The following is a 253,922-nucleotide window of genomic DNA, read 5'->3' on the forward strand; positions in this document are numbered from 1 at the left end:
TCTAATTCTATTGGCTTTCAAAAACTAATCGGAATTGTCCAGGCTGTCTCTGCCCTGCTGAGCCCGCCAAAAGTCCCATTCTGCAAACAGTGCTGCACCAGTTGAGTAATCCTCGACTTACGATTGGTTGAGTAGTCCTCGACTTACAACCGGTTGGGGGTCGCGGCATTAAAAAGGTTGAGAACCACTGCCCTAACCTGTCAGCTTGCAAAAGGTGGGGGGAGAAAGAAATACAACCTCCGGAGCCTGACTTATCTCTCTGCTCTCAAGAGAAGGTGCAAAGAGCCGTTTAAGCATCACTGCTACGACCAGAGCCAGACTGATGTTATCTCTCCTTTCCCATGATGGATTTAACACCTGGGGATTGGCCGGTTTGAAGTGTCTGGATGAACTATGGGGTGAGGTTTGCTTGGGGATACTTTAACCTATCGATCTGTAAAGGAATCCCTCAGATCCTGTCTAGTATGCCTGCCATCAGCTTCTCCTAATAAAAGTTCCTTTTGGAAGAGCCTGCTTCCATGAGTTCTGCTTTCTTGGGATGAAGTGTTAAGGTGGGTCCTGACAGACTGTTGTATTATAACCAAAAGCTTTAATTCAATTATTTTAGTACATTATTTCACTTCTTCTGTTTCAAATTTTAAAAAAAGTTATATATTTAAGCAGTTACGTGTTCATCAGTTCTGTTTCAATATCAGTGTTACAGTTGTTGAAGGAAAAGTCTTCATTAGGGTTCAATCCAAGCTGGGAATAAACAACATGGTGACTGCTTTAGAAAGAAGGTTGTAGTTTATTGAAGAGGAGAGCCAGACAGAAAGATGGCTCTGGAAAAAAAAAAAAAAAGAGAGAGAGAGAGAGAGAGAGAGAGCACATGTAGGGAGTGGTGTTTTTATACTCTTTGGGGCTCTTGAGGTTGTTTCCTGTTCCTGTTTGAGGCTTTGTATTTCCTGGGCCATGTACTTTGACCTGAGTCTGAGTGTGCCCCTCTGGCATCTGTGGGTTAATCCTATTATGTCCTGTTCTAGAGTTTGGGTGGGGTATGTAGATTTTAGGTGTCTCTGTCTTCCTGAGTTTCTAGCTGGAGGGCTTCAACCTTCCTGAATGGATTATAACATCTGCATTTCTACAGAGCTGGTTTCTGCTTGGGGGAGGGAGACTTGGGGCTATTAAGAAAAATTGGGCATGGTTTTCTGCCTCTTTAAGATCCTTTGAGGAAATATAATTTTCTGGCATTTTAATATTTCCTTCTCTGGGGGGGGGGGGCGCTGACTTCCCATACAGTGTTCAATACCACAAACACTTTTGTCTTTTTAAAATCTTTTACACATCTGTAAATAAGAAAATCATTGACAGGTATATTCCTCTGCCACCAGTTCTTCTTTCGATTTTATTTTGCATTTCCCTTGACAAAATCCCAGTATCTCATGATACATTAGCCATTTGTGTTTCCCTATTATTTCTCATCTATAAAATGCTTCTTGTGCTGAGAGCCACAAAGGTGTTTTTGAGCACAACCTGGATTTATATCTATTCCATTTTCTCAATAAATGATTCTTAAAATCCACACTAACTTTAACTTTGTCATACTACAAATATCCATGTCCCCCACATTTCAGGGGGTGTCCTTCTAACTGCAAAATCCTTCGCTTTCTCAGGAGCACCCACTCTTTCAACCAACCCAAACGTAAAGCTGCAAAATACAATTTCAAACCAATAAACCCACCCCACCCCCCTCTTCCCTTTGCAGCACTTTATATTTAACTTGTGGTGTGTGTTTTTTTTCACATATAAATGAGAACATTTGTGTCTCATGGTTGAAATGGGCTGCTCTCTGAGCTTGGTTGTTTTGTTTTTATGCAGCGGTTTCATGACCTGAATTAGATAACCTCATCAGAGCCAGCAAGGCTGAGATGACCAGGGCAGGCCACCAGAATATAAACCGAGAGCAAAACCCACTCCTTACTAGCACTGATGATGTTACCTAGTTGGGGTAATGAATCGTCTTAACATTATTTTGAAATAACATACAATTCATATTCTTCATGGTGATACTCAGGTATTTAACTTTTAATCTTGAAACCTGTTTTATACATCAATTTGCTTGGTGCTCTATTTTTCATGTTTTTTGTTAATATCTTTGTCTTCTTGTTATTAATCTTAGTTATTAATCTTCTAGTTATCAATCTGTACCAAATCCTTTTAGTTTTGCCATTAAAGTTTCCATTTTTTTTAAAATTCATCCAAAATCACCATCAACCACAAAAACTTATTAACATTAAAATATTAATGGAAAAAGTGACATGACCATTTTTCACACTTACGACCATTACAGCATCCTCGTGGTCACGTAATTTGCATTTGGATGCTTGGCAACTGGTTCGTGCTTATGGCGGTGGCCGTGTCCCCCCCAGGGGGTCACGTTGAACCCCTTTTATGACCTTCCAACAAGCAAAGTCAAGGGAGGAGCCGGATTCACTGAACAGCCATGTTGCTAACTAATCAACTGCAGTGAGTCACTTAACAACTGTGGCAAGAAAGGTCATAAAATGGGGCAAAGCTCACTTAACAAATTTCTCAGTAGCAGAAAGTTTGGGTTCAATTGGGGTCATAAGTCGAGGACTCCATGTATTTATGTTTTTTGTGAAGTATAAACTGATCTTAGCCATTTTACAAAATTCTCTCCCAAATTCAAATCTTCCAAAATTTTGAACAAGAAATCCCAGTTCAAATTGTTAAAGGCCTTCTCTGCATCAAAGAAGATCAGTGGAACTGGTTTTTCATTACATTGCTCCAAATATTCCAAAACATGCAACATATTTCTAATATTGTCTTATAACTTATTTTGTCTTATAACTGTCTTTTTAGGTAAAAAACTACATTGATCCTCCATGGATCTTGTAAAATTATTTTCAGCCTGTCAGCTGAAATAATTACAAACAACTTCTAATCATTATTCAGTAATGATTTTTTTTCTCCCATCAGTTGTGTAAATAGCTTCTTGTTGAAGTCAAACCTTGGTCCCTCTTTAGATATTGATGTTATGTTGGCCTCTTTCCAGCTGTCTGGCATATTTCCTGCCTGTAAAATAGAAATCATCGTATTAGAGGTTGTAAACGTTTGTCTCAAAACAGTTATAATAAGAAGCTGGTAATCCATTCTTTCCTGTTTCATTTTAACCATCTTTTATAGTTTCTGAAACCTCTTTTATTGTTATGGGGCCATTCATAATTATTTTTCTGTTCCTCTATAATCGTCAGTAAGTTTTGTTTCTTTAGCTATACATCCATTTTCTCCAGACAAATGTTTTGTGCTTTATACAAATTAGAATAATACTGAAGAAATGCTTTTGGAATAGCCACATTATCCATTAATAAAATATCTCCCACTTGTAGTATTAATATCATTTTTGTTTCCATTTTTTGGAATTTATATGCTAACCATTTCTGTGGTTTATTTGCAAACTCAAAGGGTTTTTATTTGCTTTACACAGTTCATTCTTATTTCTGTTTCTCTTATTGCTATCATAGACAGCTGTAATTGTGAAAGCGTAATTGTTGAGAAATGCTTATTTTCTTCAAATGGTTGGCCCCTGGCGACTGATGACCCAAATGGGTTCCTGAGAGAGCTGGGGGATGCCCTGGGGGCTTTGCTGCAGGATCCTGATAATGTCCTAGAATCAAAGGGAGGCCAAGGCTTGGAACATGGTCGTGCTTGTCCCATCGCTCCCAACCCTCCCTATAGTTCATGGAGGAGCTGCAGGTTCTGAAAAGGGGTTAAGAGATGCCTAGAGCACCCCTGGAGGAAGATGAGGGTTACTCCAACCAGACATGATTTAGAGCTGCCATTAAGGGCTATCTTGTGTCAATAAGAGTGGTAAAAACCCCATTATTTCATTATTTAAGGAGAAACTTCCTGACAGTGAAGACAATTAACCAGTGGAATAGCTTGTTCCCAGAAATTGTGGGCATCACTGGAGATTTTAAAGAAAAGACTAGACAGTCACTTGTCTGAGATGGTATACTGTAGGTTCTCCTGCTTGAGCAGGAGGCTGGACTAGAAAACCTCCAAGGTCCCTTCCAGCTCTATTCTATTCTATTCTATTCTATTCTATTCTATTCTATTCTATTCTATTCTATTCTATTCTATTCTATTCTATTCTAACAATTCCACTCTTATTGTGTCTTCAGAGTGTTGCCTGGACAGCCCTGTTCAGGATCACCAGATCCCTCCTTGGATAGAATGGATCATCTTGTTCAACATTTGATGGACGAAGTCACTCAGCTTAGTTCCCAATAAGAAACCATGTATGGTTCATGTGAGATGCCTGGGGAAAGATCTTGCCCAGTTATCTGGGAGCAGTTCAGACAGTTGGACCTGATGGAGTTAGAACAATTAACCAGTGGAACAGCTTGCCTTCAGAAGTTGTGGGTGCTCCATCACTGGAGTTTTTTTAAAAAAGAGATTGGGACAGCCACCTGTCCAAACTGGTATAGGGTCTCCTGCTTGAGCAGAAGGTTGCACTAGAAGACCTCCAAGGTCCCTTTCAACTCTGTTATTCTGTTAAGTGGACAGAGTCTTTGATCTCTCATCTATCAGTTGTATCCCTGTCCCTTCTGGTTTGTGATAGCCTCTATGGTGGTGACTGTCAGGTGGGTTTGGGGGCAGTGATAAATCTAAACAGTAGACACTCCTTTAACAAGAAGTTAAAATCCAAAAGGTCTGAAACACAATTTATCTTTGATTACATGGAGGCTATAATCAATCTGAAGACACATCAAATAAGTAAGTAGAAGGAGAAAAAATAATATTTAGCAGGAAAGGAAGCAGAATGACAATGGCAAAAGGGTACCTTGGGGATCAAGAGTGAGACAGATGTCATACTGCCAGGATAAAAGGTTGCTACTGACGGGCCCTTTCAAAATGCGAGAGTTGATCATGGCTGCTGGGAAGGGACCTTGGACTTGGATTCCACAATGTCATTTCTTAGCGAACACTTCAGAAATCTCCCCCTTTCTCTGCATGTGTGATGGCAAATAATTGCATTTGGTCATCAAACTCAGGCAAGCTCTTCCAAAAGTGAAAAATAAAATAATGACACATAGTTAGTCTTGCTTGGAGGAAACAGGATGGCATAATTTATGGAAAACAAGGACAATTAAGTCAGGCAGGACCTTGTTTGCATCCTACTCTGGCCTGGGATTTTGTAAGGTCATCACCTTTCTTATTTAAATCAATCCTAGAGGAAAAGTTGGTTGTACTTTAAATGCAGGAAAGCAGGAAAGCAGCAGTTTGAAGACAATATTTTGCAATACATTTATTTATTCAACACATCAGCAGCTTTGAGGACACAGGAGGATGACGAATTATTTCCCCCTTTTTTCACTGAGATTAATATTCATCCTAAAATGTTTTCTCACTGAGGAACAAATAGAAGTAAAGGGCACATCTCTGCAGCTGCCACCCTGGTACCACAATAGCCTCTTTTGCTGTCTACTCTCTTGTGTGCACGGTTCACACAACCAACTGGATTAGGCCACGTTGCACTTGGGAAATCTGTGCTTCAATGGATAATTGGAAACCTTATTTGGGCAAGTGCTGCTTTCATTTTTTTCTAATCACTAAAAAGTCACTGAGGCAAAAAAGTCACTGGGTGTGAACAGGTGGCTCCACACTCAGAGCCACTGTTGACAAGCTCATAGCCAAAATGTCTTTCCAACCATACTTGAAGCTCAGAGGTTTATGCAGACATGATCAGAACCTTTTCAAGTCTGGAAGATAAGTTTGTGCTTCCTGGCATTTCCATTGTAACTAGCTCTCTCAATTGGCTTTCTTGAAAGTATTTGGGTAAATATTAAAACAAAATTTTGCTATAGGTGTATATTACAGGACACCCAACCGACTGAGCAGCGGGGGTATGGGGGAAGTCCTGCCACAGCTCACCTCAGCCAATTAGAGCAAATGCATTAACCTACAAGGCAAAAGGCCAGCGTATGAACCTGCTGCCTTCCCTTCTGGAAAGAGAAAGTGGGACGTAAGACATGTAGTTGCTGCAGACTGGGGGGGAGGGGGGAGGGAAGGATGTCCTCTGCTTATTTCCTCCTGAAATGCCAGATAGCTAAAACAAGCAGGAGTAGAACTTTGCAGCTGCTTGATTTAATTTGCTCCTTCGAAGCAGCCCCACTTTCAATTAATGACCTTCTTTGGACAGAGCGATTCAGTGAAAGTTTTATCAAACCAATTCTTAAGGGCTTTCTAACTAGGCTACAAAATATCCTGGGAGCATCTTCTTTGTTGTGTCCTCCTGGATATTGTCTTCATCTTGTCCCCAGGAGTGAAATAGTCTTAAGTCATCCTCAGGTGAAAGGGTGTTCAAGAAATGCTGCCTCCATGACACCAATAGCACCAATGACAGTTGCAAATGTGTAACTTTTTCTTTGCCATCCATTACCCTGTGTGAAAATCTCAGTGACCAGTAGTGGGTAAGATCAGAGAGGGGTAAATTGTCCATTTTAAGTTGATGTGGACCCAACTTGTCCAGTCTTTTCAGCTTTGTCTACTGCTGTTTGGCTGTGATTCCACTCAAGAACTTGGAATAAGAATAAAAATGCTGCTTCTGCAAAGAACTAAAGAAACCATGGACCACCTAGTTAGCTGTGGCAAGAAGACTGCACAGACTGAATACAAACCACAGCATGGCAAAGTAGCAACAATGGTGCATTGGAAAAAAATGCAAGAAACGCCATTTGCCTGCAAGAAAGAACTGGCGGGAGCCGAAAATAGGCAAAGGCATAGAAAATGAAGAAGAAATGCAGGGACGTGAATTAGAATCAATGTGAACATCAATTGACCATGTAGATCAGTGTTTCTCAACCTTGACCATTTTAAGGCATGTGGACTTCAACTCCCAGAATTCCACAGCCAGCATTGCTGGCTGTGGAATTCTGGGAGTTGAAGTCCACATGCCTTAAAATGGTCAAGGTTGAGAAACACTGATGTAGATGCTGGCAAATCCGCCGCCTCCGGAGGCTCTTCCCAAGGCGGCGCTCAGCCGGGACTTTCCGCAGCCCGGGAGCACCGAGCCACGGCGCCCGCCCTCTGGGCCGCTGCGGAGGGAGGCCCCGGGAAAGGGCTTTCCCTGCAGGTCTTCACTAGCCACGAGGCGGGAGCAGCAGCTGGGCCCCTGCGAGGAAGCCAAAGCAGCCCGAGGAAGGCTGCTCAGGAGCGGCGGCGGCGGCGGCGAACGGATGCCCTTCCTTGCGCTCGTCTGACACCAGTTTCTGTTTCTCGGCAGTGAGGAAGGGTGACGCGCTGAAGCGAGGCCGGGAGCGACAGGCCTCCTTGACAGGCACGATTTTCTTCGAGAGGCGGCGGGGTCCTCCCCCGCCCCCGCGGCCGATCCAGGCGGGCCCGCCCGCCCTTTCTGCCCTCAGACTGGCGTTTTGTCTGCCATAAGATGCTCCTTTAAGCAGCTTTGCCTTTTGCCATTTAAGCTTGTGTTCCATGGGCAGACCGTGTGTGTAGAAAGCCGTGACCCGAGCTGCGCTCGCGTGTGCGTGCATAATAGCGTCCACGAGAAAGGTTTTATCTAAATCACAAAGCTGCTGAAATGTGCGCACAGGGCGGGGGGGGGGCTTAGCAAGTTGGTATCAGAGCGTCCATTGTGGCGGCCTGGAGGAGCATCGAAGTGTCAGCCCAGGCTCTCCGCAGTGGGGCTCGGCCCTCGGCTCCCTCCGTCACCGTGGCAACCTGTGGAAGAAAGTGATTGCCGTCTTTCAACTCCCTGTCAGAAGCTGAGCCGGCAAGGGGGGCTTGCAGTCACACAGATCCAAAAGGCGAGAGAAAATGGCATTTACTGAGGGCCGCCACAGCCATCCCTCCAGAGAGCAAACTCATCCAGACTGTAAGCACAGCAAAAAATGCCTTTGGAGAATCCAGGCACCGGCTCATCTCTCTCAGCTCAGTTCTCCGTTGCTGGAGACCAACTTGCTGGACTGCAGTTCTCATCCTCCCCCACGCTTGCCGACTTTCTCTGGAGAAGCCGGACCTTTTGCAAGGGCTGTGTGCTTGCAAGATTGCTCACCAAGGGCTGGTCAGAACAGGAAGGCCCCATTTTGCAATGGCTGCCCAGGAGCCGTTGTTTTGCTCAGGCCACTCTGCTTTCCTTTCCTACACTGGCTTCAGCTCAGCTGTGCAGCCCAAATGCTGCCCATGCAGTCAGCTGTTGGGTCTCTGAATAGAATAGAATAGAATAGAATAGAATAGAATAGAATAGAACCGGAAGGGATCTTCGAGGTCTTCTAGTCCAACACCCTGCTTGAGCAGGAAACCCTATACCATTCCAGACAAATGGTTGACAAGTCTCTTCTTAAAAACGTCCAGTGTTGGAGCATTCACGACTTCTGAAGGCAAGTTTCTCTTTCTCTTTCTTTCTTTTTCTTTCTTTCTTTCTTTCTTTCTTTCTTTCTTTCTTTCTTTCTTTCTTTCTTTCTTTCTTTCTTTCTTTCTTTCTTTCTTTCTTTCTTTCTTTTAGTCTAACAAAGCACCTGACAATCCCCCCTCCCTCCTTTAAACGTGTCAACCGAAAATGAATAAGGAAGATGGCTGCAGCCATGCTCATTTTTAAAGTGGACAGTTTCCTTGTGCTTCGCTGATATGTAGTGACAGTCTGCCATGAACTCTGGAGAAGGTGGATGAAGGGGGGCATGCTTGCAAAACTGAAAGTAGGTGCTGTGCTTTCCCGAGAAGCTGCTTCAAGGTTGCCCAGCCAGAAGGATGGAGTGGCATTACCAGTGCATGCTTGAACTGACAGTTAGGAAAACAGCTTGCAAGATTTTAATTGATTACCTTGAGTGGGAAATGAAAGACAGTTAAGGAAGAGAAAGTATAAAGTAGGGATTTTGGCTATGCATTACTGCAATAAACTTGATCTAATAAAAATATACCTTTCTCAGCAAATGGAGTCAAGGATTGTTTTCTACTTAGAGGTTTAAGTTCTGACAACTTTATTCGGAATTCCCCTCAGTTTGTCCTCAGAAGTAGGTTGTGAGGTTAGGCTATGTGATCTGCCAGGAGAGTATAGAGTAAGGATTGAATCTTGACTTTCCTGGTCCAAAACACAGCCATTCGGGTCATAAAGTAGTGAACAAATGTCATGCAATGTGAGGAGAATATTAATATTCTCAGGATGAATAGGGCCTTGCTTCCTTTTTATACATGGGCTTGCTTCCTGAGTTTTTGACTTAGACTAGAGGTTGCTTGATCTTCATCCTTCATTTGGGCCTCAAAGCATACAGAAAGGGTGTCATTGATAGTTCCATTTCTAAAAGGTATTAACATATGTATATGTAGCATGTTTCCCTCCATTGTTTTTATATTTGCTTCAAAATTACCAAAGTTTCCTTTTCTACACATCTCACAGGTTTAATTACTAAGCGGAAAAGAGTTAGCCTAATCATATTTGGATCAGGAAATCCCTCATCCATAGACTCTCACTGGGCCAGCACTATTTTACATGTAGGTGAGGAGGAAAGTACCAGAAATACCAGAACAAGCGGGACAGGTACTTCCTTGAACCATGGACAAAAAGCAGAATGCAAGTCTAGTGAATGAACTTCTCCTTCAGTACCAACAACATTCACAGGTTTCCTTGTGGTCCTTTGCATCAACTCTAGTTCTACTCAAGAAAGTTCCCCTGACTAGAAAGCACTTTCCAAGTTGGCACTCTAACCTCTCTGCGTTTCAGCCCTGTCCATGTAGTTTCCTTGGTACGAGTGTTTTGCCATTGTCTTCCTCTACATCTCATGTCCTTGTCTTGGGAGGGCTAGCTTCTGTCATGCCTGCAGTCTTATCTGCACATGGATTTCTTTTCCCTCCAACTGTACAGACAGAGATGACCCTACGAGGATCCCGACACTACTCCCAGAGTCACTGGAGCTACTAAGCTACCACCACCTTCTAGTCTTATAGTCCTATCACAAATCTTATTATAGCTCCCTAAAAAGGCACAACAAAAAATGTTCTTCTTGCATCAACTCCAGGATAGATACAGATTTCAATGGATAGATAGGACTGCAGAAAAAATAATTGCAACCAGCCTGCCTTCCACTGAGGACCGGTATACTGCATGAACCAGAAAGAGGGATGAGAAAATATCCATAGACATCCTGGACATAAATACATGCCAAAACTACTAGATACAAAGATAGTTTTTTCCTCCGTGCCATCACTCTGCTGAATACTTAATTCCCACAGCACTCTCTCATTTCTCATCTTTTCTCATCCTCTCATCTTTTCTATCTTCTATTGGTTTTTTATGATTTATAAATTGTGGTTTATTGTGATCTATGACCTATTACTTGCTGTTTATGTGTACACTGGGAGCTTCTGCACAGGCGACAAATTATTTGTGTGTCCAATCACATTTGACCAATAAAGAATTCCATCCTGTACCAATAGCACTTAGACTTATATACCGCTTCACAGTGCTTGACAGCCCTCTCTAAGAAGTTTACAAAGTCAGCCTATTGCTCCCCCAACAATCTGGGTCCTCATTTTACCCACCTCGGAAGAATGGAAGGCTGAAAATCAAGCTGCCTAACTGCTGGCAACCAGCAGTCAGCAGAAGTAGCCTGCAGTACTGCATTCTAATCACTGCGCCACCAGGACCTATTCTATTCTATTCTATTCTATTCTATTCTATTCTATTCTATTCTATTCTATTCTATTCATATTCTGTTCTTATCATTATTCTATTCTATTCTATTCTATTCTATTCTATTCTATTTATATTCTGTTCTTATCATTATTCTATTCTATTCAATTCTATTCTATTTATATTCTGTTCTTATCATTATTCTATTCTATTCTATTCTATTTCTATTTCTATTCTATTCAAGTTGGCTTTTCGTCCATTCAAAAAGGGAGTGATATGTCTATATTAATTCCAAACAGGAAAGACATACAGGTCAGCTCCTATAAGAGAACTCCAAAGTAAGTGGACTGCAACTGTTTCTAACGTGTGCTGTGTGACACTAACCCCCAACTCTTGCAATGAGCAAGTGTCTAATGTTGGATGCAGTCATGTTATATTTTGCAAGCTGACTTTACTATTCTACAAATAAAGTTCACACAAATTCAAAAACTACAGTCAAGAGTAATCAGGTGGATTTTTTAATCTATGGAAAATTCATAAACATTATTACAACTAATCTATTTCTTTTACCAGACAAAGTACATCAGGTGGAAATTATTTTAAGTGCGTTGAAATTTACAAAACAGAGATAGCTGAATTGCTGGACATTTTTAGCTTATGACAAAAGCAAGTTTGAAGAGAGATGTACCAATTTTGGATGCAATCACCACACAATCATTTGGGAGCTTGGGACCCCACCCTTCCTGCAGAGAGCAATGGCAAACGTTCGCTTCCAGAACTTCCTTTCCTGTCTCAGCTTCTACTCTCGGGAATCGATCACATCTTGAATGTGCCTCCCCTAGTCATTTCCCACAGCAGAAATCAATGGTATCAGCATAATCCCTTAATGGATTACTGGGAAACACAGATCAACCTGTGATGTTAGCCCGATGCCTGGCCTTCCTGGAGGTCACTGCAACCCCACACTACTCAGCGAGCAAAAAGCTTTGATTGGTGGCTCCAAAATTGAACTGACAAGGCTGCCAGGGCCATGCTGGCATTTTCTATCACTCATTCAATCTTCAGTTATTCTATCCAGCTCATACTGGTGATTAAGAATTTCACAGGATGAACAATCTTCTCTATTTGATCAGCAACTTTGGGGAGTTCAGGTGAACGTTGGATGGCACTGGTAACAAAAACATAGGAATAAAGCATATACATATACTTTCTTTACCCCTCAAAGCATGTTAAATATCAGTATGGCATTACCTGCTGACTTCTGTGGAAATAATTATTTGTCTGCTGGTAAAGTGGGGGCGGTGCAAGTATCAACCTTATTTCTAAAGAGAAATGAGTGGGCCCAAAATCTGGCAATCTAGGGCCACTCCCAAAAATTCATTTATTTCTTGTATCTGCAAAGCATATTTAGAATGTGCTAGCTGGAGGCTTTTGACCTTGGTCCTCGGAGACACTTACAAGGCGAGCCGAAACCTCCGATGCAAAAGTATCCATGTAAGTGCTTTATTCAAGTTCCTAGGAAAGAACCAACCATGCGTCTGTGGAATGGGGAATCCTGGGGACGGGGTTGTCCAAAGATTCTGCACAGATCCAAAGTGGAGTTTGGAGAAAGAGATCCCAGCTGAGATGCCGGAAGGTCCTAAGCTGTCTCGCCTGAGGCAGAGAGACCTGCACATAAGCACAGGCAGGCACACAACTACAGCCACAGCATCTCTTTCTTCCTTTGGCTGCAGGTCGAATAAAAACAGATCTAAATGCAGGGTCTCATCACATTCTACTGCAAGTGGGAAGGGCACTTTGGGAAGAAAACAGATGGAAGAATGGAACGTGGTCTAACAAAAGGTAGAACTATCTGGAATGTCTTGAAGCTGCTTTGGACATTAGGGAAATTACCCTCACAGAGGTGTGCAATTGATCTCTGCTTCAATTTCCAGCACCATTCCCCTTGGGATGGAGTATCTGGCTTCAAAAATCTTTCCCTTTTGAAGATGTGAAACAGGAGCCAACATCCTCCTCCCACCATCCACTCTCTGGGACATCTGCCAGTTGTGTAAGCAGAACCAGTAAGAGGTGTGGAGGTCTTACTGGGAATGATTTCAGCCTTTCATGAGTTAACAGCTAACCCCACCCCCACCCTCCACACTTGCACTGAAACAAAATCTCAGTCTTTGAAAAGAAAAAATAACAAAATGTGACACATTTGAAGCCACCCAGTCAGAAAACTTCTGAGGCAGAGAAGCTGCTTGCAGCCCAGTTCCTAGACCCAGGTAGCAATTCTTTGAGAAGGATCCCATAAGAGGCCCGTCGTGATGGATGTATCTCACCACCCAATGTGCCCCCTGGCTGTTCCAGGTCAACCGCTAGCAAAGGAGAAAGCAGCACTTTCTGGAGATGGGTAAGAGGAGCTCGGAGTGATAGAGAAGGAGGAGCAAAAGGCCCAATTGTTGCTCTGTCTTTTTGAACACTTACAGCAGCAGGTGGAACTATTGTCCCCCCAAGAATGTCTTTGCTTCTCTTGTAGAAATGCAAGATGTTCACAATGGCATGCTCAAAGACGAGGTTAGAGATAGCTGATTTATAGAGCACACATCATGGGTTGCAAATCCATTTGGGGTGGTCCAGACTCAGCCATGCAGAAGTCTGGGAAGAAAAGAAACACAGGCAGTGAAACTAAGTGGAGGATGTCAAAACACAATGCTTGGCTTGCTGGAGCTGCCGCCAAGAGAAAAATCTCACAGAAGGTTTCTGCAACCTGCTCAGAACACCTCCAGCACTCGGGTTCTTAAGAAATCAGAAAATAAATGGCAGGATTACCTGGAGCCTTTCATCCCTCCTCATTTGGGAATCTGCCCTGGGGACAGGAAGAACTGCAAAAGAAATGAAGCAGTAAGAAAAACCATGAGGGAGAAAGCAGGACTGCATCTACATCTCTACTACTGGCCAGGCTGAACTGGAGTTCACTAGAGGGCTGGTGCAGTGTTCTGGCTTAGGTGCTGGATTAGGGGTGGGGAGGCCCAGTTCTCATTCCCCCTCAGTCATGGAGACTCTGTCTCTGTCAGCTCAACCCGCCCGCAGGGACTGGCAATACAGCACCCTAATATATTTAATGCTGAAAAACAATGCCTGAGATTTCAGGATTTTTGCAAAAGCCGGAACACTGCGAGAGAATGAAAGTTACAAGCTTGTAAGATTCAGCAACCCCATTTGACTATCAAACAAAATAATTATTTTATAACTCATGATGAAAATAGTGCTGATCCTGAGCCTGTGATGCCAACTTCAGTTGAAAATCAGCTTCCCTACCTGGGAGATTAAGGATTGGGGTGACAGGGAATGGAGGTTATGGCCCCTCAACAGGACAGCTGCCAAGCACAGGAAATCAAAAGCCAGAGCAGTTCAGATGAAAACAGGTCTGTTGCATGCTAACAGGCTTTACAAGAATCTAACAGTCAAGGCAAATTGGCAGTAGATAAAGATCAAGGGAAGTCAAGTTGGGCTGGACTTAGATCTTTTATGGGTGCGGAGGGACTTGAGGCTGATGACACATTTGACCCCCTCCCTCCTCAGCCTGGTCATCTCCTATACCAGTCAGCCCCGAAAAATTCTGATACTGCAAGCCAAACATCCCCTGAGGCCCTCAGGGGCCAGTGGTACATTTTACGGGGCAGAATTTGGCAGGCCTCTTTTTTGTAATAGTAATTTTATTCCCAAGGTACCTAATAGCTGAAAGCAATTAATAAGCAATTTCCAAAAATGATTAGGAAAGGAAGTAAGTGAACCCAGTGTCCTTTCAAAGGTGCTGACTGTGATTTGAGCAAGATGCCCTCAACTCCCAGAGCTCTAAACCCACCGGAGACCCCCATCTTGCAGGCTCCTTGCTAGGAGCAATTGTCTGGAGAATTGTGAAGTCCTCTCCTTGACCAGAGAGGAATTATGAAGAGCCAATCTACTTGCCGGCTTTTCATTCTACTGTAGTCATCGGCTGCACTCTCAGCTGTGCCATTTTCAATTCACCATCTCTTCCCCAAAAATCTCACAAAAAATCTGCCAGTCTTTTCAAATCTCAGGCATCTGAAAAACACCTCTCTATGCAGAGGGAATACATTTGGGATAAATGTCCCAAACATTCATGGGCAAAATCAGAAGATGGCATGATTCACCAGCTTTTCAGGATGCCGAACATATGTGTAACGGCAACCCTTTCCTGCTCTTACCTTCCTCTCCTGAAGGAGGCTGTCTCGAAGAACTTTGCCCTGGACGCCACTCTGAAAAGCAACCAGCACAAACAGCCCCTTAGTTTTGTGGTAGCAATACGGCTGTTCAATCAAACAAGGTCCAAGATCAAGGAAGCAAATCTCCATTAACAGTACCGAATCTGGATAGATAGGCAATATATGAGAGAACACACATGTGGTCCAGGTTTCACTGTGGGCACAATTATTAGGCAAGTTGTATTTTGGAGGATTAATTTTCTTATTGAACAACTCGTGCTCTCAGTCAATCCCAAATGTTAATAAACCTCAAACCTGACTATTTAAGAAAGTAAAAGGGAGGCTTTGGCTTTCTTAGGAGAATAGCTATGTGTGCACAATTATTGGGCAACTATTGTGTTTCCCCAAAAATAAGACCGGGTCTTATATTTATTTTTGCTCTAAAAGACCCATTAGGGCTTATTTTTGGGAAATGTCTTATTTTGGGGGGGATAGAGGTGTCCCACTTTGTGCCTTCCCTGCCCTGCATGGCTTCGGTGGGTGTCTGGCACGCTGCAGGGGAAGCAAGGCAGGGTGGGGGGAGGCGGATCTGCCCCCCGCAGCCCACATCCGCACACCTCAGGCCCCCCCACAGCCAGGCCACTCCCCACCCGGTGACTTCCCCCGCCCATTCGATGACCCGGCTGCCCATCCTCTTCCCTTTCACTCCCCTCCTGAGCCAGACTGCCATGCTATGGAGGATGGGCGGGGGAGGCTCGGTCCCCCTCCGCCATTTTGGAGCCAGGGGAGTGATGGCAAAAGGCCTGAGCCGTGTCTGCGGCTGGAGGGGCTTTCTTCGGTTCCTGCCACCCCACTTCACTCTGCCCCACTCCGCAGATCACCTGCCTACTGGCAGCTGCCTCCTCCTCCTCCACCTGCCACTTGGGTTCTCGGCCGCCGCCTCGCACTGCCTGCTCCCCGTTCGCTGCCTGTATTGTATAGTTTAAATGGCGGCAGCTCTGGAGGCTAGTGGTAGGCTCTCTGCATCGTCCCGGGGCTGGTCCACACAGTGATGGGAGAATTATACCAGGGGCTGGTAGCGGGGGTGCTCCAAAGACAGCACAGCCATGACTCCAGCCGCCAACTCTCCTGTGGCTGTGTGGGCAGAGCCACAAAAGGGGTCAGGTGGCTGAAACTGCCTGCCCAGGTGTGGGGGGAAATTTAAAAATATATATGCTTTTAGTATTATCATGTAATCATATTTTATATTTTATAATTATCATTGTATAATCAGTTGCCTGAGTAGATGTTTTGAGTATATAGGGAACATACAAGCCTCAGGTGGAGGAAGGGGGGAGAACAGGAGTTACCATGGGGCCCAGTGTGAGTCACCATCTAGGAATTGTTTTTAAGTACCTTCTGGTGCCTGGTACCCCTACTGGATCTAACAGGTGTAGAAGATGGGAGACATCTCTCTTCTAGACTTGATATCGGATAGTAGGGGAAGGATCTTATTAGTATAATGTAAGCAAACAGGGGCGGAGATTTATTTATTTTATTTATGAGACTTATATACCGCTTTAAGTGCAAGCACTCTCTAAGCGGTGTACACCAGTAAGCAATGTATATATATATATATTTACATTGCCCCCAACAATCTGGGTCCTCATTTTACCTACCCCGGAAGGATGGAAGGCTGAGTCAACCTTGAGCCGGTGAGATTTGAACCGCTGACCTGCTGAACACAGTCAGCTAAAGTGGCCTGCAGTACCTCCAAAGTCTAAGCCAATGGGGCCATGGGGGAGGGAATGGGGCGTCGCAATAGGATGTATAATACTATGTGATTTTGGAATTTGGGGTGTGGTTCAGTGCTTGGCTACATTGCATTGCCTTCCTGAATCCACCATGCTTTGCAAACCGTTATTTTTTTAGACTTTGTTGTGAAGTCTAATAAACTTCTTTTCTATTTGTAACTCAGAGTGGATTTCAATTTGTGACTATTTGTGTGTCTACCACGGGGACAATGTAGAGAGTGAGTGAAGCCGTGAGGCGAGGCAGGTGGGGAGAGGGCTGGCAGCACTGCTACTGCTCCCGATTTTCCAAAGGGGCCTCTCTGCAGGGGATCTCCCTCCCTCTCTCCCTCCTGTGGCGGCCCCCCTCCCCAAAGTCCTGCTTGCAAGCAGATGCCCCATTTCGGTTCCTGAGTAGCAGCAGCTCCCGGCGCACATGCCATTCCCCCCCCCCAGTGAATTTTCATGCCGGGTTTTGGGCCATGATTACAGCCCCCCCTCTTGCTGCCGTAAGAAGTAGTCCACACGGAGGTGGAGGAGCAGGAGGAGGAGGCGCACCAGAGCTCAGCAACCGTGGCAGCAGCAATGGAGCTGAGCTCCCTTGGCAAAGCGGACTCGCTGGGAACCTTTCTCAGAAGCTATTACATATAACCAGGGATAAAGATATACAAAACTCACGCAAGTCTCCACTATAATAGAAGAACTGTTGCAGTTCAGCTGGCAGAAATATGAGAACTGGAGAGAACCAGAGTCAAGTCTATCCACAGTCACAGAAACCCCTTTGATGACCTTGTTTTTGTAAGGATAAAATTAAGGCTTCCCTGTAAGTACCTTAAGCTCCTGGAGTCCCCCTCCCCCCACCTGCTCCCCAGGCAGGAGAGGAAAGAGAGGAAGGCAGCAGACAGGCAAAGTGGCTTACTGCTGATTTAACTGGTAAAAATGCCATTCTCCTTGGTACGGAACCTCGACTGCCAAGGTTCAAAGCGAGTGTGTGTATATGTATGTACATACATCTCTAAGGTCAGAGGGATGTGCCCAGCTCTCCTGAAACTTTCCCCTGCTTCAGTGAAGTGCCCGCTAGTTCTCGCCTGAAGGACCCACCCAGAGGGCCTGCCCTGCCACCCCTATGGAGGGAGATTTCCCCAGAGCTCAAGAGAGAGTTCACAGTTCACAAATGCTGTTTTCTGGGTGAAAACAGAGGAACTTGGGGGAGAACGGTAGAGAATGTGCAATATAGGCCTGACCCCCTTGAGGAGGGCAAAGCGGGCTCCAGAAGCCTTTGGCCTCCGTGGTGTCTTTGTCAGCAGAGAACCGTACGGTTTGCTGGCGTGGGAAGCAGATGTTCTTCCTTGAAATGTGCTGCCCTGTTTGACTGGGTGTCCTCCAGATGGGGAGTCCCGAGGCGCTCCCAATTCCCCAGCCAAATGGCACTTGTTGGGGAAGGGGACTAGGAGAGACGCCCCCCAACCCAGTTGGACCCTCTGCTAGGCCTGTTCTGCCACTACTCACACTGAGGAGGGGGCTTCTGTTGCTGTTCCCACCACCAGGTCTGCCTTGGCCTCCACCTTCTGTGGCAGGGGAGCCTTGCAGGGAGGATCTGGGGGTCTCATCGGAGGTCGCGTGATGACCGGCTTCTCTCCTGGCAGCCGAGCTTTGGGGAAGCTCTCATGTTCACCTGAGTTGAAAAATATGAATTGAAATGCAGGAAGGAAATGGAAGAAAATATGCAGTCACCCACAAAAGAGGTCCCTAAAAAAGAGGCAAACTCAGCATTCCTGCTACAAGAAGAAAAGTATCCCAGACCTCCCTAAGGAAAAAAAAAGGCAAATCTTGGTGAGAGGAGAGTCAATTCTTTGGGGAAGAGAAAAAATAGTCTGCAGGTCAGGCAGTCAAATCTAGGGAGGTATACTGTTTCTCTGGAGCAAAAATTTAAGATGTAACTGAGTACCTTACTAAAATAATCAGCCCCATGGATTACTACCCCATTCTTCTCCTACACATGGGGACCAATGACACAACAATGAATAATAACAAGAGATTACGAACAGCTAGGGAAGAAAGTTAAACAATTAGTAGCCCAAGTGGTGTTTTCATCCATACTTCCAACAAAAGGCCAACATCCAATGAGGGCTTAAAGGTTGGTGTCATCAACAGAACTTCAGCTTCCTAGACCATGGTCTATGTTACCTACATGAAGGGCTACTGTCAAGGGATGGAATGAATCTCACAAAAACTGGAAATAATATATTCAGAAAATGACTAGCTGAGCTGATCAGAATAATAATAATAATAACAACAACAACAACAACAACAATAGCTTTATTGTCACTTTGAAAGTACACCAATTGTAAGGTGACCAACCGTCCTCCTTTAGGGAGGACAGTCCTCCTTTTGTGAGTTCTGTCCTCCCTCGAAAAGTGTCCTCCTACATGTCCTCCTTTTCGATATTTGAAGACTAATCTGCAGGGCTTTTTTTTCCCTCACAGAACGCTCAGAATGGCATTCCAACACCTTGTTTTTATGGGTTTTTTTTCAACTTTTGCATGAGCTGTGCTACTCCCCCTATTGGCTTTCGAAAGCCAATAGGAATTGCTGCTGAGCATGCCAAAACACCTGGCTGGCAAACTTTGCACATGTAGGTTGTCTACAGCGAAGGTGAATTGGCAGGAACTTTGCACCCCTCCCTGCTACTCAAATACACCACCTCCTAGTTAGTCCCAAAGATACCTGGAGGAGACTGGAGCGGCGATGCCGTAGTAACTTTATCTTGATCTTCAGCCCTGCTAGGGCAATAATGGCTGTGGGCTCAAGAGGCAGGGGCGGCGGGGCTGCTGCGGATGGGGCTGTGAGGGGCGGCGGTGGCCGGCTGCTTCCCATGCTGTGGGAGCCGTGGGGCCTGCTCTACACGGGGCTGTGCAGGGTGGGCGGTGGTGCTGGCGGGGCGGCTGTAGGTGGGGTGTGTCGATGGCGGGCTACACTCCCGGGGCCGAAGCCAGCGCAGCTGGTGCTTTGGGAGCCACGGGGCCTGCTCTACATGGTGGGATAGCAGTGCTGGTGGGGTGGTTGTGGGCGGGGGCGTGGCATCTAAGCATAATTACAATATAAAATGTTATTGTTACAAATGTTTTTTATTATGCATTTATCATATTATAGTGTATTCTGTATTATTGTTGCAATGAATAAAACGTTTCTTTTATTTACGATTTTTATTCTTCAATTTATTTGTGTCCTCCTTTTCTTTGTAAAAAAGTTGGTCACCTTACCAATTGGCATACATCAAAATGAAATTTCGTTGCATACAGCTCTCAAAGGGTCACCACCTCCGATTATACATTCCTTGTTCGTGGCCGGCTCGTTACAGATCTTCCATTTTAGAGTCTCTAGGGAGCGAACGATGGCAAACAGGACAGATGGAAATGGAGCTCCATGTGGATTAGCCCTCAAATTAGCTTGTATTCCTGCACGACAACCTCGCCTCCTTTCCTTTTTCTGATCTTGTCTCTTCCACCTTTTCTTTAAAGAGGCCTCACTCCTTTTCACCCCTGGAGAACGCTGCCGCTGCCACCAACTCCTCCAAAATCCTCTCTCCCATCCTCTGGGCCTGCCGACAGCCTCATGCAGAAGGGCTTTAAACTAAAATTGAGGGAGGAGGGGGGTAATCTTCACAACCTTTAGAACCTAGCAAAAATGACTAGATAACCAATCACATGAGGAGATTGGGAGTAAAGAGAGAGAAGAAATTTTAAAAAAACCATAATGAAGTAGAGAGTGATGGGACGGATGGAAATCCCAGGTACAAAGTAGGAGATATAAGAAACATACCCAAGACCCATAAAGCAGGGGTCCCCAATCCCCGGTCCATGGACCAATACCGGGCTGCGGCATGCCAGCAACCGGGCTGCACAAACAAGCAAAGTCCCATTCACAAGATGCAGGCAGCACACAAAACCAGGCACCTTCTGGTCCGCGGAAAAACCTCTCTCCACGGAACCGGTCCCTGGTGCCCAAAAGGTTGAAGACCTCTGCCATAAAGGACCCAAATGCTTACACTAATGCTCAAAGTTTAGGGAACAAACAGAGTCAACTTGAAGTATTAGTACTTGAAGGTAGATATGATGTAGTTGCCATTACTGAAACTTGGTGGGATGAAACTCATGGAAGGATACAAACTATTCAAAAGAAACAGACCTAACGAAAGAGGAGGTGGAGTTGCACTGTATATAAAAGATCACTACAGCTCTAATACACAAAACCAAGGATGTCTATGGAGATTCTCAGTCATGCCGGACATGATTGTCCCAAAGAAGCTTTTTCAAGAGGCAACTGGACTTTCTTGTTTTTCTTTGAAGACGTTTCACTTCTTATCCAAAAATCTTCTTCAGCTCTGATTGGATGGTGGAGAATGGAAGGATTTATATTCCTTGCAGATAGCTGGTCATTGGCATTGCTTTAGAGAGTCATTGAGGCCACTTGGGGAGTTTTCTGTGTCCTCAGGTTCACCTCACTCGTGCAAATGTGTGGGGAGATGCAAGGGCAGAAAACTTCCTGCAGAAAGCACAATTCCACAATACAGTCTTTTCAACAGTTTCAAGAAGGCTCCACACCCATAAAATCCTTCCATTCCCCACCATCCAGTCAGAGCTGAAGAAGCTTCTTGGATGAGAAGCGAAACATATTCAAAGAAAAACAAGAAAATCCAGTTGTCTCTTGAAAAAGCACCTTTGGGACAACCATGATCTGAATGACTGAGAATCTCCATAGACATTTGGCTATGCACTTTGGGATGAACACCTTTCGAATGGTGAGGGAGTATGAACGGATTTCCAGAAAACATCGCAGACTACAGGAACCATTTGCGCTTCAGTTTGGGATGCAGGCAACACAGACTCATCCCCAACAGCCTGTGCCCGTCTTCAACAGGGAAGGGATACAGGGCAGAAAACATCCTTCAGTCAAGAAGGCTCCACACTCATTTGCACCACTCAGGGGACCCTGAGGACACAGACAAACCTACAAGAGGCCTCAATGACTCTCCAAAAGAATGCAAGTGACCAGCTGTCTGCAAGGAGTATAAATCCTTCCACTCCCCACCATCCAATCAGAGATGAAGAAGCTTCTTGGATGAGAAGCAAAACGTCTTCAAAGAAAAACAAGAAAGTCCAGTTCCTTCTTGAAAAAGCACCTTTGGGAAAATCAAGGATGAAAACTCCTAGAATTCATATGGGTCAATATAAAAGGAAAAAAGAATGACATTGCTATAGGCGTATACTACAGGTCACCCAAACAAGCAGAAGAAAGAGATGAATTCTTTGCTAATCAGTAACAAATGTATGTAGGAAACATACCACAGTAGTAATGGGAGATTTTAACTATCCTGATATCAACTGGGAGATAAACTCTGCAGCCAGTGGGAAATTGAGCAGATTCCTAGCCAACTTAGCTGACAACTTTGGTCATCCAAAAGGTAGAGGAGGGAATAAGAGGAAAAGATAAAGTGGACCTAATTCTTACTAATAGAGAGGAAGTGATAGAGAGAGTTGAAGTTGCCAGAACCTTGGGTGAAAGTGACGTCATACTGGAATTCAATATAATGCAAACACAAGCAATAGAATGTAATCCAACCAGTTTCTTAAACTTTCAAAGAGCTGATTTTAATAAACTCAAAGAGAGCCTATCAAAAATTTCCGCTTATTTGAAGGACCATTCACAAGAAAAATACATTTTGGTCTGGAGAAGATGGATTGATTATATTCAAAAGAAATATGAGACTGAAAAGTATTATCTTGCTTATGAGTAGATTTTAGGTTATTATTAATAGTTTAATATGATTGAATTTATATTATTTTTAGTGTTATGGTTTAATTATATTATTATTTTTGTTTTTAATTTGTTAATATTTGTTTTGAAAAGGAGTTAAAGTATGTTATGGTTTGATTGATAATACAGGCGGGTAATGTTAGTTAGATTATGATTGTTTATTTGTTACCCTGTAATCAGCTCTGGGAAGTGGGGGAGGGGGGGAAGGAGTGGGAGGGGTTTGGGTTATATTGTATTAAATTTGTAAAACTTTTAATAAAAAAAGAGAGCCTAAGAAAAATTCCATGGATAAAAATGCTAAAACGGAAAACAACTCAAAAAGAATATAAATAATAAAATAAAATATTTTAAAAAAATGGATGAATATAAATCACTGGGAGTTGATGGATTACATTCCAGAGTTCTGAAGGAACTAGCAGATACTATCTCTGAACTATTGTACCATATCTTTTTTAAAAAAATCCTGGAGCACCGGAGAACTGCAAAGGATTGGAAAGAGCTGAAGGGTGGTTCCCATCTTTAAAAAAAGTGGGGGAAAGGACCCAGGAAACTGCTCACCAATCAGCCTAACATCAACACCTGGGAAGATACTGGAAAAGATAAAAAAAAAAAACAGATTGTGAACATCTAGAAACAAATAAAGTTATAACTAGAAGCCAGCATGGGTTTGTTTAAAGACAGATCATGCCAAACCAATCTTATTTCATTCTTTGGCAGATTGACTAAATTAGTAGATCAGCAAAATGCTGTGGACATAGTCATTTGACAAAGTAGACCACAACCTATTTCTTGGTAAACTAGAAAAATGTGGGATAGGCAGCATCACCACCAGATGAATTTGTATCTGGCTGACAAACTGTACTCAATGAGTCGTCCTTAATGGTATTATGTCTACATGGAAGGAAATAAGCAGTGTCTTAGGCCCAGTACTCTTTGAATATCTTCATAAATGACTTAGATGAGGGAATAGAAGGGGAAATCATCAAATGTGCAGGTGACCCTAAGGTGGCAGGAATAGCCAACACCCCAGAAGACAAGCACAGGATCCAAAAAGATCTTGACAGACTTGAACAATGGGCCCTATCCAACAACATGAAATTTAATGTGGAGAAAAGCAAGGTTTTACACCTGGGCAGGAAAAACCAAAGGTACAGGTACAGATTAGGCAAAACCTGGTTCAAAAACAGTAAATGTGAGAGGGACCTTGGAGTCTTAGTGGATGATCACTTAAACATGAGTAAGCAAGGTGCAGGAGCAGCCAAAATGTATTAACATAGGCATAGAATGAAAATATCGTGAAGCATTAGTACCGGTTTATAAATCCTTGGTAAGGTCACACCTGGAATACTCCATCTAGTTTTGGTGACCACATTACAAAAAAGATGTTTTGGAAAAAGCGTAAAGAAGAACAACTAAGATGATTAAAGGCCTGGAGACAAAAACATATGAAGTTTGCAGTTGCAGGATTTGAGTATCGCCAGTCTAGAGAAAAGAAGAAACAGGGGCGACATGATAGCAGTTTTCCAATATTTCAGGAGCTGCCACAAAGAAGAGGGGGGTCAACTTATTTTCCAAAGCACCAGAAGGCAAGACAAGAAACAAAGGATGGAAACTAATCAAGGAGAGAAGCAACCTGGAACTAAGGAGAAATTTTCTAACAATGAGGACAATTAAGCAATGGAATAGCTTGCCTTCAGAAGTTGTGGGTGCTTTATCACTGGAGGTTTTAAAGAAAAGATTGGACAGCCACCTATCTGAAATGATATAGGGTCTCCTGCTTGAGCAGGGGGTTGGACTAGAAGACCTCCAAGGTCCCTTCTAGCTCTATTCTGATTCTAATGGGAAAAGCATAAGCAAAAGGGCTTAGGGCCATTTTCCAATCCTATATGTGACCCAAGGTAAGGGAGCTACCATGGAGCAGCTGATCAAAAATTCTATTTTGAAAAGGACCCTTTAAATATTATTTGAAATGTGCCAACTGACTGAAATGATGTCTCACTGCAGCTGCCTCAATTCCTTGCCATCAGAAAGCAGAACGAGCGATAATAACAGTTGTACAGTGGCCGACAACAGAAAGATTGGGAATGCTACCAGGTATGAAATAACTCCTGTTGTGTGGCAGAGCTACAAAAATTGAAAATACAGAAATGTAAACAAACAAAATCAGCATTGGAGCTATATTATATTCTCAATCGAAACTATGCAATTGACCAACAGTTGAAAATAGATTATCTGAATTTTTTTAAAGCTCAGCATTTCAGGATAATTGAACAATTGTACACAGGAAGATTTTTTAACTGTGGTAGAAATTCTATTCTAATGAAGTTGAGAGGGCCACCCATTTGCCAGAGATACTCTCTATAGCTTTTCTTGAAAGTTTATCTTAAGTTGATGCATGATGACCATGGCTTTGGGCAGCTGTGATGAAACATGAAGGGCCGTGCTGCAAATCCCGTAGTTTACCTCACCTGATGGATACGTATTGTGATTCCATTGTGGCTTCTATCAGATAAGTCACATTCTGGCTTAACATAGTTCTTAATGATGTTATACTGAGTTGGATGCTGTTTAATAGTCCCTACTTTGTTCTTCTTCACTGCTCCTGCTGCTTTTATGATATTTTTACATAATGTTTTTTATAGTTTGTGGTGATTTTGTCCTATTTTGTAATAATGATTTTGTATTTGTACAATGGAAGTTTTCTTGTTATGGCTTTACCCTCAATGGCAGTTTGCACAGAATATTTTAAAGAAATAATAAAAATAAAAAGTGACCAAAAAAACCCTCCTGGAGAATGAAAAAATGGGATCTATTTACAGCCTGAGTGTGTAACGTGACCAGTAGTTCCAGCAAGATTGTGAGAAATGGTGGGCAGGTTCAGAGGAAGCCCAAGGGCCTTGCGGCTGCACGCCTCCCTTCTTCCAGGGTCCTCAATCAAAGCTTGGGCTTCAGGAAAGTAAGTGGAGACCAGGAGCACATTCATCCCTATAGCACAGATCAGCCATCATTTCATTGAGATTCCATACTAGATCCCAAGCGCCTGTAACACACCAAATTCTTGTGGAATTCATAAACTTGTAAATTTTATGCCATCTTAAATATGTTTCTTTAATTAATGTGGCTGGAGTTTTTGTAGATATGATGTAAAGGGTAAGGAAGATGATCTTGACAGAGATAGATCAAATGCTTTACCAAAGCGATAAGGAGAAAAACATGGCTCAAGTCCACAATAGACACATCCTTTGGAAGTGCTCAGCCAGACACCTCCCTAATTTATATAGGGGATATAATTCATAATTCATACGGGGAGGAGATCTGCAAAAGATTCTGTAACCAGAGCCATTTCAATAAAAGTGGAATTGATTTCCTGGTTTGGTCTACTGGTGGGGCTGATGGCTGCCAAGCCAATTACAGTATTTGTTGAGCTTAGAAGACAGGCAAGAAAGAGACGGTAGCACAGAATTCTATGAAACACACATAACAAGGAACTAATAGTTATTTCGGTGTTTTCTGTGGACGTTGTGATGCAATGTGACAGGTGGGCAGATCGGCTAGGAAACTACATTTGGACATCTCAAGGAATGAAGAGCATGTGTTAAACAATTCAAGGGGTTGGTTATCACCTTTAAAACTCTTCGTGGCAAGAATCCAAGTTACTCCAGGAACCATCTCATTCCAATGGGATTGGTCCATCCCACCCATGCCGGCAGAGGAGACCTGCTCTGGGCCCCCTCAGCCAGGGAATTCCAGCTGGTGGGGTCCAGGAGAATGGCATTCTCTGCTATCATTCTTGCCCTTTGGAACCTCTTGCCCCCCCCCCCCCCGAATGAGGCCAGTGCCCACACTCCTGACCGTCCGCAAGGGTTTGAAGACCTGGTTCTGTCCAGTTGCCCTGGGCCTTCAGCGGATGAGCATCATGCTGGAGGTGGCTGATAGTTTAACTGCATAACCCACCTCTCCCCTATTCATCCTACTCCATCTTTTAGTTAAAGGTGACAATTTAACATCTGCAGAAAAAGCTCTCTTGAAAAAGTCCTCGCTGTCCATCTGGCATGCAGGAACAGACCATCTCCCACATTGCACCAAGGTGGAGATCACGTGCTCCTGAAAAGAGCAACAGGGTCCCATCCTCTTGGAGGTCTTCTAGTCCAACCCCCCCCCCGCTCAAGCAGGAAACCCGATACCATTTCAGACAAGTGGCTGTCCAATATCTTCTTAAAACTCCAGTGTTGAGGCAACCTGTTCCACTGGTTAATTGTTGTCATTGTCAGGAAATTCCTCCTCAGTTCTAGGTTGCTTCTCTCCTTAATTAGTTTCCATCCCTTGCTTCTTGTCCTGCCCTCAGGTGCTTTGGAGAATAGCTTGATTCCCTCATCTTTGTAGCAGCCCCTCAAATATCGGAGAACTGCTATCATGTCACCCCTGGTTCTTCTTTTCATTGATAAAGATGGTAGCCCTGTTTGGTTTCATGGACAGAAACTACTGGCTTGGTCTTCTTATGGCTTCATGTATTTCAACTGCCTTTGCTGCTCAACCCTAAAAATAAGGGATTCTCTTTTTTGAACAAGGACATGTATACAGTAGCTACAATGCTTATTTGGGGGGGGTTTCAGACTTGAAGTGAGGAATTATGTTATAGTTCATCATTTTCTTTATATTTCTATCTTCAGTAAAAGTATAATACCACAATGTGATTTCCTAACTCTGTGCTATATGCTAGAATTGAAACTAAACAAAATAAATGAATGATTGAAAAAGTGAATGAATAAATATTTAATTAATCTCCCAGCTGTGATTCTGATTCAGAGGATGAAAAACCCACCGAACACACGGTTCACCCCAAATGTAGTTTGAACTATATTGCAAAACAAAGAGCACTGGGGTCTTTTAAAGGCTGGGAGCTGGGATGCAGGGTGTCTTGGAAAAGAACAAACTAGCAGGCTCACCTTCTTTGCAGCCAGCCACAGGCCTTGGAGCAGGCTTCTTCGGGTGTAGGCTGGAGGCCTTCAGAGAATTGGGAGTTGGCACGATGCTGTTGGCAGATTTACTGGAGAGTTTTGCTCCTCCTTCTTGGAGCCTGGACACCAGCCTTCCTACATCCACCTCTGCACAGGGTTCCCCAGTTCCACGGTTCTCTGGGCTGGGCCTTCCTGAATCAAGTTCTCCCGGCCTCTGCAGTCGGCTACGCTGGAGGGGCTTAGGAGCATCAGGGCTGATGGTGGCAATCACGCCATTCGGGGTCAGGCCACAGCTGTCCTCTCCTAGAGGAAAGCCAAAAACAAGAGACGGTCAGTTGTTAGGGCATCCAGGCAAGTCACACATGGAGGCAGGCCTCTGCAAAGACAGCAGTGGAAGCCATGCACTCCTCACTGACATCATGAAATCCAGCTGATAGCAAATTTCTTGATTTTTCATTTAATATCTCTACAACTGTATCTTATTAATCTGTCCCTCACACACACACACACACACACCTTGATTGCATCTGATATTTTCTACTGAACCTGGATAGTGACTCTCAGCTATTTGGCTGGCGATCTGAAAGGGAAAACCCAACTCATAAAATTGTGGGCACCAGGAACCTTCTCTGAGCCTACAGATTGTATACAAATGGTCCATTTCCAGGAGGAGATGGCCAAGTGAGCAAGGGCAATGAAGGTTTTGGGGGGTGGGGGGCTGAAAGAATGTCTGCCTTTCAATTCCCTATACGAAATCCACCCAAAATGTCTACGTAAATATGGCCATGGAAATAGATTTCTCTATTATAGTATTAAAAAGGACTCCTTAATTTTCCTCTCCATATATATATATATCTCATAATTAGTATATATAAAGGAACAGCATGAATGACTATGATATTTTATTTATTTATTTATGAGACTTATATACCGCTTTAAGTGCAAGCACTCTCTAAGCGGTGTACACCAGTAAGGAATGTATGTGTGTATGTATGTATGTGTGTATATATATATATATATATATATATATATATATATATATATATATATATTATATATATTATATATATATATATATATATATGTTTTCTGAGGTTTTCGCGGGTGTTTGTATGTAGGTCTTTGGTTGTTCGGGTTTTCTCCCGCGTAAAATTGGAAGTGTCTTGGCGACGTTTCGACGAAGTCCCATTCGTCATCTTCAGGCTGGTGTTTTCAGCTTCGTGCTTCGAGCAGCAATGTGTGGTCTTAGCTGTTTCTTCCTTTTAACTGCCAGTGGGGGTATGAACTGATTGGGTGGGAGCTTGGCTGTGTTCTGATTGGGTGGAGGTGTGTTCTGATTGGTTAGGGGCGTGGCTGTGCTCTGATTGGCTGGGGGGTTGGCTGTGCTCTGATTGGCTGGGGGGTCGGCTGTGCTCTGCTTGGCTGGGGGAGTGTTCTGTTTGGTTGTGCTTAGGTTAGTCTGAGTTGCAGAGGGGTTTAAGATTTTGGGCTGCCTTGCTATTTTTTGGCTTCGCGTTTGTGGTTGTGCCTCATTTTCATGGAGGGTGTCAGTTTGCTTCATGTATGGATTGGAGGGCTTTAAAGTGGCTAATGATGCAGCTCTGGTCTGGCTTCTGGTTTGTGGTCGTGCCTCATCATCGGTGTGGCTTTGGGTTTGCTTTTTGCGTGGATGTGTGGTGGTGACATCCTGTGTGGTTTTTGTGAGTGTGGGTCTGGTATCATTTTTTGTATTAGGGAGTCGTTTGTCAATAAGGGCGGGTTTCCAAATGGCTGGTAGGCGGGAGGTATCATCTCGCTTGTTCATGCTGTGTGGGCGTTTTTCTATCTCGATAGTCAGCTCCATAGGCTCACCTCTACAAAACCTAGCCAAATTTCTCGCCAAACAACTACAGCCCTATGCAGAATCCATCACCTCACACGTAAAAAACTCATTCCAGTTTATAGAGATCATAAAGAAACAAAACTTACAGCCCAGCGACCTACTCGTGAGCTTTGATGTCATATCCCTCTTCACCCAAGTGCCTATCAAAGAAGCCTTGACAGCTATCCAAAACAAATATAACCCCCCCAAACACATCTTAGATCTGACCAACCACTGCCTATCCAACACATACTTCATCTATAATGGACAAAAATACAAACAAACAGAAGGAGCACCCATGGGATCACCCCTCTCACCTGTCATTGCAAACCTCTACATGGAACACTTTGAAACCCAAGCTCTAGAAAAATCGGATCACAAACCCAAACTCTGGCTCAGATACGTAGACGACACCTTCATAATCTGGCCACATGGGAAAGAAAAACTGGACAACTTCCTCACACACCTCAACAGCCTACACCCCAAAATACAGTTCACCATGGAAACAGAAGCTAACAACCAACTTCCCTTCCTGGATGTCTTAGTCTACAAGAAATCCAATGGCTCCCTAGGACACACCATCTACCAGAAGAAAACACACACAAACCGCTATCTGCACGCTCTCTCACACCACCACCCAGCACAGATCAACTCTGTAGCCAAGACACTCATCTCCAGAACAAAACGCTTAGCTGACGAACAACACCTAAAAACCGAACTACACACTCTCACCAATGTACTAACATCCAATGGATTCCAAGAAATAAGATTACAAACCTAATCCAAAAAGAAACCCCCACTAAAATCCAAGACAAAGAACAAGAAAACGGCAAAGCCCTCCTCCCATACATAAAAGGCACCACAGACAGAATCAGTAAGATCCTCCATAAACACAACATCAAAACAGCATTCTGCACAAACAGAAAAATATCCACCATCCTTAGAAACCCCAAAGATAAAATTGAATTAGAAAATCAAGGAGTATACGAAATCCCATGCACCACTTGTCCCACCACATACATCGGACAAACCAACAGAAGAATAAGTGCACGCATTGAAGAACATAAGAACTCAGTCAAAAAAGAGGAACCAACATCTTCCCTGGTCCAACACCTTAAAGCCACAGGACATGAAATTGACTTTAAAAATACCAGAACCATTGCCAAAAGTGAACATTTTAATAACAGAATAATCAGAGAAGCCATCGAGATAGAAAAACGCCCACACAGCATGAACAAGCGAGATGATACCTCCCGCCTACCAGCCATTTGGAAACCCGCCCTTATTGACAAACGACTCCCTAATACAAAAAATGATACCAGACCCACACTCACAAAAACCACACAGGATGTCACCACCACACATCCACGCAAAAAGCAAACCCAAAGCCACACCGATGATGAGGCACGACCACAAACCAGAAGCCAGACCAGAGCTGCATCATTAGCCACTTTAAACCCCTCCAATCCATACATGAAGCAAACTGACACCCTCCATGAAAATGAGGCACGACCACAAACGCGAAGCCAAAAAATAGCAAGGCAGCCCAAAATCTTAAACCCCTCTGCAACTCAGACTAACCTGAGCACAACCAAACAGAACACTCCCCCAGCCAATCAGAGCACAGCCAACCCCCCAGCCAATCAGAGCACAGCCAACCCCCCAGCCAATCAGAGCACAGCCAAGCCCCTAACCAATCAGAACACACCTCCACCCAATCAGAACACAGCCAAGCTCCCACCCAATCAGTTCATACCCCCACTGGCAGTTAAAAGGAAGAAACAGCTAAGACCACACATTGCTGCTCGAAGCACGAAGCTGAAAACACCAGCCTGAAGATGACGAATGGGACTTCGTCGAAACGTCGCCAAGACACTTCCAATTTTACGCGGGAGAAAACCCGAACAACCAAAGACCTACATACATATATATATATATATATATATATATATATATATATATATATATATATATATATATATATATATTTATATTTATATTTACATTGCCCCCAACAATCTGATTCCTCATTTTACCTACCCCGGAAGGATGGAAGGCTGAGTCAACCTTGAGCCGGTGAGATTTGAACCGCTGACCTGCTGAACACAGTCAGCTAAAGTGGCCTGCAGTACTGCACTCTAACTGCTGCGCCACCTCGGCTCATATAAACAGGAAATATATTTATAGGGCTTGGGGGCTTCAGGACCTTGATTGTGCTTTCATTTAGCTCTTGGGTAATGGCAATATGTCCTTTGCATCATTAGTAAGATTTGCAGGACACAGTTTTCAGAAGCTGCTGCCAGGAAGGAAGAAGATACGAGTAAGTTCAAATTCATTTTTGCCCAATTCAGTAGCCATCACACCTCCAAAAGGCTGCATCTCCTTGACCTCAGGTTCTTCCGGGTCAGGTTGCCACCAGCCAGCAAGATCAGGAAAGGGCATTGACTTCAGTTACCCTCAGAGCCCCTCCCAGAGGGCAGGTATTACAATGCCCAACTTTTGCGCACGTGATGTCTAAGATGCTTGCATGTTCTGGCTCTCTTCGCTCTTCTGTTAGCAAAACTGCAGCACAAACCCCAATGCTGGCTGTAAGCATGATTATTCCAAGCAGCTCCCCAAACACTCTGAGACCAATGTTCTAATGGGCCTTTGAAATACTTGAATGTTGAAGAACAGAGAGTACAAATTTGGTCAGGAAAAGAGGCTCAGATTGGAAATCTCAAGTTCCTTTTACAAAGTGACAATTCAAGTGGTCATTGGCTGCTGCTGTACCCTTGTGCTAGAGAATCCCAGAAGAACAGGACAATCCTCACACTGAGTGCTGGAAATTAACAATGCATTGAATCTTTGATCCTAGATGCCAGAATCTCTTTGCTCCAAGTGCAAACAAAAACAAAACAAGAGTCCAGACATTCAATTTCCTATCTCATCATTGCCACAAACCCAAAGTCTGGGTAAGCCAGCAGGATCAATCTCCTTTGGTCTTATGGTGAAATTATGGCAGCAACATTTTGGACCCGTTGCATGAGCAACAGAGGTCATAACTGCTTCCAAGTTCCAAAAACTTTGTCAGGTAGACTGGAGTAACAATTTCCCTTTAAAAACTGTTGTATGTTAACACTCAATCATCCAGGTTTAATTTCTCTTCTATTAGTCTAAAAATGCATACCTCATTTGGCACATCAACACTCATAATGCACTCAGCCCTTCACCCAACACCACTAGAACTTGATCCTAATGAAGGTCCAGCCTCTGCTGATGAAAGGATTTGTGGTAAGAGGACCTTGGGAACAGTTCTACAAGAACCAACCTTCACTTTCTTCCACAGAACCTCCAAAGAAGAGGGGTCTCTCTCTCAGAGGGCGCTTGGAAATGGTGATGGGTTTATGTCTTCGAGTGGCTACCCGAGGAGGGGGGATAGGGGGTGCAGCATTGTCTTCAGGAGGCCCAGAATAGATCTAAAAGAGAAAAATTATTAAGAAGCAGATGACTTTAACCCTTTTCCTGCTCTCTTGTGCAGCAGAGATTACAAGCTACTACATACAGGTGTGTGTGTGTGTGTGTGTGTGTGTGTGTGTGTGTGTGTGTGTGTAGAGAGAGAGAGGGGGAGAGAGGGGAGGGAGGGAGGGAGGGAGAGAGAGAGAGAGAGAGAGAGAGGCTACATCCAGTGATGTGATAACTGTTCCACTGACTGAACAGGATGATCTTGATGGGAGAATATGTCTAGAACAGCGGTTCTCAACCTGTGGGTCGGGATCCCATTTGGGGTCGAACGACCATTTCACGGGGGTCGCCAAACAAGGCTGTCCGCCATTTTTCCCCCTTTTCTTTGGCCACGCCCCTGGCACCCGGTGATGTATAAGTGGTTGGGGGTCACCACAACATGGGGAACTGTATTATGGGGTCGCGGCATTAGAAAGGTTGAGAACCACTGCTCTAGAAGGACTACAAAGTTCCGAAAGTGTCTGATGGATGGTGCTCCTGGAGGGCCAACCCTCAAGACGGCCATTAACAAGGAAATAGAGCTGCAGCTCATTGTTGATCTCAGCAACTACCCCTCCCAAATATCTATGGAGATTCTCAATCATCCAGATTATGGTTATCCCAAAGATGCTTTTTCAGGAGGCAACTGGGCTTCGTTTTTCTTTGAAGACGTTTCGCTTCTCATCCCAGAAGCTTCTTCAGCTCTGACTGGGTGGTGGGGAATGGAAGGATTTATACTCCTTGCAGACAGCTGGTCACTTGCATTCTTTTAGAGAGTCATTGAGGCCACGGAGGTTTACTTCAGAATCTCCGAAGACATTTGGCTATGCACTTTGGGATGAACATCCTTTGAATGGTGAGGGAGTATGAACGGATTTCCAGAAAACATTGCAGACTCCAGGAACCATTTGCGCTTCAGACTGAGATGCAGGCAACACAGACTCATCCCCAACAGTCTGCGCCCGTCTTCAATAGGGAAGGGATACAGGGCAGAAAACATCCTGCAATCAAGAAGGCTCCACACCCATTTGCACTACTCAGGGGACCCTGAGGACACAGACAAACCTACAAGAGGCCTCAACGACTCTCTAAAAGAATGCAAATGACCAGCTGTCTGCAAGGAGTATAAATCCTTCCACTCCCCACCATCAATCAAGAACGGAAGAAGATGAGAAGTGAAACATCTTCAAAGAAAAACAGTTGCCTCCTGAAAAAGCACCTTTGGGGCACCCCTCACAAATGCCTTTAATCCCCCTTTAAATCATCTTAATCAGCAGCATTTCTTGCAATTGGAGTTCTTTAATTTTTTTATTGTGAGAAGGAATACTAGAGTCCTAATATCACAAGAGGCATGAAACTTCTACCACTTTCCCCACCTGAGGCTTGATTTCATAAATATCCACAGTGATATCGCTGTCCAACTTCTTACTTTGTAGGGGCAAACTCCACTAGTCTTCGCCAACACCTTCCAACTGGAAGCCACAAATTCAAACCATACTAGTTAATGTTGGGCAAATGACTTTGCACAGAAATTCTCTTTTGATTCTTGGGATGAATTCCACAATCCATTATGAGCTTGGGAATCAAGTTATGTTACAACTCCGACTGTGAAAGAACTGAATTCAGAACTGAGAGTTAGCAATTTGGGAAGCTGTCTTAAACCTTCTGAGCTGTCTCTTTGGATGGAACACAAGTCTTCCCCTTTGACTGCCAGCCAGTCCATCTCCTGGAGCTCAGTTTGGAGCCTTCTTCAAGGAAAGTAAACAATTTTCTGTCTCAGGGGCTGCCCACCAGGTTTGTTAAAGCCAAGTCTTCCCAATGTAGTGCTATCAAGAATGTTGATCTTCAGCTCCTGTGCTCCCCACGCATCATAATTAACAAAGCATCTGAGGATTATGGAGCTCCAATACATTTGGAAGGCGCTGTCCCTGAGCTGAGTTTCCTGCAGATTGCAGAAGATTAGAAGATCCTTCCAATTCTATGATTGTGATTCGGTGGTTGCAGGAAAAAAAGGCAGGAAAAAAGGTTGCAGTCAGGTGTGTCCGAGAGCTCCTGCCTCCCTCTGTCCCCAGCCGCCAGAAGGGAGAGCAAAATTGCTGCAAGAGCTGCAGAGCCATCTAAGGATGAGAACAATTTCACCTGCTGAACTTCTGCCACATTACACTGCAACCCAGTCGGGAAAAAGAGATGCAGCCAGCACTTTGCAACTCCAAGCCAGGTAGAATCAAATTCCTTTTTGCTCTTCTTTTTAGGAGAGGCGTTGGGGTCTTTGTCAGCTGGCCTCTCACATGTTTCCTTGAAATCACAGCCTTTGTAATAACAAAAAAGACTGCAAATTGTTGTTAAATTATCCAAAAAAGTACATTTATTATTCTTGAAGTGATAAGCTAAAACGGCTGTCAACAAAATCTTTTAATTATACATTACTAGCACTCTGCAGATCTATCACGTCTGATGAAGTTATGCTGAACATTAAAAAACACTCGAGAAACACTTTTATTTGCAGAAAGCAGCATTTGTAATTGGTATATTTTTGTTTACTTTTTTCCAGTATTTAAATTGTTTTATACATTTGATGTTCAGGCAGAACATCAAATCTCAGTTTGCTCCTTCCTCCCTCCCTCTCCTCATCTTCTGCTTCTGAGTCAGTATTGATTTCTGACAACTGTCTGGACAAGTCCATGCAATTTTCCCAGCAGTTTTTGTACAGACCTCCCCCACTCCCTCCGTGGGCTGAAAGAGAGGGACTGGTCCAGAGTCATTCATTAGATTTTGGGCTTAAGCAAGACTTGATTACCTGGTCGCCTGCTTCCAGTCTGGTGTCTTTAATCACAACGTTGAGGGGAGTCTTTAGTGTGGCATTTTTCTTTTTAGTTTGGTTCCTCTAAGTAAGTGCAACAAGTCCCTGCAGTTTTCTTGACAAGATTCCAGAAGTGGTTTGCCATTGCCTTCTCCTCGCTAGGGCTGAGAGAGTAGTTGGTCCAAGGTCTCCCAGCTGGCTTTGGGCCTAAGGCAGGATTAGAGCTCACCAGCTCCTGGTTTCTGATGCTCTGATGGTCCCCCCCCCCCATGGCTCCCCTAGTTTGGCATTATACGCATTAAAAGTTTTGGTTGATTTCCATACTTTCTTTTGGTTCTGCAGAAGAGGAAGAAGATTCTGGGATGTGGCAGTCCATGTTTGCCATTTCCCTCAAAATGTGACCTCACAAACTAGGATAGAAAGGTATTGTTGGATGGTTTGTTGATACATTTAAAAATAGCCATACTCTGGAAAATGCATTAAAATGACATTAAAATTTTGTTCCAAGTTAGTAAGACTTTTGCAATACCAGATTACTTAGTTTTGTCAGCCAACTTTCAATTTGTCTTAAAACAAATAAAATGGTACCTAGGAATTTTTTTTCCCCCAATTTGGGTATCTGACCTTTCAGTAAAAGAGACAAAACTTCCACCACATTCTGCTCTAATTTAAATTGGAGAAGTGAAAAATATATTGTGTAAACGTGATGTGATGATTTTTAAAATCTTCTTTCACAGAAAGAAATATGACGACTTCTGCTTTCATTTCTCCAAACTAAGATTTTTTTCCAAAACAGTTAGCAAGAATTTGTGATCCAGCCACATTAGTTAAATACATATGTTTGTGACTTTCAGCAGAACTACCCCTGATTGGTACAGAACACTTATTCTATACAATAACAATGTGGAATAAACAGCATCACCATCAGAAGGATTTGTAACTGATTGACCAACCACACCCAGTGTGTAGTCTTCAAGGGAACAACATCTACGGGTAGGAAGCGCGCAAGTTTCTGTCTTAGGCCCAAGTATTCCTTAACATCTTCATAAGTGATTTAGATGAGAGGGTAGAAGGGGAACTCATTAAATTTGCAGGTGACATCAAGCTGGGGGAAATAGCCAACATTTAGAAGATAGGCTCAAGATCCAGAAGGATCTTGACAGATTGAGTATTGGACCCTATCCAGCAAGATACAGTTCAGTAATGAGAAAGGTAAGGTTACAAACTTAGTCAAAAACCACCAAATCCACAGGTACAGAATAGGCCTCACCTGGCTCAACAGTATTAACTGTGAGAGGGATCTTGGAATCCTAGTGGACAACCACTTAAGTATGAGCCAGCAGTGTGCAGCAGTTGCCAAAAAAGCTAGTGCTGTCCTCTGCTGCATCACTATACAAATAACATCAAGATCACAAGAAGTTATAGTACCACTTTATACCCCACTAGTGAGGCCACACTTGGAATACTGCGCTCATTCTGGTCACTACAATACAAAAAAAAATACACTAAGGAAAAGTTAAAGGAATTTAGTATGTCTAGCCTAACAAAAATAAGAATTAGGGAGTGAAATGATAGCTGTCCTCCAGTACATGAGGGTTGCCATAAAGAGATGGTGGTTGACTCAATTCTCCAAAGCACCTGAGGTTAGGACAAGAAGCAGTGTGTGGAAGCTATCAGAGGAAAAGCCAACCTAGAAGACCTCCATCTCTGTTATTCTGATAGTGAGAACAATTAACCAATGCCTCCTAGAGTTGTAGGTGCTCCATTGCTGGTGGTTTTCAAGAAAAGACTGGACAACCATTTGCTGAAGATGTATGTAAGGTTTCCTGCCATGGGCAGGGAGTTGGACTAGAAGACCTCAAGGTCCCTTCCAATGCTAAGATTCTATGATTTTATTACTTTTATCCAGTGCTTTTTTTCTAAAAAAAAAAAAAAAAGGTGCCAGAACTCATACACATCATACAACCCACCTTGCCTACCCTACAAGCTTCCATACAAAAAAGGTGCCGGAATTCCGTTCTGGGTGTTCCATGAGAAAAAAAGTCCTGTTTTTACCATCCCCAATGGAAACAATAAACCCAGATTTCTGGAGGAATGAATCTGCTACGTGTTTCAGTGACTTAACAAATGTGGAGTTCTGTCAAGGACTTCCTGCATCTTTCATTCCTTCTTTTCTTCACATGTCAAGATGCCCTTGGATCTCTGGGAAGCTCTTGGACACAAAAAAGAGGGGTCTCTAGTAACAGAAAAATGGCCTGTGCTGGTTACTTCTAGACAGTTACTTCATTCAGCTATCTTTAATCATAAAGGCATGATGACAGGTAGTTTTTCTGAAATGATCTGGCTGGATAGAGCGAGGGTTCTTCCTCAAATTTCCTAGTTGCCAAGTAGAAGCAGCTGACAAGAACTTTTCTTCAGGTACTGAGGGTGGTCATCAGGCAACTTTTAACAGAGAATCAATTAGTTCATCCTCCATTTTTTGAAAAAAGAGACCATCGAGTGACAGTCCATGGAACCAGACCAGACCAAACGAATGCCACTCCTTTTTTCCATGGATCAGGATGGCCTGCCAGAATATCCAGAAGTGATGACAGATGGCAAATATGTTCTCACTTTTGAGGGCCGTTTTAAGGATGAGGCATCTGGATCATAAAGACACGCGGGCCCCCACGCCATCCATTAAGCGAAGTCTCACTGTAGCCATCCTGCCCTCTCTTGACTGCCACTTTGCTGTCCAAGACTGCAATGGATATGTACAAGCTGTCAACACAGATTTGGGGGTGAGCTCTTTCACCCGTTTCTCCAGCCAAAATAAAATACCTTCCATATCTGGCAACAACACAAAGTTTGCTTTCAGAATTACTGGGCAGCCAGAGCATTTTATTACTTACCACCCAAATTTCATTTGCTTTCAGGCCATCAAATCCAAGTATATCAAAGTAGCTGCTAAATCTCGAATGGCTTCTGACACCAGGAGTGCTGCATCCAGGACAAATAAGTGATATGGTTTTCCAAGGCTGGGACTCAGGAGAAGCTGGGCACTTCCCCCATCCAGAAATCACAAACTTTTTGACTCACAATATATATATATATATATATATATATATATATATATATATATATATATATAGTATATATATATATATATATCTATATAATATATGTTTTCTGAGGTTTTCGCGGGTATTGTATGTAGGTCTTGGTTGTTCGGGTTTTCTCCCACGTAAAATTGGAAGTGTCTTGGCGACGTTTCGACGAAGTCCCATTCGTCATCTTCAGGCTGGTGCTTTCAGCTTCGTGCCTCGAGCAGCAATGTGTGGTCTTAGCTGTTTCTTCCTTTTAACTGCCAGTGGGGGTATGAACTGATTGGGTGGGAGCTTGGCTGTGTTCTGATTGGGTGGAGGTGTGTTCTGATTGGTTAGGGGCTTGGCTGTGCTCTGATTGGCTGGGGGGTTGGCTGTGCTCTGATTGGCTGGGGGGTTGGCTGTGCTCTGATTGGCTGGGGGAGTGTTCTGTTTGGTTGTGCTCAGGTTAGTCTGAGTTGCAGAGGGATTCAAGATTTTGGGCTGCCCTGCCATTCCTTGGCTTCGCGTTCGTGGTCGTGCTTCCTCTTCATGGAGGGTGTCAGTTTGCTTCATGTATGGATTGGGGGGGTTTAAAGTGGCTAATGATGCAGCTGTGGTCTGGCTTCTGGTTTGTGGTCGTGCCTCATAGTCAGTGTGGCTTTGGGTTTGTTTTTTGCGTGGATGTTTGGTGGTGACATCCTGTGTGGTTTTTGTGAGTGTGGGTCTGGTATCATTTTTTGTGTTAGGGAGTCGTTTGTCAATGAGGGCGGGTTTCCAAATGGCTGGTAGGCGGGAGGTATCATCTCGCTTGTTCATGCTGTGTGGGCGTTTTTCTATCTCGATGGCTTCTCTGATTATTCTGTTATTAAAATGTTCACTTTTGGCAATGGTTCTGGTATTTTTAAAGTCAATTTCATGTCCTGTAGCTTTAAGGTGTTGGACCAGGGAAGATGTTGGTTCCTCTTTTTTGATTGAGTTCTTATGTTCTTCAATGCGTGCACTTATTCTTCTGTTGGTTTGTCCGATGTATGTGGTGGGACAAGTGGTGCATGGGATTTCGTATACTCCTTGATTTTCTAATTCAATTTTATCTTTGGGGTTTCTAAGGATGGTGGATATTTTTCTGTTTGTGCAGAATGCTGTTTTGATGTTGTGTTTATGGAGGATCTTACTGATTCTGTCTGTGATGCCTTTTATGTATGGGAGGATGGCTTTGCCGTTTTCTTGTTCTTTGTCTTGGATTTTAGTGGGGGTTTCTTTTTGGATTAGGTTTGTAATCTTATTTCTATGGAATCCATTGGATGTTAGTACATTGGTGAGAGTGTGTAGTTCGGGTTTTAGGTGTTGTTCGTCAGCTAAGCGTTTTGTTCTGGAGATGAGTGTCTTGGCTACAGAGTTGATCTGTGCTGGGTGGTGGTGTGAGAGAGCGTGCAGATAGCGGTTTGTGTGTGTTTTCTTCTGGTAGATGGTGTGTCCTAGGGAGCCATTGGATTTCTTGTAGACTAAGACATCCAGGAAGGGAAGTTGGTTGTTAGCTTCTGTTTCCATGGTGAACTGTATTTTGGGGTGTAGGCTGTTGAGGTGTGTGAGGAAGTTGTCCAGTTTTTCTTTCCCATGTGGCCAGATTATGAAGGTGTCGTCTACGTATCTGAGCCAGAGTTTGGGTTTGTGATCAGATTTTTCTAGAGCTTGGGTTTCAAAGTGTTCCATGTAGAGGTTGCAATGACAGGTGAGAGGGGTGATCCCATGGGTGCTCCTTCTGTTTGTTTGTATTTTTGTCCATTATAGATGAAGTATGTGTTGGATAGGCAGTGGTTGGTCAGATCTAAGATGTGTTTGGGGGGGTTATATTTGTTTTGGATAGCTGTCAAGGCTTCTTTGATAGGCACTTGTGTGAAGAGGGATATGACATCGAAGCTCACTAGTAGGTCGCTGGGCTGTAAGTTTTGTTTCTTTATGATCTCTATAAATGATCTCTCTCTCTCTATATATATATATATCTACAAAGCCACTGCAATTGAATGATTAGATGGCTGAAGAAAGCCCCTCTTTTACACAATTTACTTCCTGCCTCTCCTTCCTCTTTATATAACACCCAATAGGAACATTATTCATTGTGTATTCACGCTATTTGATTCACTGCCACTTGATTCCAAACAACCTGGAGTACCCCTCAATACACCAGACTATAATAATAGCATAATACAGCAACCAACAAAATCAAACTAGAAGAGAAGAGAAGAAGGAAGAACAATTAATGAGAACTTCCAACCAAGATTGAGCGTTCAGTGAGCAAGCCCCATCCAGCCTAGCCCCAGGCCTGGCAGAACGGGCAGGCCTTTAGGGTCTCTGGAATGCCCTCAGGACGAGAACTGTCTGGGTTTCAGGGGGGACCCCATGCCAGAGGGTAGGCACTGCGGCAGAAGGGGAGCTTCCTGGGTCCCAACAGATGACATGCCTTCCTGGAAGGGAGCCAGGTCTGGTCCCAGCAGGTCAGAAACCAGGCAGGGCTTTGGACGGTTATTAGCACCTTGACTCACATTACGAAACAAACTGGAAGCCAGTGCAGCTTGCAAATCAGAGGTGTCAGAGGGATAATAATATTTTATCACAGTTATCTGATTCAGAAATAATAGCGAGCTGTGATTTAAATGACCGAACCCTAACACACATTGGGAAGAGGGAAATGCACCAACCCCTTAATTTCTTAAAGAATGAGGTAGCAACACAGATTGAGATGGACTTGCATAACCTCTGAATCAACATTTGAAACAATGCCACATATTTCTGTTACTGTTATTTCAGATCCCCTTCAGCCCAAATCTTTAAATACTGCAGTACTGATAAATGTAACAGTCTCTAAATCTGTGCATGTATACGTGGATAGATTTCATGCTAATTGGGCTCAAAAAATACAATATTATGTAGAAAAATGGAGATCAACAGGATGTGCAAGAAATAGTGCCATTTATCAAACCAAAATATTCCCCGTTTCTTGGAGCAAAATTCATGCAATCCATAGACAGAATTCTAATGTATTTCTTACAAAGAATGTGCTTCCCTGGATACCAATGTGAATCCAAACGACCAAGATCACAAAGACTTTTCCAGCTTGAAATCCAGACTGACAAGGGGGCAATCGTTCAAGTGACCCCACCCCCAGACAAAAGACACTTTGAATTTGCACCACAAAGTCATATTTATATTAAAAATTATATTTATATGATTCATAAGAGAGGTGATATTGATCTAATCTCCACTTTCCAGGGCAAGGACTGTGTAACACCACATACTGTTTCCTGTGGGATTAGCTTTTTAATTTTAATTTTAGCGTACATGTTTAAATCTGCCAGAGCAATAATTATCCATACCAGTGAACATTTTCCTCTGTCCTCTGAGTCTTCATAATTCACACACAAATTATATACCTGCTTAAAAATTCATTTGGAATGTTTGCTTATGTGCAGACTGAAACATCAACTTCAGAACTACATTTAACAATCACCCAGCCTAATAAAATGTTACTAGCTTAACCTTATCATAGCAGAAATTGAAGGCCAAAAAGACACAGTTTCTTTTTTAATTAAAAGACTTCACTCTGGAGATCAGTGAGCAGCAGACAATTTTCTTCTCCCTCTGCTGGCTCGAATCTCCTGTGAAACTTTAGACACAGAGAAATCATGGAAAACCTTTCTGAAGCCAAAGCTTGGACCTCTTATCTGAAAACAAAGCGTTCAGCTATTGTAGCTGTTTCGGAGTTACTTTATTTCAGTGGAAAATTGGGTCACCCTTGCTTAACTGAAAGGCAGCTAGGCCTTGAACTCTGTTGATGGTCCTTGCATCCCATCAACAACTTCCAGGTGCAGCTATAAAGCCAAGATTGCAACTGGCCGTCTCAGCAGACCAGCTGCTGGTCTCCTCCTTGTTTCATATTTTCAGAAGTACAAACATCTCAAATAAATGACTAGTTTTGAATTAGAAATAATCCTGTTTTTGATAGCAACAGACACTTTTAAATGAAGAACCAGAAGTGAAACAGAATAGATGTGCTGATCTGTAAGAAAATATCCATATGCTTGGGGAGGTCCTTTGTTAGAGCCAATCAAATGGGAACAAAACTGTGGCTAACCTTCTTAAATCTCTGGACATATTGTTGAAAGTTCCCAAGAGAAGGGAGAAGAGAATGATTTGAAGCTGAAATCATGGAAGGAAATAGTTTCATTAGCCAGTCTCATTAGGATCATATTAAAGCAACTATGACCTTGGCCTGGCATGGGGATTTAGGGAGCAGAAGCCACTGTTTCAAGAAATGTGAATTAAAGTAGCTCACATGTCCCGCATGTCCATCTGGGTAAACGTTGGTTTTGCTTTCACAGTCATTGCATGGGCATTCAGTCAATTAATCTTTGGAAAACTCAGACTCGTAATATTATATTATATTCTCTTATAAGCAAATCAGGAAATCTCTTCATTTGAAAAAAAAAGATGTTTTATACCAGCGGTTCTCAACCTATGGGTCGCGACCCCATTTGGGGTCAAACGACCATTTTACAGGGGTCGCCAAACAACGCGATCCGCCATTTTTCCCCCTCAGGGGGTGGTGCCACACATGCGCGCCGCGCATGGGGGCGGTGCCACGCATGCGCGCCGCACCATCCGTGTGACGGAGGTTGCCGTCACACAAAGGTTGAGAGCTGCTGTTTTATACCATAATTGCCAGACTTTTTTATGGTTAAAAAATTAAAACAACGTAACGATTATGTAGATAATTGTCATAATTATCTATTAAACCCTACAGTCTTATCATATTATGCTTTCTAGTAGTAATAAAATATCACCTAAAACTATGCAATTTAACTAAGACAAAATAAAGGTTTCATCAAATTGTAAGTCAGCCTGGTTCTGAATAGGAGAATATTGTTCCATGGTTTTAATTGTAAAAGCAAGGAAACACCCAGAGAAGTTATGGGCAAGAAAAAGGCTTCTGCTCCCTGATCCAAGCCTGAAGCCTCCAAACAAGGTGGGGGATCCTGGGGGGGCTTGCCCACCTACCCCAGAAAGTCTCCTGAGAGCACCCTGTTGAGGTGCTAAAAATAAACTGCATTCCAGCAGTTTTCAGTTGGAAATTGATTAAAACCAGTTTAAAAGGGGGATTGATGGGCTGAAAACACACACACTACAAATCAGGTATGGTCATATTTGAATGCCATTTTGAAAATCCCCCCCCCCCATCACTGCTTGCAGAGGAGTCCCCAAGTGGATCGAATTCCGCTGGCTCAGCCAGAGCAAAGGCCTGGCTCCATGGCTGCATTCCCAGCACTCCCAGTGGCAGCTGCATTCGCCAAGTGCACCGGAAACACCTGCAAGGCAACCTGCAACTACTCTTGCATAAAATAGAAATATAAGAAAGGCCAAAATCACCCTGGTCTTTCCTTTTGAAAGAAATCTATTTTTTAGACAGCTTCTCGATGCATCCTACAGGTGTTCTGGCAAGGCTGACCCTGCTTGCCCAAAAGGAGTGGCCCAGCTTCTCCATGAACCAAGCCCTGCCTCCAGCCTCCTGGTCTTCACCCAACTATCTTTCCAGTTGGGTCTGCTGGCCACCTCTCCCTTCCCCAAATGCAGCTGGCTCCCCTCTGACTCTGGAACCGTCTCTGCTAGCTCAGTCACATTTCCCGTGGTTTATTTGCCTTTTCCTAATTCTGTTTATGTTTTGGGGAGGCCCTGCAAGCATCACCGAAAAGCCGTCTGGGAAAGGCCAGCCAGGAGCTCCTGTGTACCTTGTTAAAGTGCTCGATGAGAATCTCCACCACGATGTTCTGGAACTTAATATTCATCATTGCTGCAACCGTGTCCTCTTGTGCACGCATGAGGGTAGGGCCAAAGATCACCCCCATGTTGGAGGGGGACATGAGATTCTCCCGGCTGTGCTCACACACGCTGTCAGAAGAAAAAACAAAGGGCGGTTCAGCAAAGGGAAGGGCACAAGAGACAGAGAGCAGGCAGATGGGGAACTCCATGGGCCTTGAAGGAGGGCCTGGAACTGCCCCCTACAAATAAAAGACGAAGGAAAGTCAGGACCAAGGAAATGCCAGAGGCCGGGTCACCCAGCTGCCCTGGCCAGCTGACAGAGGACGGAGCCAGAGCTGGTACAGCTGGCTTGGTGGGCCCAGGAGAGAACAAACACCTCCCGAGTCAGCAGGGCCTGGCTGGATCTTAGACCACCACTCAATTTTGTCCAGGGGAAATGAATTCAGCCATTTTAATTTCTTCCATATAAGTGTATGCAAACAGGAAACATTTTCTACTGCAGCTGAAGCCAACGGTAAGCACAAATGTTTACTCAGAGCAAAAGCACCCTTGTCGTGCCTGGGAGGGGGTCCACTGAGGGTCCCAACTCACTCTTTCAGCAGAGTCACAATCTGGTCATGTATAAACACACAAATATTTTGAACGATTTATGTCATTAAGGCTCCACTGATCTGGGACAGAAAACGTTCCCTCTTATTGGAGAAAAGTAGCCACATTTCTGTCTGCGTATGTGCATGAGTGTGTGCATGCAAAAAAAGGAAGTAAAATGGCAGTGAGCAAATTGAGCATCAAGAAGACCTTGAGAGGGGAGCACCCATCCTTTCCCCTTCTGTGGTCTTTCTGGTCCCCTTAAATTCAAAACATGACTTCTTTCTGAAACAAGGCTATTTACAAAATGCTTTGCAAATAAAGCTAGAAAGAGAATCAGGGCAGACAGACAAAGAACTTTATTTCAATTGTTGGCCAATAAAAATACAATCCATACAATGAACAACACAAAACTATCCCTGAGCAACAAGAACTATTGACAATGATTTGTGGGCGAAGTTTACACATAATATAGCAAACTTTTTGCTGCTTTTAAACAAATATTTTTTCTTGGTTATTTAACAGCGTAGAATGCCCCGGAGATTTAAATAAAAGAGGGAGAATCAACTGGGGGAGAATGTCCCTGTAGTACTGGCAGTAGAGAAGAACACGGGCTGTGGTTTCTATGGCACCCATATCACAAGGGCAGCATCGGGTTTCATGTGGGGTTTTTCTGTATTTCCCTTCCAGGACAGCTGTGGGGAACACATTAAATCAAGCTAAAGATGAAATTCTCCTGAATTTGAGAAACGGGGCATATTTTAACAAAGTTTGTTATCTCATGTGATAGATCCAAGCTGGCTACAAAGACACATCTGGGTCATTTCTGCCTGGCGCCAAGCCAAGCACATACGAATAAACAAACAACTATTTTGTTCTCTTTAGTAAATGAGGCTTGCAGGCACTCACACTTGAAGTCTAGAGACATGTTTACCCCCCAAATGTTAGCAAGTTTGGTTTACAACAGTTTCCAATCAAAGCAGCCTGAGGTCAGATCCCCCCCCCCCATTTGGCTCGGCACTTTGCCAGCATTCTCTCATCAATGGGGAGAGGGGGACAAATGGGCAATTTGCTGTATACCTTTATGGGGGGCTATTGGGAGGTGGAACTGACAGTTGAGGAAGAACAGAGGCAATTGGAATCCGGTTTGCGCTGGCACCCTGGCATCCTTCAAGGCCGCTTGCCCCGAGAGTGGAATTTCACCAGCATTTCCCATAACATTTTGGCGGTGCTGGATTGGCTGTGCACAGACGGATCACAGTGGGAGGGCTAGGGGAAACCAGGTGTTTAGTCCTGTATTGGCATGCAGGAACTTTAGATTCAGCTTGGCTTTACTGCAGTCAGCATCTCTTAGTAAAAGTGCCTTTTCACTTCAATCAAATGGAGCTGAGAGTTAAGACTTCCCTAAGGGATCAGACTGGGGCCAGCCTGACGCATGCAGGCGAGAACTCAGGTGGAATCTGAGGGTTGAAGCTCAGAGCAGATTCATCAGCCAGTCCAGGTTCAAAGTCAGAGTTGCGAAGTTCACAAGTCAAGGCAAGTGCAGTGGGGGTTAATGAGTTCCTGCTGCCAACATAGAGCCGGTGCTGGCAGCTCCCTTTTAATAAGACAGCCCCAGTGTGGTTCATATGGAGGTGCAAGTCTTACACAGCGCCTCAGCTCTACTCTCTACTCTCTAGCATTGGAAGAGGGTGGTAATTCCATCGCCTCCTCTCCAGAGAGTGATAGCAGCTGTGTTGCCGTTTACCATTTTGCCCTACCTTCTTGCTTGCTCAGACGGCAGTCCATCCGGTGGTGCTGGAGTGGGTTGCTTCTAAGACCCCTTCTCTGCTTACGCATCAGTTCCCATAGCAAGAATACGGAAGCGCTTTGTCCCTGCTTCTTCTGGAGTGCTTCTTCTGATTTCTCATCCAACTCACACAGTTTCCTGGTAGTCTCCCACCCAAATATTAGCTGGTTCTATTTTGAATAAGCCATTTAGTTGGATCTAGGGTTTTCTAGAATTACAACAACCTCATCTGTTGCAGATGTTTATCCCAGGTAGGCTGGGATCAGGCGTGGCATAAAGTCACAGCTTCTGAATAATTCCTTTTGCCCATGTGAGCCTTCAATCTCACATTACTCCCCACCTTGATGAAAGCAAGAAAGCCACACGATGCAAAGCACAGCCACAGGGCACAACAGAAGATCAGCACCATTTCCCAAGAGGGGAGAAACAGGCGGCGTTAGGAAGGAGTGCCAAATGGAAATCCTGCACAGGCTCCAAGACTAGCTTGCACTGAAGAAACCAGCGCCACTAATTGCTGAGCAATCACAGAACCCCAGAGGGTTAGAGACAAGGGCTGGACTTCCCTTCCTGAATTCAGCAGAAAAGACACATACAGGGAGAGCCAAAAGAAACTAGGTTGGAAAAGAAACCCCTGAAAGAAATCTTGGCTAAATGGATTGGCAATTTTGTTTTCCAGAAGACGTCTTCTAAAGCTGTCCTATGGGCAGTTGGAAAATAGCTAGGTTTGCATGTAATTTGCTGGGTTTTGGCTGAGCCAAATGCAAGGAGTCAGACCATGTAAATCCTAACCATGATTTACTACTTAATGTTATGAGAGAACCAAGCCAACTGTGATTCCTTCTTCAAAAGATTGGTTCCATCTTCAAAGAAGAGAGAGGGGAAAAAAAAAAAACAGATCCAGGAAATTACTAACCAATCAGCCTAACATCAATACTTGGAAAGATCCTGGAACAGATAATCAAACAATAGACCTGCGAGCAAACTAATAACCAGAAGCCAACATGTGTTTCTCAAAAACAGATCATGACAAATAAATTTTGTTTCATTCTTTGACAAAGTGGACCAGCAAAAAAATAATGGACCAGAAAATGCCGTGGACATAGTATATTTGAATTTCAGTAAGGCACGTGACTCATTGAAGCAACATTGAGAACTGAACACGGAACCACTGATTGGTTCTAAATTGGGAAAGGAGTCTGGCAAGGCTGTATTCTGTCGCCCTGCCTATTTAACTTATATGCAGAGCACATCATGAGAAAGGCAGGGCTAGATGAAACAAAAGCTGGAATTAAGATTGCCGGGAGAAATATCAACAACCTAAGATATGCAGATGATACCACTCTAATGGCAGAAAGTGAAGAGGAACTAAAGAGCCTCTTGATGCGGGTGAAGAAGGAGAGTGCAAAAGTTGGCTTGAAACTCAACATTAAGAAAACCAAAATCATGGCATCCGGCCCTCTCAATTCCTGGCAAATAGATGGGGAAGAAATGGAGGTAGTGACAGATTTTATTTTTCTGGGCTCCAAGATCACCTCAGATGGGGACTGCAGCCAAGAAATTAAAAGACGCTTGCTCCTGGGGAGGAAAGCTATGGCAAATCTAGACAGCATACTAAAAAGCAGAGACATCACCCTGCCAACAAAAGTGCGTATAGTCCAGGCCATGGTTTTCCCAGTTGCAATGTATGGCTGTGAAAGTTGGACCATAAGAAAGGCTGAGCGCCAAAGAATTGAGGCCTTTGAACTATGGTGCTGGAGAAGACTCCTGCGAGTCCCTTGGACTGCAAGGCGTTCAAACCGGTCAGTCCTAGAAGAGATCAACCCCGACTGCTCTTTAGAAGGCCAGATCCTGAAGTTGAAACTCAAGTACTTTGGCCACCTAATGAGAAGGAAGGACTCACTGGAGAAGGGCCTAATGCTGGGAAAGATTGAGGGCAATAGAAGAAAGGGACGACAGAGAGTGAGGTGGCTGGATGGAATTACTGAAGCAATAGGCGTGAGCCTGCATGAGCTCCAGAAGATGGTGGAGGGCCTGGAGGAGCATTGTCCATGAGGTTGCGATGGGTCAGACTGACTTTGCAACTAACAACAACAAAGGCGTTTGACAAAGCAGATCACAACCTACTTCTTGGTAAGTTAGAAAAATGTGGGATAGACAACATCATCACCAGATGGATTTGTAACTAGCTAACAAAATGCACTCAACATGTAGTCATTAATGGAACTACATCTAGAAGGAAGGAAGGAAGGAAGGAAGGAAGGAAGGAAGGAAGGAAGGAAGGAAGGAAGGAAGGAAGGAAGGAAGGAAGGAAGGAAGGAAGGAAGGAGTAAGACACCCCAAAGGTTCTGTTTTAGACCCTGGACTCTTCAATATTTTCATAAACAATTTAGATGAAGGGATAGATAGGGAATTCATCAAATTTTCAGACAACACTAACCTGATAGGAATAGTCAACACCAAATGTACAGGCACAGTTTAGATGAAACTTGGCTCAATAGCAGTAACTGTGAGGGGGATCTTAGGAGTCCTAGTGGACAATCACTTAAATATGAGCCTACCATGTGCTGCAACTACCAAAAAAGTCAATGCAGTCCTAGGCTGCATTAACAGAGGGATAGAATCAAGATCAGGTGAAGTGTTAGTACCGCTTTAAAAAGCCTTAGTAAGACTACACCTGGAATACTGCATCCAATTTTGGTCACCACAATATAAAAAAAGATGTTGAAACTCTGGAAAGAGTCCAGAGAAGAGCAAAAAGAATAATTAGGGGGCTGGAGGCTAAAACATATGCAGAACAGTTGCACGAATTGGATATGTCTAGTCTAGTGAAAAGAGGGATGAAGGATGACATGATAACCACCTTCCAATATTTGAGGAGCTGCCACAAAATTGAGGGGATCACCCTATTCTCCAAAGTACCAAAAGGCAAAACAAGAAACAATGGATGGAAACTAATCAAGGACAGAAGCAACCTAGAACTAAAGAGAAATTTCCTGATAGTGAGAACAGTTAAGCAGTAGAACAGTTCGCCTTCAAAAGTTGTGGGTGCTCCATCACTGGAGACTCAAGAAGAGACTGGACAGCCACTTGTCTGGAATGATACAGAGTGTCCTGTTTGGGTAGGGGGTTGGACTAGAAGTCCTCCAAGGTTCCTTCTATTTCTGTTATTCTGTTTTAAAGAATCATGGTTAAACCATACTGCATATCTTGGATATGCAAGGACCATGAGAGACAGAGGATGGATATGGTTGACCGAAGATGGCAATGTTCCTCAGTCCAAGGGCTGGATCTTTTAGTGGGTAAGATGGAATAGAGATACATTTTTGGACTAATCTTTTCCAAGCCATATCACTCTTGGGCTGAGATGTCCTTGTGATCTTTTCTCGACAAAGAATTCAGGACTTCTCCCCCTTCCTTTGACCTTCCTTAGGCAAGATTTAGGGAGAAATCAATGGCCAGAGCCAATTAAGGATGCAGATTAATTTCAGCTCAAGCATGGCCTGAAGAGAGTGACTCAGGTCCGTATCTGGTCAGCATCTTGCTGGGAGCTGGCTGGAAGAGCTGCCTGCCTGAACTTCAGTGGGATGCTCAGATCCTGATCATTTGAGCATCGTTTCTGGACCCTGCTGAAAGCGCTCCTTCCCCACAGAAAGGGGAGCTGACATCCTTTGGCAGGCAGTTTTTTCAAGCAGCCCAGAGATGAGCAGGAGCTGAAATCCCAGCAGAGTGGAGAGGGAACACAATAAGGGGAGGAGTGTGGGTGCCTCAGGCAGGTGGGGGAATGGCACTGGAAGGCCCGGCACAGGCCAGACCTCTCTATTTCTCAGGGGCTGAAAATTCTGCCTGGATTTCAACAAAGGCTATTTTCAGCTTCTGAGCAAAGCCTCCCAGATTCTCCACCAACCCCCAAAGCGCCCCACACTCCTTTCCTGGGATTTTGTCTGCTTAATGACCGCAACTGGGAGTGCCAGGATTGCAGTAGTTGAGGAAAGCAACTGCGTGGACAGCTATATGATGTCTTGCTTAACCGCTTCACTCAATGACTTGAGGTTAAGATTGAATTGTAGCTGTAAGTTGAGAACTGCTTGTAGTAAGGGCTTCTAGCTGCTTGGAAATGGCTGGCATCTCAGCACTGACAACTTGTTAGCTTTTTTAAATAGGTAAAATATGCATCCACCTGAACTATATCTCTGAAGAGAAACAACTGTTTCTTCTAATAAGCCATAGTGCCCTGCTGTCTTTCATATAAAACTTTTCTGCCCTTTCTATAATTGTATTTCAGATATATCTAAAATGTTTGCCCATTTGATGTTCTTCTTGGACTGTACAACCTAATCTGACCTGCTGTGGAAATCCTATGCCATGTTGGATTATAATGCCCAGCATCCCCAGCCCTGGTGACCCGGCTGGTGGAAATGACTCCTCTCAGGAAGAAAGTGAATCAGGAAGGAGAGCGCGGGCCAAACAGAGGCCACCACACCAGGCATCAAACAAAGCATAAAAAAACCCCGACCCCACGAAAGGGGGGGCCTCCACAAGTAATTCCGGGAGACAGGGGAGCATGGCTTGCTAGGGTCCATGGGGTCGCAAAGAGCCTGACACAACTTAGCGACTGAACAACAACAACAACCTCTACAAATATCACTAGTGCCAAAAAAGGCACTCTTTTGAGCCCCCAAATGGAAATGTGTTTACTTCATCCCTAATTCCAACGTACTTTATCTTTCTCTGCTGGAAAACAAGGAAGCTGCTCATTTCTGGAACAGCTACTGAGTACACTCACCACTCACGTGGCTTGGACATCCTTGGCCCCTACTCCACTTCCTCCCCACCCCAACCCCCCAGAATGCCAAAGCTCAATAGGGACCCTTTGCTTGGGTTTCAGATCAGCCTCCACTTACTGGACCAGATGCCTGATGAGCAGCTCAGACATTTCTCGGTTCCTGTCAGGGAGTTTATAAATCAGGGCATGAATGGCTCCCAGCCGGTAATCCAGGTTCTCAGACTCTGCAGGTGAAAAAGAAAAAAACAATCAGGTCCATGGGGGCTTCCTTCCTTGCCTGGAGGGCAATTTTACCAGGCTCAGGTTCGAATCCTTCCTAACTTTGTGTCACTTACCTTTTTATAACAAATCTGGGAAATTATGTAACTGCAATGAGGCGCTGTATGCTGAAAGAGAGGGGCACTAGAGGAAACGTAGGAATGGGGGAGGGGGTCCAGTATAGTTGGACTAGATGCCGTTTTAGAAGCCTGGAATTAATTGTTTGTTTCATACATTTATATGCCGCTCATCTCGCTGTACCAGATAATTCTGGGTGGCTTACAACAGAATAAAAATATAGGAATAAAAACATTAAAATTAAATAACAAATTAAAACCTAGAGTGGAAACAGATCTCGTCTCTGGAAAAGGATGTTCCACAGGGTGGGGGCCATGGCAGAGAAGGCACTTCTTCTTGACTCCCCCAGCCGAAACTCTTTAGCTGGAGGGGTCCCAAGAAAGCCCCTTCTGCCGGTGCAGATGGGAGGGGCGGTCCCAGTGAGGCGAGACAGTGCCTAGATAACCTGGTCCCATGAAAGCCATGAAAGGCTTTAAGGGTGATGATCAACACCTTCAATTGGACCCAGAAGCAAAAGGGACTTGAATTTTTTTTAAATTAAATTTATTTGCTACCTATCTCATTTCAAAGCAACTCTGGGCGGTTTACAATATAAAAAACATTAAAACCATGAAGTATAAATATTCCAGCACAATAAAACGGCAATACAAACAAAGGAAGCTCATTGTCACAAGATTGAGAAGGAGGGGGAGTGGTGTTAGCTCTTAATCGATCAACCATCTCCAGCAGGAAGCTGCCCCACTGGGGCCCCAAGCCATCTGGCAGAACCGGGCCCTCAGGCTCTTACGGAAGGTCAGGCGGCTGGGAGTCCATCTCAGGGGGTGAGATGTTTCGAGGGGCAGGAGCCACGGTGGAGAAGGCTCTTCTCCCAGAGCATGCCAGCTGACGGGATCCGCAGTGTGCTGCCTCGGCCAGCATGGCTTGGGTGGGCCAGTCCCACCAGGCACCTGGATCCGTGCCATGCAGGGCTTTGAAGATAATAACTAACACCCTGAAATGCAGCCAGAAGCAAACTGGCAACCAGTGCAGCTCAGGGAGCAGTGGGGTAACATGCGCCACTCTAGGGGCCCTAAGAACTGCCCGGCCACCACAATGCTCTTCAAGGGTAGCCCCATGTAGAGCGCATTGCAGCAGTCCAAATGTGAGATGACCGTGGCTTGAGTGACTGAGCGCAGGGACTCCTGATCCAGAAAGGGCCACAGCTGGTGCACGAGACAAGGTTGTACAAAGGCTCTCCTAGCCACAGTTACCACCTGCTCTTTGGACAGGAGGTCTGAGTCCAGGAGAGGCCCCAAGCTGTGGACTGGAAGCGTCTGGGGCAAAGCCACCCCACCCAGAACTAAAGATGTTCAAGACCCAGATCTTGAAGCTGCGTGCACCCAAAGTCAATGATCTCGCCAGGGTTCGGCCAAAGCCTGCTGTCCCCCATCCAGCCTCCACACTCTGCGAGAGGCCGGCAACAACATCACTTGGATCACCAGGGTGCAGATAACAAGTTGAGAACCACCAGCATAGGGGTGGCAAATGGTCTCACCCAGCAGCTTCAGGCAGATGTTCAAAAGGAGTGAAGAGAGTCCCAAGCCCTGTGGCACTTGGCAAAGGAATGGCTGTGGGCAGGAACTCTCACTCCCTGTTAACACGGATTAGGACCGTCCTTGAGGAAAGGAGCCAAACCAACACAGAAGTGAGTCACCCAGCCCCAAATCCTGCAGCTGGCCCAAAAGGATACCATGGTTGATGGCATCAAAGGCCGCTGAGAGATCAAGGGAATGAAGATGGTTGCACTACCCCCATCCCCCTCTCGCCAGAGATCACCAGCAAGTGAGAGCAATGCCCTGAATCCTGACTGAAAAGGGTCCAGATACTCTGCTCCATCCAGGACCCTCTGAAGCTGCCAGGCGAGCAGCTTTTCTACCACCTTCCCTAAGAGGGGAAGAAGGGAAACTGGACATAACTTGTCCAAGCAGGTGGGATCAAGCGATGGGGTTTTTTTTGAGGAGGAGGCTCTGCGAGAGGGCAGCAACAGTATCACTTAAAAGACCCCAGAAACTTCCCCTCCTGCAGTGAAGAGTTCATCACTGCTTGCACCCATTTGAATTCCTGGAGATGGGTTTCCAAATGAGTTTTAAAAGAAACTCTGGATAGCCCAGCAATATTTTCACTCCCCAGATGCCTCCAGCTCCTAAATCTTCAAGTGGTTCCTGGAAGAACAGACAGCAGAGCAAGACCCTTTCTCCAGAAGGCCCCCAAGTGTCCCTTGCTTGAGGACAGGAGCAGCATCTGAAAGGAGCACTGATGGGGAGGGGGAAGAAGGGCCCTTATTCTGAAGGGCTTGGAGTGAGGGCTGCTTCCTGTCCATCACCCCAACATTCATTGCATTATTTTATTTATATAAACATATTTATATGCTGCTGCAGTTGGAAACAACGTATACAAATATTCTATACGAATATAACTTTATATGAATATAAAGCAAACCCCCATGTAAACATTAACAATGTTTGGTGCCCAGCAGGTGGGGGCTTGGGCTGGCATCCAGGCCCTTGTGACCCAAGAGAGCCCCTCTCTTCTCAAGGAGCACGGAGTATCAAACTCCCCAGCTGTGGAGAACGATCCATTTGTCAATTTGGAAAATAGCTTTGTCAGTTTCCAAGTGTCAGCACATTCATTCCAGAAAAGGCTCCGCTTTCAAAAGTAAGAGTGAAAATGCCCAGGACTGCAATTTCTCCATCTAAGATCCCTCCCACTGCAGAGTTAAAGCAGACATTGCAAGAAGGCCAGCAGAGTAATGGGAAGGCGAGATGAAGAACTCTTATAAATGGGGGCAAGAAACCTGAGGAAGAAACAATTCAAGAGTGTCCACTTTAATTAACTGATTAACAAATGAGTGTTAAAAAGACCGTTTGCAATTTCCAAAGAGTCTTATATTTATCGCTAACATTAATCTTTAAGCCACCTTCCTGAAGTCTGTGCCAACCGTGGGAAATAATATTTGCAGTTGAGAAATCCTCCCTCCTCGTCCCCTCCCCAGAAATCTGCCCAGAAGGCGCAGCCAACGCCCGGCCGGCCAGCTCTGCCACTTCCCCCTCTGGAGACGTTCCAGTTTTGGCCGGTTAATTTTCTCATCAATATTCTGAAACAGACCACTGCCCCTCACTTCTCCTGATTTAACTACTAATTAACTTACGTGTCTATTTTATGTTGGCATTTTAAGGTTTTATTATATGTGTTTCCATTGCACTTTTGTCACTGCCTTGAGCCCCATTTTGAAGAGAGGCAAGACACAAAGAAACAGCTCAAGGCAGAGGAAAGCCAATTTATTTTAATGGTAAATTGTGGTCATGCACTTTGTTTACTTACACTTTCAACCAAATCAGTTGTTCCCTTATAGAAACTCACTTGAAATCACGAATTCTTCACACTTAACCATGATGTAGCATCAATAGCAACAAAACTGCATAGCAATATTGGGGTGGGGCATACGTGTTCCATGTAAAAATGAAAGGACTCAGTTAATTGTTGTTTGTCGGAAAGATTCTACTTATACTTACACTAGAAAAAAGCAACTAGAAAGTTTATGCATCACATTAAGCCATCAAGTAGATGTTTATTTTGGTCCATGTGATGTATAAACCCAACCATTATGACTTAGCTCTGCACCCACTTTTAGCTTTTTTAATGGACTGTGGCTTGAAAATCCTGGTTTGGCATTTGGTACAATTAATAGGAAAGGCTGTTCCTGCTTTTTCTGAGCCAAAGTCTCTCGGTATTATTGAAGAGAGCAGCAGCACGACATTTGTTCACAGCATCTGACAAAGACTGAACATTCCAGAAATGTGTTTTTCACACCATCAGGAAAACAAACAACACATTCAGGAAACCCTTCAAAACAGCCTCCTCTGCCCCCGTCTTGGAGACTTACTGGCAGCCGAGACCAATTCTCTGTGAAGCTTGTATGTCATGACAGGTTCAGAGAGGTTCCTGGAAAGAGAAGCAGCCACATTGCCAAAGTCAACAACAACCAAGTTCCATTCAACATTGGGAAGTTCTGTGTTGGTGGGGGGAGCACTTTATGTCTCCATTTGTTGCATCGAGATTGCTCATCTGGTCTCCTTTATGCTCTCATTCTTTATGATGCCTTACGTAATTTTTAAAAAGCAGCATCCTGTTTAAATAGTTGATAGAAGCATCAACTGGCTTGATAAATGACAGGGGAGAGAATTTGCCCATCTTACACCAATTTATGCAGCCTCATACCTATTAACAGCACGGCACTTCCTGTATTTCTTCAATTTTGTCAAAACTACTTATTTTCACTATTCCACTCACATCGCATGTCCAAAGGAAGCGAGTTTCTCTTTGCTAATCACTGCCTCGGGGAGCGGCCACTGATCTGCCCAAGCGTTGATGCATGGGTTCCTCTTGCTGTCCCGATTGCTTAGCAATGGTCAGAAGGTGGGTTTAACTGCCTCTTACGTGTCTGAGACCAAAGGGAAAGCTTTGTTCCTTTAGCTTTTGATTTTCAGCCCACCCTTCGATGGCCTCCTAGGATGAGCAATGGAAAATGACCATAAAGGGACAGAGCTAAGTAAAGACACATAAATCCCAGAAGTTCTGTGAAGGCACAGTCTCAATCACACCACTGTACATTATTAAAATTTTATTTTATTTTGCTCCATTGTGGAAGAAAAAGGAAGCGAGGCAGAAAACAAAGCTTCCAGGCTAATTCTGCCCACTGCCAGGAGTTCAATCCTGACCAGCTCAAGGTTGACTCAGCTTTCCATCCTTCTGAGGTTGGTAAAATGAGGACCTAGATTATTGTGGACAATAGGCTGACTCTGCAAACTTCTCAGAGAGGGCTGTAAAGCACTATGGAGAGGTATATAAGTCTAAACACTACTGCAATGGCTATAAGTCTAAGTGCTATTGCTATTTTCCCACCCTCTACAAAGAGGGTTGGGAGAATTGTAAAATGCAGTTGCAACTCTATTCTACTCTTGTGCGGCTGGTTCTCAGTGGTGCCTTTTCTTACAGCAAGAAGACTGGATAACTTCCATTGTGAACGGAAGGCCAGCATTTGTTGGTTTTAGGCAACTCTGGCACAAAGCAGTGAATCCAGACATCACTACCTAACTAGGCAGTACTACAAGAGCATCATCCATCTGGGTCACAAGAGGATTCTGAACTCAGGCAGTCATTTGCCAAAAGCAAACAAGTTGAACCCTACCTGAGGTAGAACTTCAAGGAGCTGGTAATAGTCTTGATGTCCCAGTCATTGCTCTGGAAATCCACATCCCCAGGGCACTTAGGATCTAGAAAAGGAGGGGAAATGGAAAAAGGTAAGTCAGATTAATTATTCATGCATGTACAGTATAGTTAACATTTAGCTATAGGGAAATAGAAAAACATTTTTATAAAATCAACAAGATAAAAGGCAAATCTCAAAGCATTACAGAGTCTAAGTGTGACCTGCGACGAAAGTTCCTACATGAAGGGTACTTACGCCCCAGATTCGAAGTTCCGACCATGGTCCACCACCCTGACATCAAATGACCGCACTCTGGCTCCTTGGCAAAGCTGCTGCAAAACGTGCCACGTGACTGCGGGATACAGCAAGTGGCTGCAAATGCTGAAGGCTGAAGGCCTCTCGGGTGCACTTCGGAACCTCAAGTCCAGGCCACCAGCACCCCAACCCAAGGCAGCCTGTGGGAACTCCAGCCACTGGCAAAGCAGCCTGTTCTTAAGGATCCCCAGCCAGCCTAGAATCAGCACTACCGGTGGGACAGATTCCAGAGCGTGACCACACAATGACTGAAAACAATGGTGCGCTTTCCAGAAATCAGTATGGATTTATCCATTCTCATCCCATCTTCTTCCCACTGTTTTGATTTATTTCTCAATAAATTGCAAGGATGCTACAGATATATTTTGATTCAGAGAAACATCTAACAAAATACCCTATTTCTGATTAGCAAATCATTTAAACCTGATAATTAAGTGCATAGATTATGAAAATCAATATTCAGACACTGCTCATCAATGCTTTCTCGTCAATATGGGATGCAGTTATGCATGAGGGCCACAAAGTTTAAGTACTGATCCCATAGGCTTCAACATTTTGATTAATCAGGTGGATGAAATTGAAGGGAGGTTTAACAGATTTGTCCTTTTCGATCATTAGTGAATGATATAAAACTGGGTAGAAAACTAATCCCCTAGATCAGCAATTGTCAAAGGGTCCCCATGAAGTCAAATAAATACATATTTAAAAACTTCTGTTTTATTTTCTAAAACAGGAAATATTGACAGATATAACCCACATAGATCAGAGCTCATTAGGGTCTGCAGTCATTTTTTAAAACATAAAAGGTTCCTGAGATCAAAATGTTTTATCTGCCTTAGATGACTGAAATAAAATTCAAAATAACATTGATAAGTTTTAGGGAAAAGGAATAAATAAAACTGAGGATGCCATGAGATGAGCAGAGGACTGGAAATCTGGTCTCCATCTTATTAAGCCACAAGAGAGACTGAAGAAACTGCTGTCCATGAGCCAAAATCTGATGAGACCGCATGGGAAGACCCTCACCCTGTGGGATCCTGCAAAGCCTCTCCTGCTGCTTTAGGGGGGCTTCCCAGACAGATAAAAGAACAGGTGCCGATATGGGGGGGAGAGCAGGGGGAGAGCAGGATGACTTTGTGGGAACAGCTTTTGGCAATCGGCCTCTCACAGGGGCTGTGTTGCATCCGAGGGAGGCAGGGATGCTTGGCTCCAGCCTGTCCGCCCAAAGACCCAAACAGATTGAAGCCACTGCACATCTCAGAGGAACATGAGAGGGTTTGCCCCCTTCATATCTTGGCCATGCAAGGACCTATTCTGCAGAAAAGATTTGAACCTGAAACAAAACATCCCCATTGGTTGCTGGCTCTTTCCAGTAGATCTCTGTCTTTCCTAAGGGGAAAGAGACATTCAAATGGCACATAAGATGCTTAGTGAACTTTCTGTGGTTCTTTACTGGTAGTGATCCTTTCATTTACTGAACTTCCAATGTCTTTGAAGCCCTCCCGTCTCTGGAACGTACACCGGATAACCCTAGTGAGACCACACCTGGAATACTGCAGCCAATTTTGGTCACCCTATCACAAAAAAGATGATGAGACTTTGGAAAAACTTCAGAGAAGAACAACAAAGATGATCCAAGACCTGGAGACTAAAACATACGAAGAATGGCTGCAGGACTTGGGTTTGGCTAGTCTAAAGAGAAGAAGAAAGAGGGGAGACATGATAGCAGTGTTCCAGTATCTGAGGGGCTGCCACAAGGGAGAAGGGGTCAGGTTGTTCCCCAAAGCACCTGAAGGCAGGACAAGAAACAATGGTTGGAAACTGATCAAAGAGAGAAGCAAACTGGAATTAAGGAGAAACTTCCTGACAGTGAGGACAATTAACCAGTGGAACAGCTTGCCCCCAAAAATCGTGGGCGCTCCATCACTGGAGATTTTTAAGAAGAGACTGGACAGTCACTTGTCTGAGGTGGTATAGGTTCTCCTGCTCGAGCAGAGGGCTGGACTAGAAGGCCTCTAAGTCCCTTCCAATTCTATTCTATTCTATTCTGTTCTGTTCTGTTCTATTTCCTCTCTTGGAAGTGTTATAACTGAACCTGCCTTCAAATCGTCATTCTTCTTTATGAAAGAGCTATAATTTACTAATGACTTTAATGACTGCTAATCCCTGAGAGCAGAGACTTGACCCTGACCTTCTTACTCTCTCCTTTATCTTCATCCCTTCCTTTTTAACTGGGGAGGAAAATCTGTCTTTTTTCTTTTTTACTCCTCTGGCAGTTTTTCTGCTTTTGTTGCCTGCCCAACTGTTTGCAGCCTTTCATCATTTTTACTGCTTTCCTCTCGGCCCCAGAAATCTAACTCCAGCCCTTTTCCTCCAAGCCTGAGTAGCTGTGATTGCTAGCTGCTATTTTTCACATTTATATACTTGTCTAATCAAACTCAGTTTTCCAGCTATTTAATCTTTACCAAACTCTCCTCTCCAAAACTGTTTTCTTTCCTTTTCTGTGCTCGTATTTCTACTTCTCTTGTCCCAGATTGTAAATCTTGATATTCAGTCCAAAAAAACAAGCCCTGAGCCTTTGGGATTTATTTTCATTTGGCAAATTGTTCTGATTGTATTAGCAAGTAACAGCGATAGTTCACAATTGCAGCTGAATAATCGAAATGAGTGGAAAGTTGGAAGGTTTGGATTTACATATTTTACAGATTTACAGATTTTCCATCAGCTTCTGCAAAATTCAAAGCTAATCAATACATTTTTATGAATACAAATCTTCACTCTTTTATGCAGATCCTAATTCTCCAGTGCAAGCACTGAGATGTTCAACACTGGCAGAGATGTGGGATGGCAGAGTAGCATCTCTCTCTCTCTCTCTCTCTCTCTCTCTCTCTCTCTCTCTCTCTCTCTCTCTCTCTCCCTCCCTCCCTCCCTCCCTCCCTCCCTCTGGAACTTAAATCATGATGTTAGTTGGGTAATGAAACATCTGAGAAGAGGACTCCACAGTTGAACCCTGAGCTATGCATATTCTCTTCTGTAGAAACTGGTTCTTATCCACACGTTTGTGAGCCTGTTCAAGAGGGCAGAATGTGTCCTGCAGATGTTATATCCAACTGATAATTTTGCCATACAAACATCACTAAATTACACTGCAGCCCTTCCAGCGATGTCCACCATCAAACTGTTGGTGGAAAGGAAGCCCTTAAAGGGCCAGATTCTGTCGATGCACCAAAGAGCCTCCCCAACATTGCTGGACGGTGTGGATGGAAACATCCAGAGCGCCTTGACCCGTTTGGCCTCGAGGGGCCCCCAAGTAATCCTCAAATTACAACCAAACTCGGATCTGAGTTTTCACTGGTAACCAAGGGTATGGCTAAGTGAGTCGTGCCCAATTTTATGGCCGCTTGCCCTGGTTGTTAAGCAAATCACTATGAATCATGCAGTCATTAAGTGAATTTGGCTTTTCCCATTGATTTTGCTTATTACAAGTCGGCTGGGAAGAACGCAGATGGCGATCACATGACCCGGGGACACGACGGTCATCATAAATACATGCCAGTTGCCAAGCACCTGAATTTTGATCATGTGACCATGCGACTGCTGCAATGGTCATAAGTGTGAGGACCAGTGATATATCACTTTTTTCAGTGCCACTGTAACTTCAAACAGTTTCTAAACGAATGGTTCTAAGTGGAGGGTACCTATTTGCAGCACAGCCCCACTAGGTCTGTCCTTCCCCTCTGCTGCTCCTCCTGAGTCCAGTTTTCTATCATTCGAAAAAGAGTGTGCTAATGAAAGCCATTCTGCTATAACTATTATATTAATTTAATTCCCATGAAAAAAATGTATTATCCATATTCACAGATTATTCAGCAAATTAAAAAGAGAAAGCAGTGAAATGCTAAGTCAGATTTCAGAATGGCCAAAGTACACCCTGTGGTGGTCTGAATAGCGGGAGTTGGTTCCTTAACTCTCCGACAGTTTATCTTGGACAGCTTCTGATTAAGACCTGCTTCTTACCAAAAAAGGCATTCAAGAGCTTCTGGACTTGGATGTTGCTCCCAACGGTGCGATAGAGCCCTTCAGTGGTGACACCTGAACGGGAGGAAGAAACAAGAAGCCATTCAAATAATTCATCCTAGCAAAACAAAGACCTTTATTAGGATTTGAGGAAGCTCACTAGTGCCACCTTATGCCATCATTAAGGGGGAAAATCATTTTTCAAACATACTTTGTAACAAACTCTGGAATAATAATTTAAAATGGGAAAGAATCTAGAGATCGCAGTCCTCTTTAATATGATTTATTAGAACACAGTAATTCTCAGAAAAGGCTTCAGGGTAAATTGCCTGCAAACGTGCAGTGCGAGCTAATGAAGGCAAGAAAGTTGTGTGGAGACTGACCCTGTCCGAGAAGTTTTGCACATCCTCCTCTGAGGAAAAGCAGCTCCCAGCACTTCCAAAGCAGTCTGCAACATCTCCTCCCTTGCAGACGGTTAGTACCTGAAGTAATTAGCTACAGCCTCAAATTTTAAGACCCACAAACCCTTAGAGAATTCTTCATAGAACTTTTTTGTGGCAGGAAAGCCTGTCCTTCATGGCAGACGACACTCATCCATGTGGGAGTCTAGGCACGCAATGCCATGTTCAACCCTGAGATGCGCATGACCGCACCAAATCTATGCTGCCTTCTAGTTGAATGTCCCCAGAATATTCCAGCCAAAGAATTTACAAGGATACTCAAAGAAAACAATGACAACATCTAAAGCAAACTGATACTGCTGAAGTTCTTGCCTTCATTTTGTTCCATTGTTGGCCACTTGTTCAGGTTTTCTGCCAGAAACACTCCACTGTCTGGGATTTTGAGTGTTGTCTGAAGAACAGAGCTGAACAGAACCCATTTATTTCTGTGGCACTTTTATGATACAACTTCTTAAAGCTAGAAACAGAAGATTTGCTTGTTCTTCTCTACTCTTTTTTATTGTTTCATTCTGGAATATTAGCCATCTTGAATTTTCCTCTGAGCATTTCAGAAGTATATTTAATTCCCTTCGCAGTTCTTTTAAAATTGTACAAAATGTTTTTCTTATAACAGTTTTCCACTCTTCTTTATAGCAGGTATCAAATATTTAGTTTACTTTGATGCTCCTAAAATTGCATGTCATCTTTCCAACTGCTGTTTACAAGGACTAACAAAAATGTGTGTCTCCACCAATTGCACTTTGCTGTTGACATTTTGGCTTAATTTAGTGATTTAAGAATAATGTTAAGACTACTTTAGAGTTTAACTTTCAAACTCTGCAACACTGTTCTAGAACCAAAGAATTCCTCAGATCCCATCCATTCAAATTAGAGAAATTGTCATCGGGAGCGTAAAATTATCCCTTGGCCATCTTAGGAAAGTGAGCTGATTGGCCTAACACAGCATTTCTCAACTTTGGCAATTTTAAAAGACTGTTTAGACTATTTTTTCTCCCAACCTTGACAAGCTTTGTGTGGACATCTGGGAGACTTCTGGGAATTGAAACCCACTGATCTTAAAAGTTGTCAATGTTGGGGAAAAAATAATCTAAACAGTCTTTTAAAACCGGGGCAGATATGAAATAAAGAGGAATTCTCTTTTGTTTCCTCTGTGGAAAGATGCAATAGACGAGACAAATTGGGGATGCTCCAGATCCTTTAAGGACTGCAATTCAAGGCCAGCACTGCTCGGCCAGACATTCCCGCCCCCCCCCCCACTCCAATGTTTTGCTCTAGTTAAATAAAATGGGCCCCGTGCTATACTTACCATTTGTCTCTATTGCATTAATGCATTTCCGGACAAATCTGAAGCCGATCTCGTTCAGTTCCACTGTTGGGGAAAAAAAGCAAAAGGCAGAGAATATTATCCCTCGCCAACTTCCAGAAAAGCAAGTAAGAACATGTTTATTTTGCTCTCCTTGAATAAAAGATGCTGCTGCTTTTACGGTAGCCAGCCAGCATCGGCCTCGTCCTGCACGTGCAGGCAAGCAAGGCTCCCGTTCCCACCAACTGAGGGTGAGCTACGGCCGCTGCAAGAAGGAGCAGCCCTGATATCAAATGAGGCTCGGACCATGAATGAGATCAGTTCAAAGGACGAGAGGCCCGCGGGCTTCAGCCTGCCCTTCTTTAGGTATGGCTGGGCCCAAATCTGTGGGACAGTAAAAAAAACTGCTGCCAGAGCAAGCAACGTAAAGCCTGCTGCGCTGAGAACCCAGCTTATTCAAAGTCTTAGTGGATTCCTCTATGCAAGGAGAAAGCAAGATCCCACTAGATAAAATGACTTTCAGAAACTTCAAAACCAGCCCTGCTCTTCAAATGTGGTGCGATAAGAAATGAACCAAATTCAGGTATAGCGGTCAAGGAAGTCTGCCCTAATTTAAATCTTAGATTTAAGGAGAACTGTTTTATATCAGTCTTTTATGGGTTGGCATTGTCCACATATGTGGAACTCCAATCCCTGTAAGTCTTTAACTATGTGGTCTGGGAAGGATGAGGGTGGAAGGCTGGCAAATTGGAAAAGCATACTGCAGGTAGCGTGGCGGGTAGAACCATGTAAGTTCAGTAAAACTTTTTTTTTTTTTTTTACATAAAGCCCTGTCCTTACTGAAGTCAGTTTGGACTCAGTGTATCACATGCAGGAATATGTATGTTAATTAAAATATTCCTAAGAGGATATTATTGATGTCAGATGACACAGTTAACAAATCAGGGCTGAAACACTCTAAAGCAGGGGTCTTCAAATTTGGCCCTTTTATGACTCATGGACTTCAACTCCCAGAATTCCTCAGCCAGGCAAACTGGCTGAGGAATTCTGGGAGTTGAAGTCCATGAGTCATAAAAGGGCCAAGTTTCAAGACATCTGCTCTAAAGCATGGAGGTCCACCTTCCTGGCCTGTGCTGAATAAAGAGGAATTGCCTTGGGCTGCATATAAAATATATAATGGAGTCCATGTATATAAATCAAAGGTTGGACACACCTGCTCTACAGGGAAACAGAAGTCTCCCCGTGGCTTTCTGCCCTCCTGACTATCTAGATTTTTCCAGCCCTCGTTTGGTGGCTGTAATGAACTTTCCAATTAACTATTCCTTAATTTTTTTGTTTTTATTTTCTTTGCAGCTTAATTCATTCAGGCAAAGATCCTGCTGAAAGAAAGGGGTTGCCCTAACCCACCCCACTTTGCATCTTAAGAAGACAGAACTCTTGGAATAGTTCTTCCAACAGGAATCCTTTATTAAGAGAAAATGGTTGCAGGCATGCTAGACAGGACTTGGGGTTCAAGCTCTCCCATTCAAGGTTTTAAGGGGTTCCCCAGTAGTCCCACCCAATCAACCCCCCTTCCAGTGATAGTTTCAAGTATCACAATTCCATCCACTTTCTTCTTCCGTCTGGATGGAGACTTCAGATAACTACATGAAAGGCAATTACTCTTCTTTGATATGTTAAAGCTTAGAGGCCACAATAACCACACATTCAGTCCTTTGAAGTGTGCTGAAGGAAGTGAGGGCCATAAAGCCCCTTTGCTCTCCCCCTTGTCTCCCTCTTATGGCAGAATCCAGAGAAGGCAGAATTGGGAGTGTCTATGTTTGATAATTAAAGATGAAATATAATTGGATTCTGACATCCGGCCCCTCTTAACAATAAGAGAGATCCACCTGAAAGAAAACACAAGTAAAAAATTTAGTTAGGCTTGTTAGGATACTCTGTGTGAAACTTCGTCAATAGCTTCGGGGCTCTGACGTGACGTTTATGGACCCACTCATTTTGTGAGGCAGGGAGGTGTTTCCAGGCAACTAGGTACTGAGTTGTTCCACGATATCTCCTAGAGTCAAGGATCTCTTTTATTTCGAAGTGTTGTTCCCCCTCCACCATGATTGGAGGTGGTTGGGGGGGGATTTTTGGCCGTAGAGGTGACTGATGCTCTCTTTTCAGCAAGCTGCAATGAAAAATTGGGTGTATTTGCCTGAGGTTTTTGGGTAATTCTAATTCTACTGTTACTGGATTTATGATCCTTTTAATTGGAAAAGGTACTATATATTTTGGTCCAAGTTTTTTACAGGGCTGTAGGGACTTTAGGTATTTTGTAGATAAGTACACCATTTCTCCTATAATGAATGGTGTAGGCTCAACCATTTTTTTATCGGCTTGTGCTTTGTATGCCCGCCTAGCTTCATCTAGTGATTTTCTGACTATTGGCCAGGTGTTTTGTAGGCTTTCCATCCATTCTTTCAGTGGAGGGATCGTTGGTTCTTTTGGGGTTAACTCTGGCATAGGGTTGAAACTTTGGCCGTTGGCTATTTGAAAAGGAGGGTAGCCTGTGCTGGAGTGGACTGCATTATTGTAGGCAACTTCTGCAAAAGGAAGTAAGTCCGTCCAATCACTCTGTTGGAAATTTAAAAAACATCTCAAATATTGCTCAAGGACCGACGGGCAGCGTTCCGCTTGTCCATCTGTCTGAGGGTGATGGCTAGATGTCAGTCCCTGAGTGGTCCCTAAGAGGGATAAAAATTCCTTCCAAAATGTAGACGTAAATTGCACTCCCCTATCAGAGATGATGCGTTGGGGTGCCCAGTGCAATCTGTAAATGTGCTGGATGAAAAGTTTTGCTAAGGCCTTTGCAGTGGGAATTTTTTGGCAAGGGATAAAGTGCACCTGTTTGGAAAATAGGTCCGTGACTGTCCAGATAACAGTATTTCCATTGCTTTCTGGCAATTCCACTATAAAATCCATGGCTATTTCCCTCCAGGGGGCTGAGGGACTTGCCACTGGTTGTAATAGCCCTGGCGATTTCCCTTGCAACCTCTTTGCTGATGCACAGGTTGGGCAGCTGGCAACATAACTTTCTATGTCCTTTATTATTGATGGCCACCAAAATTGCCGTTTAATTAAGTGTAAAGTTTTTACAAATCCAAAATGCCCTGCTGATTTTGTGTCATGGCAAAGTTGCATGAAAGTTAGTCTTTTAGTTGTTGGTATATATAACTTTTCCCCTACCCAAGGCAATCCGTCTCTCATTGTGCACACATGTTTGTTTTTCTGGAACCAATCATCTGTTTCCAAACTTTTTCTGAATTCAATCCCAGTTTGGCTGTCCAGTTGTGGTTTTATTTTGGCTTGGGTTCTTGTGGTTACTGGCGCTGCCAGTTGTGATTCTGCCATTATTGGTCTAGAGTCTGTGGTTCTTGCGCTGTTATATTGGGGCATGCGAGATAGTGCATCTGCCAGGAAGTTCTTTCTTCCTGGTAAATGTTTGAGCTTAAATTGGAATTGGTGAAAATGCTGGGACCAGCGGGCTTGTTTGGGATTGAGTTTCCTGGAAGTTTTCAGGGCTTCTAAATTTTTGTGATCAGTCCATACCTGGAAGGGGATTTTGTTGCATTCCAGGAACTGTCGCCACGTGAGTAATGCCCAACGTATCCCATAAGCCTCCTTCTCCCATACGGGCCAGCGCTGTTCTGTTTCCGTGAGTTTCTTAGATGTATATGCACAGGGTTGCAATACTGCATCATCATTTTCTTGTAATAGCACAGCCCCCCCTGCCACATCACTTGCATCTGCCTGTATTATGAAGGGCTTGTCCATATCTGGGTGCCTTAGTACTGGTTCGGCAGAAAAAAGTCTCTTTAGTCTCTCAAACGCTGCTTGGCACTCCATTGTCCATGTTAGTGGCTGGCTAGGTTTTACTGAGGATGTTCCCTGCGGTTTTAGTAAGTTGGTGAGGGGCAAGGCTATCTGTGCAAATGAGGGGATGAATTGGCGGTAAAAATTTGCAAAGCCCAGGGAACTTTGTAGTTGCTTTCTTGTGCGGGGTGGTGCCCATTCTAATACTGCTCTGACCTTCTCTGGGTCCATTTCAATGCCCTGTGGGGATATGCGATAGCCTATGTAGTCTATCCTTTCCTGGTGGAATTCGCATTTTGAGAGTTTGGCATATAGGTGAGCGGCTCGCAGCTTCTTTAAAACCGCTCTGACAAGTTTTACGTGTTCTTCTTTTGTTTCGGTAAAGATAAGAATGTCGTCCAAGTAAACAAGGACCCCCTTAAACAGGTGCTCCCTTAGAACGTCATTGATTAATTGCATAAAGACTGCAGGGCCCCCTTGTAATCCAAATGGCAAGACTTTGAATTGATAGCACCCCATGGGGCAGTTAAATGCAGTCTTCCATTCGTCCCCTTCCTTGATTCTCACGCGATAGTAAGCTTCCCTTAAGTCTAGTTTAGAAAAAATTTTCACTTTCGATAGGTGTGACAGCATGTCTTTCATGAGGGGCAGCGGGTATAGGTTGCTTTCACTGATTGTGTTCAGGGCCCTATAATCCACGCATAAACGTAAAGAGCCATCCTTCTTCTCTCTAAAAAGGACCGGGGCAGCCACTTTAGGCTTAGCTGGTTCAATGAAACCTCTCTCCAGTTTTTTTTTTATAAATCTTTCCATTTCCTCCTTCTCCTTTGGGCTCATGGAGTATAATCTGGGTTTCGGGAGTTTTGCCCCAGGCTTGAATTCAATGGTACAGTCTGTGGGTCGGTTGGGGGGAAGCTCATTCGCCCTCTCCTCACTGAAGACTTCAGCAAGGTCCCTATATTCCTCTGGTATTTCTGTTACTCTTTTTTCCTCTCCTATGGATGCTTGTTCTATTCTTGATTCTGGTAGCCTCTCTTGGGGTTTTAAGTCCATAGGGTCCCCCTTCGGGAATTTGATTTCTGTCGTCCTCCAATTTACCCAGGGGTTCCATTTTTCCAACCATTCCATCCCTAGAATCATTGGGCATTCCATACCTGGGGTCACCACAAACGTTAAGTCCTCTTCATGGTTGCCCAGGGAGAGGTGTAGTGGCAGAGTGGCTAGGGTAGCTGGCACCCCCCCTGCTATGGATCCATCTAGCTGGCCAAATGAGATTGGTTGTTCCAGTCTCCTGGATGGGATGCCCAGATTCCCCACTAGTGTTGGGCTAATGAGGCAGCGGGTGCAGCCAGAGTCTATTAAGGCTTTCACCTTCACAGCTTCGGGCATGGGGGGGATTAATATAGTCAATGTTTTGAAGATGGGTGTGATGCGTCCACTTACCAGGGGTTCGCCTTCCGAGCTGTCATCTGAGGCATCCCCCGTCCCTGTGGTGTAGGCTGGAGTTCTTTCCCCTTGGTGAGCAGAGGTGGGGTTTTCTGCAATTTCCATCATTTTCATGGCTGTTTCTTTTGGCTTAGCTGAATACCCTCTGGGTTTGTTGATTGGTGATCTGTCTGGGTTGTGCTGGGGGGCCTTTGAGCGGCATTCTACAGCTCGATGCCCTTCTCTTCCGCACTTGAAACACCCCATCTGCTTCTTGGCTGTATCCGATGATTTCACCGGTTGGTGTGTCATCTCAGGCGGGGGGCGGCTCCATTGTTTTCCTCGGCGATGCCTCTTCAATATGTCGATCTCTGCTTCCTCTGCCAAGACGTACCATTCCTCAAGTCGATGTGGGTCTCCTCGGGGCAGGCAAGCATCATATAGATCATAGTTTAGTCCGTCTTTGAAACGGCCAAGGATGATGTCTTCTGGCCAATTCAGTTTGCTGGCAATGGCTCGGAATTCTTGTGTATACTCAGCCACTGGGCGTTTGCCCTGCCTCATCGTTGTTATTCTTTCACGGGCTTTGCGATCAGCCAGTGGGTCTTCAAACCGTCTTCTCAACGAGGACATGAAACGGTTGAAGTTACTGAGTTCTGGGGCATTGGAGTCATGCAGGTTCACCACCCAATCTGCAGCTGGTCCATCCAGGGCAGATTGCACGATCCGGATGCGGGCTTTGTCGCGGGGGATGTCCTGCCCATATTCCTCCATGTAGCTGAGGACTTGGGTTAGGAAAAACCCCAAGCGTGTTGGCTCACCTTTGAATTTCACCTCCAACGGTGGACGTCTTGGAATGGATCGGTGCCTCCATTGTGGGTGGTAGTGTCTTCCGTCCAGATTTCCATCTGTGGTCCGGTAGGGGGTGGGAGCTCCTGTATCAGTAAATGTCCCTGGGGTTGCAGGTTCCACGTCCCCCTCGGTGTCTCTCCCTTTGTGGCTCCAGGAACTGGGGCGGGCGTAGGGCTCAGGAATCTCCTCTCCTAGGGAGCTGAGAGTTCTCTTCCTCAGGTCAATAGCTCTCTCTAGGATCCAGTCTGAGTACGGCATACAGCTTCCTCCCTCTTCACTTGCGTGCAGGGATTTCTCCATCTCCTGCTTCCATTCTGGTTGCTTGGTCCCTCGTCTCAGGGTCACTTTTCTTGATTCCTTTCCCCACTCGCTTTTCTTTCCAACGCCCATCGACCAGCGAGGCTTGTGGTCCTGTGTCTCCACCACTTCTTCTTCTGAGAAATCTGGCCTCTCGGATCCCAACATCTGGCAAGGTTCCAACGGGGTCAGCGGCTCTCTTTCCAGGGAGTTTTCTCCCTCTCTTGCTTCGTTGTCTGACATGGTAATTTTTTGCAAAATCCCCCGGCAAGGGTCTACCTTCCAGGTGGATTAATTTTGCAAGTCCTGTCTAATGTAAGGACCCACCCCACTTTGCATCTTAAGAAGACAGAACTCTTGGAATAGTTCTTCCAAAAGGAATCCTTTATTAAGCGAAAATGGTTGCAGGCATGCTAGACAGGACTTGGGGTCCAAGCTCTCCCATTCAAGGTTTTAAGGGGTTCCCCAGTAGTCCCACCCAATCAACCCCCCTTCCCGTGATAGTTTCAAGTATCACAATTCCATCCCCTTTCTTCTTCCGTCTGGATGGAGACTTCAGATAACTACATGAAAGGCAATTACTCTTCTTTGATATGTTCAAGCTTAGAGGCCACAATAAACACACATTCAGTCCTTTGAAGTGTGCTGAAGGAAGTGAGGGCCATAAAGCCCCTTTGCTCTCCCCCTTTTCTCCCTCTTATGGCAGAATCCAGAGAAGGCAGAATTGGGAGTTTCTATGTTTGATAATTAAAGATGAAATATAATTGGATTCTGACACTCTTTCTACTTCTTTACATTTTACTCCTCCTCCAAATCACATTTGTGGGGAAAGGGGAATGGGCTGGTGCAAAATGGCTTCCTGGGATTGAGAACGGCTGGATTTGAAATTTCAGGTTAAGAAGAAAAGTAAAGTAACTGCTGCTGATCCTCTTTTCTACGGCTACCCTGCAGCCATTTTCAAAAATATCAGCATGTCTAACTCTAGAGGGGAGCTGTATCTCATTAAAAAGCTATCAAGCTGCTAAGAAAACCCCAAGATATTTGTAGCTAAAGCTTGGAAATGGTGCAAGACAATGTTACTCTTTCAGAAAACCAAGACTATGAATTGCCTGCAGTTGGTTGGACTCTAGAAGCCTATTTAAAATGTGGACACTGAAGTCAGAGCAATCCTAAAGAACATGAAAGAAAGATCCTTCCCAAAACAAAATGCAAAACATTTTTTTAAAAAAGAGGTTCATTTTCGATGCATGAAGTATACTCTTCTTGACCCTTTGTACCTTTCCAGACGCTAGCAAGGTTTCTGATCATTCCTATTTTAAAATGTGATTACGAAACCTGGACATGCCACCAGCAGGGGGCAGCAGGGGGCTCTCTCTGAAACGGAATGACTCACTTTGGCATCTCCAATGTTGGGAAAATTGACATACTCACTTTCCTCTTGCTTGGTGATGGGACTGTGGTAGATCTAAACAGCAAAATGGAGGGGAAGGGAGGGGAGGGAGAGATAAAGAAAAACAAGTGGTCAATACAAAGCACAACAGGCCAAAGGAATGGGGTGAGGGAGGAGAGAGAGACAAAGGAAACAGAGATAACATCATTTGAAAACAAGCACTTGGGTTAGTTTTCATCTTTGCAAAGTCTTTGCCAAGCTGCACATTACAGTGAAAGGCTTTAAATGCTTAAGATGGAAAAAAAGGCACTCTGAACTTGTGTGTGTGCGTGTGTGCGTGTACGCGTGTGTGTTTCTAATTTTCTAAAAAGAGTATTGGGAAGGGTCTGTTTCCAATATGAATTCACACACACACACACACACCCCAGATCTGTCTTCCAAATTTTCTCTGTGGCTTGTCTAGTCTAGTGGGAGGGGACATCCTACTGCTACCAATCAATGCTACCACTCCCTGTTGAGGACAGGGGCGTCCACCATTTCATATCTTTCATTCCAGATTCCCCCCAAAAGGCCTTCTCCTTCTACAGCAGTGGTTCTCAACCTTTCTAATGCCGCGACCCCATAATACAGTTCCCCATGTTGTGGTGACCCCCAACCACTTATACATCACTGGGTGCCAGGGGCGTGGCCAAAGAAAAGGGGAAAAAAATGGCGGACAGCCTTGTTTGGCGACCCCCGTGAAATGGTCGTTCGACCCCAAATGGGGTCCCGACCCACAGGTTGAGAACCACTGTTCTACAGCCTTCTCCGTGCGGCTGCCCCAGCACCCCCGATGAAGCGCCATCGCATCCCAAAACAAGGCTTGCTTCTGGCAACAGAAACCTAGGTTGGCAGTTCCACACAGAAGCAAAGGCTTCTTTTCCTGTCCGGCGAGTGGGCGAGTGCTCCTCCTCAGCATCCCTGGAGGCATCCTCCATCCTCTCTTCAACAGCAGGGTGAGATACACCGAGGGACTCCCCAGGCCCACCCCCAGTCCTTCTCCTCGTCCAAAACATCCGGAGGACACAAAATGGCATCAGGGACAAATAATTGTTGGGGTGGATGACGAATAAGGTATAAATAAGGTATAAACCCACCCAATAAAACCTACCCTAAGCAACCCTCATGAAGAACCTAGCAACCAGTGGAGAGAATAATCTCTCAGGGCCCCCCTGTAAACAATGGGGGCAACGTTCAGAGGTCAGACTGTGGCCCCCACTGCCAGGTTGCTCTCCAGGGGCACCACACGTTGCCCCGGTTGCTTCAGTGGCCTGCTCCTTCTTTCCCCTTTCAATTTTCCACCTATTCGGCCCCCCTGACACCCAGGATGCTGCTTTCCCAGCATCAGAAAAAGAAGGTCTGACTGAAGGAGGGGACATTTCCCAGAATGCCCTGCTGCAGCTGCCATGCCTGGAGTACACCCCACCTGAGAAGGGACTGTACACCAGCCAGGGTTTTTCTTCTCTTAAAAGGGGGAGGGGGGAGTGTCCACTTGGGTGCTGGCATAGGATCCTTCATTCCCCCCCCCAACATATTTATTTATTTATTTATTTATTTATTTTTAAAATTTATAAGCCGCCCCACTCCCGAAAGACTCTGGACGGCTAACAATAAAAAACACATAAAACATAACAAAACAACAATACAAAAACAATCATCTAGGGGTAAGGTTTTATAAACCCCAGGCCTGCCGGAAAAGCCAGATCTTAAGTAGCTTACGGAAGACCAACAGGGTGGGAGCGGTCCTAATCTCCGGGGGGAGCTGATTCCAAAGCATGGGTGCCATCACAGAGAAGGCCCTCCTCCGCAGCCCCGCCAAATGGCACTGCTTGGCCGACGGGGCCTGAAGGAGGCCCAGCTTGTGGGATCTAACCGGACGTAGGGAACTATGAGGTAGTAGGCGGTCTCGCAAATATCATGTATGGACAGCACAACCTTTCTTCTTCACAACCCAGAAAGTCCCTGGATCCTGTTGTGAGCCTGGCTTCTCATCTCCAACATTAGGCAAGCTTTATGTGCCAGGGTTCAAGGTTAGAGTATCTGATGATATACTCAGACTGCAAGGAATCTAAGCAAATCCAGAAATAATTTTTGCAGAGATTCAAGAAAATCTGAATGCTGGGATGTTTAACAAATGTTTTCCATGCTTGGGTGCTTCCTGCTGGCCGTCCATCCTAGGAAAGGAACGGCGATCCGTGTTCTGGCTGAGGTTCCTGCTCCTTCAGTCAGAGCATGAATCCCCAGGCAGGTCAGGTAAATGGGGAAACCTCTGGGGAGGAGCAGGAGGCCTGTGGACAGCCTGTGGTGGTGGTGGTGGAGATTCAAATGGCAGCTCAGAGCCAACAGGCTGGATATTTCAGCCCGAGAAGCAACAGGGAAGAGAAACGTGACTCGGTTTCTTTTTCTAACTCTCCCAACAGGCTCAGCTGGAAGTCACACTACCCTTTTCCCTAGAGGTCTGAAGTGATGCCAGGCATTTGATATAATAATACAAAAACTAAAAAAAACTAAATGTTAAAAGTTGCCAGGATATTAACTTCTTAAAAGATCTCAATAATTCAATTATTTTTTAAACTTTGGGGGGGAGGCCTGTGAATGCCCTTTGAGGGTGCCTTGGGCCCTAAGGAGCCGGCTGATCCATTGACCCCACCGTACTTCACTAAGGTCCAGCTTCATTCAGAAGGGCTTCCTTCTGAATAGATGCGCCCCGGAATACACCAACCCCTCCAGACTGAAAATTAATTCCAAGGCACCCTTTTAAGGCGTATTTTGTATTTAAGAAACAGTGAAAACACTTTCTGAGGAGAGTTTGCCAATCCAAAATCACTCCCATTCTCGCAAAGAGGAAAAGGACCACCTGCCTGCCTACCTACCGGCTCCTTCCCATCCATGGCCTCCATCCAGAGCCGTCGGTTGGCTTCTGAGGGAGCTTGTAAGGTGATGGGACCAGATCTGCATAAAATTCAGCAAGGGAGACAAGAAAGAAAAATTAACAGCCAACTCAAGTGTAGCTTTTATTTTTTTTTATTACAACTCCCAAAATAAAACTGAACAATGTGAGGGAGGCTCTAGGAGGGCTCTGAGGAAAGTAGGCAGGCTTCTTTCAGGAAGCACTCCTCAGCATATTAACGCTTCGGTTTTTAGCAATTGGAGGTAAATATTTGTTCATTCTGAGGAATGATTTTTCTCTTGTTTTAGTAGATCAAGTACTACTCAAATTGAACAACTTCTGGATATGTGGATTTTATCTCTCAAAATTTCAGCAATGGTTGTGCTGACTGGGGAACTCGGAGGCTGAAATCCACAGATCTCAAAAGTTGCCCAGCTGCAAATGAAACAGAGGCCAGAGGACAACAGATCAGTCACTGGTCTGATCAAGAAAACATCTTGGACTAAGGGCCAGAAATATATTTTAGCTTAATCCAAAACTGAAAACAAATGCGTATGAAATTTATTTTATTCAAAGAAATTCACCAAATTTATCAAACCATTTCTACATTTCTCTCTCTGAATTTAACCCATTTTTCCATCAATCTCCCCTTGGATCTGATTAAGTCAAATGTCTCATCATCAAGACTGCCATGACTTCATCAAGCAGCTCTGGATTCTTAACCAACATCCAGTCTGGATGCCAACAACAGCTCAAAGGGAATAGAAATCTGCACTAATATTAGACCTGAGCAGAATTGTTTTCTCTTGAAATTCTCCATCATCGCTGCAGGCAGAAAGCATCAAAACCCTTCAAAAAAGTAAGAGCAGACCCAGAGAGATTGCAGCATTCAGCAGACATGTTCAAGCAGAGAAAGGAGAGAGATTGATCAAGAAAGTTTTAATCTGCATTTACACACTGAGCATGGGGGGAGGGAGGGAGATCCCTACAGCCCCTTCAACTCTCTCAAATAGAATGACATGCCCAATCATATGAGGGAGAAAAAGTTTCCACCCCTTCATTATTGTTTATTTTTATCTGCACAATCTTTAAAGAAGAGCTGAACAATAATTCAGTGGGACCGAAGCTGCCAAAATTTTAGCTCACCTTTCAACTGTCTCAATATCAAAACAAAATCTTTTGTCTATAGAATCAGTCTTCCTTCGCACGCAGGATTTCAGAATCAAATGGACAGGGGTGCCCTGAGAGAAACAGAACATTGCATTTAAAAGAAACAACAACAGCACTTTAAGGTGGCAATTTAAGAAGTGTTCATCAAGAGTAACAGCCAACCCTCCAATCAATGCAAGTTGAAAGTGGTCTTAGTCTCCATCTGATTTTGGCAAATCAAAGAACAAGAGCAGGAGCCGACATTACAGGAAAGCTTGCAGGACAGAAGGCCGAAGCAGGAGCAGCCCGGCAGACGCAGCCACTGTTGCCCTTTTCAGCAGGGCTCCCGACCAGGGGAGCCCCCGACAGTCACTGCGGGATCTTGTGCAGGCCTTGGTCCTGCCACTGCCTTGAAGAAGCAGCCTCAGTTCTGCTTGCACTTCGGCACTGGGGAGCCTCCATGACTGGGTTGGGGTGGGTTGCCGGGAAGCTTGGTAGATTCCCACCCAGGCCCAATTGCAGGGAGTGGGATGTGAAAGGGGACAAAATGCAGCAGCACGGAAGGAAGGATGGCACCTGACAAATGGAGAATGGAGGAGGAAGCTCAGGGCAGCAGCCAGCCTTCCCTTGGTTAGCTGCTGGGCTAGGAGGCTTATTCTGCAGTTCAAGTGAGTTTCTTCCATTTCTTTTTTAGGTGTGAGTAATATCAAGTGGATCTGCAAAACTGTATGTAAGAGGGGAAAGGAAGACCTGCATGGGACCAAGTGGGCGGAGGATGTCTGGTGGCCCTGGATTCTGGCAATGAGGGTGATAAACCTTGCTGCTCTCCTTCCAAAAGCCCTAATCCTAGTAGCAGAAATTCACAAGGCAAAATGCACCAAGATCCCAATGTGAGGAAGAGGTATGGGATGGAAAGTGCCAGGAGAAGGAGGTCCTTTGCAGTCCTTTTCCTTCTCCCTTCCAAGAGGACAGTGGCTTGAACTGGGAGGCCTACAGCTTCTTCTGGGTGAGCCATGGGCTCACTCACAGCTGCCAACTCTGTAGAACACGGCATCTGTCCACACTGGAGGGCTGGACCCAGGAACTGCATGCACAAGCAAAAGCCCTCTGAGGATTGACGCCTTGTGTTTTCACCGCCACATGGATAAGCCAGAACTGGTCTACCTGGATAAGTCAGCAAAACGAAGCTGGGCTTTGCCTGGTCAAAGATAATATGGAATGGAACTTAAAAGGAAAAACTTTTAAACTCAAATAAACCTCAAACAAATATAATTACATTCAATAAATACATTCAGCTCTGGGAAGAAGGGGGGAGGGTTTGGGGGAGGATTGGGAGGGATTGGGGAAGGGTTTTTTTATTGTAAAATTGTAAAAATTTATAATAAAAAAAAAGATAATATGGAATGGATTCAACGGATTCTCCACCGAGAGCTGGCAGACTCGCTCCAAGTGGGGGGAGCTCACCAGGTTTATTCAGCAGGGGGAATTCCCACACATTCATTCCATGGGGCCACCAGGGGGTCAGATCCTGTTGATGGGATTTTTCTTATTCTGAATTGGCTTAGAATGTCTTCAGGCACCATAATGTCACTATTGTGCTTTTGCTATTTGTTTTTACATTTGTAGTTTTGGGATTTTTAATACTATATGCACCATCCAGAGTTGCATTTGCAAGAGGAGCAGCTATATAAATGAAAGGGAATAAAAGCTTAGCCACTACCTAAGTTGCAATTTATTGGCAACTCAGTGTGGAGAGGATTAAACATTTCCTCCCCATACAAAAATACTTATTCTTTTGCATTTCTTTCAAGTAGGCCTCATTCAATTTGATGAGACTTTGCTTTTAAAATTTCTTTCAAGAGAGAAGAAAAAGTTGACAAGGCACCATCCCTTTATTTAGTTAAGTGGTAGCCAACAACCTGTTTCTCTTGTGGCAATGTATGTCCTGGTCTGTAGCATTCTTGGTCTGCCACTCTTCCCACTTCACCTGAGGGGAAGAGCTCAGAAGGGAACTTCCTGCATGGGACCCCTTCAGACAGGGATGCAGGCGCAGCCGAGGGGGCCCAGCACACTGGAGAGACAATCCGTAGCCGCTCCGTCTCTGCCATCCAAAGAATGAAGATCAGTTGAAATGGGCAATGCAGAGAAATCCAAAGGAAACGCTCAAACTTCCCCAGGAAGAACATCAGAATCTCTCTTTGAGAGATTTCTATTCCTTCCCTTGCTGACAATGTAACCAGGTGAAAAGAAGCTTCCTATCATTCCAGTAGAAAGATTTTTTTCAAATTTGATTGATAAAAATGAAAATAGAGAATTTCAAGTAAAGAGAAGTCTTGGGTTAGACATGCAAAATTTTGCCTATATTAAAGGATAGTTAATAATAGAAAAGAGAATAGAAAAGAGAATAGAAAAAGACATTTACTGCAGAGGAAGAGATCTATATTCTCTCAAAGATTATTACAAGCAATAAGAATTGACCTATTGGCTGATGGAGAAAAAAGATGCTTACTACAGAGAAAGAGACATACATTTGCTCAAAGACGCTTCACTGAGCTAAAGTTTAGCAAGATAAAAGTCATCAGCTTAAGAATCCTTGGGATAGACGTCTTGGGGAAATGTCGAAGGTTTTCTCTTCTCCAGGCAGTTGATGCTGATCCTGAGCATTAGAAGATCAGTTGTCCTGTTTATGATTCTTCTGAGAGACTGGCAGATGACAGAGTGCAAATCTGACATGTCAAAGAATTTCCATTCTGTTAAGAAGAGGTGTCCCCAATCTAATGTCTCGTAGCTCTTATAATCGCCAGCCTGCATGGTTTTGCCTCTAAACACTCTAAAATTACATCCCTTTATGAAGATTACAAACAAACAAACAAACAACATCAAACACATCTCAACTGGAGACCAGAAAGTTACAGAGGAGGGAGAACCCACAAGTTGCAGTTTGAGCTCAGCGTTCGTTCAGAGCTACCAAAGTGGTGCAGAGGTTCTGCCTGGTTTCCCACCATTGACGCAAGAAGCTACTCACTTGTTTTGCTCCTGGTTTCTGCTCCATGGGTGTCATTCTTAACATCTTTGTTTCCTTCTCATACTGGCAGTAGTATTTGACCCAGGAGATTCCCAGTGCCCCTACATCAAGTCAAGAGATGAATTAATATCTGAGATACCCCACTCTCCACATTCAGAAACGTGCAATATCCAATACAACCATCTCAAACGCTGCCTGTGCCCGGGTCTCCGGCACTAAGGAAAAGACAAATGGCAGGTGGACATCTCTCATTTTTCTGGGCTGTAGAAAAAGAACAATGCCACAGGCTAGCTGTGATGTACTGGCTCTTGTCAATTTTTCTCAATTCAGTATTTGTAAGAACTTGATTCGGCTCTTTGATTTCCATTCTGGTTACAAGGTTGAATTTAACTAACTGTAAAGCATCTGCTTTCACGGATTAAAATTCATTAACAGAATTGAAAAAACAGGTTTAGATGATGTCACTCTTAGACAATCCCATAGTAGGATGAGCATGTCTAAAGAATGCTTGTGAATGGCTCCATTCAGCTTGGGGTAAAGGGCCCAGTGCTGCTCAACATTTTTATTAATGACCAGGACAGGAGTTGACATTTAACATGGACAATGTCAAAGTCCTGCATCTTAGGAAGGAAAAAAAGGATAAGGCACAGGTGTAGAATGGGGGAGTCCTGGCTGGACAATGATGCACCTGCAAATGATCCAGGTCTTCCAAGACATCACAGTGTGAACATTAACCAACAAAGTGGTGAAGCCACCCAGCAGTAAATACTACTCTGAATTAGCAAGGTGGTAGAGCCCAGATCGTGGAAAATGGTCATGGCCCATGTGGAGCTGGGCACCCAATTCCACACATCACAATCTAAAAAGGAAAAGACCAATTGGAATATCTCAGAAGAGGGCTAAATGACCTAGGAACGGAATTGCCCAGGGAGGAAGTTTAATGGAAGTTCAGCTTACAAAAGAGACGATCGAGGGGAGAAAAAAATAGCAGCCTGCAGAAACCTAAAGTTGTAGGAAGGAAAGACACTTCTTTTTTTTTGCCCCAGAGGGCAAGGCTGGAAGCTGAAAGGTAAGGAAATAGATCCAGATAAGAAATCAGGAACAGCTTCCAGAAAATGAGATCTGTCAAACGGTGGGACAGGCTGAAGTACTTCCCAGCTTTATGGTTCTATAGGAAACTATGAGTGGGATGGGGGAGAGAGAAGGGAGAAAAGTAAATACAGGAAGCGTGTATTTCTTCAAAAAGGAACAGAATTGCTATGAACCTGGGAACGCTTTTTGCAAGGATGATTGCAGCCATATACAGCACACAGGTAAGCGTTTTGAGCTTAGTTTGTCCTGAGTTTTTCCAATACACAGCAGAGACTTCTATTAATGGCCTTGCTTAAAGTGGCATCTCTCGGATGAGCAGAGCTGCTTTCAAGGGTCTCTCATGGGGATTCCAGGGTGATCAGCACTTGGCTTAAGAAGCCCAAGAATGCCTCAGATCCCGTGATGCAATTATTTACCTTGCATTCCCGCAAGGGTGTCCTGTGGGCCTTCAGGTGTGCAAATGTTCTTTCCCACCACTCCGGTTTCTGCAGGGACTAGCATGAGGCTGCGATACCTCCAGTGCTGGTTAAAAGCGGTCTTTAGGGCAGAATCCCATAATTCTCTTTGGTAATAATGATTTCTCCCCGAAAGAAGGCCAGACCCAGATGTTAGAAAGACCCTGCAGCTTCTCAGTTCCTCTTTGGGCTTCACTCAAGAGAACTAAGCTCCGCCCTTCATTCTGGAGAATCAAGAAAAACTGGAGTGCCTTCCCTTAGTAGTATACTGGTAGCATTTACAGAGGAACCCGCTACCTAGTTTACTAATGCCTTATTCGTCATATTCGGGAACAAAACAGGGGAATTACAAAAAGAGAAGCCAGAGCCAAGAAAGACAATGCTCCCAGGAGGTTCTTAAGAAAGAAATTCAGAGACAAAAAGAGTACCAACATTGACGATAGAGATGGAGAAACCAGAAAGCCTTCCAAAAGACCTTCGAACATAACCTTGAACCGATAGGCCAAAAGATCTCAGTAGACAGATGATAACCCTCCATTTCAATGTGTCCTATATTGAAATTCTGCACAGGAGAGAGGGCAGGGCTGTGTAAGTGGGCCGGTCACTCTCTCTTGACCCAACCCACCTCCCGGGGTTGTGGGGGATGGTGGGATAGGTGGCAGGAGTATTAGGTATGATGTCAGAATCCAATTATATTTCATCTTTAGTTATCAAACATAGAAAACCCCAATTCTGCCTTCTCTGGATTCTGCCATAAGAGGGAGAGAAGGGGGAGAACAAAGGGGCTTTATGGCCCTCACTTCCTTCAGTATACTTCTAAGGAACTGAATGTGTGTATTGCAAAAGAACTAACCATAAGAATGGGGCCGTTTTCCTTTCATGTAGTTTCTTTGAAGTCTCCATCCAGCCGGGCAGTAATGAAAAGGGGGTGGAAGTGTAATGCCTGAGACTGTCGCTGAAAGAGGGGGTTGATTGGGTGGGGCTACTGGGGAACCCCTTAAAACCTTGAATTGGAGAGCTTGGACCCCAAGTCCTGTCTAGAACGCCTGCAACCATTTTCTCTTAATAAAGGATGCCTGTTGGAAGAATCATTCCAAGAGTTCTGTCTTCTTAAGATGCAAAGTGGGGTGGGTCCTTACAGGTATGTTTGTCATCTTGAGTTCACACTTTACACATACACAAACAAATACAGGTGGGATAAAAATATGATAATAATAACAAGAAGAATTCAGAAGATGTGAGGAACTGCTGGAATATCTGAGAAATATGGCAAGCAGCAGAGTAAATATCAGTTAGATTCTAGCCAAGTTATGCCAGTGAGGAGATATTGTGCAGGAGGAATATTGTGAGAAACTGGAGAACTGAGGATGGGCAACACAACCCAAAAACTTTCACAAGAGTGAAGTCCCTCTTCTTGAAGGTGCCACTTTTCTCTGTGGTCTCGCACGGCCCCTTCCTTTGGCCAGGGATGGGCCGCACTCGTGGGCAGACTGCCTGGGAAAGGCGGCTCCCCAGGGCTTCAGGGGAGAAGGGCTTGAGCTCCCCCCATGAGCCCCCCACTTGGCAGCGAAGATCCCAAGTGGAGGGAGTTTAGCCTAGGGAAATACAGACAGTCCTCAACTTACAATTATTTACGATTTACAATTACAATTATTTATTTAGTGACCGCATATGACAGTTGCACCCTCCTGGGCTCACATGACTGCCACTTGCCATCCTCCCTTCTGCCGAGCACAATCAGCGGGGGAAGTGGGAAAAAGGTCATAAAATTGGACAAGGTCACATGATGTCTCACTTAATGACCAAACTGCTTCGCAACAAAAGCTCTGGTCATCATTGTGGTCCTAAGCTGAGGACTATCTGTAACACAGGGAAGCAGAAAACGATTCCATTTTAGTTTTTCCTCATTTTCCTGTATCCTTGGTAAAAATGTTTTGAAAGCAATAGTGAGGATTCTAGCTAAGTCCCCATCAGTGGTGCAAGAGATCTGCCTCTGTTTGGACAGAAGAGGGAGGGAGCCGGGCTTAAACCCTGGCATGGGCGGAAGGCGGGGAGAGTCCTGGCCAAGAGCTGGGCACAGCTGGGTGGGAACATCACCATCAGGGTTTGAACGGGGCCAGTCAAGGCCCCAACCTCCCAGGTTCATTTTGAATGGTTTTGCCCTCCCAGCCCCCAGTCCCCCCAATCTTCCATCCTCGTTTCATTTCAATTCGTTTTAGGCTTGATAAAAAGGTGAATTTTGATGAGATCACCGGGCCCGGGGACCTTTAGTTGACTGCAAGGAGGCAAGTGGGAGAGCAGAGTTCACTTATTTCCAAGTTCTTCGACCTTTAGCCACAGTCACAAGGAGTGACTCTTCTCTTATTTTCATTCCAGAACTTTCAGCATTCCATTCTGTAGGAACCCCGTTTAAAATAAGAAAGGAACTCTGCCTCTTACATTTTTCTTGTGAATAGAGGTATCCCTCAATAGTTGATTTGCCAGGTAATTTGCAGGTCAGTGGGGCTTCTTTCATTCTTTTCTTGAGGTCTTCCAACTCTTCCCGAGTGCTGCTGAAATGATTCCTTGTCTATGGAGCAATGGGAGAAAAGACTTAATTCATATTTGGGGAGCAAAGGGCCAATGGCATACTTCAGTGGTCTTCCATGAAAGAGCCAGAGAAGAAGGCTAATCTTCATCGGCCAACCTAGCAATCATTTTAAGCAAAGAATGCTTTGTAGAGCCACCTCTACAAAGTGAAGGTGCGTCACACATCCTAAGATCAGTGGGGCTGCTCTGAGAAGGTGCCTCCGCAAAGAACAGTGGAAGAGTCGACTTTCCATCCTGGAGCTTTAACATAAATGGATGATAATCATAGTGTCTTACCAAAAGTTTAGCCAAAGGGATAGTTTTTAAATATTTTAAACAACCAAGCATACTTTTGCATCCTGCCTGTACAGGGAGGGTGGGGTTTTTTTTCCCCAAGTACAAAACAAAACAAAACCTTTGAACATCCGGGAAGAATATTTATCCAAAGAGGCTCAATGTATTTGATTTGCCCTTCCCTGGAACCTGGGGAAAGAGGGCAGAGCCTGGATCCTAGGTTCAAAGCTGTTCTGAAACCAGGGTCTCTCCCACTGGGCTGGGCAAGAACTGGAGGTATGGCAGGTCTGCCCCTCTCCAGAAGTCCCTTGTATGGAAACCCACCAGCTTCCTATGAAGGAAGAGGCACAGAATCAGCACAACCAGATTCTTTTCTGGACAGCCATTTCTCCCTTCCCCAGGTTGGAGAAGTGGAGGAACAGGTCCACTTGGGAAGGGCACCAGGATCACTATTTTCCCTCTTCCAGGGAAGGTAAGTGCTGCAGCTAGGATCCCTGCTAGTGTACGCCTGGTGTCCTTGGCTGACCAAGAGACTGTCCGAGGCACTCCTTGGCTGCCCCACCCTCTTTAGGGAAGGCCCAGAATATCTGAGGGAGGCCTCAGAGCAGTTTCAGCAGATAAATTCATCAGGCCCCATGGATCAATTGAGGCCACAGGTAGGGGTTCTCAGATGTTCCCGTCTCGGGTTAAAAAAAGGTTGAAAACAGGACCAGGTGCTCTCTAAACATAGCCGATTCCTTGTATTTTAAAATAAGTGAGTTAAAACTTGCAGGTCCAGCCTAAAAGTCAGTGGCGAGAATAAGAGTGTCACTAAGAAATGCTGCTTCTCCAATTAAAAAGAAGTGGGAAGACACTGGGAATATTGGAAATTCACTTACATTTTGCAAACTGAGCTGAAGCTGTTGCTTGTACGGAAGGAAATCTTGTGTGAGCTCCACAGTCAGGTTGTTGTAAGTGAAGAGGCTATGAAGAAAAGCCAATACCTGTGCACGGAAGAATGATAAGAATATTTTAAAAATTGTACAGGCAAAAGCCATGGACCACGCCAAAAATGGCACTGGGCCTCTGGAGGAGGAACATGCTGCCAAACGACTTTGCAACAAATTAGAACTGATTTCAACATTGGCCAAGCAGGGCTGATTGTCGTCACAGATCACATCCCGGGTGCCTGACAATGGAGAGATTCTGATCACATTCACACTTGATCAGGAAACACAAGTTCACCTACTCTCCCTTAACAAGGCCTCAACCTTTGTGCATCTACAATTGTGTGAAATAGGTTTTTGCCCTTAATTCTGCATAATGTATTATATATTTTCTCTAAGTCAACGTTTGACTATAACAGTGTTGGTAGGTATGTCTTTTGAGCCCTCTTTTGCCACTTTGGGAAATAGCTGGCACAGATAACCAATTTTTATGCAGACTTAAGCTTATAAAGTTTATAAAGAATGGAACTGAGCCAATTTTCTACCATTACTAAATGGGATGTAACTATTTATTTCTGTGTAAAACATGTGCACATTTCAGTTTCCTGCTTTTGATCACTTTACAACCAAGAGTTCCACTTACAGCAAAATAAAAGAAAAAGAAAATGCAAAAGACTACTGAGGACCGATTTCACCTTCCTGAAAATTTTTATTTACTTTTTTCACCTTTTCTTTCCTTTCTCTTTAAGAATAAAAGCATTTCTGAAACAGATAATTGTAAAGGCTTACAACGAAGAGTACAGGCAGTCTTCAACTTATGAACAGCCACTTAATGACCGCCCAAAAGGTACTTATCTACCCAGTTCTGAAGTTCTGACACAACTTTAAAAAGGTTGTGAAATCTAGTCGGTCACGTGTTGACCTGCTTTACAACTGCCACAACTTATGGCCATAACTGGCAGACTCCATTACAGTCCTAAGTCAAGGACTGCCCTTAGCAGCCAGTCTGTGAATTAAAGAATCTCTTTAAACTGGGACCAGACTTACAGGCTCCACAATATTGAATTTCTTGCTCTCCTGCACTTCTTGGATTTGATACACGTATTCCAGGGAAGATTCAAAAAAAATGTGTCGCTCTTTATCAACCAGCAAATCAGCCTAAACAGAAAAAAAGAAAGAAAAGAAATCCTACACAATCCTTCTGCTGCATTTAAGGGAGCTATAAATCCATGAGCAGCTGAACACTATTTGTAAAAGTAGAAAGAGAGAGGAATGTATCCCAGAACAGAAAACACCGTGTGTTTTTGAATTGTTTCCCAAGAACAAACTGTATTAGCTATACTAGCCAGAATTCCTATTTGAAAAGCATACAAATTGAAGCAACAGAAATCAACAATTTTTACATAACAAATAGGGGGAAAGTAAATAAAAAGCTCAACTAATTTTCTCTATTACTGAACACACAATTTTGCCAGTTTGTGAATTTTTATTTATATTCCACTTTTATTACATTTACAAAAAACTCAAGGCAGCGAACATATCCGACACATCTTCCTCCTATTTTCCCCACAACAACCCTGGGAGGTGGGTTGGGTTGAGAGAGTGACAGGTCTAAGGTCATCCAGCTGGCTTTCATGGCTAAGGTGGGATTTGAATTCACCACTTCCCGCTTTCTAGCCTGGAGCCTTAACCGCCAGACCAAACTGGCTCTCCAAACTCATTTACAAATTGGGTCCAGCTCTTGGCATTGCTCATGGATGTGGAAGCCAGGCCAGGTGGGAGGTGCTGGGCTAAGACTAGCAAAATCCAAGCTTAGTCCACTCTTAGCCAACAAAACTCACTGGCTGACTTAGGTCCAGCCACTGCTTTCTCAGACCAATTTAACTGACAAAGTTGTTGCAGAGATGGCTCCTGTTCGTTTTTGGCCTGCCATTAATGATAAAAAGCCCAGAATGTTTTTGTTTGCCAGAGAAGTGTTGAAATAAGCAGATGTAATTGGTGCAATAGCTGTAGGATTATGGCCTGGTATATCAGTTCAAACAGATAACTGTCAAGCCTTGATTGATAACCTGAATGCTAATCCGTTTGCCTGGCGGGGTGGGTAGTGTGAGGCAGCAAAGTCAGTGGACCTGATCCACTGATGGGAGAACTCTGGGGTGGGGAAAAACTTGCTGGCAGGCAGAAAAGGAACAAGAACCACAGGAATAATGCAGAGCGATGCCAGTGTCTATATTTCCTGAAGAAATGGTAGGACATAAATAAATCACAGCAGCTACATGAAGATGCCTTTCTCTCAAACAAAGTTCTCTAACCACCCACCCAACCATCAGTCTGCCCTTTACCTCTTGCAGTTGAGATTCCTTTTTCTTGGAAGATAAATGCAAGTGGCGGTCCAACATGGAGTAAAACTTCTCCCCATCCTTCTCAAACTTTTTCTTCCTTTCCTACGGAGAGAGAATTTGGACAAGTTTCTGCTGGGATCCACTGAGCACAAATGAAGAGCCAAAAGCAGAATTCATTTGACCCGTTAAAACTTAGATGTCCAGAGAGGAAGGAAGATTGTTCTGATTTTGCTCAAGGACTTTGCTAATATTATTTTCATATAATCCCATTTCTGGTTGGGGGATGCTTCCTCAGACACAAAGTATAACAGGGTTTTGGTTTACACACACACACTTACAACTATGCTTGAACTTAACTAATGAGCGCTGTGAATGGAGGATTCTCAGATTAATTTTTCCTAGGATTTGCCCAGAATGTTCATGATCACCTCTGAGCTGAATGCCCATCTTCTGTATCTCACCTTTGTTTATTCTGCTGTGCCAAAAAACAATTTATCTTTAACAGAGACCCAGTGCAAAACGTTAAATTGCATTCAGTCCAGGAATAAGAATTAAAATGATAGAATAGCAGATTAATAACAAAATTATACAGATTATTAACCACAAACGAACTCTTAAACCCTTAGAATTTACTATATGAATTGTAATTTCTATTATTATTAAAACTATAGTTTATAGACTTTACAGATTACGATATAAGACCCAGTTTGGTATAGTGGTTACAGTTGTGGCCTAGGAAGCAGAAGACTGGTAAACAACACTTACTAATGAATTCGCTACTGTGAATGAACAGAATATTATTCTAAGATTTCATTACCTTTCTGCCATAGTAACAAATAATATAACTGTACAAAATACTGCCTTTTCCAAAACAGATGTCATGGTTCTGACTGATTAAACTCTTCAAAAGAACTTTGAGGCATTGTTTATCTTAAAGAATCTTTTATTCGAGAAACAAAGCATCAGCACTACATAGTTCAGTGGTTCTCAACCTGTGGGTCGGGACCCCATTTGGGGTTGCCAAACATCGCAGTCCGCCATTTTTTCCCCCTCTTCCTTAGCTGTGCTACTCCCTTTTATTCTATTGGCTTTTGAAAGCCAATAGAATAGACTCTCTTGAATAGAGTCTAATTCTATTGGCTTTCAAAAGCCAATAGGAATTGTCCAGGCTGTCTCTGCCCTGCTGAGCCCGCCAAAAGTCCCATTCTGCAAACGGTGCTGCACCAGTTGAGTAGTCCTCGACTTACGACCGGTTGAGTAGTCCTCGACTTACGACCGGTTGGGGGTCACGGCATTAAAAAGGTTGAGAACCACTGACATAGTTAAAGCCAAAAACTGAATTCTCCCCTCTGCACAAAGTAGCAAAGCACAATTCCTTCCTCCAATTAATAGTCATAAATCACATATCCCAATTAGCTTGAAACATGGGCTTTCTCCCCAGCAATCCAGCTCGTCAAATCTTTATCAGCTCTGGGCACAATAACCTTGATTCCCACAGCTGAGTTATTATTGTTATGATTAATCGGACTCTCATCCACATCCCCCCTCCCAGCATCATCTAACTCTAAAAGCAAAAGAGAAAAGATGGCTACATTTCCATCTGTTGTCAAAGCAAGAACATCTGATGTTAGCAGCGTTGACAACAGATCCATTACACATTTCCAATAACCATTCCGTGACATCTGGAATATCAAATTACCAATTTCTCAGTATGATCCTTCTTGCCATCCCTATGATCAATACAACCGTAAATCCTGATAAACAATCAAATTCCAAAGCTTTGGTATATAACATTATGTTAACATAAAGATTTTCCTACAAATCTGCTTCTATACATGAATATGCTATCCCAAAAAGATGCCAACTGATCATATAACCATATTCAAGTGGGTCAAGGAACCTGCCATTTTTTATATCTCCAGCATAGAAAATCTGATATCTATACTTTCAAATACATTCTTCATGGACTCCAATCCACCCTAAATATATTTTTTTGATGAATCAACCTGAATCTTAAATCTGTAGACACCATTTTACCATTTTTAAGGTCATAAATCCACTGATGGGACTTTTCAGAATTTATTTCTTAAGTCCATGCTTGAAATATTCCAGAAATATCCTCTTGAAAAGTATTTTTGAGATTTTAATAAAAATACATTACAGTGAGGAAAAAAATTATTTGATCCCCTGCTGATTTTATATGTTTGCCCACTGACAAAGAAATGATCAATCGATAATTTTAATGATTTATTGTAACAGTGAGAGACAGAATAACAAAAAAATCCAGAAAAATGCATTTCAAAAAAGGTATCAATTGATTTGCATTTTAATGAGTGAAATAAATATTTGATCCCCTATCAATCAGCAAGATTTCTAGCTCCCAGGTGTCTTTTATACAGGTAATGAGCTGAGATTAGGGGCACCCTTTTAAAGGGAGTGCTCCTAATCTCAGTTTGTTACCTGTATAAAAGACACCTGTCCACAGAAGCAATCAATCAATTAGATTCCAAATTCTCCACCATGGTCGAGATCAAGGATGTCAGGCACAAGACCTACACAAGACTGGAATGGGCTACAAGACTATTGCCAAGAAGCTTGGTGAGAAGGTGACAACGATTATTCGCAAATGGAAGAAACACAAAATAACTGTCAACCTCCCTCAGTCTGGGGCTCCATGCAAGATCTCACCTCGTGGAGTTTCAATGATCATGAGAATGATGAGGAATCAGCCAGAACTACACAGGAGGATCTTGTCAATGGTCTCAAGGCAGCTGGGACCATAGTCACCAAGAAAACAACTGTAACACACTACGCCATGAAGGACTGAAATCCTGCAGCGCCTGCAAGGTCCCTCTGCTCAAGAAAGCACATATACAGGCCCATCTGAAGTTTGTCAGTGAATGTCTGAATGATTCAGAGGAGACCTGGGTGAAAGTGTTGTGGTCAGATGAGATCAAAATCTTTGGCATCAACTCAACTCACTGTGTTTGGAGGAGGAGGAATGCTGCCTGTGACTCCAAGAATATCATCCTCACCGTCAAACATGGAAGTGGAAACATTATGCTTTGAGGATGTTTTTCTGCTACGGGGATAGGACAACCTCACCATATCAACAGGATGATGGATGGGGCCATGTACCGTCAAATCTTGGGTGAGAACCTCCTTCCCTCAGCCAGGGCATTGAAAATACATCACGGATGGGTATTCCAGCATGACAATGACCCACAACACACGGCCAAGTCAACAAAGGAGTGGCTCAAGAAGAGCACATTAAGGTCCTGGAGTGGCCTAGCCAGTCTCCAAACCTTAATCCCATAGAAAATCTGTGGAGAGAGCTGCAGGTTCGAGTTGCCACATGTCAGCCTCAAAACCTTCATGACTTGGAGAGGATCTGCAAAGAGGAGTGGGACAAAATCCTCTGGGGATGTGTGCAAACCTGGTGGCCAACTACAAGCAACATCTGACCTCTGTGATTGCCAACAAGGGTTTTGCCACCAAGTACTAAGTCATGTTTTGCAAAGGGGTCAAATACTTCTTTCACTCATTAAAATGCAAATCAACTGATAACTTTTTTGAAATGCATTTTTCTGGATATTTTTGTTGTTATTCTGTCTCTCTCTGTTACAATAAACCTACCATTAAAATGATAGACTGATCATTTTTTGTCAGTGGGCAAATGTACAAAATCAACAGGGATCAAATAATTTTTCCCTCACTGTACATGTTTTAATTCTGACATGGATTCCATCAAATAAAAAGGCATAGACACAGCTGATGTAAAGTCATGATCTCAGCTTTGGTACAAACTTTGCAATTTACCACCAATTTTCAGAGTAAAAGTTTCTCCAAAGAAAAATGAGTGTCATTATCACACATATAACTCTCGTGATCAAAACTCTGTTGGTGTCCCAAAATGGCCCAGAGGTTTCTCATCACTCCTTGAAATAAAATACTTTTTCTGCTACAGGTTATGCTTGCCATAATCACATAGCAAATATGCGTAATATATCATTATATTTTCATTTCACAAGCAGCTATCTGATAAAGCTATTTATTAAAAATAAATCCCAGGGATGAATTTTGCTATCTAAAGAATATCTAGGTTTTAATCTGATAAAAGGAAGCAGATAACTGCTCTACCTCAGTATTTGCTTAAAAGAAATATTATGAATCAGGAGAGAGCCGTACTAGTCCGTGGTAGCCAAGAATCAGGAGTCTGTTCATCTGTTCACGCCAAAATGTTTTATTAAAAGCTTTTGTGAGTGCATTTCCTCAGACTGACCCTGAATTTAAAACAATATTGCCAACGATACCTCTGATGACATGAGCTATTGCTCACAAAAGCTTATGACTTTTGTTAGTCAGAAAAGATGCTACCAGACTTCTTCACATTTTTTGAATAACTATCAGGAGTCCCTATAGGAAGAACACTATAACGATACCCATGACGCTGATTCACAAGTTTAGAAGGGAACAAACACAGATGTTCTTCACTTTTTCTCGACCTTTCGGCCACGAGCCAAACCTCTGGGGCTGGTGGTGGAGGGGCGTAGAGGCCGGCCTATGCTTCAGCATGAGTTCCATTCCTAACTCTGCCTTTAGCCCGAATTTGGACTTTAGGTGGAACTTGTATTTGTAAGTGGGCTACCTATTGCTCTGGTTGCCTTTCCTTGAACGAAACTGATGAAAACCAGCTGAATATTAAAAATGCACGGCTGAAAGCATTTTTCAGCAGTTTGTTGGCTCAAGGAAGGAAAATGCCAATTGCATCTAGAGGTTGTTCTTAAGCCTGACATTCTTAACCTGGGCATTTTAACCTCTATGCCATATGACTAAATAGATAAATTCTGCAAATCAGATCCTCTTTTTAAAAATGCAGCATTCGTGAATCACCCACGCCAGCTGACCACAGGAAGCTGCTGAGCTAACCACCCCCTCCCCAAGCGTTGGACCACAAGAGGAGTAGGCTGCCTTCAACGCCAAGGACTGTCCTACTAAAAAGGGAGCCTTATATAGAAAATCTCCCCCCCCCAAAAAAAACCCCAAAGGAATGGAGCCAGAGCCATAAAGTAGGGAGAAATCGGTTCAGAAAAGGGGGCATCCAGCATGTGCCGGGGTCAGCCAGAGGAATTATTAACCAGGAAGGTTATTTTACTTACCTCCATCACAATTTTTTCACACACTGGGGAGATTCAATCACAATTATTTTTAGTAAAAAGTATGTCTGGGTTTGATTTAACCCAAATAGATGTTCTTCAGGGAGAGAGATGTAGAATTCATTTTAAATGGAACACCCCCTTAAAGCCATTCTTTAGCCAGACCGTTCCCACATTTATTTTCTTCCAAAATCGAGCAGTGTTCTGAGTAGCAATGAAAGAGGGAGAAACTTTGAGAAACCACTAGGAGTTCCACCACATCCAGGTCAATTAATTATTATGGACCTTTGGAAAGCATTTTGCTGCACCAAGAATGGAACTATCAATAATTTTTAAAATGTCATTTGTAAAATGTTCACAAGAAGGTCTTATTTATGGCCATGTTTAATTCTGGTAAAAAAAAAAAAAAGGAATTTTCTGGACTGCAAATTCTTGGAACTAAGTTTTGCTTCATTCCCCCCTTTCCGTCATCTCCCCCGTCCGCCTATTTACAGACTGCTGCTGCCCCTTTCCATCACCATCTCCTGTTTTTCTAGACATTGCAGGAGTCATGCCATGCCACTCTGCCTTGCCCCCAAACTAAAAAGGAATAAACAATAAGGTACCCCAAGAGAGAGAAGGAGGCCTTTGTACTTCTTTCTCACCCCGAAATCCAGCAAAGCTGAGCTGCTTGTCTGGGTTCTAGGAAGGGGATCCGCCTCTGCAAGTGTCCGTGGGTCAAGCTGGCCCAAACGGAGAGGCTGAAAGTGGAAAAGATCCCTCACCTCCAAGGAGCTCCTTAAAATGAGAAACTCACTCTCAACAAAGTAAGAAGTGGCATTTAACAAATAACCAAATGTGAGGGTTAGTTCTGTGACTTCCCAGAAGGCAAATGCAAAGATATTAGCACTTATTCAGCTATTTTTACAATATTCACAGTCTTCGCACAGGATCTGCATATTCTCACAATATAGAAAGAGCAAAGTTATAACATCATCATAATTTTTAAAATTATAAAAATACATAACTATTAATAAATGTAGCTATCCAAGACACTGCTCTGCAATTTATTTCTTTTTAGGAACTGGCTAGAGATATTTTGAATGAGTATTGAGAATCACACAAAAGAATCACATCAGCCCCATCTTAATACAGTTATGCTATAAGTAAAATGGGGGCAAAAGACCCAAAACTTACTTTGGTGAATCCAATTTGCTCCTTACGGAATTTTTCCAGAGGCTTGATCAACAAATTACTGGCATTTTGCACCTGTGGGGAAAATGTAGCGAAATAATAAATAGGCAACACTGAACCCTTTAAATTTGCATGATTTGGTCTTCAGCTGTGCTCCAGAACTAATTTTGTAGTAACTCATTTGAGAGTCTGCAGAGCTAAGAAGGACCTTAGGGCTCTGACATGAGTTCACATGAGCACAGTTTGGCCAGGTTCTCACATAAAACTAAGTCTTCTTCTGGATTAGTGTGTAATGTGAGACCAATCACATTGGCCTTTTCAAGAAACCATAATTAAAAGCTAATCATTGAAAGGCATAACAGAAATCATGATATGGTGGACTTCCGGTGGCATTTGCCGCGTCAATGGCGGCTTTTTTTTTAGCCGCCCATCTCGGGATTGTGTAAGAGCCAGCAAGACAGCGACTATCAGCTGTTTTGTGGCTTGGAACTTTCTTCCCGGGCAAAGGAAAGAAGGTGAGTTTTTTCCCGGATAGAAGTCGAGCTCCTCTAGTCTCCCAGAGATTATTTTTGGGGAGACGAAAGGTGAGAGCTCCTTTGGAGTCTGGAATAACTCCGCATATCAAGATGCCTTTGTTCTCCAGCGGAGAACGAAGCTAGACGCTGCTTCCACATCTGCTACATAAGAAGAACTGTAAGTAAAATTTAAAGCAGACAGAGTTGTTCAGGAGGATCAGAACTGTGCTGAATTTTAACTTTAACTCAAGAAAGAAATATTGTCTTCTCCAACTATTATTTTAACGATTGGAGTGAAAGGAAAAATGGCGGAGGAATCCTGTTTCTTTGTTTGAGGACTTTTACTTGGCAACAAAGTTTCAATAATGTAACAGACTTTGCTTAGTTAAAGAGTTTTTCTCTTTTTTGAGTAAGGGGAGTTGTTTTTATTACCCCTTTATTTTATTTTGTTATAAGAAGTGGTTTTTTTCTTTTTTTTCTTCTTTTTTTTCTCATCTCTTGTTTTTTAAAATGGCTTCAAAACGCCATGGAATTTCTTCTCTTTCTAAAGTTTCAATTCCCTCTCCAGTAACACAGACTATACAGCAACCTAAGCTTAAGTCTCCTCCACCCTCTCCCCCATCTCAAGTACTCACACTTAAAGATATACAGAATGTTGTAGAGAATGTTGTACAGGATGCTTTGGAGAAAACTGTGCAAAAGATTAAGTTGGAGACAGCAGAACTTTTGGAGCAGAAAAATCATCAGATGAGGGAAGATATTGTGCTGGCTCTTCAGGGGCTTGCGGCCCACATAGAACGCCTGGATGATAGGGTGGATGAGGTGGTTGGAAATGTTGAAAGATTAGAAGGAAGAGTTGAAAGAGTTGAAAATAATGTGGATGCAGCACAGAATGAAATTATAATGTCACAATACAGAGATATGGAGTTTGCTTTGAGAATAAGAGGGTTGAAGGAGAATGTGCAAGAGAATTTGAAAGAAGAGACTGCAGCAGAATTAGCATCCATTTTGGGATGTGGATTTGAAGAAATGCTGAGAGATATAGAAAAAACCTTTAGAGTTAATTCATGGATTGCGAAGCAGAGAAATTTACCAAGAGATGTGGTCATTTATTTTTCCAGGAGATCACTTCGTAATGAAATTATACAGGCTTTTTATAAGCAAAGATTTCAAATTGCAGCTCAAGATGTTATAATTTTAAAAGAAATACCTCCAAAAATTCTTAGAAGAAGAAAGGACTTTGCTTTTTTGGCTGAGGAGCTTAAGAAACGACAGATTCAATTTAGATGGGATGTACCTGTTGGCATAGTGGTGAATTATGTTGGAACACATTATAGACTTAATACAATTTTAAAAGCAAGAGATTTTTATGTTTCTGTTCTGAAGGCAGGTGCACCACCATCTCCAAGATCTAGAAGAAATGAAAGTAAGTCTGAAGGACAGTTGGATGCAGGATCAATGCCATTAGTAGGAGAAGAGTTGTTGGTTGAATCTATGCAGCAGTGTTTGGAGATAAGAGAAGATCCAAGGGAACAGAGAAGACTCGTGCAGCCCATAAACGTAGAGAAAAAGAACAACAAAAGGTAGATGCTGGAATTACAATTGTAATTACAATTACAGGTGGCTACCTCTGAGCCAGTGGGAGGAACAAGACCGAAGAGGTCATCAACTGCAGATTTAGATGCAGTGTTCCAAAGGCTTCAAGCCACTAGAGATGGCAAAGTTCCTGACATGGAATGTTAATGGCTTGAATTCACCACAGAAAAGAAAGTATTTTACTACTTGAAACAACATAAGAATGATGTTATATGTTTGGAAGAGACTCATATTGCTTTAAAGGATGAAAAATATTTGATTAATTCCCGGCTGGGAATACACTTTACAGCCTCTGCTCCGAAGAAAAAAGCAGGAGTAGTCATTTATGTGAGGAAAGACTTATCACCGAAGTTAATTGATTCTGATCCACAAGGAAGATATGTTATTATTAAATTATTATTAAATGCCAAGAGAAGTCTTGTCATTGGACTATATGCTCCTAATCAGCAACAAAAATATTTTTATAAATTGATACATCAGAAAATAATTCAATTGGATTACAAATCAGTAATTATGATGGGAGATTGGAATGGTATTTTAGATTCAAGCAAAGACAAGAAGGGTTCTTTTAAATCTCCTAATCATGCAAATTTACCTAAAGTTTTTTTTATTTATTTAAAGGATGATTTGGAACTTAGAGACATTTGGCATGAACGAAATATGGAAGAAAGAGATTTTACCTTTTTTTCGGACAGGCATCAGTCGTACTCCAGAATTGACTTTTTTTAAATTACTAATGATCTTTTTTCTAGGGTGAAGAATGCTAAGATAGTCCCCAGAATATTGTTAGACCATAGTCCTGTATGGATGGAGTTATCTACTGGAGATGGGAATAGAAGGACTTGGAGATTGAATGAAAATTTATTTAGATATGAGGGGAATGTACAGAGATGTAGAGATTATTTAAAGCAGTGGTTCTCAAACTGTGGGTCGGGACCCCATTTGGGGTTGAACGACCATTTCATGGGGGTCGCCAAACAACGCAGTCCGCCATTTTTTTCTCTTTTTCCTTAGCTGTGCTACTCCCTTTTATTCTTTTGGCTTTTGAAAGCCAATAGAATAGAGTCTAATTCTATTGGCTTTCAAAAGCCAGTAGGAATTGTCCAGGCTGTCTCTGCCCTGCTGAGCCTGCCAAAAGTCCCATTCTGCAAACAGTGCTGCACCAGTTGAGTAGTCCTCGACTTACAACCGGTTGGGAGTCGCGGCATTAAAAAGGTTGAGAACCACTGATTTAAAGGGATTTTTTCTTTTGAATATGCATAAGGGTACTTCGATGCCAATGGTATGGGATGCCAGTAAAGCATATATGAGAGGGGTCTTGATTCATATGAATAATGCACATAGACGCAAACGGATGCAGAAACATAAAGAGTTGGAAGTAGAGATTAAATCTAAGGAAAAGGCTCTTACATGAAATCCATTGGACAATAATTTAAAGGCTTCTATTATCTTGCTTAAGGAGCAATTTAATATGTTAATAGCTGATCAGATTGCAATTAATTTGAGGTATATGAAACATAATATATTTTGCAATGCAAACAAACCTGGTAGGTGGTTGGCTTACCAACTACGAAAGAAACAGAAATCAAGGATTATAGAGAAAATAAACTATAAAGGTAAAGAAGTTTATCAACAAAATTTGATTAAAAGGAGTTTTTTAGATTTTTATTCAAAGTTATATGCTAGTGAAAGCATACAAGTTTCAGATATAGAAAAATACTTACAGGAATCACATTTTCCTAAACTTATTATTGATCAAAGAGATGAGATTAATGGTTTAATTACTTCTGAAGAGATTGTTTGGGCAATTAAACAATTAAAAGTTGGTAAGGCTCCAGGTACAGATGGATTAACAGCAATTTACTATAAAATGTTATCTGAAGAAATGATAGAACCATTGAAGGAACTTTTTAACAGTATTTTGTTGGGAGCAGAGGTACCTCCATCATGGAGAAGGGCTTTTATATCATTGGTTCCAAAGGAGGACCAAGATTTGACCCAGCCCAAAAATTATAGGCCTATATCTCTTTTGAATACAGATTATAAGATTTTTTTCAAAAATATTGGCAAATAGATTAATGCGAGTTTTGAAGCAATTGATTCATAGTGATCAATCTGGATTTATAACTGGAAGATATATGAAATATAATGTTAGACAAATTGTTAATCTAATTGAGTATTTAGACAAGAACAATCAAATTCCCGCGGCTTTGATTTTTTTAGATGCTGAAAAAGCTTTTGATCAATTAGATTGGCAATTCTTATTCAGAGTAGTAGAGGAAATGAATTTTGGAGATAAATTTTTATCTGCCCTTAAGGCTATATATCAACAACAATCTGCACAAATCATAGTTAATGGGGGATTAACAGAAGCATTTAAAATTGAAAAGGGTACAAGACAGGGATGTCCTTTATCACCATTGTTATTTGTTTTAACAATGGAGATTTTACTTATCAAAATTCGGGAGTCACCTTGTATAAAGGGAATAAAAATAAATAAGAATGATTATAGGTTGAGAGCTTTTGCCAATGATTTGGTTGTGACATTATCTCAACCGACAGATTCGGTTAGGGATTTGGTTGAAATTTTAATTCAGTACGGAGAGGTTTCTGGTTTTAAGGTAAATAATAATACTAAAATATTATCGAAAAATATGTCTATGAAGGAAAAGGATATTATGGTTAAATTAACAGGTTTTGAAATAGTGAGAAAGGTTAAATATTTAGGAGTATGTATAACAGCTTCTAATGTTAAATTGTATAAAAATAACTATGAGACATCATGGGTAAAAGTGCAAAAGGACTTAAATGATTGGAAAAAATTACAATTATCTTTGTTGAGGAGAATCTCGGCAGTTAAAATGAATATACTTCCAAACTTTCTTTTTTTATTTCAGATGATACCTATTTTGAAAAAAGATGCTAATCTGGAGGAATGGCAAAAGGGGATTAACAAATTCATTTGGGCAGGGAAAAAGCCGAGAGTTAAATTCAAAATTATGCAGGATACACGGGAAAGAGGAGGACTAAAGGCGCCCAATTTAAAATTGTACTATGATGCAGTAGCTCAACTTAACAAATAAAAATATTCTTTCTCTTGAGCAGCGGTTCTCAACCTGTGGGTCACAACCCCATTTGGGATCGAACGACCATTTCACGGGGGTCGCCAAACAGCGCAGTCCGCCATTTTTTCCCCTTTTCCTTAGCTGTGCTACTCCCTTTTATTCTATTGGCTTTTGAAAGCCAATAGAATAGACTCTCTTGAATAGAGTCTAATTCTATTGGCTTTCAAAAACTAATCGGAATTGTCCAGGCTGTCTCTGCCCTGCTGAGCCCGCCAAAAGTCCCATTCTGCAAACGGTGCTGCAAGCTGTCTGGAAGTTTCCACCCCTCCCTGCTGAGCAACTACTAAAAATGTAAGTAAAAGAGGGCCAGGGGTGGGAGGTGGGAGACCGACGGGCACAGGGAGGGTTGCTGGCGCGCATGGGGCCCAGCGGGTGCCTTACCTCCCTTGGGCTGGGCCAGCTGGTGGCCAGCTGGTGGCCCAGCCGGTGGTCGGCCTGCTCTGTCTCTGCCGCTTGCCAGCTACGCCTCATCCGGTGCAGGGGGCGGCACCACGCATGTGCGGTGCTCCTGGGCAGGGAAAATCCTCGACTTACAACCAGTTGGGTAGTCCTCGACTTACGACTAGTTGGGTAGTCCTCGACTTACAACCAGTTGGGTAGTCCTCGACTTACGACCGGTTGGGGAGTCCTCGACTTACGACCGGTTGGGGGTCACAGCATTAAAAAGGTTGAGAACCACTGCTCTTGAGGGATGGGATTTATTATATGGATGGCACGCGTATTTAATTTATGATAAAAAAGTTGATCAGGTTTTTAAAACCCATATTTTGAGAAGTGCCTTGTTGCGTGTCTGGAAGAAATATTATTATAGGTTAAATTATGAAATCCCAATTTGGGGGATTCCTGGACACGTGATAGAGGGAGTATCTACGGGAGTAAATTTGGATAAGATTTCTTACAAGGAATTACTTAGTTTGGTTGTGCAGCATTGGCAATTAAAGCCCTTAACCGAGTTGAAGCAAGAAAATATTGTATATTCTTGGTTTTATTATAATCAATTGTTAGTGAGGTAGAGTATAGATCAAAAGGTTGGTATCACTTTAGAGGATGTGAATTTGGTAAAACAGATTAAAGATCAAAGTCGAGCTCATATAAAAAGAATTTATAGTGCCTTAATAGAATTGGATGCTGAAACGGAGTTAGTTAAAGATTGTATAGTCAAATGGGCTCAAAATATTCAAGATCCAATTTTATTGGATACATGGGAGACAATTTGGTTAGAAATGTAAAATTTACTCAAGCACAAAATTTAAGAGAAAATTTTTATAAAATGTTTTATAGACGGCATTTGGATCCCCAAAAGTTGTCTCGCATGTATCCGAATTTACAGCCCAAATGTTGGAGATGTGGAAATTTAGATGCAACTTATTTTCATATCTGCTGGACCTGTAGAGATGTTAAAGCTTTTTGGATTAAGATTTGGTGAAATATTCAAAAGATTTTTAAGAGAAAGATAAAGTTTACTCTGCAATTATTTTTGTTGGGTATTATTGTAGATTTTGATGTTAAAGAAATCAATTTGATGTTGAATCTTATAACAGCTGCAATATTATTGGTGGGGCAATATTGGAAGAAAAACTCACTGCCTACTTTGGAAGAATGGATACTTAAGGTGTCTAATTTAGCAGAAATGGCAAAAATCTCCGCCTATTTGAAGGACCATTCACAAGAAAGATACATTGTGGTTTGGAGAAGATGGATTGATTATATTCAAAAGAAATATGAAACTGAAAAGTATTACCTTGCTTTTGAGTAGATTTTAGATAATTATTAATTGTTTTAATTATATTATTATTATTGTTTTAATTGGTTAATATTTGTTTTGAGAAGGAGCTAACGTGTGTTATGGTTTTGATTGATAGTATAGTTGGTTTATGTTAGTTAGATTATGTTTGTTTATTTGTTACCCTGTAATCAGTTCTGGAAAGTGGGGGAGGGGGGAAGGGGTGGGGGTTTATATTGTAATAAATTTGTAAAACTTATAATAAAAAAAAAGAAATCATGATATGGTGCAATAGGGTTTGTATAATGTAATGTTGTGCTTTCAGGAAACCTCCCTGCTCCAACAGTTTGGAGACATCAGTTGCCGAGAGCTCTACAACGTATCAAACATCTCCTTAGAACCTGCAAGATCCTGGACTGATCAGGTTCCCTGGAAGGGAGGTTTTTTTTTTTAATTGAAGTGAAAGAAGAGTGGAAAAACCTGAAAGAAAGGGGACATACAGCTTTGTAAGGGAAATGAGCATATTTAGCATGCACCAGAAATGCAACTGTTTGATTTAAAAACTCCACAAGAAATACCCACAGTAATTAAGACGTTTTAATTAAGGAATCCAATAATACACAGAATCCCAGAAAACTCATGGAAAGAAGGTAGCTTGTTAAAATGGGGTAGATCTGTACTGACTCTTTTCTGCAGGGAATTCTGCAAGGGCAGTAGGTTAGCATTATTCTAGCTATTGCTAATCTTAATTTGGCTGGGTTTAGACAGCAAACATGGATCATGAAAATAGAATAGAATAGAATAGAATAGAATAGAATAGAATAGAATAGAATAGAATAGAATAGAATAGGGAAGGGACCTTGGAGGCTTTCTAGTCCAGCCCCCTGCTCAAGCAGGAGAACCTATACCATCTCAGACAAGTGACCGTCTAGCCTCTTTTTAAAAATCTCCATGATGGAGCGCTCACGACTTATGGGGGCAAGCTATTCCACTGGTTAATTGTCCTCACTGTCAGGAAGTTTTTCCTTAATTCCAGGTTGCTTCTCTCTTTGTTCAGTTTCCAACTATTGTTTCTCATCCTTCCGTCTGGTGCTCTGGTGAACAACCTGACCCATTCTGCCTTGTGGCAGCCCCTCAGATACTGGAGCACTGCTATCATGTCTCCCCTATTTCTTCTTTTCTTTAGACTAGCCAAACCCAAGTCCTGCAGCCATTCTTCGTATGTTTTAGTCTCCAAGCCTTTGATCATCTTAGTTGCTCTTCTCTGAATTTTTTCCAAATTCTCAACATCTTTTTTTGTGATATGGAGACTAAATTGGCTACAGTATTCCAGGTGTGGTCTCACTAGGACTTTATAAAGCGGTACTAATGCTTGTGTGATCTTGATTCTATGCCTCTGTTTATACATCCCAGGACTGTATTAGTTTTTTTGGCTGCTGCTGCACACTGCTGGCTCATAGTCAAGTGGTAATAATAATAATAATAATAATAATAATAATAATAATAATAATAATAATAATAGTAGTAGTAGTAGTAGTAGTAGTAGTAGTAGTAGTAGTAGTAAAGTTGGAAGGGACCTTGGAGGTCTTCTAGTCCAACTCCCTGCTCAGGCAGGAAACCCTATACCATATCGGACAAATGGCTGTCCAGTCTCTTCTTAAAAACCTCCAGGGTTGGAGCATTCACTGCTTCTGGAGGCAGGTTGTTCCACTGGTTAATTCTTCTGTCAGGAAGTTTCTCCTTAGTTCTAGATTGCTTTTCTCCTTGCTTAGTTTCCACCCATTGCTTCTTGTCCTGCCTTTAGGCACCTTGGAAAATAATTTGACACCCTCTTCTTTGGGGCAGCCCCTGAGATATTGGAACACTGCTATCATGTTCCCCTCGTCCTTCTCTTCATTAAACTAAACATACCCAATTCCAGCAGCCGTTCCTTATATGCTTTAGCCTCCAGTCCCCTAATCATCTTTGTTGCTCTTCTCTGTACTCTTTCTAGAGTCTCAACATCTTTTTTTATATTGTGGTGACCAAAATTGGATGCAGTATTCCAGGTGTAGTCTTACTAAGGCTTTATAAAGCTGTACTAACACTTCACGTGATCTTGATTCTATCCCACTGTTAATGCAGCCTAGCATTGTGTTGGCTTTTTTGGTAGCTGCAGCACACTGCTGGCTCATATTTAAGTGATTGTCCACTAGGACTCCAAGGTCCCTCTCACAGTTACTACTATTGAGCAAGGTACCTCCTACACTATATCTGTGCATATGGTTTTTCTTGCCTAAATGTAGAACCTTGCTTTTTTCACCATTGAATTTCATTTTGTTAGTTAGTGCCCAGTGTTCAAGTCTGTCCAGATCCTTCTGTCTTCTGGAGTGTTGGCTATTCCTGCCAGCTTGGTGTTGTCTGACCTAGTGGTCATCCACTAGGACTCCAAAGTCCCTCTCACAGTTGCTGTTTTTGAGCCAGGTCTCGCCTAATCTGTAGTTTTACAGATTGTTCCTGCCTAAATATAAAACTTTGCTTTTCTCCACATTAAAACTCATTTTGTTGGATAGGGCCCAGTTTAGTGTCATCTGCAAATTTGAGTTCCCCTTCTATTCCCCCACCTAGGTCATTTATGAAGATAGTGAAGAGTACTGGGCCTAAGACGCAGCCTTGTGATACCCCACTGCTTACTTCTCTCCATGTGGATGTAGTGCCATTGAGGACTACTCATTGAGTATGGTTTGCCAGCCAGCTACAGATCCATCTGGTGGTGAAGTTGTCTATCCCACCTTTTTCTAGCTTACTAAGCAGCAGGTTGCAATCTACTTTGTTGAATGCCTTACTGAAGTCTAAATATACTATGTCCACAGCATTTTGCTGCTCTACTAATTTAGTCACTTTATCAAAAAAATGAAATAAGATTGGTTTGGCATGATCTGATTTTAACAAACCCATGCTGGCTACTAGTTATAACTCTGTTATAACTTTCTAGTTGTTCGCAGATCTGTTTTTTGATTATCTTTTCTATGATCTTCCCAGGTATTGATGTTAAACTGATTGGTCTGTAATTTCCTGGGTCTTTTTTTCCCCCTTTCATGAAGATGGGAACCACATCAGCCCTTTTCCAATCCTCAGGTACTTCCCCGGTGCTCCAGGATTTATGAAAGACGTGGTTCTGAGATAACATCTGCCAGCTCCTTCAGAACTCTGAGATGTAATCTGTTGGGTCCCAGTGATTTATATTCGTCAAGGTTGGATAGTTGTTCTCTTACCATTTTCTTGCTTATTTTAATTTTTGATTCTAGTTTTAACTATTAGGTTAACTATTAAGTTATAACTACTAAGTTATGGTTATAGTTGGTCAAATAAACCAAAACTGCATAGCTTCAGAGTAGATTAAATCATAAGCTAAGATTGACAGCTCCCAACATGCTGGGCCCAAGCCAACCATGCTTTGGGTCATGCTGCATCCCGACCTACTGAATCCTCAGCCCACCTCAGACTACGGAAGAAAGGGAAACATCCTTATTACCATCATGGACCGCTCAAGTTCCACCTCTTGGAGCAACTCAGCAAATTCCTTAAAGGACTCAGCTGAAAAGGAGAGAAAATAATGAGAAAACATTAACTGAGGAATTAATGAATTGAGAGATTAACAGAGTGCCCATTTGGTATAATGGTTAAGCGCCAGACTAGAAAGCAGGAGGCTGTGCGTTCAAGTCCCGCCTTAGCTATGAAAGCCAGCTGGGTGCCTTTGGGCCAGTCACTCTCTCAGCCCAACCCACCTCACAGGATTGTTGCTGTGGGAAAAATAAGAAGAGGAGGACGGTTATGGGATATGTCTGTTGCCTTGAGTTATTTGTAAAACTAATAAAGGTGGGATGCAAACAAAGACTGACTTTCAGAGATGGGAATATAAAGTATTTCCTATTTCCCCCATCTTGCCTTTAGCATCCTCATAGTGGATTATACCCTGAATGTGTAGCTTTCTTGGTGGGTCATCATATCAATGGGTCAGGAGAGATTATCAGGCTGTGACCAGGAGAATCTCTCCAAGAAATCTTCTGAGCAAGTGAGAGGGGTGCCCCAAGTCTCCCATGTCCAAAACAGCTGAAGCATTTCCACATGCTAATTTTATAACTGCCTCAAATCAAACCACATACAACTTTTGCCTCGGCTTTTTGCTTTAATTCAAAAGTGCACAAGAGGATTGATCTTTCCTGTCCCAGCATAACGCTCATGAGTTCTTCCCTTTTCTCATCACCATTATACCTATAGGATCATATGGAATCATCTGTTTGATATTTATGCTGAAAATTTATCCAAATTTTCCCCTCCTTCGGTTTTCCTGTCTTATCCTCAGGGTGTCCAACGCTCACCCGAGACGGCTGGAGGGCAGCCCGGAGGGCCCTGCTGCTTTCTGACACTCATCTTCACTTTGCGGCTGCCGTGGCTGCTCACACCGTCCCCTTAACTACCTATTCTTCCCCAAAATATAAATTCTATACAGTTTTATAAATATTTTCTATATACTGCAATAAAAGAACTGATCTAGCGTTTACTTCCATCTTTCAACACATCCATCTCAAATATCACGAGGTACAATCACTGATTCAGGTCATACAGCTGGGCTGTTTATCGGCTAAGAAATGCAAATAGTGAGCACACTCTTTAGAAAAGCATTCTTAAAAGAGGTACTCCAGATTATTTTCTTGCCATGGAAATAAGTAGAAGCCCAATTTCTGATCAGGACAGAAAATCATACAGCTGCTTTGTCTAAAAAAGAGGAATGGGAGCATGAACACATTTTTTTCAAGAGAAGAAAGTTGCAATGGGTGAAGGGCCTCCCAAGTCATGCTGGAAAGAAGAAGTCGAACGCAGGAGGGTCCCATTCCTGGAAATACACATTCCAGATATTGCTGGGTTCCCCGTGCTGCTGTGCAATGATACATGGATCCCTTGGCCAGGGGAAAACAAGACGTTTTGTACAAGATAGTATGTCTTGTTTTCCTCTGGCCAAGGGATCCATGTAACATTGCACAGCAGCACGGGGAACCCAGCAATATCCGGAATGTGTATTTCCAAGAATGGGACCTCCCGCGTATATCAACGCCAGACATAATTTGAATTTTTAAACTTCACAACTTGCACTTTTCAATGAGACTTCAGCTGACCTAAAACACGGTTCCTGCTCTGGATCTGAGGTGTTTTTTTACTGTTTCAAGTACTGAGCGGCCCATCATAAGAGGGCTGACATGGCAGTTATGGAGAGGCAGTTAAGTATGCCGGATAGGTTTTATGCAAGATATTCTAAACTGAATTACAACCAAGAATTTTATTACTCAAGCGGACATTAAATGGACTTCTAGCACTCAACCCTGACAAGGCAAGAGAGACAGCTGGCCAAAAAAGCACTTACCAATGTTGATTTCATCATCAGTCAGAGTGTCCCCTATGAAGTCAAACTGAAAGGACTGGAGTGTCAGGGAGAATTTCTGGACAGCCAAGGAATAATCTGAGAAAGTTTAAACAGGAGAGTTTCAAACATGAGTATATAAGAAGAGAGATCTCATAGCTGAAGCAGAACACTGATTTTGAACTTTGGCCCCCGAGGAGTTTTGAATGCACCGGTGAGCACCCTCCGTTCCCCCAAACACCCCATTTACAAAGAGGCAACTGCCCCCTGCAGCTGGCTTGCCTGCATCATCTTGGCTCCTCCCCCTTTGCTCCCAATCCCACCCATGACCCCGGCTGGGCTCTGCAACTTCCACAAAAAGCCCTGGATGCAACTCCTGATTGCTGTCTGCCAAAAATGCCTTTGGGGCCAACAGACATTCTTGGAAATAAATCTTACGTTGAAGGCTGGCACTCTATTTTACAGCATGGCAGTTTCTCAATATTTTTTTAATGAAAAAAATCTGTAACATAATCCGGAATCAGAGGGAGGCACCACAGTAAATGTTTACCAACACACTGCTCTCCGTGGCTATTAAACTGCCTTCACCAGTTTTAAAATAAACATGCAGAGGACTTTGTTTGCATTGAAAATGATTTCCAGGAAGGAAGGAAGGAAGGAAGGAAGGAAGGAAGGAAGGAAAAGGAAGGAAGGAAGGAAGGAAGGAAGGAAAGAAAACATCGGCAGGACTGTTCTGAATTTTTTTTCTTCATCTGATGACTGCGTGGATTTGCAAAACTGTTCTCCAGCAAAGCCAGCTGCTGAGCCCTCAGAGAGCCGGTCTTTTTCCACCTTGGATATCGTAACTGGAGATATTGCACCTTATGTGGTTTTCATTGTATATAAATTATACTTCTATTCGAAACCACATTTTTTCAGTATGGTTTTATCACTAACCTTTAACCTTCCCTCTTCATGTTCATATTTGGTGATCAGATTTTCAAGCCATTTTCTTATTATTTATTAGTATTTATTTTATTTATATCAGACCTTTATTATTTTATATAAACAACTCAAAACGGTACACATAAGAATATCGAGTCATAGAGCTGGAAGGGACCTTTATCGTCTTGGCTGCTCTTCTCTGAATACTTTCCAGGGTCTCAACACCTTTTTTGTATCTTAGTGACCAGAACTGGACTCGGTATTCCAAGTGTGGCCTCAGTATAAAATGGTATCATCACTTCTTGTGATCTTGATGCTATCCCTTCCTACCTGATTGATCATGATCTTGATGCTACCTTTTCCTATATTATTCTTCCCTCTCAGTGCAACTGAATCTGTAGGCAGCATATATGAATTAATTTACTTTTGAGTCACAATCTCTAAAATGCCTTAAAAACTCATCTGATTTCTTTTTCTATGCATACTGGAATTTGGAAGTTTGGAAAATACTTGCTTACCAAAGCAACTAAGTCTTAAACACCAAGGGAGAATAACTGCTTTGACCAGCTCCACATAATTACGTATGAAATCAGCACTCAACATATGAAAACAGGATTTCAGTCTATTTTGCATACTGCGACTACCCAGAGATACCAAGCAAAAAGCATCCAACTATGAGACCACTATATTCAGATTGGACACCTGTCACAATCCCAGCTGGGTGTTTGTATGAAGGAGAGCATGAGGGACAAGTATCAGCTGAGGGTGGACAGCACAGTAAGACCACCTTACCTCATTCCCCACTGTAATCACCTGAACCTCGACAGTGAGACAGGAAATGCCTCTCCTAAGAGGCAGAATCAGGAAAATGTTTGCTCCAAACACACTGGGGAGACTACATACCTCCCATCCAGTCTGATTAAACTTTATTTTCCTGAATTTGCTCGATCAGTCCCTGTCTTACATTGAGCTAATCCCGTTACTCACTAGTAAGCGCTCCTACACTTGATCTGCTATTCAAGCTCTGTTCCAAGTATTGATCTGCCCATCACAAGAGAGATTAAAGTGCCACGTTGTGGAAATCTCACAAAATTCCATACGACATTGTTTGTTTGTGTTTATTGATTTATTTCGATAGCTGCCCAACTCAGTCAATGCCTCTGGGCAGCTTACAGTTCAAACAGTTGCACGTTAAGCCCTGCTGGTACAACATTTGCCATGGCTGCACTATGAACGGCATGAAGAGGCAGCCAGAGTTGCCTGGGGTAGTATATGAACTGTCTTCAAGAGCAGGCAGCAAAACCCTCAGGAAAAAAACTCTAATTTTGATTGCCATGCTGGGCGTATGGGGCAGAATCCAAAGAAGAGTAGTTTATGCTCTTCAGCCTCTTTTGAAGGCAACCAAACTACAAAGAATCAGAGGGCCAGAGGGATGAGCTGCAGATAAACCAGGCCCTACACTGGAACCAGTGAGGAATCGAATGTTCTCTAGTCCAATAAACCTCTGACTATTTGCGGTCAGGTGAGTGAAGGATCCATGAGAAAGGAGAAATAAAAGGACCTTGAGCAAGATCCTTCATAGCCAGGAGCAGTATTAAGGGCAAGGATCAAGAACATATTAGGGAAAAGGAGGAATTAAGGGAGGAATTAAAGTGCAGTGTGAATGACAGTATGTGTGTATCATTTACTCTTTCCACCCTCCTCACCCCTTCCTTATTTTAACCATACATCTACATTTTGAGGTAGGTGGAGCTGTGATTCAGGGACTGGCAATGCAAAGACACAATTTCCAAGAAAACAAGGGCTCGAGATCTGGATGTTCATTCATCTCCACCCCCACCCAGTCCCAGCTTCATGTCAGTTCTTTCGCCACACCAAGTCTCTTCCCATGGCCAATTGCCATATTCTCTGCCGTACAAAGATGGCTTTTCTGAGTTTAAATAGAATCTAATTTGCAGTGTCTTCAGCAGAAAGCATCTAGGAACTGGACAAGGGTGTGTCCAGGAGGAGCTGGAGAGGCCCAGATGGGCTGCTCTGAAGAGGAACAACAACAACTCTAAAATTAGCCAGGTCAGAGAGATGACATGCGGAAGCCAAAAGCCACATTAGTGCTCTTAATCAGATGACAGCCACCCAACTCATCCTCAGACTGTCGCCAACAAGCTTCTGCCTCCTCCTTTCGCTTGCTCTGCTTGACACAAGAGAGAGCAGCAGTTCTCCAGGGAGCCCAACTAGAAGGTGGAGGTTTTTTCATCTTATTTTCTGAACCTTCAGATAACCAACCGATGGTTTTTCCAAGGTTCAGGAGAAGACTGGGCCATCCTCCAAGTTTAATAATTCTGATCATAGCACAAGGAGAGGCCGGGCAATGCCAATGACAACGCAGCGAGAACTGGGTTGGGCCAGCTTTACTCTTGTTTACTTCCTCGGACTCTCTCTGCTGCTGGAACCCTTGTAGACCCTTCTTTTCATAAGAGGGCTTGATATGGATCAAACCACTGAGAAGGAGGTACTTTGCTTTTCACTCTCATGCTTCACTAGAATGCATGAAGAATGTTTGCAGCTTCTGTGCCCAAAATTTCCTGCAGAGTTGTAGGAATCAAAAGCATGATAGCACCATTTTGGGGCAAGATTGGGCCACAAACATGCCAGCGGATAACCTTTTGGCTTCTTGAAGTAATATTAGAAATAGCAGCTCATAATCCTTCCATGATTCTGATGGGAGGATTCCCATCCTCTCCAACAACCTGAGCCTAAAGAAAGGGCGCTTCCTAGGAGGGGAGTTGGGATGGAGCGAGGAGCCATGGCTGTCAGGCAGTTCTCCCAGATTAATTTCAGCTTTGAGATCAAACTGGTGAGAAAGGATCAGTCTAACCCAGGGGTCGGCAGCCTTAAACACTCAAAGAGCCACTTGGACTTGTTTCTCGCAGAAAAAAAAAAACATTGGGAGCCACAAAACCCTTTTGACATCTAAAATGAAGATAACACTGCATATATCCTTTTTTTACCCTTATGCTATGTATAAAAAAATTATAGTGTGTTGCACTTATGAAATCAATGAACTGCTACAAACAAATTTTATGCCGGAGAAAGAGGGGAAGAAAAACCTTTCTTCTTCATCCCAACAGGTGAAAACAATTTTAGTAGCTTATCTTTTATCTTTAAATACAGCATAATTATCCCCATACCTCATCTCTTAATTAAAATATCAAAATATTTCATTAAATGTTTTTTACTAAAAGTCTAGTAAGGACAACATATATTCATATTTTTTCTCTCACACACTCTTTCCTCTCTCTCCTCTCTCTTTCTCTCTCCTTCTTTCCCTCCCTCTTTCCTCTCCCTCTCTTTCTCTCCGTCCCTCTCTTTCTCTTTCCTCTCCCTCTCTCTCCTCTCCCCCCCTCTCTCCCTCTCTCTGATCTTCTGCTCACCTGGCCAGCTGGCCTCATGCTGTTCTCAGACAAACTGACTTATTGGGTTGGCTCTCTCTTGCCCTTGGTCTGCCAGTCCTCTTCCCCACTAAATAAAAGTGTGTGTGTGTGTGTGTGTGTGTGTGTGTGTGTGTGTGAGAGAGAGAGAGAGAGAGAGAGAGAGAGAGAGAGAGAGAGAGAGAGAGAGAGAGAGTGAGTGAGAGCGCTGCTGCTTTCTGCTGAGATGCAGCAAGGGCAGGGAGCCCACCCAATAAGCTTGTCAGCTTGTCGGAGAATAGCGTGAGGCCAGCTGGCCAAGTGAGCAGAAGATCGGAGAGAGAGAGAGAGAGAGAGAGAGAGAGAGAGAGAGAGAGAGAGAAAGAGAAAAGGGAAGCACAAGTGCCTCTCTCTGTCTCTCTGCAAATGGCGGAGGACTGGGAGCCACAGTAGAAGGCTGAAAGAGCCACATGTGGCTCCAGAACCACAGGTTGCCAACCTGTGGTCTAACCCAATGGTGATTCCTTGGTGGCAGATTTTCTAACTGCCCACTGCTGACAGATGGTCTTTCTCACTTGATCAGAACCAGCAGGGTCAGCCTGCTTCAAGCCCCTTAACAATTGGCATCTTGTGAAACTTAGGAAAAAGAAAGCCTTCTCTCTCACAGAGCCAAACCAGCCAGACGATCTGCCCAGAGATCTGGATGGCCCCAACTCTCCTGGCTTTGAGCAAGACCTGGATGTTCTCTCAGCCATTTGGACCTGGAGCTGATGCACCCATTTTTCTTGTTATAGATTGAAAATGGGATTACTTTTTAGACCCAAGGTGTTATGTTATTCTTTCCATTGTTTTGTTTCTTTTGTATATAGTGTTGCTTTGGGGGAGTTAATCTTCTGTGGCCATCAGAGTCATTGCTGCAAAATTCAGCAATTCAGTTATATAAATTGTTTAAATAAATACCTCTTTTTTAAAAAAACAAGTTTTATTAATTTTCCATTTTACAAATCTTCAGGTATTTAAGGAAGCAACATGATGGTTGAATAATACATAGTCCAATAACACGCTTATCCATACATATATCAGTTTACATCATCAAAACTTTCCTCTCTGTTTCCCTTAGTCATTATACCAAATTCAAATTAGTAGATTGCTAGTTATAACTCAATCATTTAAAACATTTATAAATAAATTTTAGATTGTTGTTGTTGTTGTTAATTGCGAAGTTGTGTCCGACCCATCGCGACCCCATGGACAATGTTCCTCCAGGTCCTCTACCATCTTCTGGAGTCCATTTAAGTTCACACCTACTGCTTCAGTGACTCCATCCAGCCATCTCATTCTCTGTCGTCCTCTTCTTCTATTGCCCTCAATCTTTGCCAGCATTAGGCCCTTCTCCAGTGAGTCCTTCCTTCTCATCAGGTGGCCAAAGTATTTGAGTTTCAACTTCAGGATCTGGCCTTCTAAAGAGCAGTCGGGGTTGATCTCTTCTAGGACTGACCGGTTTGAACGCCTTGCAGTCCAAGGGACTCGCAGGAGTCTTCTCGCTGATTCCTAAGATGTCGATGTTCAGTCTTGTTGTCTCTTTTTTGACTATGTCTAGCTTGCCTTGATTCATGGATCTTACATTCCAGGTTCCTATGGAGAAAAAATCTTTACAGCATCGGACTTTCCTTTCACCACCAGATATATCCACAGCTGAGCATCCTTTTGGCTTTGGCCCAGTCACTTCATTCTTTCTGGCGCTACTAGTACTAGCCCTCTGCCAGTATCCTGTTTTTAACTTTTGTCTGGTTTCAATGAGAATATTCCAGTTGGCTTACTGTCCAATAACAGTTTAAATTTTGGATAGCCCACGGTTCCCTTAATTCATACAAAATGATATCGTATCTAAAATACTTATTATTTATTCCAGTAAATTCTTAATTTATTTCACTATCATATTCTAATTCTCATTTTAATATCATCGCTTACTCATAAAATAACCTTTATCCTCTAAATTCATTTTCTATTTATAATTCAAAACAATTATTTAAGTAATTTATTTATTTCCCTTATAGATACTATAGAACCTAACTATTAAATCCAATAATATCGTTTAAAATCTCCTTGGCTCGTTACATAAAGTTTAAAGCTCTTCCTTTAGGTATTACACAAGAAAACCATTTTTTTTAGTCTAACTCTGGCCTTCCTTTTATGCCAAGCCAGCTTCCATAAAAAAGCTTTTAGATCCTCAAGTGGCTCTCCCTTCCTTCCTGGATATATCATTTGAAACAGGGGAGATCATCCAATCATTAGCCAGTCCCTTCACAGTCATTGAATTGTTGGCCAAATGGTTCTTCCTCTGGTTTCAGCTGGAGTAAATGAAAATTCATGTTCGATGTTGTAGTTGTTTTTGGATCATCTAGATTATCTAGAATCTCAGTGTATTGTCGTAAATCCTCTGCAAGTTCCATCTTAGCATTGTTTTGTTCAGTTTCTGTTGCTATTGTAGTTGTAAAGTCTTTAAGTGAGGTCAAAATTTGGGTGTTAAGGTTCTGAGAAGATTGTTCCTGGCATTCTTTAAAATCCACTTTGTTATTAGTTCCTTCTTCTGTTGTTTTTTGAAAAGTGTGGATTCCTCTAATGGGCTTAAAGCTGCATTTTGTGGCTTTAAAATGGCACGTAAGTCTTTCATTCTAGAATACATTAGCTCAGTAGCCTCTAGAATTTTTTCAAGTATAAGTTTGACATAAGATTGTGGGTGGTATTCCTCCATTTCTGTAACATTTACAGTCCTTTAGTGGAGGCTATTTTTAATAAGAGTCAATAACTGTCCACCTCCACTATAAAGAAATATTTTCACCACCCAGCTGTTCTTATCTTTTGGTTGCTGTCAAGGACAATGTCAAGGTTCCGACTAATGAAAAACTTCAAAGAACTTCCAGGCATTTTATCCTAAAAAGTCTTTTTATTCATGTGACAAAATATCGGCACGGGATGATGAAAGGAAGCTAATATCTGAAATCTCCACCCCCGCAAGCAGTTATTTTTGCTAGCATTTCCCCTCTCTTATTTTGCTGTCATGATTTACGTTCTCCAATTAGTTTGAAGGGCAAAGGTTCTCTTCCGTTCCCTTTCGCGGGCTTTTCTCTCCTCCCTCATTCTCATCTGAATTAACTCTAAAAGTACCAGACAGTTCTGCATATTTTGTAAAAGCAAGAATATTCAATATTAGCAGTGTTGACAGACAAATTTTAGTCTCAGAGATCTCCCAGTCAGAAAAGATTTATTCCACCTGCTGTACCAAATTTCACCACTAGATATCCCCAGTGACATACAAAATAGGGCTTTTTTCCAGTTCAAGAGAGGAAACAAAGAACATTCCCTTTTTTTCCAAGTTAACAAAAAAGTAAAGCAGTAAGTTTTTGTCGAGATTTTAGGGAGCCCAGGTATCCAGATATTACAAATCCAGGTAAGTGGTCATTTAATCTTGTTGTTCGTGTGTGTGTGTGTGTGTGTGTGTGTGTGTGTGTGTGTGTGCATTTCTTGGCTTTAAATTCTTTAAATTGAACAAAAGCCGCGGAATTCAGCTGGGGGAAAGGGGTATTTTAAAAATTTTTTACAGGAAAGTAGTTGGGAAAGAGAAAAGGAAAAATAGGGTCTCACCCAACTCCTCCAGTTGCTTCTTCATGCTTAGATGATGCTTTGGGCTTTCGGCTGGTTCAACTAAGTGAGCAGCCATATTAATGGCTGCTCTTTTTCTCTTCGGTCCTGAGGAGTTACTGCAGATCAAACAAAAAGGATGCTGCCCCTCCGCAATCCAGCAACAGTCCCCCCCAACAATGGTTGCCCCTTCAGGATGATTTTCGACCCCTTCCAGGATCTTCCGAAGGAGAAAAACCGGACGATGGGGAGAAGGATCTCTCCACTTGCCCACCAGCGTCGAAAACCGGAACCAGAAGCCTAAATAAATAACTCTCATCTTGTCATCATTGGGTAGCCTGCACTCTGATGCTACACTGATTCTGACACAGATTATTTGTAGTGTATTTATGAGCCCTGTTTGGAATGTGAGGATTGTAGGCTGATTCTGCCCACAGCCAGCAGTTCAATCTTGACTGGCTCATGGTTGATTCAACTTTCTCTCCTCCCGAGGTTTGTAAAATGAGGGCCTATTGTTGGGGGCAAGACATTTGTAAACCACTTAGAGAGGGCTTTAAAGCACTCTGAGCTGGTGTATAAGTCTAAGTGCTATTGCTATTGTATACAGTCAAATAAGTTGGATCAAAGCGTACTTTTAAATGGATGTAAGATTTATTCCAAAAACTGAGCTGAGCAGCACTAATTTCTCAATTGGAAATGTCTTACTCAAACGACAACAGCCAAGGTATGATTCAAAAAATATAAAGATTACAACAGATACATGGATGGCTGACAGCCTCTCTCTTTCTTTAATCAAAGGACCCTTAGCCACTGTTTATTAGCCTAATGTTGCACTTTTTGTCCAGGAGCTCAAAGTGTCTTACTTTGTGTTCCCTCTATTTTTTCCCCACAATAGCACAGGGAGGTCAGCTGGACTAAAAATGTGACTGGCCCTAAGTTCTCCGGGAAACCTGCATGAAGGATGCGAGATTAAAACATGGTTCTCCCTAATGCTAGTCCATTTTCACCATTTCTAGTTCAACTAGAAGGTACAAGAAACAAGTGTCCACCACTGAACCCATCAGCTAGGAGGTCATTCTCCATCCCATAATATGTAGCCATCCCTTTCCATACTATGATATCGCAATTCTTTCATTGGCTACTTGAAAGGGAAGTGTTTAAATGTCCCTGTTTAGGTCCGCCCAGCTGGCTCTGTATGCCTGGTATGAACACGTTAAAAGGGAGAATAAGATCTTCTCTTCCAAGGAAGGTCAAGGCCAGCCTGCCATTTCAGCTTCAACTACAAGCTCTGTGGTAGTGGAAAATGGTAATACAGCGTGAAAGTCATATCAATCTCTACATCTTTTGCTCAACATAAACTCTACATCTTTGCTCAATGGCAGCTTCCCCAGCCTAGACCTCTCCGGATGCATTAGGAATACAGCTACCAGAGATCTCAACAGGCCCTTCTGGGGTCAGGGAGTGCTCCCCAGCATCTCTGCCCAACCCTCAGGGAAGATTTGATAGGCATTCAAGTCCTTCCTGGTGTGTATCATTCATTCTGCCTTACGATGAACACTTTTTATTTATTTTTCTTTCTTCCCTATCTCCACAGTACACCTAGTTTTTACTCGGAATATTAATTTCTGCAATGAGCTCCAAAATCTCCAGTCACATTATTAATCAATGCACACTTGCAAAATGCTTTGCTGTGACAAATAAACACAGTAGCCAACATCACATCTTGTGGTTCCACATGCTAATCAAGCTTTGTATAAAGAACAGTTTGAACTAAGCCATCATTTGAGGATACAAGCAGCAACACTCCTGAATTGTTGGTTTCTACACCCTCTTCCACCCTTATGTGCCTAGAGGAGTTGGTGCTTTTATTTCGGTTTTAGATCAAGTACAGACTGCATGTCATTGACAAGTATTGCTTAAGTTGAAGTAGAAGGCAACTGCAACAAGACCTACTGTAATTAAAGCATAGTCAGTGGGGCTGTCCTGAGTCAATTAAAGAGAATTGAGATTAACTTACTTAAGGAAGCAAAGATCTATGCTAGTATTAAGCTACCATTAATCTAAAAGAAAACCTTACTTCCAATCTCATCAATTATGAGCTGGATAAGGAAGGAGAATGTCTAAACTCAGCAAGGGGAAGTTTAGTCTTATCCCAATAGATACCATGTCTTATCAGGAGATTAGGACAACGTTCTCAAGAGAGAAAGACTCCTTCATTTGTGCTACCATTCAAAATGCAAACATTCTCTTGTCACAAGGGATGCAACTTAGTTGGATACCTAGAAATCAAACATGCATAGGAAACTAAGCAAATTATACAGAGGCACTTATAGGGCATGTGCCAGATGGAGGCAGAGAGGTAAAAGAGATTTTCTTCTCTTACAAAGTTAGAGCTCCATCCAATGAAATTAATTCAAGAGAGGCAAGAAGGAAAAGATGTTCTTTCAACCTATTCCATAGAAAAAATCCGCATTTGCTGCTAGCATTTGTGATCAAGGTAATCAAATTAAAAAATAAAAGGGAACTAGATGGGTTTCCTCTTAATGCTGGTCCCTCTTGACTACTCCTGCAGCACAGAAAACGAAATATTGGTTGCTGGAAGGAACAGCAGAGGGGTCTTCTCCCAAGTGAGGACATGCTGAAGGGGATGGCCCAGAATCCCCCAAAGAAATGAACCTGCTGTACCCTCCCTGATGTTGTAACCATTACACCCTATTCCAGGGGTGTCAAACTCAATTTCATTGAGGGCCGCATCAGCATTGTGGTTGCCCTTTGGGGGCGGGGTGGCCGGGGGAGTGCAGCCTGAGTGGGCATGGCTGGGTGAGTGTGGTCTACTGGGTGGGTGTGGCCAGCTTGACATCACTCATATCAGGGGTGCCTGTGGGCGCCTGGACAGGACTGGGGCAGATCCGAGGATCTCCGGCAGAGGGGGGTGGGACCAGGGCGAGCACCAGGGCATGGTCCACTGGAAGAGCCTCACCATCCCTCTCAGGCCATGGGGGGGCCTGGATGGTGGCATGGGCTGCCCGGAGCCCTGGGTAGCAGAGGTCAAATGCCCAGCCCAGCTCTCAAACTCCCACGGCACCTAGCCCAGCCCCATTTCCCCAAGGGGGCGCTAGCTGCACTTACTTCCTTCTCAAGGCTGCTGCTCCTGTGCTCAGTCTCCTTAGCCAGTTTGCTCATGGTGGGTGCAGGAGGGCAAAGTGCGTAGGTCAGAGGAAGGCCCACTCCCTCTCTATGCGAGGAGACCCGGTTTTGTAATCAAAGCATCCTTAGTAATAGGATGGGAGAACCCCAGGATAGACCAGGAGGAGGGGGCAAGGGGATGGCGAAAGGGCAGGACTAAGGCAGGACTTCCGTCAGATCCTCTCTCCCTCTCATTCCAATCTCCTTCCTTCCTTTTTCCCTCCCTGCATCCTTCACTGCCTCCCTCTTTCTCATTCCCATCTCCTTCCTTCCTTCCTTCCTTCCTTCCTTCCTTCCTTCCTTCCTTCCTTCCTTCCTTCCTTCCTTCTTCAGAGCAGAGTGACAGGAAAATATTTGAGAGGGAGGGAGAAAAACAGGCAAGAAACGCAGCTGGGGAGGTGACACCCTTTGTGAGGAATGAAGAAATGCACCATCGCCTGGAAGTGGCCAGCACATGGCCCTCACCTACTTCACATATCCGGCTTGGTGGGCAAGGGAAGAAACAGGGTTGGATTGAACAGGCCTCCCGAACAGGAGGGTTCAGGGGGAAGTTCCTCCTCCTCTGATAGATTAAAGTCTGACTGCTCCTCACCCTGTGGGGATGAGTATCCACTCATGGAGGAGTGCTCAGGAGATGTGGGTTCCTGCAGTATAGGGAACCCCATAGGAGGAACATAAGGTGGCATGGCTGATGTGGAAGTCTCCTGTCCAGGTGGATGGAAAGACCGTTCTGCTAGAGCGCAGTCCACAGCCTTGGATAGCAAGGCCTCAAGACGACCGTCGGAGAAAATGTCTCCGATGTTGGACCCCTGAGCCCTGCGGCCGTAGGAGTGATGGTGGCCTCTGGGGCTGAACCTGAGATGGTTGTTGTATGTTGAACCAATTCAGAAGGGGAGCTGAGCGTGGTGGGCGTCCCTGTGAGAGACCACATGCCCTGAGCCGAGGATGAAGGGCCTAACGGAAGGTCAAATTCAGGAGCCGCCGATCCGTCTCTAATCCGGCCTGCCTCTGCGCTCTGGAGAACTCCTTCTCCAGAGACTGGTGCCTACGGCTGGCTTGCTTTTCCACCAACTTGGAAGGCTTCTTGAGAGTGGCCTTAGCCTTGGATTTGGGCTTGCCTGCCGCCTCCTGTTCAGAGGATTTGTGCCGGCCATAACTGGAAGATGGGGAGGCAGTGCTCATGGGTTGAGGCATTGTGGAGTATCCTGGTTGAGCTGTCTCAGGGAAACAGAGGCGAAGCTCTGGCAGGCAAGCAGTTGGCGGAAGTGAAATTGGAGCAAGTAACAAGACTGCTCCCCTGACCACCTGACCAGAAAACTATCTGGGCTTTGGTCACGGCAATTGAGTCTGATGCCGAAGGCACGGTTGGGGACCCGCTCTGGGCTCCGCCCGGAGGCCTTAGGTGGCCAGTCAAAGTGCACCAGTAAAAGCCCCAACACAGAAGGCCTGAGAGAAAAAATGGCAAGGAAAGGATCAGGCTCAAAATGGTGGCTAGTCAAATTGTGGTTGTATTGTAACAAGTGATTTGCGATGAAAGAAACACACACCTCAAATGCGGCCTGGGTCAGGCCAACTACTGTGAGTAGGCCTCGTGGGGCCTAAAGAAGCTCCCATGTGGCGTTCAAGATGGTGGCCACCGGGAATTGCCCTAGCTTATTTTATGCCCAGAGGTGTGCAGCCTGAGTGGAGAATGAAATTCCAGACAGGTTGTGCAAACTGAGCCACCTATGAAGGACAAAACAACTAGGACACTGAAGAAGACTGTTTGTGACTACGTTGCCTTTGGCGGTGGCCCCAAAATGGCGGCCGCAACTTGCTCTCCGTTGAAAACGGCCTCTGCAGGCCTCAAAGGCAAGATTTCAGGTGCTGGGGCCAATTGCGATGGCAGCGCTAAGAGTGCGCCAAAAATGTGCTCAGCGAGACTGCCTCCGAATGACAGGCAAAAAAACGGGCTGAATTTGATTTTGTTGCCTTCGATGGCAACCAAAATGGTGTCCGCGGGTATCACTGGCTGCCGGAGATGATCCAGAGGCCCCGAATTCAACAAAGAATTCCAGGCCTGCAGTACGAGATTCTGCTCGGTAGCTCAAAAAAGGGGGGGGGAGAATGAGGGATATATCCAAAGCAGCCCCTGCCCAGAAAAGGTTTCCCCAGAGCCCTGGGGAAATGGAAGGGAAAGCTGCAGAAACCTCCCCCCACCCCTCACTGCTCAAATTGTGCGATTTGATTCAGCACTGATCCCAGCGCTGTAAGGAAAATTAGGGAAGGATTCCAAATTTCTTATGTAATTAAATTGTTAAGGGTGATTATAGGGAAAGGAGAATTCACCCAATGGATCTCTAACTTGCTAGCTGTTGAGAGAGCCAAACCTGATACGTCTTCAAGAGCTTGAGACCAAGTCAAGACTGGATCTCCTAGCAAGAGGGGCGTGTCAAGTTTGGCTACTTGGTCTCAAGAGCAGGCAGACAGAGAAAACCCATTGGTGGATTCTCCATCTCCTGTACTGGAGAAATTTTCAAGGGCCTTGTGGACTCGCTGGCCATTGCTCTGTGGACTAGCATTGGTCTGCTTTTGCTGGACTTTATTGGGACAGTTCTGGGTTTTTAGTGAAGGGAATAGCTGGGGAATATTAATAAACCCACTAACCCATGGGTGTCAAACTCGCCACATCACGTGAGGTGTTGTGACATATCGTGACTCTTTTTGCATTGCTGGCAATGGGGTGGGCGTAGTTTTGGTATGATGAAACCAGCCCGTGAGCCAGCAGTTTGACACCCCTGCACTAACCCATTGTTATGTGTGCATGTGAGTTAGTGAGACAGTCAGATACACTTTCATCACTGTGAATATTACAAAATTCCCTCCTTAGATGGGATGGTCTTTATATTACTTTGGTCAAATGTACAACTTTCCCCCAATCTGTCCTTGTGGGGTCAAATCGTCAGACCTGCCCTGGCTTAGACAATTAGGAAATAAAGACCCTCCATTTGTTTGAAGTGATAGGTTCTTTTAATAAAGTTAAGCGGTTGCAGCGAAAGTAAATCTAGCTCTAAGTATTCACTCGCAAAGGTTACACTTTTCCCTTTCTCTGGCCTTCCCTCCTTGACCAGTTCATCAGTGTCCAATAGTATTCCTTTTTGATGTTTTGGGAACTGCTTTGAAGTTTGGTGCAGTTTCGCAGTCTGATCCCAGGCCAGTTGTCCTTGGGGGCTGCCTTATTCCAGTTTGATACCTCTGGTTCTTTCAGCTTCTCTCCCCCCTCCATTTGTCTTCCCATGTCCATGCCCAAACTTTACTTACCCAATTTCTTTCTCCCCTCCCCCTTGCATTTTATGGCAGGATGCCAGTGAAGAGAAGAAGCTGAAGATGGCAGCCCTGACACAAATTAACTAATAGTAGTTTTGAAAAGTTCAGAATAAAATGCTCTAGAAAATAATCCTTCTTCTAAAACAGTAGAAAAAAGAATGCAAAAAATAAATGCTCATCCTTGAAAGACCTGCTGCTGACATTCGGACCTCTTTGTCCATGTGTGTGTGTGAGAGAGTGAGCCTTCGTCGGGTGGATTCCTTGTGCCAAATTCTTTTCCTGCTGGAGAAGAGCCAGCTGAACACTCCCAAGACAGCTCTGCGCAGGCCTGGCCTGCAGGCAAACCCAATGCTGAAGTGGGACATAACGGCTGAATCCTGTAGATAGAGATTTTTAAAACGCCATTCCGCTCCCTCCCCTTACCCCCACCCCAAAAAAAAGGGAAGGAAGAGAGCTTGAACTGAGCCATAGGAATCAGAGAAGCTCCAGCACTTACTTCTACCCTTCCTGTCTGTAAAAAAGACTCTTTCAGCATTTTCTACCCACAAAGATCTATTTTCCAGCTCTGGCAGGAGGAAGTGCTCAGCTGCTACCAGCTTCTTGAGAGCCGCCCAAAGAAACTCAAGCTTTTGCTCAGAATCACCCTCTCCATTTTGCGCAAAGCCTGAGCCAACAGACCTCTGTGGCTCTTTTGTGGCCATTCCTCAGAAGTGCTGCCATAGGGGGAAAACTCACCAGGCAGACAAAGCATTCCACCCTTCGCCAGAACTTCCAGTGAAATGTATGACCAAAGAAATTAAAACTTCAACTGTGGTAGGTTAAGACACTGAGAAGACTTGGAAAAACGGCTCTTCTGAATGCTCAAAGAATACAATGCTGGTGCTGGGCAAGCCCCCAAGGAGGGAGACCCCTGAAAGATCCCGTCAGGGAAAAGATTCTCTTTCAGATCACAACATGCTTCCCCGGGTTTACTTTTTCATGCAACAAAACCCAACATGAAGCTCTGCCGGGCTCCTTCCTTCTGGGGTGCACCTACCCACCACATATTTGTCCTCTGGGGTTTTAATCTGGAAGCCCTCTGTAGCAAAGCTCAACCCAGAGAGCTGGATAATTCCTCCTCGGAACGAATCAATGCCTTGTCACAAGCTCAGTAGCTGACTTTGTCAGGTGCCTTTTGCAATAAGCAACCTTTCAGGAGGAGAATGGGGCCCAATTCTCCATCAAAAGCTTTCTGCCATACAGGATTGTCCAGGGTTCTTAAGAAATCGCCATCCAACAAGATCAAGAAGATCCTAGTACTTAGAGATAAAAATTAAATTCAAGCAGTCCAAATTATGAAGTTACCAGGACTGTAGCCATAAACAAAGAAGAAGACATCGCTTCAAAATGTGTGGGATACTGCTAAAGCACACTTTAGAGCAGTGTTTCCCAAACTTAATAATTTTAAGGCATGTGGACTTCAACTCCCAGAATTCCACAGCCAGCAATGCTGGCTGTGGAATTCTGGGAGTTGAAGTCTACATGCCTTAAAATGGTCAAGTTTGGGAAACACTGCTTTAGAGGGTTGGCTATAACTTACATGGCAAAAAAGAATAAAGAAAAAAAGCAACAACAAATGAAGTTAAAGGCGGAATTTATAAAATTGGAATCAGAACTACAAAGAGATCCACAAAAGAAAACTCTTAAAAAGCAAATGGAAATAATAAAACATAGATTAAACTTAGCAGAGGCTGAAAAAAATGGTCCAACAAATTAAAAGGGTAAAACAATTTTTTTTTGAAAATGCTAATAAACCAGGTACTGTAGGTGGTTAGCATACAAATTGAAAAAAGAAAGAGAGAAAAAATTGATAAATAAGTTGCAAGATTCAAAAGGCGATTTACAATTCTAAAATGACATAATTTTAAAAAATAATCAAAGATTTTTATGAGACACTTTATGACAGAGAAGAAACCTCTCAAGAAAAAATAAAGCAATATATAAAAAAGCTGACTTACCAAAAATTTCAGAAAAGGGGTGTTGGTCTTACCGGAACACCTTTTCTCAGTACGGAGATGGAGAATCCACCAATGGGTTTTCTCTGTCTGCCTGCTCTTGAGACCAAGTAGCCAAATTTCACATGCCCCCTCTTGCCTGGGGCTCCATTCTTAACGAGGGCGAAGTGGCTGAAGGTTGACGAGATATTGGCTCTCAGTTCCCTAATAACGGCCTAACTGACCTTAGGGTGGGTGTGGATTCTCCGTCTCCATACTGAGAAAAGGCGTTCAGGTAAGACCAACGCTCCTTCTCCAGTACAGGAGATGGATAATCCACCAATGGGACATACCAAAGCCTCACTGTCCCGATGGGTGGGAGACAGATAAGGCCAGAAGGGTGTCCTTGGAGATCACTTGCTGGAGGACCCTCCTACCAAAGGAGGCGTCCACTGAAGCGAAACGGTTGATCTTGTAATGGCGTACGAACGGGGAAGGTGAGGACTATGTCGCGGCCCTACAAATTTCCTCGATGGACGCCTGAGTGGCCCATGCCACCAAGGTTGCAGCACTTTGAGTGCAATGGGCAGTGAGATGACTTGGAGGCGGCAGAGACGAGGCTTGGTACGCCTCGGCGATACAGGTCCGGATCCACCTTCCAATGGTACCAGCGGAAACTTTCCGCCCCAAAGTACCCGGTCTGAAGGACACAAAGAGGGCCTCTGACTTGCAGAAAGGCTCCATACATTTTATGTAACGTCGCAATGCCCTGTGTATGTCCAATGTATGCCATTGCTGCTCCTGGTCACGTTTAGGCAAAAGTTTGGGAGAACAATTTCTTGTGCCCTGTGAAACAGAGAGTTCACCTTTGGGATGAAGGAGAGATCTAGCCTAAGGACCACCCGATCACTGTGGAAGGTGCAGAGGTCATTCCTGACTGACAGTGCGGCCAGCTCAGAAATTCGCCTAGCCGATGTGATGGCAATCAGGAACGCCACCTTTAGAGACAGGTGTCATAATAAAATGGTCCCCAGTGGTTTGAAGGGCGATCCTATTAGAGTGCAGCAATTCCCAAGATGGGTATCTGTGTACCACTGGGGGTCTGGTGTTACACGCACCCTTGATAAAGGCGCGAACCCTGGGATGGTGAGCTGAGGGAACCGAATCCTCACACGTGAGAAGAGTGGATAGAGCCGCCACCTGCCTGCGAATAGTCGCCGGAGTGAGGCCTCTGTCCAGTCCATCTAAAAGATAGTCTACTATTTGAGGGATGGTTAATTTGGAGATTTCAAACTACCGCCTTCTACACCAAAGGCAAAAATTTTTCCAAGTGGAATCATATATGCGGTTGGTCGCTGGACGGCGTGCAGCCTGAATCATGGTAATGGCACGGGGAGAGAATAACTCCTGCGTCATTACACGGCGCTCAAGTGCCAGACGGTCAATTGCAACCATTGAGGGTCCGGGTGACAGATGGCTGCCTGGTATAGGGACACTCGGTGGGAGGAGATCTTCCACGGGGTTGATTGAGACAGGTTCATCAGGTCTGCGAACCACGGTCTCTGTGGTCAGTGTGGTGCCACGAAAATCACCTCCGCTCACTTGTGTAGCAATTTGCGAATGGCTGCCGGTATGAGCGGAAGTGGGGGAAAGGCATAAAGTTGGCCTTGTGGCCATTGAACTCTTAATGCGTCCGTCCCCTCCGCCCCTGGATTGAGATAGCGGGAGTAGAATCTGGGAAGTTGAGCATTGTCTGACGATGTGAACAGGTCGAGGATCGGTTGACCAAACCTGCGGGAGATGTGTGAGAGCAGGTCCAGGTGTAGCCCCCACTCCAAGGGGTCCACTGTGGCACGACTCAGAAAGTTGTCTGCAGGTTGTTGACCCCCGATATGTGTTCCGCCCTTAGTAACTCCAGTCTGGGCTCTACTCAGGTGAACAGGAGCCGTGCCTCTGTCATGAGGGCTTTGGACCTGGTGCCCCCGACGGTTGATATGTGCCTTGGCTGCCATGTTGTCTGTAAGGACTAGGACATGGCGGCCCCTGATTCTGTGTCTGAAGTGTCATAGGGCTAGATGGATTGCCCTGAGCTCTAGCCAGTTGATGTTGTTCCTCAGATCTGCGGTGGGCCAACATCCCTGCGCGAAGTGAGAGAGTAGATGGGCTTCCCAACTGTACAGGCTGGCGTCTGTAGGTTCGTTTGATCCGCTGGTGTTCTGTCGTTGGAATGGCAGGAGGAACCACTGTAGGTCCTGCAAATGAAGCCTGGTCCAGGGGACTATGGCTATGCCTAACAACTGGGATAGTGTTACCAGGGGAACTGTGTGTTGTTTGTATACCTGGCGAGCCAGTTCCCTAATGCTGACCACTCGCTCCTGGGAGAGGTAGACCATGCAGTGTCTATGATGGCTCCCAGATGCAGTAGCCTGGGTGAAGGAGCTGTCTGGCTCTTCTGGAAGTTTACTGAGAAACCATGCTGCTGAAGGACGCGGATAACGGTCCTTACATCCACCTGAGCCGCCTGGAGGGAAGTTGCTTGAATCAAGTTGTCGTTCAGATAACATTGGACGCGTATTGGGATTTCTCTGAGTTTTGCGGCTACTACCGTCAGTATTTTTGTAAACACCCTGAGGAGAGACCGAAGGGGAGGGCCCTGTACTGGAAGTGTTTGCCTCTGTAACAGAAACATAGAAACCGGCGGTGAGATGGATGAATGAGGATGTGAAGATAGGCTTCCGTGAGATCTATCGATGCCAGGAAGTTGCCCTGTCTGATGCCTCCCAGGATGGACTGGAGGGATTGCATCTTGAATTTTTTGTATGTTATGTATCAGTTGAGATTTTTGAGGTCCAGGATTGCCCTCCATCCTCCTGAGGTCTTGGGGACCACAGATGGAGTAAAATCCCCTGCCTCTGTATTCTGGTTGAACAGGTTCTATGGCTTGAATATCCAACAGGTGTTGGATGGCCTCCTGCATAAGTCTGCGTTTTATGGGGTCCCTGGAAACTGAGCAGATGTTGAATCGGTCTGGAGGTGTGACAAGAAACTCCAGGGACAACCCGGACTGGATGGTATACAGTACCCAGTTGTCCGTGGAGCTTTGTTCCCACTGATGGAAGAAATGGGCTAGTCTTCCACCAATGGGGGGTCGGGGTAAGGGTCATTTGTTCTTCCGGTAGGGGCGGCCCGTTCCATGAAAGGGCCGCTTAGTCTGATTTTGTTGTCTGGATCTGAACCCTGGTCTGTCATAGGGACGGTCGTACGGTCTGTCCTGCCTGGTTGTGTATGTTTTTGCATTCTGATTGAGAGGTACGGTTGTCGTTTGGCGAAAGGGCTGCCTCCGAAAATAAGGCGCGGGACGTCTGTCAGATTTTTTGTTTAAGTGAGCCATGACCTTACATTTGTCCTTATTCTCGATGAGATAAGGAGCCAGGGCCTCTCCAAACAAATTGCCGCCTAAATAGGGGGCGGTCACTAGGCGCCACTTAGCCTTGGTGTCAGCCTGCCAGTGTTTTAGCCATAGCATCCTTCTGGCGATTATATTGGACACTATGGATCTAGAGGAGAAGATGGCCGATTGGAGTGTTGCATCTGCAGCATATTCCATGGCTGCCACTATCTTGGCCACGTCCTGGTGAGTCCACAAGTCCTCAGCCAGGACCCTGGCCTGTAGTTGTTGTAACCACAGGAGGGTAGTCCGAACAAAGAAGGAAGCCGAGGTGGCCACTTTGATGGCCCATGCTGCTGACTGATGAGTTCTGCGGAAGGTTTGCTCCCACCTTTTGTCATCAGCTTTGAGGACCTCCATTAGGTCCCCCACAACAGCTGTCTGGGAAACCAAGGGGCTCCAGGCTTCATCACCTTGGGAATCTCTAGTGCCTCCTTGAGATCTGAGGATGTGTTGTACATCCTCTTGTCCGTGCCACTCGCCGAGGGGAGGGAAGAAGGAGAAGTCCATTGTTTCTTGATCTCCTGCAGGAAAATGTCAGGACAAGGCACGTGGTGTTCCGTTGTCACCTTGGCAAAAAATATCGACCTGGACGTGGTGCCTGTTGTCACCTGCAGTTGAGGGAACTGTTCAGCCCCTATGTTCGCAGTGGACGTGGCCTTGCGAAAGATCGTGAGAAATAGATTGGGATTAAATAGACCTCCCAATGGGGATGGTTCAGGGGGAAGTTCCTCATCCTCAGACAAGGTGATTTCCAGTGGCTCCTCCTCTTGAGGAGGAGGAATGGGCTGGAGATGCAGGCTCCTGGATAGCCTGGATCTCTGTGGGGAGTTCAAGTGATGGTGTGGTCGAGGTGTGGGCTCCCTGATCGTGTTGGACCGAGTGCTGCGATAGAGCGCGGTCCACCACTTTGGTTAACAGCGCCTCCAGACGTCTGTCTGAAAAAATATCCCCTATGTCATGGCCCCTGACTACAGTGGTCGGGGGTGACAAAGTAGGAGTACCTGTGACAGTGGCTGTTTGTTGGACCGATATGCGGGGCGAGCCTAGTGGTGGCAGAGATCCCGGAATGGACCATACGCCCTGTGTCGATGTCGAAGGGCCCAATGGTAGTTCCATCTTGGTGGTCGCCATTTGATCCAAATCCAATTGGGCCTGCCTCTGCGCCCTGGAGAACTCCTTCTCCAAGGCCTGGTGCCTATGGCTGGCTTGCTTTTCCGCCAACTTGGAGGGCTTCTTAAGCGTATGCTTGGTCTTGGTTTTGTGCTTGCCTGCCGCCTTCTGGCCAGAAGGAGCGTTGCAGCCGTAATTGGGAGGTGGAGAGGTCGTGCCCAAGGACTGAGGCAACGAGGATCCCTCCATCCCTTTAGAGCAATCTCAGGAACAAGCGCTGAGAAAAAGCTCTGGCAGGCAAGTAGTTGGCGGAAGCGAGATTGGAGCAAATACTGAGACTGCCTGATCAATCGACCAATAAAAAATTCTCTCTGGGCTACGGTCACGGTAGGCAAGGCGGGTACCGAAGGCATGTTTGGAACCACTCTCTGGGCTCCGCCCGGAGGCCTTAGGTGACCAGGCAGTGTGCACCAGTAAAAGAAAAAGGCAAAAAGATCAGGGCAACCTCGAGGCGGTTTGAAGGCCTGAGGTGGTCAGTAAAGGGTATCAAATGGCGGCTACCAAGACTGAAGGAGGTTACAGGCTCCCCCCCCCCCCGATTTATATTTGATTTGATAGCCTTGTGTTTTGTGTGTGTGTGTGTGTGTGTGTGTGTGTGTGTGTGTGTGTGTGTGTGTGTATGCTATGCTCTGCTATATGACCTGCTGTGCCTGGCCTACCATGTGGCTCCCCCTAGGCCGCGCCTACAGCGAGGTAGGCCTCATGGGCCTAGAAGGCCTCCCGTGGCCTAGAGGGCCTCCCGTGGCATCCACGGATCCGCAGCTTCTGGGGTGGCGTGCTGCGATGCTGGGTCGGCTTTCTTCCAGAGCCTACAACCCCCCAGCTGCCTAGTTGCCAGGAGCCTTGCCAAAAGGAAAAAAAGGCTCCGTTTAGTTTGGGGCTTGAAAAATGGCAGCTGCGGCCCGTTTCCTTCCGAAAACGGGCTCCGTGGCCTTTCTGTGTTTTTTGGTGTAGGGGGTTGGTGGTGGATGCAGTGCTGGGTGTGCGCTGCGATTTCACTGCTCTGGGGCTTGATTTGGCTGAAAAAATCAGCTTCCCTTCAGCTTCCTTTGTCTGCAAGGGCAGCCAAAATGGCCCCTGCTTTTGCCCTGGGCTGCTGGAGCGAGCTCCGGTGATGCAGATTCAACTTGAATTCGAGTCTGGAGCTTGCTATTTTCCCCCCAGAACTGGGGAAAAAACCCTTGGGAGCTGGGAAGAAAGGCACAGCAGGTAATCTCTGCTGGTTCCTTCTTCCTCCCCCCCCCCCACCAGAGCCCTGGGAAAGGGATGGGAAGCTGGAGGAATTTCCCCCCCATACCCCACCTTTTAAATAACTTGAGATCACAAATGATCTCAGTGCCTGTGGGGAAATTGTTAAAAGAAGGTAGCCAATTTAAAAGCCAATAATTTAGGGAGAATCCACCAATGAATCCAGCCAACACGAGTCTGGAAGAGCTGAGACCAAGTTAAGAATGGAGCCCCAGGCAAGAGGGGGCGTGTCAAATTTGGCTACTTGGTCTCAAGAGCAGGCAGACAGAGAAAACTCATTGGTGGATTATCTGTCTCGTGTACTGGAGAACATCCAAAACATGCTAAATGAAAAAATATCAATGATGGAGGTAACGGAGGCAAAAAAAGGCAAAAAAAATGATAAGATCCCAGGTCCAGATGGGCTACCTGCAGAGTTTTACAAATGTCTACAAGATATATTAAGCCCATTAATGAAAGAACTGTGTAATGAGGTACTTTTAGAGGCTAAAATACCAAATACTTGGATAGAAGCCAACATTACTTTAATACCCAAAGAAGATTCAGACTGACAGATAAAGAATTATAGACCAATATCCCTATTAAACATGGACTGTAAAATCTTTGCGTCAATAATAGCAGAAAAATTAAAGAGATTTTTGACTAAATTTATACATACAGACCAAAATGGATTTTTACATAAGAGACAAATACAAAATAATTTAAGAATGATTTTAGATACTTTGGAATACTATGAAATGCACCCAGGGAAGCAGATGGTGCTAACATTTCTAGATGCACAGAAGGCTTTTGATAATGTAAGTTGGCAATTTATGATTCAACAACTAAACGAAATGGACTTTGGAGAAAACTTTATAAATATAATTAAAACAATTATCATAGACAAATAACTAAAGTAATCATAAATGGAAATTTTACAGAAAAATTTAATATTAAAAAAGGCACAAGCCAAAGATGTCCATTATCCCCATTATTATTTATATTAACATTGGAAGTATTGAATAGAAATATTAGGCAAGACTCAGAAATTAAAGGAATGGAGATAAAAGATGAAAAATATAAACTACAAGCATTCGCGGATGACTTGGTTTTTATATTAAAAGAACTGCTTGAGAAAAGCCTCAAGCTTCTGAAAAAGATAGAATTTGGAGAAGTGGCAGGACTGAAAATAAATAGAGAAAAGAACAAAGTGATAACCAAAAACTTTACAGATAAACAAAAAAATCAACTGTCAGAAAAACAGATCTTTAAATAGTTAAGAAAGTTAAATACTTGGGGATGTACTTAACAGCAAAATGTGCAACAATAAAAGACAATTACGTAAAATTATTAAAACAAATAAAACTAGACTTGGAAAAACGGAAAAATCTACAATGTTAGAGAATAGCAACAGTGAAGATGAATATTTTACCAAAATTACTCTTTTTATTTCAAACAATACCTATAAAACTAGAAAAAAATTCTTTGATGAATTTAATACATTGATCTTGAAATTTATTTGGAAAGGAAAAAAAGCCAGAATTAGATTGAAAATGCTACAAGAAGCGAAAGAAAATGGAGGATTTGGGCTGCCAGATTGAGCTTTATATATCAAGTATCTGTATTAACATGGTTAAAAGAATGGATAACTCTTAGACATAAAAGATTACTATACCTAGAGGGGTATGACCTACAACGTGGATGGCATCCTTCCTATGGTATGGGAAGAATAAAATACATAGATACTTTCAAAACCAATATATAAGAAATGCACTTCTTCTAGAATGGGAAAAGGTAAACGTGAACATTTACATGAAAATACCTGGATGGCTTTCAACAATGGAAGCGTTTGTTCATTCAAACCTAATTAAATATGAGAAAATTGTGACTTATAAAGACATTTTGAATATTGAAGGGAAACTAAAATCTAGACAAGAACTGGAAGAACTGGTGGTGGCCACACCTGCAAATTCAAATGAGATATGAAAAAGATGCTAAAACATCTGGATTTTATAAAGAACTGGTAGAATTTGACCAGATACTATTGACATCAGATGAAAAATGGATTAAGAAACTGTATAAGTATATGTTAAGCTTAAAGATGGAAGAGGAACAAGTTAAAGAAACAATGATAATATGGACAAAAAACTTTGGGCATAACATAGAGTTGGAAAACTGGCAAAGCTTTTGGAAAAGAAACTCTAAAACAGTGGTTCTCAACCTGTGGGTCGGGACCCCATTTGGGGTCCAACGACCATTTCACGGGGGTCGCCAAACAACGCAGTCCGCCATTTTTTCCCCTTTTCCTTAGCTGTGCTACTCCCTTTTATTCTATTGGCTTTTGAAAGCCAATAGAATGGACTCTCTTGAATAGAGTCTAATTTTATTGGCTTTCAAAAGCCAATAGGAATTGTCCAGGCTGTCTCTGCCCTGCTGAGCCCGCCAAAAGTCCCATTCTGAAAACGGTGCTGCACCAGTTGAGTAGTCCTTGACTTACAACCGGTTGAGTAGTCCTTGACTTATGACCAGTTGGGGGTCGCGGCATTAAAAAGGTTGAGAACCACTGCTCTAAAATAATAAAGGCGGTAGTTTACAAAGAAAACCTATATAAAATGTTTTACAGATGCCACTTAAACACCTATGAGGTTAGCAAAAATGTTCAAAAATATGTCTAGCAAATGTTGGAAATGTAGACAAAAACCAGGCAGATACTATCATCTTTGGTGAACATGCTCTAAAGCCAAAAGATTTTGGTCAAGAATACATATATGGTTAGAGAAAATGATAAAAAAACATGTAGAGTTTAAGTCAGAATTATTTTTGTTAGGTATAATTATAGGAAATTATGAGAAAGAATGTGTATATTTAACCATATACTAACTGCAGAGAGAATTGTATTTGCTCAACATTGGAAAGATGAAGAATTACAGCGGAGGAAGAGATAATTAAGAAAGTTTTCGACTTTGCAGAAATGGACAGATTTACACTGAAAATAAAAGAGAAAGAAGATTCAGAATACTTTAAAACAGCGGTTCTCAACCTGTGGGTCGTGACCCCATTTGGGGTCGAACAACCATTTCACAGGGGTCGCCAAACAATGCAGTCCACCATTTTTTCCCCCTTTTCCTTAGCTGTGCTACTCCCTTTTATTCTATTGGCTTTTGAAAGCCAATAGAATAGACTCTCTTGAATAGAGTCTAATTCTATTGGCTTTCAAAAGCCAATAGGAATTGTCCAGGCTGTCTCTGCCCTGCTGAGCCCACCAAAAGTCCCATTCTGCAAACGGTGCTGCAAGTTGTCTGCAGCTAAGGTGAGCTGTCTGGAAGTTTCCACCCCTTCCTGCTGAGCAACTACTAAAAATGTAAGTAAAAGAGAGCCAGGGGTGGGAGGTGGGAGGCCGGCGGGCACAGGGAGGGTTGCTGGCACGCGTGGGGCCTGGTGGGTGCCTTACCTCCTTTGGGCTGGGCCAGCTGGTGGCCCAGCCAGTGGTCGGCCTGCTCCATCGCTGCCCCTTGCTAGCTACGCCTTGGCTGGCGCAGGGGGTGGCACTATGCATGCGCGGCGCTCCCGGGCAGGGAAAGTCCTCGACTTACAACTGGTTGGGTAGTCCTCAACTTACGACCGGTTGGGTAGTCCTCGACTTACAACCAGTTGAGTAGTTCTCGACTTACAACCGGTTGGGGGTTGCGGCATTAAAAGGTTGAGAACCACTGCTTTAAAACATAGGATACATTTTATCAATGGCTAGAAAAACAAGGTAGAGAGAAAGGAGTTTAACATGTATTAGGAAGCTAAATATTGGAATGCAGACAATATGTTGCTGATAAAATATTAAGGATTTGTGATTATAAAAAAATAATAAAATATTGTTTAAAAAAAAGAATGGCCATCCAACAAAATCAGGAAGATCCTAGTACTTAGAGATAAAAATTAAATTCAAGCAATCCAAATTATGAAGTTATCAGGACTGTAGCCATAACTGTTCCTAAACTGACGATCTGCAACCACTGCCTTTGTTTGCTCTGGACTGGAGCCCTCATGTTCCCCTGCAGCAAGAAGCGGGGGAGGGGGGGGAGAGCCAACTTTTTGCTAGATTACCAGTCTCTCTCCAATCAGCCTCCATCAAACCACCACAGTCCCTTGACAGCAACTACAAGAGGTCAGTGGAAAAAATCACTCTTGCCCTTCTAAAGGACAAGCAAACAGAAAATCCTCAGCAGATAGGGGGACAAATCAGACAGGAATTGTGACAGGACATGTAATGATGGGATAATAATATACCCATTAACTTCAATCTCACCAGTCCAGTGCAACTTGCATGAAGCAGAAAGGAGCAGAACTGGGATGCTGCGATTAAGGTGCTGAACTAGGGCGACGGAAAGCCATGTTCTCATCCATGCATAGGATGTTGGACCAATCTCAGCCACTCAATCCATCCTCTGCTGTGGAAGGGCAGGAAGGGGAGGACAGAAGGAGAGAGGACTCTTTATGCAATCTAGCAAATCAATTCTGAGTCAATCATGCCTCATCCAGTCTGTGAAAAGCCAAAATGTCTACCACTGCCTCCCTGCCTTTCATTCTAAAGGTTGAGAAGGAAAAGCAATTACTCCTTGTTGTAGCACTCTGGAGAAGACAACAATGTTGGGCATAACTCAGAGCTAAACTGCCTGGATAGCATCCTTATTGGTATCCAAATTGGCTTAGGACAGGGATAGGGAACCTTGGCTCTTTTATGACTTGTGGACTTCAATTCCCAGAATTCCTGAGTCAGCAAGGCTAGTTCAGGAATTCTGGGTATTGACATCCACAAGTCATAAAAGAGCCAAGGTTCCCTACCCCTGGCTTAGAAAGACTTAAGCTCATAATAATAAATACACTGTATTCTTTTGACCTATATAAACCAGATTGGAGGGTGCACAATTCCAATTACCACAAAGCAAACAAAACATAAATCCAGCATAAACATTGCCATTTTGTCCTGTGTTAAATATTTTCATGGATCAAGGAACTCAGTTAAGCCCAACAATAAAGTATCTCCAAGACAAGGGTCCATTTGTTACTTGGAAAAAAAAGAGCTAGGGTAGAAATTCATCCAAGCAATGGAATGGGGTGGTGATTCAGATCCTTGAAATGCCTCTTGAGGCCAGAATTTATTTAATGGAAAACAGATTCAAGGCACTACAATATTTGGGAGGCAAAGCAGGACTTGGTTTAGGTCAGTTGTCAAACAAATCAAGTATGCCAAAATAAAAAAGGGGCCACAGAAATTGTTCAAACTGGTAACCCCCCTCCCCAGCTCTGAGCAGCTGATTTAACAGGAGGAAACTGCAGCTTCGGACTAACCGGAAAAAAAAATGCACAGAGTGAATTAAAGTTAAAATGGGGAGGGCGTGGAGGTAAGTAATTGATTTGATTTCACTTTTGTATGGAAGAGGGTTATGTGAAGCTCTCCAGGAGATCGTGCCTCCCTGCTCCTTGTTCTCAGCTCTGTAAAACTGGCAGAAGAGGAGCACAGAGAACCTTCAAGATACTTTTCCAGAAATGACAAGGGAGAGGCAGAAGTGCTGTTCCAGCTGAAACAGGCAGGGTTACTTCACACAGGGCTGCCAGGGTGCAGTGATGGTCCAAATGCTCACCATGCAAAAAGGCACCCTAGCTCTGAAAGGCAAACCGAGCACACAAGAACGTAAAGTTATAAATGGAAACAAACTTTGTTGCTTGTTAATCACTACACTGTGTCTGATTCTTCGCAATCCCACGGACCACAGCACACCAGGCCCCTCTGCCCTCCCGTCTCCGGGAGTTTGCCCAAAATCATGTTCATTGCCTTGGTGACACTATCTATGTCATCCTTTGCCGTCCCCTTCTCCTCTTGCTTTCCCTGTTTTCCAACATCAGGGTCTTTTCCAAGGAGTCTCTCTTCTCATTTGAGTATTTGAGCTTCAGCCTCAGTAAGGCCACTTCAAAAGCAAGCAGGGAAGTTGCTGCTTCCTCTCCAGCACAGAGGGGAGCCATGCTACTTGCACAGGAGAAAGCCAGGCTCAGAGAAACAAGTAAAAAGGTCTCCTTCCTTCTGAGAGTTTTGGAAAAAGAGATCTTCCCCTCTTTGTAATGTAGGCAGACATACATTTGCAGCCTAACACTGCCCAGGGCATAATGGTGGAGTCTCAGAAAGAAAACTGCTTGGAAATGTAAAATGTTCCTTAATACCAAGAAGCAAATGGTCAGTGGGATCTGTATGCGAAGAGCAGAGCCAGAGTTACAGAGACTTGAATCTTGCTCGTAATAAGAGGGAGGTGTTTGAATTCTGGCTTTCTGCTATACAGAAAGAGAACCAATTTGAAAACACGTCCTGCCTACACCTTAACTCCCATCCTACTTGGACACATTTCCCAACCTGAGACAGGTGAGTATCTTGCTTAGCCTTGCTCCATTTTGCCAGGATCCCCTCTGCCTGAGAATCTGTCTTTTTCTTGCAGAAAAGGATTGGGCTTGCACCACTGAACACTTGAGAGTCGCAGAGCAGGGCAGCACCAACACGAGCACAACCAAACAACATTGGAACAAAAGCAAACTTTAATTTGAGTCTGTTAGAGCTGCTGCTCATTTTCTTTCAGTTTCCCACAGTCAATGTAAGTATCAGCTTAAGAATTCAAAAGCAGGACAAAAGGAATAGTTTATGAAACAAGTACAGATAAAAAAATAAAACCTGTGGCATTATCTGCTCAGTGGGACTAATTCCAAGTTAAATATACAGAAGCATACAATCCTATGTGCACTTAACATACAAGCACACCTGCTGCCAAGTTGCCCAAACTTTTCCCTGTACTAAAGGCAACATATTACGAGGGATATTGCCAGCCAACTATGCTTGGTAGATTCCCCACCCATTTTAAGGCTGCATTTTTAAAAGTTGTGTTAGTACACATTGTTGAAATACTTCACCCCTTTAGATTTCTGTCCTCTCTCAACAAGAGGTGTCCAGCAACTCTATCTATATAGGGCTGAATATGATGGTGTCCCTGTTCATTCATCTATCTAAGGCCAAGATCCGGGCTGGTCCACAACTGGCTTTTCACAGGCCAGAAAACCAAGACACAAATTGGCACTAGAAAGAGGCCAAGATGAAGAACACTTCTAGGAGATGAGCAGACTCCACGATATTGTTTTTTGTCCCATTCAATAGTGTCCGATTCTCAGAGGTTGCCGTTTCCTTGGCAGGGTTTTTCAGAAGTGGTTTGCAGGATCTCCATCCTGTGGGACTAAAAGAAAGTGACCAGCCAAGGTTACCAGACCACTTTGTCCCTAAGGGGGGTCTTACAGCCTCCCAGTTTCTAACCTGGGGCTTTAACCACTACATCAAACAAGCTTTTTAATTAATCCAAAATAAATACTTACCCCTGAAAAGGCAGCAACCGATAAGCTTTTTCTTGCTAACTTCTCACTTGGTGAAGCAACATGTTTTACATCTTATAAGCAGATGCAGCCTGAGTCCAAATTGATTTTTCCTCTAGCTGCCAGTTCAGCTTATACTGCAACTAACAGGTTGTGAGATTAAGCCACTGATTAAAATGTAATTTATTTTTTTCTTAATTGACAAAGATTACAGTTTATTTACTCACCACACACAGGTGTGGCAGAGAGTAGGCCTTTATTATAGATTATTATAGATATGTCTTTTGATGGAAGTGCCAGGCTTGTGGAGTGCCAGGCTTTGATGAACTCATGAGCGTGGCGGGGGGTAGCGTGGCCAATGATTTTAGTGTTGCTCCAATCAAATTGGTGTTGTTTGATGTCAGTGTGGGTAGAAGTTTAGGATTTGGGATCGTGGTATTTGACTGCCAGCTAGTGTTCGTGGATCCTGTTTTTAATTGAGATGATGTCTGTCCCATGTAGAATTGGTTGCAACCATTACAATTGATTTTGTAGATTACATTACTTCTTTTATCCTTTTGTGTCTTGTCTTTGGTTCTGGATAATTCCTGGCAGAGTGTGGCTATGGGTTTGTAAGCTATTGCGATTCCTAGCGGCTGGAGAATTCTGGCTATCATTTCCGACACCCCTTTTCTCTATGGTAGGGTTTGTTTTTGCGTAGTGGTTGGCTGTCTGGTGTGTTGTGGTTTGGATGCCGTTGTCGGAATACAAAGTTTTTGGATAGCCATTACAGAGAAAGATGTCAAGCAGCCATTTTTCTTCTGCTTTCCTTAGTTTTGTGGTGCTGCAGTGTGTCCTGGCCCTTTGGAAGATGGTCTGGACACAGCTTTTTTTGTCTGCAGTGGGGTGGTTGCTTGCAAAGCTGAGGATCTGGTCTGTGTGTGTAGGACTGCGGTAGATGCGGGTTTCCAGTCCTCCATGTCTAGTCTCCTTATGTAGATGTGGAAGAATCGGAGTCCATTGTCTTTTCCCTCTTCATGTGTAAATTTGATCCCAGGGAATGTTATTAAGTAGGTGACGTGTTTCTTCAATTTGGGAACACTTGATGATGACGAAGGTGTCATCAATGTAGCATGTCAATTTTGTTTGGATGGTAGGTAGAGCTATGGGTTCAAGTCCATAGTGCATACAATCAAGGTTTCTACAGACAAAAACGCGCCTGGACCATGGGTTCACCTGTGTCCCCAATTGTGGCCAATCTCTACATGGAAGAGATAGAAACCAAAGCCCTAAATTCCTTCACATGAATTCCCCACTCACTGGTATCAGTATGTGGACGATACTTGGGTCAAGATCAAAACACAGGAATTGGAAGCATTCACCAAACGCATCAACTCTGTGGACAGATACATCAAGGTCATATGGAAAGATGTTAAGGCAAATAGTCTAGCCTTCCTGGACTGTTCAATACACATTAAGGAAGACAAAAGCCTTAACCCTGAAGTTTACAGAAAACCCACACACAGAGATCAATATTTACATTTTGATTCTCATCATCCACTGGAGCACAAAATGGGAGTTATCAGAACTCTACACCACTGAGCTGAACGCCTACCTACCAGCAAAGATGGGAAAGAAAAAGAACTAAAACACATCAAGGAAGCCCTCAAAAAGTGTGGCTATCCCAAGTGGGCCTTCACAAAATCCCCAAAAAGATCCAGCAGGAACTCCTCCATAATAGAAGAGAACAATAAACCAAGTAATGTTGTCATTCCATACGTTGTAGGAATATCTGAAAAGTTCAGGAGGATCTTCAGCCAACACAACACACGCACACACTTTAAACGCAAGAATACACTAAGGGAAAAGCTTGTCCACCCCAAGGATTAAAAAACCCAGACACAAACTAAGCAACATGATATATGCAGTGCAATGCAGTGAGACATGTGAAGATCTGTCCACTGAGGAAACAAAGAAACCACTTCATAAACACCTGGCACAACATAGGAGACTGACTATCCAGGGGAGTTTAAAAATGTTGCAAGAATAACTTGATCCTAACTGGAATTTTATTTCTTAAAGTTTGTGGACTAAAAGACTTTCTACTTTTATTGAGGATCTGGGTTATTACTTATAAAAAAGAAGTAAAACTGAAAGGATTATAAAAACTTTGGACCTAAAAGAAAATTTTAAATGTAGGTGCGACATCTGTGGCTAAACCTGATATTACAACCTGTTATTGCTTAAAAGAGACCTGGCCAGCAGCCTAGACTACGGGACAGCAATCCGCGGCTCCGGAACCGCATGCGGCTCTTTGAGCTATCTCTTGTGGCACCTCCTCCTCCTCGTCCCCTTCGTCCTCCTGCTGCCCCCCCGCAGGCCGCAGTCCCGGCGGGGGCAGCGATGGCGGGTGTATCGCTCCCTGGGCTGTCCCTGGGCCGCCGAGCTGGTCACGTGTCTCCCTGGGCCAGGCAGCAGTCCCGGCTGGGGCGGTGGCAGGGGGCATCGCTTCCTGGGCTGTCCCAGGGCCACTCCCCGGGCAGCCGAGCCGGCCACGCATCTCCGCAGGTCGGGCTGGGCAGCAGTCCCTGCTGGGGCGGCAGCGGGGGCATCGCTCCCTGGGCTGTCCCTGGGCCTCCGAGCCGGCCATGTGTCTCCCCGGGCTTGGCAGCAGTCCCGGCTGGAGCGGCGGCAGGGGCATTGCTTCCTGGGCCATCCCCAGGTCACCAAACCGGCCACGTGTCTCCCGGGGCCAGGCCGGGGACATCGCTCCCCGGGCCGTTCCCTGGGCAGCCGAGCCGTCCACATGGCTCCACAGGCTGGGCTGGGTAGCAGTCCCGGCTGGGGCAGTGGCAGCGGGGGCATCGCTTTCTGGGCCGTCTCCAGGCCATTCCCCAGGCAGCCAAGCCGGCCACATGTCTCCCTGAGCCAGGCCAGACGGCAGTCCCAGCTGGGGCAGCAGCATCGCTCCCTGGGCCGTCCCTGGGCTGGCCGGCCATATGTCTCCCTGGGCTGGGCCAGGCAGCAGTCCCAGCTGGGGGGGGGGGCGGCAGCAGGGGCATCCCTTCCTGGGCCGTCCCCGGGCCGTTCCCCGGGCAGCTGAGCTGGCCACGCATCTCTGCGGGCTGGGCTGGGCAGCAGTCCTGGCTGGGGCGGTGGGGGCATTGCTTCCTGGGCTGTCCCCAGGCCGCCGAGCTGGCCACGTGTCTCCCCAGGCCAGGCTGGGGACATCACTTCCTGGGCCATCCCCGGGCAGCCAAGCATCTCCTCAGGCCAAGCGGCAGTCCCGGCTGGGGCGACAGCGGCAGTGGCATAACTTTCTGGGCCGTTTCCGGGCCACTGAGCCAGCCATATGTCTCCCCGGGCTGGGCCGGGCCGGAGTCGCAGCTGGGGCAGCAGCAGCGGGAGCATCGCTTCCTGAGCCATTCCCAGGCCGTTCCCTGGGCAGCTGAGCCAGCCACATGTCTCCCCGGGCCGGTCCTTGGTGTCCCAGGCGCCTTTCAGCTCCTTCTACTGCCTCCTGCCCCCCTCCCCTCCCTGCCCCTTCAGCACCATCTGCCTTTCATTCTCTCTCTCATCTGGAGAGAGAGAGAGGCAGAGGAAAGAGAGAAAGAGAGGGGGGGGGGCGACATCCTGGCGAAGAATCAGTGGGGGCAAGGCGACGTAAGTCAAAAGACACAGAACTTTCGTGCTAACATCTCCCAAACCCTTGTTATCCCTGCCACAGACTCAGCTCATCCGCCCTCACTCTCTCCTCTCTTCTCTCTCCGGATGAGGCTGCTCGCTTCAAATGATTGGCTACTGAGGCCCGGGAGCCAGGCAGGTGGGCAAGTCTCAACCGTAGCATTTTGTTGCTGTTGTTGTTTTGCGCACGTGGCGCTGACTGGGAACAGAGTCAAGCAAGCTCTGTGGTTGGAAGTCCCTGCGGCTTGGGACTTCCCCCTCTCAGTCCCAAATCCCAAGCAGGTTTCACAACATTGGGATTGGAAGTGAGCGACAAGCAGATGATCTATCTCTCTTCCTCCCTTCCTCACTGGCTACTGAGGCTCCCTGCTGGGTGCAGTCGGCCTGAAGCGGAGGAGGGTCAGGGGCCTTTCAAAGTGTGACATTGCAATGGATGGGAGAGCCTTTCAGGAGGGTGCGGATGAACTGTAGCTCTCCAGATATTGCTAACATACAGCGTTTGCCGTCCCAGCAGCAGGATTGATGCTAAGTGAGAGGTGCTGGCATTTCTCTTTGTCAGAATGTGGTGAATCCCTGATTGCCCATCTCTAAGGGAGGAAGTTAAATGATTTGGTAGGTGAACTGGTTTTGTTAGTAAAGGGGAGGAAGGTGAAGAGAAAAAGAGAAAGAGAGAGAGAGGGAGAGAGAGAGGAAAGAGAGAAAAGAGAAAGAGAGGAAAGGGAGAAAGAGAGGAAAGAGAAAGAGGGAGAGGAAAAAGAAAGAGAGGGAGAGGGAGAGAGGGGGGAAAGAGAAAGAGAGGAAAGAGGAAAAAGAGGGAGAAAGAGAAAGAAGAAAGACAAAGGGAGATGAAAGAGAAAGGGGGAAGAGAGGAAAGAGAAAGAGAGAGGAAAGAGAGAGGAAAGAGAGAAAGAGGTAGAGGAAAGAGAGAGGGAGGAAAGAGAAATAGAAAGAGGGAGGGAGAGGAAAGAGGGAAAGAGAAAGGGAGAGAGGAAAGAGAGAGAGGAAAGAGAGAAAGAGGGAGATGAAAGAGAGAAAGAGAGGGAGAGGAAAGAGAGAGAGGAAAGAGAGACGGAGAAGAAAGAGAAAGGAAAGAAAGAGCGGGGGGGAAGCGCAAGTGCCCCTCCCCTCTCTCTCTCACACACACACACTGAGTGGGGGAAGAGGACTGGTAGACCAAGGGCAGAAAGATGGAGAGGGAGGGAGGTAAAAAAGGATATATGCAGTGTTATCTTCATTTTAGATATCCAAAGGGTTTTGCGGCTCCCAGTGTTTTGTTTTTGGTGGGAAACGGGTCCAAGTGGCTCTTTCAGTGTTTTGGGTTGCCTATCCCTGGCCTAGACAATAGATAAAGACTTATAACCTTGAAACATCAGCTGTGAAGCTCAGCTGTGTTCCATACTCAGAGATAAAAAAAAATTCTTACATTCTCTGATTGTAAAGTTTTTAACCTAATACACTACTAAGAAAATATGGATGAAGATCAGGAACAGATTCTCTTTATGCTGAAAGCAATTCACCAAACTATTCTTACAGCTACTGATGAAATAAGAGATTGTAGAAAAGAACAGAATGTCAGCCCAGATACACGAACTCAGACTTTGATTACAACTAAAAAATGAACTACACATAATATAACAGAAAAAGTGGAACAATTAATTATGACAGAGGATTTAACTGATCAACAAATACAATCAATGGAAAACCCAGAAAAGGGACTGACAATATGGAAAAGGGAAAAGATTTCTTACATAAATCAGAAGAAACCTGAGGATCAAGAACAACAACAGACTGAAGAGATGATAAACAGCTTAAGAAAACTACATCAAGATGGAAAAATAGAGAGACGATTTGTTAGTCCTCTCAAAAAAATGGTGATCGGATGGTTTTTTCCACATCAAACAATATACATAGCAACACAGGGAGATTTATTTGATGATTCAAAAGCACGGACATGGAAGATGATTTGGCAAAGAAAGAAAGCTAGAATAAGACTGAAGAAAATTGAGGTTTTGACTCACTAGTCAGAATTAAAACAAAATATTCTCAAATAGATAAGATGTGTACTTTGAATATTAGAAATTGTTATGAGTTGAGTTAAAGGATAATCTGATCATTTAAGACTGGAAATATAAACATTAATAGTTAAATTTGAATAATGACTTACTTATAAAAGTTAAATATAAAGGCAATTAAAATATATATAAACTAAAAATTTATTGATGAATGTAACAAATATGTTTTTACTTAGTGGTAACAATAAAAATTATTAGCTTAAATATGAGATAGTAGATATTGAGAGAGAAAAAGAGGAAGTATTAAATGTTAAAATAAGAGAAATTTTGGTTATTAAATTTAAGATATTTGGAAATTACTAGAAAATATTATATTGTATTATTAATCAGTTGATGTAAGATCTTGGGATGAATTGTGATAAAGGGAATTGGGGTTATTTAAAACTTGGGAACTATAAATATTAAACATTAAATTTAAATATTAATGGGAAACTAAAAATTGGGAAAAACTTATCAAGACATTGATTGTCTGAAAAGATTGAATGTTAAAATGATTAAGATAAGTATAAACTAAAAATTATTGATAAATGTAAGAAAGTTATTTTTATTAAATCGATATAATAAGAATTATATTAATGTAAATGTGAGACAGTAAATACTAAGGGGAAAAGAGAGGAAATATTTAATGCAATAGTTTGTGATCTGCACTAAAGAAATTTGTATGTTACTGAATTGTGAACCAACTCAACTGCCACGTTGTTTTTCAAATATTTGAATGTAAAACTGGAAAATCAATTAAAAAAATTTTTTTAAAAAAATATCATGACATGTGAGATATCAAGCCTTGTTCCCTCCACACCCACCATGAAGAGTCATGGAATGGAAATGGAGAAGAAGCTGCACACTCCTGGGCAGTTTTAGGAGCTCCACTGAAACCCTGAAGGGACCTGGAAGCTGTGCCCAACTTTTTGTGGCAGGAACATTGTCCATGCCTTTGACTGGCATGGCAGACCGTGTAGTCCCCAGAGGAACTATCAACCAAGATACAGAACCAAGACAAAGCCAGAATTTAGCTTGCATTTAAATGCAGATTATGACTCTTGAAATATTTTAATGATTTCTCCTTTCTATTGCATTACCGATTATAACTCTAGCACAATTTTCAGAAAGGGGGGGGGTGGGAGAGGTCATTAAAGTGTCCCTCCAGCCTAAAGGCATTTAAGCAGAGTGGAAAAAAGAACTGAGTCGGCTGCAGAAGAACAGGGGAGACTCCAGAAAGAGGGGCTGCCCTAAAAGGTGGAGCTCAACTGTCCTTTTTCAGCCTCAGCAATGTGCCCAAGTTGAAGCTTTGACCAGAATCAAGGACAGGTGTGCAGAGCCTTCGCCTTTGTTGTAGCATCTTGCCAACATGAAAGGATTGTGTGCACATAATCCTCCACTGCTGGCAGAGGCATTCCTGGGGGAGACGCACCCAGAGCTGTTAACACTGTGGATTACAAAGACCTGTTAAACTAGCCCTGCAACCTAAGAGGAGACCAACTGTGTCATGAGACAGTCATGCCAATGAATTCTTGGGAAAAGCAGCAGGTAGACAAGCTACTTTTCTGAAATTCACCCCTCCAAGTGCAGCAGTACCAGGCACTCACTAATCCAGAGCAGACACGCTCATTTTCTGATATAAAATCTGCAGCAGTTGCTGCCACCTTCAGTAATAAAACTGCAGCTGGGTTTGGGTTGGGCTTGCACTCTTCTGAGCCAGAGGTCCCTCTGACTGGGGGGGAGGGGGTGAGCTCTTGGGGAGATGGTGAGCCTCTCCAAGGGGAGTTCCAGCATTGGCTTTAAAGAAGAGGAGGCTGAGGCGGGCATTTTGTGAGGATGAGGTCAGGATAACCTGTTTTGTTGGGGAAGCTCGCAGCAGCCTTGTCCAGAGGGAGCTTTCAGAGAGGCAAATTCGGGGGTCTCGCTTTCTGTCAAGATGTTCCAGCTGATGGTTTGGCACTGGCCAGTGTATTCTGGCAGTATGCAATGTATCCACAGCCTTTGGAGTTTCTGTAAACTCGTGTGGGTTATGTTTGCTGCCTTGAGCAATTGTAAAAACAATAAAGGCAGTATATAAGTAAACAAATTTTAAAAAATTAATGAAATGCAGTATTTTTATCTGCTCTTTTAAATGTGTAGACTTTCAACAGTTTTTGCTGGGATTCATGAACTGTAGCACTGAGGCCGAAATGCTTGCTCTTTCTCCTCCAGGCAGCCAAAAGGCTAAGCCAGAACAACATCTGCAAAAATGCCTGAGTTCCCCTCCCTATCATCTCTTTCCAAGCCCCACCCAGAAAGCTGGGAACTGCAGGCCTGCCCTGCCATTGACAGCAACTTTCCACCCACCCAACCTGCTTGCAGAAAGGGCCACTCTCTTGCATAAAGCTTTCTGAGTCAACAGCCCACGATGCAAACATAACTACAGTAGAAGCTCTATTTCCATAATTTCTAGTAAAAACAACCTAACAGACCCTAAGATAGCAGTATTCCAGTATCTGAGAGGCTGCCACAAGGCAGAAGGGGTCAGGTTGTTCACCAGAGCACCAGGGGGAAGGACAAGAAACAGTGGTTGGAAACTGTTCAAGGAAAGAAGCAACTTGGAATTAAGGAGAAACTTTCTGAAAGTGAGGACAATCAACCAGTGGAACGGCTTACCCCTAGCAATCATGGGCGCTCCATCACTGGAGATTTTTTTAAAAGTCTAGACAATCATCTGTCCGAGATGTTGTAGGTTCTCCTGCTTGAGCAGGGGGCTGGACTAGAAGACCCCCAGGGACCCTTCTAGCTCTATTCTATTCTAAGAAGCATTGTTAAGGGCAGAAGAGGTTAGCATGGTGTCTTACACACAAACAGGCGTCCTTTTCCAGTGAGCACAATCTATGCCAGTCCAGTGGGGTGAAGTCTGGCCATAAGATGTAATGAGACAATCAAGTGTGATTTTTTTTTAAGAGAGAGTATGTTACTGTCCATTCTGACACACTGTGAGACATCAGTGTCTAAAAATCAGAATTACCAAGAACCATGTGGGAACATTTCTTGAAAATGACATAGAGAAAAGGCCAGAGCAGATGGGGAAGAGTTACCTTTGAAGGTTAACACTGCAGAAATCATAAAGTATCTGAAAAACATCTGGGACCCAACACCCTGGGACCTAGGTTAACACTGAAAGAACTTAAAGTTAGCTTCAAGATGATTGCTTTATTCTTCTTAAAAATCCATCTTCCTGATTCATCTCTAATAGCTTTAAAAATGTATGTTTTTGTTCTGAGTGTCTAAAATATAAACACCATGATAAATTCAAAATCACTGAATGACTGGTCATTAAGTGAAGACTGCCTGTACTGTGACATGCTTTCCAATTTTATAAACTTTTCATTATCCTGCTTATTAACACTTTATCCTGATATATGTACTGTATGCAATTCTATTTCCAACAGATAACCTCCTAACCATAGAAAAAGCTCACTCACTTCTTTAACAAGGCCCTGAAGTGTCCTTGATGACTACAATGCCACATTGTGGGCCCTGCACTTTGTCAGACGGGGTCAGTTGCAGAATAAGCACCTGTGCAACAGACATGGCCCTTCCACATGGAAGCCAACAGGATTGGGAAAGTAGGAGAGCCACCCATAGACAACAACATCTGCCTTTCAACCTCATTCATAAAGAAGCTCCTTGTGGCCCACCAACAAAAGGCCCATTCTTCTCCTCTTCAAGGCTCCTGTGGAAAGAAACTGTGGCCATGGATTCCGAGCAGAAGTTTGCAGAACAAATTACAGACAGCAATAAGAAAAGAGGTCAAGCACCCATGTAGAGAGTGAGACCCTCCTCTTACAGGCACTGATTGCAGAGCTCAGATTGCCAGCCGTATCCCATGGACCTGCTCCTCTGCCCATCTGCACTGAAGCCTGGAGGAAATGACAACAAGCTCTTTCAGTACCAGCCTCCATGGCAGAAAGCATGCAGAAAGGATATTTTTGGAAAGGGCCCCAGTCAGCATTCATCTTTAGGTCCCCCCAACACTTCAGCCTGGGAAAGAGCCACCATTACAGCTAGCCAGCTTTCTCAGCAACCTGCAGGATTTGTTAACATGAAGGCCCCTGAATGGGGCAGAGCAGCTCTTAGAGTCATCAAATTATTCCTTGTGCCAACCCTGCCAAAAAACCAGACAAAAAGTCAGACATTTTAAACGCGTTGGTTACCAAGAACAAGAAAAAATATTTTCATTTAAATCTATATGTTATCCTTTGGAAAACAGAATAAAAACTAGATGTAACCAAGGCCACTGAGTATAGTGATTAAGGAGGCAGGCTAGAAAACAGAAGACTGTGGGTACATGTCCTCTCTTAGGCATGAAGCCACTGGGTAGCTTCACTGGGCCAGTCAGTGTCTCTCAGTCCTAGGAAGGAGGCAATGGTAAACCACTTCCAAAAACCTTTGCCAGGAAAACTGCAGGTGCCAATCCAGGCAGTCATCAAAAACTGATCAAAGCCACAAAACAGAATAGCTATTTTTAGAACTAGAAGAGCAAGAAATCCCAGTGTGAAGGAAATGTACTGAGACACACATACAGTAGCCAACAGGAAGACACACAGTTCAATAGCTTCGCCTTTTCCAGGTATATTCAAAGCTAATGTAGAAGATGACAAAACTGACTTTTTAATTTAAATAGCAGTCATTGAGGGGAGAGAGAGGGTGGGAAGAGTTTTCTCTACACAAAGATCTTAGCTTTTCAAATCAAGAATTATTCTTAAAAAAAAAAAAAAGCAAAGCCATAATTTGGTCTCAGCTTTTTGACTAAATTGATCAACATCTTTGATGCAGGCCTTCAAGGACTCTGAAGCTTTTGGAGATGCCCACTGGAAAATTTGAGACAGGCTTTCCTGAAAGTGGTCAATGCTCCATCTTTACCCTCTTATTTCCTTCAAAGGATCATGCTCAGTTCATGTGCAGGGATCCCAGCGCCCTCGCTATTCTGTTCCTCCCGAGTGATCTTCAAGCATTTCATAAAATGCTGCCTGCCAAGCAAGTCCAGAAGAAAAAGGCATCTTAAGGCAACTGGGGAAAACCCACCATGTCGCAAGTAGTATTAAACAAATATTCCATTCCCCAAGGCTTCCTTGGGACACATCCCCTTGGGGCCCAAAGGGCACTCCCGGCCTTCCATAGCTGTGCTTTATTATTCTCAAACCTAAAGAAGGCCTCAGGATAAGGCAAGCTTTGCCTGGCAGTAAGGGAGAGGAACGCTCACGGGGGATCACCCTGTTTATCAGTCACTTACCACTTATGGGAGAGAAGCAGAAGCTTCTCTAAGAAATATTAGATTTGACAGGAAAATTAAAATGCCAGTGCTAAAATACAGAACCACCTGAATATCTCAGAAGCTCTTCTAGAAATGCAGGGAAAGGGGATGAGAATATTCAACAACCTTTTCGAAGTCCAGGCACAATCCAAGGGGATTTACTCAGAGGATTGTAGGCCTACAAACTCTGTTGTTGCTTTCTGGTCACCCCTAAGTATTTAAATTCATTGGGCAGAATTTCAAAAGACAAGGAAAAGAGGAAGCAGGATAGAAGTTCAGAGCACGTTCTACAACTAAAATGTCTGGGGATTCCTCACCTGTGGACCTTATGCAAAGGCAGACGAACTCTGACTTTGCAAAAAAGGGTTCATTTGCTGCAGATGTAGCACAGCAGGCTTGCTACCTATTGGGGGGAGAGGGGGGGGGAGCTTTCTTAAAGAAAGGACGGTAAGGACTGTCTTCTTTCCTCTCTACAGCAGGGATCTGTCTTCTTTCCTCTCTACAGCAGGGATCCCCAAGCCCCGGTCCATGGACTGGCACTGGGCCATGGCATACCAGCAACCAGGCCACACAAACAAGTGAAGCCCCATCCACTGGATGCAGGTGGCACACGAAACCACGTCCCCTCCGGTCTGTGGAAAAATCTTCCTCCACAGAACCGGTCCCTTGTGCCCCAAAAGTTGGGGGCTTCTGCTCTACAGAACCAACCACTGGAGAACTGTGAGTGGTCCTCACTTGCTCTGCTTCCTTCAGGCAACGACAGGCAGGGGCTGCAGGGAGCTGTGGCTGGCTAGTGGCTCTGAGACCCAGCAAGGGATGCCAGGAAAGGCCACCTAGCCGGGAGGGAGGCATGTGGGACCCACGTGCCCAGGGAGCTCTCCTCCTTCCTGCTTCTGCACAGACCAAAAAGGGGGCACTCAGTTAAGTGCCTGCATCTTCACCTCCAGCGGCCAGGAGTTGGTTGTGCACTATCAGGAGCAGCTGCACCCTCTTGAAGGGCTCCCCTTTGCAAACATTCAGCAGCAACTGCTTCTCTCCTGCTCCTACAACCTCTATACATCTGGATTCCCACAAAAAGGTTTGCAATGTAGCCAAAATGAGACAGATTATGGTGTAATGTGATGGCTTGATTCCTACAAGGGAAAACCACCACCAGATTCCCATAATGCATTGCCCTACGAGCCAACCTCATTTGAGTCTAGACAGTATTTTGTATCAATTCAACCTGTATCTCTCTGTTGTCATGGCTGAAAATCAGAGCTTGATGGTCCCAACCATCATCAACAAGAGGGAGATTCATAATAGGCAGATTCTGTTCACCTCCAGAATTTGCCTGATCAGCCAGATTGGCCAGATGCCTTCGGATATATGTCCACGGACAGGAGAACCATTCACACAAGTGATGCAGCCTTCCTGCTTGTTTACAGGGAGAAAAAGTGCAAGCAGTTTATCTGGGACAATTCTTATAGCATTGTAAAAAATAGATGAACATAAATCAAACTAGACCCACAGCAACTAAACAAAAAGCAAAATAAAGAAAATATCTAGCTAAGGAGGACTGGGAAGGGAAGTCCCGGAAAGTAACCATTGAACACGGCAACCGAAAGCCGGGTGGAGACGGGAGATGGAGCATTTGCTTAACTTCAGAAGAGGACGAAAGGTTGACTGCTTTCTAAAGCAAGCCATAAACCTGATGGTGAAGGCCTTCAAAAACCTTAAGGTAACCTTTATTGTCATTTTTATACTGTGGGCACAATGGCACACATCAAAAATGAAATTTAGTTGCCCACTCTCAAAATGAAACACATACATGACACACACCTAAATATACTAGGAACATCCCTACATATATGTAGCAAATAAATATTAAATATTGAATATATAACGGAAGGAGGAAGCTTGAGAGTTCGCAAGGTTAATGTTGTATGGAATGAAACTCTGGCTGAATCTGGATGTTCTGCTTCAGATACCATGTTCTGCTTCAGATGTTCTGCTCCTTAGCTAGATATTTTCTTTATTTTGCTTTTTGTTTAGTTGCTGTGGGTGCTAGTTTGATTTATGTTCATCTATTTTTTACAATGCTATAAGAATTGTCCCAGATAAACTGCTTGCACTTTTTCTCCCTGTAAACAAGCAGGAAGGCTGCATCACTTGTCTGAATGGTTCCCCTCCCAGAAGGTAACAAGGAAAACAGGTCGTGAAGAGGATGTGTCGTGTCCCAGATAATCTTATGGACCCTGCTCAAGCAGTGCTTCTGTGCCATGTCCTGGATGGGAGGGAGGGAACAGCCAATGATATTTTCTGCCGTCCTTACCACTCTCTGCACCGCCTTCCTGTCTGAAGCAGTGATGCCTCCAAACCAGACTGTGATGCTGTATGACAGGATGCTCTTGATTGTCCCTCTGTAGAAAGTGGTCAGGACAGGGGAAGGAAGGTGTGCTTTTCTCATGTGGCGCAGAAAATGCAGGCGCTGCTGTGCCCGCTTCACCAGTGTCTCACTACTGAGCGACCAAGTCAGACAAGATTGAGGAGAGACTGGAGGGTGAGGCTGGAAGGGGGGAGAACGAACTCATAATAGGAACCTCTACCAGCACTGCAGACGCCGCATAGGCTGCGACATCAGCAATGACCCCAGCTCAAGCTACGCCAGCGTGCTGATTGGCCCAGAGCCCAAATGAGGGGAGCTCAACATCCCAAGTGTAAGACTCCCGCCCCTTGGCATGAAGTACAATGGGGACCCACAACCGCTGGGGTTCTTTCTGGCCCATGTCCTGACCTTCATGCAGAAGTATGGCCAAGAGCTCCCTAGTGAGGGCACCAGGGTCAGGGAGGTAGCTCTTGGGGAAAAAGGCACAACACAATAGCCTTAAAGGAAAGGGGGCCCAATGGCCTCCTAAACCAAACTTGCCTGCCCAAGCCCAGCTGCTGAAGGGACAGTGAGGATGGGGCAGGGGGTCTTCTTCCAATGGGCTCTGCAGCTGGGAGGAACAGGAGAGCCTGGGTAAGAACTCTCAGGTAAGAAGAAGGTTTAGTCAAATGCTGCCTTTCCCAACCAGGTACCCTCCATCTATGCTGGCAACAACTCCCGTTAACCTTAGCTCACAGGGGATATTGGGATTTGTAGCCTGAGATCCCTGATCACAAAAAATTGTGCAGGTACCCTCAAATCTATAGAAAGTCTTCACTGTGATTTCAACCCCCTTTGTCATTGAGATCTTCCCTAAAAGAACTCTACAGGGTCTGAAAATGTTACTAAAAATTCCTTGTTAATAAGTTCCATGATTTCTTGATTAAAGGTCACTGAAGTCAGGCATGAAACTTTGAAATATGAATTCAGTAATAGGAGGCCTCTGTGAGAACAAAGCCTTTGTAAACAGTGCTTCATAAAAGGAGGAAGGTAAATATACATTATGTGTAGTAGGCCTGTTAAATACGCAAACACACACAGATACAGGAGAATATTTCTGGATCAGGCTTGAAATGGTGTGCTCCGATAATGTTAGCTAGTTTGGGTAATGAGATCTCTCAAGAAAACCACCCAAGCTCAGGAGTACCAAGGAGCCCATACACGTACACAACATGCACATACACATGCGCGTGTGCACGTGTGCACGCGTGCACACACACACACACACACACACACACAATTTTCAGGCCATCTACCAGCTAGCAATGATTGCTAAGAAAACAGCCTCGGTGCTAGAAAGACCCCGAGAAAGGCAGGATCCCTACTCCCAAACATGGTCCCCACCACATGGTCTCCCCACAGCATCCCCAAGGTCCAGAACAGCTTCAAAAACACCCTGGACACAGGACCTAAAGAGCAGGAGGCATACTTGGACGAAAATATGCTCAGCAATTACACCAATGCCACAACTTTTATTTTAGATTTCAGATGTTTACTGGAAAGAATAATTTGTTTTTTTTATATATAAATGTTTTATTGAGTTTTATAAGGGTAGGGAAGGGATAAGATTGGTATGGATATTGGATGGGTTTAGGGGATAGAGTTGGGATAAGGGTAGGAGTAGGTAGGAGTAGGGTTACCCCCAACAAAAAATTCAATGCTTTAGCAAGCAGACTATCGTCCGGGTACAAACATTAAATGGCAGTAATTAATATAATACTAAACAGTTATAATCACTAATAATAACAATAATCATAAAAATAAAGCTTAATTAATAAATATCATTCATCGTGTTAAACTTCACTGCCCTTTCTCGTTCTATCGTATTGCTAACTATTGATAAAATTTTTCCCATGTTTTGAAATAAACTGAATCTTCTTTCTCTTTTATCTCTAAAGTTAGTCTATCCATTTCTGCACATTCTAAGATTTTCTAACAGTTCTGGCTTAAATTCTATCTGTAGTTTAGTCATTTTTTCCAGCCATAGTGGATCTTAAACCAAAATTTCTTTGCATTAGGACATATCCACCAAGCGTGGTAATAGGTACCTGGTTTTTGTTTACATTTCCAGCAAATATTTGATACATTTTTAAACATTTTAGCTAGTCTAACTGGTGTTATATGCCATCTATAAAACTTTTTATATAAATTCTCTTTGTATGAAGCTGCTTTAGTAAGTTTAATATTTCTATCCCAAAGCTTTTGCCAATCTTCTAAGTCTATAGACTATCCAAAAAATTTTGCCCACACTATCATTATTTCTTTTACTTGTTCTTCTTCCATCTTCCAGTTTAAAAGAAATTTATAAAATTTCTTAATCAGGTTTTCATCTGTTTTCAAAAATATTTTGTCTTGTATCTGTTCTTTGTAAAATCCCATTGATTTTACATCTTTTTCATATCTTGTTTGAATTTGCAAATAAGACCACCATGTTAAATCGATCTCTTGTTGTTGAAGATCTTGCCTGTCTTTAAGTTTTCCGTCCTTATCCAAAATGTCGTTGTAAGTAACAAGTTTGTCATAGTTAATTAAATTTGAGTAAGCAAACGCTTCTATTGTTGAAAGCCATTCAGGTATTTTAGTATAGATTTTGTATTTAATTCTCTCCCACTCCGAGAGCAATACATTCCTTATGGCATGGTTTTGAAAATATTTGTGTACTTTATTTTTCTCATACCACAGAAACGCATGCCAATCTAATTGCAGATCGTGTCCCTCTAAGTCAAGGAGTCGTTTATTTCTCAGTGTAATCCATTCTTTAAGCTAAAGCAAGATGGCTGCTTGGTAATAAAGTCTCCAATCCAGAAGTCCAAAACCCCCTCTGTTTTTGGTTTCTTGTAACAATTTAGTTTTGATTCGTGCTTTCTTCCCTTGTCATATAAATCTCAATATTGTTGCATTTAAATCATCAAATAATCTCTTGCCCAGTTTAACAGGAGCTGTTTGAAATAGGAAAAGTAGTTTTGGCAAGATGTTCATCTTCACAGTCGCTATTCTTCCTAACAGTAATAATTGAAGATTTTTTCCACTTTTCCAAATCTACTTTTATTTGTTTCAGTAATCTTTCATAATTATCTTCTTTTAATGTTGTATATTTTGATGTTAAGTAAATACCTAAGTATTTAACTTTTTTGACTATTTGAAGATTTGTCTTTTTTGTAAATTGGGTTTTCTGTTTGTCTCTTATTTTTTTTTTGTTAATACCTTAGTTTTTTCCCTATTTATTTTCAAGCCAGCCACTTCTCCAAATTTTTCTATTTGGTACAAAAGTTTGGCAGCTGTTTCCAATGGCTCCTCCAAAATAAAAACCAGATTGTCTGCAAATGCCTGTAATTTATATTTCTGTTCTTTTATTTCCAGTCCTTTGATTTCCATATCTTGCCTAATGTTTCTAGCCAGCACTTCCAATGTAAGAATAAATAACAAGGGAGATAGTGGACATCCCTGTCTTGTGCCTTTTTTAATATCAAAGCCGTCTGTATAGTCTCCATTTAACAGTATCCTTGCTGTTTGTTTATTGTAAATTGTTTGAACTGCATTTGTAAAATTTTTGCCAAAGTCCATTTCCATCAACTGTTGAAACATAAATTGCCAGTTTAAGTTGTCAAAGGCTTTTTGTGCATCAAGAAATATGAGAGCCATCTGTTTCCCTGGGTGGTTTTCATAATATTCCAAAACATTCAAAATGATCCTTAAGTTATTCTTTATCTGTCTTCTAGGCAGAAAGCCATTTTGGTCTGTATGGATAAATTCAGTCAAAAATGTCTTCATTCTTTCTCCCATTATTGAAGTAAAGATTTTATAATCCGCATTCAATGATATTGGTCTGTCGTTTTTGATTTGTGTAAGATCAATATCTTCTTTAGGTATCAAGGTAATATTGGCTTCTGTCTACAAATTTGGTATTTTCCTCTCTGAAAAGATTTCATTGCACAATTCCTTCAATATTGGACTTATTATATCTTGTAGCACTAGATAAAATTCTGCAGGAAGTCCATCAGACCCCGGCGTCTTATCTTTCTTCTGCCTTTTTATTGCCTCTGTGATCTCCATCATTGTTATTTTCTTGTTTAGTATATGTCGCATATTCTCTGGGACTTTTGGAAGGTCAGCTCTTTTTAAATAGTCCTGTATTGCCTTTTTGGAAGCCAGCTCTGCCTTGTAAAGTGTCTCATAATAGCCTTTAATAATTTTTTTCATTACATCATTGTGGAAATGTACCTCACCTTTTGAATCTTGTAGCTTACTTATCATTCTTTTTTCTCTTTCTTTCTTCAATCTATATGCCAGCCATCTTCCCAGTTTGTTAGCGTTTTCAAAAAAGTTCTGATTAGATCGTTTGATCAGTTGTGCCATTATATCCATCTCAGTTAAGTTTATGTTTTATTAATTCCATTTGTGTCTTCGACATCTTCTTTTGTGGATCAGATCGCAAGTCAGATTCCAATTTGCTAAGTTCTTCTTTCAACTAGTGCTGTAATTGTTTCTTTTCTTTGTTTTTTTCAGCAGCATACATTATGGCCAAACCTCTGAAGTATGCTTTAGCCATATCCCATACATTTTGGAGGAAGGTTTCTTGTTTATTTTAAAGAAAAAATCCATTTCTTTTGTTGCCAATTGTAGGAATTCTTTTTCTTTCAATATAGCTTTATTCAACAACCAACTTAGTTTTTTTCCTGATTCCTTTCCAAGTCATTTTAATTGGATTGTGATCTGCCTAAATATTAGGTTTTATTTCAATCTCTTGTATTAGTCGTCAAATCATAAGATGTCCATATCATATCTATTCTTGACCAGGATTTATGTCTGTTTGAGTAAAATGTATATTGTGGTTTTTCTGGATTCATCTCTCTCCATATGTCTTGTATAAGCAGTTAATCTTTCATTTTTAAAAAGGCTTTAGGTAGGGTATTTCCCCCTTTTTCCCCTTTTTTGTGGCTTTTATAGTCCCAGCTATTGCATTAAAATCTCCCAATAGGTTTTGGTGATTTAAGTCCACAAGTTTATTATGTAGTTGCTGATAGAACTGGTCTTGCTTCTCACTGGGTGCATATACTGCGACCATCAGTATTTGTTTTTGATTCGACGTAATTTCCACCATTAATATTCTCCCCTCTTCATCAGCATAAACTTGTTTTGGATTCAATTTTTCCTTTATATAAAAAGCTATACCTTTTTTCTTTTGAAGTGCCAAGGAGAAGTATAATAATTATTATATTATTAATTTATTATTGTCAAACTCGGCTTCCAAGATTACCTCAGCTTCTGATTGCAATGGGCACCTTTTGGTCACGGAAAAGATAGTTGTTTTTTCTAAGTGGTTGGTGTTAGAGGGCCATGAAAATTCTTTAAATAATAAAAAAAATGAAGGGAGTTCCATTCTTGTGTATCTCTAAGTTAATTATTCCTTGCAGAGGGATAACCTAAAAGAGGTTGAATTCTCATGCAAAGCTCAGCTACACAATCCGCTGATCTCCTACACCTGCTCAGATCCCATTTCCATCTGCACTGAAGCCCTTCAAGCAGCATCAAGTCCTCTTGTGCTCTTTCACGATAGGCTATACCCAGATGAACAAAACCCATTTGTTCTGCCCCAACAAATAAATCATATGGAAGCTCTAGTCTCCTCACATTCCACACTAAGACAAAGGCTGAACTTCCACTACACATAAGCTGTCAACCTATCTTAGTTTAATCCAGTGCAGTACATGAAACAGGGAATCCCTGAAAAGATGCATTGTTCACACTTTTTTCGCTGAATTGGCTGGGTTTACACAATAATTAAACCAGGAAGTATCATTTGCTGCTGCAATTTGATAATCCAGTTCCAATCAAATTCCATTACAGTTTAGCATAAAATGTCACCCACTTTTGCCCTTAAAAATGCTACTTTGGCCAGAGCTGTTGAATTTCAGGCAGCTGTTGGACAGATGTTGCTGAAAAACTATGGATTAATTTTGCTGGAATGTCTCCCCCTGGCCCCCCATCACCCTATCAAGAGCATCAGTTGAATTCAAATGCAAGAGAAAAGTAGTCAAAAAAGGGGGCTCAATTTGACAATTCCCATTTTGTTCAGTTTCAGTATTGAATCTGATCACAATCCCACACTGTGTGAGCCCAGAGAAATACAAAAAAAAAAAAAAAGATCTGATGATTTGATTTCAGTTTAGCAGATTGTGTGAATCCAGCTTTGTAGGTTTTAAACTAGGCAGGACAAGAAGTAATCGCTGAAAGCTTATTAAAGAGAGGTCTAACCTAGAAGTAAGGAGATTAATTGTTCTCTGACAGTGAGAACAATCAATGGAACAGCTTGCCTCCCAGAGTTTGCGCTGCGCCGTCACTGTAAGTTTTCAAAATTTGATTGGATGATATAAAATCTCCTGCCTTGAGCAGGGGATTAGACTAGAAGATCTCCAAGGTACCTTCCAGCCCTATGATTCTAGGTCCTAAACCATGGTTTAAGGCATAAATGTCACGCAAATCCAGCCAAGTGTGTTTTTAGAGCACAGTTCCACACAGCCTCATTTTCATCCACCCAAATCTGCTTAATTGTATCTTACTCATGTCAGGGACTGAAAAGAGACAAACGTATTATACTCATATCTTGTGCTATATTTCTACTGAAGAGGCCAAGCCACCTTTGCACAATCTAAAAGGACCATGAGCTAGAAGATGGCAAGGCATCCTTTATCGGGGGCAGAATAAGGGTCTGGGGTGCACCCTGCAAACTATCCTGGCATCAGAGGAGCCAGAAGTTGAGTAGATCCGCTGCAGAAGAACCATCGGAGGTCACTGGAAGCACTTTGACAGGGTGTTAATCCTGGATCAATTAATGCACGTGGAGTGGCTTTTAGTCAAACAACCATTATTCAAGAAATCACAGCTTATAGAATATGTGCAACAAACAACCCCCCCCCCCTTTGAGGCCAATCAATGATCTTCTATTCCAGGGATGTCAAACTGCAGGCCCATGGGCTGGTTTCATCATGCGGAGGCCATGCCCACCCCTGCTCCGGCAATGCGAAAAAAGTCACGACACAACACGTGACCCACTGAGTTTGACACCCATGTTCTATGCAAAAATCTAGCATATTCACTTGCATTGGTTAAAGTCTTTGCCAGCTGTTAAAATGGTCAGATGTTCTTGAAATGCACCCACTTGACAGATGTTCTGAGAGCCAGAGTGATGTCAGAGAAGCTGAGCCAACACCTGCAGTTCAACCACAGGGGTCTTCAAACTTGGCGTGCCTGGCTGAGGAATTCTGGGAATTGGTCCACAAGTCATAAAAGGGCCAAGTTTGAAGACCCCTGCCTTAGCTCATACAGTAGGGAAGCTAAGCAATGTCACAAACAAGGGCCAAACATCTACCAGTGGCCTTCTTTCCTTCTTTACAAAGAGAAGCAAGCCTTGAACCTCTTCTCAGTCCAGATGCATCATGAGGAGCTGCTTCCTTCCAGCCCTCCACCTCGGCCTTGAGCTTGCTGCAGCAAGGCAAAGCCAATGGCCCAAAGATTGCAGTCATGTGAAAACACGCTAAAGAGGGCAGCCTAAGGAACCCAGCCTCAACACAAAGAGGGCTTTCAGCCAAGTTTTCCTTTAGGAGCTAAGAGGCTCCTTCTGCCACAGAGGACAATCAAGAAATCTGGCCCTCCTCACAGATCACCATCCCAGTCAGTCATCAGCCTCCACTGGAAATCAGCTGCACTTGCAGGATGCAAAAGAGCAGAAAAGATCATCTGGGGAAGATTCCTGTTGGAAACAAAGCTCATCTCAATAGGCAGAGGGGGCCATTCATGAATGCTGACCTTGGGACCCCAAAGGACCTTTGCCAAGCCTCAGCATCCTTTACGGCTTTCTTCTGCTCCAAGCAACAGATAAGCAGCTTTGCAGCCTCATTCAGCAATACAAGCTTGAATGAGGCTCTCTTGTTTAGAGCATCCCAGGTTTCTACTGAAAGGAAGCATCGGCATCCTCTTCACAGAGTGAAGGCACTTGAGGCACATGAAATGCCCCCCTTGCATGGATGTTCTTTCAAAATCATTTGTGACTTGAGAGCAAGTTGGAAAAACCTAGCAGAGAGAAAGCAGAAGAGAACAGACAATGGAAGATGAGTGACCTAGGAGATGATGAAGAGCAAAGAGAAGAGGAGCACATTGATTGTCTACACACAAAGTACGACTTCATATTACGAAACACTCCTGGTGCTGGAGTTTTACTGCTGGAAGAAAAGGCAGCAAACCCAACAGCCCTGATGGAGCTCTAGCCTGACACCCTTTTAATGCCCATCTTAACAGCCGATGATGCTGCATAAACTCCAGTGGACTGAATGACTGGAAAGGCTGATTCAAACATGTGACGCTGAACAAGCTATGGCTTGGTTCACATCTTGTTGAACTATAAAGTTTACAAATCCCAACAGGTCATACTCAATCACATTAGGATTTAATGTGTTTAGTGATCCAATCCAGAGATATACCAGCTATGGCAAATCTTGCTAATCCCAGCAGCTCCAAGATTTGCAAATCTGTTCTATGCACCCAGTTAAATTGGATTCATACATTGCTTGTTGCTTGCAAGCCATAATTCATAACATCAGAGAAGCAAGAAATATTTTTGGACCTGAGGATTTTCCTTGGTCCTTCAATGCATTTGAGAGGCCACATTTTAAAAAATAACAAATATGTAAAGTTATTACTGTAATAAGAGTTATGTTTAATTTAAGCTGTAGTAGAGTTAATTCAAAATAGTTAATTTGCTTTGCTCCACATTTTTTTCTGTCACTTGAAGAAGCACCATAATAAGGTGGGGGAGGGGGACAGCTGCATCTCTGAAACTCCCCGTGCTTCGTGCCATTCGCCCTGTGGTAGTTGACTGGACAACTCTAGTTTTAACTCTAGTTAAAAAGCTATTGCTTAACATGATAGCTGAACCCGAGTGCTGAGCAATTAAGGAGACCTTCATTGAATTATTTTGGTTTTCATTGTAACTGAAGCAGCCCAATCTTCATTTCCAAAATTCAACACAAATATTTCCAAACTCTATTCAGAATTCTTCCTTTAGGGGCAGAAAATGCCCATTTATTTCTCTGCTACGCAATGGAATGTCCCAAGAGGAGAGAGCTCTTTGGTGAGGTATCCAGACCCAACTTACCATGCACTGCAGCTTTTGCCCTCTATAACAGGGGTCTTCAAACTTGGTCCTTTTATGACTTGTGGACTTCAACTCCCAGAATTCCTCACCACCATGCCTGGCTGAGGAATTCTGGAAGTTGAAGTCCACAAGTGATAAAAGGGCCAAGTTTGAAGACCCCTTGTAAGGACCCACCCTACTTTGCATCTTTGCATCCATTGTCTGACATGGTAATTTTTTACAAAATCCCCCGGCAAGGGTCTCCCTTCCAGGTGGATTAATTTTGCAAGTCCTGTCTAATGTAAGGACCCACCCCCCTTTGCATTTTAAGAAGACAGAACTCTTGGAATAATTCTTCCAACAGGCATCCTTTATTAAGAGAAAATGGTTGCAGGCGTTCTAGACAGGACTTGGGGTCCAAGCATTTTAAGGTTTCAATTCAAGGTTTTAAGAGGTTCCCTGGTAGCCCCACCCAATCACTCCCTTCTTCCAGCGACAGTCTCAGGCATTACACTCCCACCCCCTTTTCCTTACTGCCGGCTGGATGGAGACTTCAGAGAGAACTACATGAAAGTAATAGCCCCATTGTTATGGTTAGTCCTTTTGGTGATATCCACATTCAGTCGCTTTGAAGTGTACTGAAGGAAGTGAGGGCCATAAAGCCCCTTTGTTCACCCCTTTCCCTTCATCGTATGATAGAATCCAGAGAAGGCAGAAATGGTATTTTCTATAGTTGATAACTAGAGATGAAATATAATTGGATTATGACACCCCTGCTCTATAAAAACATGTGATTGCGCACCCCACTTGTTATTTCTCACAGATACTGTTATGATTATATAGATTCAGGCTGTGTATATGCAGCTTTCAAAACACAGACATCAAAGACACAATACTGGTGAAACAGCATAAAATAATTTCTGACTATTTCTACCACCCTACCCATCTTCTGGGACTCTTGTTGGAATGGACAACAGTTCTTGGGAGGCTGAAATCAAAGGCAGGTATTTATGAACTGGGGGAGGGGAGTTCTTAAGCCTTTTCTTCTTGTAGTATCTTTGCATTCTTGTGCCTATTAATAATGCAATGCTTACAGCTGATGCAATTTAAATGACACATTGCTGATTTCATTGCAGCTGGATTATTCCAAAATCCATCAATGTTTTCAAATATTTCAGCAAACAGAAATGTATCTCCTAGATAAAGTACTGTGTAACTCCAGCCTTTTTCAACCCAAACATTCTGTGGGGCTATTCCTGAGAAAAGAAATCTCACCTCTCAAAGTCTAATTTATCTTTCAGGAAAGTGGGTTGACTGAGCTGATTTAACATCTCTATTCATAGTACGGTGCCCAGAATCCAGACTTCTCAACTTCCTAACATCCCACCAAACCACCAATTAGACTACACTAGAGCCAGCTATGTTAGGTCACTGAGAGGTAAATGGCCATCAACAATTGTAATCAAAGAATACATCTGCTGTTGTACAACCTGATCTCGTTGGAATACATCACCCAGCAACTCCCAAATGCATGAAGGCCACTGCATTTTATCTCAGCTGAGAATGACAAAAAAGCAGTTCTTCCCAGGACTTTTCATCTCGTCCAGATGGGTGTACAGATGAGCATGGCTAATTTTCAAAAGCGCCTTGAGATTACAACTGTCAACAGATGACATGGCTCTTGTCACAATTCTGTTTTCCATCACTGCCTTCTCAGCTTTGGCATCCTCCAGGTGAATGGACTTCAACTCTCAGAATGCCTCAGCCAGAATAGCCCATCACAGTACATGCTCACTGCTTTCCAGAAAGCTGCATTTCCAAGAACCTCTGCAGTGATAGCAGCCAAATTTCACAACCATCCCAGAGTTCGCTGTGAACTCCCAAGTTGATATTCTTATCTGGCTGACAGCTTACAAAATGCCAGCAAATCTACACAGCTTTCCTCACATTTTCTTGAGATTTATCTGGCTCAAAGCTCTCATGAGTCTTTCTTGGAGATGGTAGGACTGGCCATGAAGCCCCAACTCTAAGGCACATCCTTCTACCCAGAAGCTACCACAGTTATGATCTCAAAAAGAAACAACTACCTGCTCAGTACATAAGGAAAAAGTCTGCCCACAACACTGCCAGTCCCACAACTGAGGGAGCCAGAGCTGCTCAGGCAGCAAAGCCAGGTCAGCTGAGATCCACCGGGAAAGGGAATTTTCAGGGATTATTTAGATCAACCTCCTGTGTCTCTCACAAAGCAAAACAGCCAAGGCACCTCCAAGTTGGGCAATTTCTTCACCAAGACCACCCAAGGGCTTCAGTGGCTCTGAGTCACTTCCACCTTCTCAGGACTGGCCACACACAACCAGAAGAACCAAGGGGAAGAAAAAGAAACTTTGAGAGTGGAAAGGAAAGTAAGCCGGCTTCCAATTTACCCACCTTCTGTAGGGTTGGTTTTACATACACTAACCTGTGGTTTATTTAGCCATGGCTTACTGAATAAGCTACAAATAGCTGAGTCTATACATTGTGTTAAATCATAAGCCGTGTTTTATAGACTGCGGTGCTGGGACTATAGGATACTTCAGCCCATAAGCAAGTGATCCACATTAGAGCTTAGCCCAAGGTTTGAATCTAGTGCCCATGCCTGAAGGTTGCCTCCGCAAGACCGCCGTTCCTTTCACCTGCATCTGGGTAAAGGGAAACAGATTAAAAATGGTCTTGACATCCCAACAAGGATACTCTTTTTTCCCCTACCCAGAAATCTGCAGGCAACTCATTCTGAATAAGTGTAAGACAAGCAGACATTCTTCCTTGTAGATCAGTGGTTCTCAACCTGTGGGTCGGGACCCCATTTGGGGTCGAACGACCATTTCACGGGGGTCGCCAAACAAAGCAGTCCGCCATTTTTTCTCCTTTTCCTTAGCTGTGCTACTCTTTTATTCTATTGGCTTTTGAAAGCCAATAGGAATAGTCCAGGCTGTCTCTGCCCTGCTGAGCCCTCCAAAAGTCCCATTCTGCAAACGGTGCTGCACCAGTTGAGTAGTCCTCGACTTACGACCGGTTGAGTAGTCCTCGACTTACGACCGGTTGGAGGTCATGGCATTAAAAAGGTTGAGAACCACTGTTGTAGAGGATTCCTATCACCCTCACTGCAGAAAAGCAGCTGAAAGGATTCACTCCCCAACAGACAGATTTTTTCCCCCTTCTGTGGGGTACCTCATGATGTTGCTTCCCAGGAAGGGCTCATTATGCCTAGAAATGACTTTTTTCAGAAGCTTCCATTATTCAGAAACTTGCCATTAGCCCATTATTGGCCAGAAATACATAACACACAATCTGGTTCTTGCACAAACGTTTGAATAAAATACCCTACCTATTGTATGTTAAGATTAGATATAAATTGCATTTTCCTCTAAAATCTTCACTCACTCAGAGGAAAAGGTAAAGCCATGCTCAGAGAATAGGCATTCCAGAAAAGTAGCATGTTCTGAAATTCAACGCATACAAGAAAGTCTGCCTCTGTTCCCCCAAATAGTGCACAGAACATTTACAAGTAGAAGTCGGGAGCATTAAGGTTGGCTCCACCCAGTAAGAACGCATACCTGCAGAGGAGAGAGCATCTTCCTGGGCACCTGCTGGGCACCTACATCTCAGTTCCCCACCTCAGGAAAGGGGAAACGCCTGGAGAAGCTCCTAGACCAGACATGTCAAACACAAGGCCGGGGGGGAGGGGTGGATGCGGCCCGCGAAGTGGTTTCATGTGGCCCACAAAGCCATCCTGGAAACAGTGGGGGAATGGTCCCCTCTGCCTTGGCCCTGGCCCAGGCCAGCCAGAAGCCAATGTACAATTTTGTGGTGGCCATCTATGCTGAAACGTATTCAGTCTTACTCCATAAGCTCCCCCCCCCCCGCATGGCCTGAGAGGAACAGTGAGGCTCCTCCAGTGGACCATGTCTTGGCCCTTGCCCTGGTCCCCCCCCCTTCTGCCAGAGACCCCCAGATCTGTCCCACTCCTGCCCAGGCCCCCACAGGCACCCTTGACGCGAACGATGTAGAGATGGCCATGCCCACCCAGTAGGCCACACCCACTCCATCCACGCCCACCCAGCCCCCTGAGGGCAACCGCAATGCTGATGCGGCCCTCAATGAAATTGTGTTTGAAACCGTCCTAGACTCTGGGGCAGCGGTTCTCAATCTCCGTGTGACGGCGACCCCCGTCACACGGACGTGCCGCGCATGCGGGCGTGCTGCGTATGCGCGGTGTCGCCCATGTGTGGTGCGCATGCACGGTGTTGCCCCATGCGCGGCACGCATGCACAGCGCCGCCCCCTGGGGGGGAAATGGCAGATCGCGTTGTTTCGCGACCCCCGTAAAATGGTCGATCGACCCCAAATGGGGTCGCGACCCATAGGTTGAGAACCGCTGCTCTGGGGCTTCTGCAGCTGTCTTAAGTGGAAGACAAGCCAAACTTCCCCAACAAGACCAAGAAGGAACCCCATGGATATCCCACACAGCAAGCCTCCAGGCCAGAGAAGGCCCCTTCTTATGAGGTTATCACCCAAATTACATAATCCAAACATAATCAAGGCACGATGCCACGGCATGCATGACGTCACTTGCCCCCACCGCCGCAGTTGCCCCCACTAGCATAATCCATAGATGGTGTTCACAACACTTTCAATGCTAGTTTCCTTAATTCAGGTTTGCAGAACATATATCTTAAAATACGCAGAAGCCACATTTTAGCAGGTGCCCCAAAGCGCTAAAACATGATTTAACAACCACAAGAGCTGCTAGGTCTAGGGGACAGCGACAAGCAGGCCCAAAGTAACGGAGGCCGACCGAGCTCTCCCCCCGGGGTCCAACTCCGCTCTGTAGGGCCAGGCAGGACTCTCGCCCTTTCTTGGCAATGATGGAGAAGCCCTGCTGATGGCTTCGGGGGGGGGGGGGAATTGCAGTCCGGCATTTCCTCGTGGTCTCCCATCAAAGTGTCAACCTGGCAGCCGGGCGAGGCGGACCCCAAAGGACCGCCAGCAAGTCAATAGAGGAGCCGAAGGCAGTTCAAGCGCCATCTTCCAAGGGGAGGCGGCGTCCCCCGCGGCCGCAAGCCCGGCTCGCCTTTCCGCGCTCGCCTCCCGGCCGGCCTCTCCTCCCGCGGCCCCGCGCGCGAGGGCCCGAGGGGGGTGGCGGGAGGGGACCGCGGCCCGAGTGGACGGGGAGGGGGGGCTCCGCGCAGCGGGACCGCCGCTTACTTTTGATGGCCCCGATGAGCGCGTTGCCGTCCTTGACCACGTCCTTCAAGAACTTGTTGGTGCGCTCCAGCTCCTGCTCGGAGCACCGGAGCCGCTCGCGGAAGCCCGGGCTGTCCAGGTAGCAGTCGCTGAATTCCAGCGCCGGCTGTCCCATGGCCGTCCCGCCCGGCCCCTCGCGGCCTCAGCCCTGGCGGCGCGCTCGCCTCCCGCGGCGGAGGGGCCGAGGCGGCGGCCGGGGGCGGCTCCGGGCAAGGCGGGCGGCGCTTCGCCGGCTCCGCATTGGCGGCTGCAGCCGGGCCGGCTCAGAAAGAAGCGAACGGGACGCCCGGTTGGGAGGAAAAGCGGGCGAGCAGGCGCGGCTCCGGTCCCTCCCCGGCGGACCGCCCTTTGTTCGCCCGGAATCCTGCGGCGGGCGCCTCCCTCGCGGCCGCTCCCCTTAAAGTGGCAGGCGGTGTTGCCGGGTCCGCCGCATGGCCGCGAAGAGGCAGCCGGAGGGCCGAGAGGCTCTGGCCACGCCCGCGCTCCAGCCGCGACTCCGGCCTAGCGAGCTGGGGGGGGAGAGGGGGCGCTGGGCCGCAGAGCCCGGACGGCCAGGAGCGACGAGGGGAAGCCGGACCGTCTCCTCGCCGCCACCCGGTGGCCGTCCGGTGGTTCTCTCCTGGGCGCTCCTCCGCAGCCTTGGCCACGAAGCCTCCGATGGGGCTTCGCGCAGAGCGAGGCCTGGGCGGCGATGGCCGGACCCCCGGCGTGGCGTCTCCGCCTCCAGCCCCGACCAGGCGCTAAAAGAGAGGCCCAGCTCCTTTTCGAAGGGAAGCCATTTAATTGCTAGAGTTGCGCAAGGAGACCCCCCCCCCCAGCTGACCAGTGTTCACCTCGCCTCTCGAGCCCACGGCCTGGCCGGAAGGCCCAGGGCACAGGGCCCACCACAGGAGGGAAGGGCTGCCCTGCAGTAGTCCTCAGAACTGGCAGCTTCCTGCCTCTGAGCGGGATAGCATCCGCATTATTGAGGAAATGTGCAAAAATAATCAGAAGAGGAAGAAAAGGAACAGCTAAAGCTCCACTCTGGGCTAGGATAAAAGCAATACCATGGGGGGGGGGTGCTGTAATTCTAATAATTTACCACGTGGGTGGGAAGTCTTCCCATCAACTGCATTCATATTCAGTGTCAACTTACCATGAAATGGAATAGTTCCAGTGCTGGCCCAGTCCAGATTTTGCCCTTGGATACTGGCCTACCTACCAAGGGCATATTCTACCACACCCCATGGTATAATCAGCCCCTGCCCCGCAGCACAGGCACAGACAGCTTTTGGTCCTGGGCCAGCACCCAGCAAAGCCAGTGATACTAGAGCAGCAATGTTCATACAGTGGATGCGGGTGTTCCTAGGCAACTGAGCCAGGCAACAAGGTTGCTAGGCAACATAGCTACAAATTAATACTGCTTTAGACTAGCAAGTTGTAAACGTGTCATACAAACACAGTCAATTTGGATTAACAAACCCTTTTTATCCTATGTACAAATCCTGGCCCAGTCAGCAGCAGTTATGGGACACAACCCTGGGAGAGCTGCCTATTGGGGGAGGTGGCCAGACCATTCAAAACCAATGGCCTACTGAGCCCAATTCTGGTCACTATGATACAGAAAAGATGCTGAGGCCCTGGAAAGTGTGCAGAAAAGAACAACAAAGATGATAAGGGATCTGGAGGCTAAAGGCCATGATGAACAGTTAAGAGAGCTAGATATGTGTAGCCTATTGAAGAGGAGGATTAGGGGGGGACACAAAACCTCTTCCAGTACTTGAGGGTCTGTCATAGAGAAGAGGTCAACTTATTCTCCAAAACACCTGAGGGCAGGACAAGAAGCAATGGATGGAAGCTCATTAAAGAGAGATCCCAAATGTGCTTTCACGAGGCAACTGGACTTTCTTGTTTTCCCTTTGAAAACACTTCTCATTCAAGAAGCTTCTTCAGCTCTTGAACTAAGAAGATACTTCCCGACAGTGAGAACAATTAATCAATGGAAAAACTTGCCTCTCAAAGTTGTGGATGCTCCATCATTAGAGACTTTCAAAAAAAAATAGACAACCATTGTCCAGGATGGATGTAGGCCTCCTGCCTTAGGCGAAGGGTTGGACTTGAAGACCTCCAAGATCCCTTCCAGCCATATGATTCTAAGTTCAACCCGTATTCTCCTTGCCTGCTGAACAAGAAGAGGGAAATCTGATTCTTCTTACCTTTGCAGCCCTGAGGCAGGAGAGAGTGGAGATGCCATTTCCCTGCATCTCCCCGACTGAGGCCACTCGGAAGCTTCCAGGAAAAGTTCCAGAGGTTGCAACCTGTTGTCAGGGTTGAAGGCAAAGCCTTGACACAGCTTGATCCTGGAAGTCCCATAATTCCTTGTAGGGACCAGCCATTGAGGGAAACCTCAACTTGAAGATGTGAATACCAGACTTGGCAGAGCAACAGAAAATCCCAGCCCTTGTTACCATCTCATCTCTGACTATCTCTCCATGCTTTGCAACCAGCATATCTTTGATCTATCTTTCTTCAAAAGACAGACTCTGTAGCATCTCTGTACTCAGGCAATGTGGCTGAACTGCAGCAACTTCAAAACGTGGATTTTCTGTGATTGAGAAGTGCTACTGTGAATAATCTCATGTGAGGCTTTATCAAAACCCTGGAATGGGAGGAGCTATGTTTATTGAATAGGATTCAACTATAAATATTTCATCAAATGAGAGTAGTTCATCATTTTAAAGACTGAGATTGGATTGGATTGACAGATTTAACTGTAGATTGTTTTGTGATCTATATGAATGTGACCACTATGGTTTGCTCCTCTGATCACAATAAAAACAACAATGGTATAGAATAGAATAGAATAGAATAGAATAGAATAGAATAGAATAGAATAGAATAGAATAGAATAGAATAGAATAGAATAGAATAGAATAGAATGCTGGAAGGGAACTTGGAGGCCTTCTAGTCCAGTCTTCACTCAAGCAGGAGAACCTATACCATCTCAGACAAGTGACTGTCTAGTCTCTTCTTTAAAATCTCCAGTGATGGAGTGCCCACAATTTCTGGAGGCAAGCTATTCCACTGGTTGATTGTCCTCACTGTCAGAAGTGTAAGGACCCACCCCACTTTGCATCTTAAAAAGGCAGAACTCTTGGAATATTTCCAACAGGAGTTCTAGACAGGACCTGAGGGCCACCCCTACCATTCAAGGTTTTAAGTGTTCCCAAGCAGCCCCCCACCCCACTGTCCTTCCAGTGACAATCCCAGGCATTACATTTCCACCCCCTTTTCCTCACAGTCGGTGGGAGACTTCAGAGAGGAGTACATGAAAGATGATGGCCATATTGTTATGGTCAGTCCTCTTGGTGAGATCCACATTCAGTCCCTTCGAAATTTTAATGAAGGAAGTGAGAGCCATAAAAGCTCTTTGCTCATTCCCCCTTCCCCTTTGTAGTATGACAGAATCCAGAGAGGGCAGAAATGGGGTTTTCCATAGTCAATAACTAGAGATGAAATATAATTGGATTCTGACATCCTGCCTCCTTAAAAATAAGATAGATCCACCTGAAAATAAAACAAAACAGGTATAAAAGTTAGTCAGGCTTGTTAGGATATTCTGTGTGAAACTTCTTTAATAGCTTCAGGGCTCTGACATGACATTTATGGACCCACTCGTTTTGTGAGGCAGGGAGCTGTTTCCATGCTACTAGGTACTGAGTTGCTCCATGATATCTCCTAGAATCAAGGATTTCCTTTATCTCGAAGTGTTGTTTGCCCTCCACCATGATTGGAGGTGTTGGTGGGGATTTTTGGCCATAACGATGACTGATGCTCTCTGTTCAGCAAGCTGCAATGAAAAATAGGGTATATTTGCCTGAGATTTTGGGGTAATTCTACTGTTACTGGGTTTTTGATTCTTTTAATTGGAAAAGGCCCTATATATTTTGGTCCAGGTTTTTTACAGGGTTGTAGGGACTTTAGGTATTTTGTAGATAAGTATACCATTTCTCCTATAATGAATGGTGTAGGCTCAACCCTTTTTTTATTGGCTTGTGCTTTGTATGCCTACCTAGCTTCATCTAGTGCTTTTCTAACTATTGGCCAGGTGTTTTGTAATTGTTCCATCCATTCTTTCAGTGATGGGATCGCCAGGTCATTTGGGGTTAGTTCTGGCATGGGGTTGAAACTTTGACTGGTAGATATTTGAAAAGGAACGTAACCTGTGCTGGAGTGGACTGCATTATTGTAGGCAACTTCTGCAAAAGGGAGCAGGTCCATCCAATTTGTTTGCTGAAAATTAATAAAACATCTTAAATATTGCTCAAGTACTGAGTGACAATGTTCTGTTTGTCCATCCCCTTGTGGATGATGGCTAGATGTCAGTCCCTGACTGGTCGCTAAGAGGGATAAAAATTCCTTTCAAAATGCAGGCATAAATTGCGCTCCCCTATCAGATATGATGCGTTGGGTTGCCCCATGCAATCTGTAAATATGCTGGACGAAAAGTTTCGCTAAGGCTTTTGCGGTGGGAATCTTTTGGCAAGGGATAAAGTGCACTTGTTTGGAAAACAAGTCCGTGACCATCCAGACAACAGTATTCCCATTGCTTTCTGGTAATTCCACTATAAAATCCATGGCTATTTCCCTCCAGGGGGCTGAGAGATTTGCCACTGTTTGTAACAGTCCAGGCGATTTCCCTTGCAACCTCTTTGCAGTTGCACACTTTGGGCAGATGGCCACATAACTTTCTATGTTCTTTTTTATGAATGGCCACCAAAATTGCCGTTTAATTAAGTGTAATGTTTTTACAAATCCAAAATGCCCTGCTGACTTTGTGTCGTGGCAAAGCTGCATGAATGTGACACTTTGGGTTGTTGGTATATATAACTTTTCCCCAACCCAAGGCAGCCGTCTCTCATTGTGCACACATTTTTGTTTTTCTGGAACCATTCATCTGTTTCCAAACTTTTCCAGAATTCAATTCCGGTTTGGCTGCCTAGCTGTGGTTTTAATTTAGCTTGGGCTCTGGTGGTTACTGGCGCTGCCAGTTGTGATTCTACCATCATCGGTTTAGAGTCAGTGGCTCGCGTGCTGTTATATTGGGGCATGCGAGATAGTGCATCTGCCAGGAAGTTCTTTCCCCCCGGCAAATGCTTGAGCATAAATTGGAACTGGTGAAAATGCTGGGACCAGCAGGCTTGCATGGGGTTGAGCTTCCTGGATGTTTTCAGGGCTTCCAAATTTTTGTGGTCTGTCCACACCTGGAAAGTGATTTTGTTGCCTTCAAGGAACTGGCGCCACGTGAGTAATGACCAATGTATCCCGTATGCCTCTTTCTCCCACACGGGCCAGCGCTGTTCCGTTTCCGTGAGTTTCTTGGATGTATACACACAGGATTGCAATACCCCTTCATTGTTTTCTTGTAATAGTACAGCCCCCACTGCCACATCACTTGCATCCTCCTGTATTACGAAGGGCTTATCCATATCTGGGTGCCTCAGTACTGGTTCGGCAGAGAAAAGTCTCTTTAATCTCTCAAATGCTGCTTGGCACTCCATTGTCCATGTTAGTGGCTGGCTAGGTTTTACTGAGGATGCTCCCTTCATTTTTAGTAAGTCCATGAGGGGCAGGACTATCTGGGCAAATGAGGGGATGAATTGGCGGTAAAAGTTTGCGAAGCTCAGGAAACTTTTCAGTTGCTTTCTTGTGCAGGGTGGTGCCCATTCTAATACTGCTCTGACCTTCTCTGGGTCCATTTCAATGTTCTGTGGGGATATGCGATAACCTAGGTACTCTATCCTTTCCTGGTGGAATTCGCATTTGGAGAGTTTGGCATATAGGTGGGCGGCTTGCAGTTTCTTTAAAACCGCTCTGACTAGGTTGACATGTTCTTCTTTTGATTCAGTGAAGATAAGAATGTCGTCTAAGTAAACCAGGACCCCCTTAAATAGGTGCTCCCTTAGAACGTCATTGATTAATTGCATAAATACTGGGGGAGGGCTTGTAATCCAAATGGCAAGACTTTGAATTGGTAGCACCCCAATGGGCAGTTAAATGCGGTCTTCCATTCATCCCCTTACTTAATTCTCACGTGATAGTAAGCTTTCCTTATGTCTAGTAAAAAATTTCCCTTTCGAGAAGTGTGACATGTCCTTCATGAGGGGCAGGGATTATAGGTTGCTTTCACTGATTGTATTCAGGGACTTATAATTCACGCATAAGTGTAAAGAGCTGTCCTTCTTTTCTCTAAAGAGGACCGAGGCGGCCACTTTAGACTTGGCTGGCTCAATGAACCCCCTTTCTAGGTTTTTCTTTATGAATCTTTCCATTTCCTCCTTCTCCTTTGGGCTCATGGAGTATAATCTGGGCTTCGGGAGTTTTGCCCCAGGCTTGAATTCAATGGCACAGTCCGTGGGTCAGTGGGGGGAAAGCTCATCAGCTCTCTCCTCACTGAAAACTTCAGCAAGATCTCTGAAAAGGTAGTCCCTTTTCCTCTCCTATGGATGCTTTTTCCGTTCTTAATTTTGGTAGCTCCCCTTGGGATTTTAAGTCCATAGGGTCCCCTTTTAGGAAATTGATTTCTGACGTCCTCCAATTCAACTAGGGGTTCCATTTTTTTAACCATTCCATCCCTAGGATCATCGGGCATTCCATGCCTGGGGTCACTACAAACGTTATGTCTTCCTCATGTTTGCCCAGGGAGAGGTGTATTGGTAGAGTGGCTAGGGTAGCTGGCACCCCTGCTATGGACCCAGTCTCTGTGACAGAATGCCCAGATTCCCCACTAGCGTCGGGCAAATGAGGCAGCGGGTGCAGCCAGAGTCTATTAAGGCTTTCACCTTCACGGCTTCGGGCATGGGAGGAATTAATATAGTCACTGTCTTTTTTTTTTTAATTTTTTAAATTTTTATTCATAATACAATTAAAACAACAATGGACAAACATGACATTCCAGAATGAATTTTCCTATCAGTTCCTATCATAGTACAAAAATTTTATACATTGTTCTTAACCTCTATATAAACCTCATCTTTTATACAATACAATTATATATACAATTATATGTACAGTTATGTATATCTTTTAATTCTACCATTAGTTTGAAGTCTGAGCAGTTCTTAATTCATACCAGTGGTAAAATTTGCCCCAGATTTCGAAGTATTTGTGTTCCGTTTTGTCTTTCATAATCATTGTAAGCCTGTCCATCTCAGCACATATTAGAATTTTATGCAGGATCTCTTCTTCCGTTGGGGTTCCCTTGTTCCTCCAATTTTGAGCAAAAACCAGCCTGGAGGCCGTTAAAATGTGTAGCATTAAATAAAATATGCCTTTGTCATGTTTTTGTGTAGTTAAACCTAATAGAAAGAGTTCTGGTTTTGGTTCTACCGCTTGCTCTAATATTTCTTCCAACCATATTTTAATCCTGTTCCAAAAATCACAAGCTCGCGTGCATTCCCACCACATATGATAGTAAGTTCCACTTTTCAAATTACATTTCCAACATTTAGGGGAGACATTGGTATACATTTTAGACAATCTTGTGGGTGGGAGATGCCATCTATAAAACATTTTGTAAAGGTTCTCTTTGTAAGAGGTGGCCAAAGTAAGCTTCTTGTTTCTTGCCCATAGTTCTTGCCATATATGCAGATCAAAATTAAGACCAAAATCCTTACTCCAATTCAACATAGTCACTTTTACTTGTTCCTCGTACGTTGCCTGATCTAGCAAATAGTAGTATAATTTTTTAATCATTTTATCCTCCGACCCCAAAATTATTTTATCCAATTCTATTGGTTCTAGTTTAATGCCTAACTCTTTTTTGTCTTTCCGATATCTTGCCTGCAGTTGCAGGTATGCCCACCATTCTAATTCTATCCCTTCATCGTGGATGGTTTTCCTGGATTTCAATTCCCCTCTTTCATCTAAGATATTTTTATATGTTATGGTCTTGTCTAATTGAGTAAATTTTGGGTGTACATATATTTCTAACGGTGAGATCCAACTAGGTACTTGGGTATAATTTGGTTGCCAAATTTTTGTCCATACATCAATAAGAGCTTGCCTAATATAGTGACTTCGAAAATATTTATGTACTTTATATTTATGATCCCATAATATGGCATGCCATCCTATTTGTAGGTCATGGCCCTCCAGACACAATAGTCTCCTATTTTTTAGTAATATCCAATCTCTTACCCATACTAATGCTGCGGCCTGGTAATATTTCTCCAAGTCTGGAAGACCAAATCCCCCCCTTTCCTTTAAGTCCTGTAGTAATTTTAATTTAATCCTTGCTCTTTTTCCTTGCCAGATGAATTTACACATCATTTTATTCAAATTTTGAAAAAATTTCTTGTCTAATTTTATAGGTATACATTGGAACAAAAATAAGATTTTTGGCAACACATTCATTTTTATCACTGCAATTCTGCCCATAAAAGAGAGCTGTAGGTTAGTCCAAATATCAAAGTCTTTTTGAATCTGTTCTATTAACTTATCGTAGTTATCCCTTTTAAGCGTAGCGCATTTGGCAGTCAGTTGTATCCCTAAATATCTAATTTTATTTGTGATTTGAACACCAATTCTGTCAACCAATTCATTTTTCTGTATTTTAGTCATATTTTTGACAAGCATTTTAGTTTTTTCTTTATTTATTTTTAAACCTGCTATTTCCCCGTATCTATTCAATGTTTCCATCAGTCTAATCCCTGATTGTAGTGGTTCTTCAATTATAAAAACTAAATCATCTGCAAAGGCTTGTATTTTAAATGTCTCTTTCTTGATTTCTAGACCTTGGATCTGTTCATCTTGCCGGATTGCTCTAGTTAATACCTCAAGAGATAATATAAATAACAATGGTGATAGTGGGCAGCCTTGCCTTGTGCCTTTTTGCATTTGGAAACTCTCAGTCAGTTCTCCATTGATTATTACTTTGGCCACCTGCTTAGAGTAAACTGATTTAAACATATTTAAGAAATTTTCCCCAAAGTCCATATACAATAATTGATTAAACATAAAATCCCATTTTACATTGTCGAATGCTTTTTGGGCATCAAGAAAAATTAAACACATTTGCTTTTCATTATGTACTTCATAATATTCCAATATGTCCAAAACAGTCCTAATATTGTTTCTTATATATCTTTTAGATAGAAAGCCGTTTTGATCAATATGTATAAAATCCACTAAGAACCTTTCCAATCTTTGTGCCATTATTGCCATGAAAATCTTGTAATCTGAATTCAAAAGAGAAATGGGTCTATAGTTCTTAATTTGTGTCAGGTTGGTGTTTTCTTTAGGAATCAACGTGAGGAAGGCTTCTTCCCATGAAGCTGGTATTTTAGCTTGGGTTAAAACCTCGTTAAATAAGTCCAACAGCATTGGGCTTAAAGATTCTTGTGCAATTTTATACATTTCTGCAGGTATACCATCTGGCCCAGGTGTTTTATTATTCTTCTGTTTCTTAATTGCGACCGAGAGCTCTAAATATGTTATCTCTTTATTTAGGAGAGTTTTAAATTCTTCTGGCACCTTGGGTAAATCGACTAGTTGTAAATACTGTACTATGTCATAGTTATTTCTCTTTTCGTCGTCCTTATATAAATTCTTATAAAACTCATATGCCACTAGCTTTTTTCCTTCGTTCTGGCACACCATATCACCTTTGGCGTTATAAAGGTTGGTAACTCTCTGCTTATTATTGTGTTTTTTGATTTTATAAGCCAACCATCTCCCTGGTTTATTGGCATTTTCAAAGAAATTTTGTTTAGTACGTTTTATCTGCTGTCCTAGATCTTCCTTCGTAATAATATCCATCTTATGTTTAATTAAATCAATCTGTTGTTTCAAATCACATCTTTGTGGTTCATTTTGCAGGTTATCCTCAACTTTACGTAGTTCTTCTTCCAGTTGTCTTTGGCGTTGTGTTTTGATTTTGTGTTGCCTAGCCATATAAGAAATTACAACGCCTCTCATGTAGGCTTTGGTTGTGTCCCATAAATTTTGGCAGTTTGTATCCTCCTTCTTGTTTGACTTAAAAAACAGATCCAATTGTTCTTCTAATTTTGATTTGAATTCTTTATGATTTAAGATTGCCCTTTTTAGAGTCCATCTCCTCGTGTTTTTTTGCCCCTTCCATCTAATTCTAATCGGATTGTGATCAGCCCAGGTGTTTGTATCAATCATAATCTCCTCTACTTCTAAATTTAAGTCAGCTGACATCCACACCATATCAATTCTGGACCAAGATTGATGACGTCCAGAATAAAAGGTAAACTGTTTTTTCCCAGGATTCCTTTCTCTCCAAATATCCTGTATATTAAACTCATCTACCATTTTTAAGAAAATATCAGATATTGTTCCTCTAATTTTTTTTCTATTCTTTCCACATTTATAATCTAAATCATTATCCACGATTGCACTATAGTCACCCATTATGCAAATGCTATCATGTTTCAATTGGCTAATAATGTTGTAGAGTTTCTTATAGAAACGTTTTTGCCCCTCATTCGGGGCATAAATTCCAACCAAAAGAATTTTGGTTTTATTCAAAGTTACTTCCACAATTAGAATTCTGCCATCTTCGTCCTTATAAATTTGCTTAGCCACAATTTCTTGTTTAATATATACTACCACACCTCCTTTCTTATATTGTGAAAGTGCTGCGAACATATTCCCCAGTTTAGGACAATTTAATAAATATTGATGTTGTTTTTTAATGTGGACTTCTTGTAACATTATTATATCTAAATTCATCTTATTGAGCCTATTAAAAAACTTCTTCCTTTTTGTTGGAGAGTTGAGGCCATTAACATTGATAGATATAGATTCAACACATTTTTTCCCCTCCTTATCTATGTTTAGATCTAGTTACTATTGCTGGTCTAGACTCTTGAGTTTGTAAATCCTTCCCTCTTTCCACTGTTGATCTTATCGGTCTAGCCTCTTTAATTTCCTTAAACCTACTCTCCTCCTGCTTTCCTTCATTTTTCCCTTCATCAGTGTCCTCTCGAAGCTCAACTCTTTTACCTCTAGCTTCAATGGCTTGCACCAGTGTCTCTCCTTCCTCTCTTGCTTCTCTTTCAACTAAATCTTCCTTACTACCAAAGTTTCCCCTGTAGAATTCCTCTGCTTTTTCTGTTGAGTCTAGGCGAAACTTTTTCTCCTGCCATGTTAACCAGAATTCCTTCCGGAGTTAGCCATCTAAAATTGATATTTTTCCTTATCAGTTTGGAAGTTATGCATTGGTAAGGCCTTCGCAGGTCTCTCACTCTTTTGGGCACTTGTTTAAGTACAATCAGCTGTTTACCTCGATATTCCAGTGTATCATCTCTGAATCTGAAAAGAATTTCATCCCTAACTGATTTCTTAATAAACCTAATGTGCACTTCTCTGGGAAGATTGTGTCGTCTTGCGTAATTTGTATGTATTCTATAGGTTTCATCTATCTCATTGGCCATCTCCTCTCTGGTAGACCCCAACGCTCCTGCTAGAATATCTGACATTATTACTGGGAGGTCTTCACCTTTCATCTCTCCTACATTTTGAAACCGTAGATAATGAGCAGCCTTCTCAAGTTCCAAAGAAATAACTGTGGTTTCTAATTCTTTATTGGCTTGAATTAGCCTTTCATTCATTTCATCCACTCTCTGCTCTTCTTTATCCATCCTTTCCTCCATTTCTACTAGTTTTTGTTCATTTTTCATAAGTTGGTGGTGGAAGGATTCAAATTTCCCATCCATAGATTTAATTTTATCTTTAAGTTCACCTGTATCATTCCTTATTTCACCTATTTCTTTTTTCAGATCTTCATGGTTTTTACACATTAACTCTTGCATTGATTGCAGCATTTGTTGCAAGTCTTTAAGTGGGTTTGCCCTATCTTTTTGAGCCATTTCTTCTAGTGATCTTTGCCTAACAGAACCTGGTTCCAGCAATGTAGTTTGAAGTGTCTGCTTTCTCCCTATTCCAGCCCTTGTAAGGTTTGGAGTACTAGACATTTTTTTCAATTTTCCAAACCAACCTCCCCACTTATTTACAATTGTTAAGATGTTTTCCAGAGTATCAAAGTTGTTACTAAGAATCAAGAAGTTCTTAACATTACAAGGCAAGGGCAAATTTGCTACACAGTCTCTTTCCCTAGTAGTTTTTCCCTTCCCACTCTTACAGCAATTCTCGATTTAACCAGCAGGTGTCACTCTAGTATAGTCTCTGGTATTAAATTTTTCTATTCATTCCAAAATGTCTACCTCCGTCTTTTTCTTCCAAGCGATCTCCCTTGTGCCTTAGAGTAGCTAGCCTTCCAGGGCTAAATTTCAGTCTCTGGAGTAAGGGAAGAAGGAGGACACCCCCTTTCTCTTCTCCACAAATCCAGCCAACGTAGCAAGTATAGTCACTGTCTTGAGGATAGGCGCGATGCATCCACTTACCAGGGGTTCTCTCTCCGAGCTGTCGTCTGAGGCATCCACCGGCCCTGCGGTGTAGGCTGGAGTTCTTTCCCTCTGATGAGCAGAGGTGGGGGATTCCACATCCTCCATCATTCTCATGGCAGGTTCTTTTGGCTTAGCTGAAGGCTTTCCGGATTTGCTGGCCGGTGATCTGTCTGGGTTGTGCTGGGGGGCTTTTGAGTGGCTGTCATGTGTCTGATTAACAAAATACTTCAAAGAACTTTCAGGCATTTTTTTAACGTAAAAGTCCTTTATTAGTGTTACAGAGTGTCAGCACGGCATGGTGGAATGCTAAGATCTGAATTTCCCTTCCTTTGCACATAACATTCCAGGCATTTCCCCTCCCCTATTTTGGGGTCATGATTCACATCTTCCAATTAACTTGAAGGGCAAAGATTCACTTCCGTTTCTTTTTCCTGGGCTTTCCTTATATTCTCCTCTCCTTTTGCTGTCACCTGATTTAACTCTAAAAATACCAGACAGTTCTGCATATATTGTCAAAGCAAGAATATTCAATATTAGCAGCGTTGACATCCAGCCCCCCTTACAAAAAGAACAGATCCTGTAATATAGGCAAAGCATATGTTAATGACTAGTTCTCATTTTGTTGGGGTATTTTGCATAAAACCTTTTGACGAGCCTGTCAGCTTTCACCTCAATGGATTTTACCCAAGTGGCTTCAGACAACGGGTATCCTTTCCATTGTACTAGGTACTGCAATTTCCCTTTAAAAACTTTAGAGTCAAGAGTAAATTTCACTTCTGGGTTTTGAAATCTTTCCAGCGACTTGTCCAAAACTTTGTTATCTCTGCATTCTGCTTTTGAAGTCTTTGCTCTCGGCTGGGCGATCTACCAAATTCTTTCTCTCTCGGCTGGCTGGCTGCCGTTCCACTGATTTGTATTTGTCTGCCAAAATTCATCTTCCCACAGCATGCTGTCTTCAAGTGATAGATTTTTTTTCTCGTGATAGATTTTTTCCCCTGAATCTTTACCAACTCCTCTCAAGCTTAGAGGCAGTGGATGGAGTTCAGGACCCCAGGTCATTTGAAAAGGATTAAGATCTTAGCATGATGTCATGTGTCTGATTAACGAAACACTTCAAAGAACTTTCAGGCATTTTTTTAACCTAAAAAGCCTTTATTAGTGTTACAGAGTGTCAGCACGGCATGGCGGAATGCTAAGATCTGAATTTCCCTTCCTTTGCACATAACATTCCAGGCATTTCCCCTCCCCTATTTTGGGGTCATGATTCACATCTTCCAATTAACTTGGAGGGCAAAGATTCACTTCCGTTTCTTTTTCCCAGGCTTTCCTTATATTCTCCTCTCCTTTCTCTGTCACCTGATTTAGCTCTAAAAATACCAGACAGTTCTGCATATATTGTCAAAGCAAGAATATTCAATATTAGCAGCATTGACAGTGGCATTCTACAGCCCGATGCCCTTCTCTCCCACACTTGAAACACCCCATTTGCTTCATGGCCATAGCTGATGGTTTCACTGGTTCACGTGTCAACTCAGGTGATGAGCAGCTCCATTGTTTTCCTTGGTGGTGCCTCTTCAGTATGTCAATTTCTGCTTCCTCTGCCAAGACGTACCATTCCTCAAGTTGGTGTGGGTCCCCTCGGGGCAGGCAAGAGTCATATAGGTCATAATTTAGTCTGTCTTTGAAATGGCTAAGGAGGATGTCTTCTGGCCAGTTCAGTTTGCTGGCAATGGCCCGGAATTCTTGTGTATATTCAGCCACCGGGCGTTTGCCTTGCCTCATCGTTTTTATCCTTTCACGGGCTTTGCGATCAGCCAGGGGGTCTTCAAATCGCCTTCTCAGAGAGGACATGAAACGGTTGAAGTCGTTGAGTTCTGGGGCATTGGAGTCGTGCAAGTTCACCACCCAATCTGCAGCCGGTCCATCCAGGGCAGATTGCACGATCCAGATGCGGGCTTTGTCACTTGGGTTGTCCCGCCCGTATTCCTCCATGTAATGAGGACTTGAGTTAGGAAAAACCCCAAGCGTGTTGGCTCCCCTTTGAATTTCGCCTCCAATGGCGGACGTCTTGGAATGGATCAGTGCCTCTGTTGTTGGTGGTAGTGTCTTCCATCCAGATCGCCATCTGTGGTTCGGTAGGAGGTGGGGACTACTGGATCAGCAGATGTCCCCGGGGCTGCAGGTTCCATTTCCCCCTCGGTGTCTCTCCCTTTGCGGCTCCAGGAGCTGGGGCGGCCATAGGGCTCAGGATTCTCCTCTCCTGGGGAACTGAGAGTTCTCTTCATCAGGTCGATAGCTTTCTCTAGGATCCAGCCCGAATACGGTGCCCAGCTCCCTTCCTCTTCACTTGCGTGCAGGGATTTCTCCATCTCCTGCTTCCATTCTGGTTGGTTGGCCCTCCATCTCAGGGTCACCTTTCTTGATTTCTTTTCCCACTTGCCTTTCTTTCCAATGCCCATTGACCACCAAGGTTTGTTGTCCCGTGTCTCCACCTCCTCTTCTCCTGAGGAATCTGAACTCTCAGGTCCTGACATCTGGCAGGTTTTCAGTCGGTGTAGCGGCTCCCTTTCTGGGGAGTTTTCTCCCTTCCCTGCTCCATTGTCTGACATGGTAATTTTTGCAAAGTCCCCCGGCAAGGTTCTCCTTTCCAGGTGGACTAATTCTGCAGGTCCTGTCTAATGTAAGGACCCATCCCACTTTGCATCTTAAGAAGACAGAACTCTTGGAATATTTCCAACAGGCATCTTTATTAAGAAAAGATGGTTGAAGGTGTTCTAGACAGGACCTGAGGACCACCCCTACCATTCAAGGTTTTAAGTGTTCCCAAGCAGCCCCCACATCCCACCATCCTTCCAGCAACAATCCCAGGTGTTACATTTCCACCCTCTTTTCCTCATGGTCAGCGGAAGGGAGACTTCAGAGAGGAGTACATGAAAGGTGATGGCCATATTGTTATGGTCAGTCCTCTTGGTGAGATCCACATTCATTCCCTTTGAAGTTTTAATGAAGGAAGTGAGAGCCATAAAATCCCTTTGCTCATCCCCCTTCCCCTTCGTAGTATGACAGAATCCAGAGAGGGCAGAAATGGGGTTTTCCATAATCAATAACTAGAGATGAAATATAAGTAGATTCTGACAGGAAGTTTCTCCTTAATTCCAGAATGCTTCTCTCCTTAACCAGTTTCCAACCATTGTTTCTCGTCCTTCCCTCTGGTGCTCTGGTAAACAAACTGTCCCCCTCTACCTTGTAGCAGCTCCTCAGTTACTGGAACACTGTTACCATGTCTCCCCTATTCCTTCTTTTCTTTAGTCAAACCCAAGCCTTGCAACCGTTCTTTGTATCTTTTAGCCTCCGGGCCTTTGATCATCTTAGCTGCTCTTCTCTGAATTTTTTCCAAACTCTCAATGTCTTACATCAATCTGTAACAAGTAATTGGACATAGTATACATCACATAGATATGGGGCTGCTGTAGACTGCAAGTGTCATGTGGAACGTGAAATTGTTGCACAAATGCCATAAATTATGTGTTCTGTGTCCAACATGATGTCCTCCAAGGTCTACCAGTCCCCCATACAACAGCAGTTTGAGGCAACCAAGAAGCAAGTTACAGGGCCTTTAACAAGCAACATAATGCTCTGGAAATGGGTCCCTCTGTGTGCAGAAAAACTTTGTGATATGAGAGATAAAACATTTGCAAGATAGGAAGAGCAAAGAGCTTCTGAGCAGTGCAAAAGTGTTTCTCCTCTCCAGCAAGTGGCAGATTTTTGAAATGAATGTTGAAACAAAAACAAGGAAATCATAAAAAGGCCAAGGTCTTTCCCTTCTCCATCCATTTCATCTCATCTCTCTGTCTTGTCAGGAGAATGTTATTCTGGCCAGGGCAGGAGAGCGTCTCCGTTTTCCCACAGTACTCCACCCAAACTACTCCTAGGAGAAATGGCTCGGCGTCCAACTGGCTCGGAGAAGTGAGAGGGAGGATCATGTGATTCCTGATTGTCCAGTGCCTTGAACTCAGTTATTCTGCCAGCTGCCTTGCAATAAAATCCTAAAGACAGACCTGTGTGGGGCAACCGAATCTGGGTTCTCGCTTGCCCCACAGCTAGCCTCCAATGCTCTTTGCCTCACAACGCGCAGACCCAGGAAGGCGGCTTTTAGATGTGCATTGAATGCTTCTTGGACTCATCTTGGCTTGATAACTTTGGCTAAAGTTAGGTTAGATGTTTTCTTTCTGGTCTTCATCTGGATTGCTGAAGACTCTTGAAGTGGGACTCTCCTGAACAATCAATTTAAAAGCTTTTTTTAAAAAAACCCTAAACATGCACAGAATTGCACGCATAAGGGAAAAAAAGTGAATGGAGGAAAAGACTGGGCTTGGAGAGAAGAGAAAACATGTAATTAGAACATTTGTTTGGATGCAATGTTTACTCTGGTAAGTTCTGGTTCTGTTTGCAGCTTCCTTTTGCTTTTGCTGAGAACGGCCAGCACAGCATCTTAGCATGGAGACAATTTTCTCCATATTGTGGGAAGTCAGCCCCAGAGAAGGAAATATTAAAAAGGGCAGAAAAATATATTTCCTTCAAGGATCTTAAAGAGACAGAAAAGCATGCCCCATTTTCCTTGATAGCCCCAGGTCTCCCTCCTCAAGCAGAAGCCAGCCCTGTACAAATGCAAATGTAAACCATCAGGAAAGTTGGAACCAGAAGCTCAAGAAGACAAAGACCTAAAATCTGCATACCCCACCTGTGACAGGACATGGTAGGATTAACTCACAAAGGCCAAAGGGCACACCCAGACTCAGGTCAGAACACGGGACACTGGAAATAGTCTCAAAGTTCATGCCACAGGAACAAGAAACTTCCAAACAAAAGGCTAGAGGGTATAAAAACCTACTACCCATGTGCTCAGCCCTTCTTTTCTCTGGTCTTTCCTGCAAAAGCCATCTTTCTGCCTCTTCAATAAACTGCAACCTTCTTTCTAAAGCAAACATGTCAAACACAAGGCCCGGGGGCCGGATGTGGCCCGTGAAGTGGTTTCATGTGGCCCGCGAAGCCATTCTGGAAACAGTGAGGGAACACGCCCCCCCTCTGCCTTGGCCCTGGCCCAGGCCAGCCAGGAGCCAATGTACAATTTAGTGTTGGCCATCTATGCTGGAACACATTCAGTCTTAGCTCCACAAGGCCGTCTGGAAACAGCGAGGAACCAGCCCCTGCTACGTTGGCCCCACTCCCTGGGTGCATGCTGGGGAGGTATCATCCTTTGTGAGGAATGAAGAAATGCACCATCGCCTGGAAGTGGCCAGCAAATGGCCCTCGCCTACTTCACCTATACGGCTTGATAGGCTTCGGGGGAGGGGGTTTGCTAGGCAGCGGGGCGCTTTCCTCACAGCGCCAAGAGGCTGAACTGGGCAGCGCAAATCCAAAAAGAAGCATGAAGCTGCCCAGCTCCCAGCCTGCCCGGTTTCGGCAGGCAGCGGGGTGCTCTCCTCACAGCGCCAAGAGCTGAGCCTGGTAGCGCAAATCTGATAAGAAGTGCAATGCTGCCTAGCCCCCAGCCTGCCCAGTTTCAACAGGGAGCAAGGTGCAAAGCTGACGAGCTTCACACCACCCAGCTCAATCTCTCAGGGCTGTGAGGAGAGCACCCCGCTGCCTGCCAAGACCGGGCAGGCTGGGGGCTGGGCGGCATTGCACAGGTAATGTTGACTCTCACGCTTCTCATGGCATCCCCTCTCCCAGAACCCACCAAGCCGGATATGTGAAGTAGGTGAGGGCCATGTGCTGGCCACTTCCAGGCGATGGTGCATTTCTTCATTCCTCACAAAGGGTGACACCTCCCCAGCTGCATTTCTTGCCTGTTTTTCTCCCTCCCTCATCTCAAATATTTTCCCACTACTCTGTACATAGGAAGGAAAGAATGAAAGAAGAATAGGGAGGGTCTGAGGGAAGTCCTGCCTTAGTCTTGCCCTGCTGCCCTTTCTCCATCCCCTTGCCCCTCCTCCTGGCCTATCCTGGGGTCTCCCATCCTATTGCTAAGGAAACTTTGGATACAAAGCCGGGTCTCCTCCCATGGAGAGGGAATGGGCCTCCCTCTGACTTTGCCCTTGTACTCATCATGAGCAACTTGGCTAAGGAAGAGTAAGCACAGCAGCAGCAGCCTTGGGGAAGTGGGGCTGGGCTTGGTGCCGTGGGTGCTCGAGGGCCAGGCTGGGCGTTTGACCTCTGCTGTCCAGGGCTCCCAGCCCACATCACCATCCAGTCCCCCCCCGCATGGCCTGAGAGGAACAGTGAGGCTCCTCCAGTGGACCATGCCTTGGCAGTTGCCCCTTCTGCCAGAGACCCTCAGATCTGTCCCACTCCTGCCCAGACCCCCAGAGGCACCCTTGATGCAAACGATATAGAGCTGGCCATGGCCACCCAGTAGACCACACCCACTCTGTCCACGCCCACCCAGCCCCCCAAGGGCAACCGCAATGCTGATGCGGCCCTCAATGAAATTGAGTTTGATACCCTGTTGTATAAGACTAGTATCTTAAGAATAGAAATTTCAGATGATTATTTTTTTGAAAAAATATGCTAAATTTTGGGAATTATGAAAATAAACCTTGATTTTTAAAAAATTTGGGGAAAAAATCCTTTAATGAGGTGGCCCAGTGTTCCAACTGAGAAACGGCACAGCTGAGAAGTGACCCAGCTGTGAAGTGGCCCAGTATCCCAGCTGAGAGCCCGGCAGTCCAGCTGAGAGAAGGATAGGTGGCCCAGCGTTTCAGCTGAGTGGAGACAGTGGGGTGCAAATGGAGGCCACTGAACAGAGGTGAAACAGAGTTAGGTGGCAGCAGACCAGCAGATAAGGACAGCACAGCAGGCCCCCAGCAGCTGTGCAGAGCTAAGTGGCAGAGGAGTGAAGTGCCCAGAACAGCAACTGAGCAGCCCGGCAGACCAGCAGCAACTGAGAGCAGTGTGGTAGACCAACTGAGCAGCGGTGGTGCAGAGAAAGGAGAAAGGGTGAACGAATGAGCGCCATGTTTTCAGAAGGGTGAGCAAGTGCTGTATTTTCGGAAGGGTGAGTGAGTGAGCGAGCAGCGTGTTTTTGGGGAAGGGCAAGTGAGCAAGCTAGGCAGGAGCCTCAGGATCGGCGTGCACTTCTGCAGGGCTATGGGGGATCAGCAGAAGCCCCAGGATCAGTGCTTCTGCTGAGCCCCTCCAGAAGTGCCAATCAGCTGGAGCCCAGCACTGATCCTGGCACTTCTGCTGAGCTGCCAAAAGTGCCGATCAGCTTGAGCCCGGCGCTGATCCTGAGCCTTGACAGCCCTGCAGAAGCGCGGATCAGCTGTCACAACTCAGCAGAAGCACCAGGATCAGGGAAGGAAGGAAGGAAGGAAGGAAGGAAGGAAGGAAGGAAGGAAGGAAGGAAGGAAGGAAATGGGAATGAGAAGGAGGGAGGCAGGGAAAAAGTAAGAAAGACCCCTCCCCACGGTAACCACAATGCTAATGTAGCCACCCCTGATATAAATGTTGTTAAGTGAATCTGGTTTCCCCATTGACTTTGCTTGTCAAAAGGTTGCAAAAGGGGATCACATGACCTTGAGACACTGCAGCCATCATAAATATGAATCAATTGCCAAGCATCCAAATATAAATCATGTGATCCTGGGAATGCTGAAACAGTCATAAGTGTGAAAAATGGTCATAAATCACTTTTTTCAGTGCTGGTGTAACTTCGAACAGTCACTAAGCGAACTGTTGTAAGTCAAGGACTACCTGTACTTTATCACTTTTTTCCTTTTTTTTTTGTCATCAAGTTTTTGACATCTTGCTAGGCGACTGGTGGTAGTCGGATATTGCCATATCCTAAAAGTGGTACAATGGGTGAAAAAGTTGAAAAGCCCTGGTATAGGGCAGAGTTCCCCAACCTTTCTGGCTTTGTGAACAATGGAGGGGGATGATTCTGCACAAGCAGCGGAACAGCACACATGTGCAGCTCCATTTGTACAAGCGGCGGGCATGCGCATATGCCACTTGTGCAAATGGAGCATACACACCCACGCTTGCCCACTGTCCACGCAAGTGGGGATGTGTTTATTCACCCGCCCCTTCCGTGGCCTGTTTCCAAAGGGCTCAAGGCCTTGAGGTGGAGGTTGGACCAGAAGACCTTCGAGGTCCCTTCCAACTCTGTTATTCTGTTATTAGGTAATGTAAATCATGATTCAGAAATCCAAAGTTCTCCCAAGGCACCATCTTTTGAGCCTAAGGTTTACTTCTAAAATCTTCCATTCCTTCGTAGAGTGTTGACATGTTGGAAGCACAGAGGAAAATACCACCTGTGCTTCTAACTATATTGCTGTCTTGCCTAGCTGCTCATAGTCTATTGATATATTTTTCAGGTCTTTTTTTGTTGTATCTTTTTTCCGCAAACGAAGAGAAAAGGGATAACAATCAGTGGAGTAAGCCTTTCTGTTACATATTTGCACCTAGGAGACCACCTATCTCCCTCGATAGATTGTCTGGTTTACAAATTGCTGGTTCTATTCCTCTGAGAAGTGAATCATCAATCACCACCACATTCTTTTTTCTCTTTGAGGAACTCAATGGACTCTCCCTCTTTGTGAGACTCTGAGCTACTTTTCTTCCTATTACTGAACCCTTGATGAAGACCCTACTGCAGATGTCCGTGTGTTTTCTTCCAGGGGAGAATGTGAAATTGATTGTTCAACTCCAGTGGCAGGACACTCTTCTTGGGTTTTGTTTTTTGTTTTTTTGTTTTTTTTGTCCTCTGACTGACATGCCACTATTTTTCCTTGTAATTGTTTCTTCCTGACTGCATTTAATTTGAATAGACTTGCCTTTCCAAGGTATTCCTCATTTTCCTGGATGAGATGCAGAATGGATGGATGTGCCTCTAAAGTTTCCACACTCTCCTCTAGCAATCGGATCAGTTTACACTTGGTACAGGTATACTTTGAGTCTTCCGCAGGCAGGAGTACGAACACAGCATGCACCCTGCAGGTCACCAGGGTGCTAGCCTCGTTCCCCATGACTTTCTTACTCTTTAGGATTTGTGCAGATGCAAATAGATATTCTCTTGTAGACCTCCTGCTTTAGATTTTTAGTTGTAAGGATCCTCTGGTCTTACGAAGATGCTCTCACTGACTAAATCCCAAGGCTGCTATCTTGATCTGCTGTACAAAGTTGTAGTTCTTTGCAGCTTTCAGTGAGCTCCTTTTTGCTCTCCCAGAATCCTCTGGTGTTATGCAGATGCTCCCAGTGATTCCATCTCTGCTCAACTTCATGTGAACCAGTTGTGCATATAGGCCTACGTGCCTATGATCAGCTGTGCCTGTATGCTTATTCAACACCCCACCTTAAGCTTTCATTAATCCACTTAGTCTTCTAAATATGAAGCTCTAGATTGGTTGGGGAGATGTGAAGGGGAATGGGAAAACTTGCTGTGGCCAACTCGCTACGGCCAACTTGCTGCGGGATAGCTCGCCATAGCCAACTTGCCATAGAACAGCTCATTGCAGAACAATTTAACAATTCTATTTAATTATTTAAAATAAGTAAAAAATTATGTCCCTCCTTTTGCATCCTTTCTTTGATGATTCTGTTCCACCATTTCTTTGTTATTAGTGTAACTTTTATCTAGCAACGAGTTGTCCTGTGGTGAGTTGGCCACGGCAAATTGTCATAGAGCCCATGTGGTAGGGATATAAGCATCCAGGAGAAGTCACAGCAACTTCATGGATGTTCTTTAGATATCACACACATTAGGTGACTGATGCAAATGACATAGTTCATATGTTTACTCCATGACATTATGATATTTGTGACATTATTTGCCCAGACCAAGATAATCGTGGGAAAGGGGGAGGTAAGGAGAAGCGCTATGTGTGTACATGCCCACTGGCTTGCAATATAGCCAATGTGTCAGAAAATGCATGTACAGCAGTGGTTCTCAACCTGTGGGTCGGGACCCCATTTGGGGTCGAACGACCATTTCACGGGGGTCGCCAAACAAGGCTGTCCGCCATTTTTTCCCCCTTTTCTTTGGCCACACCCCTGGCACCCGGTGATGTATAAGTGGTTGGGGGTCACCACAACATGGGGAACTGTATTATGGGGTCACGGCATTAGAAAGGTTGAGAACCACTGATGTACAAGGCTCCAAAATTCTTACAGGAGACAAATATCTTGCTTCTAGTATAAAGCTTCGCCTAAAATCTTTCAAATAGTTTTAATTAATACAAGATTTCTTTGGAAATAAAGATGTGGGACCTCTGGCTGTGTTGATCTTTTTGTTCTAGAAAAAAATAGTGTTTGCAAGTATATTTAACAAAGTCTATCCAAAATGTTCCCATATTGGGTGGTTGTTGATTCCTTTTCCCTGTGAAATTAGCATCTTTGAATACTCAGAACTTCAAATGGAGATTTTGGTTCATATGCCAGAGAACGTTTCTGTTTCCAACATGGAAAAAAGGGATCGATGAGTTGTTAGGGATATTCCTTCAAAACCCCTCAGGGAGGGTGGACCTCACCCAAGAGGGTAGACTTCCAGCACATGATAGTAGTGCTGAATCAGAGCAGAGTTCTGAGCACGAGTAACCCCCAGAACTTGGTTTGTTGCCCTCTGGAGCAGCCCACCAATCCAGTTCACGAGATGCGAAAACTAAGAGGGGTCTGCTCCTGGGAGCTAGAGCATTTCACACTGGTATCCTGCCCAGGCCATTTCCCAGGCCCATCACCCTCTACAGCTGCAAGGGCTGGTGTGGAGAGCTTCCTCTTCCCTTTCAGGTTTTCTCAGACTTCTCTCTTCTACATTGTGGGATGATAAGAAAGCAAAGATAGGAATAATTCTGTGGTGCTCAAAGTGAATTGGGGAATGTAGTAATTTACAAGAGTTGAAGGAACTTCTGAATAATCAGGAGGGGCCTACTTAGGTTGTTTTCTGAAAAATGAAATTTTGCAATTCCCAGCAGCTGCTGAAAGTATACTTTTGTGAAGAGGCCTTCCTATGAAACAGCAATTTAGGGTGCACTTTAAAAAGCTCTCACAAACCCAGTTCTGCTTTTTCCTGAGCACTGAACAAAGTATTGCAATGTTGCAACTACATCTTTTTGGGTAACACCTTCATTTCCCCCGTTGTCTTTGCTCACGAGTCTTTCTGGGGCAGACTGATGCTCAAATCTTCCATTGCCAGATGTGACTGGGAGGTCTTCAATTTGCCACTGAGATGGTTGGTAGTCTTAGTGCGCCCCCTGCTGGTCAGAGGGAACCAAGGACCTGGCAAAATAGCCAATTTGGGCAACAGCTGGAGGTAAGGAAAAACCAAGTCCAAACAAGTATGTCCTCAAATGCCAGGCAACTTCAGCTTTGGGAGGAGCTGCGAGGCAGGGGGCGAGTTAAATCACACTTCTCATTCTCAGTTCTCATCTCTTTACCTATCCTAGCATTAACGTATCACATGAAAACAACATACCACCTATTACAGCAGTAGAGGTGAACAGAACGAGTTTGCTGTATAGGTTCAGAAGCTGGGTAGAAAGCGGGAGAAGGTCTCTTTCTAGGCCTCTCTTAGTTATAAAAGCCAGGTGCAGCCCAACACACCTCACAGGGTTGTGTGAAAAATAGGAGGCAGGTTAGGTTTGCCACCTTGAGAAGAATAGAGCAGAGCAGAGGAATGGAAATAGAATAGAACAGAATAGAATAGAATAGTTGGAAGAAAACTTGGTGTCATGGTTCCGAAAAGAAACAGCTTTTCAAAGAACTTTGAGGCTTATTTACCTTAAAGAATCCTTTTATTGCTACATAGCTTCCCACCCTCAATCACCCATAACAAAACAACTCACTCCTTCATTTTACAGTCATCAATCACGTTCACCAATTAGTTTGAAGTGTGAACTGTCCCTCCCGTAACACCTCCTGTTGCAGCTGACCTTGGCAACGCTGTACTGAAATATTGTTATGGTTAACTAGCATACTTTCCCAGCCACTGCTAGCATTTTCTGCTTTAACTCTAGAAGTGATATGCAGGCTAGATAAAACATGTTTGCTTCTTCATATATGGCAAGCAAGAACATCCGATGTTAGCAGTCTTGACATCCACCCCCCATTACAAAAAGGACAGATCCTGGAATGTAAACAAAAGCATAGGTTAAGGGTTATTTTTCGATTTGTTGGGGTGTTTCACATGAAACCTTTTGACCAATCTGTCAGTTTTCACTTCACTGGATTTCACCCAGGTGGCTTCCCAGATTCAAAGAGACCTGGACTCTGACTGAGCAGTGCCAGCTGGTCTTAGTCATGTTATCTAGAGCGAATTTGAGCCTGTGACCCCTGATGAAGTGGACAAGGCCGTGAGGGCGATGAATGCCGCCACCTTTTTATTGGACCCGTGCCCCTCCTGGCTAGTTTCTGCCAGTAGGGAGGTGACACGAGGCTGGCTCCAGGCGATAATCAACACCTCCTTGATGGAGGGGTCTTTCCCGCAACCTTTGAAGGAAGTGGTGGTGAGGCCCCTCCTCAAGAAGCCTTCCCTGGACCCAGCTGTTTTGAAGAACTTTCATCCTGTCTCCAACCTCCCCTTTGTGGGGAAGGTTGTAGAGAAGGTGGTGGCGTCCCAACTCTTGCGATCCTTGGATGAAATGAATTATCTGGACCCTTTTCAATCTGGTTTCAGGCCTGGCTACAGCACTGAGACTGCTTTGGTCGCACTGACCGATGACATCTGGCGAGCCCGGGATAGGGGTCATTCCTCTACCTTGGTGCTTCTTGACCTTTCAGCGGCTTTCGATACCATCGACCATGGTATCCTTCTGCGTCGTCTCGGAGAGGTGGGGGTGGGCGGCACCATATTGCGGTGGTTCTCCTACCTCTCTGACAGGTCACAGTCGGTGTTGGCGGGCGGACAGAGATCAACCCCTAGGTGCCTTGATTATGGGGTGCCTCAGGGCTCGGTCCTGTCCCCCCTCCTTTTTAACATCTACATGAAACCGCTGGGTGAGATCATTCGGCGACATGGGGTGAGGTATCATCAGTATGCGGATGATACTCAATTGTATATCTCCACCCTGTGTTCAGTGAAGCAGTCGACATGATGTCCCGGTGCCTGGAAGATGTGAGGGTCTGGATGGGGGTGAACAGGCTTAGACTCAACCCTGACAAGACCAAGTGGCTATGGGTCTTGCCCCCAAAGGGTCATCCTGATGGTCCATCATTAGTCCTGGGGGGAGGTAAATTTACCTCCCTCAGTGCAGGCACGCAACTTGGGTGTCCTCCTGGACTCACAGCTAAGTTTGGAACAACATCTATCGGCTGTGGCCAGGGGGACCTTTGCCCAGGTTCGCCTGGTGCACCAGTTGCGGCCTTATTTGGACCGGGAGGCTCTACTCACAGTTACTCATGCCCTTGTCACCTCAAAACTGGATTATTGTAATGCGCTCTATATGGGGCTACCCTTGAAGAGCATTCGGAGGCTGCAGTTGGTTCAGAATGCAGCTGCGAGAGCGATTGTGGGTGCACCAAGGTACACCCACGTGTCACCTATCCTCCGCGAGCTGCACTGGCTTTCTGTGGGTCTCCGGACGCAATTCAAGGTGTTGGTTATCACCTTTAAAGCCCTTCATGGCTTAGGACCAGGTTATTTACAGGACCGCATACTGCCACATAGTTCCCAGAGACCGGTGAAGTCCCACAGATTGGGCCTCCTTCAGGTCCCATCGGCCAGACAATGTCGGCTGGCGGGCCCTCAGGGAAGGGCCTTTTCTGTGGTGGCTCCGACGTGGTGGAATCAACTTCCTCTTGAGATTCAAACTACTCCTACCTTGCCGGCCTTCAAGAAAGCCATTAAAACTCTCCTGTTCCGGCAGGCCTGGGGTTGATGTCCCTGGGGGGGGGGCGGGATATGATTGGGACATGCTGTATGAATGCACTTATTTTTATTGTTATATTTATTGTTTTAATTTTGTACGCCACCCTGAGTCCCTAGGGATTGGGCGGCATATAAATTTTATTAATAAATAAATAAATATCCCTTCCATTGTACTAGGTATTGCAATTTCCCTTTAAAAATTCTAGAGTCAAGTATACGTTTTACTTCATAGTTGGTCTGTCCCGCAACTACAAGGGGCCCAGGTGCCTTCTTCAGAGGCGGTCTTAAAGTGGAACCCCAATAAGGTTTCAACAAGCTACAATGGAAAACTGGGTGAATTTTCCCCAAAAGTCTAGGGAGTTTTAATTCTACTGTGACCGGGTTGATGATCCTTACTATGGGGAAAGGCCCCAAGAATTTTGGTCCCAATTTCTTGCTGGGCAATTTGAGGCGTAAATACTTAGTTTCCCCAACTTGGAAGGTTCTTTGGGGAGCCCTCTTCCTATTAGCCTGCTTTTTATAGGTCTCAAAAGTCTTTTTGAAAGCAGTTTTTGTGTTTCTCCAAACTTCTTCCCCTTATCTTTGTCAAACTATCCCCGTTAGTTTAGGGATAGTGACTGTGGTAAGGGACCCCTAAATGGTTTTAAAAGTTTGTGGGTTTTGGCTTGATATCATGGTTCCGAAAAGAAAAACTTTGAGGCTTATTTATCTTAAATAATTCTTATTGCTACATAGCTTCGGCACGTACAATAATGAAGCCAAAAACTGAATATTCCCACCCCCGATCACCCCCAATAACAAAGCATAACTCACTCATAACACTTGGAGTTCTTCTAGTCCAACTCCCTGCTCAGGCAGGAAACCCTATACCATTTCAGACAAATGGTTGTCCAATCTCTTCTTTAAAACTTCCAGTGTTGGAGCATTCACAGCTTCTGGAGGCAAGTCTTTCCACTGATTAATTGTTCTAATTATCAGGAAATTTCTCCTTAGTTCTAGATTGCTTCTCTCGTTAGTTAGTTTCCATTCATTACTTCCTTGTCCTGCTTTCAGGTGCTTTGAAGAATAGATTGATCCCCTCTTCTTTGTGGCAGCCCCTTAGATACTGGAAGACTGCTACCATGTCACCCTTCTCTTCACTAGACTAGACATACCCAAATCCTGAAATCCTTCATATGTTTTAGCCTCCAGCTCCCTAATCATCTTTGTTTCTCTTTTCTGCATTTTTTTCAAAGTCTCAACACCTTTTTTGTAACGTGGTGACCAAAACTGGATACGGCATTCCAGGTGTGGTCTTAGCAAGGCATTATTAAGTGGTATTAACACTTCACGTGATCTTGATTCTATCCCTCTGTTAATGCAGCCTAGAACTATATCAGCTTTTTTGGCAGCTGCCATACATTCCTGGCTTATATTTAAGTGGTTGTCTACTAAGTCTCCTAGACCCCTTTCACATCACTCATGCATCATCTGATCTTTGTCAGGGACAAAAAAATGGGTGGTGGTGATCAAATCATATTTTGGGGTCAAAAGAATGCTCCCAATGCTCCTCCTAGGGACAGTGCTTCTCAAAGTATAGAGGACAAGTAGTGGGCTCAACACTCTCATCACAAACTCAACTTAATGAGCAGCGAATCTGCCCATAAATTTGGCGAACTCTGAGCAAGCTTCATCTCCCTTTTTGAAGCAGAGTTTTTGGAGGGTTGTTTGTTTTTTGTTTCCTTGTCCAGGACAACCACAGCTTGTTCCTTTTGTGCCCCAATACAGGTTTCATCTTTCATCTTATGGTATTTTGTGACCTCATCAACAATGAGGCAAAATTCATAATCAGATATCTGCCTGTCAATTAGTGTGGTGGACACATGTCTGTGATTGTGTTCAGCTTGCTGTTGGCTAGGACTCTGATCTGAGCTTTTTGGCTTTGACTGCAAGGTGGTGACTGACAAATTTACTGGCCACCCCAAGGACACCAAAGGCCAAGCCCGTGATTTCAAGGCCCAAAGCAACTGGGACCACGATAATGGTGTACAGGAGGCCCACACTACCAATGCCCATCCGTATTGTGAGCAATACAGCATCAATATAATCTGGGGTATACAGCAATACTTTTTGTACAGTGCTGCCCATTTCTCTCTTTTATCCTCAAGGTGCTTTTTCAGTTGCAAGATTTCCTGGAGTTGGTAGGACTGACCATCCCTGATGCAGGTTTGTGTTCTGAATGTTGTGCAGCCACAGGTAGTTCTGGGTAAAGTGAAGCTTTGGGTAGCTTCACGTTTGAAGGCTTGTATTTTGTTACCTCCGGAAATGCCAACGCAATGATATGCCATTAATTACAGACCCTATTCAGTTAGGAGGAACATGGGTATTGGTGGCTGCCCAATTTCTAGTGCCAGAGAGACGGGTTGATCATCGTTGTCAATATTTTTTTTAACTCATCTCTTACAATAACTGTCAACCTGTAAACTCTCCCATCCTGAAGGCACTTGAATTCAGGATGCTCGAATTGGACAGGGTAGGTGTTACCAAGCAAGCGGCACCTCAACAAAGATGAGAAGTATTCAGACCCAGGAAGTGATGCCCCAGAAATGTGGATGGGGCATCAGCTACAAAATTTGTTATGCTTATTTGCTCCAAGTGTAGGTAAAGCATTTTTGGGGACATGAAGTTAATGGAGGGGGTCTCCCTGATATGTGCACTTACTAAGCCACTGCCCCCTGTTGTCTAAACAGAGTAGGGAAAGCAACCAGTCGGTTAATTGGACTTCATACTCGTTCCCTACAATCAGTGTGATCAACCATTCACTTCATTAAATTCCAGTTTCTTTTTGCTGGCATCATCATCATTGATAATTGACTGTAACCACAACAGGCTATACAGTCCTGGGGGGTGGCAGTTTTTATAGTGTTGTTCTTCAATAATATTGACTCTCCCTCACTGATATGATACCACCTAACTGTATAAGTGATAGAATGGAAGCCAACCCACAGATCTCCACAGCAGTTGTCAGCGTATTGCTGAAGGCCTTCCCACTTTGAATGTTGGTGAGTGTGTGAAACATAGTAACACCAAAGTGTTAGTCCTCTGGCTGTCACTTTTGTACAAATATGGGCACAAAGACTTTCAGCTTCAACAGTAACATGAAATACCTACCAAGCACAAAACTCATTGCAGCGCAAGATTATGATGCCCCCACACTCAACCAGCCCCATATTCAGGTCCAGACAACAATTGCAATGCAACAGGCATCTGACAGATTCCAAACTCACTTTCCTAATGTGCTCCAGAAGTATCAGCTACCCAACATCTCATTGGACTAGCTGACAAAGGTAGAATTCAAGCTCCATGCAGTTTTGGCAAAAACAGGTCAACTTTACTAGTTGGTGTGCAACCACGTGCTGTGCTGTGTCAGCACAAGACCATCTCTCTGTACGAGACCTTCTAATGCAGTTCCTAAGGCACATGTTCCATGTGTACTACCAGAGAAGGCAAATCCTGACCAAGATGCAGGCTCCACTGCCCCAGGACCAGGTATGGGATGACACCATCAATAACCCATACAACCATTGGGCAAATGAGAGAATTTGCAACAAGTTTAAAGTTTCAATAAACTCCATAAAATGTGCAACATCTTGGCCCTAAAGCTTAGGGGAAAACCAGGGCCAAGACAGCTGGAGCCATCCAAATTCCAGGAGGTAGTGATTCCATAGGGCAGGTGCCGTCACAGACAATGACCATGGAAAGTCCAAAGCAGGTCTCATTGTGGCATTGAATCTTTGCTACCATTTTGATCTCCTGGACTTGCTTCTTGCTTCCCATTTTGTCCTTAAAGTCAACTAGCCCCCCCCCCTCCAGATCACCTTAACTGAAGCACCTGGTGGTATTTCCTTAATTGTGACTCTTGGTATGTGCTTCCAGCTGGGACTCCTCACTCCCTCATCTTGTCTGCAGCTGGATGGTAAAAGAAGAGTTGCTGGCCAGCTAAGGGATTATGAAGAGATTAAAGGGTGTTATTTAATGAAAGTGCCCAAATATGTGATAATTCTTGTTAAAATAAGCTTCTTCTGAAGACCAGCATTCAGTGCTTCTTCTACATTCAGTGTTGCCATTTTATAGAAGGGTGGTTTCCATGACTTTAAGAAGTTTCTTTATGGAAGAATAACCACTTCATCAAATCCTCTCTGGGGTCTTCCCAAATTAGAAAATGTATGGTGCCCACCATACATTCTGGGCTATATGCTGTCTTGGGGCAAGGCAGATGGACTGCGGTGAGTTTGAAGAGTTGAAAGACAAGGTTAGGGGAAATTCTATGTGATCATTAAGAGTTGGCACTGACTTAATGATATAGAATCAATGAATGTTGCCTGGGAGCTTTGGAGATATAGTCACAACATGTCAATTTGGTGCTGTCTTGGTGATGATGATGATGATGATGACTATAGACTGACATAGCCATTTTTCTGGAAGCTGCTATCATGGACAACATATCTTGAGTTTCCCCAAACTCTCCCTGCCCAGCAGCAGACATGCACAGAGAAGGATTGTATGCCCACATGGAGAGTTGTGGCCCTGGAAGAGTTAGAAATTATTATTAAGAAATAGCATAATGGTGAACTTCCGGTTCCAGAACACGGTGACGCTGGTCATGCTTGGAGACTCGTCTCCGCACCGTCCGGAGTTTCCTTCGTCGTTAGACCTCCTAGGAGGTTGAAAGTTGCCCTGGAGGGGCGACCACCGAGGAGGAGGCTTGCTGGTAGATAGGGGAGGGCGGCAGCTTCCCCCATGTCTCCAGCTCTCTCCTTAGGGCCGACAGAGTAAAGATCGGCCTGCAAGATGGCCGACCACCCTGCTGCACCAGCCGAAAGTCACACTGACATCTAAGCGTAACAGACCCACTGCGGATGATCCGGGTGAGACCCCTTTTGTTCCTCTCTTCACCCTATGTTGTTTTTGCCTGCAAAAGCTTCGTTGGAATTACTTCCCCATCTTTTGTATGTGTGGGAACAAAGGCGTTTTATAAAAGGACAGATTAAAACCTTTTTAAAGACTATATTTTATCTCTATTTACGTTGAGCTATAGAAAAAATTGTGGGTTTTTTTTTGGAATGGTATTATATTGGTAGAGTATTTCTTTTTCCATTCTTCCTTTAAAAAATAGAAAAAAGGGAAAAAGTGGCGTTTGAAGAAGTCTTTTTAGCTTACTGAGGACATCTACTGGTCAAAAGTTAATACTGAAATTGTTGACTATTTGGAGAGGAGATGGTTTTGGCCTTCAAACTGTTTTTCAAGAGAAAAGATAACTTGAGCCAGCTGTGTGAACTGCGGGGGTGAATAATGTCCAATTGTAGCCTTCACTAAAAAAAGAAAAAGAAAAAGGATTTTTTTAAACTATTGCTAAAATGTAAATAAACTTATACTGGAAAAGATCTATGAGACTAAAGAAGAAATATGTACTACAATAAAAGAGTTTACTACAGAATTAAGAGCCAGAACTCCTACTTTAAACCTTAACTAACCTGACTACTCTACAAAACAGATTATACAAGAACTGTATAATTAACTGAGAATAAAGATAATCTTACCTTGTCCTATAAGCAAGATCAGGAAAAGCAAAGACTGAGTTTTGAACTTCTGAAGCAACGTGGAGCACTCTCCAAACTCTGCTTAAGTTTGCTAACATAGGCTCTTTTTTGTTTTTTTAAAATTTTTTGAATTTTTAAAATTTTACAAAAACAAATCCCCTCCCCATACCCCCCCACCCTTCCTTACCCTCCCCCCCCTCCCCAAACCTCCCAAACCCTCCCCCGGACTTCCCAGAGCTGAGTACAGGCTTAATTAAAAAAAACTTAAAACACTTATAAATCCTAAACAAATCTAAATACATTAAATTAGATAAATTATCTTCTCTAAAAAATAATAATTACAATCATTGAAGACATTATAATATACTCTAAACATTTTCTAATATCATACTTATATTATTATCCATCATTCTATATAAACTCCTTCCAAAACACAAATTTAAACATTACTTTCTTTGAATATCTATACATATAATATAAAATCTAATCTCTCCGTTTCTTTATCCTAGAACAGAAAAATAAGCATATAAACCTTCGTTATGCCATTAAAACTAAATACTCTTTGAATACTTAAAGTAAATACTTATTTCCTTCAATCTCCATAATCTTCTCTCCTATCAAAAAAAAAACTTAAAAAACATATAAATCCTAAACAAATCTATCTAAACCTTCTCATATCATACTTACGTTATTATCCATCATTCTTTATAAACTCCCTCCAAGGCACAAATTTGAAAGTTACTTAAAACATTAGAATTCCCTTATACACATTTAAATCTTTCACATCATAATATACTCTAAACATTTTCATATCATAGTCCAAAACACAAATTTAAACATTACTTAAAACATTAAAATTCCCTTGTACACATTTAAATCTTGACCAATAACAAATTCCATCCACAATGAACATGTTCCTTATCAATCTCTCTTGTCCATACTTAAACTAAGTACTTAAACTTAATTTTCATTCGATCTCCATCCTTATCAGTCTCTCTTTTCCATAAATCTCGAAAGAAGTGCTTTAAAATCTGCCCTTAAAGGTAGCTCCAAAAAGTTTATAAATCCTGCTTCTCTCACAAACTCGGGGGCCAACACTTGTGAGACTTTCTTAAACTCCTTCTTCTGTTGGTCTTTTTCTTTACGTTTATATGTGGCACAAGTTATCCTCTGCTTCTCCATCTTGACTTGTTGAGGCCCCTCAGACTGGGATTTTCCATTTTTCATTAATATAAGCTCTTCAGACTGCAATTCTACCCTTAAAGGTTGCTCCAAAAAATTTATAGATCCTACTTCTCCCGCAGATTCAGAAACCAATAGTTGTGAGGCTTCCTTAACTTTCTTCTGTTGCTCCTTTTCTTTACAATTATATGTTGCACGAGTTATCCTCTGCTGATCCATCTCAACTTGTTGAGGCCCCTCAAACTGAGGTTTCCCAATTTTCATAAGTATAGGCTCTTCAGACTGCAATTCTAGCTTCTTTTCTTCCAAAACTTTAAGCTTAATAAATGGCGATGAACATACCCCCAGGACCGAAGTATAAAAGTCTTTTGCTTGAGAAACAGTATTAAGTCTATAACATATCCCCAGGTAATTCATCACCATTCCAATCAGAACATCCCATCTGAACAAAACACGTCTCTTTTTAAGTTCATCTGCTAAAAAAGCAAACTCCTTTCTTTTCTTAAAATTTTAGATGGGATCACCTTTAGAATTATAACATCTTGTGAAGCAATTTGAAATCTCTTCTTATAAAAAGCTTGTATAATTTCGTTGCGCAGGGATTTTCCCCCAAAGTAGATTACCACATCTCTTGGCAAGTTCTTTTGCACTGCCACCGCAGAGTTAACTCTAAATAATTTTTCAATTTCACTAAGTATTTCGTCTTTTTCTTTATTCAAAATCACAGCAAAGTCTTTCGCAACCATCTCTCTCAAATCTCCTTGCACAGACTCTCCCAAGCCTCTGATTCTTAAAGCATATTCCATTTGTCTATACTGAAGCACTCTTCTCATACAAACACTTGCTATTGCTTCTCCATTTACTTTTGCAACAATAAAATCTGCAGTTTACTGTTTCTTTCACAGCCTGGGGTGGGGGAGAAACTCACACACACAGGGTCAGTATACCCACACATTTACTTCCATTCAAACTGCTTGCATCAAAATTCCATATACAGATATTTCTTTTCGTGCTTTCTAAAGGCAAACCAATCACTATTATTATAATTTCAGGGAGTTGTTCACAAGCCAATGAGCTCCTTTTTCCAAATCTTTTTTGTTTGTTTGTTTTTAAATAAGGCCCTTTTATTCATTATTATTATTAGACACAACACAGACAGACACACATACACTACCTCCACACTCCTCTAACAAAAATAGACTATATACTGCCTGGAATCCAATAGGCATATACATTTCTATTATTTTTTATTGAAAAAGTTTTATTAACAATTAACAAAAAAAAATTTAACCCCCAAACCCACCCACTCCCACCCCCCTACCCCCCCCCACTTCCCAGAGCTGAGTACAGGGTTATTACAAACATATTAAACAAAATCTAATTAAATTTAACAAATTATACAGTAACCAAATTCATACTTAACCCTTAACTCCCTTTAAACCTTAATATCATAATATTATAAACAAATCCATTTTAAAACAATTATTATAAAGTACCATAGTAACAATAAATAAACTAAATAATTTCCATTATAAAATGCTATTAATAATAATTATTATTTAAAATTTAATCATAAAATAAATGGAACTTTTTAGTTCCATATTTAATCTGAATATAATCTATCCAACTTCTCCATACCATAATATATGTATGATCCTTTAAATAAGCAGAAATTTTAGCCATTTCTGCTAAATTAGAAAACTTAAGTGTCCATTCTTCTATAGTAGGCAACGAATCTTTCTTCCAATATTGACCTACCAATAACCTTGCTGCTGTTACTAAATTCAACATTAAAATAGTTTCTTTAACATCAAAATCCACAAAAATCCCTAGTAAAAATAGTTGAGGAGTAAACTTTATCTTCCTTTTAAAAATCTTTTGAATGTTCCACCAAATCATAATCCAAAAAGCCTTAATATTTTTACAAGTCCACCAAACATGAAAATAAGTTGCGTCAGAACTACCGCATCTCCAACATTTAGGCTTTAAATTAGGATACATACAAGACAACTTTTTAGGATCCAAATGCCACCTATAAAACATTTTGTAAAAATTTTCTCTTAAATTTTGAGCCTGTGTAAATTTAACATTTCTAATCCAAATTATCTCCCATAAATCCAATGGGATTGGTTCCTGAGCCCATTTAACCATACAATCTTTAACCAATTCCATTTCCGAATCCAATTCTATTAACGCATTATAAATTCTTTTTATGTGAGCCTGACTCTGATCTTTAATCTGAATTACCAAATTTTCATCTCCTAATGTTATTCCTACTTTTTTATCTAAAGTCCACCTATCCACTATTTGTAAATACTGAAACCATGACTGTAAAATATTTTCTTGCCTTAATACAGCTAAAGATTTTAATTGCCAGTCAGTACCTGACCAAATAAGTAATTCTTTATACGGAATTTTTTTCAAAATTCATCCCCTTAGAAATCCCCTCAATTGCATGTCCAGGAATCCCCCAAATAGGTATTTTGTAATTTAACCTGTAATAATACTTCTTCCAGACTTGAAGTAAGGCATTTCTTAAAATATGCGATTTAAAAGCCCGATCTACTTTCTTGTTGAAAATTAAATATGCATGCCAACCATATAATAAATCCCACCCTTCAAGAGAAAGAATATTTTTGTTTGTTAAATTAAGCCAATCACTTATCAAAGTTAATGTGGCTGCATTATAATATAATTTCAAATTAGGTGCTTTAAGCCCTCCTCTTTCTCGAGCATCTTGTAAAATCTTAAACTTCACCCTTGGTTTCTTCCCAGCCCAAATAAATTTATTGATACCCTTCATATTTCTGTTATTAACATATATTTTTAGTGCTTGACATAGCCAATTCTTAAAGCTTCCATATTTTGGGCAAAATGCACTAATGCTTTTAATAGGATTTCTTGGCCACTCAAAATAACAATATTGAGTTGTGGTACCTTTACTCTTATTTCAGGTATATTTTCCAGATGAGTCCATCCCATCCTGCTAGCATTTAAAACAGCAATACTTTATCATAATACTTTTACTTTTACCTCGAGTATATTGTTTATCCAGCCAACCTTTGCCTAAGGGAATTTCCAGGGGACACCTTATCCCCTTACTGGTCTTATTGCCCATGACTGATGTTTCCCTGCCTATGAGACCCACCCAACACATAATATCTTCGTATGTGCAGGATCCCAGATTGATCCCTAATACTTTTACATTCTATGCTCCCGCTTGTCCAGGTCTAACAAACATATCAGTCCTACATGGCCAGGTGGGTCCGCCCACACAGTATGAATTACCCACACTAAAGGCCCTTGACCGCCCAGGTAAGCCCGCCCACATAGTACGAATTACTTACCTGGGTCCGTGCACAGAGTTCTCCCAGTCGAAATATTTCCTCAATCCCGTTGGCAGTTCCTTTGAAGTTGTTTTGTTCCAACGGGTTAGTTTGAGCAGACCTCAGCTATCAGGAGTTCAAAGAGGTCTGGGTCACTGCAGTCAGTGAGGCATGCCTCCCTTTTCCTCAGAGGAAACTCGAGAACTAAGAGTTGCTGATTCCCTGTACAGGCCACCTAGTCACATGCTTTCTGACCGCCTAATAACCATTACAGTTACTAAACTCTCCAATTATTAGATCAAAAGCCCCTTTTATTCCTGTCTTATCTTCACTCCCTTTTCTATGGTATGATTTGTAGCGTCCTGCTAACTAAGGGTGTAGCTCACGGGTCAGCAACCCGCGGATCTGGAGCTGCATGCGGCTCTTTCAGCCTTCTACTGTGGCTCCCATTTGCAGAGAGAGAGAGAGAGAGAGAGAAACAGAGAGAGGCACTTGCACTTCCCTTCTCTTCCCCCCCTCTCTTCATGCAGGCTTGCCCCCTCATGGGGCTCCTGATTGGCCCTCGGCAGGGTGCCCCGCCCCCTGGGAGAAGCACAGCCAGGAAGTCTCTTACCCGGGCTGGCCCCATTCAAGGCACATGTGGCCAGGGAACTGCGTGAGGCAGCCCTGGGATCCCCCTGGGAGCAGGCCACCAGAGCCTCTGCTGGGAACAGTGAGAGAAAAAAAGCTGTAAGAGCTGGGGGGACTGAATGGCCATCCCCAAACTCCATCCCCACAAAGTCTTCATCATGGTTCAGTCCAAGCCGGGTATAAACAACATGGCAACTGCTTTAGAAAGAAGATTGCCGTTTATTGAAGAGGAGAGCCAGACAGAAAGATGGCTCTGGCAGAAAAGAGAGAAAAAAAGGGCTGAGCACATGTGGGGAGTGGGTTTTTATACCCTCTGGAGCCTTTTGTTTGGAATTGCTTCCTGTGGCATGAACTTTGTCCTGAATCTGAATGTGCCCTTTGGTATTTCTGTGTTAATTCTATTATGTCTTGTCTTAGAATTTGGGTGGGGTATGGTAGATTTTAGGTTTCTTTGTCTTCTTGATCTCCTAGCTGGGGCCTCCATCTGCATTTCTACAGAGCTGGTTTCTGCTTGGGGGAGGGAGACCTGGGGCCATTAAGAAAAACTGGGCATGCTTTTCTGCCTCTTTAAGATCCTTTGAGGAAATATATTTTTCTGCCCTTTTAATATTTCCTTCTCTGAGGGGCTGACTTCCCACACTTCCTCCCTGAGTGACTCCAGTGTTTCCTTCCCAAAGTGAACCTCATTCCCAGGAGTGGAGTTGCAATCAAGGGAGGGAGAGGATTCTTGGTTTCATTAATAAAATAGCTGTAGTGAAAAAAAGCACAAATTTAATGGTGCAATCTGTGGGGCTGGGGAGGCGCACTTGGGAGCTGCAGAAAAGAGATTTCCAGCCCCTGCAGGGAAGGGGTGAGGTTAGACAGGCATCCCACCCAGTGGTGGCTGGCAAGGACTCTTATGCTGGGGATATGCAAAACTGGATCCCATCACAAGATAACACATGTGCAAGCATTGTGCTTATGTGCCCATGATCAGGAGGAGCTCCAGATCGTTTGGATGACACTCTGCTGGGAAGTCAGAGTGTTGCTTTAGCTGCTTCAATTTGGGCAGAAAAAGAAGCCTTGGGAAGAGGGTCAGCATTTTTGTTTGTTTTGTTTCTGTTTCTTTCTTGCACAATATTTAAAGATCACTTCTTCCAGGAATCCTGCTGGCTCCCAAGACAAAAGGAAGGGACAGAATATGCTGTTCAGAAGATGTTATGCAATCTCTCTCGTGTGTGTGTGTGTGTGTGTGTGTGTGTGTGTGTGTGTGTGTGTGTGTCTGTCTGTCTCTCTCTCTTTCTCTCCCTCCCCCCCCCTCTCTCTCTCTCACACACACACACACTGTAACCATGGTCTGGATGGGACAAATAAGGGAGGGATGGGATCAAAAGAGGATCCCTCTAATTTGGTAGGTTAACTGTTGAGTTGTTGACTCAGTTCAAATAGGGTTTTTATGCAACAAAGACACTCACTCACACACACACACAAAATACCTCACAGCCCAACAGAGAAAAAGAAATGGTGTCTTGCCAAACTTTAGGCTTCCCATCTGATTTTTTCCCCCTCAGCTGTCAGATGAACAAAGGAAGCTTTTTCACAACCCTGAGCCTGTTCCAGGGGTTCGTCCTCTGCCCCCTCCAGAATGTTCTCTTACATTGCAGATGTCCCCCACCCACTTTGTTTAGCAGACCAGCTGGAGGGAGGGGCTGTCCATTATCCACAAATGTCTGCTAAATGTCATTCCAGTAACTTGTTGCAAATCATGCAAGTTGTACCAATTGACACAATGAAGGCAAAAGGATATTATGATGCAAACAACAAAATAATGCACTTGACATGTTTTGCAGCAGTTGTATAATGGCATCCTGATCCAAATGATGCAACTCTCAGAGAAATTTGGTATTTAGTAAAGAGAGATTGTGCTGTCCCCAATTCGGGTCTGAGCCTGGTGCCGAGGCCGGTGAAGAACCCCAGACATGAGGTGCAGGTTTTGTTCTCTTTTATTGAAGCACTCCCAGAAAAGGGGTCCTGGCCAAAATGCCACAGAATTAAGAAAGCTTTATACATTTTCTCGAAAGCAGAAGGGAGGATAAGGTGGGATATATAAGAAATATCATCTAATAAACATTTCAATAATAATCTAACAATTATTCTATTGGTCTCTAGCCATCCCTATTCCTAAGCCTTGGCTAATGAATGCTTCAGGAGTTATCTAATACACATCCTATTTGCTCCAGCCCATCTCTCTTCTTCACTTTTAGCTGAGTCTGCAAAATGCCTAACTCTTCATTACTTTTTTCAGCTCTCTAACTACCCAGAAGGGTTACAAGCTTCACACGTGCATATTTCCTGTGAATAAGCATTCTTTGTTCTTGCCAAACAAACTCCCCAGACTTCTTGACTCTTTTGAAGTGTATGCCTAATCTTGCTTTGTTTTGGCATCCAGCCCATCACTGAATCCAAAAATGATTCACCCAACATCAATATCCATGTACAGATAGACCCCATAGTTTGCTACAGGCAGAAAGGCAAAGCAGAAGGCATTGTAATCCACAAGAGGTGATTAAGAGAACAATGACATCAGGGTCATTATTAGGGTTCTCAACCAGCTGAAATCTATAGATAATCATCTTATCAGTCAAAGCCACCAGCCTTCCCATTTTTTCATGTGGGGGGTTGCAGCTATCTTCACTATGTGTGCAGCTCAGTTTTGGATTTCTTATGATTTGTCTGGAATATACACACAGCATTGTTGTCCAGCTAATGCACACACACCTCTAGAGCCAGTCTATTCTGAATTGATATTTGTTCTTTTGCTGCAGCAATAAAAAGCTCCCCATTCTCATTAGCTAGGATTTCCACCACTGCCTGTGTACGATACATGGCATTAGTGAGGGACTGGAGCCCACCAAACCAGGACATCTGTCACAGCTTAGATAGTCCAAACAGAATCCCGTGAATCTTCTGCCTTCAGTCTGCAAAGTTGAAGTCAGGTTCTGGAGTGAAACACTGGTGTAGATGGACAGTAGCACTTGAAAAAGTCTTGTCTACACTTTCACATAGATCCAGGTGCAGCTCATGCTGCAAATATCCCATCCAACAGATTCCTTCAAATATTTAGCAAGAAAAAAATCACAGCAGACAACTGTTCCACACAATGGCTGCACCACCTTAGCTATGAAATGTGGGCCAGACTCAGACAATATATTATTTGGCAGCCCAAACCTAGGTATATATATATATATATATATATATATATATATATATATATATATATATATATATATATATATATATATATATATATATTCCCCTATGGCAATGCCACTTTTCCCCCCCTTTTATATTGACTCATATAGATTCTGGAGGGATTTTATCTTTGATCATTTGCATTTTTCTAGATATGTAGTGTTCTCTTATATATACTCCCCCTCCTCTTTTTGTAGTTCTGTTTCTTTTGAACAATTTGTACCCATCCATCAGTCCATTCCAGTCATAGGTTTCGTCCCACCAGGTTTCTGTAATGCCATTTATTGTACTATTGCTTCTAGTTCACCATATCTGTTCCCCAAACTTTGAGCATTAGTATATAAACCAGCAGTTCTCAACCTGTGGGTCTCGACCCCTTTGGGGGTTGAATGACCCTTTCACAGGGGTCGCCTAAGACCATTGGAAAACACATATTTCTGATGGTCTTAGGAACTGAGACACCATTCCTCTATCCCAGGGCTTTTCAACAGGGATACCGATCAAACATTCCAATGCCCACAGGCTGGGGAATCCCTGCCGCGGCCGGCAGAGCTGGCTACAATGGAGCGCTAGCCAGCTGCTTCAACCAGGCACCAGCGGCCTCCTTGGGATGCCCCGCCCATTGGTGACATCGCCAGGCCATGTTCCGTGACACCAGGGAATCCCCACCCTGCCGGAGCTGGCCACAATGGAGTGCTGGCCAGCTACTCTAACCAGGCACCGCCAGGCCGTCCTAGGTTGCACCGGAGTCCCGCACACCGCCCGGTAGGCTGCCATCAGCTGTTCTTCCTGCATGGTGTTTCTGGCGGCCGGCTGCATTTCGGTGGCCAGCTGCGTGGGCCCCTTCCCTCATAAGAATGTCGAACCCATGGAGCTTGACAGCCACAATGGTGCCGCACACTCAGTAGCCACTTCTCAAGCACCACCCCCCGCCTGGCACTCATTGGCCATTAGGCGCTGCCTGTCGGGCACACATAGTTTCATCGGGCCGCGGCGATGGCTCGAGGCAATTGCCGGCTCCTCAGCTCAGGCCGGCCACCCGTCAGAATCTACATCCCGCAATTGGTTGGCTCCCTCATTGTGTCCCTCCCCCACAGAAAGGGCATGGCTCTTATGCAGACTTGCCCCCTTGGGGGCTCCTGATTGACCTTGCACCTGGGCGCCCCATCCCCTGAGAAGTGAGGCCAGGAAGTCCCTTTCCTGGGGAACCGCATGATTCCAGTGCTACTGTAGGCCCCACTGGCCAGGAAGGCGCACCGGAGTCCCGGCTCCCAGGAAGGCGATCGGCTCGCTCCTCTCCCATCACCCGCTCTGCCCGGCTTGAGCATCATTGGTACTTCCAAAGGTGGCCACTTCAAGGTCACACGGGCAGCCCTCGGCCATTCCCCTCTCCTCCGCACCTCCAAATTGATCCCTGATTGGAGAGAGAGAGGCAGGGAGGAAGAGAAAGAGAGAGGGAGAGAGAGAGGGAGAGAAAGAGGAAGAGAGAGAGAGAGGGAGAGAAAAAAGGGAGGGAGAAGTAGAGAGGGAGAGAGAGAAAGAGGGAGAGAGAACTAAAGAGAAAAGGAGAGAGAGAGGGAGAAAGAAAGAGGGAGAGAAAGAGAAGGAGAAAGATAGGGAGAAAGAAAGAGGGAGAAAGAGAGAGGGAGAAAGAGAAAGAGGAAGGGAGAGAGAGAGGGAAAGAAAGGGAGAGAGAAAGAGAGGGAGAGAGAACTAAAGAGGGAAAAGGAGAGAGAGGGAGAGAAAGAGGGAGAAATAGAGAGGGAGAGAGGGAGAGATTAAATTATAACACGGTTCTTAAGCAAAATTACAGTTATGAAGTAGCAACGAAAATAATTTTATGGTTGAGGGTCTCCACAACATGAGGAACTGTATTAAAGGATTGCGGCATTAGGAAGGTTGAGAACCACTGATATAAACATTTAAGACTTTTATGTCTGTCCGTGGGTGTTTCCTGGATCTCCTGATTGTTGTTTGATTTTTTTCTTTTTTCTCAACACTCCCTACCTTTGTTTGATTTGTTTTCTTGGGATTTATGATTGGTTTTGGGTTCTAGAGATTCTACTGATTGGTCACCCTTCCCCAGTGGTGGGATTCAGCCAATTCATACCACTTCAGCAGAACGGGTAGCTAATTTTTTGTTACCCAGGCCCAATGGACTTCCTGAAGCGGCATCCACACAGAGAACTGGTTGTTCACATATTTGAACCCCGTCACTGCCCTTCCCCCTCAATTTTAATTAAAAACCCTTCTAATGAGTTGGGCCAGTCTTTTTCCGAGCACCTTTTTCCCTGTTTTTGTGAGGTGTAGCCCATCCCTTGCCAAGAGTCCTTTGCGTAGGAAATGGTCCATGGTCCAGGTATGGGCCTGTATGATCTGTATGACTGAGAATCTCCATAGACATTTCCTGTAGTTCCCTCCTCCATCTTTTGGGTGACAAAGTTGTCAGCTAAGTTGGTTAGGAATCTGTTTGATCTCCTGCTCACTGCAGAGTTTGTCTCTCAGTTGATATCAGGGTAGTTAAAATCTCCCATTACTGTAGTATGTTTCCTACATACATTTCTTAATTGATTAGCAAAGAATTTAGGGGAGGCAAAATAATTGGCACCCAAAGAGATGCAGATAGGAGGGCATGTTCTGAATTAGAGATGGTGGGGAGAAATGGATCACACATGTGGGGGGAGGAAGGCTCCCATCTCTCTGGTTAGAGAAACTGGGTTAGGGTGGCTGTGACACTGGAAGCAGAGCAGTTATGGACTGAAATATACCAGTAAAACACGGTAGGTTTCTCTTCACATGCTTTTTTTAATTAGAGAGTTATATTACAGTATCTAAAAACTAAAATTGATTACATAGGAAATGTAGAATGAAACCATAAGAATTGACCAGTTTATTTTACATCTTTTAATACACCTTAGGGACAGTAAACAATCAGCAGACTAGCCAAAGTTGCAGAACAATTATTCATTACAAATATTTTATTTATTTATTTATTTATGAGACTTATATACCGCTTTAAGTGCAAGCACTCTCTAAGCGGTGTACACCAGTAAGCAATGTATGTATATATTTACATTGCCCCCAACAATCTGGGTCCTCATTTTACCTTGAGCCGGTGAGATTTGAACCGCTGACCTGCTGAACACAGTCAGCTAAAGTGGCCTGCAGTACTGCATTCTAACTGCTGCGCCACCTCGGCTCTTAAAAGACTGTTTCATTGGACATTGTCAGAAATATGTTTTACACAATTTGCAAGCTATCTAGAATGTTTCCATTGTTAAAGTATAATTCTAGTATTTGTATCATAATATACTGCATGTTTGTCTACATTAGCGGAGGTGTAAAAAAGTCAAGATAGCAGCCACAACCATGTTATTAAAGCTCCCCCACTCTTTTTAGGTCTCATGATGATCTCCAGATTATGGACCCCGTCTTGACCTTTTTCACCTTCCTTCTGACACCCTGATGTACTGCCAGCTATCACTGCAGGGGCACTTACTGGTGACCTGCTGACATTCTTCTGCCAAAGTCTTCCAAAGAGATTCACAGAGATTTCTAGAGTTTTAAAAAGATTTTCAAAAATGTTATTAGTATAAGTGTAGTGTGTGTGTGTGTGTGTTTTCTGAGGTTTTCACGGGTATTTGTATGTAGGTCTTTGGTTATTCGGGTTTTCTCCCACGTAAAATCCAATATATATAAAATTTTCTTGCTTTGAAAGAAGATACAACTGCTTCAAAGGTTACTGTTAAAAAAGGTCAAGGTTTTCCCTGTACAGGTGTGCCTGATCCTAAAGGGTGGTGCTCATCTCCGTTTCTTAGCTGAAGGAGCCAGTGTGGTCTGAAGACACTTTTGTGGTCATGTGGTCGGCATGACTTTATGCCAAGGCGCATAGATGCCATAGAACACTGTTAGCTTCCGGTCAAAGTGCTACTCGCGTTTGCATGTTTTCAAACTACTAGGTGGGCACGAGGAAGGTTATTGATAGTCTTCTAATTTGCAAACAAGCAAAAAAAAAATCAAGCTGCGAGCTGCCCACCTATATGCCAAACTCTCCAAATGTGAATTCCACCAGGAAAGGATAGACTACCTAGGTTATCGCATATCCCCCCAGGGCATTGAAATGGACCCAGAGAAGGTCAGAACAGTATTAGATTGGGCACCACCCCGCACAAGAAAGCAACTACAAAGTTTCCTGGGCTTTGCAAACTTTTACCACCAATTCATCCCTTCATTTGCCCAGATAGCCTTGCCCCTCATAACTTACTAAAAACGAAGGGAGCATCCTCAGTAAAACCTAGCCAGCCACTAAATGGACAATGGAGTGCTAAGCAGCGTTTGAGAGACTAAAGAGACTTTTTTCTGTCGAATCAGTACTAAGACACCCAGACATGGACAAGCCCTTCGTAATACAGGCAGATGCAAGTGATGTGGCAGTGGGGGCTGTTCTATTACAAGAAAATGATGATAAAGTATTGCAACCCTGTGCGTATACATCCAAGAAACTCACGGAAACAGAACAGCGCTGGCCCATATGGGAGAAGGAGGCATATGGGATACGTTGGGCATTACATGGCGACAGTTCCTGGAAGGCAACAAAATCCCCTTCCAGGTGTGGACTGATCACAAAAATTTGGAAGCCCTGAAAACGCCCAGGAAACTCAATCCCAAACAAGCCCGCTGGTCCCAGCATTTTCACCAGCTCCAATTTAAGCTCAAACATTTACCAGGGAGAAAGAACTTCCTGGCAGATGCACTATCTCACATGCCTCAATATAACAGCGCACGAACCACAGACTTTAAACCAATAATGGCAGAGTCACAACTGGCAGCACCAGTAACCACAAGAACCCAAGCCAAATTAAAACCACAACTGGACAGCCAAACTGGAATTGAATTCAGAAAAAGTTTGGAAACAGATGGATGGTTCCAGTAAAATAAAAATGTGTGCACAATGAGAGACGGGTTGCCTTGGGTAGGGGAAAAGTTATATATACCAACAATCCAAAGAGTCACTTTCATGCAGCTTTGCCATGACACAAAATCAGCAGGGCATTTTGGATTTGTAAAAACTTTACACTTAATTAAACGGCAATTTTGGTGGCCATCCATGAAAAAGGACATTGAAAGTTATATAGCCAGTTGTCCAAAATGTGCCACTGCAAAGAGGTTGCAAGGGAAATTGCCAGGACTATTACAAACAGTGGCAAGTCCCTCAGCCCCCTGGAAAGAAATAGCCATGGATTTTATAGTGGAATTGCCAGAAAGCAATGGGAATACTGTTGTCTGGACGGTCACGGACTTGTTTTCCAAACAGGTGCACTTTATCCCTTGCCAAAAGATTCCAACTGCAAAAGCCTTAGCAACACTGTTCATCCAGCACATTTACAGATTGCATAGGGCACCCCAACGCATCATCTCTGACAGGGGGGTGCAATTTACGTCTGCATTTTGGAAGGAATTTTTATCCCTTTTAGGAACCACTCAGGGACTGACATCTAGCCACCACCCACAAGGAAATGGGGCCGTTGAAAAAATGAACTCCGTACTTAAGCAATATTTAAGATGTTTTCTTAGTTTCCAGCAGACTGAGTGGGCAGACTTACTCCATTTTGCAGAAGTTGCCTACACTAATGCAGTCCACTCCAGCACAGGTTACACTCCTTTTCAAATAGCCACCGGTCAAAGTTTCAGAACTTTGCCAGAATTAACCCCAAATGAACCAACGATCCCATCACTGAAAGAATGGATGGAACAATTACAAGACACCTGGCCAATAGTTAGAAAAGCACTAGATGAAGCTAGGCAGGCATACAAAGCACAAGCCGATAAAAAAAGGGTTGAGCCTACACCATTCATTATAGGTGAAATGGTGTACCTATCTACAAAATACCTAAAGTCCCTACAACCCTGTAAAAAACTTGGACCAAAATATATAGGGCCTTTTCCAATTAAACGGATCATAAACCCAGTAACAGTAGAATTAGAATTACCAAAAAATCTCAGGCAAATACACCCACTTTTTCATTGCAGCTTGCTGAAAAGAGAGCATCAGTCAGCTTTACGATCAAAAATCCCCCCCCTCATGGTAGAGGGCGAACAACACTTTGAAATAAAGGAAATCCTTGACTCTAGGAGATATCATGGAGCGACTCAGTACCTAGTTGCCTGGAAACACCTCCCTGCCTCACAAAATGAGTGGGTCCATAAACGTCATGTCAGAGCCCCAAAGCTATTAAAAAAGTTTCACACAGAGTATCCTAACAAGCCTGACTAACTTTTACACCTGTTTTGTTTTCTTTCAGGTGGATCTCTCTTATTTTTGAGGGGGCCGGATGTCAGAATCCAATTATATTTCATCTCTAGTTATCAACTAAAGAAAACCCCAATTCTGCCTTCTCTGGATTCTGCCATAAGAGGAAGAGAAGGGGGTGAACAAAGGGGCTTTATGGACCTCACTTCCTTCAGTATACTTCAAAGGAACTGAATGTGTGTATTGCAAAAGAACTAACCATAAGAATGGGGCCATTTCCTTTCATGTAGTTTATTTGAAGTCTCCATCCAGCCGGGCAGTAATGAAAAGGGGGTGGAAGTGTAATGCCTGAGACTGTCGCTGAAAGAGGGGGTTGATTGGGTGGGGCTACTGGGGAAACCCTTAAAACCTTGAATTGGAGAGCTTGGACCCCAAGTCCTGTCTAGAACGCCTGCAACCATTTTCTCTTAATAAAGGATTCCTGTTGGAAGAATTATTCCAAGAGTTCTGTCTTCTTAAAATGCAAAGTGGGGTCGGTCCTTACATTAGACAGGACTTGCAAAATTAATCCACCTGGAAGGGAGACCCTTGCCAGGGGATTTTGTAAAAAATTACCATGTCAGACAATGGAGCAAGAAAGGGGGAAAACTCCCCGGAAAGATTTTTTATGGGCCGGGAAGAAACCAAGGGTTAAGTTTAAGATCTTACAGGATGCTCGAGAAAGAGGGGGACTTAAGGCACCTAATTTGAAATTATATTATGATGCAGCCGCCTTAACTTGGTTAAGTGATTGGCTTAACTTAACAGATATGGATATTCTTTTTCTGGATGGTTGGGATTTAATATATGGTTGGCATGCATATTTAATTTTTAATAAGAAAGTCGATCAGACTTTTAAATCACATATTTTGAGGAATGCCTTACTTCGTGTTTGGAAAAAGTATTATTACAGATTGAATTATAAAATACCTATCTGGGGGATTCCCAGACATGCAATTGAGGGAACTTCTAAGGGGATGAATTTTGATAAAATTTCGTATAAAGAATTGTTAATTTGTTCTGGTTCGAATTGGCATTTGGAATCCCTAGATGTATCAAGGCAAGAAAACATTCTACAGTCATGGTTTCAATATTTACAAATAGTGGACAGATGGACTGTAGATAAAAAAGAGGGAATAACATTAGAAAATAGACAATTGGTTATTCAGATTAAAAACCAAAGTCCGGCTCATATAAAAAGAATATATAATGTCTTATTAGAGTTAGACTCGGAAACAGAATTGGTTAAAGACTGTATGATTAAATGGGCTCAGAATATACAGGAACCGATCTCATTGGATTTATGGGAGATGTTAAATTTACACAAGCTCAAAATTTGAGAGAAAACTTTTATAAAATGTTTTATAGATGGCATTTAGATCCTAAAAAAATATCTTGTACGTACTCCAACATACAGCCCAAATGTTGGAGATGTGGTAATAATGATGCGACATACTTTCATATTTGGTGGAATTGCAAAAAAGTAAAGGCTTTCTGGATTATGATTTGGTGGAACATTCAAAAGATTTTTAGAAGAAAGATAAAGTTTACTCCTCAACTATTTTTACTTGGTATTTTTGTTGACTTAAATGAGAAAGAAACTATTTTGATGTTGAATTTATTAACTGCAGCAAGGTTATTAGTAGGTTTATACTGGAAGAAAGATTCTTTGCCTACTCTAGAAGAATGGATATTTAAAGTATCTAGTCTTGCAGAAATGGCAAAAATTTCTGCTTATTTAAAGGATCAAACACAAGATATATTATTGTATGGAGAAGATGGATAGATTATATTCAGAAAAAGTATGGAATTAAAAAGTTTCATTTATTTTATGAATGAATATTAAATATGATAGAGAATTGCTTTATAGGTTATGGAGTTAAAGGTTAATTATGATATTTTTTTTCTTTTTTCTTTTCTTTTTCCTTTTTATATTATTATAAATTTTGTTATTATTAACCCTATATTCTGCTCTGGGAAGTGAAGGGAGGGGGGTTGGGGGTAGAAGGGAGGGCAAGGGGAGGGTAAAGGTAGTATAGACAATGGTGGCTTATGAATTTATTATATTTTAAAATTTTATTGTATTTTTGTATGTTAAAAAATAAAAAATTTTCAATAAAAATTGTGGGTCCTTACACAATGTCTGCCATACGACTCCACTTTTCACTTATCCTCAGCCAATAAGGATGCTTGCTGGAAAGGAAGGCACCATGATCGCACATTTATGATATATTCAAAATGAATAAGCTTGTGCCCATAGTGGGAAAGAGGCTACTTGCCAGCTAAATTGAAAGCAAGAATTTTTACAAAATTACTTGTGGAGAAGTTCCGGGAGCAGAATGAGAGTGGCTTTATGAAACCATTAATCATTCAGGCAGGAGAAGACACACGATGCAGGACAGCAGGAGCTGTTTGGAAGCACATGTTTTTTTCCGATGAAACATTGGAAGCATCCTGCCCATCCATTATGTTACTAAGGTGAGTGGGGTTTTTTTTTTCCTCTTTCTCTTCTCTTTGATCATGACAGCATCATAATAGCCTTGGAATTTCATACAGAAGAAGGGAATCGGGATGATAATGGTTAGGACACCACATAGTGCTGTGCAGGCTCCAATCATTTTACCAACTAAAGAGGTGGGTACAACATCTCCATAACCTACAGTAGTCAAGGTGACCACTGCCCACCAGAAAGCTGAGCCGATGTCAGCAAATGGTGTATATATATTATCTTCAACTATGTCTACAAAATAACAGAGAGAACCAAAGAAAAGGATTTCAAAGACTAAAATCATGAGGAGGACGAGGATCTCTCTGATGGCGGCCCTGGAGGTATAAGATAGCACTCTCAGCATCACAGGGGTCTCCACCAGCTTGAGAACCTTCAAGAGTTTGAAGAAATATGGGGCACGGAAAAAATCCAACCAAAATAAAAATTGCTCATGGCTTGTGGGATGCCCATAGAAGGAAACTTCAATGCAAATGGGGAAGAGGGAGAGAAAATCGGCCACATTCAGTGGGCTTTGGAGGAATTTCTTCTTATTTGGGCAGGAAATGAGTCGCAAAAAAAATTCAAGCATGAACCAAAGGACACAAAAAAGTTCCAAGTAAAGGATGTAAGGCTTTGTGTAAAAGGAATAGTCAGCCACAGTGTGTAGGGCTGAAATAAGATTGATCTGGTTTTCCGTGATGTAAACAGGCAAATAAATGGTGTCTTCAAAAGCTTTGGCAATAAAAAGGCAGCATATCCCTATATTGAAGAGGAGACACACAGCAGCCAAGACCTGTTGGGGGGGAAAGAGAGGAGGTCAGCTGGACTGATTGCTTGCTTCATCAATTACATTTATATGCCACTCATTTCATGGTTCAAGGTGACTCTGAGCCTGATCATTCCTGAATATCGTGACGACTGTGCAAATATCTTATGCAAAATGCCAGCTGTGCAAGTGATTGAAGTTAATGTGGCTCAGCTTTCAGCACACAAATCACGTCTGAATTCAGGACATAGAAGTGAACTATCTGAAACTAGAACCTTGGGGAAAATGAACCCTCATTTTCTTAAAATGCATTCTTATTCAACCATAGTCTGTTTGAGAAAAAATCCTTCCAGAGAGAAAAGGATTTCAGAGATATCCTCCAGGTTGACAGGCGGGGGCCCTGTACATACCTGGGGACTGGCTGGCCTAAGGTGGTTTGAATAGCCGGCCTTTCAGAGGACAATTCTCTCTCTAACCTCTGATTCCCTACCCTCCTCCATTCATTCCCATCCATAATCTCAGGAAGGGCCTCCACCCAGGCACTCCCTGGAGAATTTCTCCTTCCCCTATAAAAATTCAGGAAAAAAAATTCTACCTAATTTCTCTGCTCATGAACTTGGGGAAGAATTGGCAAAAAAAATCCCATCTCTTGCCAGCTATGTCTGAAATACATGAGGACCTGGAGGAGGCTGGTGGAAGGCTGTGTCAGTACTGCATCCTACATAGGTTGATTTTCACCCCAGAAGGAGCGAATCAAATTGCCGTTCTTACTTTTACTACTACTAGAGCGAGCAGCAAGATTTATACTTGATGTGCCATGCCCTTCGTCCCAACAGTCCTGAAGGTCTCTTCTTATAACGTCTGAGAGAAATGGGTGTCAAAATGAATAAATTGCCCTTCAGCTGAACCTGAGCCTGCACCTATCCAGCTCCCTTGGGCTCACCCTGCAGGGAGACCAGGGCTCAGCGCCGCTCTGGACGAGCAACCAGCCGCCTCAGGCTAAGAAAAGGGCGGCTGCCGTTGGCTCAGCCTCAGCCACAGCCCCGAAGCCCTGGCAGGCCAAGAAAACCACTGAGGCAAGACTGCAAGAAGCAAGTGCTGCCCCCTCAAGCCCTAGCTGACCTTTGCGCTTAAACTGGAGAAGGGTTTCTCAAATGTGGTCCAGATTCTGCTCTGCCATCGGCCCCTCCAGGCACTCTGGTTCCTTCCCGCCTGCTCCAGGAGCCCAGCGGCCTCTTGGTTTTCCTCCGGGATGCCATACTCTTCCTTTTGCCCCTCAGCGATGATCAATTTCTGCCAGCAGCAGGGTGCCAGGAGGGTATTGTCGAGTCCCCAGTAGGCCAGCTCCTCATCCAGGACTGACTTGCAGATCAAGTCAGAGCAGTGAAGCTCTTTGGTCCTGTAGTAGTTGAGCACCTCCTCAAAGAGGTAGGAACTTCTGTCAAAGAAGTACTCCTTGGTGTCCGGGTCATAGTCAAAGGTGGCGGCTGCCTGGGGCTCCGTCAGGCGGCACAGCTTGGTGCCAGGGAACACCTGGAGGGTGCTGGCATAGGTCTCATACCGGAGACCCCCAACGTTCAAGAAGATCTTTTCTTCCAATGGATTCATCGCTTGTAACTGGCTGCCAAGAACAGGAAAAAGGTCTGTCATCGTCATCAACATCATCATCTACAATATTCATCTGGGAAATAGCAGAGGCTTCATTATCCAGTGATTTGGTTCTAACTAGGAATCATGGAGGTATTATCATCGTTATTGTTACTATTGTTAAGAATCTAACCCTTTCAACATGGCCAATAACGCTTCAGAGGAAAGGTGATGGGAGACTTCTGAAGACTGAATATGCTGGACTTGTCAGGCTCTTTGATCACCTCCCTTTCCATAGGATGGGAAGAGAGGGACCAGGATCCTTCCCACCCCTTCCCTAGTTGGGGAGGGAGGGGAACAGGCAGTGGGTGGGGCTCCTTCCGCACCTCCTTTCTCCCCACTGCTCTGCTTCTTTTCTGGTGGAGGGAGATCAGTCCAAATTTGGAAGCAGGTCTCAGCCTGACAAATCTAGCAATTGTATTAATTCAAGAGGTAGTTACTGAAGCCGTTGTGTGTTTTATGGCTTAGATTTGTGGTTCAGCATATTATAGCATATTACAGCATATTATTTCCACCCATTATTTCCTAGTTAAGGAGGGACTTATGCGAATCACAATCACACTGTGTCTCCAAACATTTAGAAGAAAGAGGTTGTCCACCAGAGACCAAGAGACTGAAACAGCCCTCAAACCCTTCTTTTGCACTTCATCCTACATCAGTATACTTCTTGACCACTAAAATCAATGGCCCAGAAGTACGTAGTAAAATATCAGAAGGAATATTAAACTTTTATTCATTCATTTTAGCACCATAGATGAAAAAAATGTTAACTCACCTGATTCTTTCAAACACCTGACCCCCCTCCCCCTTTGGATGGTTCTTTCCAGCTAGGGAACCCAAAGTAATTAAACCAGTAATTTCCTCAGAAAGAACCAGCCTGAACAGGAAACTCAGTTGCCCCTTTTAATCATCTGCCCAGGGAAGATGTATGATTTGAAAAATGAGGATTTTTTAAAAAGAATTATTTAACCAAATGCATAACATTTCCTGAAATTTTAAGCAAATTTCCACACCTAGCTGATTTATTGAAAATTATAATATATATATAATATATGACCATAAGTAAAACAAGAATTACAATTCAATTCTGAAGCTCACAAATCGCATACCTGAGAGTAAAAGGTTCCTGGAGATAATCAACCGTTAAACATATTCAGCCAGTTTCTGCCCGAACAGAAATGGTAGTAACAACTTAAGTCTTTTATAATCCCACCCAAACAAAAGCACCAAATTCGGGGTCCTTCTTTGACAAAGACCGGAGAGCCCCTGGAATCGGTTTGAGGTCACCCCTCGCTGACATCAAGGAATTCCACTTTTCAACTTCTGGTTCTTGCCCCAGCTTCTCATTAATTTTGGAGAGCAGTTTTGCAGAGTGCTTGGAAAAAATAGCCTGCAGAAGGAAAACAGGATATGCTCTGGCTCAGGTCCAACTCACGGAGGCCAAAAAACAAAAACAGGCTATAAATTGAGGCACCAGAGGGGTGGGAGGGCGGAGAGAGATTGCATAAGAGCTTCTCCTGAATAGCATACTCTGCCTCTTCCTGTTGCTTTGGCAATAGCAGAGTGATGTTCTTCTGTGTTTAATTTTTTTTTAAAGCACATGAAAAAGACCCAACTCTATTTTATTTCAAAATTTGAGCAATTTTCTTTCCAAAGCAAATGTAATGATTAATAATATAACTCAACTCCATAATTATAAGCATCTTTAGAAAATGACAATATAAAAATCTACAACTATTCTAAGGATTCTAACCAGCCACGCTTATCACCACCGTTCAGTGTCAATGGCATACCTTTTCTGTCACTTGACCTAGAAAGGTGTGTAGGGAGGTTAGCCCAGAGAAGGAAATATTAAAAGGGCAGAAAAATATATTTTTCCTCAAAAGGACTTTTTAAACCAAAAACCAACCCTGGCCTCATCTCTTTGCCCCAAGCAGGAGCCAAGCCCTATACCAGGGGTAGGCAACCTTGGCTCTTTTATGACTCATGGACTTCAACTCCCAGAATTCCTGAGCCAGCTATGCTGGCTCAGGAATTCTGGGAGTTGAAGTCCATGAGTCATAAAAAAGCCAAGGTTGCCTACCCCTGCCCTATACAAATGCAAATGGAAAACCATCAGAAAGTTGGAGCCAGGGAACTCAAAAAGACAAAGGGACTTAAAATCTGTACACCCCACCCAAACTCTAGGAGTCATTAGCCCCATCACCAGGGAAGCAGGATATGACTTTTGGGACATAATAGGACTAACCCATTACCATCAAGTATACTAGAGAGGCACACCTAGGGTCAGGCCAGAATACGTGACACAGGATATAGCCTCAAAGTTCATGCCACAGGAACAGGAAACTTCCAAACAAAAGGCTAGAGAGGGTATAAAAAACCCCTTGCCTATGTGCTCAGCCCTTCTCTCCTCTGTCCTTTCCTGCAAGAACCATCTTTCTGCTTCTTCAATAAACTGTAACCATCTTCCCAAAGCAGTCACCATGTTGTTTATTTATTCCCGGCTTGGATGAACCAGGATGAAGACTTACTTCTGACAGTTGAACAATTAAACTTTCAACCCAACTCAAGCTGACAAAGAAGGGGAGAATGTGAAATCTCTGGTGGGACCCCACATTTCTCGTGCCACAAGGACCCAACTTCTCTGCCAGGGAGATGGGAGACCAAAGGCCCACATGTGTGGCTCACTTCTCCCCACAGTCTCTAATTCAAGACCTGGCCTGGCTGCATCTTGCAGTTTGATGTCTTGGTTAAAGGACCGGTACAGGCATCTACCCACCCTGCCCAAGACAGAGGCATCCCACTTCTACCCCCTCTCCCGGGGGCTTCCTGGTTTTGATGGCAGAGAAATTAGCAAGGAGGCTGATAAAATGCATTTCACCCATTTGTCTCAAGTGGGGTAAAGCAACGACAGCCCTGGGGAAGAGAAGGGGGTCAGGCAAAGCCTTTGAGTCCACCACCCCCATCCAGCTTGGCGCAGGAATCCCAAAGAAAGGCAGCCAAGGACCCTCTTTGCCTGCCCCCCCCCAGAAGCAAATGTTTATCCTTGATTGGCTTCTTCGAATTATTTCTATAAGGCTGTCAGAATCCAATTATATTTCATCTCTAGTTATTGACTATGGAAAACCCCATTTCTGCCCTCTCTGGATTCTGCCATACGATGAAGGGAAGGGGGTGAACAAAGGGGCTTTATGGCCCTCACTTCCTTCAGTATACTTCAAAGAGACTGGATGTGGATACCACCAAAAGGACTAAACATAACAATGAGGCCATTAGCTCTCATCTAATCCTCTCTGAAGTCTCCCTTCCACCTGCAGTGAGGGAAAAGGGGTGGAAATGTAACGCCTGGGATTGTCGCTGGAAAGATGGTGGGGTGGGGCTGCTGGGGACCTTGAACCGTAGGACTTGGGCCCCAGGTCCTGTCTAGAACGTCTGCAACCATTTTCTCTTAATAAAGCAGTGGTTCTCAACCTGTGGGTTGGGACCCCACTTGGGGTCGAACGACCATTTCACGGGGGTCGCCAAACAACACAGTCCGCCATTTTTTTCCCCTTTTCCTTAGCTGTGCTACTCCCTTTTATTCTATTGGCTTTTGAAAGCCAATAGAATAGACTGTCTTGAATAGAGTCTAATTCTATTGGCTTTCAAAAGCCAATAGGAATTGTCCAGGCTGTCCCTGCCCTGCTGAGCCCGCCAAAAGTCCCATTCTGCAAACGATGCTGCACCAGTTGAGTAGTCCTCGACTTACGACTGGTTGAGTAGTCCTCGACTTACGACCAGGTGGGGGTCGCAGCATTAAAAAGGTTGAGAACCACTGTAATAAAGGATGCCTGGTGGAAGGAATATTCCAAGAGTTCTGTCTCCTTAAGATGCAAAGTGGGGTGGGTCCTTACATTAAGGCTTTTCATTATGGAAAGTGACAAAGTAGTTTGCAACTATACAATTATTTAAGGTAACAATCCCGTTCTCAGCACAGCTCATGCCTGGGGGGAAGGCGCTGGATGTGTGTGTGTGTGTGTGTGTGTGTGTGTGTGTGTGTGTGTGTGTGTGTGTGAGAGAGAGAGAGAGAGAGAGAGAGAGAGAGAGAGAGAGAGAGAGATTTCCCACCCCCATTTTTCCAAGGCGAAAACCCCCGTGGGGGGCTCCGGGCCAGGAAGGGGGTCGCCTCTGCCCTCCTTGCGCAACGCCAGCCCAGATGCGGCTGCGGGCGGGGTGGCCGGGCGGTTTCCAGCCGGGCTGGAGCGGGAAGGGGCGCGGAGGGGGGAGCGACTGGCTGCGGATTGGCCGCCTCGCTCCGCCGCCCGCCTGGGAGGCTCCGCGTCCGACAGACCGAGCCGCCGCCGCTACGGTTCGGTCCTCGCCGCTCGGCCAGCCGCGGGCGGAAGGGAAGCGGGGACGTCCCCGGCCGACAGCGAGCCGGAGCGCGGACAGCGGCGGGGCGGAAGCCCGCAAAGCGCCCGGCCAGGTAGAGGGGCGAGGGGCTCCCTCCGCGCCCAGCCGCCGTCCCGGCCAAGGCGCCCTGCGAGGTGGGCCGGCCAGGGGCAGCGGGAGGAGGACGAGCAGAGCCCGGACGGCCCCGCCGCGCCTGCCCGGGCCGGCAGCGAAGAGCCCGGCGCCGCTTTCGGCGGAGGGCAGCCCGGCGGGCGGCTCTGTTCGCGAGGGGCCGGGTGGAGCGGGGCTCTCGGGCCTCCCCGCTCTCCCCTCCGCTCACCCCTCTCCTCCTCCTCCGCAGGTCTCCGGAGCCGCCGGGCCAGGCATGGAGGGCCCCTCCAGCCGGGTTACCCTGAACGTGGGCGGGCTGCGCTACCGCACCTGCCGCCGCATCCTGGCCGCCTTCCCGGGCACCAAGCTGGGCGGGCTGGCCGAGCCCGGGGCCGCGGCCCGCTTCGATTACGACGCCCGCGCCGGCGAGTTCTTCTTCGACCGGAGCGGCCGCCTTTTCGAGCACGTGCTGCACCTCTGCCGCAGCGGCCACCTCCACGGCGCCGCCGCCGCCGCCGCCAATTGCCGCGCGGCCCTGCGGACGGAGCTGGCTTTCTGGGGGCTCTCGGAGGCGCGGCTGCCCGCCTGCTGCTGGAGCGAGCTCTGCCCGGAGGGCGAGGAAGCCGAGGAAGCCGAGCAGGGCGGCCCCGGCCAGCCAGAGGACCGGCGCGGCCTGTTGGAGCGGGTCCCGCGCGGGACGGGCGGCCCGTGGGCGCGGTGGGCGCGCCCGGCCTGGGCGTTCCTGGAGGAGCCGCACTCCTCGCCCTGGGCCACGGTGAGCCGGCGGGGGGCGCGGGGCCCCTCGGTGGGGTAGCCCCGGTCTGGAGCCTTTCCCCGCCCAGCAGAGAGCCGCAGTCCGTGGGGCAAGCAGGACCCGCTCACAGCGACGCCTCCCTCGGAGCTCCGTGGGATCTTCCAGCCCGGTTTGAGGGCCTGGCGGGGTTGCCGAAGAGGACGGGGGTGGGGGCGGGTCCCCCCTTCCTAGGTGTGGGACAGGAGGGGCGCAAGGAGGGGGACGACCCTTCCCCTTTGCCTGGGATTGGCTGCCAGGGCAGGGGGAGAGGGGGAGCCGAGTGTTGCCTGCCCACCCTGCCAGAGGCTCTGCCCGTGCAGCTGACAGGCCTGGTGGGGGGGAGCAGCCCAGGGAGATCTGGCTTCAGCACAGGCCCCCAACCCTGTCGGCTCTCCCGGGGGGGGGGCTCCTTTGGAACTCGGGCTTCCTGCTTAGGAAGCAGGAACTCTAAACGTAGGTTTGCCATTTCTTCGGAAGAGCGCTAAACCCGTGTTCAACAGTTGTTCCTGGGAGAATGACTGGTCCTGTGGGAGAGCAGCCTCCCCCCTCAGCACACCTCCCCCCCTTCCTCCGCCAAACACAAGAAGGTGCAAGACTGAGTGGAATCTCCAGATTCTCTGCCGTATCGTGTAGCATTGTCCGCTTGTGTGGTTGGAGAAACTCATGGTCAAAGGGGATGTCACGTTAGTGGGTTTCTGGCTGCTTTTTCTTTTCGGAATTTCCCTGTGGTGTCCTTTTCTCCAGGCTGAACAGTCCCCAATGCCTCTGCTCGTTCTTGAACATGCTCCAATATGTCAATGTTTTTCCTAAAATGCCGCGCACGGTGCAATATTCTGGGTTGGCCTGATCTTTGCAAAAATAGAGAGACCAGTGAGCACGCTTGATCCTGAGCTGCTGCAGATGTGGCCTCCACCAACTTTTGTCTTGTACCTGCATCGCACTCTTGCCTCATGTTGTGCTTCTGTCCACCAGGTGCTTTCCTCCTCCACTGTTGCTCATGGTCCTGCCCATTTCATCCCCTCTTTGATTGTCTCTCTCCAATTTTCTTTTCTGCTCCTTGTTTCAGTGAGTCAGGATTCTCCAATGGACCAGATGGTCCCTTAGCCTGGGGTGGGGACAGTGCTCTTCTGAAGATTGGAGGACCGATTGTTGAGCTAATTTAGAAACCTCCTATAGAAGGAAGAGAAGCTCAAACTTGACCTGGAGCCGTTTGTTGGGATCTGCTTTCAGGGTCTGCTTACAAAAAAAAACTGTTTGGCACCAAGGAGGTCATGAATATTCTTTAAGTGGTGAGTTTATCAATCTTGGAAAAGGGACACATTTCATTTTCAATGTTTTCTTGCCCAGCCGTTTAAAATCCAGACTCCTAACTCCTTTAACTGGCTGCAGAACATCTAGCGACTCAGAGATCTGTGTTTTGTTTTTTGTCTTCCGTTTGTAGACTTTTCAAGGAGGGAAATAGAAGTGGAAAGTCTCCAGAACAGCAGCAAATCTTCCAGATGGACCCAAACCGTGCCACTAAAGCTGGAAATGGGAGCAGTTAGCCTCCTATAGACATCCTCCACTTAATTTTATCGCTATTTAATGGGAGGGGGAAGTTCCGGAAGAATTTAATCACAATACAAGAGAAGGGAGAAATACATATACGGGGGAAACTGAATATATAGTTGTATGTAAAGTTTAAGGTGAAGTGGCACCCTTGGTTTGTGACTATGGCTGTTACTGTAGTTTCTGAGTGATTTACAATCAAATTGGGGCGATGGTGGTGAGACCTGATGCTCCTAGCAACTGAGGTCTGACCTCTCTCTCTCCTTCCTTATAGGGCTTTGCAGTCGGGTCACTGCTGTTCAATGTTGCTGTCATCATTATCCTCTGTGTCAAAGGAGGCCAACCTGAAGACTCCATAGGAGGCAGCAACTTCACCCACCCCCACATCCACTACCATTCAGTGGAATCGTTGTGTCCCCAGATACCTTCTCTCCTCCACCTGGAGCTTTTCTTCATTCTCTGCTTTATGGGTGAATTTGTCGTTCGACTCGTTTTCTGCCCAGACAAAAAGAAATTCTTTCAAAAGCCCCTGAATGTGTTCGATTTCTTGGCACTTTTCCCAGTTTGCCTGGATCTCTCTTTCAGCGGACATGCACACAAGCCTGAAGCTCTCCCGTGTTGGCTGAACTTGTTCCGTGTGGTGTATATCATCAAACTCTTGAAGGTCTTCAAGTTGGTGGAAACCCCACTGATGCTGAAAGTCTTCCCCTACATGTTCAAGTCCATCTTGAAGGAGATTGCCATCCTGATGTGGGTTTTTCTTTTTGAAATCCTTTTCTTTGGCACCCTCATGTTGTTTGCCGAATTGATCGAGAATCACCCAGATTTACTGCTTCGTGACATTTTCTCATCCTTCTGGTGGGCTGTCATCACCTTGACCACCGTAGGCTATGGTGATAGGCATCCCACCCGCCCAGCTAGCAAAGTGATTGGAGCCTGTGCGGTGCTTTGTGGCTTGCTTACCATCATTATCCCCATCCCCATCTTTTTTATAAAATTCAAGAATTATTATATTTCTGCTGTAATTAAGGAAAAGAAGAAGCGAGAAGAGAAGGCCACCGTGACAACCTCAGAAGTCTAATGCAGTGATTGAGGCTTTTATTTGGAGGAGGAAACCCCTTTCCATTCCACGCTGAACTGCAGAATGTCCTGCTGAATTAAATTGGATCTTCTGTGCTGCGTCTTTTGCTGACCTTCATCTGTCTGCCATGTCCCCCTGCTCTGGCCTGGTTCGGCTTTGAGATGACTGTTGCGGACTCTGCCGCATTGTAATAGCAGCTCTTCTTCCTTCAGAGACGTACTCCATAAAGCAGCCTGTAAAGTCAAGCAATTGGGGGGGGGGGTTTGAACTGAAATGGCCCCTGTAGTATTGCAAACCAGATTTTTTATGATTTATACTCCCGTTCTAATTCCTGGCAAACCTTTTACTGTCTCCCACTCGGGGGTTACTTCTGGCATTCTTTATTCCCTTGCACCATTTCGCAGTGCCAGAAGTTCCCTCAAATAACTTGGAGCCTGGACGGCCTAGGTTGCTCCACTATTCCATGCCCACTGCAGAGAACCAAAACAATAACCTCCCTACCAGCCCTGTGGGAGAGTCAAAACACTGTGAAGCTCTCCTCCCATGCAGGCGTCATGAATTACCTAACTGGTAATGCAACCCTTTGTGCTCCCCAGAATTTATTTCCCCCTCCTAAACTGAGTCCCGGCTCAAGGACATGCCTGCTCCCTCTTTCAGTTCTCCTGAACAGCTTGGGGGGGGGGGAGAACCCCCCCAACTGCCCTTTCCTCCTCCCAAAGAAGCTATGAAGGCGCTGGCCCCTCTGGAATTCTGCTGTTTGCTTCTGGGACAACTTCCCTGGTCCCAGGGAGGCAGAGGGCTCGTGCCAAGTCTCCTTGGCACCAGACATGCCAGCTGTCTTGTTTCACACTTGGCCACTTCAGATCTAGTGACTTCTGAAGCAGTTCTAGCTCTCGCCTTTCCTCTTGTCCTCCCTTCCTGCTTATTTTCTCTCCCCACTCCCAGCTTATTACTTTCAAATGATCACAAGCTCAAGAAATAAAAGGGTGGTTGGTTTCAAAAGTTCATTTCCTTGCCTTGAAATAACCTCTCCGGTCAAGAAGGGGAGAGAGGTGGTGTTAGTTTTGTTAATAAGCGTAGTGTAAAATAGCACTTTTTTCTTCCATCTAAGATGCTTTTCTTATGAGGCCATTTACAATCTTGACACCTACAGGCTGACAGGCTCCTCTGCCACACACAGTCTGACTTGCTCCCTAGTAGTCCTGCACTCTATTCACAGGCCAGCTCTCCCCCCTCCCCCCCCCAGGGGCTTGCTCAGAAGGCTAATCTGCACAGGCACCCAAACTAATGCCAACCAAGTTTAGTGGGCAGACACATTTGTATTTAAACTAGCCGGATTTCACATTGTGTGTAAACATTGTGCCTGTCCCAAGTAGCTGTGCTAAGCGTGGAGTAGGCAGAAGGAAGCAAATGAGAGCCAAGAGAAGTTTGTGGCATCTTGAGTTGGAGGTTGTTAATCACATCGTAACCGTCTGTGAACTTCTTGAACTGCTAGCGATGTCAGCCCTCCCTCTGAAGCAGGGCTTCGGTGGGGCTTCCTATTTGTAAAGAAGAGGTGTCCATACAAAGCTCGGCCCAATCTGGTTACAAAGGGATCCCAGAAGTACCATTTTAGGACTTCAGAGAAGATGTGTGTGTCTCTCGGATCCGGTACTAGGCAAGTAATTTTTTCACATCAGCCTGAAGAATAATTCTGTGAACTTTATCTCTCTTGTGTTTTTCCCACTCTGCTTCTATTTAGCTTGTGTTATTTACTTATAATTGATGGGGAAATGTCAACCTTTTCATCCATTTTTAGTCCTGTGGAATTTTTTCCCAGTAGCTCTCAAATTGCTTTTTTTTGCTGAAAATTTAAGCTATGTAACTTTGTAAAATTTCACTAATTTTAACCAATGTTTTAATCAACTTTTCCAATTATTCTTTTGAAGATAGTAGCAAATGTATGCATCAATGAAAATATTTCAGCACTAATTATATGTCAATATTTGTTTAAAAATGATCATTTTGTAAAGCATTTCCTAAAATTCTGATTAATTTTAGAAATACTGAAATTCAGTTTTGTTTTAAAATACTTTTGCACTATACATCTATGATGCTAACTTTTAAACAGCTCAATTTTAGCCATTATTTTTTAATTAAAGTATCTGATTGTTACATAAGATATAAATTTCATATACATTTAATTAAAAAATAAAATTTAAGTGAATAATGTTTTTGTTTTAAAATCATAAACTAGTAAAGGAATGGTAATTTAGGAATTAAAAAACTGAGGAATCGTGATAATTGAAAATCACAAATATAAGAAACTGACATTCATTCACCATCCTGGGAAGCATCTTATAAGTTTCCTCCTTTCCTTGCTAGCATTTTAGAAAAACACTTCTTCCCAGCAGAGGGAGCTCTCGGACTGCCTAAAGGCGGTCCAAGATTTAACTTTAATCACCTTAAATATGATTAAAAGCCTGGAGGCTAAAACATATGAAGAATGGTTGCAGGAATTGGGTTTGTCTACTCTAGAGAAAAGGAGTAGGGGGTGACATGAAAGCAGTCTTACAATGTTTGAGGGGCTGCCATAAAAAAGGGAGGGTCAGCCTATTCTCCAAGGCACCTGAAGGCAGAACAAGAAGCAACGGATGGAAACTAAGCAGAGAACCAACCTAGAACTAAGGAGAAACTTCCTGACAGAACAATTAACCATGGAATGGCTTGCCTTCAGAAGTTGTGAATGCTCCAACACTGGAGGCTTGTAAGAAGAGACTGGACAGCCACTTGTCTGTAATGATATAGGGTTTTCTGCCTAAACAGGATTGGACAAAAGACCTCCAGGGTCCCTTCCAGCTCCTGTTATTCTGTTAGTATTCTGTTAAAGGTGTAGCTGGGGGGGGGGGGAGAATAGATCGCAAGGATTAGCTGAGTATTGGGAGGCCACAAGGGTTAGGGTCTGTTGATCAGAGACCCATTTTTCCTCCTGGGATATAATGATACTGGAATGCTTAGTTGTCTCCATTTTCTTTGCTCAATACATTAATCGCACATTTAAAAAAATGTGTTGGTAATTCCAATCATAGCCTAGTGGCCCCACGGTAACTAAAAACTAACAGAATGTAGCTCAGGATTGACCTGTAGGGTCCTTGATGGTCTTTGAGCTTGGTGGTTTTCTTGCAGACTGAAGGCTGCCAAATCTGTTTTTTACTAGCTATTATTACCTGTTTCCACAAAGTTGTTCCTCAGCGGAACAGAGCTGCCTAACTGCCATTTTCTGCTCTGGGGTGAAAATCAGGTCTGCGCTTTCTGCCAAAGAAAAGCCTGCACTGGACATGGTGACCATGGGGTTGTGCAGTGGGGAGTGAGGCCTGCTGTTGGCTGCTGGACTGGCTGGCAGGTGGAAGGAAGACGTCCAAACTGACTGATCGCTTTTGCTGGGGACATTCATGTAGTACCTCCTGCCAGCCTCCATCACTGCCTTGAGGATGTGGAGATGCAGGTGACCCACAGGGCTCTTCCTGCGGTGCAGTGGAGAAAGGCCCTGCTCTCTCCCGAGGCTCCACTGCTGTTCTAGCCATCTGCCGAAGTCGCATCCATCCCAGACTGGTCCCAGGCCCGCCCTCCACCCGAGGGAGAACAACTGGGCTGTTTGTCCTTCCTGAATGGGAGATCCACCGTGTGCAGCTCCTCCTCTTCCTCCACAGTAAACCCATAGGGCAGCTGAATAGCCAGAGGATGGTTGTCAGGATGTAACCTTAAGAATGGTATGGGGAAGATGGCTTCAGTGCACAGGAACAGCTTCTCATCTAGGCCTTCATTTTGCTCCCAAGCTCTGTCAGGATGTGGACCCTTCCTTATTCCTGTGGATGGAGGGGGCGCTTAGCATTTGTCCCTCGTGGTTGCAGATCCCTTATGTTTGGACGTTCTTGCTCAGTTCACCAAAGAAGGCTATCGATGCATCTTGCAGAACCTGAGACAGATAACCTGGCCTGAGGTCACCCTTAGGTCTTTCTCCTCCTAGGCCAGCATCCACACCATACAATTTGCCTCCTTCTTTATTGCTGCCTCCAACAATTGGGGGAACCCTCAAAAGTGATTTTTCAAAGAGGCAATTGGACTGGTTTTTTTTTCCCCTTGAGGAAGAAGATGTTTCGCTTCTCATCCCAGAAGCTTCATCAGTTCTGATAGCAGGTGGGATGGAAGGAGAGGTACTGAGAATTGAGACTGGATGGTGAGGAAATAGAAGGATAGGTTCTAACAGGATAGGGTGGGTGGGTGGGGGAAACGGAAGGACTGTTTTTCTTTGCAATCGTCTGTTCATTAGCATTCTCATTTAGGCCACTGGGGCATTTATCTTTGCCTTCAGGATCACCTGAATCAAGTGCAAATGGCTGTGGGATCTTCCTGGCATGGCTAAAATGGCTGTCTTGTAGACAGGAAATAGGTGGTGTCTTATTCCTCGCTCTCTGGTGAAAGAGGGCTGTTCAATTCTGACATAAACGGCCTCTTTTACCCCTCTTTCAAACCAATGGTCATCTCTATCCAGAATGTGAACTTTGCTGTCTTCAAAAGAGTGGCCCTTGTCTTTCAAAGGCAGATGGGCTGTTGAATCTTCTCCTGATGGGTTGATGAGACAACTGTGAGAGAATTATGACCTGATGAGACAACTGTGACCTGGATGACTGAGAATCTCCATAGATATTTGGGGGAACCCATTTAAAGATGAGCTCAGGCAGCGAAGCCACACCTCAAGAGGGCCCCCATTCGTTCAGGCATCCCTCTTCCAGCTGAGGGAGACCCTGCCGTACTTTCGCTAGCTGTGACCCAGGCCTTCCTGCAAAGCAGCTGTCTGGGGTGGTGGACAAGGTGTCTGCAGAGATCCGGGGTGGGCAATGGCACCTCCACCTTCAGGCCAAGGACCGGCAATTTTTTGGTGTCAAGACATGCCATTTCTCTGGGCAACACTGATAACATCTTAAGCCTCTTAAGAACTCTTCCAAGCACAGAGCTGTCAACCAGGAAAAGCCATGTCCCTGGGAACGGGGCTACCTCCTCTGGGTCATCCATTTGGGTGCTTCACTTTGATGACCTGCTTGGGCAGGAGGAGAGTTGATGGCCTCGAGAGTCCCTTCTGAGTCTAGAGGTTCATGGCTTACTTGTCATGCATGTGGAGTTTCTTCCGTATGAAAGAATACACTTCTTCAATTGTCAGGCATGGACGATCTCGTTTTCCTGATAAATGGGAGAAATGCTGGCTATCAGGGACTAAATGAGGAGGCTATAAATTTGGCAAAGGCCAGGAGGAGCCACCCAACTCGGTCACTGGGGGATTAGGAAGTCCTCCTCCACCACCACCATCGCCTTGGAGGACACTGATCAGGTCCAACAGTAAGTAATGTCCCAACAGAGTGGGATATGGTAAGGCCACACTTGGAATCCTGCATCCAGTTTTGGTCACCACGATGTAAAAAAGATGTTGAGACTCTAGAAAGAGTACAGAGAAGAGCAACAAAGATGATTAGGGGACTGGAGGCTAAAGCATATAAGGAACGGTTGCTAGAATTGGGTATGTCTAGTTTAATGAAGAGGACAAGGGGGGACATGGTAGCAGTATTCCAATATCTCAGGGGCTGCCATAAAGAAGAGGGAATTAAGCTATTTTCCAAAGCACCTGAAGGCAGGACAAGAAGCAACGGGTGGAAACTAATCACGGAGAGAAGCAACCTAGAACTAAGGAGAAACTTCCTGACAGTGAGAACACTTAATCAGTGGAACAGCTTGCCTCCAGAAGCAGTAAATGCTCCAACACTGGAAGTTTTTAAGAAGAGACTGGACAGCCATTTGTCCGAAATGGTGTAGGGTTTCCTGCCCGAGCAGGGGGTTGGACTAGATGATCTCCAAGGTCCCTTCCAACTTTACTACTATTACTATTACTATTACTAGATGGCAAACTGGAAGCCAAGGCAAGAGACAAGGTCAAAACGAGTCCACAGGGTGCAGTCAAAAAATCAAGATGGTCGCCATGAGCTCAGCTTCAGTGCAGCTTCCCAGTTACCCTGTGGTTCCTGCAGGTGTCTCTGATACCCAGGCAAGAGATTCACTGCCCACAGTCGTCTGGTGCTCCTGCTCTGCTGGAGCTGGCTATGCCTTCCCACCCAGTGAAGCCCTTTGCAGGCAGGGGCCAGGGGCCAATAATATCCAGAACTGCTGCCATCTCCATAGAACGACTGCCACTTGATGCACCTGCTCCCCCTCCCCCTCATGAAACACCCTTCCCTTACACGACCGTTCCCCCTCTCACCCACAGTCTTGGGAATTCCTGGTGGTCTCCCATCCAAGTGCTAAGTGGGGGCAACTCTCAGCCAAGATCAGCTGAAATCGCAGCAAGACATCTTCACATTTGGATACGGGAAACCCTTCAACTATACAGCACCATTGGTTCCTGTCCCTCAAAATGCTCAAGGCAGCAACTGCCTCTGCAGCTCCGTCTCTGCCCCTGACCTGTATTTTGCTCAGGCCTCCATAGAATGGCAGCTGATCCCAAAACCATGGAACTCCCAGATGCTCTTTGCATCCCAATAGCCAGCGTGGAAACCTGAAGTCTTCTTCTAAAGCCAGAGGATAAGTTCCAGCAAAGGTTCATTTTGATTTAAATATGGGTTGATGGATAAGCACAAAATGGCAAACTGAGTTAATTTTACAAATTTATGGGAATTGAGATAATTTTATGAATCCATACCAGGCAAATTAAGTGTATGTGCTTCATCTGCAAAACAAATGAATTCTTTATTTATCATGGACTAAAGTAATCCAATCTATACAAACCGCTGCTAAATCTAGAACCTTCTTTTTGCACCAGGAGACTTTTTCCCTTGAGGTGGGCTTCAAGTCTCCACCCATTAAGTCCAAACACCTCTCATTTTAAGTTCTTCTTTCAGGGGTTGACTCAGCACCATTCAGAGGTGTACTCTGACTGGTGAAATACAAGTTGGAATGTTCCAGTGTGTGTGCATGTCTCTGTGTGTCATAAAAGTAGGATGGCAGCTGCAAGCACATTACTGAAGCTGGCAGTCATCCTCTTGACTTTTGCGGACTAGTCCTGCCCCCTGGACACCCCAGACACAAGTTGGGATGTAAGATCCTTCAGTGCCCCCAGACTGGTTGAATTTGGGGAAAAGGAGATCCTGGAGCAGGGGAAAAGGGTACCTTGGCGGTCTGTACATGGCACAACACTTCACCATTTTTGCCACAAACTTCCAGTCTTTGTGATTAGTTTGGGGTTCATTGTGTGCAGTGAATAGGGGTCCAGTTAAACGTGAGTCAGCATGTCCTGTGATCACAGTTTGCCTAAGGCAGTCTAAATGCGTATTGCCCAAAGAACCATCTTTTTCTTGGAACTTCATCCATGCATGAGACCTTGTGCTGGAGAGGTTTTTCCACAAGGCCAACACAGACCACCATGCAAAGTTTGCTAGTTTCAAAACTGCACACTACTTCCTCTTTCTGGTGCTTTGGGGAAGCAGCTGAGTCTTTGTGGACATCTAGAGCTTTGCAGAGGTCAACCCCCTGCAAAAGCACACTTGCCCCATTGCTGAAGCATCGAGAGAGTGAGGAGAAGCAGACAAATACTCTTCCTCTGCAACCTCACCAAGGAAGGATGTTCACAAGAAGAGGAGCACAGGAGTCAAGATGGCAGCAAGAGTAACCTTTTTATGTTGTGCCAAATTTATTTATTTTGTGATGATGATGATGATGATGATGGTATTATCCATTCAATCAAGTCTGACTCTTGGTGATTCCACATCTTCCCCTCTTGCACTGCTTCTTTTGAGTTGTTCTATGTTCTGACTGGGGTTTTCCAAACAGTTGCTTTCTCTAGTGAATTCCCCTGTAAGACGGGGGCAAAATAAGTGATTTTGTCTTCTAGTGATACATCTGGGGTTATGCGTCCAGGACTTGCTTGTTGGTCCCCTTTGGTGTGCAAAGAAGACGCAGGCGCCTTTCTGCAGCACCCCAGCCTCAAACGGGTCGATTTTCTTCCTGTTTTGCTTTTTCAAGGTCCAATTTTCACAAACAGAGGTAGCTATGGGGACACAATAGAGTGGACTAATCTACACTTGATTGCCAGGCTGATGTCCTGGCTTTTCCATATTCGGCTCATGTTCATTATTGCTGTGTGACCCGATGTTTTATTTCTGTGTTGCATTCATTGCTTTGAATTATCTGCAAACCTAGGAAAGTGAATTTTTCCAGACATTCTACCTCCTCACTGTCAATTTCTATTTTGATGTTTCCCTTCCTTCAGCGGTCATTATCTTGGTCTTTTCGATGTTCAGAAAGAAATCAAAATTCTTACTTTATTCTTTGATATTCTTGATCAGATGTTTCAGTCTGAGAGAACTCTATCATCAGCATATCCAAGACTGTTGAGGTTTCTTCCATTAATATTTATCCCAATTTTTGATTCTTCAAGATCTAACTTCTTCATGATCATTTCAGCATACAGGTTGAACAAGAAAGGGGAGAGAATGCAACCTTGCTGCACTCCTTTCTCCATCTTAAACCTGTGGGTGTCTCCATATGGTGTTTGCACAGCGGATTCCTGATTTGTGTAAAGTGATTGCACCAACCTGACCAGATGTGCTGGTACCCCCAGGTCTTGTGGGACTCTCCATAGCTTCTCATCAACACAGTCAAAGGATTTCTTGTAATCCATGAAGCACATGTAAATGCTCTTCTGATATTCACAAGATTTTTTCCATGATCCAGTGCAGATTTGCAATATGGTTGTGGCTGCCAGGACCCCTTTGGAAGCCAGCTTGGACATCTGGTAATTCCCTTTTGACGGTTGTACGCTGCCCAGCCAAGAAATTAAAAGACGCTTGCTCCTGGGGAGGAAAGCTATGGCAAATCTAGGCAGCATTCTAAAAAGCAGAGACATCACCCTGCCAACAAAAGTGCGTATAGTCCAGGCCATGGTTTTCCCAGTTGCAATGTATGGCTGTGAAAGTTGGACCATAAGAAAGGCTGAGCGCCAAAGAATGGAGGCCTTTGAACTCTGGTGCTGGAGAAGACGCCTGCGAGTCCCTTGGACTGCAAGGCGTTCAAACCGGTCAGTCCTAGAAGAGATCAACCCCGACTGCTCTTTAGAAGGCCAGATCCTGAAGTTGAAACTCAAGTACTTTGGCCACCTAATGAGAAGGAAGGATTCACTGGAGAAGAGCCTAATGCTGGGAAAGATTGAGGGCAATAGAAGAAGGGGACGACAGAGAATGAGATGGCGGGATGGAGTCACTGAAGCAGTAGGTGTGAATTTAAATGGACTCCAGAAGATGGTAGAGGACAGGAAGACCTGGAGGAACGTTGTCCATGGGGTCGCGATGGGTCGGACACGACTTCGCAATTAACAACAACAACAACATGCTGCCCAGAGCCACTTATTGAGATGGGGGAGGGGGCTATAGAAATCAAATCAATAAATAAAATAACCATGCAATCAAACTCCCACTCTTCTTACACTGATGCAGGTAAAAAGAGGCAGGATTTGTTGGCATGGGTAGAGCTGCCATCTCGACTTCGTTGGCCGCACCCTCTCTCTGTGGGCACCCGGGCCAGGGAAGATCTTTCTCCAAGCCAGCTCACAAACTGATCTAAGCAGAAGTCCCACCGCGACACCTCCTCCTCCCCAGGAGAACTCCAGCGAGTGCGGAGGGGGCTCCAGCGAGCTTCACGTCGCCGCGAGGGGAGGAAGAACTCCGGAGCCGCCCTGGGCGAGCAGCCCTCCCGACGCGGATCCAGAAGAGGCGCGCCTTTTCCGGAGCTGCCCGCTCGAATGACCGCGGATCCCCCAGCAGAACCGCTGGTCTGAGGCCGCTGCCTTCCCCTAAAGGGCGAGTGTAGCCGCCGCTGCAGCTTCAAGGCCGCCGCCCCCTCGACCTTCCACGCGGGGCCTGCTCGGCTTGGTTCTTCCGGCGAGAAGCGGCTGTCGGGCGCAGAGCAGGCGCGGCTCCTCCCGGCCGCGGTCCCGGAGCGCCCCCCCCCCGTCCTCTGCCTTGGGTCCCGGCCATATAAGGCTGGCCATTCCGCGGCTCAGCTGCAGCATCAGCAGCAGCAGGAGGAGGAAGAGGAGGCGGCCCCGCGATGGCGATGAGGTCACCGCGCCTTTTGGGCTACAATAACAGGAAAGCCTGGCGGGTTTAGCCCGACAGGGCGGGCTGCGCTGTGGCTGAGTCGCCCGCCGCCTCCCTGGCAGGTCTGCTTCCTCCGATGAAAGGCTCCGCCGCGGCCCCGCTGGAGGAGGAAAGGGGGGAGGGGGAGAAAGCAGGGGAATCCCACCCTTTGCACCCCCCCCCGCCCCGGAGGGCCCCGGGACTTGCTTGGCTTTTTTCCTTGAAAAGTTTCGCTTCTCAGCCAAGAAAGCGCACTTTGGGGACAACCCGGACCGGGAGAATCCCCGTAGACGCCCTCCTCCCCTGAATTGCAGGCATTGCAGAAATGGGAGGGGGTAGGTGGGTAGTTGGATCGGATGATGGGCTTCCTCCGCAGAGCAAAAGCCTTCTGGGCATCTCCATCCGGCCTTTGCATGCTGGATCGCAATGAGAGGTTGTGCAGGAGAAGATCCAGCTGAAGATGGGGGGGAGGGGGGGAGGAGAGAAGGCCAGGAACCGACTTAGCAGAATTAAGGAAGAAACTCAGTTTACTAGCCTTAGCTGCCTTTAGACCAGAGAGGCCCATTTCCCTGCTGGGGGTTTTGCCTCCCTGCAGGAAGCCAATGGCCTCTTAGCCAAAGGGCAGTGTGAATTGAATCCAGCCCGGCCTTTGAGTCTAACTTCATGGTGATGATGGTGATGGTGGTGGCGGGAGAATGGATCACAACCCTGCCCCCAAATACAGGTAGTCCTAAAGTTTGCAGGCTTCCAATAACTAGGAGGCTGTCATTAAGAAAAAGGGGTCAACCTCTCCAAAGCACCGGAAGGCAGGAGAAGAAGCAACGGGTGGAAAATGATCAAGGAGAGGAGCAGCCTAGAACTAAGGAGAAAATTCCTGACAGTAAGAAGAATTAATCAGTGGAATGAGTGGCTTGCTTTCAAATATTGTAGGTGCTCCAACATTGGAGGTTTTTCAGAAGAGACCGGACAGCCTTCTTGTTATAGCAGCGTTTCTCAACGTTTGTGTGACGGCGACCCCCGTCACACAAATGTGGCGTGCATGCGTGGCGGCGCATGCGCGGCGGCGCCCCCATGCGTGGCGCGCATGTGCGGCGGCGCCCCCTGAGGGGGGAAAATGGCGGATCGCCTTGTTTGGCAAGCCCCGTAAAATGGTCGATCGACCCCAAATGGGATCGCGACCCATAGGTTGAGAACCGCTGTGTTATAGGATCTCCTGCTGGAGCAGGGGCCTGGACTGGAGGCCTCCCTGGTCCCTTCCAACTGTCTTTTTACTCCCATTCCATTCCATTCTGTGCAACCATTTGCTTATGACCTCGAAGTTACAATACCACTGGGGAAAAATTAACATGACCATTTTTCACACTTAAAACTGTTGCAACAGCCCCATGGTCATATGATCAGAATTTAGATGCTTGGCAACTGGCATGTATTTATGATGGTTGCAGGATCATATGATCACCTTTTGTGACCTGACACGCAAAGCCAATGGGGAAGCCAGATTCATTTTACAACCCTGTGACTGACTGAACAACTGCAGTGATTCACTTAGCAACTGTGGCAATAAAGATTCAACATCTATCTTGCTCAGCAACAGAAATTTTGGGCTCAGTTGTGATCGTAAGTTGAGGTCTATCTTTACTCAGGTGTTTTTTGTATTGCAATACAGTACTGATCCACCACAAAAGAGCTAAATCAGCCACCCAAATACATCAGGGGTACACAGGACAAAGTGTAGCCTCAGGGCTGAGTCTGTAAGGTGAGAGACTGCTGGTCTCAATCTGCCTCTCCCAGAAGCCTCTAGAGCTGTACTGGCTGGGGAATTCTGGGAGCTGAAGTTTGCACAACTTAAAGCAACCAAGGTTGAGAAATACTGCTCTAGATTGTTCACCCTAGTCCCACCTCCTGCCTTCTTGTGGCTGCTTGCTAGTGCTACCACTGGGGGGGGGGTGTCTTCCCCTAAGTGGAAAGGGGGGGTTTCTACAACTTGAACTGCCTTTCCAAACAACAGAAGGATAGGGTAGGGTAGGGTAGGGTAGGGTAGGGTAGGGTAGGGTAGGGTAGGGTAGGGTAGGATAGAGCTGGAAGGGACCTTGGAGGTCTTCTAAGTCCAGCCCCCTGCTCAAGCAGGAGAATCTATACCACCTCAGACAGATGGTTGTCTAGTCTTGTCTTAAAAAGCTCCAGTGATGGAGCACCCACGATTTCTGAAGGCAACTTCTGTTCCACTGGTTAATTGTCCTCACTGTCAGGAAGTTTCTCCTTAATTCCAGGTTGCTTCTCTCTTTGGTCAGTTTCCAACCATTGTTTCTTGTCCTTCTCTCTGGTGCTTTGGAAAATAGGTTGACCCCCTCTTCTTTGTGGCAGCCCCTCAAATATTGGAACATTCCTATCATATCACCCCTAGTCCTTTTCACTTGAGTAGACAAATGCGATTTCTGTAACCGTTCATCATATGTTTTAGCCTCCGGGCCTTAATCATCTTTGTTGCTCTTTTCTGCATTCTTTCCAGAGTCTCTACATCTTTTTTATAATAAGGGGACCAAAACTGGATGCAGTATTCCAAGTGTGGTCTTACTAAGGCCTTGTAAAACAGTACTAACACTTCACCTGATCTTGATTCCATCCCTCTGTTAAATCGGCTTTTTTTGCAGTTGCAGCACACGGCTGGCTCATATTAAGTGATTGTCCACTAGGATTCCAAGATCCCTCTCACAGTTACTACTGTTCAGCCAGGTACCACCTATTCTGTACCTGTGTGTTGGGTTTTTCTTGCCTTAAATGTATGAACTTATTTTTCTCACCATTGAACTGCATTTTACTGGATAGGGTCCAGTGTTCAAGTCTGTCAAGATCCTTTTGAATCCTGAACCTGTCTTCCAAAGTGTTAGCTATTCCCACCAGCTTGGTGTCATCTGCAAATATTCCCTCATCTAAGGTGTTTATGAAGATTTTAAAGAGTTTTGTGCCTAAGACGGAACCTTGTGGTATATCCCATTGTTTACTTCCCTCCATGTGGATGTAGTACCATTAAGGACGACTTGCTGAGTAAAGTTTGTCAGTCAGTTACAAATCCATCTGGTGGTGATGCTGCCTATCCCACATTTTTCTCGCTTACCTAGAAATAGTTTGTGATCTACTTTGTAAAACGTCTTATTGAAGCCTCGGTATGTACAGTATTTTCCTGATCCAATAATTTAATCACTTTGTCAAAGAGGGCAATTTAGTTTTCAATGGTTCACATGTGCATCATGCAAAGAAATATTTAATCTAGATAAGAAGATAATGGGAATTGAACATCATAAAACAGAATTTGAAAGTGGATTAAGTACAAATGATGAATATGTGATTTCAATGTATAAATCTTTTTTGAGATTTGAAACAGAAGAAGGATAGTTAATGACTGCATGATAAAATGAGCTAAGGACTTTGGGTAGAATTGCAGTTGGATCAATGGAAGAGAATGGATAAAAGGACTGAAATTTACATTGTGTTAATTTAAAAGATAATTTTTATAAAACAATGTACTGTTGGTATATGATCATAGATAAATTATCCAAGATGAATAAAGGTACTTCTAGCCAATGTGAGAAATATGAAAAACATGAACTGAGATTTTACCATACAGGGTGAATTTGGGAAAATATTTTTAAAAATGGGAAAAAAGGAAAGGAAACAAACACATATGGTAGTACAAAGAATTTTGAAGACTAATATTGAGATGAAACCAGAGCTTTTTATTGGGATTTATGGATGGTCAATTAGGAAAAAACCTTATGGAAGATTGATTTTATATATAAGATACTATAACTCCAGTAGGACAAAATATGCATAAGATGGAGAAATATCCATCAAATACCCGAAATGGAGGAATGAACTGTGAAGAATTACAGTAGCAAAAATGGCAAAACTGACTTGTTTAGTCAGGGATAAGTCAACAAGTACTTTTACAAAAGAGTGGTAACTTTTTATGGACTTTTAATGGTGATTTGTGGAATGGATGATTAAAAAAGGATCGAATTAGATTGCTGTAATGTTAAGGGAGTAGGGACAAAGAGTTTGTTTGCAACAGCAGTAAAGAAGAATGGAAGTCAGTTCTTTATCTTTTTTTCTTTAATTGTTGTTTTTTGCACTTTTTCTTTTTTCTTTCTTTATATATTTCTGTATTTGTCTTTTACTAAGTAAAAATTATTTTAAAAGGAAAGCTCCCAAAATTTTCCTTTTATTTTGTTTATTGTTTATTTTTCTTTTTGTTTTTTGTGCTTAGTCAATAAAGGCAAAAACAGAGCAGGACCAACCAAAAAGCAAGTGCATAAAGAGGCATCATCCTACAACAGCTGTCTGATATCCCTAAGGCAGCTCCTAATTCTTTAGACTTTGGTGTCTGTCTCAGAGAGGCATCAGTTAATGTGTTTCCACAACAAACCTCTGACAAAGTACCCGGGGTCATGCTGGAGGCTTCAGTGGCAAATGAGCTAAGACTTAGGGTGGGTGTCCAAAGTGGGCTGATCAAGGGCTCCCTGTCAGAGGGGACAGAGGTCGTGAGTGGAGGAGGGCTGCTGGGCCCTGCACCCTTCAAGAGTTTGATCAGTGATTCAGGTGATAAGTGGAGGGAAGCTCATCTGATTTTCAGATGGGCTGGAATTGAGTAGTGCAGCTAACACTCCAGAAGAAATGAACCTTTAGGTCAGTGGTTCTCAACCTGTGGGTCGGGACCCCATTTGGGGTCGAACGACCATTTCACGGGGGTCGCCAAACAAGGCTGTCCGCCATTTTTTCCCCCTTTTCTTTGGCCACGCCCCTGGCACCCGGTGATGTATAAGTGGTTGGGGGTCACCACAACATGGGGAACTGTATTATGGGGTCGCGGCATTAGAAAGGTTGAGAACCACTGGTTTAGGTTCATTCTGGTAAGTTAGAGAAGCAGTCTGAAAATAACAAAATGAAAATTAATTAAAAAAAATAAAGGAACCAAAGAAAACTTGGCAGACATGGAAGAGAGGAGTACCTGGCTTGGTGGAAAATATCTTGGAATAGGAAAGGATTGCAAGCTGGAGACAAACCAGTAGGAGGACAACATGGACTAAGCAGTTGGTGCACTTTTAGACCACCTCAAAAGAAGAACCATTTCCCCATCCCAGAGAGTACTCATTCCACCCTGAAGTGTTGGGCCCTCCCCTGAGTGCTGCGTAGGATACTTTCCTATTCAGAGAGACCAGAGCTAATCCTAAAAAGGTCCGGCGGAGGGAGCAGATACCAAATCTTATCAAGAAGGGTGGAAGGAGCCTTGCGCAAAGGTGAAAGCAGTTGCTGAATCAATTGAAAGGATGCCACACAAAAGAAGGCTAAGATCTGCTCTGTCACCCCATAGTAGAAAATGTCATGTTCCAGGAAGACTGATTCTGATTGGAAGACCCAAAGAGGAAAAGCAGCTCTGGAGTGGAGGAACTGGTGTGTGTGTGAGAGAGAGAGGGAGGGGGGAGAGAGAGAGACTCTTCTTTGGAAGTGCTGAAGCAGAAGCTGGGCGGCTGTTCTTCTGGGAGGTTTTAAGCAAGATTCCTGCAGTGAGCAGGGGTGGGACTTTATGACCTCAATGGACCCTTTCAACTCTAGGCGTCTGTGGAGGATAAAGGACTGCCAGGAGGAAGAAGGGTTCACAAATGAATGGACTGAGGTTCTGCTGTTGCTCCTTGTTCCAGCATCTCCATTGGCTTCTCAAGGCAATTCTTTCTGCAGGAAATTGTGTAATGATTGCAAGACAAGTCTCCCTCCATCCCTCCCTCCCTCCCTCTTTCTCTCCTTAGACATGGGGGGAGGGAAGATGTGCACATAGGACTAGGAAAGGGGAATGTGCAGTGCAATGCAGTGCAGGCTCCCCCAGCAGTGTTTAATGCTCACACTCAAGTGCAGCTTTTATTCCACAACAATGGCTCAAATGTTACAAAACAAGCTTTACTTCCATGCTCAATACAAGTTTGCTCAATAATGTTCTTTTGCAGTGTTGTTTTAACTGTTCCAAACCCTTCAAATATAGAGTCACTGTTACCTGCACAAAAGCCTGCCAAGTAGGCTAACCTTGTTTTTACTTTGTTGCTGGAAGCAAAGCTTGAGGCTAGGGGTGGGCAAGGGAGATGAGGGAAGAGGGGAAATGTGTCCAGGTTTGCAACAAGAACCTCTAAACGTAAGAGTTCGTCTCCTTCTGTCTTGTGTAGCTGCAGCCTTTTAAATGTGCCAATGAGTTCAACCAATGGGCCCTTCTCATGGCTTCCATTGCAGACAGACAACTGAATGCATGTCTGTAAAACATTTTCTTTCTTACCAGATAAGGAAAGATGTGCTAATCTAGGACAGGGCTTTTCAACTGGTGGTATGTGTACCACCTGTGGTACTTTGCCACGTGGCAGGTGGTACACAACTGCTAGCCAAGTGTAGTGGGGGAGGGGAATGAGCCGAAGTGAGCCAAGCTTGAGGGAGAGGCTGCTGTAGCTGCAGGACTGTCTGGGCTCAGCAGAAGCCCCAGGAGCTCCAGGTGATTGGCTCCAGCTGATTGGTGCTTCTGGAAGCAGCAGGGAGCTGGAGGTGAACTGAAGAAAAAGGGGGGGAGGAGAGGAGAGATTATAAAAGGAGGTGGTTTGGATGGGAAAGGGAAGAAAGGACAACAGGGAAAGAGAAGGAGAGGTCAGCCGGTAGGGAGGAAACGACAGAGAAGAAGAAACAGCTGTTGCTGGAAGAAAAGGTCCCCTGGTTCGTTTTCTCCAGCCAGGAGAATACAATCAGTGCTGATGAAATGAAAAACCAGCATGTCGGAAAGGAGTTGGGTTTATTTAGTTATGGGTCAGCTAGCAGCTTGATTGGGTTATCATAAGAATTTTTGTACATTTTTTACATCATTTTGTAATTCAGAGGCTCCTTTGTGTGCTTTGGTTATTGGAATATTTTAGCCTGTATTTTAGGCTAGCAATGAGTCCAAAGTATTGACTTCCATAGGTTTAATCCCTTTAAACAAATGTAATTAGTTTTACCCCCTTATCTTGAGTCTGTCTATGGCTTTTAAAAAGTTTTCTTTGAAGGTATACAGGTTTAATTTAAAGCTAAAGCTTTTCGCAATTGCCGGAGCCTTTCAGTCTGGAGTTGCAACATTGTGACACACAACATGCCTGAGGCAGTTTAAAGAAGAAGAAGAAAACCCGGAGTTTATGTGTTTCTTTATTTTGTGAGCCTTTCTTGCTTTGCACTTGATTCCTGTGTCTTTAAGGGTACAGGGAAGGGATTGGGGGGTGCATTCTTACTACATTGGAAGGAGAGCTAAGAAGGGCCGACCAGCTAGCTCAGGGATCTACAAACTTAGCAACTTTAAGATCTGTGAACTTCAACTCCCAGAATTCCTCAACCAGTAATGATGGCTGAGGAATTCTGGGAGTTGAAGTCCACAAGTCTTAAAAGTGCCAAGTTTGAAGACCCCTGAGCTACCTGGTAGTGGTGCATATTAATAAACATGGATAAATTCATCATACATTTGTCAGTGCAAAGGGAAAGTGATTCAGCAAAAGAACAGCCACCAAAGAAATTAAAACTGTACTTTTTTCCTTTTTTCTACAGTTTGTAATATTTTATTAGATTATAGAGTAAAATACAAAAATACAAAAGCAAATAGTAGGAAACAGTGGGGAGGAAAAAGGGGGGGAAATGGGGGGAGAAGGGAAAAAGAACAGACTTCCTCTGTTGCAGTAGAAGGAAGCATTAACATTGAACCTCAACTTTTTACTTTTCCATATTATAAACTAGCCATTTCTATAACAACAAATGAATCTTAATCAGTAAAACCCAAAATCCCTCCCCCTTTTTGTAGTCATCAAGTTTTTGACATCTTGCTAAGCACTGGTGGTACTCAAATATTGTCATGTCCTAAAAGTGGTACAATCTGTGAAAAGGTTGAAAAGCCCTGATCTAGGAGATGACCAGGCTGAGCTGGAGGGAGGGGTCAAGCCATCATCAATTTTGAGTTTCTTCGCACCCACAAGAGATCTACTGTAAGTCCAGCCCACCTTGAATTCCACTGACCCTTATCCACCACCAATTTGCTTTGACCGTTAGTAGTTCAAATTCTTGTAGAGCCCATTACCATGCAACAGACTTGTATTCCTTTGAACTGCTCTGGCTTCTGATTTCCTGCCCTTGGCGGCTGGCCTTCTTTCCTATATTCAAGGATCTTGTCCCTAATTAGGAAAGAGTTCAATACATATGAAGTTTTCCAGTTGCAAGTTGGAAATCAAACCATGCTATGCAGAAACAAGTTATTACCTCACTTCCTAGTTGGCAGGTCTGCCCGGCTTCTGGATTCAGGAAATGTGTTTTCTTGATGAGAATTTGGAAGTGGGTTTTTTTTTATTTGATTTTGGGGTTGGTGGTGGAGGGTGCTTGTACTCCAGCCCACTGCCATGAGATCCCTTGGTGATTTCTCCACTAAATAGTAAGAACGTTGACTCTGCTTAGCTTCTTGGACTCAGCCAAGTTTGCCCAGGTGCTGCCACCTGCCATGCAGCTAAAGTCTTGCATCAAGTTTTGGTGACTACATGATCACATCCTGCTCCTTTCTTGGCCACAGTGCAAAGGTGGTCTCCTATTTGAGCACACACCTAGGCTGACTCTACCTTCACTCTGGATAAGCCCCATCTTCCTGCTCATATATTGCAGGAATAGATAGAAAGAGAGATGCTCATGTTGACATCTTGACCCCATCAATGGTTAATTAGTTGGTTTTATTGCAAACTGCTTTGAGGCATATCCTGGTGGTCATTTTTATTGGTAGCCTTCAGGGTGAAATTTATGCCTATTTGGGCCATTTAAATTCTACAAAAAAGAATACTTCTATAATAATAATAATAATAATAATAATAATAATAATAATAATGTTGGAAGGGACTTGAAGGTCATCTAGTCCAACCCCCTGCTCAGACAGGAAACCCTATATCATTTCGGACAAATGGCTGTCCAGTCTCTTCTTAATAACTTCCAGTGTTGGAGCATTCACCGCTTCTGGAGGCAAGGAGTTCCACTGGTTAATTGTTCTAACAGTCAGGAAGTTTCTCCTTAGTTCTAGGTTGCTTCTCTCCTTGATTAGTTTCCATCTGTTGCTTCTAGTCTTGCCTTCAGGCGCTTTGGAAAATAGCTTCTTTGTGGCAGCCCCTGAGATATTGGAACACTTCTATCATGTCCCCCCTTGTCCTTCTCTTCATTAAACTAGACATACCCAATTCAGCAGCTGTTCCTTATATGCTTTAGCTTCCTAATCATCTTTGTTGCTCTTCTCTGTACTCTGTACAGAGCTTTTAGTAATGACTTTGTTTGCCTCTAGGTCAGGGATGGCAAACCTTTTAGAGACTAAGTGCCTAAACTGCAACCCAAAATCCACTTATGCATCGTCAAGTGCCGGATGGGTATGGCCCATTAGGTGGGCGTGGCTACGGTGGTAATGACAGACTGGGTGGGACTAAAAAGTTCTGTAAGGACCCACCCCACTTTGCATCTTAATAAGACAGAACTCTTGGAATATTTCTTCCAACAGTCAAGGTTCCTATGACTTCAACACCTTCTATCATTTCATTCTGTTAGTGAGAATTAGATCCAAAATGGCTAATCCCCTAGTTCCCTTCTCTACTTTTTGGGAGGCAACGTTGTCTGCTAGGTTTGTCAGGAATCTGTTTGATCTTCCACTTGATGCAGAGTTTGTCTCCCAGTTGATGTCAGGGTAGTTAAAGTCCTCCATTACTATTGTGATGTGCTTCCTACGTACCTTAGTTAGCTGACTAGCAAAAAGTTCATCTATTTCCTCTGTTTGGTTGGGTGGCCTGTAGTATACACCTATGACAATGATATCCCCCCCCCCTTTTATATTGATCCAAATACAACTGTCCATCAGCAGATGCACAAATATCAGCCTTGTTTCTGGATATTTTAATATGCTATTTCCCATAAAATACCCCCAAAGGCTTTGCAATCAATTTTAAAGCAACAATAAATGGAAAGAGTACAATGTATACATGTTAAAATAAATGAGAAAAAATGATTTATATCGTACTTGCAGTTCAGACTGAACATTCAAGAATGATACATTTTAAAACTAAAAAAAGAGAAAATGATTTAGGCATGATTAGTGTCCATGAAGAGCAGCTGGTCGGCATTCTTGTGTCTGGCCAGTTTCAGATAGGAATTGCTCACCATCACAACCGGGCAATTACAGGGGGAGTAAAACAAGTGAAGGTGGTGGTTGTCCAACTCTTTTTTAGATGTATCATGGTGCAAATGGCGATAATGTGTCCATAGGAATGCTGTGAGGGCCAGAACGCTGAGGACTAGTCCTAAGTATCAGTTTGGTGCTATCTTAAGTGGGCAAATGGCTGAGGGCTGAAGCTATTCTCTTTTGACAGGGATATCTTTGCACTTACTAATCACCGATACTCCTTCCTTGTGCAAAAGGATCACTCTTGCAGATAGAGACTTGGGAGGTTCCAGGGAATAAACAGCTGGGCCTGTGACTCCCCATGTTTGAGGGGGAAGGAAGCTGAACAAGTGGGGCTTCTCTGCCTTCCTGTATCTCTTAATCAATCTGCCTTTCCTGTCAGCTACCATGAATGTCGGCAGCACTCATTGATCCCCGGCTGAGCTGGCCTTCTGCATTCAAGGCACACTTATTGGTATTTCCCCTTTATTCCATGGATTGTTCTGCAACTTAATTATTATCCAGTATTCTCTCAGCATTCTACTTGTGCTCAGAGGCACATCTTCTAACACAGCTTCTGGCTGGAGTAATCCAATCTCAAATCCCAATATTTGCTAATCATAGCCACTGGATAAAATCTCTCTCGAGACTCCTGGCAAACATCTGTGTGTTTTGTTTGTTTTTTATTTACCACAAGTCGAGAATGATCCTTTAATGCTGACTGTGATCTAATCTTGAGAAAATACAGTGCTCCCTCCGTTCTGTTGATCTACTGTAACCTCAGCCAAATAAGAATAAAAAGGAAACATCGAAAAACACAGAGACACCTGACCTTAAGCTAATCTGCCTCTACAAGGGGAGACATTTGGATCACTGTGGTCAAATGAGTGTGACTCCTCTAGGGAAGCCTGGGGGGGTCTGGCCAAGTGGCACGGTATTGAACAGGTGTGTTTATGAGGAGCGGGGAGGAGGCAAGATGGCAGCCACAATCATGGGGCTAAAACCTGGCTAAAAACCTGGCCATCATTGTGACATTTTTGACTCTTCAAAGACTTGCCCAAGCTTAGATTGTCATCAGGTCAGAGTTAGTAGAAAGTTGGAGAGAACCTGGAGAGGAACACTTCTTATGCTCTGTCCAATCCACTTCGCCTCATCTTTGGTCATTTGACCAGAAGGGGGGAGGGCTTAAGATGGCAGTGATCCTACTGAGCCTATACGGGGAGGGGGGATGATTGTGAAGTCCCTGTCATATGCCCCTAACAAAAGGGGAGGGGGTCCAGCAGTGGTCGTGCCTGGCAGCTTGGCCCCCTCTGCAGGCATCCCTCCTTGTTTGCTTGCTTGCTTGCTTGCTTATTTGTTTGTTTATTTATTTATTTAACATATGGCATTCTAGAAAGAGTACAAAGAAGAGCAACAAAGATGATTAGGGGACTGAAGGCTAAAGCATATAAGAAACGGCTGCTGGAATTGGGTATGTCTAGTATAATGAAGAGAATGACGAGGGGGGGGGGGACATGATAACAGTGTTCCAATATCTCAGGGGCTGCCACAAAGAAGAGGGAGCTATTCTCCAAAGCGTCTGAAGGCAGGACAAGAATCAACGGGTGGAAACTAAGCAAGGAGAGAAGCAATCTAGAACTAAGGAGAAGCTTCCTGACAGTTAGAACTATTAACCAGTGGAACAACCTGCCTCCAGAAGCAATGAATGCTCTAACACTGGAAGTTTTTAAGAAGAGACTGGACATCCATTTGTCCGAAATGGTATAGGATTTCCTGCCTGAGTAGGGGGTTGGACTAGATGACCTCCAAGGTCCCTTCCAACTTTACTACTACTACTACTACTACTACTACTACTATTATTATTTACAGAGATCATGCAATCACTGATATACAAATCTAGTTTAAATAAAGCATCAACATATAAATATATACAACTTGCATATAATATGTGGACAATACAATAATGGAGATAATATATTAAATTATGATAAAAATCACTCTAAAATGGAAACATAGAATTGCAATGGGATGGATGTTACAATTTGATATCTCAGGAAGCTAACCATCTAACTGCTTCTGGTGTGGCTGCAGTGAAACCAGCCCAGCTGCCTTTACCTTTCCTGGGGAGACATTCTCGACCTGTCTGTTATCGTTTCTTCCAGTGCACCACGGGTGCATTGTGGGCTCTCGGCCCCCACTTAAAATGCTTTTCACAGGATTTGATTTTCATCAGGGCTGTCTACAGCAGTGGTTCTCAACCTGTGGGTTGGGACCCCATTTGGGGTCGAACGACCATTTCACGGGGGTCGCCAAACAAGGCTGTCCACCATTTTTTTGCCCCCTTTTCCTTAGAGTGCTACTCCCTTTTATTCTATTGGCTTTTGAAAGCCAATAGAATAGACTCTCTTGAATAGAGTCTAATTCTATTGGCTTTCAAAAGCCAAGAGGAATTGTCCAGGCTGTCTCTGCCCTGCTGAGCCCGCCAAAAGTCCCATTCTGCAAACGGTGCTGCACCAGTTGGGTAGTCCTCGACTTACGACCGGTTGAGTAGTCCTCGACTTACAACCGGTTGGGGGTCGCGGCATTAAAAAGGTTGAGAACCACTGGTCTACAGGATGGTGGCTGCAATCAACACTCCTTGTGCCTCTTGCACAGAAAACAGTGAACTCACTGGTAGAACCACCATCTTGGCCTTTTTTGACCTTACTACGCCAGCAGCCAATTGGTCCACATCCTTCATACTGTGGCAGGAACCGGATGATGGCCAGATGGTCCCACCAGGCAGAAGAGAGGAGGCCAGGACTCCGGCTGAGCTGCCATTCTGCCCCTTCAGCTTCTGCTCAAGCGACCAGGCAGGGCGCCTCTAGCTCAGCAGCTTTCCCTCTGCTTTGCTCTCAGGAGCTGCAGACCACAGTCGATTGCATCAATTCATGTCGGTCACTTGAAAGAGGGTGGAACAAGGGCTGGCAGGCAAGGCCCAGCAGGCATCTTGCCAAGGAAAAATCTTGAGATGGGGTGACTGATTAGAAGAGGGGGGGGGAGTCATTTCACACAGGAACTTTATTTCCGTTGTCTTTTTAGTAGCAATGACTCAGTTTTATCTCAACAACTTCCTGTTCACGTGATTTGCTGTCAGCTTCAGTATCATCTTCTCTCGCTCGTCTTACTTCAACCAATGATGAAACTAATCAGATTTCTTTGAGCTCCATTCTGCATCCCATCGAGGTTATTTCAATCTCCTTCTGCTTCTTTCCCACCAAAATCACCTTTTAGACCAGGGGTTCTCAACCTTGGCAACTTTAAGACTTGTGGACTTCAACTCCCAGAATTCCTCAGCCTGCAAAGCTGGCTGAGGAATTCTGGGAGTTGAAGTCCACAAGTCTTAAAGTTGCCAAGGTTGAGAACCCCTGTTTTAGACCCGTGAGCCAGCAGATCCCGTATCCTATCTCAGGGGTCCCCAACCTCTGGTCCGTGGACCAGCATCAGGCTGTGGCATGCCAGAAATCAGTCCACGCAAACAAGCAAAGCCCCATCTGTGGGATGCAGGCAGTACATGAAGCCACGCTCCCTCTGGTCCACAGAAAAACCTCTCTCCATGGAACCGGTCCCTGGTGCTCAAAAGGCTGGGGACCTCTGTCCTATCTGATATTTTAAGAACGTGACATTGTTCACAATAATATGTAGTCCAGAAAAGTTAAAAATTCCAGTAACTACTGAAAAACACTATGGATTCCTAAGATCAAAAGCAAAATGCAGATAAGACTCTAAGCCAGCTCTGAGACATTTTCTGAATGAGGGTTGTAGGAGTACTACCTTGCAGGGAGGATCCGCCACTTCCCTCTAGTTATTTACATGAATGGTGCTGCCGCTAATTTGTGTACCTATGCTTACTTTAGGATTTCAGGATGAACTCCAAAGAATGAGAACACTAAAACACCAGGACAATAATGAACTCTGAAGAAACTTTATTAGGAAACTGTCCCCAAATACTCCAGGGGTCTGCTCTCAATTTGCTAGGTGAGCCCATGTGGCAATGAGGGTCTCCAGAAGTTGACTCACAAAGGGATTGGTTTGTTGGACAAGTTTTATAGCCCCTTTGTCTCTCTTTTGCCCTCCACCTGTAAACCTGTTCAGTTTGGACATCAGCAAGAAAGGTTAGATATTAATGAGGATTGTTTGTCTACTGGGCACCTGCTACAATCAGAGGGAAATAACCATCTGGTTGAGGTTAGATCAAAATCTTTGTTATCTCACAACTTATAAGAGCAAATAGGAAGAGCAGCTTGTCTAAGTAACCTCTTCCTGATGTGTATTGAAAAATGCAGATTAATCACCATTAGGTGGCTTGTTTCTGCAGCCCCCCCAACTATGGCAGAAAATGACCCCCCCCCCCAGATGCTAAAGAAAAAATAGCCGGTAGGGGTTCGGATTTGGGAGTTCCAGTTTCCTGATCTAAGTGCAGCCACCAACAGCTCCTTTTTCCCACTGTGACTTGAGAAGGTTGCTTGGCTGTGGGTTGGGCCCCAACAAGGCACAAGCAACTTCCAGAGACTCATAGGATTTCTTAAAGCTGGTCACGCTGGGGCAGGCAAAGAAGGAGTGTGGGGGAAGCTGGCTTCTCACTTTGCCTGTGCAGACCTGCTGGGATTTGGGCAGGCAATGCAGAGTGTGAAGCCTGGAGGGTTTATGAGAAGCTGGCAAAGAGAATGCCACAGGCAGAGCAGAAGCAAGAAGAGTTGGTTAAATCAAACACATTTGTTGCCAGGCTTTTATTTTTTTGGTTAATATTTAGTTGTTTCGTTTTATTCATGGGAGCAGATCTCACAAGTTCCTTTACTCTTTTGAGATTTTGTAATATAGTGAAGTTTGAAAGTCAGGCCAAGTGTGTGTGTGGGGTGGTGCAGTGGAGTGGGTGAATGGGTGTGTGTGTGTGTGAGAGAGAGAGAATGAGAGACAGGGAGAAGACCAACTTCGCAACTACTGCAGTCCCTGGATGTTGTTATGCAGGGTCCTCTTCTCTTACTGCAACAACAAAAACATGTTAAAGTTGTATATTCCTTGATTCCCCATTAATCTGGCCAATTTTAACAAATTGTTAAAAACATTTAAAAGTGGGAAATAAAACAAAATTAAAAAGAGCAAAGATGGCAGAGATAATCAACCAGAGAGGTTTACCCTTTGAGAGCTGAATGCAATGAAATTTTATTTTAATGTATGCTGAATAGTGTATATTTAAAGTTAAAACTATTCTATTCTATTCTATTCTATTCTATTCTATTCTATTCTATTCTATTCTACTCTACTCTACTCTACTCTACTCTACTCTCCTCTCCTCTCTACTCTAGATTGGGTGAAGAGCAGGTCCAAGTCCCTTCAGAATACCAGCCTGGTGGGGGTCATATGGATCGCAAGGCAACCTTGTTCCAGACGGCAGGTGCTGTGACAGCTGCTCCCAGGCTCATTGATATTGTTTAACTGAAGAAACTCAGAGCATGCCATCCCTGCCAGATCAGATCAGCCAGAAGTGTTAGGGGAGACAGGTAGTTCCTAAACTAACCAGGCCCTATGCTATGTGGTAGCAATCAACACCATTATCAGAATTATATCTGAAAGCAAACGGACAACCAGTGCAGCTTCTGAAACGAGCTGTTACATGAGCTTACCAAGAGGCTGTGACGCTCCATTGTGGAACAGTTTAAGCTTCTGGGTAGTCTTCAAGGGCAGCCCCAAGTAGAGTGCATTGCAGTAGTCAAGCTGAGAGTTGGCTAGGATATGAATAGTGGTCTGGAGGGTCCCTTGATCCAGTTCTGTTGGGACTGCACTTTCTAGAGGTCTCACTTGGCCCGAGGCTGAGTTCTCAATCCCAAGCAGCGCAGAAAGCGGCTGGAACTGAACTGGGGTCTCTTAGCCATAATGAATGGATTCCTCTGGGAACCCAAGATTGCAAGCATCGATTCCCCTTGCTATCTTCACAGCAAAATCCCCACGAGACTGGTTAGAATGAGGAAGATGTGGGTCAGTAGGCTGCATGGTTGAACCTGGGACTGCTTGGACCCAATCCACCACTTTTACCCTTCGTCTTCACTGAAAAGGGAAAAAAGGAGCATCTTTATGAGAAACTGGCAACCTTCTGGAACTTGGGAACCGAGTCTGGTAGTTAGGTTTTCATGAAATCTGTTGTGGCTGACAGCAGCTGGCAACTCCCAGGTTATTTTTAGCTTTTTAAAAATAGATTTTGACACAATGAATTGAGGCAAATTTTGGATGGAAAGAAGAACCAAGGATCTTCTATGAGGCTGCAGATTGTAGTGAATTGTGGCCATATTGAATCCTCCCAAACTGATCACTGCAAGACAAAGCCCATTTTTATTTTTGCTGGGCCTTTTAAATTACCCACTGATTATGGAAACAATCTTTTGCAGAGGTTTGTGTTACAGATCATGTTTGATTCCCTCCCTCCCTCCTTCCCTCCCGTGTTGGGACCCTTCCTTTAGCCAAGATCTCCTCCACCTCCTCTTTGCAGTCCTGGGTTCCCTTTGCAGAGAACTTGCTTTCAAGATGGCAGAAGCAGTTTGGCAAGCAGAGCTCAGTCCCAGAAAGCTTTTGTTGAGCATTTGGAAGCTACAGATCATGGGACGTATGAGAGAATAGCTGCCTCTCCCAATGTTTAGCTATCCTGGGGCACAGCAGCGATTGCTAGTTTAACATCACTGCAAGAAAGACTATTTATAATGGCAGCAGAAGGTGCAAGCTTTCACCAAAACTTTTCATAAGGCAGCCACTGAGTGTGGCTATAATCTGGATCTGGGTACTGTTTACCTCCCACGGCTGTCCCCCCCCAAGTGAAGACATACAGAATTCTGCCCCTTTCAGACCAACTATTTAGAGAGGATGTTGCCTCTTGTGGTTGTTGGGCTCTCAATCTGCTGGACCAGGTTGGGCTTTTTTCAGGGACAGATGCCCCGGGGGGCTGGCCCAGCGAGACTCAAAAGTTGCAAGACCCCACCACTTGGTGTAAAATTCGATGGAGACCCCAAACAGTTGGGATTCTTCCTAGCCCATGTCTTCACTTACATGCAAAAATATGGGCCAGAGATTCCCACTGAAGGCACCAAGGGGAGAGTGTCACCCTGGCACTGGAAGGAGCTGCAGCCCGTTGGATGGTGATGCTCCACAAGGCGAATGCATCTGAACAGAGAAACTCTGTTTCATGCACCATGCTTCATCGGCAGTTTGAAGACCCCGTAGCCGACTGCAAAGCAGGGGCTGCATCAAGACCCCGTGGCAGGGCCACTGAGTGTGGTGGAGTACACCAAGGAATTCCATGACCTGGTGTGCTAACTCAATGACTGGCCCAAGGACATCCTCATCAGTTGCTTCAAGGATGGATTGAACAATGACTTGTACAACACTTGCATCTCATGGGAAGCCCCTGCAACCCTCCATGATTGGTACGTCCTGGCTGAGGAAGTGGAAATTGACCAGGCATCCAATAAGTATCACTCAGCCTGGCCATTGAAAAAAAAAATCACCTCTGGAAAAGAGGTGACAAAACTGCAGAATCTGCAGCCATGCTCCACTGCCTGCTTCAAATGTGGCTAGGCCACCAAGCAAACCACTCCTGGTCTTGCAGGAAAAGACATCAAGGCACCACTGCAGGCTAGGGAAACAGCACTGAAGGGAGTGGAAGTTGTGTCCTGCCATTCTGTTGAAGGAGAGGGAGAAAGGTTGCTGGCATTTGTCACATTTTCGCTTTTGCTATAACCGCTTGGGAATTAGGGAGACAAAGCTGACTTCTTCTTAGCCAATTACAGCCTGGTTCCAAGGCTGTTGTGCCCCGAGAGTGACCTGTTACCTACCCAGCACCTCAACATTCTCAAAACAACTTTACGGTATCACATTGGCTGCCAGTGGACTGGTCAAGGGGGCTGGGTTTGAGGAAATGGAAGAATTGCTTTGTGCTTTGCAAGTGATCTTCAGATACCACCTGATTTTTCCGCATCCAGTCTCTCAGTAAAGATTCCTTTGATTCAATTCAATGGAGTTTTGCTTTCCTGAGGGACTAGCTGGGGCAGGTCCTTACAGCAGGATAAAAATCAAGTCAAATCAATCAATCTCTTGCATTTTTTCTACCAGTTTCACTGAATGGGATGAAAGAGATTGTTTTCAAGAGTTATTTCAAAGGCCAAGAGAACTCTGACAAAATTTAATGATGGGGACATTCCTGCATTTATGTAGGGATCCCTAGAAGGGCCTCCCCTGACCCTGTCATCATTTTAAGCCTGGCAGGGGCTTATTGGCTTTCTGCAAATCCATCCAGACTCTTCTTGGGTGAAGTGCAGCCAACCAAGACCTCAAAATATAAATCAGGAAGACTCTTCACATGTGGGCCTCCCATCAATTCTTCCCTCCTTCAGTTGGAAGCTTTTTTGCCTGGCCTTCACTGGCTCAATCGATGATCTACAGGCCAAGATAGAACTTTAACATCAGTGTGGCGGTACCACATCTGAATCCAGGAAAAAGGTCTACATTGTCAGCATAGCTGGAAGGGAATTCTGCTGAATTTAATGGGCGTGAGAAGATCCAGCCTGCCTGCCCGCCTCCCTCATTTGACGCCTGCAGTCCAATGGGCCAGGCGTATTGAGCGAGGCCTCCTCCAGGGCGGGCCCCGATTGTGGGGTTCTCCCCTGCTGCTCTGCTTCCCTTCAGCAGGTTCTCCTTCAAGGCGGGGAGGCGGTCCCGACCCGGATTTGCCCTTTGCCCCCGGCTTCCCTATTTTCTCTTTTTATTATTTTTTATAAGATTTTCACAAAAATAAAACATAAAATAATAAAATTAAATTAAAGAATAAGAAAAAGTCAGAAAGTATGAAAAGAGTTACAAGAAGAAGAAATTAAAAATACAAGAAGCAACTTCTGACCTTCTTTGAAGCAGCACCAAATTCATTTGCTCGCTTCCCTCGCTGAAGTTACAGACTCCCTTTTTCCATATTTAGCTCATCTCAATCAGCAGATACAAAAAATCATCCATACTTTTCTTTCCATTCTCAGCAATATCCATAACAGGTTCCAGAATTAATAAAAAGTATTTTTTTGTCTTATCCCGATCAAACAGGTCAGTTGTGCCATTTCTGCAAATTCTGCCATCTTTGAAATCCATTCCTCCATTGTAGGTATTTCAATAGTTTTTCATCTTTGTGCAGTTACCATATTCAAAGCTAATCTTCCATGAGTCTTTTCTAAATGACAGTCCATAAGTTCCAGTAAGAAACATTCTGGTTTCATCCGATTAGCCTTTAAAATTCTTTGTATTGATATATGTATTTGTATCAAATTTTTTTTTTGCAAATCTACCAGGTACAGTAAAATGACCCCTTTGTGTTTTCCACATTTTTAACATTAACTAGAAGTACTTTTATACATCTTAGAAAATTTCTCTGGTTTCATCTACCAGATAACATCATTTTTAGTAAAATCTCCTGCTAACAAAATTCTGCCCCAGTTTCCTTTGGGGGGGGGGGACTTAGAGCCTCTTAGACAACCTTTGGGGCTGTCCTCTCGGAGCTCTTTCCTTCCCAGACTCCTCAGGGGCCCCCACAGTCCCCACTGGTCTGCATTCCCTGGGAAAGCTCAGCATCCTCCGAGACGGGCAAGTCGCTCTTGACTTATGATCACAGCTGAGCCCCAAAGTTCCATGGCTAAGCAGGATAGTTGTTTAAGCAAGTTTTGCCCCATTTTATGACCTTTCTTGTCACAGTTATTAAGTGAATAACTGTAACATGGTTATTAAATGAATTGGGCTTCCCCATCGACTTAGCTAGTCAGAAGGTTGCAAAAGGGGATCACATGACCTCAGGACCCTGCAACCATCATAAATGTGAGTCAGTTGCCAAACATCGGAATTTTGATTAGGCGATCATGGGGATGCTGCAACAGTCGTAAGTCACCTTTTTCAGTGCCGTTATAACTTCTAACAGTCACTAAATGAAGTGTTGTAGGTAAGGACTACCTATACTGCCTTGAAAACAGCCCAGATTGAATTGCAGAGCGCAGTCAAACAAACATTGGTGCAGGAAATGTTTTATATTTTATGTTATGTTATAAACTTTTTATGATAATTTTGCTGTCGTAAAATGGTTTATAAAATTTGCCAATTTCAGTGCCATGGGAGTCATGAATTCAGGATTTTGGATGCATTCTGTAAGTTAGCCCTTTTGAGATACTTTGCCATTTGGAGCCCTGTTTTGCCCAGTTAAAGGTTACAGGAGTTGTTTAGAAGTCTACAGATTCCGCCAGTGGTGCTTTAAACAACAGGGTCTGCTGAGGATAGGCAGACGATTTAATCCTTGTAATACTAATATTGGGAGTAAGATGGAGGGGCTACCAGAGGGACTACTCTAATACTGTCAGTGCAAAAGCACTGCTCCTGTCTTTTATAGGTTGTTTTGCAGTTTTAAAAAAGATGGATAAAACATTGGGAAAATAGGAGTAACAAGTGGAAAATGCATCTTCTTTCCACTGCTGGCAAAACACATTAAACCAGGCCAGGAGATTGCATAATAAAGCCTCATTTAGAATGCCCTTCTCTCTATGAGTGGTCCTCACTTAGGGACCACTCACTCAGCTAGTGTTCCAAGTTGCAATACCACTGTGTTGTCCCACTCGCTCGCTCACACACATGTAACTGTGGTTTAGTGAGTTTATTAATATTCCCCAGCAATTCCCTTCACCGAAAAACCCAGAACTGTCCCAATTAAGTCCAGCCACAAGTAGACCAATGCTAGTCTACAGAACAATAGCCAAAGAGTTCACAAGGCACTTGAAAGTTTCTCAGTCAAAACAAACCCACCAGGTGAAATTAAATCCACAATCCAAGAGGGTTCACAAGGCAAGAGACGTCCAAAGTTTCCAAGATATGATTCAAGTCAAGTCCCAAAGGTGCTTTTTTCAGGAGGCAACTGGACTTTCTTGTTTTTCTTGAAGACGTTTTGCTTCTCATCCAAGAAGCTCCTTCAGCTCTATTGGATGGTGGGGAATCTTCAGTCAGACTTGAAGCTTCTCGGATGAGAAGCAAACATCTTCAAGAAAAACAAGAAAGTCCAGTTGTCTCGTGAAAAAAAGCATCTTTGGGACAACAATGACCTGGATGACTGAGAATCTCCATAGATTCAAGTCAAGGTAGAGTCAATCCAAAGTGCAGCTAGGAAACACATTGTTCCCAGCAAGGCCTCCCTCTGTCTGCTGGGCTAAATAGCCAGCTTCCAGTGCAGCCCATGAAGAAAGGCACTGCTTTCTCCTTGTGTGACCACCGCTGCTTCTGCCTTTTCTCTGCCCTGCGTGTTCTTGGATCAGAGGCAGAAGGCAGTTCCTCTTCCTCATCCTTAAACTGCTGCAGCTGCATGTTTTCCCCATCTGGAGCCTCGGCCAAATTGACAGAATGTCAAAGCAAGAATATACAGTATTTGCAGCAGACTGCTCGGAGCCATCAATCAACTCAGCTCCTAACATGCCAGAAACTGGTTCATTCCCCCCCCTCCCCCAGCTGACATCTAGAGAAGTATCTGGGGAAACATTTGGGGGAGTCATCACAACCACTGATCAAGAGGGGGCTTACACCATTTTCAAAGTTCTGGCCATCCCAACACCCTTGCAGCCAAGTGGTCGCAGTCCGGGGACTTGCAGCTGGCTCACACTTAGGATGTTTGCAGTGTCCTGCAGTCATGTGATTGCTTTTTGCAAACTTTCTTGCCGCGTCCCATAAGCAAAGTCAATAAGGAAGCTGGCAGGGAAGATCTGAAGTCGCTCTGGTAAGTCTGCCCAGCCTTCCTTCGCTTGCACCCGGCTGTGCCATTCACCCTCAGCCTTCTGTGTTCCTGGCAGCCTGTGCTGGGCTTCCCCACAGCCCCGTGGCACCTGTGTGCTCCTGACTGGGACTGCCAGGATTGTCATTACTAAGCGATGCAGTCTCATGATGTCACGTTATATGACTGCATAGCTTAATAACAGCAATCCTGGTCCTAACTGTAAGACAAGGACTATTTGTACTCAGCTTGCAACTTAAAAGATACACATGCATGGTGAAAATTCCCCCAAGTGAAGCTTTTGCTTGCTATGTGCAGAAACAATTCACTTTTACGATGCATGTCTAGATAGAAACAATGATGCATCATTCA

The 253,922-nt window shown here is 44.2% G+C and overlaps 3 protein-coding genes across 6 annotated transcripts; 1 reads left to right on the forward strand and 2 right to left on the reverse strand.

Moving 5' to 3' along the window:
• Positions 1-11,138: 11,138 nt before the first annotated feature.
• On the reverse strand, positions 11,139-162,766 carry OPHN1 (oligophrenin 1). 3 transcript variants are annotated; one of them, XR_005559410.1, is made up of 24 exons: positions 162,026-162,179; positions 104,552-104,647; positions 102,665-102,726; positions 92,195-92,266; positions 85,863-85,964; positions 84,568-84,678; positions 83,473-83,577; positions 82,172-82,301; positions 78,186-78,286; positions 75,158-75,252; positions 73,995-74,073; positions 71,124-71,157; positions 63,267-63,329; positions 61,500-61,574; positions 57,147-57,231; positions 55,842-55,900; positions 51,702-51,807; positions 44,393-44,552; positions 32,575-32,722; positions 27,392-27,706; positions 14,863-14,913; positions 13,463-13,515; positions 13,118-13,288; positions 11,139-11,816 (listed from the first exon to the last, which is right to left on the reverse strand). XR_005559410.1 is itself a non-coding variant. In XM_039365374.1 (24 exons), the coding sequence occupies exons 1-23, from the start codon at positions 162,177-162,179 to the stop codon at positions 13,473-13,475; spliced, it is 2,412 nt and encodes an 803-aa protein (XP_039221308.1). In that variant the 5' UTR covers positions 162,180-162,766; the 3' UTR covers positions 11,139-13,288; positions 13,463-13,472. The 3 variants fall into 3 exon arrangements, 2 of the variants coding, with proteins under 2 accessions (XP_039221308.1, XP_039221309.1); XM_039365374.1 differs by adding an exon at positions 18,138-18,303 and having other exon boundaries at positions 11,139-13,288; positions 162,026-162,766; XM_039365375.1 differs by having other exon boundaries at positions 11,139-13,288.
• A 47,866-nt stretch (positions 162,767-210,632) lies between these two features.
• LOC120318109 (potassium voltage-gated channel subfamily C member 1-like) lies at positions 210,633-214,915 on the reverse strand. Of its 2 annotated transcripts, none has more exons than XM_039365382.1 (3): positions 214,586-214,915; positions 212,952-213,446; positions 210,633-211,856 (listed from the first exon to the last, which is right to left on the reverse strand). In XM_039365382.1, exons 2-3 carry the CDS (start codon positions 213,435-213,437, stop codon positions 211,041-211,043), a joined length of 1,302 nt encoding a protein of 433 aa, XP_039221316.1. In that variant the 5' UTR covers positions 213,438-213,446; positions 214,586-214,915; the 3' UTR covers positions 210,633-211,040. The 2 variants fall into 2 exon arrangements, with proteins under 2 accessions (XP_039221316.1, XP_039221315.1); XM_039365381.1 differs by having other exon boundaries at positions 212,952-213,450; positions 214,586-214,913.
• A 2,729-nt stretch (positions 214,916-217,644) lies between these two features.
• Positions 217,645-222,976, forward strand: LOC120318102 (potassium voltage-gated channel subfamily C member 1-like). The gene is made up of 3 exons (XM_039365368.1): positions 217,645-217,941; positions 218,209-218,733; positions 220,574-222,976. The coding sequence occupies exons 1-3, from the start codon at positions 217,672-217,674 to the stop codon at positions 221,378-221,380; spliced, it is 1,602 nt and encodes a 533-aa protein (XP_039221302.1). The 5' UTR covers positions 217,645-217,671; the 3' UTR covers positions 221,381-222,976.
• The last annotated feature ends 30,946 nt before the right edge of the window (positions 222,977-253,922 follow it).

Source organism: Crotalus tigris, unplaced genomic scaffold, assembly GCF_016545835.1.
Source record: "Crotalus tigris isolate CLP2741 ecotype Arizona unplaced genomic scaffold, ASM1654583v1 scf7180000020062.1902635, whole genome shotgun sequence".
NCBI lineage: Eukaryota > Metazoa > Chordata > Lepidosauria > Squamata > Viperidae > Crotalus > Crotalus tigris.

Excerpts from the sequence above, each read along its gene's own strand:
- OPHN1 (XM_039365374.1), bottom strand. The coding sequence starts at position 162,179 with ATGGGACAGCCGGCGCTGGAATTCAGCGACTGCTACCTGGACAGCCCG. Across the intron at positions 75,253-78,185 it reads AGAAACCAGGAGCAAAACAA|GGCACCCCTGTCCATTTGAT; the intron begins GTGAGTAGCTTC and ends TGTTTCTCTCAG. Across the intron at positions 55,901-57,146 it reads TCCTTGAAGTTCTACCTCAG|GAACCTCTCTGAACCTGTCA; the intron begins GTAGGGTTCAAC and ends TTCTCTTTCCAG.
- LOC120318109 (XM_039365382.1), bottom strand. The coding sequence starts at position 213,437 with ATGAATCCATTGGAAGAAAAGATCTTCTTGAACGTTGGGGGTCTCCGG. Across the intron at positions 211,857-212,951 it reads TCTCCAGTTTAAGCGCAAAG|GTCTTGGCTGCTGTGTGTCT; the intron begins GTCAGCTAGGGC and ends CCCCCCCAACAG.
- LOC120318102 (XM_039365368.1), top strand. The coding sequence starts at position 217,672 with ATGCGGCTGCGGGCGGGGTGGCCGGGCGGTTTCCAGCCGGGCTGGAGC. Across the intron at positions 217,942-218,208 it reads CCCGCAAAGCGCCCGGCCAG|GTCTCCGGAGCCGCCGGGCC; the intron begins GTAGAGGGGCGA and ends CCTCCTCCGCAG. Across the intron at positions 218,734-220,573 it reads ACTCCTCGCCCTGGGCCACG|GGCTTTGCAGTCGGGTCACT; the intron begins GTGAGCCGGCGG and ends CCTTCCTTATAG.